This window comes from Mugil cephalus, chromosome 2, assembly GCF_022458985.1.
Source record: "Mugil cephalus isolate CIBA_MC_2020 chromosome 2, CIBA_Mcephalus_1.1, whole genome shotgun sequence".
NCBI classification, from domain to species: domain Eukaryota; kingdom Metazoa; phylum Chordata; class Actinopteri; order Mugiliformes; family Mugilidae; genus Mugil; species Mugil cephalus.
Window position 1 is genome coordinate 6,627,858 of NC_061771.1, and position 229,785 is coordinate 6,857,642.

Below are 229,785 nucleotides of genomic sequence, written 5' to 3' on the forward strand. Positions count from 1 at the left end.
GTTTTTCTTTTGTTTGTGTTTTTTGCTCCGGTGTAGGGAGTTGATCAGTTGCTGGTCATTATTGCGGGTTGGCCTGCCGTCTCACCTGCTTCCCACCATCCAATCAAGCTGAGTTCTACTTGAAGACCAGTTCTTGAGTTTACTCCCATGGTGCAGCCCACATGCCAGCCTGTTTTGCCAGCCAGCTCCTCCTGATCTTTGTGCTTGTATTTGGAACTCTGCTCAAGCTAATTTTTCATTCCTGTCCCGTCTTTGGGTGTGAACTCCTGAGCCCTGCGACTGGGTTCTTTTCTACAAGTTTTCCACACCACAACACAAAGTCCTGTAATTTCTGCCCACTGTTATTCATTTCTCCACATGGACACTCAGGCAGCTGTTACCTATGTACAGAATAATAATCAGGTTGTTTCTCTAGTACTTGAAAACAACATATTCTGCAGGACAAAAAAAAAAAATCTCCAGGAATTTGGCATGGGAAGCTCCATTATGCACCTTGTCAGGTGGTTTGTTGATATATTGTATATCTGTTTGAGCATGCTGCCTTAGTTTCTCATGGATAAAAAATATTTGTACTGACTCCAGCTCAAAGCCTGAGATGGTCGACGGTAACTGTAAGGTAAGCCTCCGGACTCAGTCTGGTTGCACTCACAGCCCTTTAAAGCCCTTTTTGAAGATGAAGCGTGAGGCTGGTGTGAGTTTAAATTTTAGGACAGCTCACTAATACTGAATCAGACTTTCCATGCAACCTTTCGAAGTGCCTTCTGGTTGATCATGGGAACAGCATACTGAGAGCATCTCGTGGTGCTGACAAGTATTTTAAAGTTCATAGTCGTTTACGTGAATACGTGCGTCAATAAAATTGAGTTTGTCATGAAACATAACTGAAAAGAAGTGAGGTGTCTGTTCTAGAAAGCATCTTTAAAGGCTTTAATTCAGTCACATTAAGGATTAGTTGCATTATATAAGATCGATGTCAGTGTATCTCTAAATGTATGTGTGACTAACAGGACATTTCTACCCGAAAGTGTTTTTTTTTTAGAGAACTACAGACGAACCAGGTACATCCCAACACTTCTGTAACATTTATTCTTGACTTCCACTGCTTCCCACATTACCTATGATTACCCTCCCTCCCTGCTGGGCACATGATTGCACTAAGTAACCAGCCTCTCTCTACGACAAGCGCAGACCAACAGTGACACACAAAGATACACACAGTCTTTGTGAGTAAAAAAGGGAGACTCTCTGTCCATCCCCATAACCATAACAATCCCCTGAAGCGAAGCAATCGCACAACCCGAGGGCTGACCTTACCAGCTTGTCAAAGTACATCATTGTCCTGTGAGTAATATATATACGTGTGAAAGAAAGGGAAGCTGCAAAACATGGCTGCAGACACGGGGGAAAAGGAGAATGCAAATATTTGTTTTAACACAGAAGTACCTGCATGGTCTCCAGCTCAAAATATAGACAAAAACCAAAAAGAGAAATATTAATTAAAACGAATACAAAGTACAAATAGAAACTATATTCAAAAGAGCAACAAAGGCAGAAGTTTGTAGTTGTTTGAGCTGAGCTGGTTGAGAGATTTATGAGTCAGTCCACTCAAGAAATACATGTATATATACACATATGTATTCTTCTGGGAGAGAAAGTGAAGCCCCCTTTTTTTCTGTTCTGCATAAACTTGTTCCAAAACTCTTGAAATTCCCATAGAAAATGAAAGAAATGTCTTGAGACAGAAAAGAGCCAAGAATATGATGCTCCATAATCCCCTATAAACCAGCTTTTTACGCCTGGATTCTTGTGTTAATTAAATAAGACTGAATGTGTTAATCAGTCACCCCAAGGTGCTGGTAGTTCTCTTTGACTGTTTTCAGCTTTCCAGTCTTAATTCAATGTTGAGATGAACTTGCTGTTAATCCTTATTATTTTGCAAATGGTTGGCTTCTAAATTCTTCAGTATGTTCACATGCTATAGCTGCTAAAATAGTGACTAACTTCCTGGACTTGACATATGTAATCATAAGTTTAGACCTACACAAGCTATATATATACGAATGTGGCAAATCAACGGCAAGAAGAGTTTTGTCTCAGGTGAAAACATATTATTTTTTGTGTCAACAAGCGAGCAGATGGTTGTTTTTCCGTTGCCATTACAGCGCCGTACCAACCCAACACATAAGGCAGTCTCACCCACCTTAAGGCCATGAGACACCAAGGGTCAGGCTGATTTGCCAGTGTGTATCACGTCGTTGTCAACAGTTGGACTTTGGCTGGTGGTCGGTCAAAGAGGTATCTCGGGATTGGCTGATCAGTTTAGCAGCCAGAGCACAAGAAGAAACACACTTATAATAATAATAATGCATTGGTTTTATACATCACCTTATCATAGACGGTCAAAGCGCTTTTCAATTGATTGGGTTATTCACTGGCTCACACAGTCACAGCCTGGTGGTGGTAAACCACCTCAGTAGTCACAGCTGCCCTGGGGCAGGCTGATGGAAACATGGTAGCCACTCCAGGCCGACGGCCTCTCAGACCACCACCAAATATTACTCATTCGCAAGCATAAACTGGAGAACAAAGTTCAAAGAAATCTCTTCTAATTTTAAAACTCATGAGATTTAATCTTGATATTCAAATACGTAAATTATTTTCACAGCAACAACATAATCATCTAGGGTGAATAAACTTAGACCCACTGATGAGAATGACTCAGGAGAGGCGGAGCTCTGTTTGATGGTTTGTAGCTCTGCTTAGCCTCCCTGCTAATAGGTGCTCCTCCAGTTTACCTGGTTTAATGATGACACCAGCGTGAAGAGATCTCACGCACAACTGTTGTGTCAGCAGGCCACTGACTGGGGTCTTTGTAGTTCGTACAAATGCAACTCCAAAACACATCTGATGCGAGTCACGGTCCGCCTGTTTTTGTTAGTCTCCCCTGTCCGTACTGTCAGAGACCTTCGAGTCCCTTTGAGGATAACTCCAAGCCCACAATGCTCACACAAGGTTAATTTGACAGATGCAACATTTATTTCATTATTCATGCACCTGGTGTCATTTCATCTGGGCTTCACTGTCTTGCCTAAGTAGAAAGAAGCATCTAGGGATTTAACCTGTAACCCTGTGATTAAAGCCCCACTTGCTCTACCAGATGATCTCCACTTAAAACCCGTCCTCTAAGCCTCTTCAGTGAACTTACCTCACTAATGAGAGCTGGAAATGATCTTTGTAGACAGGTTAAAAGATAGAGCTGGAAGGCTGGTAGTGCAGATACAGCTTGCCTGACAGAAGAAAGAAGTGTGCCCTCATTAAAGTATGCCACAGTGTGGAGAGCTGCACCCAGAGGGTCGGAGCTGTGTTTATACTTCGGTTTTAATTACTGTGGCAGCAGTGACATGGTGTCACATACCTGTTTCTCTCTCCTTAGCTTTCCCTCTTTCTCAGTAACCCAAACCTAGAAAGTAAAATAGAAATAAAATGGACTGTTGCATCCCTAATTGAAACCTGATCAGACTGGACAGATGTTACCTTGTCCATCTATACCTCTGGGTATTTTCAGTAGAGATAAAGTTCCTTGAAGAGACCAAATTGTACTTTTATATATGACATGAAAAATAATACTTGAATGGCTTGCTTCTGTTTTCAACAAGTCCAAAGTGGCCTTGTAGGCTAAAATCTAAAGTAAGACACTTAGGTCTGACACTACTGGCTGTTATTCGGCCTTGCTTCACTGAATGGATTCAAACTGCTCTCTTTTCTCTGCATTCATTAAGTGATACACAATTACAAGATTTCATTCTGAATTTAATGTTTACAGGCAACATAGACAGAATGTTAGTGCAGATAGGAGGTAAAGGCGGTTTTATTTTCAATATTCAAAGACCATTTTTCACAGAAAAGGGCTGCCTGTCGCATGGTTGAGCAACTTATTCTGACTGACAGCACAACAAAGACTTAGAGAACAAGCCTTTCACTTGACCATGTCAGTGAGAATTACCAACTACACTTTACAGCTCCTATAGTTCCTTCAACTTGTAGTCAGTGATAGTATATATAACCATATAGTAGCATATAATAGTAGTTGACACTAAGCAGAGGTTCAGGTGTGTGTGTCAAGTGTTGACCTCGTACTTTGTATAATGTGGCTGTATGAACTGTTCAAATGAACAGAAGGTGAATGATCAGCTTACCCATGTTGAGTGTCACAATGAAGGTGAATTTAAACACATTCAGACAACGTTATTAAAGATATTTTAATTATTGTAGTCGAATAAGATGACAGTTACACATGTGAAAATGTTCCCTCACATATCAGCTAATCTTTTGTGTTGTTGTTGATAATATGTTGCTTGATCTCCACTTAGTCGAAACATAAATTTCAATAATTTAGCAAAAATGCTAATAACTTGTTTTCCAGTTAAATATTTAATCCGTCCATGTTGTCCTTAGGCAAGATACTTAAATCACCGTCAGTCCCCGTTGGTGTGGGATTGAAAGCCACGTTTACGTCAGTCTGCCCCAGGGCAACAGAGGTAGTTTACCACCACCAGGCTGAGACTGTGTGAGCCAATGAATAATGTGTTCATGTGGAGCATCTAATGATGAAGTGCTATATAGGAGAGGAATAGGAGCGAACATAGATGTAAACACAGGAATCGTGTACACAGAAATAATATTGGGGGTGAATATAAAATCTTCACCACAGCAAGTAAACATGGCCAGGCTATTGATGTGAATAAGTTGGAAAACTACAGAATAATACAAACATTAGCAGCAGAAGAAAAAAAAACTTCACAGGTGCACGTAGCTCATTAAAGATGGGGAAGGAAGTTTTTTTTTTGTAAGGACATGATGGAACAACTGGAGAGAAACTGGCAGCAACATGTTAAGCCACTGGTGTGAAATCTGCTCCTGTCAAAACACTGCCAATTAAATTAATGCAAAGGAGTAGAAACATGACAGAAAAAAATGAGAAAAGAATCAGAAGAAGAATACAAATACAAGGGAATGTTGATTCCTTTCTTTATTTACAAGTTTTACATTGAGTGTATTATTAAGCATTCATCATAAATGTAAACTTAGGGCAGCCATAATCCTTGCACACACTGTGTGTAATCACTACCGGGTGGGAAAGATAACGAAAAAATCACACTTTTTTGCATCTGTGTTTGGTGTACCGTTCCATCATGATGAGCTTTTATTTTTTTTAGCAGAAATAGTGACTGTGCGAGTGAACGAATAATGCAATCAATAGTAAAGTGCTTTGAGTGTCTATGATAAGACGCTATAGAAAACCAATGCATCATTATTATTATTGACACCGTAGCCCTCTCCATAGTTTTCATTATATGCTGCCCACCCCACCCCACCCCCTCTTCACTCTCTCCTTCTGCAGTCCTCCCTATCCCCCCTCTCTTCCTGTACTCCTATAATAACACAGACAGAGGCCTCAGTAAGTGCTGTTTTCCTGGCCAGACTGGAGGACCCTCCCCAAAACCAAACAGGGGCTGAGCTCATTTTACCTTCACCCGGCCCAGACTTGACCAGTCCAGGCCACACAAACACTGCATTTCATACACTTCCACCAACTGTTTCAGCAAGTCAGCTCCACCAGCCTATGTTGTTAGCAGAGTGGTACAATATCTTCACCTATATCTACATCATGTCTATATCTATATCTATATCTATATCTATATCTATATCTATATCTATATCTATATCTATATATGTCTGGTAACAGCATAAATAACAGTGTATACAGTGTAAGTGCCTTTTTTTCTTTGTTTTTTCCATATCCATGCTTCACAGTAAGGGTTAGGGTCAGATGGTCAATTGCTTTGCTCTGCTATTGCTGCTGCTGCAAAAAAAATAATAATAATAAAGAAAAATTGTATTTTGTACAAAGACTTACATATAAATTGATTCTAGATTACTTCAGCAGTCCTTTGACTTTTCCTTCAGCCTGTGAACATGTTTCTCTGGTTTTCATCTCTTCTTCAATAGAACTGAGGAGCACAGAGATGACTGTTATTTAACTAAAAGCATCCTTGTGTCCTAACACAAATGGTAACATTTGCAGTTATGCTTATTTGATCAAAGCAACCAAGGCTGAATTGAACATAAAAAGAAGAAAAAAATCTTTCTAGGGGAGTGTGGTAGCTCAGAAATCCTTTGCACCTTAATCATTTTTGGAGCTTTTTCTCTTTGCTTTTCAGAGAGGGCAGTCCTTTCATGTCTGTGAATAATGTGTCTCTCTCAGTCTCCGACAAAAATTATGGGTCACGCAATTAAACATGACGTGAATTGTCACTACCTCTGTACCCTCCCTCCCTGTCTCTGTTCACCGTTGAACATGTAAATGTCTGAAAAGCTTACTTCATTATGCTGCTTCTTTTCAGTCAGGGTGGAGCTCAGGGAGCACATGGAGCCACGGCTCCACAAGAGACAGACTCTCTGGTGACGAAGCATCTAAAGCAGCCGTTTCAAACATCAGCCCGGCAAGGTCACACAGTCCTTCCTAAGTAATAATAACAATAATAAAATAAATAAATTCCACTCTACTGCCGACACCATTACAGACAAAACAGCTCTTTTTTTTTGTGTAATAGTATCATTACACGTCTTAAAAACTTTGAAAAGACAGTGAAAATAATAAGGTTAACTGCACTGGGTTAAATTTCGATTTGAATATCGACTCTAAACATCATGCGGAAAGAAAATATTCTCTAGTGTTCTAGTTAGATTTTGTACTTGTTCAATAACAGAATAAATTCAGTAAACCTTCATAGATAGCCATAATATATTTTCAGAAGTCTGGTAACAATAAACTACACTTGTATCTAAAATGGACTAAATAGTTTTGTGTGGTAAGCACATCCAGCACGTCTTGTATCTTGAAATTAGTGTTTGGAGGGCATAGTAAAAAAAAAAAAAAAAAAACTCTGAAAAGTCAGTGCCTGGCTTAACCGGCTTCAACATTTGGTACATCCTCTCTTAGATGTTGAGCTCTGCGGTGAGATGCTGCCACTGAGGATAAGAGAGCATGCGCGTTATTGTGGGGCTCTTCTTTTCTTTGAACAAAGCACCAGATGCCTGCGGGGAGAATGGGTGGACCCCGTCCAAATCAAATACCCAGGAAACACCCCTAACACGTGCCAGGCACAGCTTCAGGAAATACTGCACAGAAAGAAAGAAAGAAAGAAAAAAAGAAAGAAAGAAAGAAAGAAAGAAAGAAAGAGGAAAGGAAAGGACAATTCGGTACTTCATGTGGGAGAGTTACTGTCTGGGGGCCGGCTGCTAAACAGGGGCCCTGGATATCCCTGCACTTCTGATCTGTTCTAGGCAAAAATGATATCTCTTTTTTATTTATTTATTTTTTGTATTATTCATGATTTAAACGTGTGGGTATGTTGTGCACAGGTCAGCTAGGACATGAGCATGTCAGGATTTTATTAATGAATATGTTAGTTGAACCTTGATGAGGCTGAAGAGATCAATGTCCAGATTATAATAATAATAATAATAATAATCCTAAACGTATGCTCTTTCCATGTTTTTCCCCAGATCCTCCTATCAAGTTAAACTAGTAAAGCTTTATAACTTATGAATATCTTCGAAATGTGGCCAGTGGAAAGATTTTCTTACTTTACTTTCAGTTGTTTGCCTGTCTGTTGTGGAGTACATCATTGTGCTTCAAGCTGTTTTGCATTACGGCAGGAAAGATGGGAGGAAACCAAGCCGTGCGCCATGTCTCAGCGGCGGCTCAAGGAACTGCATCAAGTGGAAGGAGGAGGAGAGAGGAAGTTCTCCAAAACTTTTTTCCCCCTGAAAGAAGTCTGTGGAAACTCCGTTAGGTTTTCAGAGGAAGGGGATTCGACCAGAAGACGACAAAATAATAACGCAGGGAGGATACGGGCAGATCCTGAAGAACTGTGGAAATAATCATCCCTTCTACTGTTTTTGTCTCCTCACATGAAACAAGGAGGCGCGCGTTTGTCTTCGTTCTTTGCGTTTTGTTCCTTCCCAGACTGAGAGGACTTACACCATCAGAGGCGATGAGATGTGAGTGAGCTATGCCTTGTGGAAATGGACAGACTTTATCCAAGCGAAAACATGGCGTCTGCGCACCGCGGTTTACTTTCTTTTCCAGTCTGCTTGTGGCGCTCTGCTGCCTGGAGGCATGGGGCTCCGGGGCTCAGGGGGACGGCGGCAGGAGCTGCAGCCCGTGTCCCGTTAACTGCAGCTGTACGCTTGCGGGGCCCCAGCCGTCCTGCGTCGTCAACTGCTCCAAAATCGGGCTGGAGAGGGCCCCAGCAGCGGCAGACGTCCCGCTCTCCACCAACGTCCTGTAAGTAAAACGCCTGGATAGGGATGTGCATTGGCGAGCATGTTAAAGTTTTAATGGTTAGAGTCCACACTGAAATGATTAACCATCACCCTAGAGCATTAAAAAAACAAAAACTAAAAGGAAACGAAACAAAACAAAAAACAGAATACCTCAAGTGTCGCAGCCAGCTTGGGAGAGATTTGTGTTTTCTCTCTTGATGTATTTGAAAAAAATAAAAATAATAAAAAATATATATATATAATATATATGTTTTATCCAGTTTCATTTTATCTAGTTTCTGTTGTTGTCCAGCATGGATCTGAAACAGCCAATAAATCAATCACTCCAGATGCCCTGTCTCCAATAAGTTAGGCCTAATAATAATAATTTCACTCGCTTTTGCAAAAAATACTAAATGTTTTTTGTTTTGTCCAGATTTTAATCTGGAAGTATTTGCAGATTTGTTTATTTGTTTATTTATTTATTTTATGAACGGTAAAATTCATATTAATCATCTCAGCATTCTGCAAACTGAAGGTGACACGTTCAAATTTGAGGACTTGTTGCCTTTACAGGTTTCTGACATTAGACCTTATGATGGTTTAATTAAGTGAAAAAAGTAGTGAGCAGATTGGACATTGAATTTTTGGGCGCTCTGAAAGACCTGAAGATTTCAACATCTTACAGCAGTGTTTTTTGTTTTTTTTTTTTTTTGTGGCAAAGACTTCTGTCAAAGGCAGCTTTGCTAGTGACTGTGCTTGTGTGTTTAAGGTTGTGCATACGTGTGTCTCAGTGTTTCAGTTAAAACTACTTGGTGACCAGAAACGTGAACCTGGTGTTTGTGGTGCAGAGCAGTCTTCAGCCTCTGGTGCAGCTGCAGCGAGAACATTCTGTTCTGTGCCGATGGACGCCATATGCTATCCATTATTTATTTTCTCCGTAACTGTGCTCTTTATTTAACTAAAGCATTTACTATATATATATATATATATATATATATATATCAGGCATCATTGTGGTAAATGCTTACTCGAGTAAATTTGCTAAATAAGCTTTTAAATATTGTCTAGGTGAGGTTTTAGCTGGAAATAAACCTGCGTGTTGCATCGAGGGATATTTATTGTGTGCTGAGTTGGCTCTCATTTCAACAGGCCTCCTTATTGCCACTTAACATTTAGTGATATCATTTGCACAAGAGAAGAACAGATGTGTTTTTAATTAACTTGAACTTTAATATCTCATGTCAGACTATTGCATAAAGTGTTAATTGCATCAGTCCCGGTTCCTGGTCCTTGGTCCCAGTTTACCAGCCAAAACCATACCCAGATGTGAATGACTGTGGACATTACCGTCCTTACTAGTTTGGACTCTCGTTTCCGGCTTTTATTCAATAGGCAGGGGCACCAAAATCTGATCATTTTTTTAGTCTCTTAAATAACAATGATTTCATGGCAGGAATGTATTCAGTATTCATTTTATGTTGCTGCAGGCAGTGCTGGACCCTACTCATTATTTAAACAACAATAAAAGGTCATTTACTGGCAGGGACTGGGAGGGATAATGCCCTTCAGGCCCTCTGAGGCAGAGAGATGAAAATTCAGGGTTCAGGGGTGTAATGTTTCTTTTATTGTCATCTGTCTCATTTCTCGTACTTGTTATAGATGGGAAACAAATGGGTCCATCGCCATTATAAACAGTACATATATATAAATAGTACAATATTTCTTATATTGGTATGTATATAAACATTTGGCCCATGCCAAGACCAATTACACGGTTAAAAGAATACAGTTGCAGTTATCAAAGCCCCTATTCTTAAACCTCAGACATCCTTTTAATTTACTACGCTCTTGCGACCTTAGCAGATTTTTGTGTTCAACACTAGAAATGACAAATTTCAAAATTTGTCATCAATGAAACCCTAATATTGCAGAATAAATGATTTTATTGTGCCCTGGCTGAGAGGTTTAAAAATGGTCTTGTAATGGAAGTCAGTGGAACATTTTTGTTCGCTAAGGTTGCAAGAGGGTAGTACATTTTTATTTTACACAAAAACTAATAATCCAATCAAATCAGTACTTAAGATAATCTTGGTCATATCCAAGACTGATATGAAAAAAATGCCTCAGCCACCTCACATTAGTTTTATGGAAAATAAATGTTTTTTTGTTTTTTTTTCATAAAAACAATAGTGACTTCAAGTAATCAAACTGACATTTAAAGGGTTAAAACTTCTGGTAGTTTTGTAAAGTGCTGAAGTGGTTTAGAGATTTATACAGAAAAAATCAAAAGATATCATTCCGTTGGGCTGTTTTTTAATTGCACTATTGTGTGTGAATCTTACACCTCGGGGGAGCAAACAAACCGAGGATCTGAACTTGATTAGGTGTAGGCTAACTGCTAACAGAAAAGGAGGACAGTTCTTTAAACATCAACCATGAGAAATGCTGTAAATGATTTGCAGACAGTTACAGTTTTGTTAAGTCTTGGAGTCTTGGTATTTTGCAGCATTGACTGTTATGTTGTTACATGGTTACAGAGACTTTACAATTGCGTCATTACATCTGCTACTTGATACATTGATCTAAGGCTGTCTTATAAGAAAGTTCACCACTTCACAGTTTATTAATTATTTCTTTGTTTTTACCCCACTCTCTACTTACGATGGATTTCCACATTTCTTGTGTATGTGTTTAGACTGAAGCAGAAGAGAAGTAAGTTGTTCTATAGTGGGGATGTTATTGCTGGCAATCTATATTGTTCATGGATGTTGTCCAGGGAGGAGAGAACAACTGAGACTGCCTGCCCAAGTATTTATAGGTGGGAAGTCACAGGTGTCAGCAATGAGGGAAAAGCAGTCCCTCCCCAGATCCCAGCAGCCACCCTAAACCTAAACAGGAAGTAGGCCTTGAGGCCCAATGGGTGTCACAGTGGCCTTGAATGTAGCACAATTCATTCGTAAGTAGTTTTGGGGTTAGGGTACTGTGAAAGTTTTGCCAGCATATGACAAAGTTGTGGGATCAAGGCATCATCATCTTGAGAGGTTACTGTATTCTACAAGGACTTTATAGTAAACATATGTAGATCAAGCAAATCTGAAGGCCTAGATCATGTTTGATAACTAAAAATTTACATTTTTAATATATATATATATATATATATACATACAAATATTAGTTTTCCCATCAACTTCTTCCTCCCTAAAAGTAACAGAACTGCGTTATCTTAAAAGTAAGAACATGTCACTTAAATTTCAGTGAAACTGGTGTTACTTCTTTTATTTATTTATTTTTTATTTAGATACCAGCTACCTTCCTTGCTGTCTGTGTCCCTATCTGGCCCCAAATCTAAATGCTCTTGACACACCCTTGGTAAGAACAAAAAAAAAAAGAAAGAAAGAAAAAGAAAAAATGAAAAAAATCAAAATCTAGTGGCAGTGAAGTATTTTAACATACTGCAGAGTACAGTTGGAGAAAAGCATTCCTGCTACACACCAGTCCATCTGCTCCAACCCACACACATAAAAAAAAATCTCTTAACACTTCATACGGAGCGTTTCGCAGCTATGAACTCACTTCTGGGAAACGTTTGTGGAATAAATCCTGGGCTCTTAAACTCAGGTTTTTAATTGAACATGTTGCTTCTATGAATCAATTTATGTTACAACCTTTGATCTCATTCCCAAAGCTCTGTTGTCTTGGTCAGTAGTTTATGAAACACATTTTCTTTTTGTTGACTCAATTGAGCGTACTATATACAGTATTTACACAAAACATATTACATGGACGTATTAAGCCCGTGAAACACCAAATCAACGTTTGGCTCTTTGACAGTGTCAGGTCCTGTGGCCTTTTTCGTGGTGCGTCGCTCATGGTTGGCAGTGTATAAGTTGGTTGGCACCCCCGTTGGGGCCTTTTCACCAAATGACCATGTTGAACTGATGGAAGAGGCAGTCAGTGAGAGGGTTAGTGCTGCTTAGAGATCCATTTATTTTTCATTCAATTTTCTATGACTGTTTGTCCTCTAGAGGGTCGCAGGAGGGCTGGAGCCTCCCAGCTGTCATTAGGTGAGAGGCCGACATCTATCACATGCCTGCGCAGAAAAACAAACAACCCTTAATTTAGAATCTGCAGTTAATCTAATGTCCATGTTGACTGTTGAAAGTCAAGAGACATGGAGAAAACGCGTGCAGGAGAACATGAAACAAATCTACACTGGGTTCGAGTGACATCTGACATGCTATAGTCGTCTTTCACTTGCTGCGTTTCCATTCCCCCTAGAAATGCGCAAAACCTAAATGTCACAATAAAAACTGGTAATGGAAACAGCCACGTCTCGAATAACCTCGCAACTATCGCAATGTCAGACGTGGTGATATAACAGTGCATCGCAGAAGCGCAATGGAAAGTTTTTGTAATTTCCCGTCAACGGAGATGACGCAGGGGGTCATGTGGCCAGTTCATCTGAAGTCCATCCTCCTCAAAGTGAGGTCTCATGTGACGAGACTTTGAGAGAATTGTGGGATATCATGAGACGAGACTTTATGGGAGTTACGGCTCATTCGCAAAACACTTTGACAAAGCGCAGTTGTACTTTATCAAAATTTTAGAAATGTTGCTTTTATATTGGAAACCGTTTTTAGGGCTTTAGGTTGGTTTGTTTTATTCTTGGTTCAGCCGGCAAAGAACCAAAAAGATGACGTCAGAGATGAAGGAACTTACACTTGTGAAACACTATTTCGGTATTTTTTTTTTTGGACTAGTGGACAAGTCATTGGGTGATACTGAACAGGCTGGTATCAAAGTTGCACAACTGTGGGAGGTGACTCATGATTAAGTATTAGTGAAAATCATAAAATTCTCGATTTAAGACAAGCGGTGCACTGTGAGCTTACTGCGTAAGGGAGTTATATAGCATAGTGCTATCAGTAAATTTTGCGGTGTTGCCATGGCAACAAGATACACATGTGTACACACACACACACACACACACACACACACAGACCGGCAGGCGTGGCGATTGTCTTTTCCTTCATTCCCTGTCCTGCCCTCTCCGCCTCCTTCAGAGGTGGTTATCAGTCCACACATCTCCAACACACACTCATTGACTTTAATGAAGTGGGAAGGGAAGATGGAACATATCAAACATGTGCAAGGGAGAAGTTGTTGTGTTACCATGGAGAAAGTAACTAATGACGTAACCTACAGAAGCAGAGACATTCCTGGAGATCATAAATAAGAGAATGAGGCAAGAAACAGGGAGAGGGGATTTAGGACAGCTCCCACCGTCTTGATAAAATAAATGCCTCAGTTCATTATTAACTCTGTGTAGTAGTGCTGGTGGTTCTGTGGCAGGCTGGAAAAGAAACTCCTTTCTGCAGAAAAAAAAGGGGTGGTGTGTGAGTTGTCTGTGAGTGGAGATGACGCAGAGCCCACTGGTCTAATGCTATCCTTTGTGTTTCCAAAACCTTCAAAGGCAGAGCTTCTGGGTTTGTCGCACTCTCAACTCTTTTCTCACAACTTTCCCCCGGAATACACTCCTCTGTGACACTCAGCGCTGTACTTATGCTCATGTGGGCATCGTTCACATAACCAGCTGCATTTCTTCCTGCAAAATTTCAGCCAGATGTGTTCACACGAAAAGGAAACACATACAGTATGCAGACTGGGAACTTATAGGGTGGCAAAAAGGTACAGGTTTTCATTTCGTCGGGTTTGAACACAGCTGGAGACATGACGGTTTGTTTCTATACCTACGGATGCATTTAATTGTGAAGTCCTTCCACGTCACTACACAACGTAGACGTAACTCTGGGATATCGAGTTTATAGTTTAGACTGTTTTCACAACAGTCCTCTACCCACTGCTCGCTAGCAGTTTATTTTAAGCCTAGGTTTTAATCTCCACTAAATAATTACAGTGTGTGAGATGTACAGTCACGTCACTCACGTTGTTCCTGTGCTGAAATATGCACAGAACATTTGATAGAGTAGACAACTGAGCTTAAAAAGAAACTGGACATGGATGTTCTACAACACGATCTGAATTTACATGACAACACTTAACATGTGGATTACATAACAAAAAATAAAGATATGCAATACAATCGCTAGATAGACAGATGCCTTGATACTCAGGAGCGACTTGTCAAGAGGTTATATTTGAATTTTCTTTTGCCATCATAGAGCTGTTGTTGTTTGTAGTTTCAGCCAAGTCTTCTTTTCATCGGTTTTTCTTTCTCTGTGGCATCATCTGTGTGCTCTGGAGGATTTAGCTTAATACTCAATCTTTAATTTTCACCTCGACAAATATTCTTTCAACAAGCGGCTGGTGTGTTTTGGATCATTGTCCTACTGAAAGGTTTACTGCCCCTTCAATATTCCTTTTCGCCTGATTTCTTTTTGCATCGACCACTGATCTCCTTGTTGACTCAGCCTTAATGCAATCTGGATTTCTACACACAAACTTTTCCACCATCTCATTCTTGTCGTTGAACTCATCAGAAAACAAATACACATCTCTGCTGTCTTTTTGTGCACGTTCTTTTGAAAGTTTAATGGTAGCTGTCCTATTCTTTCAACTTAGGAATGGTTTCGTCTGCGCGGCCCTCCTTCTGAATTCATACTTGATAATTATATTGCCTTGAAGTCATGTCACGTGACTCTTTGTTTATCTCTGCAGGGATCCTTTGTGTGTTTTTCTCACCTGTTTTTCTTGATTTAACTTGACAAATACTGAGTATAAATCTGACCCAGAGTTAAGTTTACAAGGTCACCTTAGATATTGTCTAAAATTATTTGTATTGTAAAATTTCAAATGGCGTGTGCTGTATGGCCATAATGAATGCAGAACTTTTTCTTGGCTCAAGGGCTTTATGGCATAGATCTTCAACTGTGTGTATATATATACATAAATATATATTTATGTATATGTGCGTGTGTGTGTACACACACACACACACACACACACACACACACACACACACACACATATACATATATTTTACATTTCCCCCACAAATTTAAAATTTTTAAAATCTTTAAATACACACAGCGATACAAGAGCTGTATCATCAGCATATTGTTTCACACAGCCCTACACTAGACCTGTCAATCTAAGCCTCCTGTGCACAGTAGAACCCACTCTGCTGAGCCAATCACGAGGCCGCATATTACACACTGACTCTGTCAGGTTCTGTGAGTCCATTCAGTACCCAGGTAAAATCCCAGAGGCATGCTGCAGTAGAAGCAGCAGTGCAGCTAGCTCCCATCAGAAAACTACCGAGGTCAAAATGGATCACTTTGTCATTTGAACAAAAAAATAAATAGAAAAGAAATTAATATTTAAACCAGCGTGTTGATGAATGGCTTAATATTGAATGCAGAATGATAATAATAATGTGTATTTGTAATTTGCATCAGACTCAGTTTCATATAGAACACATATAGTAGGTAGGGAGTCCCTACTTTATCTCTCCTTCAGTTTCAGAGTCTTTGCCCTGAAAATCGTTGACCCCTGCTTTATAGAAATGAAATCATTCAAAGTCTTCTGCTTAGCCTTAAACTTCTATGTGAAGCCTTTCCATTGCAGTTTAATGCAAAAAAAAAAAAAGAAAGAAGAAAAATTCACATTTACGCAAGAGAAGACGTACGAGAGTGGAGCCACGTTATCGATTCCCGGCCACACTTCCTCCCGCTCCCCCACGTTTGTGTTAAATTAATACTTGGCTCTCTGCTCTGCCTCCACCTGTTGGGAAAGAAATGGTTGGATTATATACTGTACTTATTTATATTTTTTCTACTCTACTCTCGCGTCCTACAGGACCACTTCAGGGAGCGGTTGGCATGGCAGCTTGTAGTCATCATGATGTCACACGCTGTTTCTATAGTGTCTAATAACTAACCAAAACTAAACTTTCCAGAAGAATGGACACTTGAGTATGAGTCAGTAAAATGACTGAAATTATCCTTGAAAAAGGATATTTGACTTTAGTGTTTTAGTTTGGCCCAAGCTCCACCCACTAACAAGGAGGCTTATGACCCTTACTGCATCCGGCCACTACTTACTTTGGCTTCATTTTGGTAGAGCTGCTCCATCATCTGTCTTTATACAGGCAGTAAATGTCACCAGCAGCTCTTAGTGTGGTAGTGATTATTTTTTTCTCAGTCGTCTTTGTTTTTTTTGTTTTGTTTTTGTATTTTTGTAGTGCTGTTATTTAGTTTTTTATCTGTACTTTTTGTGTTGGTGTATTCAAGAGAGCAACTGCTAGCACTGTCAGTGCCCCAGTGCCGTCCCGAGAGAAGCCTGAGTTTCTCGTTGAACTTCAGAGGAAGCGCTGGGGATGGGCTGGGGCTAAAGTGAAAGAGCGGAGAAGGGGGTTCAGGCCTGCGGTGCCGTCTGTGCTCATGGGGAGAAGTCTTCACGAGAAGCCTTTGGCTGGCAAGATGGACGAACTGTGTGTGCTCGCTGAGACCCGAGGGAGTGTGCAGTGAGCAGTGTTTGGGTTTTGCAGAGACCTGGCTGCGTGTGGATTTTCAAGAGCACAGTGCGTCTGTGCTCGGCTGTAAGTCTTTACAGGTGGATTGAGACATGCTCCTAGTGTTAGAGTTTAGATCCCTCCCTCAGTGGACGAGGAAACAAATGAGACACACACACACAACACACACAACAGTCCAAACAACCAGATCACCTTGAACACTGCTCTGCCAACTATTTTTGTAAAATGTTCATAATGATAATTCTGTACACTATTTTCTATTTTATTTGACTAGATAATACTTATATTTTTATATTTAATCTTATTGTATCTTTCTTTTTACTTGTGGCTTTTAAGAGTGTTTTTTGTGTACAACTAAGCTACTGTGACCAAGTAATTTCCCTTGTGGATCATTAAAGTCTGTCTAAGTCTAAGATATAAACAGCCAACATGACTGTTTATGTGTTTATAGTGTGGTCATGCTGCGTGAGTTGACGTTGCCTTGCGTGTGTGTGTGTGTGTCTTTGTGTGGAATTGGATAAACACACTCAGTCTGTGTAGTCTGTTCACATTAGGTGAGGAAGGTCTTAAAGAATAACGGTCCATAGTGCATGGACTAAATGTTAATAAGGTCTTTGAGGCTGAAGATTGAAAAATGGATTGTTAGTCTCTGAGCTGAGAATGGCAGCCGTGCCAAAATTTGAATGAAATGCAAATCAGCAGTGTTTGATTTCCATTCGACATCGTGACATGTTTCAAATTCAAAGTGACGAGTCCCCCTTTCAGGTGAGGAAATGTTTATTGTTTGCCAGTACTAGACCCCAAAATAACCATGCAGGGGATTTCTCATTCAACCATGTCACAATTTATTGGAAATGAAACCACAGTCGTGCAAATGCAATCTCCCATTTGACAGTTGATCTATTGATCTGTGTCAACAGGGGCGGCTTATTCCAAATTGGCTACCCTCAAACTTATTCAGAAAGCTGAGTCTATGCTGAACAGAGACAATATATCGATGAAGAAATTAGGAGGTGGACCTCATTGCTGTGCTGATGATGTGGATGAGTGAGCCCCGGTGGTTATTCACCTCAGACTGTGTTGGCAGCCAATGTCTGCTGTCAGGGCCGTGACGGCGTTCAAGGCTTATGTAGCTGCTGGGTGACAGACTTTGTGATTGTGCTCCCTGTTGTTTCTGTTGTTTCTGATTCACACAGTTTATGTGGAGCTCACAGTTTCCGAAAATGTGACAGAAATTAGATTTACAGTGCTGCCTTCTACAACTTCCTGCAGTTTGATTGCCTGGGGCCAAATGCAGAAGAACTCAGTGCATTTCAGACGCTAGAAATATTCAAATACGCTCTTAGTGCCAGTTTTGCACAGACTGATTAAAATATCTCACACCAAGTGAGAACAAAATGCCGACCAAGCGCAGAAAAACAGAGCGGTGCTGCTGCAAGATACACCGGGAGAAAGCTGAGCGCTGTCTTCAGGTCGCTTCCACTCACCATAGCCTGACAGTAGCTCACCAGTATGATGAAGCTCTAGTTGAAAATTTGCTCGCAGGCCTGCAAACAAAGTTTTTCAACTTTAAACTTTTCATTCAGACATTCTCTCATAACTACATGTCTTAGCATTCTCTCATTCTCATCATCTGTAGCTGCTTGTCCTCTAGAGGGTCGGGGGGGGGGGGGCTTCAGCCTGTCCCAGCTGGTGGATCGGGCGAGAGGCGAGAGGCGGGAACATACAACATATAAGTCTAGAACATACAAACTCCACACAGAAAAATATATAAGGCACTGTTTTAAACTTGTATAATGATGCTATTCACCACTAACAGTAACATTTATGTAGAGTAGACCTAATTAGAGAAGACGTTGATGTTGTACAGTATTTGACCATTAATTAATGTAGATAGGGCTGAGTATGATTTAACTTCAGTGGCTAGTAAGGCAAGGTTTAAAAAGTTGATTTTCCAATTTATAAAATCTTCTGATGTTTTAAAATCACAGCATAGCCTGCGTCCTCTCTTTAGAAGTTTCAGTGCGGTCCCGCAACGATGGTTTTGCTTGACAAATGTTGCAAGATTGGTCCACGTGTAAGCGAGACAGAAGCAGCAGCCCTGAGAGGGCCGTTGTCAGGACTGAAGAGGAAGAAAACAGAGGAGCTGCTCAAAAGCAAAACCATATGCAAGGTGTAACTCTAGTGGCAAACTATTACCACTTATCTGTGGAACCAATGACAGCATTAGTTTTAGTTTTAAGTAAAATTATTTCAAAATTGAAATACCTCCAAAAAAAAGTTGATGTTTAGTGGGAATCGAAATTGATTCAGGAAATCAGTAGCAATACCCAGCTGTGATGTGTAGTGAATATTGTAATTTATCTGCTAAAGGTTTCCTAATGGAAAGTTACAGCGTTTTATTTTTAGTTTAGTTTTAGTTTTATTAGTCTGTTTATGCACAAAAACAAACTGCTTGCAACTTGTAAACGCACTGGAAAATGATGATGAGGTCCTAACCATTTGGGATCGTCTATTGCAGGGTCTTCATTGAGTTCTTGCTCGGAGCACTACAAAAAAAAAAAACACACACAATGACAAGGCACTAAAGACCAACCAGCAATCAGCTGCAAACATCCAAATATTTACTCTTCTGCTGCGTCGTTCTGAGGTCTGAGAATGTTTTGTCTCGACATGTTCATGTGTAGTGGTTATGATGCTGTGGTTGGCCATTTCATTTTTACGAAAGGTTTACCATTTAAAAAAAAAAATCCAAGACTGCGGCCGCTCTGGTTTTGCCTTTTTTAGATCAAGTCTAATTTCTGCCGTGGCCGGCAGGTAGAGATGATGTAAGTGGGGATGAACTTTGTGACACATTAACATATTCCATGCAAATCAGCGCAACTACTTCATAGCATATTGTGAAAGCCCTTGGTGCGTATGGGGACACCACTCGTTATAGCCGTCAATGCTGAGGCGCCGACTCGATTACAGCTTCCATCCTCTGCTGCATGTCCTTCTTACTATCAACTATCCGATAAAGAAACAAAAATCCCAACGAATATCACATTGATTCTCTGCACCACTAAGTGTGTTTGTACAAGTGCGTTAAAATAAGGGAAATGTATGAATCAGAAAACTTGTTCCCCATTTTTGAAGGTATTACCATAAATTTTAGTTGCTGGAAATGCTGGAAAGCCTTGACTCACATCATAATTCGCAACAGATAAGAACAAATTGTAAATAAAGCAGTGAACTCTACCTCTCTGCTGCAGAGATTGACATTAATTGTTCAGACACAGTCCTGCCCTGACAAAGTCCAAATGTAAATTGCAGCCTTTATTCACGTTTTCATCATTAGATTTCAGAAGAACTGCGGGTAGATGTATGGACGGTACAAGCACATGAAAACATTCAAATGTGGATGGGGATGAGTGAAGAAACACGCTTTTTTTGTTGGACTGGAGATCGCAGGCAGAACCTCCTTATGCTTTTATGTTGTTAACCAATTTATTCTCTTATGTATTTTTATCCAGCTTTTGATGTTGAATCATGCTGCATTTTGCTGCCCAGGTTCTCTTCATTGCACCCCTCACTGTGGCTGTTGCAGCACAGTGTATACGTTTGGCAGAAGTTTTCACTTTGATCTGACTTAACTGTGTATTTTTAGCATTCGGGTGATTTATGTTAGAAACGTGGTGAGGTAAGCAGAAGATGTTTGGAGTCACGTTACATGTTTTTGCCGTTCCATGTCGGTGAGGTGCATTTTTAATGATTCCTCAATGAATTCAATTGTTTTCCTTCTCATTGTCGCACCCAAGAAGTGGCTTTTTTACAAGCCCACAGTTGATGGCTTCAGGCGTGTGGACCTGACATAATTTCATTTACCAGAAAAAGAGTGAGCAATGTGTTTTGTTGTTCCTACATGCATTGACAGCATTTCAAACTGTGTGTCTTTGAGTTTGTAAAACTGCCGCATACAGCTGCCCGACACTTGCCAGCTGGACACCAGACAACACAGGCAGCAGCAGCAGCTGGAAAAACGGACAGAATGTTCTGAGGAGTAGAGGAGAAGAGAGCCAGACGCTGAAGCAAAATGTTTGACTTTTCAGACCAGACCTCTTCATTCGACACCCGCTTCTCCACGGCTTCTCGGCCCCATTCCCCTAATTTCATGCCACTTCTCGTCTTGCAGTGGGGAAAGTACCAGACTCTTCCCCCAATTCACCCCTGGCTCGCAGCTCTCAAACTAATCCGCATCGGTGGGGAGTACCCACGGCACCCATGGGGCAGTGTGGTGGATTGTTTTTGAACACACTCAGTCGCTCACTTCTGGTGCACCCAATTTCTCTTCTGCTTCCTCTTCACACCTGCCTTCTCCTAACTCCATCATCCTTCACTTTCGTCTAAGTCCCCTTTCCATCAGACTCGCGTAGGTCTGCACAGCCTTCAAATATAAACAAAGCAGCAGAGCCAGAGAAGGGAAAAGGAGGAGGAAAAGTAGGAATAGTGGGGGAGGGATGGAGCACCAGAGGAATCGGGAAGAGAGCGCTGAGGGGAGATGAATGTGACCACAGAGGAGTCTGTGTTTAGTGGGTTAGTGGAGCGTCAGCCGCCACTCACGGGGACTCGCCACCACGGTGCAGCGGCAGTGTCCTTCTCCTGTCAGGTCCACGTCACAGTTTTCATCACCGGTATCGGGACCTTTTATGCTCTCGAAGAGCTTGAAGATGGAATCAGATATCCGTCGTCTTTGTCTTTTCATTTCCTCCGTTTCTCTTTAGATTTATTCTTTCCTGTATTGGAAATATCTCCAGATGCCATGCCCGCGCCTGCTGTGTCATTTCCCCTGCCTGAGCCCAGTGTAGTCAATGAGGACTGTGTTTGTGTGTGTGTGTTCTCGTACTCCAGCCCAGAATAAGTGGCACCAGACAGGCCTTATAAGGAGTTGTTAGATCATTGGCCACACCGTACGTAAAACAGAACCATATGTGTGCTGTGTGTGTGCGCAGGCCTATACCTCAAGTGTGTCTAAGTGAAACCATGTGTGTCCGGAGGTAGCTGCGAGAACGGGAGTCTGTTGCTAATAGACATTGTGAAGGTCACATTATATGGTCATGTTAAACACACACACACTCACTCTAATCTTCTGTTGTCTATGCAGTGTTTCCTCTCAGGCCACTTTTCATGTGTAGCGCACACACACACACCTGGCTGGCATTGGTGTTATACAGGTGAGGTGTCAGTCTAATGAGTCAGAGATCAGTGTTTTTTTTTTTTTGTTTTTTTTTTTGGGGTGGAGCCTGTCCTGTTTCATCCTCTGATGGGTTTAGCAGAGGAAAACACTCTCCCTCTCTGTCTCCATCTTTCTTACACAGCTTGTCTGGAATGTACAGATGTTTCCTTTTGGGAACGGGCGTCCTGGTCTGTTCACACACACAAAAAGAAAAAGAGTGTGAGAGAGGAGAAGAGGGGAGTAGAGTTACTCTAATTTCCCCCGCTGCAGCTAGTCTTGTTTTTAGTTTTTTGTTTTGAAATGAGTGTTTCCTGCAACATACATCAGCTGAGGATAGAAATATAGATCAGGACTTGCATGCTGATGCGCTTCTTTATGTAGTTTAAATTGATTGCTTTTCTGCAGAGCAGCAGTACCCTGACTTCTTGTCTCCTTATTTTAGTTTTTTTTCTTTCTCTTTTTCTCATTGTTTTCAATTGTATCCAAGGCAGGCAGAGGAGACTGAACCCACTTATTAGGCGCAAAATAATCCAATTTTCTCACTCCCTTACAGTGGCGGTCATGCCAAATGTCTAAGTTGACCCAACCAATGGGTAAATTAACAGCGACCAAACTAGACATTGTCAAATTAAACAACTGCATTAATGAAAAATAAAGAGGCCATCACCTTTGTCAAAGATGGCGAACAGGCAAAGACATCTGCAAAAACATCTGCAGGCATCCTGGCTTTCGCAAAGGACTGGCAACGGAAGTTTCCCAAGCACATTGCGACCACCATCCTAAGACCGGGTTTGTTCTCCTGTCCGGGCAAGTGGTTACATCGGAGCTAATCATTCTTTGGGAAGACCACTTGAAAGAATGGGGGACTGATTGGCTGTCGGCAACCCAGATGGAAAGCTATGAGTCTTTCAATAGAGGTCAGATTCAAGGGTTTTGCAGCCTGATCCCTTCAACAGCCTTTAGAGCCTTGGGTATTGAGCAGCAGAGAGAGTCTAAGACTAGTAGCTACGTAACCATCTGGTCACAAGTTGGGACCTAATCACTCGAGGCTAGGTCACCTGGAGGAGAGCGTATGATGCTGAAAGGCCAGGAATGCTCGATGAATCCAGCAACTTAACTGAAGTTGTGACCAGTAGCTTCAGCCGATGTATGCGCTCAGCTATCAGGTACCCACTCTGTGAAATCGTGAATTGTCCTGACTATATCCTCTTCAGTGGAAAACAGAGATTTGCTGCAGTTCTTTTGTTTCCTGTACCGGCCTCCTCCTCTGTCTGCATTTGGGTCCTACCTGCCTGCTATGCTTGTGATATGGACAGTCTACTACAGTGATGCTCATTGACAGAAACCCAAACACCATGGTAGAATGTGATAGAAAAAATGTCTGAAAAAAAAGTTTGTCCTCTCTTTGGTCGGCCATTACTCAGTTGCCTGAATGTAAACTCTCACTGCTTCTAGTAATTTGTCTCCTGGTGTCCTGCTGATTCCAACTCCTGTTTACAGATGATGAAGTACACGTGTCTCGTTACTGTGTACACATCATTAATAATGGTCACTAGTTCAAATCCACTCTCTATCCATGGCTGAAGTGCCCTAGAGCAAAGTAAGCAAGGACTTGGCCAATAGAACTGGAACAATAAATCGTATATGGTCTTTAAGTCATACTGAGCTTCAGTATATGTCAAGTTAACTTATTGACCATATCACCATTTAGCTTGATTAGTTAGTTAGTCACATGGGCAACTCATATTTGCTGGTTACATTTATTTGGCTGATCCCAATCATTTAGCTCTACTGTGAATTTGTATTATTTTTAAATGAGTGACCAATGGTGTTTACACAACATGTTAGATTTGGGAGTAACATGAAATTGTTATAATAATATAATAACTTTAAAATAATTGTTCCTCATTTGTGTCATCCTTTGGTGTCAAGTGAACAATATTGAACAGTTTCATCTTTGTGTCACTGTTGGAACGATGTGTGAAAATGAAAAGGTTGCGATGACTTTGTTTGAGAGCATAATTAAAGGCTTGGACAAAACTAGTGGTCCTCTTTGCACACGCAGCGTAATACATGAATATTTGAATGAGAGCAGGTATAAGATGAGCTGCTCCCAACATCACAGAGTGTCTGATTTGACATCGTTTAATTTAAAGATGAATCTCAGTAATTCAAGCTTCAAAATGAAGCGTCCTATTTCATTAGCAGGCACAGCACATGTCCTCCTTCTCCCTGAGGAGTTAAAAGCTGACTGGCATTTCTGGTTTCATTAAGCAAACCTCTCTCAATTCAAGACTGACTCAAGTGTCATTTCCATATTTTATGCAGTACCTTGAAGGGACACTCCACGTATTTCATATATTTTAGTCATTTTACTCACGGCAGGATATTGTACTGAAGGCCAAGAAAGCAACTGATAGACTGGAGTGATTGCAGTAGTTCGGGCAAACATGGGGTTTGAAAGATAACTATATTTACAAAGCAACAAGGGTGATTTTGTGTTTTTTGACAAAACCTGCACCTCTGCATTTTCAATTTCAATTTACATCATTTTTTTCCTCTTATATACCAATCACTGTTATACAGTGCAGGATGCAGAATCACTGCATTGCACCTTTAATTTATCTGATTTGCAGTTTTAAATCTGCACATTACAGGGCCTTAATCTAAAAATAAATAAATAAACAGTAATAGTTCCAGATTGTGATGCTATATTTATCCCCAGACCAGAACTGCCTTTTTGACATTCACCGAAAAAGTATTTTTATAAATAACAGCCTTAAAACTGTGAAAAGACACAGATGCTATTGAACCTGTTCTGTTACACACAATAGTATGAATGTGCTGCAACCTTCAAAAAATGAGGGGGGTTCTTTTTTTATTATTATATATAAATAATATATAAAATAATATATAAATTTAAAGGTAAAAGAATAAGGAATCAGGATACTTAATGAGTTTGGAGAAAGGAAAAAGCTCACTGACTGCTAGTCTGAATAAGGTCACGAGCTTTAAACAGAGCTATAGTCATAGCTCCTACACTGTGATCTATGACATCTTGGATAGTCTAAATATTTCACTTTCTCTCTCCTTTGCTATTACATTTCATTTTCCAGCCCTAGAGCGATGTGTCAGTGTGTGTTTGTGTGTATGTGTGTGTGTGTGTGTGTGTGTGTGTGTGTGTGTGTTTGTGTGTATGCATGCTGTCATTTTAAATGTGGGTATGTTGGTTTGTTCCCGCAGAGATCTGTCCAAGAACCACATCTCCTCACTTGATACCAGCCTGCTAGATCGTCTCACTGGCCTAAAAGAGCTGTAAGTAAAAACGGCATCATGTGACTATGTGAGCATGACATTACGTGCACATCCATCACCATCTTATCTGCATCTCCTGTCAATCAGTGTGGCCATTTATCTAAGACAGTACATGTCTATTATTCAGGTATCTTCAAGGGAACAGGATCAATGTTCTCCCCAGAGGAGTTTTCTGCTGTGGGCCTCTCTCAGTCCTGTGAGTACAAAGCCTTGGGAGATGAGGACCTGGGAAATCCAAGGTGGAGAGGAGAATAGAGAGGGGAAGATGAAAAGGGCAGAAGAGAGGACTTGGTTTTGGTTTAGTCTGCACTGAAGTAGGCAGAAATCCCAGGAGCAAGCTAGCTAGACCAAAGACTATAAAAATACTGCACACATGTTCACACAGACACACACACACACAGACACACACAGACACACACACACATACACACGGACTAATCACAGCATGATTAAGTTCAATTACAGATTACAGCTCCAGGCTCCCACTACCTCCCTCTCCAGCTGTTGATTTCTCCCTTCCTCCATCCATTACCTTACTTCTTCCACCCCACTGAATGGGTGTTTAAGCCCATGTTTGTGTGCATGTGTGTGTGATGAGAGAGGACTCTGATGGTTTCCATCGGTTCCTTCCAAAACCACCACACAACGGGCCCATTATGTAGCCTTATGCACGGAGGAGGGAGGGGGGGAGAGAAGGAGAACAGTGAGAAGAGGAGGAACGCAGGAAGAAAGCGAGAAGTTTGGAAACGGTGCAGAAGGATGGACACGGGGAGAGGTTTTTATTTTCAGTAATTAGCAGCGGATGCTATGCTCTTATTTAATCCTTCCTTTTTGTGTAAATAGTCTGAGCCATATGAGTTGTTTTGTAGAGTTTGTCTGTAACGAGGACACAAGAATGCCCCTTTCTTTGTTAAACGCAAATCTAAAAGTCATTTGCATCAATGCAGAATGGGATAATAATGTAAGAGAAAAGGTTTCAGATAGTCATTCATCAAATGACTCAATATTTGGCTCAAGAGTTTTTTAGTCATTGACAAACCAACACATCTCGCCACGATGACGCCATAACAGTAATGGTCAAGTGAAAGACAACATGTTAACAGTGATTTGTCTCCCTGTTTTGTTTTCCATCAGTGATTTGAGCAACAACCAAATCACCAAAATAGAAGAAAGGATATGCGACAACCTGTGCAATTTAACTCAAATGTAAGTACTTGTATAGTTGAATGTATAGCTATCCCCTGTGCTTCTTTGAATCTTCTTTCCTGATTAAATATAAAGATATGATAGGATGGAACTTAGTTTAATCCTTTTCATACACACTTGCCGGTACAGAAATATCTTCACAAAGACACACATATGATCACATGTGCTTAAGTAATCAGAACAATTCCCGTTGTCCCGCCTACTCAGAAGATGAATAAACCTGGCGTGGGAGGCACATCTTTCATTCTTTCCTGCTTTCATTTGTTGCTTCATCTATTCACCCTCTATCTCCCATTATATCTCCTATATTTTTTGTCCAACTGCCAGTCTCGCCATTGTTGCTTCTTCATTCAATGTAATATCCCTTTCTCTATTTTTCTTCACCTTTTCACCTTTCCTTTGCCCTTTGTACCAGCTGCATATATTCAAGGAACACACCTTTCCTTTAGCAGCCATTATTCATATGTAATAGATGAAAGTACAGATCTGATGATCTCCATGAGTTGTGCCTGTTTCAGCAGTACCAGTTCTGGTAGTGCACCATCAATGCTGCTTTAACAGTTCCTTAGATTTCATTTGTAACTTTTGTCTGTTTTGGAAGTACACAACCTGCTCAAAACTTTTAAGTTTAATCAGGTTTAATTGACGCACTCTATTTTTCCTCCGTTAGCATTTGTAAACAGTGTCCTTTTTAAGACATACTGTAATGTAATTCTACACAGAAATATAAATTTCTTTACACAAACTATAATTCTACCTTGGTGAAAGCTAATTGAATTACTAAACAAAATGTAGCTGTGATTATACAGTATAAAAACATGTTTTCATAAGAGAAATCTGTTCTAGACAAAAGCTGCGCAGCAATAAACACTAAATGCCAGTTTAATTCCATTGCGTAATATTCTAATTAGATGTTTTAACGAAGCTAAATTGGAGAACTTGAAGTAAATTGGTTTAATTAGGAGCTGGCAGCTGCACACAGATGCCTCCATCACAAGTCTGTTAATGACAGGATTTTTAATGCTTTTCAAACTCGAATGACAGTACGGTCATGGTGGCACCAACATTAGTTACTTGGCAAAGTGACTGAAATGACGTAAACATAAATGGTTAATGCATAAGCTGCAAAGCGTGCATTATTTTTGACTTTGGCGAGGTGTTGAGTTTAGTTTAGTTTCATGCAGTTTTATTTTATAGGATGGTGTTTTGTTCAACTTTTGCCATGAGCTACCTGCTATGCTAACTGTTAGCTAACTGTACCTCTTCTAATTCATTTAGTCAGTTAACAACCCAAACAAAAACAAAAACAAAAACACTATTATTTTATGCAAAAACTAAAATGCTAAAGTTATTCTTTTCATTTGTTCTGTTTTTTTTTTTAATATATATTTAGAGCAATAAAAACTTTTTGTTGAGGAGATATTCCTTTAGCATGTCAGTCGTGCCAGAACTTAATGGTGGATCAATGTGTCATCTGTATTTACTGTGCAGTTTCGGCCACATCATCTGTGCAGCTCAATCTCGTGACTGTTGTGATGTTTTATTATTACTGGTATTGTCTCTGTCCTCCTTCCTACCAGTGATCTGAGCAGTAACCCATTTGTGTGTGACTGTAAGCTGTTCCGGTTGGTCAGCTGGCTCCAGGAAAAAGGCGTACGGGTTCGACGCCCACATGCCATGCTCTGCAACTACCCTTCTGATCCCCGCCAACACCCCCTTAATGACACATGTGGTATGAAAGAAAATTTACTCAAAAAAACGTCATTCTGCCTTTTTGACCACATGTGCACACCACAAGACGTTTTAGGGACTTTGCAAGGCTTAGTTAAAAATTAAAAGTGTATAGCAAAGGTGGAGCGATCTGGGTTCTTCTTGGGTTTAAAAGTAAGATCAAAGGACAGAAATAATGGCATTGTGTAGTCGTTATGATAGCAAGACCAGGCATTTAAGAAGTAAAGCATTCATCGACAAACCTCTTCTTTTGGTTTGCACCAACATCATGTGGCCTCCTCCGTTTCAGGTCTGAACTATGCGGCTTGTCTCGAGGACAGCAGCAGTGGAAATGGGGGCCGGAGCGAGCTAGTTATCTTCTCCTCTTCTACACCTGGAAACTTCACACGTGAACAGTGTAACAGCATGTGCTTTGGTGCGTCACACCGCTATGGAGGGTTGGGGGCAAGACACGAGTGTCTTTGCAGCACAAACTCTGAGCCCAACTTCATCAGCGAATCTCAGTGTTCAGCTGCCTGTACGAACCATCAAGTTATGAAGGTAAGCCTCACCCCAAAGTGTTCAAATATAATCATTTATGGCTAGTAACATCTACAGAAGCAAACGCTTTTCATGTGCTTTATTTTTTTTTGTTATCACCGTGAGAAAGTCTTATCTGGAAGTTTGACTTCAACAGGAAAGCTTTGTCGTAGCTTCCTTCCTTCTCTCCCTCTCCCTCTCTCTCTCTCTCTCTCTCTCTCTCTCTCTCTCCCCTTGATCTCACAACACTCAGGATTTCCTCCAAACCTTCCTATTACCCACCAACGACTTCCTTCACTGACTTGAATAACTTCCCCATATCCTCAGATAGAGAGCTGCATAAAGGACGTTGAGCGAAATTTCTCCAAACAAAATTTTAAGAAGTGTTTAATCTAAGCTCGAAACTAACATATGTTTCATTGAGTTTGTATTGAAAAGTTAAATATTGAAATATATGAAACCACAAATTAACAGGGAAAAATGTTTTTTTGTTTTACTTTTAAATACTTATGCATTGACACCAAAACCTCGTCTTCCTCACATGGTTTCCTTCAATTCACAGAATTGTGGGTGGACTCTGGCTCATGATGTGTTTGCGGTGGAGTTCTCTGTCTCACTTAAACTTCTCCCGCTGCAAAGTGTTCACGACTACGTCACTTTCTCCGCCGTCTCTTCTGTTTCGCCTGTGATGCTATCGTGGGACTTTGGTGACCTTTCACCTCGGGTCAATGGTACAGGAAGAGGGATCACTACATCAGCTCACAAATATGGACTTCCAGGACGCTACGCACTTAGTTTGATGGCCTGGGCTGGACACAAGGAGGTGAGAGACTCAAACCTCAAAAGAACAGGAAATAAGTTTTCATCTATTAGCTTTACATCCTTATCCTTAAGAGGTAAGAATATACATTGAAAAAACATTGTGTGCGTGGTTTTAATAGTTTGCGTCTTATTTGCTTGTGTTAAGGCCCCTGCACGTGGGGAGGTAACTGTGACACTTCCTCCCAAACTGGAGCTGCATTGTCCACCTCTGTCTGTGGCCAATAGGAGTCTTGACATCACACTTGTCAGCTGGGGCGCCTCAGCCCTGGATGTTGACTGGAGGATTGAAAAGGATGGTGTGCAGGTTGCCAAAGGTAAAACGCGCAACACACAAGGTCTGAACAGCATTGTGGGTCAATGCTCGTTTAGTACAGATGTGCTGTTTGCCTCTGAGCTCTTCTTGTTAATCAACATCCAGTTCGTTTGTGCTCCCCTGCCCATTTTAATTCTTGGCGTAGAAACTGAAAGAATAAATATTGCTAAATGCTTGCAAACCACAAATACTATTGAGGGTAAAGTGTGAGGTGTTTTCTCTGTTGATTCTAATGAGCAATTATGTAAGTTGTCATAAATAATCAACATTTATCAATTTTTTGTCCCCTTGGGGGCAGCAGAAACAAGTACAACACTGACACTGTGTCAGTATTTCTGTCAATAAAGACCCCTATACTATACACACCTTTAGTGTGTATGAATTGCTGGTTTTTGTAGCCATAGAGTGAAACCTTTACATTTACATAAAGTCAGTCTTTTTTCATTTTGTGGCATCATGTTTCTACAGTAGCCAAGTACGAACAAACCAAACAAGTGCGCTAGCATTTAAATTTTGTGTTTTTAGCAGCCACTATAGGTTGTACAAGCTTAGATGACAAGTGTTGAGGACAGGGGTGTTCAGTTGGCTTCAGTCCTTTAGCTTATCCCTAGATGTCACTATATGCCGCACACTAGACCTTTAAGTTTATATGGCCTTTCTTGTGTCCAATACTTATCCCCCTTTTACACCAACTTATCCTCACCAACACCAACCATGGTAATGGTAAATGGTCCACCTGATCCACAAGCTAGTTGCTGACTTTGTTTTCCTTTTAGTGTTCACTAGGTTGTGTACTTTTGGTTTTAAGAGTTCATAATAGCTTTTGGGTTAGCGAACCAAGACACTGAAGGCATACTGTGGGCTGGTTGACCTGAATGAACCTGAAACAGGATAAAATACTACATAGAGCTAAGGGGAAGGCCAGCGCAAGGTAATAAATCTCTATGGGTCCATCACTGTCATAAGTAGTCATGTGATGAGCTGTTAATGTAAAAATATTTGTTGCAGCTGCTTTAAATTACAGCTGCCTCTCTGCTCGCAACATTGTGAGCTTCCCGAAGCTTTGAAAGTCAAGTAATCCTGTCGAGTTAATTGTGTCTCGACTGCCTTCGTACACGCAATCTCTCATGTATTCTGTATCCAGACCACTCCATCTATCACGATTCTTCGACACATACATCCGTTAGACCCCAGCTCATCTGCTTTGACACTGCCTTATGATTTAATCTCTTACTTGATTGGTGCACCAGTTTCTATGAAATAGTGAAAGACTAGTAGCTTTAAAAGAAGGAGTGACAGTCAAGTGGGCTTTTCTGATTGACTGGAGGATAAAGTGAGAAAATGAAAGGCAATAAATGTCTTTGTGACTTTTACTCTTATCTAGCTTTACTTTGTCTTACAAGGTCACCATATTTAATCGTTTTTTTTTTTAGGTCATCTTTTACACTGTATTGTAACATATTTTGTGACTGTACTGTATTATCTGTTTGACCTCAATTTAAGGTTTTATTTGGGAAAAAAAATGTATTGGATGTTGTCCTACCCATGTTGAAGGTCTATGTATGTATCAGGATTTACTCTCAATATAATGCAAGTTCTACCATAAATATTCAGTCGGTTGTCAATGCTGTCGTGGTCTGTGTGAAATATCTGAATGATTCTGTACTATAAGAGTTTTTCAGTGGAACCATTTTTAAGGTCATCCACTTAGCTGTAAAAGTAGTGTTTGCAGGCGTGACTTAAAATGTTTCATCAAATTCACGTGGATGTTTCTTTGCTCTGACAGCCTCCCCTCACTGTCCGAGAGATGGGGTGTACCACAATGAGTCCTCAAGCTGTTTCCAGATTTTTCCAGCAGAGCTGAACTGGACCGAGGCTCGGCACAAGTGTGTGGAACACGGCGGGGATCTGGCAATAGTCAGGAGTGACGCTCTGCGTAACCTGCTGGCACAAGAAGTCAAACAGTGAGTGTTTTCTGTCAGTGTGGGGCCTCGGTTCTTCTGCAGTAATACTCAGTAATATGTGCTGCACGATCACAGGTTTTGTAAACCTGTCAATTTTTGTCAAACTGATACAGGGACATCATTTCAATACATTTACATTGCAACATGTTCTTTCACATTCAAAAAGAGTGTGAAATATGGAAATATGAGAGAACCTCCTAGTTTGCATACCAATACATATGTATGCATAGATATACTGTGTACAAATGAACTCACATATATAAATAGATATCTATGTTCATACCATACCAGCAGTATATGACCTGGCCCTGCCGAATGCTGTCAAGTACCGAATAGCACCTGCCAGCCCGGCAACACAATTCGTCTTCACTGTTTGCATGACAAACAGCAACAAACCATGTTGCAGTCTGTTTGCAACAGTGACAGCCAAGAAACATTGAAACTGTCAACAGATACTCAAAACAGATGTTGAACTCTCCATCATTGACAATCACCGAAGAACTTGGCAAGTGGTGTGAGCAGAGTGTGTTTTTCTTCCACATCCCCTCCCTGTCTGTGTGAACTATGTGACTTGTCGTGACTTAATGTGTGCGCACATGTTGTTAGAGTGTGAGGCTGTTTTCATGGACACCTTTCTGTTATGTGTTGAATTCTTGCCCTTGTGTAATTTTTAATATTTGTTGTTTTTCAGTTATTCTCTGGCTGTGTAAAACTCTTAATTGGCTGTCTCGCAAAATTTCTTATACCATGCATTAGACACAAAACAGTTGTGACTCATCAGAGAGTGGACATGGGTCTTCGGATGGTGTCCTGTTGTGTCTGGAAACAGAATGTTGTTAGTGTGGGCCTGTGAGCTGAGGGGAGATACTTGATCAGTTTGGGATCTAGTGAATTTTGAGGTCAGGTCAACACCTTGTGCTGTTCCTCCTTTTTGTGTGTCTATGTCAGGCTGCATCCTGCTGGGGTTTTTTGCTGCCATCAAGGAGTGTCATTGCTATGGGGTGGGGGTGTCTGTTCTGGTCTAGGAGGATGCTACATGTCTAAGTAACATCCACATGAATACCAGGTCCAAAAGTTTCCCTGCAGAACATTGAATTGTCTCAAAATGGTTAATGTTATTTACTTCTCCTGTTTCAATGTTGTGACTTCTTTGTATGCTTCAGTCCCTGCTCCTTGCCCAAAAGAGCCTTTTGTCTTGTTCCCTCTCTGCTTGTGTGTTTTAACCCCTGGCCATTCTTTCTGATGTAGTTGATGTGTGTTGTCAGCCAGTGTTCAAAAGATAAGGAGGAAAAAAACACTTTCTCCAAAATGTTTGATTCTTGCTTCCATTTTCTCCCCTGAGTCTTTAGATCTTGATGAGGAAAGGAAAGAAAATAGAAGAGGGCAATTTGTGTGGTCTCTTAGTGGACTCATAGAATGAAAATCAATCTTATCTGACATAATCACAGGGATGTACTAAATATCTGACATCGATTGCCTCAGTGCCATCCCACTGGGATTGCACTCAGTACAATCCCTTTCATGCCTTGCAATCACTGATTGCCGAAAGCATCATTCAGAGCCACCCATTATAGCCGGATTTCCATACACGGCCTACCTCTACACCACTCCACACTTTACCACCCTATTTTAACTAACCCCCCCTCCAAGAATGTTGTGTGTTGTATTGTTCTTTGTTTGGACAGCATGATCACGTACATGGGTACATATGAAAAATGTATGTTTTTGATCATTTCATATGCAATTTTACCACTGTCAATGATGTTCATGTGTGTTTTCCTGCATAGACAGCTAAGTGTCATATAGGTGGTGTTGGTGTTAAATGTTAATCTTTGCACCAGGGAGCGAGGCGTGTGGCTGGGCTTGAGTAACGTCAACTCCACGGGCAAATTGCGCTGGGTGAATGGGTCAGAGGCACAGGATGGAGAGGAGGGCCTGCCACCTCGCCCAGGGAGCCCTCGGGGGAATGTATGCGTATCCCTCGATCAGCATGGCCAGACCAGTTCACACCTATGCAGCGCCAAGAGGGCTTATGTCTGCCAGTACACCTCCCAAGGTAGGCGCACGGTCCCACTCACACACATACATATGCACAGAAAATGATGAAGCAGCTTGAAAACAAATAGGAAGAAAATATGAAGTGACATCTATTTAAATGCAGTTTCCCAAGAGCACAGAATTTCAGCTTTCCACACTATCAATTTTTTCTAAATTTATGTGTAGCACATTGTCATAAAATAATCACATGTGTGCGACTTTCTCCCTCAAGCACTAGACATAATTGGGGCAGACTTTGCACATATACAAATTACTGTTCTTATAAGGTGCCCCTCGCCATTTTCCATATTTACTTATTTATATATTTCTTCTGTACGGCAATTTTGTTTTTTAAAGTACTATATAAATGACATTGGAATGGATTTTCAAACGTCATTGTTATATTATTATGTTAAAGCATCTCCATATTTTAATATGGATTACTCATGGGGAAAAGGGTCATGTTTTCAGACTAGGAGGAGATATAATAATGGAAACAACTGGTCTCACTATATGCAACAGATTTGCTGCCCAAAGGTCTCATACATATCTGCATACATTATGTACATACGTTTCTTTCTCTGTATACCAGGTTGACCAAGGAATAAAACTGACTTAAAATTTAATAAAGTTTATTCCAAAGCAAAGGGTAATAAGTACATCTCAAGCTACCAAATCAAGGACAAAACACATGTGGAATCCAATTGATTTTAGTTTTAGCACTCCAAACGATTTTTATTGATTTTTTCTGGTGGTCTTTTATAGTACTTGTACAGTAGTTATTGTTTGACGTGGTTATTCATTCACTACAGTGCATACAATACATTCAGTTATAAGTCAATACAGTCCTTTCAATATGGTGCATTTGGGGGACATTAAGACGAAAAAGTGTTTGTAGAAGTCTTCAGTTTGATAAAAGTGAGTGAAAACCGCTTTCAGAACTCTGTCAACTTGGCCCCATTGCCATGTTAAACGGTGAAGCTTGGAGCAGTATTTTCTTCAAGGACCTCTTTCTGTTTGTTCGGGCCACTCTCCCTATACCTTTTGCTCACGTCTGAAGCATAATTAAAACACACAGTGTTATCACAAGATGGAGTGCCGCAGCAAGTGACCCCAGTACCTCTGTAGGAGAAGCACTTCAAAATGATGTTTTGACTCTGTCATCATGATTATTGTGAGCAGATGAATCTAAAACAATGTCAATTCAGTCCATTCAAAATTAAATCTACATCACACTGTGCTGTGTAAAACTTAACTTTAATTTAACTGCAGTATTGCTGCCATTTAAATGTTACAACATGACGTTAGTCAGTCCGTGTAAAAGATAACACAGCAATGAGAAAAACATTTACTTATAATGTGCACTTGCACATGCAAGACGGATTTAAATTACACCCGTTGTGGAGTCAGTGGTTAAGAAAATATTTAGTGTAGTTATTATGATGTTCCCTCTTCAGGCAGCAAATGTGAGTCTTAGAAAGTAATACAAAATATGTTACCTCACAGAGTTGGCTGAAGAGAAGTTATACGGGATAGACCTTGTCAGCGTGCTCTACAGGAAGGGCCTTAATGAGAGAATACAGGGAGACCAACACAGTGTGTGTGTGTGTGTGTGTGTGTGTGTGTGTGTGTGTGTGTGTGTGTGTGTGTGTGTGTGTGTGTGTGTGTGTGTGTGTGTCTGGTGTAATGGTGTTTCTTTGGTCTAGTCCGGCTTTGATTCCTGCTTCGTAATTGTTGTCTGCAGCAGACAGATGCATTGTGTACTGAGGAGTTTTTTTCTTTTGAGAGAGAGTTTTGGTTTCTCTTTAAGATCCTTCCCTCTCCTTTCTTCACTAACAGCTTGTTACTCTCTCAACTGAATGATTTTTGGATAGGCTGCCTCTTCTCCTACATCCCTTAATCCTCCCCAATCTTTTGTCACCTTGTCTCTTGTCTTTTTCTAGTGCATGTTCCAGATACGGGGATCTACGTTGTGGGAATGGCTGTCTTTCCTTTGCATAATCCTTTGCTCCGTGCTACAACCAGTACACTCTCCGCTCCACATCCTCCCAGCAGAGGAATAGAGGTAAGGAGGAATCTCAGCTTGTTTATTTACTTATCATATTGTCCTCTTTAAAATCTCTCACATTATTTTTCCTCTTTTGTTCTCTAAGATGCTGCTGTTCCCTGCACTCAGCTTCGTTCAGGCAGGCCGTCTGTCCTCCTTAGAGTTTGCCTCTCAAGAACTCATCTCACAAATCCACGTCCGATTCCAGACCTACAGACCTTACTGTCATTATCCCAGCCTGCACCTGCTGCTACCCAGTGAGTCACGGCATACACTTGGCATACAAAAATGTGCACACATTCTGAGTATTGATAGGTGCAAAAAAAAAAAAAAACCTATTAGCCACCTGAGCCAACACCTCCAGTTGTGCAAAAACACCCACGGAAATACACACACGCACTGAGCGAACCTGTCTAAAGCTGTAAGGTGGATGAACCTGAGAGAAAAGTTTGAATGGAGACAGAAAGAGGGGTAAAGCAAAAGAGAAAGGAATCCATAGAAACAAGTTCACCTCAATTCTCAGCACTTCTTTCCTCGTCCGAGACGTCCAAGGCAGCAAGGATGTACAGTAGAAAGAGCAGCAGTGAGCCGACGCGCTTAGTAGATCAGTATCATAAATGCTTGATTAATCCCTGGGGGAAATTGTGCTCTCTGTTGTTGCTTGCTTTGGAGAGATTTACTTGTTTGATTTCATCCCTTTGATCCAGTTAGTTTTGGCTTTTATCTGCATTTTGCAGTTCATCATAATTGTTAGATGTAATGTAGCGGACGTATCCGTTTCTCCATGTTTTCCCCTTTCATTTTCAGGTGTGATTTTTTTGTTACATTTATTTCTAATCCTTAAACATCTTTTGCCTTGAAGAAAAAAGAACCCATAGCGTCATATTGAATTCTCAGTTACATGAAATAAGGAATGAAGATATTTTGTAACATGTTCAATCATTCATTTCTCAAAGAGAAACTAATACACTTCATTTCCCAGGTTGTGAAGGTCCAACATGTGCTACGGTAGCTGTTTGTGTCCCCAATGACACCAAGAGCAGTGATCCGCAATCTTGCCCCCGACTAGAGCAGTGGTGTCCCTTCCAAGGCAAGTGCCTGCCCCTCTCTAGTCCTTGCCAACCCTCCTCTTGCCCTAACTGCACCCGTGCTCTTCCCCTGCCACCTGGAGCCTTCAGGCCTCGATACACTCTACAGAACGAGGTGGTCTTCACTCTGCCTGCAGGACCAGCTGCACACGTACTGGTGAGAGGATTTACTTGTGCCTTCATTTGAGGTTCATAAATAAATCAAGAGACGGCAGCTATTGGCCGTGTTACTATAAAGTAGAGCTAGATTAATGTTTGAGTCAAGCATGAAGACACTTATTTACAGAAAAAAAAGCTGGTATCGATCCAATTTTTGGCTATGAATTAAACTGCTCTGGTCCTTATTCCTCTCAGATACAAGACCAACTGGAGGACATCCTGGTTTCACGTGGGGATGTAATCGCCTTGCAGCATGATGCTGGCCCATCCTCCCTTCTTCGCTGCCAGTCCTCTCCACACTCACTGTGGCGACAACCTGTTTTGGCCCTTAACCAGTCAGAGTGGTTCTGGATCAACAGCACTAGACAGTCAACAGACGCTTCAACCAACCACAGCGTGGACCATCTGCCTGACCCGGAGCTCGACATGAAGGCGCTGGTGGAGGATGGCGAGGGACGCTGGCTGGAGGACGTAGCTTGCCCCATCAGAGTGCTTTATGTGGGACACAGTAAAATCCAGCTGCAGGGAGCACAGCTGTCTTCTGGTCTGTCACAGCCTGGACTGTACACCATGCTGGTAAGTCTTGTTAGCTGAATGTCATGTCCCAGCATGCATCTGACAGAGTTCAACAGGAGGAGGCCGTTTAGGAATGCAGACCCGTTTAGTGTAGTTTTTGTGGAAGAATTCAATTTTTGTGTATTTAAGCACTGTTACAAAAGATTAGTTGACTCAGCTTAACTGAATCTAGTCATCTTGTTGCTTTGACTGAGTTAAGTTCAGTCATCTCATCGTGTAAACTTTACTACACTTCAAAACACGAGCTGCTGCATCACGTAGTCAGTTGACTCAACTTTCTCTATCAATTAAGTTGGACTAAAAATACTATTTGAGATCATTTTAAGACATGTTGGTTGAATGTATTTTTTCAAGTTCCTACAAATGTGAATCAAGTTGGGTCAACATGAAATGATACAACACGCGGTTCAATAAGGAACTTTATTAATACCCCTACAACAAACTCAAACTGAAATTACACTGTCCCTCGAATAAATAACAGTAACATACATAAAATGAAGAGCACTCTTCCTTTGAGGAAGAAAAAAAACTCTACAACATAAAATACAAATTAAAGCTGCAGGCAGAGTTCCCAGAGGGACCTTCTGTCTCCTCCTCCTCCTCCTTCAAACAAAGAAAACTGTTGTGACCCAGGGCATTACATTCATTTTCCCCTTAGTACATAGTCCAATGGCAAAAAAAATCACAATACTTAGGGCCCAAATGCAGAAACATCCTAACTGAGCCATACCTCTAACTGAACAGTTTATTCTTGAGAGAATGGACCCTGGGAGTGCACATCTCAGACCTGATTCCCATACTAAAGGAGCACACAGTCTGCATAGACACAGAGGATAGTTAGTTGCATGATTAGAGTGCTTCAGTTTATAGTGGACATTTAGTGTGTTTGTTTGGCGAAGACAAATTGCAACACTTGCAGGACCACGTCATTGAAGGGCAGTTGCCCTACGCAGCACGGCCAACACTGAAGTGAAAAAAGAAAGGAAAAATCATACTATGCATCACTTCAAGTCTCACACATTTCACAATTCTCAACATGAAACAAACGTAAATTTAACATGCACTCCAGCGATTGGGGAGGGGGCGTTGCAAATCGGTCGGCGGGGGAGGGGAGGACGTCATAGTTAAAAGTAGTTTTGAAATTCCGCACAGACACATTTTCAGATCTCAAAAAAAGACAAGATGTCGAGGGAAAATTGATCACCTTACTTAAATACTTGCTTTCACTCCGCCAGCCCTAGCTAGCTGGCGCTAATGTATTTCCAACAACGAAATAAACATGAAATATTCATCCCAGGTTGTGTTGGCGGACTATCTGAGACGGAGAGCCATTAGATGAATCATACACACTGCCTACAAATAAACTGACTTTGGTAAAATCATATTAAATGTACTTACTTGGATGACTTCGCGCTGAGGAAACACCTGCGGTGAGATCGGATTTTGAGATTTTTGAGAGTTAATGAGTTTCTGCGCTTTTTTCAAGTTGAAGTTGTTGTAACTCTTGTTACTTTGTTGCAATGGGCAATAAGTTGTCTCAAGTCAACAACAGTAGTTCTTCTGACTAAAAGGCTAATTACCTTTTAACAGTGAGTGACCAGTGATTTTTTAGTTTTCCAGCTTCTGCTAATATAACTTAAATTATTTTGTGTCCTTTATGCCTTATAATTGTGTTTCTATTGCATTACTATTATAATTACAAAGAAGTGTATCCACTTCCAGGTGTCTTCTGCTGAGCCATCATACCCAACCTCAGCATCATGCCTGTTGCGAGTGGTGCCACCTCTAGGCCTGACGATCCTGCACCCACTTCCCCGTAATGGTACCATATACCTGCAGCCCAACGACACCCGGCTTCTGCTGCGCGTGCAGTCTCGCTACATAACAATGGCATCTCAGCGTGGCAGCAATCACAGTGTGACTTTCCAGCGTGAATGTCCCCCGGAGTTTTTGACCAGTCCGGCACTCTATCAGCCAGGTCTGAGCTCAGGGCCCGGTCTCGAGGTTGCAGAGCTTAGCCTGTATGCGCTGCTGGATCTGAGCCTGGATTCGGAGGAACGGAAAGGTCCAGTGCAGGTGGAGCTGGAAGCCCACAATAATGTCACGGAGGCCAGCCTGATGGCCATCGTTCACATAGAAGAGCCGCTCAGAGGACTGAAGGTGCAACCGCATCCTGCACACAGGGTATTGATGGAGTCGGTTGTGGTGAGTGTGCATTTCTACCGTTGTTTCTATTTTACTGATAGCTATGCTGAATTTACACTGATATTATATGTGCTCCATTGTGCTCTCCGTGTCTTTTAGAGTTACACAGCATCAGTGCTTGAAGGCTCCAGTCCCACATTTAAATGGACAGTTGATGACAAGCCTTACTTCACCTATTACAACACTGTTCTCAATGTCATCTACCAGCACGCCGCTATCTACAAGCTCACAGTGAGTTTCAGTCCCATGTTCAAATTCATCATGAGTCAAATTGTTGCCAAACTGTTATCACACCTGCTCAAATAACTGTTTTTTTTTTGTTTAGGTATATTTTTTGGCTTTTTTTGCCTTTAATGAACGTGATAGAAAGGTAGAAAGACAGGAAATAATAATTGTTTAATAATTGTGTAATAATTATACATGGTTTGGTTTTCAGCTAGACATTGACACACAAATGAAACCAATTATATGCAAATTAAACCGCATTTCATCGTTTCACTACAATGTTTTCTATCAGTTATTAGGCAAGCTGAGTCTGAGTCCATAGTGAACTAAGAAGACCATGACTGCAGTTATGGCTTAAGAGCTGAGTGAATGGATTATCAATGTAGTGCCAATTTTATCCACAGTTGATATATATATATATATATATATATATATATAGACACACACACACACACACACATCCATAATGATTGTATATGCTTCATACTGTATGTTGCTGTTACGGCCACCTTGGACACGATTTTGTTAAGTACAACCATGTGACGTCTCACGTAGGTGACAGCCATGAACCATGTCAGCACACTTACCGAGCATTTCAACGTAACCGTGGACCGGCTGCAGCCCATGGCCAACCTCACAGTCAAAGGTGTGCCAGATGTTGTCCCTCAGGGCTCCACTCAGACTCTCACCACCTCTGTGCTCGTGGACATGTCTGTGGCGGCCACCTTTCGGTAAGAGGGGTGGGGATGACAGCATAATGGGTAGATAAATGTACATCTTGATAGTATAGTACACATATAAGTACATTTATTTCTATTTCTGTGTGCCCTGTTCTCTTTTTTCCTCGTTTCTTCTCCTCTGTCTCTCTATGCCTTTATGTTTGTGTCTTCCTGTGTGCCATAATAGCACTGCAGTCAAGTCAGAGCTGAGCCTTGGATTTATAACTGTGTGGTTAGAGAAGATTGCTGACAAGAATTTTCCCCTCTGCGCGGCTGTTTCCCTTGTACTTTTTTCCTTTTTCTTCCACTGTTTCTATTACTCTTTTACATCCCTCCCTTTTTCCCTCATTCTCACTGTTCCTGCTCTGGAGCAGTTTTTCACTTAGTTTCCCTCCACTCTCAACATTCGTCGTCCAGAGAGGCTTCCTGAGTTTTAAGTTTCCACTCGCACAAACCTCCTACTGGTTGTCAGAAAAGATTCCTGCTTTCCAGCTTTCCACTGACTTGCTGCGTGCATGCGTGTTTGTTTCGTGAGTTTGTGTGTACTGGTATTTCTCATGTTGTGGGGACGTAAAGCTGTTTACACGATCAAATTGTGCGCATTTGCTTCATATTCCACTGAATGTTTTTACATTTCTATCCTGCTGCAGATGGTCTTTTGGTGATGGTGGATATAAGGAATTTGAATACAAGCCTCCTTACCCTCCCTCCCTTCTCTGCCCAGACTCCTCTAATCAAATTCTTCTAAGCAACAACATCACCTATGTGTACTCTCAGCCAGGTAACACTGCACCCTTGTCTCGATCTACTAGCATACAGTGATGACTAAGACAGCTTAGTTTATGCTTAAGTACAATGTTTAATAGATGCATGTAGATAATAGAATGTAGCTCACTTTCTTTTAACTCCCTTTTCTGACCTCTTTCTGAACAGGAATATACACAGCGCTGGTGTCAGTGTCCAATCGTTACGAGAATGTCAGTCAGAGCATCAACATGAGCGTCTACAGCATCCTCACTCAAGTTGTCATACAAACAGAGCCGCGGCTTCTGCTCGCTGGCAAATCAGCTGACTTTGAGGCTCACCCACTGCCATCACCATATGGCATTCACTATGACTGGCACTTTGGAGATGGTTCTCCCCCACTACAAGGTCGACGTGTGGCGCATACCTTTGCGCAGAGTGGCAACTTCAGTGTCTGTGTATCAGTGAACAACACCATCAGTTCGAGAAATGCTTGTGCTGACATGTTTGTATATGAGGAGATTGAAGATCTAACAGCAGAAAGTTCTTCTCCCACAGAGCTTCACAGTCCTACAACGGTGTGGGCACGTCTTGCTTCTGGTAATAACATCACATGGACATTCTCGATGGGTGACAACACCGTCTATACCACGTCTGAACCTTTCAAGTCACACAGCTACATCAAAGACGGCAACTACACAGTAAACGTGACTGCCATGAATGCGGTGAGCTCTGGCTGGACAATCATTCCAGTTCAAGTGTTTGTCTTCCAAGTTATAAGGATGGAGCCATCTGGTTGTGTTCAAGAACGGACTACTGTGAACTTTCAAGCCTGGGTGTCTGGTAATGCATCAGTTCATCATTATAAATGGAGCTTTGGGGACGGAAGCCCCAATGAGACACAAGTTGGCAACCCTAGTGTCTCGCACACGTACTTGACAAGTGGTAACTACCGCCTCTCCCTGCTCCTTTCCAGTGGGGTCAACAAGGCCACCAAAGCCAATTTCTTCAACTGGGTGTGCGTGCAGCCGGTTTTGACCAAAATTAACCTTACCATTGAGAAATACCATTATGCTGTTGGAGAAAAAATACATTTTCAAGTAAGGGCGGAGCCAGAATTCAACTACAGCTATCAGTGGGACTTTGGTAAAGAAGAAGACCCTGTAGTAATCCATGGTTCTGGGAATGCCCTGACAACCTATAAAACCCCGGGTCATTATATAGTGACAGTAAATGTTTTTAATAACATCTCTACCAGTAACACTAGTGCCCTGATTGAGGTTCTGATGCCCATTGGACCAGTTGTTATCCAACATAATGGCACAAAATCCAATAACCTCACACGTGGAGCTACATACATGTTCACGACTTCTTCCTTGGCCTCCAGTGTCACATACATTTGGGATTTTGGAGATGGAAATGTGTTTAATGGACAGAATCCCGTCCATAGGTACAGCATCTCTGGTAACTACAATATCACACTGAAAGCAAACAACATGGTTAGCCAGAATGACACAGTTTTGCCTGTTACTGTGCTTGCACCAATCCGTGGGCTGACGGTGAACGCCAGCTTGGTAAATGTTCCTCTCAATGCCTCAGTCCACTTTGAGGCCCAAATGGAGGAGGGAGATGGTGTCCGGTTCTCCTGGATACTGTGTGATCGCTGCACTGCAATCCCAGAGACGAACACTACATTCTACACCTTCCGCTCTGTTGGAACGTTTAACATCATTGTGATTGCTGAGAATGACGTAGGAACGGCACAAGCGAGTATCTTCCTGTTTGTCCAACGTGAGTTGGAGGGGCTGCAAATTCTCGCAGATGAAATCGCTGAAGGTGGAGGCACAGGATTGGAAGGTTGTTGCTTTTCTACAAACCGTGTTCTGCACCTTCATGCAGGATTAAAGGAAGGTACCAACATGACCTTCTCTTGGAGCATCATCAGAGAGCTAGACCCCGAAAGCTCATTTAACATAAGTGGGAAGACTGTAGAGCTGAATTTCTCCAAGCCAGGACCATGTGACATCATTCTCCGTGCAGCCAACCTTCTGGGCCAGCTGTCTGTCAACAGAACCATCTATTTCCTCGAGCCAGCAGGAGGTGTGCACCTGCAGGTCAGCAACAACCCAGTTGCAGTCAATGCTTCAACAAACCTAACAGTAGTGACTACTGAGGGTTCAGACTTGCAGTACCGCTGGTCGATTGATGGGGACAGTCTGCTGCAGAACAAGCCCTGGTTGACCCACGTCTTCAACAGTCATGGACAAAAACAAGTGACCGTGGAGGTTTTCAATGAAGTGAGCTCAGAGGTTGCATCACAGATGATCAATGTCCAGGAAGTCATTTCTGGTCTGTGGTTTTCAGTTACAAATGTGACTAATCAGAGTTACGTGGGAACAGGCGTAAATGTCTCACTTCGGGGAGAGGCACTGACAGGAACTGATGTGACGTGGACATGGCTGCTGGATGGAAGAATAGAAACTGGGAGGCAAACATCTCTGATTTTCCAACAGCCAAAGACAGCAATTATTACTCTGAATGCCACCAATGATGTCAGTGGGCAAGTGGCTTCCAGGGAGTTCTTTGTTCAGGACAGGATACAAGGGTTGGAGCTGAAGGCAAGCAAGAAATTTGTAGCAGTTTATGAAAGGGTGGACTTCACCATTTCCATGGTAGCAGGGACAGACGTCAGTTTGATCCTCACCATCAGCGGTGATGTCACTATCTTCCCTCAGCCAAACCAAACCTACAGCCACTTGTTCACCAGGGTGGACAAGTACATGGTGAATCTCACCGCTTACAACCAGGTAACTTAAAAACACTGTCGACTACATCTACAATGTACTCTGCACCACCACAGAGGCATTTTACAGCTGGAATAATTAAAATAGAATGACTAATATCAATATCTTGAGTATGTGTTCAACTTTTGTGATATTGTCTTTAATAAAGAAGTAAATCACAGTTGTTTTCTGTTTCAATTTAACAATCCAGGTGGGTTTCAAGAAGCACAATGTCCAGATCGACGTGATTGAACCTGTGCGCGGCCTTACCATCCAGGGATGCTGTTCAGCTATCCCAGTTGGTGAAAAGAAGTTGTTTGTGGCCAACATCGTGACGGGCAAACCCGTCAGTTTCCTATGGACTTTTGATCTGCACCACAAGAAGTTACCATGTGTCGGCAAAGAGGTTTGGTCAATTACTTATTAAAGCTTTTGCAATCATGATATATCCATCACAATATATCACAAAAACGCTTGACATGTGACCGCAATATCGCAATGACTCACACACTGCAGGTGAACTACACGCCAGAGGAACCAGGTATATTGACCATCTACCTGAAGGCCATTAACAACCTGCAACACCAGGAAATCACCAAGCACATACTGGTGCAGAACCTGCTGAGGAGTGCAGTCCTGCATGCATTACCATGGGACACTTTCATCAATAAGACGGTGACCCTGAGAGTCACTGTCACACCAAGATCCCCTGTGGAGTGCTCGTGGGACTTTGGGGATGGTTCTATGCCAGTTCACACCAACACCACAAATGTGGATTATGCGTACAGCCATCCGGGGCACTACTTGGTCCAAGTATGTTTTTTTTCATTTAGTCATTATTCCATGTAGATACAGTATATACAATATTTCTTTATTGGTCCTTGAAATATGAGTTACAGATATTCTACAGATACTTTATGTGAAAGGTATGTAATTACATCAACATACCGCCTCCCCTACCAACAGGTAAACTGCAGTAACCTGGTGAGCTGGGTGCCGGCCCAGGTGGAGGTAAACATCCGTGTACTAGAGTGCGAGGAGCCAGAAGTGCATGTGGTTCAGTCCCCTCGTCTGTCTATCTGGCGCTCCCAGTCTGCTTTGTTGGAGGCCAGTGTGGACTTGAAAGGCTGCGTACGCTATGGAGCTCAGTACCTCTGGGAGATTCTCTCAGCATCCTCCTGTGATAATAACATGGTGAAAGGCCAAGTGATTCGTCTGCCGATGGAAGTGGATTTGAGGCGGCTGCAGCTGTCTTTGCCTAAGATGGCTTTGGCAGCAGGGAACTACTCCTTGGTGTTCACTCTGTCCTACAAAGGTGTGCCGCTAAGGAAAGCCGCCTCTCTGCAACTCAACGTCATGGCTGCCAGGTAAGAAGCTAGATATTAGCATACGCCTAAGTTTAAGTGTAGAGCTTTTATTTTAGGATGTTTGGATCGGCCTATCGGTGAAAGCACCCTTAGTTTCCATACAGTAATTTGTTGTTTTCTAGACAAGTTTCAACACTTATTTCATAAATAAAATGTGGTGCAAAGTTTGATATGAAAGGTCCCAAAATATTTATCAGACTTGTTGCTTGTGGTCTTATTGGATTCATCTAAAATCCACTGGGTCCACTTCTGATGTTGAAGCTTATTTTCAATACGCTCCATTCAGAATGTGACATGTTAAATGTGAGTCAGTCTTTGAGTCTTTTTGACACCTCTCAAGCTCAAACTGGTGAAACATGCGTCTACTGAGAAACAGTGTCACCTTAATTAAAATCTGTTTTAGAAAACAGAAGAAATCAGGATCAGTTTCACCCTGTGGCCTAAACAAACCATGTATGTGTCTTTCAGCAGAGTACTCTGGCATGTGTGCTAAAGCAGTAGAAAGGGGGGAAAAAATAAGTCGAGAAAACTTAATTGACTTGACCCTGAAGTCCTCACAGCACATTGTTGAAATTTGGGAAGTGTACTCACACCATTCTCTGCATAGGTTCACCGATAATTTAACACGTGCCTCAGTATATTTTCCAACTTAATTCTGTTGATCTGTAGAGCAATGAGATCATAATCATGCGTTCGTTTTAACATGTTGTCCTCTCAGGCTCGTGCCCATTATTGAAGGTGGCACGTACCGGGTGTGGTCGAGGACACAGGACCTGCTGCTCAGTGCAGAAAAGTCGTACGACCCCAACATGGATCCAGACAGTCAGTCACGGCTCGTCTACCGCTGGGAGTGTGAAAGCAGTTATACAGTACGGGCGGACATGAAGCAGGAGGTACATTGACATGTCATAAAACCCTTGTTCCATCAAAATACGATAAAGAGGTGTAGCGCAGCACTGCCCTCCCTGCCACACAAGGTCATTCTACTCAATAAAGATCAACAAGGTAGTTCCCAGGGAGGGCCGGTGATGGTCACACGCACTGAAGTAATAAAATATTCAGCTGCAAGAATATAACTGCATCGAAAAAAATTGTTTTTTACTGTGAATTCAAAGGAGAGTTGATGTGTAAAGAAGGCTCAGAAAAAGTTACCTAATGATCATCTGTTCCTGAGGACTGCAATTATCTTTAAAGAGGCTTAGTAGCCTTGATGGTGAAGAGGAGAGCTTGGTTTAGGACAATTACTTTTTGTTTAGTGTTGAGTGTGGGCTGTGTGTGTTCATTAAGTGTTTTGCACTCTCACTGCTTCTTTGGTTGGGCGGGAGCGCTTTCTGCCAGAGCAGCAGAAGACCGCAATATAAGGCCCAATGGGATGGGTGTGTCGAACAGGGCAGAGTGTGTGTGTGTGTGTGTGTGTGTGTGTGTTATGTCCGTTATTGTGAGGACCAGATTATGTTAAGTGAGTCTATCATTGAAGGTGATAATTTGCGCCATTCTAATTTTGAGGCTGACCTTCCAAGGGCTGTTTGAGGCTTAAAACTTGGTTTCATGGATAAGGGAAAAGTTGTGTTTGAAAGTGTAACATCTAAAATGCATTGCATCAGTGAATGCTCTCACAAAGGCACAAGTTCAAATGTGCGTGCACGGTACATTTAAGCGGGCGGGCAGGCATATAAAGGGTTATGTAACTGTTTAGAGATAACCTCTGCATTCCACAGCTGGTGCTGTGCTCCCCACCCTAACAATTATACATACCATACACTGAACAACATCACACACACACACACACACAGCTGTGCAGCACCGCTGACAAAGATAATGAAGGATGCTCAGTTTGACCGCACGAAATTGTTTTGCAGAGAAACTCATAACTGAAAAATGAGTCAACACAACACAAGTTCATCAAATGCCCTATGCTGTCCTCACATTGGATACAGATACTATTGTAAGAAATGGTAATATTGGTGAGGGGAAAAGGTGGTGCAGCTGTATTTCTGCCATCAACAGAACTTTAAAGTACAATGTTGCTTTCTTTTTTCTTTTTCTTTTTACATTACATATATTTGTTATGCATATAGGGATGAGAATTACACATTATACTCTTGGACAGACTTATCCAGTATTGGTAAGACTAAAAGAGGTCTGATTGATTCCTTTGCATTGTGCTGGAGGAACTTGTAACATATACCTATACGTCTCCAATTAGTGGTGCTGTACCACGACCAACCACACAGTCAACCAATTAGGTGAAATGAACCTGTGTGAAAGTGGTGTTACAAAGGCCGTACTCTCACGGTTTTAACTGTATTTATAAGGCTGTTTTTCTTTGAAACACAAAACTGAAGTCGGGGTGTCTGGATGTCCCAGCTTACATGAAATATCCATCAAAGTTTTAAGAATACAGCTCCAAAAATGTGATGGCTTCTACACGTGAGACAGCCAAGGTGATACCGTAGACTCATATCAGCATTAGGATGCGTCCTGTTTAATGTTGGGGGGAAAAAACACACCTCACCAGGAACTTATCTTGTGAAGATATTAACAGAGGGAATATAAAATGAAAAGCCAGGTGCATGAAAATGCTAAATGAGGTGAGGCTTTATAAAGAAGAGGGCATGAAAAATGGTTCTAAAATATGCAGGAAAGCAGCATATCCTACTGAGAGAGGAAGAAATGTTCCGACTTCGTATGTCTCAGGTACGATCCTGGCTCCACGGCCCTGCCCACCCACCCTGCAACCTGCGTGTGATACCTCATCATGCCAGCCTAGTCACGTGTAATATAACAAGTACTGGCATATTTATATGTTCCTGTGCTCTTGTTTGTTCTCTAACAATAGCTCCAAGAGCACACTGTATACCCACTAAGGTTGTCTACTTTGGAATGCAGGCTATATCGATTGTTTTTTATCTATTATCAGTCCCCCATGCACACCTTTCAGTGTGTGCAGTGAATTACTAGAGTCTTTCTACCAGTCTGTTGTAGTGAGTGCCCTGTTCTTTGCTGTGGTTTGTTGGGGAAGTAATACCAGCAAAAAAAGACATCAGTAGGATCAACAAATTGATCCTGAAAGGCTGGACAAGGGATTGGTAGGGAGTTGGAGTCATTTGTCTCAGTGAGGGACAGGATGACACTGGATAAACTGCTCTCCATTATGGACAGTCCATCCCATCCACTACAGCAAACATTTGAGGGTCACAGGAGCTCATTCTCCAGCAGAATGATTCAGCTCCGCTGAGACAGTGAATGATACAGAACTAATTTTATTCCATATAACATTCCTGTATAACAGCTCATCGTTTTGTGGCAATTAAGCTACTATGATCAATTAATTTCCCTTGTGGATCATTAAAGTCTGTCTAAGTCTACTGTTTGTATCATGTAGATATGCTGCATGTATGCTTTGATTAAATGTATGAATGGATCTGCTTGCTCTCTCTGGCAGATGGCTCCTGTATAAGCTGATTTCTGCTCAAGGTTCCTTCCTGTTAAAAGAAACAGACAAAACAGCTTGTTTAAAAAGCATGTATCTGCCTTTGTGGCATCAGTGACAAGTGGTCTGACTTTCGTATTGAAAAGAGATATATCTTTGTTCAAATGACATGTTTAACTCAATGATTGCTCCACTTGAACATCTTAATGTTGTTTTTTTTTTTACACTCTTACACCTTCTGTTCGCAGAGTCCAGAGCACTGCTCTAGTCTGAACTTCAGCCTGGGCTCCAATGTTCCTGTGCTGGGAATCTCAGGCTCTGACCTCACGGTAGACGTCGAGTACGTTTTCAAACTGACCATCAGCAAATCTTGCATGGCACCAGAGTTCACCAAACAGACTGTAAGTGAACGTGATCTCATGTGCATCATCATACTAATCAATCAAATCACTCTGTGGACAGACAGTAATCAATCACTTATTAAATTGTTAACTGCTAATATGAATACTCATGTCTATATCTCTGGTTAAATGGATAACAATGGTGTGGGAGCTGCCTGTAAGACAGTCAGACAGATTCAACGAAATGGCAAAAAGTCAGATGGGACCAAAATCAGAGGAATGTGGATCACCGGGGGGGAAGTATGGAGTGGAACTAAGTAAAAGAATATGACAAACCACAGCCTCAGAGTTTTACTTTCACTTGGATCCCTCTTAGTTGGTTTTAGTTTTTAGCTTAGTTGCTCTAACACAACATGTAGTGGCTCATACTTTATGGGGCATACACAAAAAAGACTGAAAGACTGAATCAGACAAAGGTCTCTGGTTTGTTTGGGTAGGGGTTGACAGCATCACACTAACATTTGTTGCCTGTGTTGTGTGTGTGTGTGTTTGACAGGTGTACATCCAGAGTGGCCACATTCCCACGGTGTTCCTGGAGTGTGTGTCCTGTAAGGCGCAGTCCATTTACGAGGTCAGCCTGAACTCATATGTCTATCTCAGGGGGACCTGCACCAACTGCGAGGGCTTTCACCGCGGGGTAAGCACACACTTACACAGAGGCACATGCGCACAATCTGACTAAATGTGATTCTGTGTGTCTCAGCAAAATGAGGTCAGTGCTCCTTGACAGTGAAGTCGCCATTTCCAGGCCTTTTTTCTTACTTTTTTTCTTTCTCATCCTGTTGCTCCACCTCTTCTCTCCTCTCTGCTCTATTCAGACTTTCCCTGGGATTTGTGAAACAGGCAGTAGTGTGTGGGTGTGAGAATGAGGTCATTGTTCAAGTGGAGCCAGAGCGAATAAGTTGTGTCCCAGCTAGCACAAGGAAACAATTTAAAAGATAAAAACACCAGCTCAGCGTGCTCAGCTGCAATATAACCTCAGTCACTTACACTTTATGAGTGCGCTTTGGCTACACACATTCTGTGCGGGGGTAAATTTCAACGTGGTATCAAGTAGCTTTCGAGAGATACAGAGCACTTCTTAATAACAGCATTTAGCACCGATTAGTAGAGACAGAAATAACATAAACAAACTATTTCCACGTGGCCAGTATTACCTGTAGACCTTCAGTGATTTGTAGTAGTTGTCGAGTTTGTCTGTGATCTCTTAATCACCATATTTTCCAAGCACAGAGGTAATGATGCTGTTTAATAGCTCTGGAATTTGGTCTCGTTTCCTCCACTTTTTTATTCCATCTCTTTCTCATTGGAGACAATGGCAATACACAGCATGACAAGAAACGACAGAAAAGGCTAACTCTAACATGCACAGCAGCGCATTTTCATGTACTGAAGCATTAACATGTTTATCACAGCAGTAAAGGAGCTCATTTACACAATGCCAGGTAGCTACTGAATATTCTCCTGAGATTAATACAGTCTTAAGACATCATATGTTATTATTAGTCAGAATCTTCAAAGTAATCTAAGCTTTTAAAATGAGATGATTATTTGAATTCAAACTAAATCCTCCAGTAGATGGTAGCGTAGCCGGTTAGCGGACTGAAGAAATTCTAATTTCTCAGTTCCCACATGGACACAAGAATACAAAAATATGTGGCAGGGAATTCATTGTCTAGAGTCTGGTCACAACTACAACTTTGTGTTCGACATAAAACTCACAGCCGATAACAGTAACCATAAAAGTAACAGTCAGTGCAAAATGCAGACCCTCGTGGATTTGTCACACTGTAGATTCATTTCCAAATTGAGTTTCTGAGAAAATAAATATTCTTTTTCTCCAGTAACTCTTAAGGAGTGTGTGCAAATAAAAAGAAAAGTAAAATAGAAGTGACGCACATACATGGATTACATTTTCATCATTATTACGAAAATATAGAATATGTGTTTACCTTAGAAATATTCCTGAAAATAAAAAGTTAGAATTAACAGAAAAATACTAATTGGAGTCAAATGTGACCTAAATTCTTAGTGTATAGCTTAAAAGTATAAATTAGATCTTCCTGCGTCTATAAGGAATAATAATACTAAGCTCTTATCCTCAAAAAATAAAGAAAGATTTAGATCAGAATGCCTCGTTCATGTCTGTATTTTGAATATCAGACGTCAGTCAGTTTTGCTAATTGCCTCAAGGCTGGAAACAGTAGAAGTCTTTATCAAGATGTAACAAGATCCTTGTAACAGAGCATCTTACGAGCGCACCAAGCCCCTCCTCTCCTCACCAGCCTCTGATCAGCTTAGAGAATCACTACATGAAGAGAAATGAAAGTCGCAAATGTAAGGAAAGAGTACACGTATGGCTGTTTCACATCTTGATCTAATCTGAACGTTTAAGTACATTCTTTACCATGACATGATCATCTAGAATAAATAAACTTCAGACCAACTGCTAAGCATGATTCAGGAGAGGACAGCTCTGTACGACGGTCTGTAGCTCCTAGCCTCCCGGCTGATAAAAGCTCTTCCAACTCCCAAGACTTATTTCCTTTTACCCAGGCACAGAATGTATCTGTCACCTCGCTGTTGGCTGTAGTATTTGCAGTGTGTTCAAGTATAACGTTTTGGTCCAGACAAAGGTATTTTCCTTCGTTTCTGATCATTTTTAAGTCAGTCTGGGCTGTCTGTGCATTTAAATTTCACTAATTAACATTTTAATCCTGTTTGTTTAATCTGATCAAATGCCACAGTCTCAACAATATCCACATTTTCGAGCACTGTCTGTTATGCTCCATTACTACTGCTACTGCCAAACCCCTTTTTCATAACTTACATAAGAATGCCAACATTTAATGCTAGACATTTCCACCGTAGCTTTTCAGCTTCCTGAATAATCAATTTTCTAATAGGGAGAGCCCATCACTGCTGGCACCAGTTTGCTCTGAATTAAACCAACCAGTGTCAGGCAGCCATCAAACGTGTCTGAGAAAGAAACATGTTTACCCTACCTTTAATGGAAGCTTTTAGGCTGGCTAATTGCTCCTCATTCAATTTCTAAATGGCTCATACTTTCAAGTGATTTATCAAACGCAGCTTACCATCACCAACTGTCTCCCTCTTCCTTCGTCTTAGCGCTGGAGTGCCAAGACACTGCAGAATGAGACTCTGGTCCTGGACTCCACATCCACCACCACAGGAAGTGACGGCATGAATTTGGTGCTGCGGCAGGGCGTCCTGCGGCATGAAGATTCCTACACCTTCACCCTGCATGTGACCGACAGCACTCTGGACGGCGAGGGCGTCGCCTCTATCACACTGTCCCATAATATGCCCCCAGCAGGTGGAGAGTGCCACCTGAGTGTGGGAGGGGAAGGCAGAGTTGAGTATGAAGTTGGGGACGGTGAAGGGTGGAGGATACGCACGCTGCTGGACCGAGTTCACTTCAACTGCTCAGGTAGGAGGAACAGAGCTTTGGCCGCGCCTTCGCAAACCTGCTTTCTTCTTCTTTCACATGTCCTCTAAGTCTTTCCCATTGTCTTCAATCGGCAGGTTACAGTGATCTGGGGGACTCAGAAACCCCTTTGCTGTACAGTCTGCTGGTGATGCGCTGCAAAGGAGACTACTGTGAGGACTTCTGCGTGTACAAAGGCAGCAGCCCGGACCACACTGCCTTCCTGCCTCCAGGCTTCAGCACGGCCCAACACCGTGTGAACGTGTCCATCACAGTGGAAGACCACCAAGGAGCTGCCATCATGGCACTAAACAAGTAACCACATTTTGCTCCGTGTTTTTGTTCATATGAGCAGCAGTGATGGGAGTTAGATGCTGTCTTACCCCAAGCCTCTATGTTACTGAAGTGCCTCATTTTCTGGTGTGTTTTTCTGCAGATCCATTGAGGTTGTAATCCCTGATCCACCCCCTGAGTACAACAGTCTTCCCCACTGGCTGTTCGAGCTGACCGACACCAAACTCAAAACACTGCTGGAGCAGGGAGACTCCCAGAGGGTCAGAGAGTTATCACTGGCTCTTATTACAGTCCTAAATGAGGTAAGAGAAGATCAGCCACTCCAGACTGGTTGAAGGATGCACGCATTATATATGAAGCCTCTGTCTGTATTTCTGTTTGTTTTCAGTATGAGCAGACCAGGGAGTCAACACGGGTGTCAAAAGATGAGCGCAGTTACAGAGCGAGAGTCCGCAGCAACATCACCAGAGCTCTGACAGCTCTAGACCTGACTACTGTCAACGACATCCAGCAGACATCAGCTGCTCTGGCACAGTGCACGGTGAGCAGGATGAGAGTTAAGGGGAGGTGGTGGGAGAGGAAAAACAAAAAAAAAATGAGAAAAACAGGAAATCTGAAAGTACCTGCAGTTAAAGAAAGAAGAGAACTATCTAGAATGCAAACAAATGATCATATGTGTTTCCCAGGCGGTGAGTCGAGAGTTCATCTGTGAGGAGTGTCAGAACAGCACTCTAAACAAGCTGGAGTCCATGCTGGAGATTCTGCAGACAGACACCAAACAGGGCACTGTCACCCCCACTGAGATAGCTGACAACATCCTGAACATCATGGGTAAGAAAGACAGATTCCTGCGTCTCTGTAAGTGTTTCTGTCTTTCAGACAGAAACTCATCAGTCTGAGTGTTGCGGCACAATCCAACAAGGACCTATTGTAACAGCAAATCATGTTTCAACAATGCCTTTTCAAAGCTGTTGCTTAAAACAAGCTCCTTTGCACCCGGGGGAAGATTTAAGTGGTTAGGGTGGTCCTTCTCACAGATTTAAGTCTGTCACTCAGTCCACGGTGGCCCGCAGGACCAACTAACCATTCCTCTTAATATATGTGTGATGGAAACACGTGTCTGTGGAAATTTCTACTTCTCATGTACTTATCTCCCCTTCTTTAGCTAGTAACCTTATCTCCTATCTTCACCCTCCCTCTGTCCAGGTGGTCTGATCCACCAGGTCAGCCAGACAGCCTCCCACTCCTACCTGCAGCCCACCTACCTGGATTCCCCCTCAGCCCCCTCCACCTCGTCCTCTGGTGAGGCGCATGGGAACACCCTTTTGGAGGCCTCGCCCTCCTCGCTGGAGCCACACCCTCTGCGCGTGGCAGCCAAGGCTTACAGCCTGTCCTCGGTCCTCATGCTGATCCTCATGCACGCCCGCGTGCTCAACGAGGAGCCGCTCATACTGAGGGGACCTGAGATCGCTGCCACAGGAAAACTAGCAGATCCCCAGAGTCTGCTCTGCTACCAAGGCAACAACAGTCCAGGTTCGCGATTGTGCTCAGTGTCATGCGATAATAAACGGTTCTTCAACTATCACAATGTAATGTGATACGTGTGTCAACCAGAACTCATACATTACGATGGTGTACATTAAAAACGGGACTGTTAACAATCACAGGGATCGCGACAGTTCATGTTAGCAGGTAATGTTCTCCTCTTTGTTTTTGTAGAGTGCCAGCGCTTCTCCATCCCCAGAGCTTTCAACAAAAGTCTTGGAAGAGCTGCTGCAGGAAACAGCATCATGCAGCTGCTTTTTCAGGTAAGAAAACATCTGAAATGATCGGAAGTACAGAGTTGAGAGCAAAATATTCCTCTTGAACTTTCCCTGTCTCTTTATCACTGTCAAAGAACTTAGCAGAGTGAAAGCTGCCGGTGCCAAAGTCTTTCATCGCCGCACACTTACTGAAATAGCTTGTCAAGAGTGGTCCTTTTCTTTTTTTTAGTTGATGTCTTCCTATTTGGAGGTAAAATTTCCTCCACTCTTCACATCCTCTTATGTTTTTCTCTCCCTCCTTCTTGGTCTCCCCAGGTGGAGTCTAACCCTTTCCCGTTCAACTATGTGGAAAACTACAACATCTCAACGGAGGTGGCATCCATGGAGTTTCGCACTGAAAACGGCACCCAGATCCCAATCTCTGGACTTGACGATAGTCTAGCCATCACTGTTGCTGTTAAGAATGGCAGCAGTGGCGAAGTGGGTGCTGAGGGCTCTGGCTCTGGTCGAGTCCCTCCCGCTGGAGCTGTTAACATCAGCCACTGTGACTCTGTTATCGTCCGGGTCAGCACAGGAAACAACAACAGGCAGGCAGGGCTGTTTGTGCAGCTGAACTTCACCTCTTTAGATGGTGAGCGCTCTCATTTCACTGCATAAATTGAGGGTGGGCACGTGGATAGGAAGAGTTGAGCAATATTATGCGTCCAGTACAAATAACCATGCTCATATTTACTAGTACTTACTTGTACTTTACGAGTACTATTCGGTGAATGTAGCAGCTGCGTCCTTTTTACTAAAAGGAATTAGTTGTAGTTTTGCCTTATGTGCAAGCGGCTGTGTATAACTATAATCAAGTGCTTTACTATCTCCCAGTACATGTATGAATACAGACTGACATGAGAGGTTAAATATAAATGTTGTTTAAAATTTTACACTTGTCTCTGTTTTATTCCTTTTTTCTCTGCTCTCATTATTTTCTCTTCTCAGATTCAAGAGAGAAGGATGAAAGGGAGAAGGACGAGGAGGAGCCGTACATCACCGCCTACCTGCACTCCCACGAGCAGCCGAACGAATTCAACTGCACGTACAAAAAGCGCATCAAACTCAGTATGACCAGGGGACAAGATCTTGACCACAGGAAATACACCTTCTTCCTGTCACCAGAGTAAGAGCCCTGCTCATTCTGCTCCGTTGCATTGCACCGTGTACTGGTCGGAGTTTTGCAATGGCTGGCATCAAAGCTTTTTTTAGAAAAGTCCGTATTTAAAAATTTATCTTGGACATCATCACCGTGTCACCTTTCTTTCAGGTCCTACGACACAACCCTGGACTATTTCATCAACGTGAGCACATCCTGCAGCCAGTATTCTCAGCCTGTTGGCGTTCATCTGGAGGTCGGCGTTTTTGCGTCTCTGTGTCAGTACTTCAGTGAGAGTGAGAAGCAGTGGAGGACAGATGGCATGGTGCCCCTGGCAGAGACCACCTCCAGCAAAGCAGTTTGCCGCACCAGACACCTCACTGTATTCGCCGCTGGGCTGTTTGTACCACCCAACGCCATCAGCTTCAAAGCACCAGTCGGTATCACCCAAACAAACATTCGCTCTTTGTGTAGATGCAGTGAATGAAAACCGTTGCTTTCCTTCCTCAGGAGCGTTCAGGCGCACCCAGTCTGGTGGTGCTGCTGGTGTGTGTACTGGGCTTGCTAAGCTACGTGGTAGCGGCGGCCATCCTGCACAAGCTGGACCAGCTGGATCTTCGCCGGGCTGGTGTGGTTCCACTCTGTGGCCAAGATGGACTATTTAAGTACGAGGTCCAGGTGAAGACTGGGTACAGCAGAGGGGCAGGTGAGGGGCATGCTTCACTTTTAATGGTCTTGAACTGATGCCTTGATTTCCTGCCTGTGAATTACAGGAAAGAATCGCGTGTCCCCGGTTCACAAGTGCTGTAATTATGTTATCATCAAACTCTAATTTAATACGAATGAGTCTCTGTCCTTCCAGGCACCACGGCTCATGTGGGAATCAATTTATATGGACGGGAGAGCCACAGTGGACACCGTCATCTGGACAGCAGAGAAGCTTTCACTCGCAATGCTCTCGACATCTTTCATATTGCCACAGACACCAGCCTGGGTAGTGTCTGGAAAATCCGGATTTGCCACGACAATAAGGGTAAAGCTGTACAACAGAGAGCTGTAATCGCAAAGACCTGACTATATTTAAGCGTGTCTGTTGTAACTGTCACTGGCTACCCTTCCCCTCAGGTTTGTCTCCTGCGTGGATGCTACAGTATGTCTTGGTAAAAGACCTGCAGACGGGAAGCAGCTACTACTTCCTAGTTGAGGAGTGGCTCTCCGTTGACAATGAGAGAACTGGTGGACAGGTGGAAATTGAGGTGGAGGCCTCTGGTAAGGAGCTCCTTTCAAATCAGTAAATGACAGCAGCTGGTTCACTCCATCTTATTTCTGGCCACTCGTTTTTTTTTTTTTTTCTTCTTGGCAGAGGAGGCTGTACTTCGTCAACTGCCTCGTCTCCTGAGGTGTGAGCTGCAGAGGGCGCTCTGCGAGAGTCACCTGTGGCTGTCACTGTGGGACAGGCCTCCCCGGAGTCCCTTCACCCGCCTGCAGAGGGCCACATGCTGTGCTGTGTTACTGCAGCTCTTCATATTGGCCAACACTCTGTGGTACAGCATTGTAGTGGACAAAAGATACAGGTATAACATTGTGCTTCTTTTTCTTTTTCTTTTTTTTACCAGTCTTAATGAATTCCCACCTTGCACATTGTGGTTTCCACATTTGAATATTATACTGTCCTGCAGCCCGAGGGCCGTGGCTCGGTTATCTTCATTAAACGGAGAGACAGTGGCGGCCGGCGTGGTGACCTGTCTGATCGTCTACCCTCTCTACTTGCTCGTCTTCACTCTCTTCAGAATGAGCCGCAGCAAGGTAACATAAGGCCGCCCAAAACTGGAGCACGGAAAGTTCCTCTCCCTTAAGTCAAACGTGAAGCTCAACGTTTTCTCTGTGTGGACGTGTGTCTGTGTGTTTATTAGTGTGTGACTGTCGAGCAGTTACCACCACAAGTGGACCAGGAGTCCGTGGAGATCGATGACTTCCTGGACAACTCCATGGCAGGAAGCTCCTTTCTCTTTTTTAACGGCGAGGTAGGGTCTCTCAAGAAGCCACTGAGATTTAAAAGTCTGGCTAAAAAAAATGTTTTACTCTTCCCTTGTGAAGTCATTAGTCTGTCTATGCATTTATCAATCCATCCTTCTGTCTTGTTTTCGCAGACCAACTCAGAGGAAACCAATGTGGATCTGCCCACTCCATCAACCAAAAGGTACACTTCCCTGCAGTTTTATATAAAACATGATTTGCTGGAAAACAAATACCAAATGTAACTGCCAACTGTCAGACAATGTCAAGATGAAAGAAAAAAGAAAAGAATAGAAAAGTGAAAATAGTTTGTAATTTAGTGTTTAGAGTTGTACTGAAAAAGAGGCTTTCACAATCAAAACTGATTTCATTCAGAGCGACCTCTCTTGAATGTGAAATGAACAAAATGTTTTCTCCCTTGTCACCGTTTTTTTTTTTTTTAATCTGAATGAACAAACCGACTTTCAGAGAGACTGAATAATTTGCTGTAGTCGCTTGACAGAGCCATGTCACGGTGCATTTCAGTGAGGAGAGCTGGGACATGGAGGAGGAGACAGAGGACAGGGATTGGCCGGAGCCACTGAGTGACGTGTCTGTGGTTGGAGGGGCGGGGCACGGAGCAGGGCTGCCCAGGCTAAAGAGGGGTCAGGGTAGCAGGCACCTGGGCGTCGACATGAACTTTAACCCTGATGATGACGAGGACACCGAACAACCTGGCAAATATTTCACCTCTTCTGGTAACCAAGCCTGTTTACACACTGAAAATCTGCACGTCTTAATAAACTTTATTCATTTGGCATCATTAAAGAGATCTGTGCCCAATAACTGCAGATGTTTTATGTAAACGTTTCCTAAACTAGAAGTGAATTGTTAGAACTTTTGCTAAGGCCATGGCTCCATAAAGCATAGGTCTTCCACAGGGAGTTCGCAGCCCCTAGGGGCTTGGTGGAGGTACTGCAAAGGGGCTGCAAAATCTTTGGTTGATTAGACATTTTATATATATATATACACACACACACACACACACACACATACATTTATTTTCTTTTTTTTAAGTTCCAACCACAGTGTGATGATTGATTAGATATTGAAGCCAGCCTTAAGAGGTAATTTGAGAAACTGGTCTCGTTTTCGGCTTCATTTGCAGCTCAGTATCCTCAGACCAAGGTCTTCACAGTAGTAAATCATTGTAGACTATATTATTAACACTGGCCTTCCACCACATGCTTGTATAATTTGTCATTTGTGGCCATGAACAGAAACAAAACATTTCATGAGGGTAAGTTTTAAAAAGTTCTCAAAAACACTCTGCAGCTGTGGACAGCGAAATACATTATCACATAACATGAATACACTGCTCATACTGTATCTTCTAAAGTTTTAAATTAATGTGAACCTTTTATTCGCAGATGAGGATCTTATCAAGCACATACTGGCAGATGGACAGAACTTCTTTCCTCAGGCAGATGAAAGCGAGATGGCTGATCTGTAAGTTATATTCACAACAGGACACTGATTAATTTTCACTGTACAAAGTCAAAGAAGTCGAAGAATTCTTAAGAATCCCTTAACGCGTCAGTGTAAATTTGCTTGGGTTTCATTTTAATTCCACTGCTTGTCCCTCAGGTCGAGTCTACTGGAAGATAAGACGGAAGTGATTCTCCTTCAGAAGTCGAGTGAGCCTCTTCCTCTGGAGTCTGTCAGAAGAGACCCGCCAAAAACTGCTTTCACCTCCACTGCAGGTGTGTGTCACGTGCACACAAACACGCACATGCAGGGGTTTGCACACTGCAGAATCACACTTGCTGCACAGCGCGATCGCATGATTACATAACTAGCCAATCAGGGAACACAAGGATTGAATTGAAATCTGACATTTTTTAATCCCTTAAAATATTATCAAGCTTTGTTGTGTGTTAATCTGTAAAAAATACATGAGATTTTAATTTAAAAAAAAAAAAGTATTTTATTTGTGTGAAACCCTGAAAGTCAATTATATTCCTATTGAACACAGAGAGAGCAATGAAGAAATACCAAACAAGTAAATAGTATCGTAAATCTGTTCTTTTTTTTTAAACAGCCACAATTGAAAGAAGAACTAAAACTAATTGAAGTGGCACCAAAACGTCTGTTCCTGCTTCCATCTGCCAGAATGTTCTTGATAAATGAACAAACTAGTTCAGTGAAAACATTCAATAATGGCAGCAGCGGTTCAAGATTTAAAGAGACTGAAAACAAAATCAGTGCCAGAGTTTTCAACAAGTGTATTTTGTTTATTTCTTCAGATAATCTGTTGGTCTTTATGGCCAGTGACACTATATACATTCATTAAGCATTTAAACCAATGCTCAAGTTTGAAAATAGGGAAATACGTCAATTTTCTTTGGCTCAGGAACATTTTATCAAATGACTGCAAGGTCCAAATAAATAAATCATTGTTCTGCTAATTATACACAATCTTGAAAAGCATCACAGCAAAATACAGTAATCGTGAATGTTTTCCAGAATTAAAACGCAACCAAAAACCCGTCTCGTTGATCACTTACTTTAAAACGTGTGCTTTGCTCTCCGGCCTGACACAGGACACATAAATCACCACCCCCAGTATTTTAAGACAAAACATGTAACTCTCGTTAGGTAAAAGCAAAGTTTTATGGCAGCAGCTAAAAAGAAAAAAGAGGACGATTGTGTTGTCTTTTGTTAACGGGCTTTTCACTCTCATGTTGGCTGTGTGACGAGGCCATTATTGTTGTGCTTTGGTGTGAAACCCGAGTATATTATCATTGTTTCATTTCGCTGCCTGAATGTTTAATAAGCAACGCCAGTCCTTTGTTGTCAGAGAAAAAATAATTGAACAGACGCAGTTGTGCCAGGTCCAAACTTCTCACCACATCATTTATTCTTCTTTGAGAAACTTGATTTATGTATTGGTAACTTTATTAATTGAAAAGCCTTTGGAGCCCTTGTGGATCCAGACTTGAACTCTTCAAGAAGTTATTTCTTTTTGTGAAGTGCGAAATGACTTTAGACTGAGTACGCATCTGAAAGGATAATTGAAATAGAAAATTCTTGCTGTTAAATAGTTAATACTTAAATAAAAAATGGATGTACCCTCCAGATTCTCCTTATTTAGCCCGTACTTATTAGTGCCTGATGATTCTTTGTCTAATCTCTCCCCAGTCGTGACGGACGTGTGTCGTCCCAGGCGGTTCCCTCCCTGGTGTGGACGTGCCGCCCTTTGGGGCAGCTGGGCAGTGATCACGCTGGCCAGCAGTGTTTCAATTTGGGCGGGCCATGGGTTCAGTCAAAATGTGGCCATGATGTGGTTAATCTCCTGTTTTGCCAGTTTGCTGTGCTCTTGCTTGCTGTTGGAGCCAATTAAGGTAAATGCATAAACCATTAATTCTCTGAAATGCACATGCCATGTATCTTCTACATTCACATCAGGTTGGAGTGTGAGTACTCAACAGTTTCTGCAGGTCCCCACAGCTCTACAGAGCATTAACATTTTAGCATCTTTTAGCTCACTGTTGCCGTTTTTCCCCCTGCAACTTAAATGGTTGGTTTTACTCTGATCAGCCCCATCTTCAAACACAAAGCAGAGCCAGGAAAGTTTGCAGCTACCTGATGAAAGTGTCACAGCGTTTAGCAGCCGACGACCCAGATGTGTCCAAAGCGGAGATAATAGTAGAGTTGATGTTAAACGAAACCACACTTTGATGCAGTGTCACAAAGTGTAATTGATGCCATTCAAGAGATTATGTAATCGTACCATTTTTGTCTCCTTGAAACACATAAGATGCATTTAAATTGAACTGATTGTTCCTGGAAGGATTTTTGTGAAATATCCAACATTTAGTTTTTACGGAGAAGAACACGGTAACACGTCTTAACTCTCTGAAGTGTTCCTGAAGGTTGCAACAACAAGCGCTGAAAGAGTTTTTCCTACCAGATGACATTGCTCCCCTGCCTTCTGTCCCACAGGTGGTGTGTGAGGCACTTTACTACGCAGTGAGGGTGCGTCGTTTGCGTCCAGAGGACCAAGACGTGCTGGTGGAGTTCCCCCGCGTGGAGCGAGTGGTCCAGCGGGTCTCCAGGGTGAGACCACCACACGGCTTTGGTCTGTCTAAGGCCCGACATCAGGCCCGCAAGGTCCACATGCTGCACACCATGCTGAAGGTCAGTCAGGAATGAGAGTCAGGAGAGAAAATGCTGGAGAAGGTCTTCATATCTTTTTTCCTCCAATGTTTCTTGATTTTGCTTGGTAACAGAATATGTGGCTGACATTTTTCAGAATTTCCTGGTTTACACGTTTTTCCTGCTGGTCGTTTTACTTCTCAACTATTCTGACTCGGCCAAAGACACTCACAGTCTGAGACTGCGCACACAGCTGCAACGAGCCCTGCATACGCCCGAGTACCACAACATCAGCAGGTACGCTCGCACACCAACACAGTTTATGGTATATACTGGGAAATGTTAACTTCCAACTGTTTTCTAGGCTGACCTGTTTGTCTGCTTATAAGACTTTATGAAACTTTCTGGCTAAAGCAGAGTCAGAAAAGAAGTCTTACCTTGTTTTTTTTCGTTGATAGATTGATTGACAGTTTCTCTCTTGTGATTTCGCCTGCACAAGAACTCCTGTTAATTTAAAATAAAGCAGCTTAGTTCACCCTACGGCCCCTACAGACAACCTGTGTAAAGTCTGACTGCAATGTGTGTTAAAAAAAAAAAAAAATGCACTTCTTTGACTTTCAGCCGAGGTGATGTTCTTGCGTGGCTGAATGAGTCCCTGTTGCCACGGCTACTGGATGAGTCTGCCCTCTTGAAACACACAGGCAGCGTGTTACTTGGCACGCTGAGGCTCCGGCAAATACGTGAGGCACAGGGTGAGGCTGGTTTTTCTTTACCTTTTCTTGTGAACTTGATTGGAACTTTTATTGTTTTCTTTGTTTCTGTCTTTCATTCAGTAATGTTGGGTCTTCTGCACAATATTTATGATGTTATAATACACTGTAATCTAGTTTATGCTTGCCTTCCTTTCTCGATTTGATGTATGAAGTTTAATCTCATTATAACTGGTGCTTTCTCCCAATTGCAGGTGGTTTCAGGGCAGGACTTCGGTCGTCTGTTTGGGGAAAGGGCTTGGTGACAGTTCCACCAAATGGCACGGAGAATGTCAACGATTTTGGTGCTATTTATGCAGATCGGTAAGGAGAGGATTGAAAATCTGGCTGTGTAATGGCAGACTTTAAGTTAGCTTCAAGTTGACATCTGTTTTTTTTGTGTGTGTTCTTTCTTTCCTTCTCTGTGTATCCTCCCACTCATTTTCCAAGGGTGGGGCGTTTGGGTCAGATGGGAGCATATAACAGCAGAGATGTGGTTCACCAGCTGAACAGAAGCCTGGAGGAGGCCTCTTCTTCATTACAGCAGCTGCAGCAGCTGCACTGGCTCGACCACAGGTAGTCAACACATATCAGTGGAGGACAGTAGGAAAAAAAGCCCCCTACAGAATAATAAAGAACGGATATTAACCACGGTTAATGCAATGATGTAAAAAAAAGGTTTCATGTAAGTTTAGTTTTTATGCTTAAAAAGAGGACTTTGCTGATTCAGGGGTCAGACGTAAGAGAGGAATAGACTGCGCTCGATGTCCTTGTGCGCACAGTTTCACAATGATCTGAATAAAACAGCAACATGCATACTTAGGACTTCACAAATCTGGTGCCACCGGGAGGCAATTTGCCCTGCAGTCTGCACACATTAAGAAACTGAACATAAAATGTTGTTAGACATCAAAATGAATCATAGAAAACAATGGAGCCCAGAGTATGTTAAGAATGTGGGCTCACTTTCAACATGTTTGACATGCGTGACAATAACAACACTTTTATCCTCTGAGTACCACATTTGGTTTTAGGTTGCAGATATTCACGGGGAAGAAACTGAAAGTTTTTTTTTTTTCTTCTTCACAAAACTGGGTTTTTGCTCGACATGAAGTTCCCTGCAGTAGAAACACCAGCTCAGCCGAATTAAATATTTAAGTTTTGTGCGAAATATCTTGATTCCTGATCTTACAAATAGTCCTATGTGTGTTTGTTTGTGTGTGTGTGTTTGCAGGACTCGGGCTGTGTCCGTGGAGTTCTCTCTCTACAACATCAACACAAACCTCCTGGCTGTCTTTTCCTTCTTGTTTGAGTTCCCAGTTTCAGAGCGTGCCGAGTCGAGCTTTGACCTACTTGTCATCACTTTGTGGCCAATCACAGGCCTGGACCTGCAGCTTCTTCTCATGGTAACCCCTGACAACCAATCTGACACGGTTGATTAAAACATCCTCTGAGCTGCAACTCAATGCTTTTCCCTATCCTAGGATTTGATATTTCCATGACTTTGATGAAACTTTGTGCTCTCCTGGTTTCCAGATCATCCTCATCGCTCTGGTGTTGTATTTCCTAATGCGGGGGATCTTGGGATTCCTCAGAGAAGGTTACAGGTACCTGCTCTCGGCCTGGAGACTCCTGGGTATTTGTAAATTGTCTCTGGCTGCGTCCGTGTGTGGGCTACATCTGCGCCGCTGCGTCATGGCCAAGCAGCAGTGGGCGTTGTACCTGAAGCACCCACTGGACGCCTTCACGGACTTCTACCCTCTGGCCAGGCAGAGTCAAATGTACACAGTCATGTCTGCCATGCTGCTGTTCATACTGGTGCTCAAGGTTAGTGACAAATACAGAGGGCAAGTAATGGTAATTATAAGTAATTCACTAAACTGACCTTGCTTAAATTACATTAGTTAATCACTGTAGGGATTCATATTTCTGTTGCCAACGAATCCACTGAAAAGACCAAGCCCAGCAATGAAATGAATGTAATAAAAAGTATTGTCTGTGTTTTGAGTTAGAGCTGATTGATGTCCCTGAAATGATTAGAAACACATCAGTGAGTCATGTACTTGCTCTGGCTGACGTCTTCTTGCCATGGTGTATGAGAAGCCACACATAAACCATGCAGCTGCCTTGAATGACCAATACAGCACAAAATATGCATTAATCCTCAACTGAAAAATAGTCCCCGACAAACTTTATTTACTCCTCTTTAAGTAATGATTCTTGTTCAAGAAAATAATGACCTTTTTTTTCTAAATGAAACCATGTCATTTCAGTTGGTCAGACTGTTGTGGCGGGAGGCGTCATTGTTTTTCATGGATTTGTTGACATTGAGAAAATTATAGAGTAAGGTCTTTTATTGGCTGACTCTTTATTTTTATACGTTTTGTGTGATTGATTTTAGCAAACTTTGCTGGCTGTTTTGTTATTGTCCGGTTGGTGATGGCATCAGCCTCCCCAAATTGCTCTGTGTGTGTAGGTTTGAAAAACATACACAGCGGCGTGACAAAGTGTTGGTCTCCTTCATGATTTCTTATTTTTTTGCACGTTTGTCACGCACACTTAAATGTGACTCTCCTGAGTCTTCATTCAGTTTTTCTTCACTCATTCAGAGGTGAATTTGCTGGTGTGTGTTGGATCATTGTCGTGCTGTAGGAGCCAAGTTCTCTTCAGCTTGAGGTCATGAACAGATGGCTGGAAGTTCTCCTTCAAGATTTTTTTTGTAGACAGTACAATTCATGGTTGTATTTATCTCAGCAAGTCTTCCAGGTCCTGAAGCAGCAAAACAGCCCCAGACCATCACACTACCACCTCCAGAATTTAGTGTTGGTATAATGTTCTTTTTCTGAAATGGTGTGTTATTTTTTACTCCAGATGTGATGGGACACACACCTTCCAAAAAGTTCAACTTCTGTCTCTTCAGTCCACAGAGTATTTTTCCAAAAGTCTTGGGGGTCATCAAGATGTTTTATGGCCAAACTGAGATGAGTCTTTCTGTTCTTTTTTCTCATCAGTGGTTTTGGTCTTGAACTCTGCCATGAGGCCATTTTAGCCCAGTTTCTTTCTGATGGTGGAGTTATGAACACTGACCTTAACTGAGAAAAGTGAGGCCTGCAGGTCTTTGGATGTTGTTGTGGGGTCTTTTGTGTCCTCTTGGACGAGTTGTTGCTGTTCTGTTGGGGTAATTTTGGTCGGCCGGCCACTCCTGGGAAGGTTCACTACTGTTCCAGGTTTTCACTATTTGTGAATAATGGTTCTCACTGTAGTTCACTGGATTTTTTAGAAACTTTTAGTTTTAGAAACGGCTTTAGAACCTTTTCCAGACTGATAGACCTCGATGATTGTCTTTCTCATTTGTATCTTCTCAGCATGATGTCTAGTTTTTGAGGATCTTTTAGCTCTACTTCACTTTGTCAACCACGTCCTAAGTGACTTCTTCATTGAGAACAGGTGTGTCAGTAATCAGTCTGGGTGTGGCTAGAGACATCGAACTCAGATGTGATAAACCACAGTTAAGTTATGTTTTAAAAGAAGGGGGGAAAAACTTTTTCACACAGGGCCACAGAGGTTTGGTTTTTTCCCCTTAATAATAACAAAAACCTTCATTTAAAAACTGCATTTTGTGTGTAACTTGTGTTATCTTTGTCTTTGATTAAAATTCCTTTGATGATCTGAAACATTTAGGTTGACAAACATGAAAAAAAGGGGGCCAACACCTTTTCACTCCTATCTTAGATGAAAGCATGTGCTCACTACAAATAGTGCAATGTTAAATCTCAATGGTGAGGTTCAGCACAATGAAAGCAATGCCCAAATTGTAAAACACTGGCACTTTAAATTTAATTCCAAGGTAAAAGCTTATTTTGATCTAATTTTCTAAAGCCATTTTTTGGGGTTTGTTCCTTTGTCCCTTTTCCTCTCCCCGGCTGTACAGGCTTCCCACCAGTTGCGGTTTCTCAGAGAGTGGGCCGTGTTTGGCAGAGCTCTGCGACGCTCGGTCTGGGAGCTGCTGGGAGTCTCCGTGGCATTACTGCTGTTGATGATGGCTTACTCGCACACAGGACACCTGGTCAGACTTTTCACTCATCTATTCCATCTGCTTTCCTCTCACTATGCCTCTCTCTGTCACACACACACCCACACATACACAGCAAATATTATATAAACTTCTACACAAAGAACATAACCTTGCAAAGTGTATTCAGGTTCATGCATTGTTGTCTATAGTCTGCTCTATAGTCTGTTCAGTGTCAATGACTTTCTTTAGAGAGTTTTAAATAAAACTCTCTCTTTAGCACAGATTGCGTAATCCAGCTTCATTGTTAGAACAACTGTAACAGCAGCCTTGCTGTCCTGAGTGTGTTGCCTAACAGCGGATGAGACAACAAGATCAGTTCAATTCAAGATCAAAGTCAGTTTTTCTCCAGATCAAACATAATATAGGGAGTATGCTAAGATGTGTAAGTGGCACACACCTTCTCTACAGGTTTATGCAATAAACCGTAGTGATACTTTGAATTCTATCTCAAAGTGAAAATGTGTTATATGACATTACTCTCGTCTTAGTTTTAACAGTAAGATTGGGAGATGGACTTTAAATGTAATAACAGATAAGAATTTGTAAAAGAGAAACAAAAGACCTTTTTTTTAAAGTTTAAATGACAGTTCACATTGTCAAAGTTTGCTATCTTTAGTTTTCCAGAGGAATTCAATAGTCTCTGATTAGCTGATCATAAAACATGACTGACTCTAAAATACCAAAAATCTAAGCTTCTGTTATTTTTCAGAAACATAAATAAAGCACCAGACTTGGTTATAGACCTGTTCTGGCCCATGTGTCTATGGATCCACTACACGGCTGTCTCTCATCACATCGATCTACCTACCACACAGATCAAATGACCACGGATATCTGTAGTAGAGATTGTGAGATGTATAAATGTCAGATCCGTGGACCAGTAGCGCTTGATCCTTCAGATCACTGCACATGCTGAGTTCAACCTTTTTTTCTGCTTTTTCAACTAGACATGAGAAAATATAGCTCTAGCTACCCCGTACACACAGAGGCACGTTTGATTAGTTTCATTTCTTTTCTCAGCATTTTAAGATGTGGTTGACTTTTTCTACATTGTCTTTGAGCTGATGCGGGGAACTTTTTCTTCCACTTCTTCTTCCTCCACTCCAGCTCTTCCACTCTGTGTTGGACGGCTACGGCAGTGTGACCTCCACCTGTCTGTCTCTGTTGGGGGCCGGTGGCCGAGGCCTGTTGTCGTGGCGTCCCACCATCACCGGCCCCTCCAGTACTTTCTCCTCACTGGTGTTCCACTTGAGCTTCACCGTATTTCAGCTGGTGCTGCTCTGGCTGGTCATCTCTGTGTTGTTGAGGAACTACCGGCGTGCACGAGCGGAGCTGTACCGCCCAGCTGTGGATCTTCAGGACTATGAGATGGTGGAACTCTTCCTAAGACGACTCAAAATGTGGATGGGACTCAGTAGGGCCAAGGAGGTGAATTCACTCTTCATACTATAATGGTTGTGGCTAATTCCAAATTTATTTTATTGATTAGGTTTATTTTTAATGTTAAGATTTTATAGTGGAGAAAGACATACATAAATATGCATTTTTCCCAGAATAAATCATTGATTTTTGTCATCCTTCCCTTAGTTTCGTCACAAAGTGCGTTTCGAAGGCATGGAGCTACCACCGTCCCGTTCATCCTCCACCAGCGACTGCAAGTCTCTGTGCTTGCCCCCGCTGGACAGACCAGACTCTCCAGCAACACCCGACAGCGTTGATGCTGGTTCTGAGGCCTCGTGGCGCCCAGCCTCCTCCAGCCCCTGCAGCCTAACAGAAGCCCCTGGGATCAGCCTGGGGCTGGGCCTGGGGCATGGGCCGGGAATGGTTGTGGTGGGAGGACTCGGCTGGAGGGAGAGAGGAGAGACTGAACTCTCTCTGCAGAGGCTCCTGCCCACCCTGGACAGCCTGCTGCAAAAGCTGGACCGCGTCACAGTGGCTACAGAGGATCTGTACTACATGGAGTGTAGACTGGAGCAAGCCCACAGGATAAAGAGGTGTAAAGCGAAGGAAAGAGGAGACGATGATCAAGGAGGTAGGAGCGAGGCAAGACAGAGAGGGAAGGTGGAGGATAAAGACTGGAGAGAACAGAAGAGTGCCAAAGAAATGCGCAAAGGGAAAAGGAAGGGGGAAAAGTCAGATAAACGTGACCCTCCAAAAGAGTGTGGGAGCACTGCAAATGCCAGAAAGACTCCTGTAGCCACACTTGCTCCCTTTCTGAAGGCCAGACCCGCCCCCACCTCTCAGTCAGCAGTCAAACCCTCAGTCAGTGCTGCTCCACCCACACCGGTCTCGGATAAATCTGATCCCTCCTCTCTGCCCGTGATGTCGGCAAACGCTCCCTCTTCCCTTGCCACGTCGCCCAGAGCGCCTCCCAGCACCCGCGCACCCACTCCTTCCCTGACATCTACTCCTGGCCCCACAGCCGTCACCCGGGACTGGGACCCTCCCGCTGAGAGAGAGACACTTCCCTCCTCAAGCCTGTTCAACCACCCAGCCCACACCACCACCATCCCTACGCGCAAGAGGAAACGCAAACCCCCTCCCCTCAAAAACAAGGTGCATCCGACTTAAACAGACTCTGCTCCTGGAAAGAAGGACTGCAGAAGTGAAAGGTAGAGCAAGAAGAACGCGGGAGCAAAAGGCTGGGTTAAGGACGACAGGGGGACTGGGACAGCCGGTTTTGTTCCCAGATGCCCCTCTCTAAACCCAGGGAAAGGGGAAAAAAAAAAATAATGGACGGGGAAAGTAAAAGGACAAATTATAGGAAAGGAACAAGAGGTTCAGGGTAGTGAAAGATGAACAGAGGGCGATAAAGTCTGTCCAAACCCCAAGTCTCATAAAAACAGGGTGCAGGTCACCAGATGCTAACTGAGCAGGTTAGGGGAAGAAAACTCGAGAATGAAAGAAAATCCCCCGGACCAAATACTGGCCGTGCGTTGCCCTGGAGGCCGTGCACGGTCAATGACAAGAGCACAGAAAGGTGCTCACCAGAGGACTCGATGAACTGAAAGCAAACTATGCAAAGAGACTTTTTGTGTATCTAACAAGAAAACGTTTTGGTTTCTCAGTTATGTTGTTTGTCTACGTAATTTTTTTTTTTTTTTGTCTCGTACGTTGGTCACCATGGGTGCTCGTGGCCTGGCCTAGTCATGTCTCATGAACCCAAACTTGCTTGCAGTCACACACAGATATACGCACATGCAGGTATACACAGAGACGACACTGTAGACACGTATCCGCAAATGGCAGCGCGTCGTACACTTCAGCCCACTGAGAGAAAACACACACACACACACACATGCACACAGTGCTGTTGGGATCCCAGCAGCCAGTTCTTCAGGGTGCAGTTGAGGCCGTCCTCTTGAGAGACACGTGGAGGAGGAAGTTGGCAGAAGCGAAGGACTAGGCAGAGTGGTGACAAGGTTGTAGCGCAAAGTTGTAGGAGGGTAAAGAAAATGATGACGGATGAAAGATAAGAAAACAGAGTTAGTCTTCACCAACACAGTACTGAATATTTACACAAGTTCTCCCATTATAAAGCTACATTGATCGGTGTGATTATTTTCCTAAATGTTTTTATTATTTTTGTGCGTGTGTGTGTGTATGTTCATTATGGAGGAGATTTAAAAGCACTTTTATTCTGATGTAGATTGTGTGTTTTTTTGTTTGTTTTTTAATGAGGTGTGGCGTAAAGTAATAAGCTTGGTATCAAAAACCAATAGAGAAAGCTTCACTCATACTGTATTTTAACTATAAGCCAAAGCTTTTGCATCATTTATGCATCCTGAGTTTTTGTACCAAGTAATTCATTCATGCATTCATTCATTTTGTACTTGCACTTTATTCTCTAATGGAGCTGATATCCAACACCGTATTTAACTCATGTGTCAAGTCGTATCCTTACAGCTACTTTATAGAAACATCTTCGTAAGTATTATCAAGGTATTGAAGCGATAGCTAGTGGTTGTTTGTCCATTTGTTTGCTCTTTGCTGTTTTTGTCTTTGTTTTGATCAACATGCGCACTTCCTGTGTCCAGTGGGCAGATCTCAGGGAACCCACCTTTTCCTTAAAACCTGGAAAGCGATCCAGGTTTTAACCAAAACTGGTGCAAAATAAGTGTTTATAGTTGGTGATATATTTGGGACTTAAAATATGCCACTTTGATCACCTCCTGGCTTCTTCTTTCCCCTCAGCTAGGCTCAAGAATGTGTACTGCATTGTCTTTGGCATCCTATTTAATGATATGTAAGAAAAGGTACTTATGGGCCCCTTTTAACCCCTTTTCCCAGCAAACACCACTGTTGCAGATCACAAAGTAAACCGTTAACACCTTAATGGGTTTATTTTGACAGCTTTTTCCAATCCATTTTCCCCATGGCGCTCTTAAAATGAAAAACACCTTCTCTTCTGTGTGTGTACATTTGTGTATATATCGGGGCTTTATGATGTATATAATGTATTTTTGCTTTTCGTGATCAGTATTGTTGCAGCGACATGCGCGTAGGTCAAGCACTGTTGAGGCAAACTCCAAAGTGTTACATTTCTCTGGTCTAACTGAAGCACTACAACCAAAGCTATTAATATATTTCATCATTAGCATTTACAAGATGCCAAGTAGAAACCACCGGAAGCTCAGCAGTGGCAGATAGTTAGCGCCTCCTTTAAACCCTCCTGCTGTGTGTTTAGCAGCTTAGTGGCAAAGCCGGCCCATGAGTCTTCCAGCTGTCTACTGTTGTATGCTGCGTTTTGTTCTAAAACAGTGTTGCAGGTTTGTGTTCAAAGGTATTTGTCAGCGCTTGTTTTGTATCTCATATCTGTACTTTGCAGTTGTAGCACTTCCCATGCTTTTGCACTTGACAAAGTCAAATAAAGAGTTTGACAGCTGGACTCGGAATAATGAAGAAATTCGAGCATCTCTTAAATACATGCGTGCTCTCCTGACCTTTGCTGGCAGGTTATGGTTGTGCAGATATTGTTGTCAACATGTTATCTATTCCATGTGTAAGTTTACACGGTGAGTTTTTCTTGTCCAGGTAAAGAGCACCACGTTTTAGCTGGATTCATGTTTCCTGCCTCCTTTTTCAAGCAATATTCACACACTACCAGCTCTATTTGTGGTGAGGAAAATATCTAGAAATAAAAAAGTTGCTCTGTCTCACCATGATGCAGAGGGAAGTTGAATTTTCTGATCATAACTGACTGATTCGTTTATAAAAGATAAAATAAATAAAAAAAGCAGTCAAGGTTCTTTACTCAGACATAAACAAGCATAAGATGTGTTTTGGAGGACACAGAGGTGTAGTCATTACTGCCGACTCCTCACAGTAAGAACGTTCTGGGTTTGAATTCACTGGCCGGTGCACCCAGAACCTTCCTACACCAGCTTCCCCCCACCCTCCAAAGACATACTCCATAGGTTAATTGGTGATTCTATATTGGTCGTATGTGTGCATGTGAGCGTAAATGGATGTCTGTCTGTCTCTGTGCCAGCCCTGAGATAGACTGACCACCTGTGTCTCTCGTGTAGGCTCCAGTCCCCTAGCGACCCTCTAGAGGAGAGACGGTGATGGAAAATGAATGAATGAAGACGTGTGTTTGGGGTTTAACTCTAGTTGGGGAAGAAGCACAGCCCAACAGTTCAAACCTTTTTCATGGTCACTTTTTATTCCATACACAAATTTACACACAAACACACGCTGCTTGCCGTTGTGCATGTGAGTATCTGCCAGGACAAAAGATGTAATCAAACAAAATCCGTGAAGTCATCCACTGTTGATACAAGTCTTTTCCTCTGCCCGGAGGCTTCGGGGTTCGGTGCTGGAGTGCTCTGCTGAAAAGACTTGCTCTGCTGAGTGTGTCCTTGGGTCAGCGAGATGCCGGGAGTCGAGCGGGACTGAATGTCTTCTTGAGCCTGGAGCACAGCAGAGGCAGAGTTAAATGGATTCAGTTCAAGGGAAATAATCAGTAAGTCAAAGCAGCAAGTGTTGACAATCCATTTATTCCGTTCTTACTCTGGTCCTGATCCTCTTAATGTGTCGCAACCTTGCTAGCCATTTAGAGGCGTACGCATCTGAGGGGTTTGCTCGGTACTGATGCACCAAAGAGGCCATCTGGGGAGTAACAAATAAGAGTCCAGGCTGAGTAAGGGTGTCCACGCATGTCTGACAAGATGTGAGAGGTAGAGATAAGAGGAAGACTTACATTTGCATGCAGAGCCATCTGTCTGACTAAGAGAGGAAGGTTGCGGTCTGAAACTATTTTCGCCACCGTTGTGTCTACTAACCCTTCAAGGTCTGAAAGGCAGAAAGAAGGAATAAAAACAACAGACTCACAGCAACCAGGAAGAACACCAGAAAAAACAGAGCACTTAGCTCACCTTTGCGGCACTGGAGAGTGACAAGGTTACATTCATAATCCAGTGGTTTTATAATGACTTCCACAAAGTTAAATTGACCCTAAAGGACAAAAAAAAAAGAGCATTTAAGGAAAAAATGTAGATTATACTGTCCACACACTTCCGAAAGTGTGCGTCTACCTTGATTGTGCCCAGTTTGTACTCCTCTCCAGAGTCGTTGTACACCACCATGACAAAATCGTTGCCAATATGTCGTTTTTTGTTGCAGCAGCCCTTGTCGCTCTCTCTGTTGGGCATCAGCGTGGCAATGTGAAAGATAGCTGCAGAGACACAATTTCATTTATAACACGCAGAGCAGACTGGCTGAGAAAAACAAATTATCATAAATCTGACTTTATTTATCCTGTCACAAGCACTGACCCTGCATGATGTCGTCGTGCCAGCAGTAAGTGAACTCGCCGTCATCTCCGTACTGGTCAAGCCCTCCCAGGAAGATCTGGTCGGGGTCGCAGTCTTTCAGGTGGATCAACTTCCCAAGGCCTGTGAGGAAGGCAGCGTACCTGTTCGAACCATACTCATTCGACAGGATGGCAACCTCATTGTTAACCTGGAGACGATGAAGACGTGTGTCAGAGCATTTACAAATGATAGGACAATAAGTTGAGACTAGAAGCAGTGCGTCCTCACCTGACCGGCTCCAACAAACACCACTCCGATCTTATGGGTGTCATAAGGAGGCATCTGGTCCAGAACCTTCACAGCACGATCTATCACCTACCATAAGAAAGCACACCACACTGTAAACTTTGTCTACGTGACACAACAGCAAATTTCGGTCCAACCCGAGAGACAGCTCACCTGGGTTTTGGGCAGCAGCAGCGGCTTGTTGGCTTCATTCCCAAAGAAAGGAGAGTGGTACAGCTGAAGGAAGACAAAGCTTGAGGAGACGAAAAGAAGAGACACGTGCAAATTAAAAAATGTGATTACACCCGGCAGTTCCAGATTTCTTCTCATCTCAAACAATCTTTCGAAGATTATTAAAATTTTCTCCACTGGCAGACTGCCACTTTGGATCTTGTAATTGGAGCCAAGATGTGTTTAGTGACTTCCCTTGATTCATTGTATCAATAAATTTGGCAAGACTGAGGCACTGCACTAGTTACTAGTGTAAAAGTGCAGAGTACCTGGGACTGAGTCCAGAGATTTTCTCTGTGTTGCTGGGTCCAGGTCGACTGTGGTAGGAGTCCCTCTCTGTCCTCCTCTCCCTCCTGGAGGAGGGCGCTGACACGGAAATGGTGTGTCCCCGTGGCCGGTGGCCTCCGCTGGGGGAGATGGGTCCAGGTTGCGCTGGAGCTGCTGGAAAAGCCAGCCTCAACACTGCTCCTCCGCTCTGAGACGGCGCTACACCCAGGCCTTCAGCTCCTAGACTTTGACTGCCCTGTCCATTAATGTCCCCTCCCGTGCCTCCTTCCACTTTGTCTTTTTCAAAATGAGGCTGCTGGGGTTGAGGTTTACCATCCGAGGGAGCTCTGGGTCGAGGTGTGTCTTCCAAATCGTTCTCTGACTCCATGGCAGCTTTGGTGAAGGCTTCAGGTAATGTTTGGAGCTCCGGAGATGAGCTGGACTTGTTAAGCCCGTGGCTCTGGGACTGAGTGTGGCTCTGGAAGAGAAGGTCGGGACCCTGGCTGCCGGGGGTGGACGGACCCAGCGTGGGCTGATCAATGGGAATCGCTCCCTCGCTCACTTCTTCCAGAGTCGACTTTTCATCATCTTGACTGGAGGTGGAGGATGACTGAAAGTTAAACAGAAGAGCACTGTCATGACAGTGCGTCTGGTCTTGGTGGGTGCTACATGTCTAAGTAACATCCACATGAATGAACACCAGGTCCGACAGTTTTCCGGCAGAACATTGAATTGTCACAAGATGGTCAATGTTATTTACTTATTCTGACAGTGGTTTTAAAGTTGTGGCTGACTAGTGTAGGTTTGTGTTGGACCACAATGACTTAAATGTAAATGGTGTGTTGTTCAGTCGCTGCTCCAGCTGTTGGTCAGGATGTGTGTGCATGTGTGTTTTTGTTAACAGGGACCAGCACCAGATCCGTACCCTGCTGAGTGTCCCCGGCGGCGGGGTCTTTGTGAACTTGTCAGCAGACATGAAGATGGGATCAGAGGGCATTGGCTCAAACTCTTCACTCTCCAGCCAGTCAGGAGGGGTGTGTGCAGCGGTGACCCCCGACCCCTCCTCCAGCACCACCACAGAGTCTACAGCAGGACACAGCGACAACCATGGGGCTTAAAGTTGGTCACACACACAGAGAAGCGAAGCATAGACACACAAACATTGTAGTGTTGTCCGCTGTTAGTTACATAATCAGAAACCAAAATATTTATTCAGGTGTAAGATTCTGACAAACATTCATTTTGACTTCAACACCTCACGCACATTCTAGTCACATTAAACATTACCAACAAACACATACGATCATTCCCGCTCATACTAATCAACGCACTGAGAGCTAATCAGCCAAACAGCCATGTGCACAATCGTGACCTTACAGTGAATCCCACCTACAAACACTGAGCCAGACAGCCCAGACAGACAGATCAGTGCGGCAGGCGGCATCTATCCGGCACTGGTTCATCTACTCAATTTCCATCCAGACGCATGCATCAGTTTGGTTTGTTGGTTATCTCAGCCAAAACAAATTGAAGCTACTGCAACAGCAGCCCAGACCAGGCTCCCCAGCCCCATATCTCTCAAACAACCCTCTCTCCTTCTCTCTCGCTCTCTCCTTTCAAATGGGAAGAAGAGAAACGCAATAATAATCGCACACGCCCTCAAAACTGCAGCTCAGAGAACGTCTTCATCGCCCTACTGGTCAACCCAGTAAAGCCAGGAAGTGCATGTTACTCAGATGAGGTCTGGGCTTTCCTGTTGACAACATCAGACGATCAGTGGTTAAAGGTCAACCTGGGAGTATATTTCAGAAACACAAGAGTTAGAGAAGATGATTATGACAAGAAAACTGATGAAAGGAGGCAGAAATGAAATCATGATTGATCCTGAGGTGTCATTGGCCTGACTGATTGGAGTGCAGGCACGTTGTCATCATCACTCATAGAAGACCCCCCCCCGTGTTAATAGAAGACCGATGAGTAAAGCAGAAATGCTGAATTTCTTAACTTGTACAATATTCAGGCATAAAACAGCAAGTCTTTTGCACAGATGGATAAGTGACGTTTTGTGAACTGTGAGTCCTTGCGGCGTTGCCTAACGCTTGATGAGACGACTGAAACGAGACAGGTTCTCTTCTGGTTGTCGCTACACTTCAAACACTTCAAAAAGTCACTGATCCAGTTGATAAAAATGAATCTGCAACCATGAGATGGTTAACTTTAGCAGCAGCTATTTCGAAAAGATTCCTCATGTGTTTTCATGGTCAACAGACAGATATGACTAATGTATGATGGTTTTGATATTCTATTCTACAAGATTCAAGATAATTTATTGGCATTTGTCACTGATCTGTCAAACGAAGAACGAAATTTCTCATCAGTGGTATTTAACTGTGTGTGTGGGGGGTGATTATCTCTAAGAGAAAGGGATAACGTGCGGCAGGGTGTAATGTAAACACTTGTAGTTGGTGCTTGTAGACTGCTGTATTGTACAAGTGAGAAGAAATATACTACACCAGGAGTTTTCTAGAGAGGGGAGGTGTGGGGTCACACATGTGGTGGACGGTACCTGCCCAGGAAATGCTCCTGTGCAACCTGCCAGGGGCCGGGGGGCCTGGGGGGGCAGTGCCCAGACCCAGAGACCAGAGAGAGTCACCCACTGCAGGCGGGATGCCAGCAGACGGGCCGGTGGCACATGAAGCCACATTACAAACCAGCATGGTGGTGAGGTTGAAGAAACATGAAAAGAAACCAGTCAGAACAAGGAGGAAAAAAAAACTCAAAGGCAATGAGGAAATAAATGATGAAAGAAAGAGAAGGAAAAAAGCTGAAAAATAAAGACAAAATGTGAGGGTGAATAACTGGAGGGAATGGAGCCCCAGAGCAAGAGAAAAAATGAGACATCTGGCAGCACTGAAAGTGAGGCTTCTGAAAAAAAGAAAGGAGGAAAACATGACTTATAAACAAGAGGTTGTCACAGCAGTGATATCAGACAATCACTGACCTGACGGAATCCAAGTTGGCTATTCATCGCATGCAGGTTCTTATCAAGTAGTCATGGACCATTAGGCTTTTGGCTCAGTCCATTTAAGGAAGATGCCTTCATGCATAACATTTCATGTATTAGTCAGCTTAGATTTTCCATCCTGTAGCTCACTATTCTGGATGTCTGTTGTATTCTGTTGTGTTGACTGTTGTGTTGTGTGTTTCAAATCACAATGATCTCAGATTTGTTGGACAAATAAGTCACCAGCACATAATCAAACATAATCTTTCTGATATTTCTCGCTTCCTCAGTCCAGAGGTTTCAGACTGTTGCTCACCAGTATTGGAGCGTTGGATCAGGTTTGCCTTTCCCCCCACATTGCTATGTGTTTGGGGTAGGGGCTCGGGGACAGGCGGGGGTGCAGCTGTGCTGGCGGGAGCGCTGGCCGTCTGACTAGGAGGCTCTTTCAATCCTTCCATTGCCATTAAGACACTAGAGAGCTCCTGAAGCGGCATGTTACCAAGCTCAGAGGAGAAGGGGCTGGGCGGATTCTCCAAACACATCAACCAGCTCGTGTTGCCTGTAATGACAGAGAGAAGGACCAATACAAAGAGGAAGACAGGGCGAAAAACTGAAAACTAAACCATACTGGTATCACCCAATAAACGTGTTTCATCTGTGTCAAGCCTCTGTTAAAAGCTTTTCATATTTTACCACTTAGGACAAAATTCAGCTAAAAGCGAGACCTGCTTTAAAAAACTTGAGCTAATATGCACTTATGGCAAAAGCTAAGAATGTTAAAAATACAAAACAACAGACAGTCACTGAGCCATAGAGACTGAAAGAGTTTGTTGACTGGTGACGTACCTGATGGCCTCCGTATGAAGATCTCTGCCCACCCCTGTGTGAGCATGGGGACAAACTCAGCCAGGCTGGGGTTGTCTTTGAGAGGCGGAGGAGCAGATGCAGTGGCAGAGTTGGAGGAGGGAGGGCCCAAACTATCCAGGGCAGGACCAGAGGAGGGAGACAACGGAGCAGCTAACTCGCCCTCCGAAGGGGACACCAGAGGACTTAGACTCTGAGCAGGACCAGCACGGAGAGCGTGGCCACCTGGTATAGTGAGAGCGGCAATAACAGGAATGTAAGCATTATGTTTCTAAATCTTCTCTTGCACAGGGCCAGCTTAAAACAGCATCATTTGTTTGTGCTTTAATGACACTAAATATACTAAAACACATAATAAAAACATGTTATTCACTGTGCAGGAAAAAATACACATCTGCCAAAAACATAGAAGGCAAGGTATTGTAGCAAACACAAATACTGACAAACATATGCAGAGTACTGATGAATAATGCAGCAAATACTTCTCACATGCCTTAAGCAAGGAGACCCATTATTTCCCATTTAAGTGTTAAGTGTTACTTGCCAAGCGGGAAATGTATTACCTGACATGGAGCGGACTCGTATACGTGTGGCCCTGCTGTGCTGCTGACTTGACTGTGACTCCAGTTTGGCTGGAGCCTCTTTGGTCATTCTGGTGTGCAGTGACGGATCCGACCTGCAGGCTCAGGAGAGCAAAATGATTACAAAACAACTATCAAGACAACACTAGCAGTTCTGTCGTGTATTATTAACGGGCTTCTAGTGAGTGCCACTAGGTTTGCAGGTGTTTTTTTTAGAAACCAGAGTAAAGGAAATCAATATGAAAAATGTCAAGGTATCAAAACATTTTACACAGAAACACAAACAGGAAAAAACTCATAGTGGTTCTAGAGGACCAATCATGTGGTTGGTGGACCAGCTGACAGCTTACAATCGAGTGAAGTAGAGTCTGATTTTGTTTTCCGCATATCACAGACTCGCCTCAAGCTGTTCGCGTGAACAGAAAACAACATCCTCTCTCTTTAGAGCTTTGATTTGTGACAGAAGTCTTTTACAGGAAAAACAAATACGGAGGATGATCACATCTTTCACCTCAGGCAGAAATGCAATAGATATGAGTCAAGTAAATAGAAGAAGAAATATTGTGACAGTGTGCACCACCTGGTCATTTCCCCGCCTCCTCCCAGACGCTCAGACATATCCAGGCCCAGTAGTGCTTGTGTTCGGACTCCTCCGCTCGTAGTTATGGTCACCAGCTTGTTGCCCACCAGCCACGTCAAACTGCGACCGCCTGCCAACAGGAACTCGGCGATGGGGGACCTAAGGTGACAGTCAGAGGCCAAAATCAATGCTGGACCCTAACCCTTGCCGCAAAGAGTTAACTGATTTAAAAAGATTAATAAATAAAATAAAGTTTGCACCAACCTCTTTGGCAGCGCAGAGAAGTTAGAAAAGACATATCGTGCCATCATGTCCAGGCATGTCTCCGTGAGCTCCAGGTGGACAGTCTTCAGCCCCTCGTCTGCCTGAGTTACTGCATTTTCATCTGCAGAGCCCAGACTGCAGGTGGTGGTTGAGGTCTGCATCCTAAAGGAGGGAACAGAGAGATGACTTAACAACAGCAGGAGGTGGAGAGGAGTGAGAGGAGGGCACACCGAGACATGCAAATTCTGATATACAGGTACGGTAAGAAATGAGAGGAAACCACCACAGAAAAAAACACAAACCAAGCTCATGTTTCTGCTTATATCGCATGCAAAACAAACATTCATACGGATACATGCTGGGATAAGTGGCCGCCTAGGCAGTGAAACCCCACTGGTTATCTGCCTATATGTAAATAAGCTCCGTGTAGGAGGCTAAAGGGATCTGATTTGTAACATATTTTGGTTTTTGAAAAACCAGCAGGTAGCAGCTACGTGTGAGTCAGGGTGTTTAACGAAGCGCTAATGTCTCAGCTGAAGCCAAAAGTCCTCATTAGTGTTTGATGTAGAGTGCGCAGGACCTATTTGTATCCATAAGAATCATTACGTGTGCTTTACTTGACAAATGAGGTTAAAAGCAAATTCATGATGTTAACATCCATCTCAGTCAGCTCTAGAGAGACACTAAATGTGTATTGAAAGACTGCTGTAAGCTGCTCAGAAGTAAACACTCTCAAAACAAATAACAATCCAAGCCAAATGAGATGCCTGTGTTCATCATAATGACAGGCAGATAACCAGATCAGGATGAAATAAAGAAGTGAATATTCAACAAACTGGGCAGAAAGCAGAATTACAGAACTGATGTAGCTATACATGTCCAATTTACATGATTTAAGGGCTGCATTGACAGGAATATATCTCAAATAAAGGTCAATATTCTCAAGGCTGCCATGCATTGTACAAAATCCAATTCAAGTGTGTGTCTAATCCTGAACATACAGTATATGCACCAAGACAGACACCTAGTACTGTCGTGCAGATGTACTATTTGTTTTAGATGGAGTCAGAATAAGTCCTTCTCTCTCAGGCCGAGTCCCAGAATGTGAATTAACAACCATTCCACACAAGTTATACTCACCATTCTTCAATTTTGTTTTTTTTTTATTATTATTATTATTATTATTATTATTGTTGTTATTATTTCAAAATCTAGTGGGCACGCACACAAGAAAACATGACCATGAAATGCTCGCAACTGAAATAATACCTGCTTTACAAGCCCTGTACCAGCTTCATTTTATTCAATTTTCACAAACCAACTAGAAAAAGTTAAACTTTAATGATTTGATTCTTTAGTGCAGCATGAATGAGCAGCACAACAAAAGCTCTAGAGACCAAATAAAACCGTGTTTTAGCCTTCATTTTTTTCCCACTTAGGTTTTTGTCTGTAACTATTGCACATTAAAGTCTCAAACTTTGAAACATGGTCATGTGGCCTTGAGATGGAATAAGTGTCCACCAGGAGTCACAGTTTAAAACACATAAGCAGCACTGAGGAACAATGCAGATTTGCAGCCACTTGAAGCTGAAGCAGGTTAAACAGATCTACACTGCAGTTGTTTAGACCCATGAAGTTATGTGATTTACATTAAACAACGATTTCACACATACTGTGCTTCTGCTGCCATCTGCTGGGAAATATGACATATTCAATGTATTGGCACTGAAGCCACATGGTACAACTGCAGTGTTGGATCATATGTCAGAGACTTGAGCAGGTCAGCCAAGCAAACAACAAGTGTAGAGAAAAGTGGGGCGCAATGTGTTTGCGTACGGTAGATACGTGTATGGTGAACGAATGATTTGAGTCTGTTGGTCAAGATGAGTCCACCTTAGCCCAGATAGCCCTAAAATCTCACACTAGGAGATTGCCATGGTCATAGCAGCACAGTGGTTGTGTGAATGGAGTGAAATAAAAACCCAAACTACGTCAAGCAAGCAGACAAAGCTGTTGTGTTGCTGTGTTGCCCCATCACTGGCCCAGGAAGCAGAAGTGCTCTCCCACAAACAGGAGGGAGTCAAAGTTGTAGGTTGCAAGGTGTCAGTGAAAAATACGAAATCCCTTCATTTTGAATACACATGCTTTGCTCCGGGCACTCCTGCCATTCATGTGTTGTTAGGTTAATCAAAACCAGTCAGCAATACACCCAGCAAAACAAAAATCAAACCAGAGCAAAGGTAAATTAAATACAGACTAAAACAAAAGCATAATTTGTGTTAGAGCAAAATCAAACAGGAGAACATCATCGTGGATTAAGACGTGTCTACAAACACTGCATGCAAAAGCAAATCATGAGAGACTTAAATGTCGAAAACGTCACGAGTATGACCACAGCCAAACCAAAAATGTTGCCACACAAACCTTCCTCCAGCATGCACCACCCGCTCCAGGTGTCCCTGGCAACAAACCACCCCAAAACCCACCCCAACGGACCTGCATGACAATGACCCTACACCCCGTCAACCATCCCATGGAGGAAGCAACAAGTGTAGGAAGCAAGTGTTTGGGTTGTTGTTGATTTTTGTTTGTTTTGTTACCCAGAAGGCTCTTCTCTAACCTGCGGACCGCATGTTCGGAGACACTGATGCTGCGGGAGCGGAAAGCGTCCATAGCTGATAGGTCCCTCAGCTCTTTAACTGGAGAGCTGCTGCTATTGGCTACCGCTGCTGCTGCCTTTGCCACTTTTGCCGCCCGCAGACTGGGGCGGTGAAGAGTGTCCACGGAAAAGGGCGAGGGGAACGGGCCAGGGATGGCGTTACGGTGGCAGTGAGGGTCATCGTGAAGGTGGCAGTGGTTTGGGAGTGTGGGGGGAAAAGTGTGGTTTGAATGTGTACCAGGAAACAGCAGGAGGCATCACCCGCGCATCAGAGCGACGCGAGCAGGCGATGTGGAGCCATATACCACGCACAGGGGAGGGAGGGGAGGGGGTACAGAGGACACGGCCACAAACGTCAAAGGGCAGGCGTCACACGAGGAGGAGGGAGGGGGATCAGGAGCAATGTGGGAAGGATCCAGGATGACACAACCACCCCCCAAAACCACAACCACAACGCAGCACCCAATGGCAGGAGGCAGCGGAGGGAGGGGGGTCAAATGAAGAAAAAACAAAACAAGGTGAAAATTAACAGCAGTGAACATCATGAATCAGATCACAGGAGAGCGGAGAAAGAAAAGGAGGATCACAAAAGAATATACATCAACTGAATGGAAACCAGACAAGCTAAGGCAAAGGGTAAAAACAGCTTCTGCTATTAAGAAAGAAAAACACACACACAGAAAAGTATTCAGGAGAGCAACAAAATAAACATTATATCACACAGCAGGTTTAAAGTGAACACTAGTAGTATAATAGTAGGGATAGACTCAGCACAGGGCTTATGTAATAGAAGTTAAAACAACGAGAAGAAAAGAAATGCTGGATTAAACCTGAGGGTTGGAGTACAATAAATCTTGACTAAATACTAAAAGTGAGATCAGAATATCATAGTCCATTGTATTCAAGGACACTTTGATCTGTCTGAATTTAATGTTTACCTCATCAATAGTAGTGTCAGAGAAAAGGTTTAGATACTCTGGGAATGTGACGTGCAGTACTCCAACCCCACAGCGAGCAATGAGCAGCACAAACACAATGATACCACAGCATGAAATAAACTGAGGGCGGTGAATGTAGAGGATGAGTAGAGACTGAAGTTAGCAGAGAAGCTATTTTTACTGTGGGAAGCTGCAATGTGGAGTGATCCTTGCTACTAGAGCAGCAAGGGTCTAATGAGCGTTATTTTTTAATTAACGAGCAAATGCGGGGGCACAAATACTGTTGAGGACTATATGTTTCATTTGGCTACAATGAAACTCTGGACCCGATGACACATGGGGAGACAGTGTCATATTCTTTTGGTAAAGCCACGAGGGTCTCTGAGAGAAGCACCGTAGGCACCGGTTGATAAACCACGTCGTCCAGTTTTTAGAACTTGTGTGAAAACACCCACAATTGTCCTTTCAGGTCACTTTTGTTACGATGCCTGTCCACACAACCCAGCAGAGTAGGACACTACCCAGGTCTCTGGAACAACATCACTTCAGTCCCCTCCTGTCTTGATCACTTATGCTTTGTTTTAGTGGGCGGTACCTTTGAATGTGTGATTTACTGTACAATGTTCAGCCAAAGTGAAAGAAGTTTCACGTGTAAAATCTGACGTCATAAACTGCAGTGAGATGGTGAGTTGTGACTGAGGAAAAAGGAAATAGTCCTCTCCACGTAGCATTGCTGTGTATGTACTGTACTGTAGACACAGGTGACAGACACAGAAACATCTGCACAATTCAATGAAAGAATGAATCTAAAATAACGTGACATTACACAGGGTTCATGTTATTTTGTCCACCCCTGTACGTCATTAAGATGAGGGGGAGTGACAAAAAAAACTAATTGTGGCAGAGGAAGAACACAATTAAAAACATAAAAAAAAACACACACAATGAACTAATGATCACCATGGCAACCTGAGAAGAGTCATCGCAACATTTGCGCCACAGTGCTAGTCATGCTGAGTCCCCTGTTACCTTGGCAACCCCCGAACCACGAACACAGAAATGGCCGCATGGGCAGCGTGAGGTGTTCGCTGTTTTGTACCACAGCACTTTCGGTGTGAATAAATGCTTTACCTCTTGGGCCTTTCGTTGAGGCTGGTGCTTCGGGCGCGAAACGGGCTTTGCTCGTGGCTGTCATCGAACGGAAGCAGGGCGTTGGAACGCAAACCCTGAAAAAAGAGACATAAGGACATGTATGGTCACAGAGACAAGGAAAAAAATTATTAAGTGAGTCCAGGAGACTATAGCGTGGCTTAGCATAAAGGACAAGGAAACAGGAGTAAAGCAGGAACCAAAGTGTACTTTTACAGGGGGGTGTGTATGGGGCTATTTCTTGGATATGCATGATGTTCTGCTTGTTGTTATTTCTATTTTATTTTGTGGTTGAAACAGGAATGTTCCTACTGCCTGTAGCTTCACATGAACAAACTGGAAGGAGAGTGCTGAACTTATTTTCTACAAGAAAGCACTGAGGCAAATTTCCCAATATGCCTAATTCCTGCTACGAGGAATCATCACTTGACAATGACAGGAAAACATCAGAACCTCATTCTTTACAACACTGTGAAACTGACAACACAGCGAGATTTAGAAAAGTTGTTTCAGTAAGAACTAAACTATGTATAAGTGCGCTGTAGTTTCTTTCATGAATGCGCTAGCACAAGAATGAGATGAAAGCACGCTGATGACATTGATTCACACGTAGGCGGATTGCCTTTGTGTTGCATCATTTCACTTTGTATTATTAGTTTGAAATGGAGTTGTACCTTTGTGATATACTGGACAAAGTCCTTGCGGAATGGGAGTCTGCAGCGTATGAACCACATAGCTATGACATGGTGGGCCAGGGACACGATGTACTGATTGAACCTGAGGGGAGTGAGAAGAAAGTATACAAGTCAAAGAGTGTCTGCGCATCTGAAAATACAAAAGATTACGTGTGTGAGAACTTACTTAGAGGGATTAGTGTAGGGTAGCGAGATGGCAAACACGCTCACATACTGCTCAGCTACAAAGTTGGCATAAAGATGGGGGAGGCGCACCAGAGCTGTGAAGAAACGCATCAGTCAATCACTGTCACCAGGTGCTCCCTTTGCCACAGAAAATGTTGGCCGGCTATCCAAAAAAACACTAAAGAAAAGCAGCCAGACTCGTAGAGTTTGGCCCAAGTAGCATCTTCACTTCAGAACTCAGGTCCAGTTGCCTTTGTTTAGCATTTTTGGATATACCATGACCAAGAGACTATGAACCTTCACAGACGCGACGATAACAAAAAGCTCTTAGTACTTACTGGAGAGAAACTCAAGCATAGGTGATGCCATGGCAACTGTAGCAGAGATGTGGGTGAGCTTGACGATGAGAGCGGGGAGCAGCTTGATCATGATATCAGGCATCTCCACCGTGCACATGGTGAGTGCCACCACACACTGCTTGGCACAGCGGTAAATGAGACCCGTCTCGAGGCACTGAACCAGCTCTCTCTGTAAAGGGGGGAAGGAAATGAACTAATGTCATTCCAGCTACATAGGTTGTTTCTGTGTATGTCTGTAAAAGGCCTGAAAACCACCAATGTTGGCATAATGTGGATCTTCTGGCTCCAAACATCTGCCTAGAGCGGCAGTTTTACAGCATCCTACAAACCTGTAGGTGATGCCACAGAAGGCTCTCAGCTCCTACATATTCATATTCGTACCTGTCTCGACTGCTCCAGGTAATTATGGTAGGAGGTAATCGCCTTAAGGACGGGGACCACTGCCAGCTGAACGTCCGTGCGGGAGAACCCTTCTGGTGTTTTCTTCAAACGCTCCGAGATAAGACGATCCGTGACCTACACAGGAACAGAAGAGATTAACGGAGAATGCATTCACTTCATGTACAGTGTGTAGGTTAGCTTGTAAATGTAGAACCAGGCACTACCATGCAGCAGAGTGTAGAGCACAGTTGGTCTAAGCTGCACTGTGACGTGAGCAGCAAGACTTTGTATTGTAGTGTCCACGGCAGCTTGTCAAGGACAAGCTTCAGAACCTTCCAATCTGTCTCCTGAAATGAAAAAATAAGCCATGTTTATTTCTGTGAATATTTTCCATCATCTGTCATGTTATATTCAAGGGAAAAAATAAGAATACATAAACAAAGGCAGCTGGATTTGTTTGGTTTTCTTGAATTTCTAAGGTTAGTTAGCAACAGTGAGGACAACAACATCCTTGAGCCTGGGAGAGTATCTTGTCATATAAAGAATCACTCATCTGGAAAAAACAGCAACCAAGCTTAGTATAAATAAATTCTGTGTGCACCACCCACAGATGTTCCTAATGGAAACTTAAACTCCTTACCAGTCATTTAACAGACATCTGGGTGCATGGGGAACATCTTCAAGTAAACAAGTCCAGCAGTCTTTGTGTTTCACTCAATGTTCATGTTCAAAATCTTTAAATGTAGCTGGGAGATCCTGCTGTAAGTCTTGTTGTCATTCAAACAGCCTCGCAGTTCAACAGTATCTGCAACATCCCTGATGTGATTCCCCCCATAGATATGTGTTGTTTTTATAACCACTTTTCTTTTTGCTATGTATAACCCTATGCTCCCAAATAATGAAGATTATTATATAGTGACTCTAGGCTCCCAAATAATCACGATTAAGTGCATTTGCGTGACATTTTGTGTATACCATCTTGAGGCACTGCAGAAGGACACTGAAGGCAGGTGCGTAGGGAAGGTAGGCCGAGCGTATCGAGGCTGCTGATGCGGGAGGAGCTGCAGGGGGGACAGGACTGCCAGCAGGAGGAGACGTCGAGCCTGTTGGTTTCTTTTCAGTGACACGCTTCTCTGGTTCGCTGAAACGACAAATCACATTGAGTTATAGTTTTGTTATTTTTGACTTTGATTATTAAAATAAGACAAAGGTGTAAAAGTGAAAGGCTAAAGTGTGCGGGTGTTTCGTCACCCTGTGTCACAGTAGCAGTAAGGGCTGAATCTCATGGCGCCATCTTTGTTAGGAACCCCAAGACGGTGAAGAGAATCTGCGCGCATCATTAGGAAGAAGTCAAACACCTGAAAGAGAAAGATGAAATAAATTAGCCCGCGGGCATGCACAGGAAATAAGAGATGAAAAATGTATCACCCATACCTGTAGTCTAATACTGGAAGCGATGGCTGAACAGTACTTGTTCTTGTAGTGAAGCTGCAGGTGGCTGATAAGCAACTCGTAAACACGACTGGCGTGGCTAGCTGGTTGGCTGTACAATTTGCTCTGCCAGAGGAGAAAATTATGAAGGTTTATCGCCAGATTCCACATTTAACAGATTCCCACTTTGCTCTCGGTTTCAAGGTTCATGTTTTTAGTTCCATCATCTAAGAGTAAGCTGAGGGAAAGGGGTTTCAATTTGTTAGGCTGGGTGCAAAACGATGGCACAGATGGAAATATTCTTTTTGTAACTTGATTATTTTGCCTTCTCAGCCCTCAATCAAAATTTTTAACAGTTTGATATTAATACCAAGCTTGGTTTGTTAAAGAATATCAACTGCAGTAATTAAAAGTCCACAGCCAAAAGAATCTTTCATTTTTAATCTAAAATTTAGTAATGCTACTCAAAAAAAGTTTTCTGTCACGAAGCTGCCGACTAATTTAATTAGATGGAATAACAAACCAAGTGAACAAAATGTCAGTCGATATGATTACTACATGTAGTTACAGCTATTTCTTGATATGGCATTTTGGCGTTAGATTAAACTACACGCAGATACTGCTCTTTGAATTGATTTGCAGATAATATAAGTTAAAAAAGCTGATTTATTTGAAATTCCTATTGGACATTATTTAATATTAAAAAACATAACAAATGAAACTGATGTGAGACACATCAAGCCAGGCCAAGTCACTTCGGTTCATATACGAAGTTAATGCATTTTCATGCATTTTTGATATATGTTTGAAAAGACACGATTCCTGGTGAACATTTTGTTGATGTAGGTTTAGATCATGAGATGACCATTTGGGTTTTTCAAATGTTTTCAAAAAAAAAAAAAAAAAGGCTGAAAATAAGTTCTTGGGTCTTAATGGAGATGAGCTAAGTAATGTTCTGTAAATTTGGAAACTGTTTTCTTTAAGTCAGTTGGATGAATTAAATGAACTTCTACATGCGTGTACCTGCAGGATTTCCAGCAGGCCCAGTATGGCGGTCCTGACATCCTCCATAGGAGACTCTGCCATGGGGTCTCTCTCAGAAACTTCCAGGGGCCCCGAACACACCAGAGAGCGGCTGGCCACCTAAAAAGAAATCAAACGCGTAAATGATCCCAGCTCAGCAGAAATTAAGAAAATGAAATGACTTTGTGAAGGCTATTGTGAGACTGTGTGTGCTTTCTTGTTTGTGTACACGTTCTATGATGTCCAGCAGGCTGGTGAAGTGGTGTGTGTTGCAGCCCTCAGCGAGGTCCACCAGCAGCTGGGTGGCCTGTTTCCTGACAGCCAGATCCCGGTCTTCAGCTATCCCACCGAGCTGAGGGATCACCACCGTTTCAATTAACTCATCCTGGAGGGAGGGGGGAGGGGATCAATAAACAACAGTTTACCAACCATAAGACACAATAAACAAACATCAGTTTTTACAACATCAACAGCAGCACACAGGAGTCCAATATCTAACTGTTCTTCACCAGTAAAACTTGGAGCTGTGGTATAAGATGCAATAGACATTGTCAGTAGCCTATATCTGTCAAGTGGACGGACGTGCTGATGTTCACAGACCTCATAGAGCTGTCGGTTGGTGCTGAGGACAAAGGAGAGGATATGAAGAACTTTGATCCTAATCACACTGCGATTCTCATTCCTTTCAGAAAAACAGAGTAGGGGAGAAAAGTATTAGACAGAGCAGCTATGGAATATAGGATTGAGGATAACAAGGAAATTACCGTAACCTGCATCCTACCTGAAGAATTTCTCCATAAGACGGTAGAGACTCTGGATCCAGCCGTCCTTAGCGGGCTGGATAGACTGGGCCCTGTACGAGATGAGGGTCAGCACTGACGCATCCTGTCACACATGAGATTAAGATTATTAAAGAAGCAGCACTGTGTGTGTGTGTCAGAGAGAACCAAACAACAACACAGGGTGACAGAGAGTGTGGACACTCAAAAGCTCTTACAGGTCTCTTATCAGCACATTTCTCGACTAGACTGAAGAACTTCTCTGTGGAGCCGTGGTAACCGTTCTGCTCATAAAGCTCTTCCACTGTGGTCAGCAGCTCGTACACGATGGCCTTCAACTCCGCACTGCCTATCGTCTATGGGGACAAGTCGAACTAAGTAAAGCAAGAGCTGCCATTTTACTTTGTGTCTGCATGTGAAATATACATTATGTACGTGTACCTGGATCTGCTGCAGCAGTCGCTCTATGATGCCCAGCAGGATGTCCCAAGTGACCACCTGCAGCTCTTTGCCGTACTTCTTGATCAGTCTTGTGATGGAGAGGACGATTTCATAGGAGACCACTTCATTGGCACTTGACATGGCCTGAATGCAACAATCACTTTAGTTCACTCATACTGTCCAGGTTTCACTGCATCCTGTTTGACGCAAGACTTTTTTGGTACGACTATGAACACAAACTTTCACAAAGCCTATGTCACACAATACTATACAAGACACTGGAGAATTCTTCTGAACACAAGTGCATCACAACACTAAAGGACACAATCATGTTTGGACAACAACAGAAACACATGTTAGTTTTTTTAATGGCATGAGACTGCATTTATGTGAATTAGTGTTACCTTGTAAAAAGATGGCAGAACAAGTGTTGGTGTGTTTTTGAGCGCGGGGAGTCTGTGCGCACCCCAAAGTGCCATTCCTACAAAGAATACTGCTCCTCTTAACAATGGTGCGTCCTCCATGTACATCCTAGTGTAGATGGCAGAGAAACATGGACAGGAGAATCAAGCTCTCTACAACAGTATTCATATGTTCATGAACACACACTCTATATGTAATAAAGCAACAATACCTCTCCTCCATGATGCGGCACATGGTGTAAATAGCACTGTGGCCGAGGTGAGTCCCCAACACCTTCCTCATCAGCTGAGGACGCAAAGAGCAGCACAGCATGAGAAAAGAACAAACAACACACAAGAAAAGACCAGGGGAGGCACTTGTCAATAATCAGGGCCTTCAAACAAAAGGCCTGTGTGTGTGCGCACGTGTTCTCTCACCTTCCAGCAGGATTCACAAAACTCCTTGACGTTGACGGTCCGACAGAGTGTGATGATGAAGACGGTGAGAGACTCTGAGGGCAGGCAGTTATAGCACACTACCGCATCCAGCACTTGTAGAGCCACCTGATCACAACAAACACAGACAATCACATATAACGACAGTACAGATGGCTGTAGTTCAACTTGTGCCGAGGATGGTGAATACAAACTAACCCTTTCCAAATAACTTTTATTTATACATGTTACTTTGACTAAACAACGGCAAGATACTTCACTTCAGCCTTAATATAACTAGGACTTTACAGTCTCTCGTCACTGATCATGATATCTGCAGGGAAACTCTTCTCCAGTCAATGATAACCTGAAGAAATCAGTATTGATGCAGGCACACAAACCAGAACTCTATTAACGTTTCATAATCAGCAAAATCTTGCCGAAATATGATTTCCTCCATCTGTATGGAGGTTTTTTAATGGACAATTTGCTATAGTGACATGGTGATAATTGTGTCCCTCTGCATCCACACAATTCAGCTTTCAGGGTTTAAAACAACATAGGTTGTGCATGGATTACTATTACAACACCATATATCCACACAACTGCAGGCCCTTCCCGTTGTGTGAGTCTATTGCCAGTAAACAAAAGCAGCTCCAATGACTTTTGGAAAAAAAACAAATACCAACCTCAATGTCTGTTGAGGAAGTTGTTCTGTTACACAACAGACAGATATTCCTGCACAGAGTACAACAGAACATGTTAATAACATTTCCTGACTATGGGGAAAAAACACCCTGTGTGTTTTTCTGCGTCTGTGTGAGAGAGAGAGGAGCTTTTACTCACTGGACCATGAGGGAGACGTTCTGGTCCAGGTAGCAGCTGTTGAACTTCACTAAATTTACCAAAACGTGGAGAAAATCTGAGGTAAGGCCTATGTCCATCCACAGGAGGACAAATCGTGCTGAGAGAAGAGAACAGAAGCAGACCAGGTTTAATAGGATATTCTAATAGAACAGTTTGCACAAAATCTTAGCTTGGCAAAGGCTATGCTATTCAGCGTTAGCTTAAAATATCTGAGGGAGCTGTTGATTCAACTGTGTTTTCATTTTGGAGGCTGTAGTTTGTAGTGTTATTGAATTGTAATGTGTTGTGTTGTATTGACATGTGTTTTTATTATTTTGATACCTTCCAGTTGATTTACCACCTTTCTGATGCTGTTTCACCATAAACTGAACAACAGCCCAGCCACGAAGTTAACATTTAGCGAAGGAATGTATTTGTTTTCACTAGTGCACGAAAGGAACAGCCAAGGAAGTGTGTAGACGCTATTCAAGTTACAAAATCACACAACCACCAGTGCAGCTCAAATATCATTTAATATAAAATGCCAGGTTTCAAACCAACAGAGGTCTGACTAACATGGACGAGGCACATTTTCAAATCAACATGTGCAAACCATTAGCGCTCCAAATACAATTTGCTGTGGCCAAAATGTGATGATAAGAAACAAGCTGCAGAATTGCGTAATGTCAACACAAAGTTCACCTAGAAAAAGGCAGCACTGATCACAAGCTGGAACTGATCAGCGGGACGTGACAGAGCTACAGTCGTATCCGTGTTTAATAGTGGTTACTTCAATGGTGAAGGCCTGTTTGATATCAGTGGAATCTACATTTTCAATTCTGAGAACCAAAACAAAAGATTGCAGTTCATATATAAAGGTGTGCAGGCGAATGTTTTACCTATATCCTCCTCCAGGTATGTGATGTCCTTCCCGTTTTCTGTCAAGGCCTTAAACACTTCTAGTCTGTCTGAGAGGTCTTCGTTGGACGGTTGGTAGTCCCTGACCACCTTGAAAAAGTAGGCTCTCAGAGGACCGAGCCGCTCTCCCTTAATATAAACGTTACAACTTTATGAAACAAGATAAACGTTTTTAAAATGATCTTGTGTGTGTGTGTGTGTGTGTGTGTGTGTGTTCATACCTGTCCCTGTATGATGGCTCGAAGTAGCTGTAGGACAGCATGTCTGGACTCTGGTGGCTGCTCTGGAGCCAGCATGTCCTCCACAGCTTTCCACACAGCCTCCACAGCATTCTGAATGACACGTGCACAGCTTTTAATAAATACACGCAATGCACATGTTTCTTTCGTTAAGCGTATCAGAGAAAGAAAACTCACGTCCTCAAATTTTTTACTCTTGGCCAGATCGCAGATGTGGTTCATCATGCGAATGCGGTTGCTCAGGCCACAGTCTGGCTGCAGCTCCTGAAACACGTCGGGGGAATGAGGAAGGCCGTGAGACAATGCAAAACACAGTGGGGCTAAAAATAAAAAGCTGATGACGTGTTCAGTCTCTTCTACACACCTTGATAATGTCAGCTGTGATGATGAACTCTGAGGGTTTGGTGTCGGTCTGTTTATTTGGCGGCCTCGCTGTTCCCAGCCCAAAGATCCCCTTCACCTTGTCCCTAAGACTCTCCTTGCTCGGCTGTTTATTCATGGCCTAGCGTGGAGAGGTGACACACTACACTGGCTGCCTGCAACAGAAACACACCAACATTGTTTCCAGACACTATAATCCATTCTCCCAAGGCTCAAGTTGTCATGTAGTAATAGTTTTAACCATAAATATAAATACTGCAGGAAAGTCCTTGTTTTCTTTTTTGACCACATCATTCATGAGAAGGTTGCAGGTTGCATGACTTCTATGTCCATGAGTTTACATCTCTTATAAGAAGTACATCTCCCGGGCCATTCAACATGGAAACCTAATAACTCTGATTATCTTGTTACTATAGTATATGTCAGGAGGTGGGAATTACAAAGGCAACAAGTGAACATTTTCAGCCTCAAAGCTGCTGCTGGGAACCCGGGAAAAACAGGCAATAAGAAGAATTTAAGAGACTTCGACAAGAGTTGCACACTATCTCCAAAACTGCAGCTCTTGTGGGGTGTTCCTGGTCTGCAGTGGTCAGCACTTATCAAAAGCGGCCTAAGGAAGGACGGCGCGTGTGCTTGATCTGCAACAACGGTCAGGTGATGATAATATCCACATAAATACCAGGATCCAGGTTTCCCAACACAGCATCACCTTATGATGAGACCATCAATGTTATTCACTTCACAAGTTGCAGGTTTTAATGCTGGGGCTGATTAGTGTATTATGGCGTTGAAACTGTCCTTGTGTTGGTTATATTTCAGCCTCTGTCACTAGATCAGACCGGGTTAATAAAGTTATCGGTCGCAGTACAGCACCAAGCATAACCTACTGAACAAATAAAGTTCGTTGGACTATTCATATGGAAAATGGATATGATTTTGGTCGTTTGGGTGAGAGCACCATTTATGTTTCAGGAGTGAAGTTCGGAGTCGCAGCCTGTAAATGTGTAAACCCAGGGGGCAGGTTTAAAGAATTTGCTGTCATGTGGACTTGACAGAGAGACAGAGGGGAGGGGAGAGGAGCTGAGCAGACAGACAACGACTGTTCTGTTTCAGTCCAACAACAACAACAACCACTTCGGTGCAAGGTATCCTCCGACCAGAGCCACTTATACCCGAGAACACCACACAACATAAACAATCCATTATTATGAGAAATGCACAATGGCGCTGCTGAACCTTTAGCTCTGCGTTGCTTGTCACAAGCTAGCGTTTCTCTGTGGCACTGAAGGTCTGCTAGCTCAAAGTGCGCCTCCCCTCCTCCTCCTCCTCGCCCGTCTCCCCCTCTCCTCTCACCTTATTTAAGTCGCTTTCGGTTTCATTCGGTCGCAGTTTCGTCCGTATGCAGCCTACACTGTGGGTGCACTGATATAACTCTGTCTGCTGCCGAAAGCTTGCTCTCAGTCCTCCACTCCTCAACCGGATGACACACTAATGCTCTGACAGCGGCACTTCCTACAAAAACACGTTTGACGCACTCGCTCATGGGAAACGTAGTTCTGGGGGCGCTAAATCCTCCGGCTAGTTTGTTAGCAGTTTCCTAGTTTTCCATATCATGGAAAATGAAGAGCAAAGCGCCAACAGAACCGTAACCTAGCAGTGTTCTGCTGTAAAACGGACCCGTAAAGCGGTTTAATTATCTGATATTTGTGATATAAAAGACTAACAATGATGCATTTCTAGCAGTTAGACTAGCAGCTAGCTAACGGCGCTGACGGTAGTGGAGTTGGCTTCATTATAGGGGCAGAAGCTGCACCGTGGCCAGGCCGCCTGTAAGTGGCGCTTTCAGATAAATATAACATTGTGTAATTGTATGGTTGTGAAGAAATAACACATTTGCCAGTGTTAACCCAAACAGTATGCACTGAAGCAATCAATGAAACATGTACTGCTAACGTTATATCTGTTGTGAATTATGAAACATTAATTATTCAACAAAAAACAGCTTTGTTTAGTAAATTCTTACGGTTAAAATCATATAATTGCAGACGTACTCTTCGTGAATACTTGTTGTAGTTTATAACATTTCCCGTCATTTCTGCGTTATTTTCACTTCTTATCTGATATTTGATAAATAGACTTTATAGCTTATAACATAAATTTTTTTTTTTATTTACTGAAATCGTATTTGGATTATATAATATTAATTATATATTGAATTATGCAATGTTAATGTTGTTTTTTCCTGTGTTTATTTATATAGATTAATCTGCTCTTCATGCCCTCGTGACGAGGAATCACGAACGCGAAACCAACTTCCGCTCCAGACCTGAGCTTCCCGTTCGCCGCTGCAAGAGGGTCAGTGATGTAGTCCAGTGTTTTACAATGACTTCCCCGTACTTCATGCAGACCAGATCTGTTATCACCCGCAGTGGAGCTACCGGTTGCACACCTGCAACTTCTCTCCGGTCCAAACTTTCCAGCAGACGGAGGGACGAGGACCCGGTTTCCTCTGTGGCGGTGAAGGTGGAGGTGGAGGAGTCGAGAGTATCTGAGCAAAGACCCTCCTCGGCCTCCTCTTTAACCGGTAAAGTAATGTTTTACCTCTCGCTGAGCGCTGTGTTAAACCTGCACAAATGAATTGTGATGTAACGTCTTAAAAACTACTGCGCATGCTCAAATGTTGAGTAAGATACTGTTAAGACTTGTTTGCAGACCTTCACGTCAAGTGATTGGCATCACATCCACTGACACATGAGTGGATCTGAGTCAAGCTGCCTCCAGTACAGCTGCACGTTAGGTTAACAGCATCATCACCTCTCAGAGGACAGTCAGGCTCAGTGTGTCCAGATGCAGATACTACTTTGTTAGGGAAGTGATTCCTGACTCAGGCTTTTTGGTGTCCTAAGTCAGCTCTAGGGGGCCACGAAATGAGTGATAAGAAACTGACAGAAAGTGAATTTAGTGTCTCAGTTGTTAGGAAACATGTCTCTACATTTTATAAAAAAAGTCACTTGGCGCCATATTGTGCTAAATATACACAGATCAGCCACAACATTAAGGATCAATTGTGTTACTAGCTGCAAGACAAAAAGATACGGTTAAGTAAGAATAGCATCTCTCCAGAGATTTTGTACAGTAGTAGCTACATTTTTAATAACCAAATTCTGCATTATTTTATGTGTCTTTCAGCTACGTATTGGATTTTTTATTTGGATTGTGAATTTAGTGCATTTCCTCTTCTCATTCAGGTAGTCATGAACTCCTCCACCAGACCACTTTGCAGCCCAAAGCAGAAACAGAAGCGTTACCGGTGAATCCACACAGCCGCAGGAGAAGACAGCTAAAGGTGGAATATGAGGAGGATGACGGTCTTCCGCAGATAAAGACGGAGCGCTGGGAACCCACGGACTGGAGGAAACAGCTGGGATTCATTCTTGAGATGAGGAGCGGCCGAGACGCACCCGTAGATAACATGGGAGCAGAGAAATGTTATGACACGCAGGCTCCTGCACATGTAGGCATTGGACAGATTTGTATCGTTGAAGTCTGCATAATTCAGCACACTGAATTGATCTCTCTGTTGTCCTCACAGGTGAGACGCTTCCAGGTGCTGGTGTCACTCATGCTGTCCAGTCAGACTAAGGACCAGGTGACAGCAGCAGCTATGCAGAAGCTCAGAGCACATGGCTGCACCGTGGAAAATGTACTCGCCACTGATGATGAGACACTGGGAAAACTCATCTATCCTGTTGGTTTCTGGAGGGTAATAAAAGAAACCTCCCTGACATCGCTGGAGTTAGTACTCAAAGCTTTAACGGACCTGAAAACTGCCTCTGTTCATTCCTTCATCTGCTGGGCTTCTCTCATCTGTGTTCCTCTAGACTAAGGTGAAGTACCTGAAACTGACATCGGCCATGTTGCAGAAGGAGTTCGGAGGGGACATCCCAAACAGCGTGGAGGGTTTGGTCCGCCTGCCGGGAGTTGGACCCAAAATGGCTCACCTGGCTATGGACATCGCCTGGGACCAGGTGTCCGGCATTGGTGCGGGCTTTTGACTCAGACATGCGCAGATACTTCAAAATGAATCCATTAATTATGTCTAGCGGGGCAGCGTGAACTGGTTTTCCTGTTTTATTGGATTATTGAGAGTCTTTACAGGAAAATGCTATGAACGACCAAGTTATATTTTTTCCAGCTTTTCTAGGTTTGTATTCAGAAATTTAAAAGTAATCATTAGCTTATTTATGGTATTTTGCTGCACTACCTGCATTGGGTTTGCATCAAAGGCTACACCTGCAATAGTTTGGTCGAAAAAAGCGTCCCACAGTAAGATCAGTTATCCAGAAATCAAGAATGTACAGTCGCATATAAAAATGCAGAGCACAGATTCTCACGAGAAACAAAGCTGGAGTCAGGGGAGGTTACCCTAGCCATGTGACTAGCAGCTGGTCAACACCCACCGATGTTCCTGATAAACATAATAAACAACCTCAAGGTTAAATCGATATCTTTAAAACAAAAGGCGACAGTTATTACCTTCATGAACGTACTTCAGTTCTGTTGTGTTAAAAAGAATTGATTTTAGCCACGTGTACTCAATACTTTATAAATTCATATTAATGATGTGCTTGGTCTAATTTGTGTTTTTTTTGTTCGTTTTTTTCGGTCTAGGCGTGGACACTCATGTGCATCGTATCTCTAACAGGCTGGGCTGGCTCAGGAAACAAACCAAGACCCCGGAGGAGACACGCAGGGCCCTGGAGGAGTGGTTACCCAGGTAACAGCATGTTCTCTTCACTACTGTCCCGCACAACCTGATTAAATATGACTTAATCACATGTTTTAACACATCAGTCAACTCTTAACAATGCTTCATACAATACATGGCTCTGGGGATCAGTGCTGACACATGTATTGGTAGTGGACTGCAATTACTTGCAATTAAATTGTGAGTGTAGATGAATCCACTCAAGACTGCAAGACATATTTTGAGGATGCAAATGTCAGTCTGAGCAGTTACCAGGAATTTTATTAACAAGTCGTAACATGTAACTTGAGAAGGGCTCGCACCTAAGGACACTGCAGTTCCCTGGAGCATTTCATTACCTTTAAGCTTACTGTTGTGGTTTTGCAGCCCACATATGTGCCGTTTTGCTCCGTCACCACCCAGCTCTGAACAAAACTCAGTGTACCCTACCTGCTCAAAAAGAGACAACTAGTGAAAATAAGGAGCCAGATGTATTTCTCAGCGACTGTGAGACATTCACCAAGTGGCCAGAAGCATGAAAGCTTGTTCACCTTAAGTTTGTTGCACTGCTTACAAGTGGCCGATATGCCTGTTCTCATGTTGCAGGGACCTGTGGAGTGAGATCAACTGGCTGCTTGTGGGTTTTGGACAGCAGGTTTGTCTGCCTGTCAACCCCCTCTGCTCTGTGTGTTTGAACCAGCACAGCTGTCCGTCTGCGCACAAGAGCTCTCCTGCAAAGCGGCCTAAAGCTGGATCACCGCGCTCCCCCAGTCCATCCACCTCCCTTAAAATAAAAGCTGAACGTGGACTGGAAGCTGCTGTCAAAGACGAGGTGAAAAAGACCAAGTCCCTGGCTGCACATGTCTCCCCCACCACACAGAGACGCAGGATAAAAACCAAGGTTACCTCTTGATTTTTGTCATCTCAGGCTTTTGTCTGAGCAACTAGCGGACATCTAACACGGAGACATACAACATGCTTTTATACACACTAAAAACATATGTTGTATTAGATAAATTCAGAATGTTTGTAGTTACTTTGATTTGTGGTCTTTATTTGACACTACAGTGGCATGATTTACATTTTATATGAGATTCAATATTTTTATAATGCTTTTGGGTTTTTTTTACCAAATAAAAAATGCTACTGATGATACTGTACTGAAACTATGTTTTTCTGTTCAATCCATCCATTAAACTTATCCTGAAGGGATCAGATCTGAAGAGCTGTTTCAGGAGACGCAATTTAAGATTAGATGTTAATCCAAGGTCTGAGCGGGGCCGAGGGTTACAGGTGCCGGTCGTCAGGAGCGAAAGGTGAGATACAGCCTGGACAGGTCAGCCGTCCATCAAAGGGCTAACACAGAGAGCGAACAACCATTTTTCTGCAGATGGGCTGTAACATGCAGCACAGCAGCAGACTGTTGTTTTATGACACCTTTGATTTTCTTGTACACTGGGCACAATATTTTTTTGCTTTTCAGCTTTTTTGAACAATTACAATACAGAGCTAGATCTTGTTACTCTGAATAGTTGTCCAAAAGAGTATTAGGTGTGTTATAACAGGAACAGGCCATAAAACAGGACACTGAAATAGAACAGTCTTTTTTATGTTAGTTAGATCCATTTTTAAACTACTTCAAGATTTCTTCCAAAGTCTTCCACACTGTGCACACTGGAATACGTGCACATGCTCACTGCAGCGTGTGCTACTGTAGTGTTCAGTGACTGAGCAGCTTACTCTGCACTGTGTGTCTGAGAGCCACTTGATATTACAGACACAGGTGGAGGTATTTAAACACGAATCCGCTCTGAAAGAAAAGTGTTGCGGCTGCTTCACTTCAATTTCTGTTCTTGCAGAGCAATTTACCTTCAGGCGCTTGGATTCCCTTGATTTCTTCTGCTGGAGCAAATGTTGAGCAAATTCTGAACAGTGACGAAAACCTTCCAAACCTGGTCAAACAGAAGACACACACATGCTGTGACGCAGAAAAATGCAAATACAGTAAATGTGACAAAATATATCCCAGTGTGAATAAGCTGGTTGGTTTTAAATAACAACAGACTTGTTTGGTTAAAAGGAGTCATATTTTCACAATATAAAAAAACGAGGAGATATCGCTAAGAAAAAAAAACGCATGACTCCAATTATTATTACACTATTTTTAGTATAGTCTTTAAATGTACACTACAGGCCAAAGGTTTGGAAGCAACTTCAAGTTTCAGTTCACAGTGCCTTTCTCAAAAACAGGCATGAGTTCTATGTATTTACTGCACGATCAGACTTTTATTGATAAGCATCAAATCCTCAATTTACCTTTAGGTGTACATGAATGTTACCAGACCACTGCTGAATAAATGTCAGCAAAAGAAAAGAAGGGCTTAGTTTTAGGGTCGACAAGATCTGAAAGAGTCACAACTAAAGTGCAAAAGTGGAAAAAAAATCAATAAATCACAATTTGGATTAATCACTTTAACTCTTTTGAGTGTGCATAAAAATATCCCTGGTATATGTCATGCTGTTGTTAAAGCCAGAGGAAGTTACTTTGAAGAAAGCAAAGTCTAAGCAAGAAAAAGTCCCATACCTGATAATTATAGAATTCTAAAAGTGTCTTGTGAATAACCATAGTTTCATTGGTTACACTCTGCAACAAAATAAATGTTGCAAAGTACACCAGTGCAACTATGGTAGTTTATGTACAAATTTGATCTTGCTTCCAAACTGTGTATATTATTCGTTTTTTAATGTGTTGAATTGCTTAAATGTACTGTAGTACCTGTAGTTTTGTGGATTTTTCTCAGGTAAATTTCAGCGCAAAGATTCATGGAGGACAGCCAAACCAACATTTCCGCAAATATTTGTCTCCCAACGAAAGCTTGCATTTCGTGACACATTGAATCCCCTTTGACGCAACCGTCCTATTATCATGAAGATAGGGCCACATGACGGATGAGGAAGATTTCCTTTCTCAGGTCACAGTCAGTCTGGTTTCAACTCCGCTGCCTGTGGTGAGTTTCTGCCTCTCTGGGGGACTGTAAAATGAGCCAGTATCTCGACATTTGAAAATTTGTTTCACTTCTGTGGACCGATTTTATTAATGAAACGTGCTGATATCTCAGTAACTTCTAACAGCCATGTGATCTGCTGCAAAGCGTAGCTGCGCTCCGTCAGGTGTGCGCTGAGGGGGACAGTGGCATCTGTTGCTGACGCCTCTTCACTTTCACCGGGTCGGACAGGAGGACACACACGGAGCCGACGAGGAGAATTAAGTGTTACGTGCGAGCAAAAGCCTTCTAATCTCTGATCTATCGGATTATTGGACGGGATTTAGCCTTTCTGACCACTGTTTTACGCAAATTGCGCACCGACATTTACGCATTCATATTCGCGCCCGCGGAGCTCACACGATGGATTAATTCCTCATTAGTTTTAGCTAATAAGTTTTTGATGTGTGCTCTCAGAAAACTGTGCATTATAAGAGATTCCCATGATGCTAAATCATGATGATCTTTTGGTCACTGAAGCGCGCAGCCGTACGTTGGATTAAGAGCCAGCTACTTTCCACAGCTCTTGGACCAAGCACCTGCTTATTCTCCTGAGACACTTTGACCCGTTTCTCCCTGTTTGAATCGCTGGGATGGAATTCGAGTTGAGACCTAGGCTGTGTTTCCTGACCAAAGGAGAGAACGGTTATGGGTTTCACCTGCACGGTGAGCGGAATAAAGGCGGACAGTTTATCCGCAAAGTGGAGTTCGGCTCCTCCGCTGACCTGGCCGGGCTGCGACCCGGAGACCGACTGGTGGAGGTGAATGGGGAGAATGTGGAGAAAGAAACTCATCATCAGGTGAGTGATGGCTTGATAAATAACATTTTAGAAACAACTGGAAATTACTGAGACGAGCAAAGACAGTCAAACAAAGTCTCAGAGGTACAAACAATGAGTTGTATACCTGTTAGACCACTTTTTCCCTTGCCTGAAGAGAAGGAAGAGAAGGAGGGGCTGAAATGGGTCAGTGTGAGTCCTGTGTAATGGGAATCACTGGGTGTCTTTGTCATTGCATAAAAAATGTGTTGTACAGGCCATTTCAGAGTAAACAAAACACTGAGTCCAGTTTCTCACAGCCACTCTTCTCTCCTCTGTGCAGGTGGTAAACCGGATTCGTGAGGTGCCCCACCGCACCAGACTGTTGGTGGTGGACAGAGAGACAGATGAGTTCCTCCACAGCCAGGGCCTGGCCTGCACAGAGGAGCTGGCCATTGAGATGGGGACCTTCTCCCCTCGCCCTTCTCCAGCACCCACGCCAGCCGCTTCCCCCCTGCCTAGAGAGAATTCCTCCCTGTCGCCCAAACCCAATCACACATACATATTTAATTATACTCCTGCAGCGTCCCCCACATGCATGATCACGCAAGACAAGGTCAAGAGGTCCTCGGTGACATCAAGCACAGCAACCGACACAGAGGTAAGGGCAGACGTCAAGTGGATCTTATTTGTGGCGTCATGCACAGTAGAGGAACGCTGTAAGGAACACTGTCTCTGCGTTACTAGAACAGAGAGAAACATTCTGAAGGTGGAACAGTTGGTTTGGTCACTCTGCATGGCTGCAGTTAACTAGTGGGTTACTGTGTGAAGAGTGAGAGACACCTGATGTCTGTAGAGCACTAATCTGGAATTGGCCGGCCTGCTGTCTGGATTCAGTCCAGCAGAAGTTGCACTGGAACGAGTCTGGTGACTTCTCTAAACAGGAGGGAAAATCCCAGTGACTTTAACAGACGTTTCTATTGCCGTGAGAAGGAGAGACAAATATCAATATATATCAAATATCAAAAAATGAAGGCAGAAAAGAAATGATTTAGAACAACGGATTAGGTATTCATTCGATATCTGTCTCAGTCCACTGATTTGAGTGCTGACACCTGCACAGGTGCACAAACAGCACACTTTTTACTTGCCATTTCCAGTCAAAACGAAGTTGTAAAGTCCTCCATAGTGCAGGATAGTCTGCAGGAAATGCAAATTAAATTGTGAATAAAAGAGTGACTGCAGCATTTAATTATGATTTGTCAGATCCTCAACCTCACAATGCATCCACAGGTTTACAGTAATTGTCCTTTCATTTCCTGTCAGTCACAAATCTATTCAGATAGAATGACAACCCACTGTTACATCCGTTTACAAGCGACTGTTGTCTCTGAAAGGTGTGAACCCTTAAAATACACATTGTATTAAAAGACTGCTGTCACTAGGTTCGTACTGAGAGTCGACATTCAAAAGTTGGGTTGTTCCCACGGAACAAAGCTCAGCTAAAGCCACTGTGTTTCCACAAACAACAAACAGTACTGTGGGTATTGTTTTGTTAGTGTGAATGATCATATTGGCAAGATGGAGTGATAGTGTGAGCACCAGGTGGAGGTGTAAACCCTGCACTTCACTGAGAGATTTCCTATAGACTAGGTTATTCAGTTTTAATGATCAAGTACAGCAGGGTTGATATGAAAAGTCACATGAAGAGTTAAAGGGTAATAAAACATTTTTAGTCTGATCCCTCTTTATCCGCAAAGTTATATATTTTTTCTCTTTTGAGCCTCTTTTTAATGGATTGTCAATCAGCCTTTGAGTGTCTCGCTCAGATAAATTTACAAAGCAGACAGGGGAGGGATCAGATTTTAACACCAAACTGTGAACTCAACAGCTCAACGTCTTATTATTCTGCTGTGGAACCCTCAACACCTCAGACATCAGATAGGACATAAGGATTACATATAACCAAGAAACGCTTTTTTTCAGAGCGTGTATTGTGGGAAAAAATACACCTTCACAGGTGCCCACCAAACATCACTGTGACATCTTAATGCCAGTCCGGTTCCAGAAACAATCGAGGAACAGGATCTCAGAGATCGGCTCCATTGTTTGGGTTTCAAACAAAGCTCCTCGGGACCAGCGGCTCACGTCAAACTGCCGTCTGTTTAGCTGAAGGCAGAGTAAATACAGGCGGCCCCTTACTCGCCATCATGCCTGTGTTTCTCAGTTAAAGGGTCACATAAAACACCGTTAAGCACAATAAGATCAGCGCCTGTGCAACATAGTTACGTAAGGAACAAGGGCTCAGACCGCAGCTTCAATGGATGACATATAGTGAAACCGTGTCCAACGTAGCACCCTTAAATATCCCGTCAGAGGAGGTATTTGTTTAGAATCTGCTTCATGAAGTCTCCCCGGAGGCCACAAAATTAACACAATTAATGCTCTCTAGTTGCACTATACACTTGCACTTGAAGTAATTTGGTCTCTGCCTATTCAGTAGACATTTATTTCTGACTGAGTAAATCACTTAGTAAAATTGACCAAAGTGCTTTTGTACGTGAGGGATTATTTAGGGCCAGTAATTCAGGAGCTCTGATTAGAGAACCATTATGGCAAATTAATCCCAGGCGAAGGCCTTTGCATGAGGAAGCACGAACAAGACACACACGTAATCACAGTCGACCTCTCCTACCTCTGTGCCATTCGTCTTGTGATTGACATTCTCCACACCGTACATGTAAATACAGACGCAATTTCATTGTTGCATGATGTTATTATGGCAGCAAATGCCCTCACGCAGCAGACTTATGCAATCGTGTTGCGTGATATCACAGTCGAGCAGTGGTCTTGCTTAATCACACACATGCACGCGGGTGCACATGCACACATACTCACACTTCACTCGTCTTTGTTAAATAAAACTATGTTTTTTTCAAGCTTATGAGAACAATATACTATTTGGTTTTCCTTTATATTAGTGGTGTTTCACTGAATTGTCTGCAAAATGGTTTCAAAATCTTGAATAGTATTTTCAAGAGACAATGAAGATGGTAGAAAATAAAGTGAAGAGTGCCGTCATCTCCAGCCATATGAGTGATATAGTCTACATCAGAGATACTATGATATTTAATCGCAGTTATTGAGTGACGTCCATGGCTGATTAGCGCTCAGATTTACGCATTTGATTGTTTAATGTATCAAATGCCAGAAAACTGAGAGATAATTCCTGGAAATCATCTTCAGATCGTGTGTTTTGTCAATACACAACAGAACAAAGATACTTGTTTCACAGTCAAACAAAAGAAAATTTTAAATTCTGGATCTGTTTGGACATTCTAGCTTGAAAATGACTCACAAAACTAACTGGTTATTGAAATTTCAGACAATACGGTGTCCGTCAACAAACTGCTTTAATCCACTCCTTGTTTCAGGAGTAAGTGACTTTTTTTTTTTTTTTGATTTTGATCACGACATGGAAATATTTTATAGAAGGGACACTTGAGGTCTTTAAGCAGATCAGCTTAGATATTTCCAGGTCAGCCTGTGGGTGTCCATTAATTTGGGCCAGCATGACAAATATAGCAAACAGGCCACATAAACAGGGATTTCGATGTCACCATGGCGATCAGTCACCAAGGGGCTCTGCTCCATGAATGCAGCTAGCACTATGTCCTAAAAGGTTCTCTGCTACACTTATGTTATTATTCATACACATGATGTGGTCACTCTCTCCGTGTGTGTGTGTGTGTGTGTGTGTGTTACATTCAGTCTGTTGTTGATGGAGCAGAAAGGACAGAGAGGTCTGTGTGGAAGCCCTCAGGTCAGCTTACCCATGAAGGTGCTGTCACAGCTGTGTGTTCAGACAGTCTGTATTCAGGGTTATCCTCAGGACAGGAACTAATGCAAGAAAACACACACAGCCAGCACGCAACTAGTAATACAAGGCATAGTCTGGGCAGGTAGCCTAGCCATGTAATGTGTCAGGTCCTGTCTTCGGACATTAGGGTCAGGATTTGTCTTAATGTCACTCGGGTAGATCCACTTAGCCTACCCTGCTCAGCCGTGAGACCACCGGCTCATCATAGCAGCCACTTTCTCCGGATGACCTCTTAGCGCAGCCACACCACCGAGCTGAATGCAACACAAAAACTTAGTTAAATGAATGGAACATTTGCAAACAGAATGATCTAGATTCACATCTCACATGTGCATGCACCAAATTTTAATAATTCGTCATGTTAATTTTTTACAAGAAAACACTGATTAGAACAGCAGAATTTAGTCCAGAAGATAACATGATATGTTCATATTGTCAAGAAACAATTGTGCTGGAAACTGATATGCCATGCTGAGTTATTGCCCAGCCCTAACCTACGCAGTCTAACGCAATCCAATACAACAGGTTTGTAACAAATCCCAGCGTTGTTGAGGACATCTTGTTAGGTTTTTGTTTGTGTCCTTGTTCAGACGCCGTTTTCATGGCCAGGATTAGGAGCTGATTGCACGATGCTGAGACAACATTGTTGTTTAATCTATAAAAACATCACAAACTCAGACAATAGTATTTTAGTTTAAAGGGACTTTATAGTCTTTGTACATTTGTATGTAGACATGCTCAATTCTATACACTTTCTATACACTTTTTTTTTTTTAATGGTCTCTATAAGAGGCTTATAAGAGCCTTCTTCTTGTTAATCTATGTATATACAGTATGTGGGGTTGGATTTCACATGGAAACAGATGGAAAGACACCTTGAAAAGAAAATCCGCACTGATTATGAGGCCAACAAAGAGTCCTCGTACTGAAACTGGTAACCCTCAGATTATTTGTTCCAGCTCTACAGACAGACTTTCCTCTGCAACGTTTCTCAGCTTTATTGTTGTCTCGTCCCCATTTACAGCTGCAGGCCCAGCCTTCACCGGAGCCAACGGCCGAGCTCCTTCCCCGCCTATGTCACCTGGTGAAGGGAGAGAGCGGCTATGGCTTCAACCTGCACAGCGATAAGGCAAAGGGTGGACAGTTCGTACGTGCCGTGGACTCCGACTCACCTGCTGAGAGTGCAGGCATCAGGTCTGGAGACAGACTAGTGGAGGTACGGCTAAAACACATCAAAATAAACTGCGAATATGGGATATCATCAGGTAAACTATGTTTTAGATTGGACAAGAAAGAATGGTGTTGTTTAAACGAGGGAAGGAAGAAAAGACATGGATACTGGATAGTACTGAATAAAGGTTTAGTGGAGGGGTTGAGTTTTTTTATCATGCTGACACGTATCTGTGTCTCTGTTTGTCAGATTTGCGGATATGCGCTTCTCGCAGAGAGTGAGACTTTGTTTCCATTGCTCTGTCTGAGGTTAATATCGAGTGGGGGCGGGAAAGGACATCATGCAAATCAGTTCCCTCTCAAATCCCAGATTCTATCTCTTCTGATCTTTTTGACTACTCATACTGTACCTCCTGTTGTGTTTTGTCTACTCTCTGAACTGTGCCTCGACCCTGACTCATTACATCTGTCGACTCTTTTCCGCTCTTCATCTTTCTTCCATAATTCCTATTCCATCTGATGTTTCCCCTTTTCTCTGTCTCAGGTGAATGGAGTGACCGTAGAGGGCCTGAGGCACTCGGAGGTGGTGGGACTCATCAGAGCAGGAGGGAGGGAAGTACGCCTCCTAGTGGTAGACCAGGAGACGGATGAGCTTTTCCATAGGTTGGGAATCACACCGACTGTCAGCCACATTAAAGGTATGCTCTCACACACACACACACACACACAGCTGTTGCCATTATTCCAGAGTGATTGCTTATTGCTGTGTACTGTCTCACAGAGGTGTATGTGGATGACACAGCCACAGAAAGCATCCCACCCACCATTGAACTACCTGCCACAGATCCACCGATCATAAACGTCTCTCCGACAAACTCGTCTCCGACAAACTCGTCTCCGATCACAAACTCGTCCCCCATCCCAAACTCGTCTCCGATCACAAACTCATCCCCCATCACAAACCCGTCTCCGAAATCGTGGACCAACGGGAGCTCAGCGTCCCAGTCGTCCAGAAGTTCCACCACCCAGTCAGAGATCAGCAGCTCAGACATGAGCTTCCAGGTGAGAGAGAGGCAGTGAACTGTGACGGGAACTCTGAGGGAAAATGAGAGCATTAAGTGCATCTGTTTGTGTGTGCTCTAGGTCCCCGATGAGGATGACAGGCATATTCCAGACCCTTTTATGGACAGTGGCCTGCGTCTGAGCCCCACAGCTGCTGAGGCAAAACAAAAGGTCCTCGCCAACCGCAACAAGAAGAGAGCGCCCCATATGGACTGGAGCAAGAAACAAGAGCTCTTCAGCAACTTCTGACCAAAAAAAAGATGAAAAAGGCACAAAGAACTGAAGAGTAATATCGTAATTCAAATCATAAACACCATCTTGTAGAAGCATGGAGGAGGATGCTTTAGTCATTCTGAAATTTATTTCTGTGTCTAAATATATTGTACGATATCAAATAGTATTTTCTAGGTGTCTGCATTTACAGTATCTGTAAGGACAAAGACATGCTCAAGTTTCTCTTTTTTAAATTATTTCAGAGCCCCAACTATGAGTCTGTGACAGCTTCTATGCTTCTGTGATATCAGTAGCTTTCGTCAGATTTGGGATGAACTTCCTACAGATAATCAAAATAATGTCATTTTATTCATTTCAAATAACAGTTTCATGTTTTATAGATTTGCAATAAGGTAATAGTCCTGGAATAGTCACTGATGTATTTACTTGTTGATTTTCTTTTTCTCGTATTAGGTCATATGCAATTAGGTCATATTTCACTGGAGCTCATGGCTGAGGCTAAGTTATAAAATAAATTATGTTGGATCACCTCGGTGCTTCTCTGAAATGTCCCAGAGTCATTTCTGGAAAGAAAAATGTTTCAAAGACAAGTAGTTGACTAGAACTTAACACCGTCTGGATATTTGTTGTATTGTAATTTTCTCCACAATGTAAAATAAACTTTCAGAATATCAGTAAAATGCAATAGTAGTGTGAGTTATCAATACATGGTGAAATGTGGCAGCAGTGGGGTGAGTATTTCTGTGGTATTCATGTTAAATGATTTAACTGAGCAGCCGGTGACAGTGGGCTGACTCCTGGGCCTTTAAACCTTACCTGCACCCGCACATTCAAACAGCCTTTAAACTCAGCTGACACTTAAATTTACATTGTTACTATGACATATTTTCTTCTGAATGTCACAACCTGCTCAGGTGTTCAGCCACAATCTCTGTATATTAAGGGGTCCTAACAAAAGCCCCAAATTGGCAGCGTCTTTAGTATCAGCAGCAGAGTCCACACCTGAAATACTGACTGTCTTGTGTTGAACCATGCATTTGGGAAGTGGTTGTCTCGTTTCCTAATGTACAAGTACATTGTACCCTGCCCTGAACGTTACAAACTACACTGTCTTTGGGGTGAACAAGTCTGTTTCAGTGTCTTGCTGGGCTTTTAAGAGCACAGGGGTTTATTGTGTTTATTCAAAGTTCTCCTTAATAAACACACTCCTCAGTGTGGTTGTCAACAGCTAGCTATACGAGTTTTAGGTGGGCACAACCTAAACTCCTCACCAGTCATTCAGAACTGAACAATCTACCTGAATGAGAGGTGAAACCGTCTTCAAGACTCCAGTTGCTATTAATGATATAAACAATCAGTTTTACGGTCAAACCATATCTAGACATTAAGTGGCCTACGTGTTTTACCTCTCAAAATAACACCGGCAGTGTTACATTTTCGGTTTCAGATGCAGATTTTGAAGTGTCCTGTTAGTATTTGCTGTTGTATATGATACATCAGGTGATCTCAAGTGAAGGATTATCCTGAACTTTCTCCTGTCACAGCACCATCCCAAGCTCCAGGGTAAGTGGGTAATTCCAAGGCGGGGACTGAATGATGCTCTGCAGCGTAACAGTAGCCTGTAATTATGCCGTTTGCTGGAGGATGGATCCGATTTGTGGCTTGTGGGAGATTTCTGTCTCTTATTTGTGTGGCCTCAGACTGGCTTTGAAGAGTTGACTCAGGGAGATGTTTCCTATGGAGAAGATCAAACCATATGAGAGTTTGATCCTCTGACTGGAAATGAATCCCTTCCAGGGGAAAAGTGGCCTGTCAAAAGCCGAGTGTGTGAGTCTTCCACATTATTTCGGATGCTTTTCAGAAAGGGCACAGGCAGTCCAAACATTGTGTGAGGTGAAAAATCACTAATGACATAACCTTACTTAGCCATAACATTATGACCACTTTTTCCATAAAAATAGACCCACCCCGTCGAGGCATGGACTCCACTAGACATGTGAAGGTACGCCGTGGTTTCTGGCTCCTAGATGTTAGCCGCAGCAGATCCCTTAAGTCTTGAATGTTGTGAAGTCCCACAGATGTTGGATTGGGTTGAGATCTTGGAAATTTGGATGCCAGGTCAACACCTTGAACTCATTTCTGCTTCCATGAAAGAGTGTATATGGGCTGCAGCGATTCTTAAGTTGTTGGTAATATCCACAAGAACGGCAGGACCCAAGGTCTTCTTGGAAAACATTGACAAAAGTATTATACTGCCTCCGGGATTCCATGCGACTTCCCATCGTGCATCCTGGTACCATGTGCTCCCCAGGTAAACGGTGAACACAAATGTAACCATATAAGATACAAGAGAAAATGTGCATAATTAGGCCAGAACATCTTCTTCTGTTGCTATATTGATCCAGTTCTGATGTTCTCATGTCCATTGTAGGCAGTTTAGACAGTGGGCAGGGGTCAGCATGGGACATCCTTGATGTGTCTGCAGCTACACAGCCCTGTACAGAACGTACTGTGATGCACTGTGTGTTGTGACACATTTCTAGAACCAGCATCATCTTTAATTAATGCTACGGTAACTCATCTTTTGGATTGTCTCCCCCTGTGGTGCATCAATGCACCATGGTCATCCGTGACTCTGCTGCCGGTTCACCGCCTTTCCTTCCTTGGACCATTTTTGACAGGTACCACTGAAGACCAGGAACACCCCACAAGAGCTGCAGCTTTGGAGATGCTGTGACCCAGTTGTCCAGCCACCAAAATCTGGCCCTGATCAGAGTATGTCTTAGTGATTTGGGTATTTACTTTAGAGGCATCCTAGCCCTTCATCTCTTGACAAAAGACAGCGGACGGGCAACTACAACAACCATCCTTCAGCATGCATGACGTGATTTATTTCGAGAATCCACAATCCAGCTGAGTTTTTAAGAGACTCTAACACACAATCTGTAAATCATGGAGTAGACTCAAAAGCACTTTATTTCCATTCCCGCCTTCAAAATAATAGGGAACACGACTGGCGAAAGCAATCCACAGAAAAACAAAAAGTTCCAAAGTCTTTCTGCCGCATCGCAACAATATCATGCTTTTCATTATATAAACACTTTAGAAAAAGACACTCCTTCTATTCAAGACGCCCGTTCTCCCTTCCTTCCCTTAAAACTCAGCGTGTTCCATCACTGAAAGCAGACGACTGTATCATCCTAAGAAAATGTACACTGATCTTCCAATTACAAAAAAAAATAAAAATAATAATAAACACCAAAATTAGCTTTCTCTTGTGCAAGCTTTGAACCATGGAAATAGAATTAGACTGGGTTTTCAGATTGTCTTGTATTTTAAGCGACTAATGAGATTAGGTCACAGTCCGGGTCTAATCAAGTGCCAACGACTGTTTCCAAATGTCCACACGCTGCAAAACACTGGCAGATTATCGACATAAAAATATAGATCCCTGTAATCAATTATTAACTATGATTAACCATAAAAAGCCCTGCTGTCTCTGTACTTCTACATCAGCACGGTACTTACGGAGCGGCCTGGCTTACCGTCTGCGTCATAAATTTCAGTGGCTATTGCTCTTTGGCAGTGTCCTAGCTCTTATTTTTTGTTAAGCGTACCGTGCTATCTTTCTGGTTGCGAATTCGAGGTGGTGTGTTGGCGTGTAAAGGGCAATCACTCCAAAATATGCTCTGAAATATACACTACAGCACACACACACGCAAACACACACACATTCACACAGTGGGAAACACAGACATAGAGCATGCACACAAGGTAGGCCAGGGCAGGCTACGGACACCTTTAAAAAAAAAATAAAATGAACTTGCACTCCTACTGTGCACACATTATATGAACGGAGCTAACTTTCTAAAACATGCTCATAGGTAAAAAAAAAAAAGGTACTCATGCGCGCATACTCATGCAAGGATCTCTCTCACACACGCACACACCTCAGCAATATGGCAAGGTTAGTCATTGTAAAAGTGCGGATTAGTCGCAGTTTCACAAAGTTGTTTTTATTTGCCATTTAGTATTGGGATATTTTTGCCAGTCATAGACACTTAATTTCACAGTGCAACACAGTATGACAAACACTGACATTAGGGTCAAGACATATCATATGGGTGAGGTTAAAAAATAAATCCTTACAAAAAAAAAATAAATGAAAACGGTAAAATAAAATAAAAAGTGCAAAAAAACAACTTAACAGTCACTGAAAATAGCATTAATTCAATTTTTTGTGTTAAGTGTGCGAATTTAAGTCCAATATAGAAACAAAATTCATCAGTAGCAGCAAAACAAAATAAACAAAAAAATAAACAATAAAATAAAAAAAATTATAATAATATGGACCAGTTTTAAAACATTATAAAGATCACAATGACACTGCCAATCACTGTTTTACTTAAGATATCGATATGGCATCAAATGGATATCAGTACGAATGTAGACAAACACATACACGCTTCACTCACACACACACACACTTGGTCACAGTTAACAGGTGCCAAGGACATTGCGGTGGGAGTCAAGTTTTAGCTCGGTACCATATCAAAAACAATACATGTTTCACGCACTGTTAACACAGAATGCCGAAGTAAGGGTTTTACAAACTGCACATGCACACGCGCACGCACACTCACACATACGCACACAAAACCGCAAAGAGACAACTAAGGATGTGATTTTCTTTGTATGATTTCCTCCCCCTCTGGTGAGAAAACAAATGTGTTAGCCCTAATCCTCCCTTCCTAGAGGAATGGTTTCTGTGAAGCTACAAGGAAAGACGCTTGCTCTTTTCTCTTTTTCTCTCTTCTCGCTCTCTCGATTGATCAGGTAGAACATGTGACAGGAATATGTCCGATAGATGGATAGCTCTGTGAAGCAGCACTCTGGTCAGAATGAAGGTAGGAAACATAGATGAGGATAGCGAGATTATCTTACAGTTAAGTAGAGTTCAGTGACTACGGATGAAGTAATTTAAATTGAATCCTATTCCCCGGGAAAAGAAAGATACCACCCAGAAAATGAACAGAGTTAGACACCTGTCTGTCCCTAACTACATGTAGCAGGTCTCAAAAAGTCAAAATAATAGTGCCACCCACAGTCTGTTCCATGTACTGCATGTACAGCATGTGCAAGTTTATGTGTGAGTCTGTGTACGTTGGTCTGTCTGTCAGTCAAGCTATCGGTTACACTTAAGAATCCCATTAAAATCTCAACTGTCCCTGTCCTCCCAGCCAAGTAACAGACCTTTCTGTGGCTCCTTTTCCCTGCCTCGTTATTAATTTCCCCCTCCCTCGCTTTCCCTGAACTTTCTCTGTGCTGGTCTATTTCCCTGCCTCCCTCCTTCCCAACATCTCTACCCCCTTCGTCTCCTCCTCCGAGTCCTTCTCTCTGTCTCTCTCTTCTATCTGTCCCTACCAGTTAGTTTTTCTGTGTCGGGTCCCTGCCAAGTTAATCTAGAGGTGTCCCCCTGTCCCTCCCTCCCACCCGCCCACCCTCCCTCTATGGACAAACACATAGGGCGTGGGGGCCGTCCATCAGGGGGAGCGGCCAATAGCGTCCCTCTCCCTCCCCCCAGATCAGGGCAGTGCAATACACAGATGGATGAGTTTCCCATTCACCCTCCTCCAGCCGGCTCACCTGGGAGGACAGAGACGGACAGAAAGTTAGCCACAGTTTGCGCTTTTGGCTTTGAGGAACGCGGTCTGGGGCGGGCGTGGGGGCGGGTATTACCTCTTGGGTGTGTCTTGAGAGTGTCTAAACGCCGTAGCAGGCTGCCAGTCTTTCCTTCAGCAGTGGGGGGAACTGCTCTGAAAACTGCTGCCAATTCTCCTCCCCGACTTGCTCCTTGAAACCGTGCAGGATCTTTGGAAATGGGGCAGAAAACGGCACATTTTTAGTGCATTTCAAAAAAAAAAAAACACTACAACGCTGAGAAGGCAGAATGAACTAATGAATCTACTCTAAAAGAAAGAGGGGGCGTTGAAGGACGAACACTTCGTACACTCCGAGCTGTAAACATTTACACTTGCGTGCTGGTGTGTCAGCGCTGTTCTGTAATTATGCTACTTAAACGCTAGTCGGCCGCGTTCAGTTTCTCTGTGTGCTTCAAACAATGGCGAGCTTCATCTTACTTCTGCTGAAACGCCTGCAGCACCGTACTCTAAGCAGAACGTGTGTAGGGTTAAAATGGAGAGAGGGGTCTGAGCCGCACAGACGCGCACGAGGAAATGGATTTCTGGACCAATCACAGCCGCTGTGGTCTGCGTCACTGAAACGTCATATCTGGGCATCAGGCATCGACGCCAGTTATTTATTTATCCGACCAGACGTCAGTGAGTTTAGAGATCTGGAAAAAGATTTTAGCCCCAAACTCCGGAAATATCAGAATCTGATTTAGGAGTAAATAGAAAAAGACCAGCCTTGCTCCTTTCATCATTCTGTGGCGTCCGTATAATTTACCTTCAATCTTGGCTTCCGTGCACGTGTCACTTTTTCCGATTTTCTAATTTATACAAAAAAATCATGTGCACGTGGAACTGCTGTCTTACTTTAGTTCGGTATTCCTGACAAAGCTAATTAAACACAAGAAGCTACTGGGCCAGAACAAACTCCTAAAAGGTCCCAGTGATCTGATCTCAAATTTCTGCCTCAAAGCATCTTGGGTGTGTTCAAAAAATGGATCTGGAGTTGGTCAGTTGTTAATACTAGGTTTGAGGTTTGGGGCCGTAGACTGAGTCACATGTAAGTAACACAACAAGTGCCACAATGTGCTGCATGATGTTTGCACATATTTCTCTGCTGGACAAATTCAGTGTTGATGTAAATATACATATTCTTAAAGCTTCAGTTAAGTATAATATATTTCAGGAGCGTATAATGAAAGTGATTGTTTTCTGTGTTTATGAGCTGATCTTGATATTTGTCTCTAATGAAGAAAAAAAAAAAGAAATGGACAATATTAACAGGTTTAGTACTGTTTACATTTAGACTGTGTGCACACACACAGTGTGGCAGCACCAGACCTCGCTCTGCAACATGACCTGGACCCTCACCTTGTAGAACATGTCTCTCAGGTCGTCTTTAGGATTCACCCAGGAGGCCACCGCATCGCAGAAGAAGATGAAATCCTGAACAACGCACACAGGAAGGAGACGTGAAAACCAAAATAATCTGTGCGCTTAGAGAAGGCAGTGACTCGGTGCCTGAAGGGCGCAACGCCTCACCTGCACCACACCTCCAGGGTTCACGCCAATCATCATGCAAATCCCACGGAAGGCCGAGTCTTTCTCCTCGTTGTCCCGGATGTTCCTCAGAGACGTGCACCTGCAGAGTGAAATCCCCCAGTTAAAATTTCATCCGTCGCATCGCCGGGTGCGGGACGGCTTTTACTCGTTACTTTAAAAGATCTCACACTTTGTTTCATTCGCACAACTGATTCCAGTCATTTTAGGAAATGACTGCGAACACCGCACTAACGCCGTGTTCTGTGTGATGACAAAAAAAGCTTCAGACACAAATGCGTCTTTGCAAGCATCCGAAACCGCATTAACCACAGTTGAGAAAAGAAAGAACAAGCAGAGCTTATGTGTCAACTGTGAGAAATATGGCGGATGCCGACTCTATATGCGCTGCAAATTAAATTCCAACCCCAACATGGTTTGTCATAGAAAAAAAGAGAGGAAAAAATGGACTAAAATTGTCTCTCACCATGGTCGGATAAACTGTGGCAGCATGGGAGCAACCTCCTGAGGACACACATAGCCCAGTCGGCCGATGGTGATTGCTGGAAGAGGACGCAGATAAGAAAGTTTGAATCTACACTCACTTGCCAAGGTGTAGGTATGCTAGGAAAAACAAATGCATGCTGGTGTTACGGTGTAAACGTATGCGTTTTCATTTACCAGTGTTCTCCAACAGAGTCTTGGGAGTGTTGGGCCGATTGATAATCTCAACCAGCTGGTTCAGAACCATTGCAATGTATGGCTGCATCTCCACTCCTGACAGAGCAGAAAAAAGCAAGAGTGAGACACACAGGATCTCACACTCTCCTCACAGCACCGCACCATAAAGACTGAGCTGGGGCTCACTCACCCATCTGCATGCAGATCTCTCCTATGGCCCAGGTGGCGTTGTTGCAGACAGAGATGAACTCTGGGTTCAGGTTTGTTCCGAGGATCGGCATGAATTCAGCTGAGGGACAAAAACAGCGTTAGGCTGAGAAAAGGGGCGACGATTGGACATTTTTTTGCCGAATAGCGATTGATACAATGAGACGGTTACCAATGCACGGTTTGACATGGGGGAAGCAGGCCTTGGTCAAGTCGCCCAGCAGAGCAAACGAACTCTGCCTCACCTCGGGCATCGTATCCTGGGACAAAAGAGGCAGAGAGACGAAGAGAGATGTGAACACACACCTTCGTCAGACCTAAAGGACATGTTATCAGCTCCTCTTACAGCTCAAGGTTCTCCTCGTTTCACTGCGTTCAGGAATAAACTTAAAACACAACGAGGAGCTGACTACAAGCACAAAAAAAAAAAAACTGTCATTCTGCAGGCGCACCGTTAGCGCTCAAATGACGGGAAGCCCTGTGACAAATATAGAGCATTTCCTGTGGCTAATTCAGAATCAAAACATCTGTGTGGTTCCACAGTTGAACCCTTGTGAAACATATCTGATTCCACCAACGACAAGTGAAAACTTCTAAAGAGGGATGTAAATAAATGAACATAGAGACACTGGACTGGAGCTTTAAGATCCGCTTAGACACACGCAGGCTCTCCTCACCTGCATGCACTGGAAGAGCAGGGTCATGATATTACTGCGGGCCACCAGGGTGTCCACATGGCCCCCGAGTCCCTCAGCTAAGCCACTTAAAAGGTCCAGGGCCACGATCATGAAGTCCTTGTCAGGCGCTTCATACTGGTCCGGCTGCTGACTGTACATCTGAGACGCACACAGAGGAGAAGGGAGAGACAATGAAGAGTGGGATCAAGCTCCATTTATGTAAAGCAGAGGGAAAAAAATTAAAAATAATAAAAAAAAAAATAAAAATAAAAATGTGCCTGAGCAAAGTCCATGTGAGTAAAGCTTGGTATACAGCCCTGCAGGGGATCTACAATGAGCCAGCGCTGTGGTGAGCATTTATACTTGGGGGATGGTTCACTGTGTTCTGTTAGTCAGCGCGCTACAATATTTTTATGGGAGAAATTTGGTCTGGAATCTCTGGCAAAGATTTACTGGACCAATCAAATCATTTGGGCAGACTTTATGTGGTGCAGGACAGAGGAGATGCAGTCACACACGTTGTCTGAGTGCCATTAAGGAGAATTTATTAACCCTGAATTGGCTGCCATTGGTTGTAGGACTATAGTTTTAGGACTATAGACTGTAGTTAACTGTGTGCTGGGGTAAGTTTCTCTCTGCACTGGTTAAACACGGCCTGTAATGAAATCTGCACAGCGTGTCACCAGACTCGTGTTCTGATCAGAAGTGAGTCAAGCCGTGCCAGGCTACAACTACTGTTACTTTCAATTAAATCACTACAACACACAAAATAAAGAGATCCGAGGACATGGTGTGTAGGAGGAAGAATTTTCTGTGCTTGCCACTGAGAGACATGGATGACAAATGGATTTTGGACCCATCCCAACTGTTGTAGTCTGCTTGGCTGTGACATGCAGTTACATTTCTAGGAGGGAGACGCTACTATGTAGGTTACAGCGCAGATGCGACGCAGAACCATAAACCTGGCACCAGTGCGCCGGACTCACCATGGCCTGAGCCAGAGTCTTCTGGACCAGAGTGACGCAGCGCTGGTAGACGGGCTCGCAGTAGGGGAGGAAGCCGCTCTGCAGCGCCGTGGCTACAGACGACAGACACTCGAGGAGGGGGAAGAGATCCTTGTCCTCGTCCTTCAGCTCGTTCCATTTCGCGATCAGCGGAGGCATCAGCTTCTGGATGTACTCCTGAAATCACAACAGTTTCGCCCGGGATTAATTTGCTCTTGGGCAGCAAATAAAAGCTGACACGGGGCTGTAAATGAGCGTGGACGTGCGACTCTCGGGCTCACCGGCTGGTTGAGGTGGTGTCCCACGGAGTCTGCCAGGGTTCCTATGGCGTCGTACAGGATGAGCAGGTTCTTGTGCTGGTACTTCCCAAAAGCAAAAACCAACGTGTCCAGGATGAAGCTCAGGTAAGGCACCAGCTCCGTGCAGGCCTCCTCCTCCAGGGTGGCGAAGGCGCTGCAGCGAAAGAGATCGTTCGTAAAGAGACCGCGTGCGCGGGAAGTGAGCAGTTAATGGAGAGCTGCATGCATTAGCAGTAAGGGCCGTACCTGCATGCCGCCTCTTGCACTCTTTTGTTGCCGTCCAGGATGCGTTTGAGCAGTTCGGTCATGAGAGGCTTGAGGTGAGCGTCAGGGGGCTGGCTGACAACCCAGTGGGCGTATCGGCTGAGGGTCCAGCAGGCGATGGAGCGCACCAAGGCCTTCTTGTCGCATAAACACTGGATGAGGTGGGGGATGAGCTCTGGCAAGTAAGGTACCATGCCCTGCATGCAGCCTGGAAGGAGAAAACATTTCCACATTTAAATTTTCATTTTAATATAATAGGAAATAGGAAGAAAAAAGCAACTAGTGTATTTTAACAGCAGTTTTGTGCCATGTCTCACCTTCAGCTATTGCCCCCAGCACTAAGATGCCAGACTCCTTGATGACCCAGTCGGGGTGGAAAAGCAGGCCTTTGAGCAGGGGCAGGAGGTGAGGCAGCAGCTCCTCACGAAACACGTTGGCAAGAACGTCCAGAGCTGCAGCCGAACACTTCCCTGAAAGGAGGAAGCCCCCGTCAGAGTTAAAGACTTTGTCACTGCAATAACTGCTGCAATGCAGCACAGAGGGACACAACTACAGAAAAGAACGCTCGTTATCATCATGCCGCTTCAGATAGTTACAATGTCACAAGGTTAGAATAATGTCGAAATCTGCTTTTTATCTAAGGCTCAAGTTTACAGTACTAATAATATTAATCAGAACACAATTTACAGACATTGAACTGGAAAGAAAGCAGTAGCCAAAAGGCAAGAAAAGAAATAATATTCCTTACAACTTAATGACTTTACCACTATACGCTTTGTTTTATTTCTTTTTCCTTTGTAAAGCTCTCTGTAACTGCATGTGAACAACTTACGTAGGTTCCAGTCAGACAGCGTGTCATCGTCGTCGTCCTCATCTTCGTCGATGTCCTCCCCCTCCTCGTCCTCCCCTCCTTCGTGCTGCAGGGTGACAGTGCGGGACTTGTGGAAGCGAGGCTTGATGTCTTGCTCGCTGTCTGGAATCGTCTCGTCCTCTTCAACGTCACCCTAGAGGACAACGGAGGTAAAGGTCAAAGTGGGACAGGGACAGCCAAACGGAAAAACACGAGAAGAGACAGGGCAGAGGGTTTGCGGGGTGGGACTTGACCGGAGGTGGCTAACCTTTAGAAGAATGATGTCTATCTCAGAGTATTTCATCCCATTCACCAAAATTGGGATCAGTCTGGAATAAAAGAGACGGACGAGCAGATTAATACGTGGCTGTAATCATCTCGTCATCAGTTAACTCCATTGCTCTGTTGACACGCGAGCACTTACTGGACCAAGTGACCAGACAGGGCCTCCTTACAGATGGGCTGCTCAGCCAGAGTCAGCCAGAACTCACAGGCCTCCAGAGCCACGTTCTCATCTGGGTCCTGTGTCCGCTGCAGCATATACTGGAGACAAACAACAACGGATGACTGTGAGGAGGACAGCAAAGGAAAAGCCAGACAGAGTCTGTTAACTGGGGTGACATCTCACCTGGATGATGCTGTGCATGTGTGGGATGAGGCGGTCAATGCGGACTTCCAGCAGCATCACAAGGGCCCTGCACACGTTCTTCCGCACTTCGCTGTCCTCGTCACCAGCCAGAGCAAACAGGCTCTGGAGAGGGAAAAGATGAAATGAGGACGGAGGAAGAAGTGATTTTTTTCTTTTCCTGCTCTGGCAATTTCTCCACTTTGATGCAGCTATATAGACTAGGAGACATGCCTGGTGATGGAGATTGTTTGAAGCAACGTAACTGTCTCAAAAGAGAGACCAAGACCTCACCTCGATAAAAGTGTCAATGTTATCCATCAGAGCCTGAGCTCGGCCAATGATAAACTGGTTCACACATGCTATAGCGTGAGACCTGAGGAAGAAGGCAAGCACGTTTTAACGGGGAGAGTCTAAGACTGATGGATGCAGAGATGAGTTCACACAACAGCGAGTATTTCACCGACCTGATCTTGGGGCTGCAGTGTTTGAAAAACTGGAGGAATTTGGGGATCATGATGTTGAGAGGTCTGTTCAGAGCATCACTGTCCAACAGCTCGGATGAGTCCTCGCAGATCTTCTGCAGTGCTCCAAAAGAACCCTGAGTGGGAGGGAGAGAGACAAAAGATAAAGTGTTGGAAGTAAAATATGATGTTATCACTTTAACATATCAACAGATGTGTGTGTGCAGGTGTGTGAGCCTGACCTCGCAGGTGTTATAGTCCTCTGAGTTGAGCAGGTTACAGAGCTGAGGAAGCAGCTCAGGCCAAGTCTGCAGCTCTCCTTTAGAGGCTATGGTCGTGATCAGAATGCCTTAACAATGAAGACGGACACCAATTAAAACTCAGGGGTAACTGATAACTCGTCATTTAAAACACTTTGAAAGTGCAACTCTTGCTTCCACATAGCCGCATTACCTCGTAAACTCAACCTCCTACATACTAGTCTGACTCACACTAGCTAGAAAATACAGCTGATGCTAGGCTTTCCTTTCTCAAGCTTTCCTTTCTCATTCAGACACCCACCGATCGTGGCTCTGATAAGCGGTGAAGGGTCTCCGATGTTGTTGAGGCATTCTCGTTTGATGAAGTCCGCCACGTTGGGAGGGAAGTTCTGGTAATGAGCCTTTACATTGTTCTTCAGTATGAGACCGCTCAGAGAGCGAGTGGGCTCGTCTTGAGGGGGAATGCAAATTAAAAGACATTTTAAAATGCAGGAAGGAAGAACTTGGATGTAAAAATATTTGCAGGACACAAGACAAAGTTTAAAAGTACTCTCAATAAATAACGAAACAGTTCTGTTGTCTGCAAAATGCAAAAACTCACCTTCAGACTTGAGGCTCGTCAGGACAAAAATTAGATAGTTGTTGAAATCTGGAAACTGGTTAAGCTGCTCCAGTTTCTGCAGTATCTGTTAAGGACTTCAACCATCCACACCCACGTAGCAACAAAATAAGAACCACACAACCTCATATACCTTGTGTTCCTGATTACCATTTGAAATGCGGAGTTAATCACTGAGGCTCATTCGATGAAAGGCGCTCATGACAGCGCACGCAGTCAGTTTTCATTCCCATCTACTTTAACACACAAGCTGTCATGGGGGAGGCAATATCTCACACCTTTTCCTCTCGCCCTCACTGTCAAGCTCAAGCTCGCAGCCAGATGTAAGGATACTTCCTGCACAGCTCTCTGTGTGGCCGTGTCTGGAGACTGGGAGTCCTTGAGTAGCTGGAGCACTTGCTGCAGACCCTGTTCATCTGGCTGCCATTCCATCCTGTAAGAGAACACATTACCAGTTTAACAACCATGTGCTGGAAACATAACCTCAGCACTAAGTTACGTTACAGCTCGAAACGCGCAAAAGTAAACCACAAAATACCCACTACATTAAGTTGTCTTAATGAAAACAACTCGTCAAATGCTTGTGTACAATCAACTCGTCCTTTTTGAATCTTATTTTTAGACTAAATAATGCATTCGTCGTAAATATTTGGACACAATAGAGTTAACCAGTGCCGTTGAAGCACGGGTGTTTCTAACCATTTTCTGTTTCTAACCATTAATCGCATAAGTGTGGCCAATTGTGGTCAGCGGCATTAATAAGTAGCCACACCAGCTACGAGCCGAAGAGCCATTTCTGCATGAGGCCCAGACGGCACAGGCGCAAATGTCTGGCACACAGAGCTAGCAAGCTAGCTTAGCATCGCTGTGATGTTAGACGCGTAACCGAGTCACAGATTGCAAAACTCTATCTAACATCGACTACATCCGGACGCCATGCCGCGTTGCAAAAGTAAGTTGTGTTAGTAATCGGAGCAACAAAGACAACGCCACTGGATTAACTTGATATGAACAACAGGACAGCCGCACATCAAGCCCCGGCAGCTACCAGTAGCATGGCTAGCTAGCACCATCTTGAAAGTGCCGCGAAAGGTTTTACCTGGTCACTCCGATGTGGTAGATCTATATTTCTATAGACAACAGTGCAGCTATGCCTTAACAACTATCATTAAATAAAATATGACTGCGATCCGTGTCTCTACGAGCAAACTTCTGGTCTCGGTAGATGTGTGTGGTTGCTATGCTAGCTGGTATGGGACAGAGATTGCATGCCTCCTTGCGATCAAGCCGGGTGATCCGTCTGATCACGTTCGGCTTCCGTACTGGGAAGGCAGTGGAGAAAGAGAACGCGTAGACAACTAAACAACTTGACGTACCGCATAATTGTTACTGTACTATACTGCCGCCGTACAAACCACATGCATTAATATAAAGTTTCTCTCAAAATTGACCTAAATAGTAAGAGGACACTGATAATTTGTAATTATGAAAAAAAAAACAATAAATGGGCATTTATTTTCTTATCGCGTTTCGCTTCTGACCACCAGATGGCGCCATTTTCAATATCTGTAGCGTCTAACTGCTGTGATTGGTGTGCATGAAATGCCTCAGTGGGGTGTGGATTATGATGTCGATGGAATATCATAAAAATCAGGGAAAACTAATATCACATCAGTTATAGTATTACTCAGTGTTGACAATGTGTCTGTTCGCCTCTCTGGGAAGAACAATGCTATGTTTACCTTGAAACGAACAACCGAACTCCAGTAATAAAAGCCTCACAAGTAGTATGGCACAGAGTTAATGGCCTGAATAGCACTGCATTGTAAATCTGTCATATTGTATCCTCTTGTAAAACCACAAAGTCTCTGGCCCCCTTGTTTACTTACTGTTACCACCATTTCCTTAATTGCGAAATCCTTGACATATCTTATGAAACAGTTTTAGAAAAGTGGAAGTGTTGCGAACGGCATTGAAGATCATTTCAGTATGTCTTTTTTGAAATGAGAGAGTTTGATACCAACAACACAGCTTTATTAAAGAAATATATCAATCTGTGATGATCACAGCAAACAGGTTTTGAGTACACATTCACATTCATGCACTGTATTATTCCACATGTAGGAAATGAGTTAGATGAAAGTGGCATGGTAAGAAGAAGAAACTGAGGAATCATGTAAAATCTCCAATAAAGACAAGACAAGATGCGTAACCACTATAATCTAACTCTGAACAAGGTTCAGCACAGAGAACTGATTTCGCTCTTGCTGCAGCCCCACTTGCAGCAAGCATTGGACAGTCCGACCACTACATCACGTCCTTTTCTATCTGCACTCCGTAGAGCCTCCAGGACCTCCTCCAAGACTGGCGAGCGAGCTGAGCGACTGAATCCAGCTGCCACAGATGCAGCGTCCAACGTTTGATCTTTCCATGCCTGGGGACCTGCAGAATCTTGTTCACTGGTAAACTGAGGGACAGGATTTGTCTTCCAGGGATCAAAGGGCTCTTCTCCAATAACATCTAGTCAAAAGAAAGAGCAAATCTCTGAGTATCACAGTTTGACTCTGGGAAAACACTGCACATCATAGAAAATCAAATTACAAACACAGTCTTACCCATGTCTCCTACACTTCTCCTCCAGCGAGAACCACCACAGGTAAAGATGACGGCTCGTATGAATTCTCTCCCACACAGTTTCACCCCGTAGAAAGACGGATGACCATCATTAGACCTGACCCTGTCTACCAGTGCCACCAACAAGCCCAGGGTCAAGAGTGCTGCCTTCCACATGATGACAGTGAAAAAATGCTGAAAGAATATCAAAGGCAGAAAATCTCCTGAAGTCTCTCCGTGGTTTGTGTTTCTTTGGGTACTGCGCCCCACCTTATATAGGTTTTAGCATCTCATAGTGTGACCTTAGCTCACCTCCACTTTTTCATCGTGGCCAGAGATAAGACTAGAGACCTTTAGGGACAACAATGCACATAGAGAAGAAGAAAAGTTGTGATTAAGTAGTGAATGATGCTAGAGGTGATGTCAACAAAGCTCTTGGCAATGCAATCACCTGTGACCTTTTATTGGCCTTTCTGTCCCTTACATCCATTGAATTGTGTCACGGACACAATCTCAGTCTTGCTATCCGCTCTGCAGAGCATTGGATGGAGATTTCTATCTATTCAACCCAAGGACACGCACACAAACACACACACAACAGGGGGATTTCAATGGATCCTGCAATGACAAATCAGTTGTGAACTTCAGCACAATATGAATTATTTATATGAGGCGTGGAAGGAAAAGAGATAATGTGAAAATAATGAAGTCGCATTCTTTTATTTCCTATCTATCTGCTTGACATTCTGTGCTATCAAAGAAGTAACATTGCAAGTGGTCGTTAGACGTTCGTCTCTGGCGAAAGTGACAGACAGGGACTGATAACCAATCAGCGATCGATTATTTCTCTGACGCCACAACCACCTCCCAAATCAACCAATAGGCATTTAGCTGAGGGCGGGACATTGTGTAGAGGGTAGCAACAGTTGCCCCGGTGAAGGCTAGGCGCCATAGTCACGGTAGTCCTGGCGACAAGAACCAAGCAACGGGAGTCAACAACAACAACCAAAATCTAAAGGGGAAAAAAACTTTAACGACCAAAAAGGACAATACTGGGATAAAACAGGTGAAAAAGTAAAATATTTGAGCCGTCTGATGTATTATTCTGTAAATTATATACGTATGCCTGCCCGTGCAATCGTAAGCGTTAATGTGGAACTGGTCGAGCGTATCGGTGATGGAAGTGGTTGCTAGCTCCTTTCCAAACGCAGACCGTTGTTATGGCGATGTCAGATCTGTGATAAGAGCTCAAGATGGCGGGTGTGTTCTAATGCCAGTCGTACTTTTTTCGCTTATTTGGCAGAATGTTCGCGTTGTTTTATACAGTTTTGATAACTGGGACTACGCCGAGGCGTCTTTGGCAACGGGCTCATAGATTTAATGTCTCTTCACTATGAGGAGCTAGCAGCTGGCTAGCTGGCTTTAACGTCACAACTCGACGTGAGCTGCTAGCAGGGGGAAGCTATCACTTTCTCAACTCACTTTTCAAGCGGCCTGTCCAAAAACATTTGAGATTCAGAAACGCACATAAAACTAATCACGCGACCAAAAACGTGTTGGAGTTTGATTTAAATGCTGAGATATGTGGCCAGTGTGTGTAATGGTCTTTTTGTGACTTTGAAAAAGTTTGTAATCTGACATTGGATCCGATAAGTCACTCCCGTGTGCACGGTGTGCCGGATGATCGTCAGTTCCTTGTGCGCCGTGTTGGTTTACACGGGAGTGGCTTATCGTTCAGTAGGATGGTCTCTACTCTTGACAGACAGCTGCTTTACTTTGTGCGATCGTCTATATTCTCTGTTTCAGTTAGTGACCTTGCTTTATTTCACAGTGCTATTAAAAATCAACAAGCGTTGTTAACGCTATTAACAAATTGCTTTTTATATTATGCGATCCTATTGTGTTTCATAGTGGACCAAACAGGAACGACTTTAGACTGCTGCTTAGTCTCTGACAAAAGCCTTACTTCCTCCTCTGATTTATGCCATTCTCTGTCTCACTCACTCACTCACTCACTCACTCACTCACTCACTCACTCACTCACACACACACACACACACACACACACACACACACACACACGTGTTCACACACTAGTGTATGTGGCAAAAACATAGACAGACAAGAAATAGCTTCAACGTGTGTTTCTGTGTATACTCTGGCACTCTCATTAATCAGTGCCATCTCTTTCTATCTGAAGAACTACTGCCTCAAAGCCTTGGTTGCCATGGCAACTTCTGGATACTCAGAGGACCTTCAGCCTCAGCAGGCCAACTCGGTAACCATAGCAACACCTGCTGCCACCACGCCCTCATCCGCAAAGACTGCACACTTCCTGTCCGAGATGCCCCCAACCTCTGGAACCATTTCAGCCGCTAACCAATCAGCCACCGCCTCTAAATCAGGACAGGATGCACTTTGTTCTCAAGCACCTCCCACCCAGGCCCAGAGCCACAAGGCAGTGGTTCTGACTACTCCCACGCAGCACTACGTAACCTCTGATATCCAGCAGTCTGTAGTCCAGAAGAGCAATGGTCAAAGCAACTCGCCCCAGTACATCATAGTAACCGTTACAGGTGAGAGACGGAGAAACGGCCGACACATACTTGCAGAAAATATGCTGTGCACACACACGCGTATCACACAGTTTCTAGTTCACATGGGCAACAGGAAGACACGGCATGTACTGACATGCAGTCTGAGCATTCTTCAGTTTGCCTCATAAGTCTGTACCTTGTGAAAGACAGTTTTTCCGATACATAGTGATTTGCTCTAGTTATTCAGGAGTGCAGAGGAGAGTTGTGTATTTGTCTTTAAATGTTCTATAACAGATCTATTATGTGATTTTTTTTAATGTCAGTCTTGAAACATTGCTGATAGTGTATTTTCAAATATAAGTGTTAATGGCCATCACTTTTTCTGCTTTATCTGACGGTCGCTTTCATTTATGTTCACACAAAAATTCTGTTTGTTGGCCAATGTGCTTTCTCCCATTCAGTGACTTTGCTCATGGCCTTTGATCTGCAATTACTGTGTGGCTATAGAAAGTTATATAACCCGATGTCGTGATAGCTAAAATAATGTGTCTTGACATTAATATCAAATTGATTGCCTTTTCAAAACACATATTGAATTTAAAAACAATGCTGAATCCTAAATGTAAAAGTAGCTCTTTCATATTTTAAATTGTAGTGTTAACAAAAGGAAATGAGTGAGAACTGAACACTGGTGTATAACAGTATGTATATATTAGGGCCATCTATTCGTAGACTTTTTCCTTGCTGGCGTCAAGTAACACTTTGCACTCTCACCCAGAGAAACCCAGCCCAGGGTTTGTCCTCTCCTTATGGTGTAATTAAAAAATTATCCTACTTAAAGTAGTTATGCATTTAAATTAGTAATCCTGCTTCATAAAATAGGATTCACTTCACTTTGTTGTCATGTATTTCTGAAAGCATGCTAGAAAGATGGACATTAAGAATTCAAATTAATTTGTATGGAAGGTTGAACTGTAGTTGAAGTTCAAAGTTTCTTAACAAGAATCTAGACTACACCAGATAAACAATTTAGCTGTAAAATGATGACATAACAATAATAATAATAATATTTGATACTTTTATGTGTTATGCCCACATTATTTCTAATTGACACTACTTCACAAAACTGATTTGTCCCACTCAGTATTTTGTTTTTCACCTGCACTGGATTATTTATTCACACCAAGCACACTTGCACCTAGTTTGCGTTCATTTCTACCTCCACCGTAAACACTGTGGGTGTGATACCATACTCATTCATTGGCCTAAGTGTTAGATGCATATTTCCCTCTTTTGATATTTTAATGCAACAAAGCAGAACTGCAGAGCACTTAAACCCCCCTTAATATGTGTTCAGCAGACGCCACAAACCAACTGGTGTCAAAATATAACTATTAATCTGAATCAGGCACAACGGAAACTTGTTACATTAATGTTTAAATCTTCTAATTACATTTGTGCTGCATATCTGCCCCTTTAAATGGACATGTAGGAATTTTACTCTTCTAATTCCCTTTAGCACTATAGCTAGATGATTTTAATGTTTATTTATCCAGCTGAGGAACAGTTTCAGCGACAGATCAGTTGGATGTCTTTGACAGCTGTCAGCTTGTAGGAAACCTCATTATTGGTCCATATTAGTCTTATGGAAGGAGCAGGTGGAAGAGATCTTGCACAAAATGATCTAGGCCAAACTTCTTCAAATCTGAGGAGAGACGGCTCAGTTATCATAATGCAAATTTAAAGTGAGTGGTTGGGTCAAGTAGCCACGTGTTCATGAAGCAGCTTAGCAGAGAGCAGGGCAATTGATAAAAATAAAATGTTTTCTCACTTGTAGAGTTAAAAAAAAGTCATTATTTCCCTCTTCTGCACCCTCCCTCCATCTTCAATTTTCTCTCTCTATTCATCAGCCCACATGTATCTCTCATTTCCCTCTCTCATCTGATCTGCATGTTTACAAGATGGAGGGATTTCTCCCTCCATCTGGGGAGATTAGCTGTCCAAGGCTGGCCTTCTGCATGCAAGATATAAGCATGAAAGGAGAGGTGGACAGACACACTCTTCCTTCTCCTCACCGTCCCCAGTAGGGAAATCACACACTTAGCAGCAGTATGTTCTGCGGTGGCTTTTATTACGATTTGGAAGGAGTATGTCGTGAGTACTGAAGCTGTGATGGCGGTGGCGTGACTTTTCACTTGAGATTTGTTTGATCGTTGATGAAAAACCTCTCTCACCTTTCCTGTGTCATCCATAGAGGGCTCTGTTCACTCCAATGACAGCCTGTCAGATTCCAGCCCGCCTGCCCCCGGTGTTCCCACTCAGGTGGTCCAACCAGTGCAGACCACCTCACAGGTAAGATGCATACACATACACAACCCCCATCAATTTGTCACGTATCTGTTTAGGAGCAGGTCATACCCTAGGGTTGAGGACTAGTGAGCTTATATCTGACTCTGTGGCTTTATTCACCAGCAGAGGTCAGTGTTGCAAGCAGTAACGCAGGCTGCCAAGAGGATTCAGACAGGCCACATCAACAGCCTTCAGTCTGTGCACGTTAACCCGGAGGTAAACAGGCATACAGTGCATTTCTTCTCATCACATTAGAACACGGACAACAGCGTAGCGTTAGTCGCACTGCAGCAATCATCATCAACAGTCTACAAAAAAGTCAGTTAACGACTAAGCTTTTGTTTATCTGTAACAATAATTATGAAGAGCTGTCAAACCAGTTTCAGAATTTTTTCTTGCCTGGGCGCCTCCCTGAACAAGCTAAGGGGCAGAGCACATGTTCTTTTCAGCAGCGTGCCTGCAGTGTATTACTCCATGTGTGATGACAAGTCAGCTTAAAACTGGTCTACTCCATGATTTTAAATTGACAATGACAATTAACAAACTTATGTAACTTAAAATGTGGCGATTAGCACACTCTGCTGCAGCCCTGCACACGGCCCTTTACCTCAATGTTTTGTTTTTTTCACCGTTGTAATCCACATTTCCAGCTGCTTGCAGTTGTTTTGAGCACATAAGCTCAATAAACCCACCATATGCTATCTCAAGGACAAAGTAGCAACTAGCTTGTGAACTTGAGTGAGTGGATCAGTACAGGGAAGCTAATAAGTCAGACAAGAAATCTTTACTCTGCGCTGGATGGATGTGTGATAACTTCAACTACTTGACCAAGTGATAATATTTCAGTATTTAGTTTATATTTCCCTACCCACACGTGGCATAAAATTCTGTGTATGCCGATATAAGCTACTTGTTTATTGTCCAGGTGGAGCATGTGTACTCTGGACAGGTGCAGTATGTGGACGGGGCAGGAGACACAACTTTTACCACGTCCACCATGTAAGTAGCGAAGAACCTACTCTGTCTGGCACGTTTGACATTGTGTGTGCGGTTTACGTATATGTTCCCGTGTACCTTTCTTTTCTTGCCCAGTCGATCGAGCAGCTACCCTTTCTCCGACTCACCCCTCTACTCGCAGACCCCTCCCCCGTCCTCCTCCACCTTCTACGAGGCCACGACCAGCTCTGAGTCAGACATCTCTGCATCCGTGACCTCACAGCCGGTTTCTGTGGCAACAGCGGGAGCGAATAGTGGGGCAACTGCTGCGGGTGGAGGAGGCTACATCATCCAAGGAGGTTATGTGTTAGGAGGAGGAGGAGGGGGAGGCGCAGCAGCGGGTGGAGGAGGACAGAGTTACTCCAGCCCTAACTCTCGTGCCCCTCCTGCGACTGTGAGTGCACAGTTTCAAAGTGAAACATACTGTAGGCTGGACTCAATAACATGAAAGTTCAAAAATCCAAATCTGTGATTTCTATCCGCTGTAGGTGCAGTGGCTGTGCGATAACTATGAGGGGGCGGAGGGGGTGAGTTTACCTCGCTGCACCCTCTACTACCACTACCTGCTGCACTGCCAGGAGCAGAAACTAGAACCTGTTAATGCTGCGTCCTTCGGCAAGCTCATCAGGTCTGTGTTCATGGGGCTACGCACACGGAGACTTGGAACCAGGTACACACACACGCACATAAACAACTATCAGTTGCGTAAAACAAGCATCTCGGGCCATTTTAATAAGTTACCACTGTGTGTTTCAGAGGGAACTCCAAGTACCACTACTATGGCCTGAGAATCAAGTCCGGTTCCCCTCTGCTCAGACTGATGGATGAACAGCAGCACATGGCGATGAGGCAGCAGCCCTTCTCACAGAAAAACAGGTATCCACACAGAGACTGTTAGGATGTTTGTAATGTTTGGGTTAAGGTTTGAAATCTTCTAAATGTTCACTCACTTCTACACTAGTTAAATCAGTACATTTTAATATAACAGTCTTACACTAAATCCCTCTTCATGTCTGCTCTAAAGGTTTGTTTATGTTGAAAGGTGGTGATTGAACTCTACAAGTATGAATCAACAGCGCTCTCTGTTATTTTTAACTAATGCTGAATACCTTCCTGAAGTTACAGTTTAGTGCAGGACTGTTACATTTGAATACATTTACTATTACTAGTGTACCTAATGAACAGGCAAGTGTAGAATGAATTGCAGGTTTGCAGTGTCAGTTGCTCTGATTGCGGCTGTTTTCCCCGTGACTCCTGCTCAGTGTGTCCCTTATTGACTTCTGTCTCTATACTCTGTCCAAAAGGATAAAGCCACTTCAGAAGACACAGGGAATCACCAATGGGACGTCAGGTGGGGGAGGTCAACAGCAGGGAGGAGCACTTTGTGATATTTCTGCACAGGTGCAACAGTACCAGCAGTTCCTAGGTGAGAAACGTCCAGACTCCAAATAATAATTTAGTTATAATAGTACATTTTATATAACCACGCTTCCTAGTCGTTTCCTAATTGACTGTTGTTTTTTCCAGATTCTGTGGTAAGTGGTGGTGACATTGTAATAATTAGTAAGATGAATTCATGAACCAGTTACCAGCCTGATAACTACCTGATGGTGCTGTTTTTGGTCATTTAGCTCTGAGCTCCGGGAGCCACCACTGTACATGGTATAATTCTGTCTCGGCATTTATTGAGACTGATTCTCCATCTTTGCTCTGGGTCTGTTTTGCTTTCTCTCATGTAGAAGCATCCAGGCCACTGCCAGACTTCGTGGACATGGATCTGCAAGATCAAACCCTGCCTGATGGGATACAATTAGAACACCTCAAGGCCTTTCAGTCTCTGTACAGAGAACACTGTGAGGTAGACGCATCATATTGACATCATCTGTTTTATTCCCTTGACATGGATAATTGGTGTAAATCCATAAAGCCCCCTGTATAATATCTAGAGTGGAATGAAACATTTATTCCAGGGAACATGTCCAGGAACCACGTTAACACATGGTCGTGGTATTTTGTGTGATCTTCGCAGGCTGTTCTCGATGTGATGGTCAACCTTCAGTTCACTCTTGTGGAGACATTGTGGAAATCCTTCTGGAGGTTCAGTCAGACCAATGATACAGAATCACTCAACCTGTAAGTAGAGCGCAAACACACTCAACCACTCAGAAGGAAGAAACGTGATATATCATGTGACAGTGTTTTCCCTGTCTCCTTTGTCACACCAGCAACAATGAGTCTGAGAAACGCTTGCCCAAATCCTGCCTGGTGGTGCTGTGTAAGTTTGAGCCGGTGCTACAGTGGACAAAAGAGTGCGACAACCTGCTCTACCAGACTCTGGTGGAGATCCTCATCCCTGATGTGCTCAGACCGATCCCAAGTAAGTTAGTAAGACCGGTCGGGGATGTGTTTACATTTTCAAAGGGAGTTTCTCCTCAGTTGTTTTCATGCCCTTTATTGTAGATTGTAAGTAAGACATGTGCACTGACATTTAAGTTATGAAAGTGTGATATGTTAGAACTTGTAAGCACTGGTTGGCACTCAAATAAAGGAGGTAAATTAATAAACAATAAAAGAGTTATACACAGTTGATTACACAAGACATTCCTTCCTGTTTGGAAGTCAAATGTTAAGTCAAATGTGACCTAAATTAGTCTGGAAAAGATTAAATAAGAACTGCAAAGCAAATAGACATTTTAAAGATTTGTATGAAAAATTTGTAATATTTTATTTCTATAATCTTACATAATTTGAAATAAATCTGCAGCATTAAGTTTGACAAGTTCAATGGTTTCTTTTCATATTAAATGATTGTTTGTGGGAATGTACACAATCCCAAATATTACCTGTCTCGTCTGTGATTAGGTGCCCTGACTCAGGCCATCCGTAACTTTGCCAAGAGCCTGGAGAACTGGTTGACAGGCGCCATGATGAACATCCCAGAGGAGATGGTTCGCATAAAGGTATCTGTATTTTTATAGACTGATTACTCATCGCACGCAGAGCTCTGAATTCATTCCCGTAGATCTTCCCGTTTCATATCTGTATGTGAGCAGCTGCGTCCCTCTGACATGTAGCAACTACTAAGGCTCCTTGTGTTCTCCGTCCTTTCCTTTCAGGTAGTGTGCATATGCTCCTTCTCCCAGACGCTGCGCCGCTACACCAGCCTGAACCACCTGGCCCAGGCTGCCCGTGCCGTCCTCCAGAACTCGGCTCAGATCAACCAAATGCTCTCCGACCTCAATCGGGTGGATTTCACTAACGTGCAGGTCTGCCAGCTCTACCGGTCTCATCTGTCTCTGCTCCTGTACATTTATATGAAGCAAAACAAAAACCTGTTGTCCTGTTGTGTCCCTGTCAGGAGCAAGCATCCTGGGTTTGTCAGTGTGAAGACCGTGTGGTCCAGAGACTGGAGCAGGACTTTAAAGCCACCCTGCAGCAGCAAAACTCCCTGGAGCAGTGGGCTACCTGGCTGGATGGCGTTGTAAGCCAGGTCCTGAAGCCCTACGAGCAGAATCCTGCCGCCCTGCCCAAGGCCGCCAAGGTCTTCCTGCTCAACTGGTCCTTCTATAGGTGAGGGGAAAAAGGAAGACGCAGCACAAAAGATGTTTGTGGTAACATCAAACATTTTCGAGATAGGCATTTTCTGAATCCTCTTTGCTTTCTCTGCAGTTCTATGGTAATCCGGGATCTGACTCTGCGCAGCGCTGCAAGTTTTGGCTCCTTTCACCTGATCCGCCTGCTGTATGACGAGTATATGTACTACCTGATAGAGCACAGGGTGGCCCAGGCCAAAGGGGAGACACCCATAGCAGTCATGGGAGAGGTATGCTCACAGCGGCTCTTGTTGTACAATTCATATTTGATGGATTCTAAATGTGTGCTTTTTTGCTTTGTGTCGCAGTTTGCCAGCACCATCAAGAGCCGAATCTCTCCAGACATGGAGAAAGGTACATTCAGCATGACTCTCCTTCACAAACCTGTTTAGACTCAGCCTCTGCCATCAGATGATTACTGTCATGACACTGCCTTTTTTTTTTTTTCAGAAGAGGAGGAGGACGACGAGGAGGAGGAGAGCGAGGAGGAGAGCGGAGACATCGTGCTGCAGTCCAGCTCTCTGAGCACGGTGGACGAGGAGAAGGAGGTGATGGAGCCGCCCACCAAGCAGCCCAGGACAAACTTAAACCTGCACAGTCTGACTGAGACCCACAGCACAGCACCTTAGCCAGTCACCTCTGTGAATAGCTCAACACCCGACACACACACACACACACCTTCGCTTTACATTTAACATCATGTCATCTGCTGTCACCCTGCGTTCGCATCGTGTGTGGTCGTTTGGTGTGTTTGCAACATGTTTGAAAGTGGGAGAGCCCTTTGCCAATTTTATATTTTGTGTTTTTGTGATGCCATTGTTTCTCTCTTTGCCTTCGCCGAATCATCGAAAGACCTCCCCTTGTTCCCTGTGCCTTTCCCAGTCTGTTCACTCCTGTCCAGCCTAAACTATATATACAGTGTATTGTTGATTCCTTCGTGGCCTTAACCGGCCTTAACCACTGACCTGATTGCTGTGGAGACGTGACTCAAATACATCACTTACATTGCCTTTAATGCAATGACTATGCAGGAGTGCTGGACTTTAATTAATGGCCCTGTCTGAAATATACGTATTTTTAAATCTAAGAGTAGCATCTGGGATGATACTGGGCTGTGATCTGATGGCACACGGATGTTGGTTGACAGCTGTTTGTGCACGCCATATTTGACTTTCCTGATAATCTGGCCAACTGATACTCTGTGCCTTTAAGAGATTTCGAGCCTGGAAAAAAAAAAAAAAGCTTGTGTTCTATATATTCTGTATTGGTGGATTAATAAATGAAGGTCCTGTGAAGTTTCGGTGTTGTCATGAAGTTTTACTAGCTGTTAAAAAAAAAAATGTTATAGTGAGAGTCCAGCCTTGTTGTGACTGATCCTGCCCAGTTTGTTGTTGTTCATCCATTCATCATCCATCCATTTTTTTTTTTCATGCTTCAAAGACAAACTGCACCACACACATTTTTGTAGATGCTGTGCAAGCGCAAGTGGGCCACAGCTCAAGGCCAAAGCTTATCCCACCTAATCGGCGGCGTTTACTTTGCTGTAACCATGGCAACCTTTGTACCAGCTAGATGTACCAGCTACAGTTATCTCAGAGTTTTTGTAGTGTAAAAGTAGATGTTTATTTTCTCAGTATCTCTGCTGAACATAACTGTAGATAATCTTTATTGCGTACCTTCTTGTCAACGTGGTGGTATAGCCTGAATCTTTATATGTCGTTTGACCATTATTGCCTTAAGAAATGTTTCACGGTATGTCCGCCATCCAGAGTATTGAGCTATATTTTTTACTGTGACAACGATGGGCCGAGCATGTGATTTAGATGGTCCCCTTCCAAAGAGCACACGCTCCAGCAGCAGCTTCTCACGTGGCACGAGCCGCGTTGATCTCGTGAAAAGCGGCGGAAGCTGGCACGCGATGGAAACAACAGAAAATATTCTAGTCGTAATGGGATGTCCCCTCAGGACCATCTGACGTCACCAAAGAGAACCACACAGAAAACCAACGGTATGTTAACCCATGCGTGAGAGCAGACCGCAAAATCAACTGCTAACTGCCATGCCCTGGAAATTGTGACTTGGATTTTGTCCCTAGCTTGTGCTGCAACCTTTTCTAAATTAGGTCCTCTTGATGTTTCTACCTTTGTACCTAAACCTGTGATCAACGTTTGTAGCTTTATTCTCACTGTTAACTAAAGAGATTGCTCTCAAACCCACTGCCAGGATGTCTTACTTATGGGATTGCCACAAACACAAACCACAACACATGACGGGTCTACACACAACACCAGTCGACGAGTCCTCAACATGAAATAATGTCTATATATTAGGGAGCTGGTTTTAATGAAATACCTTTTAGAATTAAGCAAAATGTAGCCGAATGAGTGTTAAAAAACTTTGTTACAAATTCTCTGATCAGGGGTTGTGTAGCTACAGACTAGTCAGGGTGATCATGACCCTTGTCCACTCATGAAATCATGTACAATGGACACGTGAGCATCAGACCTGGACCACAGAGCAATGGACGCCTGGTCGGCTAGATAATACACCATGAAGCAAAGATGATACGAGAACGCTCTGAGTTCAAGGTCTTGACTTTGTCTCCAGGTCTGAACCCAACCCAGCATCTGTGGGATGCGCTGGATAAACAAGTCAGATCTATAGAGACCTCACATCACTACTTGCAGGACTTAAAATGATCATATCAAATACCAGAGGACACCTTCAGAGGTCTGGTGGAGTCCACGTCTCAGCGGGTCAGGGTTGTACTGGTCTTAAAAATGTCACAGACACGATACTAGACAGGTGCTTATAATTGTGCTGTGGCTTGTGGGAGCTGCAGCTGTAGAGTAGCTGGTTGGAATATTAAATATAAAAAATATCTGCATAGGACATTAGTTCTTTATATGCCTGAATCTCCAAACCTTTGAAGGAAAAATAAAAAATGTCAGTAAAACAGACGCACTTTGAGTGGCTGAACCTGTGGGGCACTTTTTAAGAGCTCTGGTGACAACTTGTGGACTTTTTTTAGATTCTACTTCCAAACAGTTCTAAATACAACAGACTCAACATGCTTTTGAACGTTTTATTTTAACAAAATATCCCAGTAGAATGTTCTTATTTCCAGAACAGGTTCAAAACAAAGGACAGAGAAGTGTAGAAGTACTGAGCTGTGTCATTTTAAATACTGCAGCCCTATAAAACCTCACAGCCAGACTGAACTGGTCCAGACTGAAACAGAAACTTGTTCAGAAACATTTCACCACCGGTACACTTCCATACACACACCTATTCACTGGGTCACCATGTCAATATCACACAGGTAAAGATATTGCATACATTTAGTTAACAACAGCTGCAACACTACATAAACAAATAAGTATAAAAACAAAAAGTAAGAACTAAATCGTTGTTCAGTCCAGGTCTTGGTTTTGGTGGCTGACATTAATACAGTACACAGTTGCAAAAACCAACTCCTTCTTTATAGTAAAGTACTTCTTCTTTATAGTATTTCGTCTGGAGCATCGTTCTTAGTTCTGGATTAAATTGACACACGTTTCAACTCCATGACACCTCTGAACGTGTGCAGCTTTGCTCTTATTAAAGATGAGCTCCAGACTCATGTTAACATGTACGTGTGCTCTTATTTCTGTTCCTCATTCTTCATAACACGATCCAGGTACATCGGTCACTATCTGCCAACACTTGAAGAGACGAACCTGCAGGTGAGAAGAAGACGTTAGAGTTTGTACTTGTCAACACAATCACAAAACAAAAGTATTTCCAGTAATGTGTGCGCTCAGACAATAACATGGAGAAGGTCTGGTCACACATGATTTAGTGTGGCCAGTCCACAGCCAGTGGTGTCAGATATATGTTAGCAGTTAGATGTGTGCAGTAAATATGAAGCTGAAGCCTGCAACTAGTTAGCTTAGCTCTGAAGAAACCGAGGCAACATCTAGACTGAACCTGTCCTGAGGTAAAAATAAAATAAAAAACCTTCTTTACCAGCACATTTAAATCCAACTTAATTAACAAATGACATGTTGTTCTATCAGAACAGAAATGAACTCACCTTTGTGCAGAGCTTCGTTGGTCATGCGATTGATGTAGCGAGAGCTGCTCTCGGGTACCAGCCACTTCATCACCGTGTTGACACAGGACTTCCTGTAAGAACTCCACACACTCCCACTGACAGAGACACAGACACTTTAACACAACACCACCAAACTCAGGAACAGGAAGACAGATGGGACTGGGTTTGTGTGTGTTTGTGTGTATGTATGTGAGAGAGAGGGGGTTCAGCAGTTGCTCACCTGGTCTGACCCTTGACCTCGGTTAGATCACCAACACCCACAGTGCAGCACACACCTGTGTTTAGGTCCCAGCTAACCTGCAGGTTGGAATGGTATGTGTTCGGCCTGAAAACACACACAAATTAATGTGGACAAAAGAAAAAAATACAGGTAGTCAATCAAAAACAAGTGGGAGATGGAGGGAGGGAGGGAGGGGAAGTACCTGCAGTGCTCCTCATCAGAACTGGAGAACGCTAGCAGCAGCAGACCAATGTTGATCATCACAGTGTTTGTTTCAGGACACACCTGAAACAAGACCAACAACTTCCATGTTAGTTTGTTTACTGGTTTTTATGTGGTATCAAACACATGATGTTAAAGAGCGGTGCCTTAAATCAACAACAGTAGATTAGGGTTCATTGCTCTCATTATGTGGCTCATGTCTTCTCAAGAGTCTTTTACTGACTACTACAACTTGTTCATGATATACTGGACAAAAAAAACAAACAAAAAAATTAGATTAAACCCAAATCCAAGAATTACAGCCTTGTGGTTTTAGTCTATATCCTCCAACATAGTCCAAGAATACGGAAGTGATTTTGCAGGACATCAATGTGAAGTCAATCATTTACATACAAGTTGTGTTTTGTGTTGTAATCAGAAATGATTTGGATAAAACATAATGCCCCAGCTATAGACACTACAGCTACAGCTCAGACGCAACTGCCCTAGCACATCAAATGTCCTTCACTGTAAAACACTAGCTGGACACCCTGGACATTTCACTGGTATGAAGAAGCCACATAAGATGCAGTAAACAAGTGTCAGCTGTAATGAAGAATATATTAAAAGTCAATAACACATATTTTGAGTGTATAATAATGTGTGTGTGTGTGTGTGTACTGACCTCTAGTATAACCACATCATAGTCGCTAAAGGAGCAGAACTGTGGGGCCCAGGCTGCATCGCTCCTGATCACCTCATTGATAAGATACTCAAAATCCAGAGTCAACTGCTCCACACACACACTCTGCAAGAACGAGAAACGACAAACAAACATAAACTTTATTTAAGCAGGGTTGGGTAGAACGGTGTGCATCCTGTTTTACAGTTACACTAACATGTAACAAGGACATGACCAAGCATCCAGAACTGGACATTGCCAAAGTAAAAGCAATTTTTTTAAAGAGATATTCACTGAGCCTGATGCCACAATATTCTCAGATATTCTTTTTGCCAATCAAAGAGCTTCGTGAATGTCTAAACACACCATTTCTAAATCAGTAATTAGACCAGATCAACAGATCTGCGTTTTGCAGATTGATGCTTATTGATTATCAGTGGCTATGCCGTCGTCGGTATGTTTCTCTAATACGCTGACAGCCAGTTAAAACTCTTCCTTAACATTAACACTCTGAGGACAGTTACCGTAACAAGTCTGAGGCAACACAGGCAACACAGGCAATCAAGAATCAAATATTTCCAGGATGACTTGAAATTAACTTTGGCATCTCCACAGTTCAATTTTTCTGAATTTTCACCTGCAGATACAAACACACACCTGTCCATTGTACGGCCCCGTAACCAGCTGCAGGTTTCGCCCTTTCAGATCAGTGACTGTGAAAGGCAGCTGGACTTTATCATCTTCATAACCTGGGGAGAGAAACGACAGGGAAATGCTGGTCAACACCTTCTTAGAGGACTTGATTCAAGCTTTTACTTCTGCGTCTTCCCTCTCATGAGCTCTAACCTCCTGTACTCTGCTCCGCTGCCCCGGGCTGTGGTAGGCGATAGTGCAAGCGCGAGTAGTTGACATATCCAGGCTCGTTGGGGTTGACTTCCTGGCATGTGGACTGGGTTGGAGTGGATGGTGGTGAAGAGGAAGAAGAGGCAGGAGACATCACTAGTTCAGAGGCCTGTGGGAGGCCCGGGCTCCCACCTGAGGTTGATGCGAACAGTAAACTAGTCCGTTGCTCCTCCACTCTCCACTCTTTACAATCATCATCCTCTTTGGGAGTCTCTGCATTAATCCCTTTGTCTCCTGTCACTGCCTCTTTTTCACCGCCATCAGCTGTTCTCCTGCTTCCTTGGACTTCGCTTTCTTTCACTCCTCCTCCCTGGGCTCGCCTGAAGAGGTCAGCAGCAAACTCCCTGGCTCGCATGGCTGCTTGTGAATGGCTAGGAGATGAGGGGATGGGAGTAGGCCTGCTAGGCGGCAGCTGATTTTCGGGAGATCCCTGAGGTAGAGAGGAAGAAGAGGCCAAGGAGGTGGAGGAAAAAGACGAAGAGGCTGGACTCGATGGAGCTGCTCTCTTGGTGTAAAGGATCTGCGACGACTGGCCTTGCTCACCTGCAAGAGAGAGAAAAAAAAACACATAATGTGAATACTTAAACATAATTTAGGAATTAGATAAATAACTTGTATGTATGATACTGTACAGTCACTATCTTGAACACATAACAGTATGTTCATGCTTTGTACACCCTCCTCCAAACTGTGAACGTCCTACTATACACACACTGCAAAAAGACGTATTCACTTTGATTCACCTTGAGTGTGTGTGTGTGTGTGTTTTACCTGGACAGAGGGAGATGCCACAGGCCACCAGAGAATAGCTAGTGTTTAACAAGATGACCTGGTCCTTCTTCAGCTGGAAAGCTGGCTGAAACGTGGGGAACGGATACACCACCTGGTACCTGCTATTAAGCACATATCCATGTTCTAGACATTCACCACTTCCTGTAGAGAGAAAAGAATGAAGCTGGATGAGCGAGAGAGGAAAGCAAAGGCAGTGAGAGCAATGAAATAGTAGATGTGTGTGTTCACCAGTGCGTATGGTGGAGACTGAGGGAACTGGACAGCAGTAAGAGCAGGGTTTAGGAGGAGGCATGGAGGCTATGGTGATGTAGATGTCTCTGTTGTTCTCATCACTCATCATTAAGTTCATCAGTACAGAGCTTGAACTACGTGTGCTGGACAGAAACGCACAAACAAGATTACCTATTAAACGCTGCAATAACATTATCCTGGTTAAAACTGGAACAAATTTATAAGGCTGTTGACTGATGTGTTTACAGTTCCTTACTTAAAACCAAAGATGACAATTTTGGAGTGGTCATTTGGCCACTCACAAACAGTGAGGTACAGGTCACTGTAGATTTCTTCTCCCGCAAACAGTCGCACATGATGGACCTAAAGAAACCGAGATAACATGAGAACCTCCTTGCAACAACATTTTGTTTGGCGTTAAAGTTAAGGTCCGGACAAATGTCCACCCGTTCACCTGTTTGAGTCTGCTGTGTAGATTGAATTCCCACCAATAGAGATGGTAGGTGTAGAAGGAGAAATCATCATCTTCTCCACAGTCGCTGGTGTAGGATAGGACATAGCGGCCACATTTGGTAAAGCCAAGAAAAATATGTCTGAAACAGAAAATGGTAAAAACAGGTTGAGTAATACTGGATCAGTATTGACACCGATACTATATTATATAAAAATGTGAATAGAGCATGAGGTGACTTAATTTCCTCATAACACTGATTGTGTTCTCACATTCATCATATCCTGTTAAAAGCTCTATCAGCACAGCGTTAGTATTGCCTGGGGAAGTTTTGAAGTACTTTACAAATTATGGACATAATGGATTCTCCCAGGATTAAGATCTCAGATGACCTCTTAGTTCTCGAGGTCAGTAGTTAATACTAGTCACATGCAAATAGGGATAAAGTGGGTAGTATTTAACCCCGAAGTACAACTGGCTAAAAGTACAGGTAGAGTGTTGGCGGACACCAGGAGGTGATGAATCAAGCATCAACAGTCCTGTATTCAGTGTGCCAGCGTGTATTGCAGTGCAGTACATTGTAGGAGGCAAGGTCCATAACAACAAATCCATCTGATAAACACAAACCCTGCTCTCAGGAACTCCTCGCTGACAATGTTCTTTAAAGGGACACACACTCGCGGTGGGAGCTTCCTGAACATGCGCTGTGAAAACTGTCCCGACAGCTGCAGAGGAGACAAGAGAAAAACATGGTGACACATGAAGCACGGAAATGAGTTAATGAGTCTTAATAAAGTGACTCGTTTCATTCAAGGTGTAACACAACAATAAAGCGGGGTATCGAATGGCTTTGAACCAGTCCTACGTCAGCTGTTTGTCATGTAGACACGCTGATATTAGGAGTACGGACCTTCATCAATCAGCTGTGAGGTGCTGTTAGTTTCAGCACTAACCTTTTGGCATTGTGACGTTAAAGCTCAGCAATGTAACAGGTATTTATCAAAACCTTTAGTAAGCTAGCACGTAACCAGCGTTCAGTTACATGAAGAAATCTGAGAGTTCATTAGCAAACCAAACAAATGCCGAGAAAGGTCGACAAAATGCAGCGAAGAGTCACTGTTGTCACACTTTGCAGCATTAACAAATGAGCCTCCTCACAGCCGGTAGCAATTAATTAATTAGCCGTTGAGCTAGTTAGCAGCTAGCTGCTATCTAGCCTCAGCTGAGAAGGTCCTGGAGACAGGGAGGCCTTTACTTAGCGCCCCTCCGTCACTTCGGAGCCTCTCTTTTATGCCACACATTTTGTGGATTCATATCTACCTTCCCACGCATGAGAAGCTTCACGACATGGTCTTTGTGTTTTCTCTGGGTTTTCTGTTTGCTATCGCCCTTTTCAGGTTTCGAGCTGGGCGCCATGTCCCTCTGAGCTGTTGTCCCGTGTCTGTCTGTAGTCAGGACCGTCCCGATTGGCTCACAGGCTGCACCACGAGGCCCTCTGCGGGTGCGCTTCTTTTGCTGCAGCCGGCGAAGCGGGGGAGGACCACGTCTGTTAAACGGAGCGGAGCATCTGTCACGGCATTCAATTATCAGATAAACCTCTAACTGAAAACGTATTACACGTGTGAAAACTATGTATTAGTCGCGCATGCAGTGCAAACTTTTATATCTGTTTGCGATTTTATAGACCAGCCCCGCCAACTCGGGCCCCCGCAGGTGTGCGCCAGTGTGGTAATGGTGCGGACCCTCTCGCCTATGAATACATCCATCAAAACCAAAACAAAGGTAGGACAAATGTGACACTACCAAAAGAAAGATTAATTATCGTAATTTTCAGCAACAGAAATATAGCGTAGAATCAACAAATATGTTTAGTTTATATTACTTTGGTCATAGCTTTAAATTGGTAAAATGCTAATCTGATAAACTCAATACTGCCAATGATCACAAATAATACTGGTAATTTGAATGTTTTTATTTAAGTATTTAAAAACAAGCTGTAAAAAAATAACATAAAAAGAAAAAAAAAAATCAGCAAACATTAACATAATCCAACCGGAACAAAAAAAAAAAAAAAGTATCTTTCAACAGTCAAGATGTAGACGTGAAATAAGAGGGCAATCAAGCACACGAACACACATACAGACACACATACCTACATACTGTAGGACGCTGGTGCTATTGCAACCAACTAAAGCATACACTGTACACATACACACACACAGGACCCCCTTAAGGAAAATAATTACAAAAGGATAAAACTGAAAACAATTTATGACACAGCAGGGAGAAATACACCTCCAACTTAACCATTGGGAATGCTTTTTTTGTTTTTTAAAAATGAAGTTTAAAAAATTACCAGGAACAAAGAAAAAAAAAAAAGACCAAAATGTTCCAATTTTCTTTCATACAAACATACGTTTTGAATATATTCAAAATACTGCTAGACAGTTTTTACCCTCAGGAAACTGAAGGGAAAACCACTTAAATATGAATCAGTGTTGAGATGCTGTTGTGCTAGCTTGCAAGCAAATATGCCAATTATTTCACATTTTTTAAAAATCAAAAATCAAAAAGATGGATCATGAAGTGTGGGTGAGTTGAATGTGACAAACTGAATATTAACCAGGGTAATTATTTAGTGCTTTGTTCAACGCTTGGGCAAAATGTGTTCTCTTCTGTATTCAGTTTTGACTTTGAAACACAAACCTGAAGGTGAGAATGCAAAAGGCTTTGTGGACGTGTAACCATTGCCTTGGCTTATTAATGAGACAGTCTGTTTCTGTGAAGCAGGGTTGTGTGAGGGACTTATCCACAGTGCTTTACTTACAGGTGTGCTGGCACAAAGACAAACTGCGCTGGACGGGTCAGGAACAAAACATAAAAACACCAGTTTCAGGAATCGGGATGTTATCACAGCTTAACCTTTGGGGAACTGAAGCCTTTCTATCGATCGCTTTAAAACCATCACACCACAGACAACTATTTTATCTCACAGACATGGGAATGCTGGTCTTCCCTCTGCTTTGTTATTGTGGTGTTTTCACATGTTAATTGAAATGCAAACGGAAGCGTCAACACACTGGTCATACAATAAACAAATTAACCAGATGAGGCAGTGACAGACCAGCACCTCCTCTGCTCTGCGATGAAAAGAGAACAGATCAACAGAACAGCTTCAGTTCCCCGGTGCTAATATTCTAAATGCAGAATATACTTTAAACTGTCTTTGATTCTTTTTTTTTTAAGTTTGTCATTCATGCTAGTACTCCTCTTGGCTTCTCCAAACTGTGGGCCGTGCTGACCAGCATCTACAGTAGGTAATGTATCATCTATGGAAAGTAACTCATACTGCTTCTTTCCGAGAAACTGAGCTATCCCTTTAAAGTCACAGAGAAAACGTACAAACAAAAGAAACAGGTTGAGCGATCCATCACATCCGTTCAGTCGAACAAGCCACTCATTTACTGCGCCTGAAAAAGAAATCACAGACATAATGTGAAGGCATCGGTGTTTGTTTTACAAAGAAATATTAAAATGCAGTCACCTCTGTCTAAAGTTTGTATATGCTTCTTTTTAGGCAGGATGAAAAATGTACACCTGCCAGATAATGCACCATTATATATGGTATGTAGACGCCATCACTATATAAATACCTGTTGTCCCTGCTGTGGAGCAGCTGCCTGTCCAGGAGCCTGTCCTGCCTGTCCATAGTAGGCAGCCTGCTGTCTGTAGTACTCTGCCCAGGCTGCGCTGTAATCCTGCTGGCCGCCAGCTGCAGCTGCTGCTGCTGTGGTGGCTGCTGCTGCTGCTGTTCCTGGAGCAGCTGCTGCTCCTCCAGCTTGTTGGGCTGGAGAAAACACAAGTTGGAAAGTCAAAATATTGGCAGACAAAATCTCCAGTGTAAAAGATTTGGCGTTTTGTGTCTTCAGGTCCAACTCACTCATGCCCATCTTTTTGTAATACTCCTCCCAAGCCTTCGTGTAGTCTGGCTGGCCCCCTGAAGTCTGTGCTGCTTGGTTCTGGTCTCCTGGTGGTGCTGCTGCAGCAGCTCCTGGAGTCTGGGCTGCCATGGCACCACCTGGCTGCTGACCATAGTACTGTGCATAGTAGGCTGCCCATGCTGCATTCGGGTCTGCTGCTGCCTTATCTAATGAAAAGAAGGAAAATTTTGAGAAATGAAAAAGCAATTACCCCCTGTGCTACTCAAATTAGTTTCAGTGAGTGCACAAAATAAAGTACTCACTTGGGTCATGTGGACTTGGAGCTTGCCACTGCTGATAGGTATTTCCCCATCCCTGAGGACAGTACTGAGGACCACCAGGTGCAGCTCCACTGCAGACAGGGACAGGGCAGTTTAAGTGTGTGCAACCTCAATTAAAATTTAGCATTAGTGCAAGTATTTGTGGGTTATACTTACTGGGGAGCTCCACCAGGAGGCCCTGCACTGTAAGGGTTGGGATTATAAGGACCCATCGGTCCCCCTGGGCCTCCTGGACCAGGGCCACCACCCACTGGACACAAAGGAGCCTGAGAGGAAAACATAGTGAATCACTTAACACGTGTGTTGACACCAACTTGAAGTGTGTATTGCTTCCTGAGTCACTTGACATACCTCAATCTTCTCTTCTATAAGCTGCTTTGCGTGGTCAATCTGTTGCGGGGACCCTCGGATGGTGAACAGTTTAAAGTTTGGGTCACCGTTTGGAGGTGGCTGACGAGATATCTCCACAAACGCACCAGTTTGTTGGTTGATGGACTTGACGTTCTCTCCTCCTCTGCCAATGACAAGCCCACATTTGTGAGCAGGAATAGAGAAGGTCATCTCTCCTCCAGGAGGACCCCAGTTCCCCTGCCCTCTACCTCGCCCTCGCCCACCAGGCGGCAGCCCTGCCCCTGGACCTGGAGGGCCCTATGGATAAACACAGCACATGCCAGGTGTTTAGACAATGTCTCCTTCATCTACATAAAAATCACCTTCCAGCCTCTGAGACTCTACTCACCCCCTGACCACCCTCTTCTCGGGCACGGATGCTCTGTAGCAGGTCAGTGATAATTGAGGCAGCGTGCTGACACTGGTCTGGTGGACCCATTATATGGGCAATCTTATCAGGACCTGTCCCATCATCTGTAAGGCATGACAAAAGGACAGTTCAGTTAATTGATGAGGGATAAAATAGGGACATGGAAACTTCTTTATCACATTCGTGAACTCTAAGAAAGATTCAGTTTAGTATTTCAAAAATCTCTGGAGTGTCACCTGGTTTAAACTGTATCTTCACTCCAGCATCACTCTGAATCTTCTTGATCATCTCCCCATTACGACCAATCACAACTCCCACAGACTGCCGGGGCACTGCTATCTGTAGCATAAAAAAAAATAAATACATGTAACAACTACTAAATTCTGTCTCAACTAAGCAGTTGACATTTAAAAGACACACATTACTTACATCAATGCCACCTCCTCCCATCCTAGATCCATATTCAGTCCTGTCTCCGAATCCAGCATTATCCCTGTCTCGTAGAATCTCATTAACCATGTCCTTTGCTTGCTAAGAAAGCACAAAGAAAGATGCAAATGAGTTGATCTAATGGGGACACAACAGATTTCCCACTTAATAGCAATCATCTCTGCTGCCCCCAAGAGTACCTGCACTTTGTAGGGGTCTCCAATGATGCGTAGGGGTTTATCTATGTTGGGTGGCTGAGATCCATCTTGAATAAGAATCATTTTAACTCCAGCTCGCTCCTAGAAGTATGCAGGGGAGATATACAGCATGTATTACAAACTCATGGTAGATTAACTTTACTTCACACATATGTATGGACGCACCAAAGCGTAAACAAAGAACTACCAGCAGTTAAGGCCGACTGTGATGTTGTCCAGAACACCACAGAGACAACAATCAATGGTCAGCTACAGCCACATAAAAGGATACAACTTTGGGAAACCAAAGCTATCATTAACTGGGAGGCTAGGAAGCTTTACAACTCAACCATCATATAGACCTCTAATAATAGTAACAATAATCTATCTAAAGGATTTACTCACTCCAAATAATTATTCCATTGTGAAAAATATTTGTATATGTTCGATAGAAGAAAGATGTTTATGTAAAACAAGATGAGCTTTCTCTGTGTGATTCGTTTTATATTCTTTGGTCACTTGTTTTTTTTCTTGAATACTTGTTTTACCACCAGTTCAAAAAACTTAATTGTCTGAAAACACAGACAGGATTCAGAACAGAACCAAAGTGTGGGATAAACTGGACAACTAGGGCCATGACACTCATGGAAAAACATGCGACCTAACGCTTGGTGTGTGTCAACATTGTTGACCATTAACCATGACACACATCATTAAATGCACACAGTGAGTCGCACCTGGAGCTGTTTGATCGTCTCTCCTCCTTTGCCAATAATCAGACCAGCTTTGCCTGCAGGGATGATCATCTCTTGCATGGAACCAGACTGACCGTTGGTTGACTCATGACCCCTGGATACGATGTCGTCTATAAGTGCCTTGGCTCTCCTATAAGCAAAGTGAAACGATGAAAGGATGATGACATGATGAAAGAAAACACACACAGTGTCACATGCATTGCAGTTTAAATGGAGTTTCAAATCATCCTGAACGGTCACAGGCTATAGGAACAACTTTAACTGTGCCTACACTACGCCACCCTCTCAGAAAAATGCAGATTAGAAATGGGCAAAACAGAAACCAGAAGAGACTTTCAATACCTTGAACTGTGATAATCAATTTCTGGCAAACACGCAACGTCGTAATTTCACTTCGATCGAACATTATGGGCATCACAACATGAACACTCTTTAGTCATTAGCAACACTGACAGCTAAGGACCCCAAACGTTGCCTAAGGCAGTTTTATTTGTTTATTTTTTTGACAGTAAACTAGTTTGCAAAATAAGAAAACAAGGGAATCCAGGGATGGTTCAGTTTAACACTTTTGCAAATTGCCCACAGTCAAATTCATCAATACCTTTCATTGATGGCTTTCATTCATGGCTGTCTAGGAGATCAAGAAGTATCTCCTTTCAAAAGCAGAGAAATACACCTTGGTTTAAGGTGACTATACTCATGAATAAAGATCTAACCACTTTAGTAACCATTCTTACAACTTATACATTCTTAACATTTCATTCCTGTTGTCTGACTGTGCAGGTCTAAGGTGAGACACTTTTAACCTTTAAATCAGTTAACCTCCCTACTGTCTCTCCCAGATTACCTTGTCTTTAATGATGTACAAAAAAAACAATATTAGAGTAGAAACCAATCGCAACAAAGGATGATTTGCACACTGAGAGCAAGTGAAACTCATCAAAAGGGCACAAACCACTGGAAGTGCACAAAAAAAGCCCCAAAATAAACTGTATTAATACACGATGAGTAGTTTGAATAGCCCTGCCCTCAATTTCCTTCGCTTTTTCCATCTGACAGATGTCCAGAAACCACATCTTGTCAATGCATAACTGTAATGGTGTATAGAACGACAAACTTACTGTATAGCATCTGGAGAACCCGTCAAGGAAACACTTCTGTCAGGAAGACCGGCACTATCTGTGAATTAATGACACAATATTTATCAATCCAAAAGGAGCTAAAAGATCCAATACACTCTGTTCATTTAACAAATCTGAGTTTAAAACACAGCTCACCGTGTGCAATTTGGACCTTGCAGCCAGAATCCTGCTGAATTTTATTAATCTGTTCACCTCCTCTGCCAATGACTTTGGGAAGAACAGGAAAGACATTTTGAATTGACACACATGTAAGTCGACGTCACAGGGATCATTTGTGTGATTTAGGAAGTGTATCTGCAGGTACTCACTGAGGCCGACCATGCCATCAGGCACCCTGTACTCTTCTGTCATTGTAGAGGGCCTGACACTGCAGACACATGATATGATACATCAAACAGTGATACACAAAATGACCTCTTTCACAACCAGAAGCACCAGAAGTGTTTGTGTGAAAGAATAACCCCATACCTTTGTTGGGACAGGGCAGCTAGTTGAGCTCCAATGGCTGTAAGAGAACAACAACTAGTGAGCGGTTAGAAACCAAGGAGAGCGAGCGTCTGGATCAATGTGTATTAAACTTACACATTGCAGAATCTCTTTCACTCTGTGATGCTACCTTCTTGGCATCAGGCTCATCTGCAAACAAAAGAAAAAGTGAGTCTCACGTTGAGGACAATCCGATGCAGACAAAATTGCCTGTTTGCTCTGATTCTCCACCTGCTTCTTCCAGGGAGCGTTTCTGTGCTGGGAATGGATAACTCTCAGATCCTCCGTTGTTTGTCACTGGTGGCACGACGTCTCCACCGATTTTAGCTGCAATCTGGAAACAAGCGAATACCGTATTAAACACGACATGACTGGAGAGATGTTAGAGCATTCACTTGAGCAGCAATTGACATCTCAACCATGTATAGTTAAGATTTAATACAAATAGAATGATGACAAACAAATGTGGTCAATTCATTAATGGGGAGCTAAGAGAATTATTTTGCCACAGATGATCAGATATCATCTGTATTTTGATGGATACTACTACTTCTAATTGATGAATGAAAAATATATCAGGTTGTTGGAGCAGTTCCTCAAACAAATCTGTTTTTTGTTTGTTTGTTTTTTTACATTTATACACTAATAAAGGGATTAAAACGATAGTTATGTTATTGACGAGAGGACTCCTTGGCTGAAATGCGACAGAACTGAAACTCTACAAACGCTTTCTTTCAGTAAATAAAACACGGTTACTGATTTCGTCCGTCTGTTATCAAAACAATGAGACTGGTGTCTTCACTGGTAATAATGCTTTGTCGACGTTTGTTATTGAATACATGACGGATTAGACACACAATCAACCTTCAGTATCAGGTTACCGTAAACTATAGTAACTAGGTAACTTAGCTAAAGTCCGCTTAAAGGACAGATACAATCAAGTTAAACGAAAGACTGGCCTACTTTAGTGTTTCCACTCACTCGCCCCGCCAACATTTTCAATTCATCCCCCGGACCTGGGGAGCGTGTGTGGTAAATGAATGGCAGCTAACTGCTAACAGCTAGCTTGTAAACTAAAGCTAGCGTTTCGGCTAACTGAGCTAGCCACCAGCTAACCAGCGCTTCTCCTTCTCCTCCTCCGCCTGGCTACCTGTCTGGCTCGTTGCACTGCATCTGCAAACGCGTCCTTTTTCATCCCAGCACCGACTCCATTCGATGGCAAAGCGCCGTAGTCCGACATGCTGCTCTCAGGGGGGCAAATAGACACACGGGGGGGGCAGGCTGGATGGCTTTAGCCGGGTCGAGCTGCGCAGAAGCGGGAAGGTTAACAGGAGAATACGAGGAGGGAGACGCCAACGTGAGAGTGAGCTCGCCCTCCACGCCGGCAAACTTCCTTACTTAAAACAACCAATCACCGGAGCAGCTTCCTCTTCTTCTTTTGTTTTAAAGGCGCACGGCAAAAAAAGCGTAGAGGCGCATTAGCGCCACCAACCGGACTGGGCGAGCTACTGGGCTCACGTTAACGATTAACCCTTTACTCATTGAAATACTTGGAAATTCTAAATTTCAACCCTAGAAACTTATTGTAATTAATTTTAATGTATATTTCATTACGTAGTATGAGATCATTTTGATAATGATAATGAAAATATATTTCTAAATTAATCTTCTTCAATGACTGAAAAATATTTATTCTGTGAATACTGTACAGTGAAGTATTTGTGTTGAACTGTTTCTGGTTGTTTGCAGTGTAAAGTCTTTCCATTTTTTTTCTCCAGTGTTTAATCATTGAATCTTCCTACTGATTGTATATACTAATAATACTACATTATACACAGCCAAAAACAAACTGTATTTACATTTAACAGCATTTACAGTATAATGCTTTCTTACATTCAACTATTTATTACACACTATTTTTGCAAATTGAATTGTAGTTTGTCTTAAGTTTAAACCAAGTTCACACTTTTTCATTTTATTTGAATCAGTGCAATTCATTGTTAATAATAAAACATCTGATTAAGGATAATAATAAAAAAAATCTAAAAGGTAGTCGGGACAGTCTGACAATCTGACATACTTATGAATAGGCCTTTTAGCGAATCAGTATTTATCTCTTTATTTATTTATCTGCCTTAATATCCGCAATGATTCTCAGGCATCCAGGTCATTGTATAATGAGAACAACAAAACAAAGCTAAAACAAAGACAGCTGAACTGTTTTTCAGTAAACTCTAACTTTCTGTCAATTGATTTTCCATTAATTATGAAATAATATTCTCTTTCATACATTCAGTTTATTTAGTTTTTATTATCAATTGGCTCACAGTTTTCTTAGTGGTTTGCTAGACAAGAAAATTGAAAACTTTCAATTGCTTACAAAATGCATTTACAATTATATTCAAGCTTAAATATTAAATATTCAAAGCTCAAATTAAATATTTAATGATTATTGATTTATATTGTCTATGGATAAAGTTAACATGTTTGCATGTACAATTGATCTTACGTTGGTTGAAGAACAAGCTCCCCAACACTGGTTGTAAATATGCCAAATGGAAATTCTCTATTTGGCATCTGAATACTACTGAATTACATACTATGGGGTCCAAATTGAACCCCGGGGATAAATAAAGTTTTCTGAATCTGAAAATGTATTGTAGTTCTATGTAGACAATAATAGAAGACAATTTTTTTGACAGTTTACAGCACAGTACATGTATTCTTTGAGGTGTAAAATGATGACAAAATATTCAAGATTGCACCATTTCCTGGTCGGAAATCAATTGTAAGCATTTTTTCCAATTTAAGTTTCCATTCTAAATATTAAGTTAATATTAGTATTAGTAACATAAAAAATGTTCACTAGGGGCTTTCAACATGTGCCTCACTGCGGTTATTTCCTCGGTTCTGAGAGGACTTAAATTAACTTAAAAGGAAATGAATAACACTTCTTCTGCTTGGGAAACTGAACGAGTTCTTCCCTTTGTAATTCATTAGTGTTACTCTGAAACCAAAGACCACAGGGCTGAGGTGCATTCACAGACTTCTTCTCTAAATCTGAGACATTCAGTACAAAGTTCAACTGAAGGTATTTAAGAAAAACAGCAACATGCAAGGATATATTTGCACATATACTGTATGTCCACATCAAAAATGGCATTAAATATCTATTCATTTCTTTTTTTTTTTTTCATAATACAGAAGAAGTCAGCAGTAATGTTTATGAAAATACTGTGCGGCACTGGACCATGTAGAGTTTTAAGTAACAGACAAACACTTCTCTGGCAAAGAGGTCATAGTGCGTGTTTCTTGACACACAATGGCTTTGGCAGTTTCTCTCCTGTGGAACATAAAGTCGTTTGGTGTGCTGTACTGAAGAATACTGCTTCCAGGAGAGAGGCGACTTAGCGTGTCACCTCCTGTTTTCACCATCCTCACATTCAGTCGACCTTCTGCTGTTGTTGGAGAATGCATCGTTATCATCTTTTGTCATTTGTTTAAGACATGTCAATGGAAGGCTCTTCTCACTTACAAACCAGGACAGTGGCTCAGCCCTGCATCCTCCTTACAAACCACCTGGGAGAAAAAACAGTGCTGAGGAATGTAACAGTTGGTTCCAGGATTGGTTAAACCTCTTCAGTGTAATCAGACAAGTTCATGCAAATCTTTATGCGTCCAAGTCACTGCAGCAGCAATATATTATCTGGTTAGCTTTCAACTGCTGCCATGCATTGCATTCAAGTATGTCACACTTTCCAGAAAAGTCACAGAAAGTCTTTCCAGTAGTTGTCAGTCCAGGTGGAAGCAGATTATGCTGTATTATATTATAGCAAATGTTTTTTTGTTTTTGTTTTACTTGCAGTTTCAGGACAATCCAAGGCTCATTTCCTCATGCGTTGTCAACAGATCTGTACGTGCTTGCAGATGGTTGCCACTCCAACCCGTCTCTTCTTTTGCTACTCCTTTCCTTTCCCTCCCCTCCTACCCTCGATGTCCACTCCCAGCATGATCCTCGTGTATTCGTAGACGACGTAGGACACGCTCACAGCGGGGATGACTTTCAGCAGGTTGGGGGAAATTCCTCGGTACAGTCCGGCGACACCCTCATGGGTCACAATGTTACGAATCAAGGACAGCATGGAGAGTTTGGGGGCTCCCTTCACTGAAGCTGGTGGGACAGAGCAGGGATGGGATTTTTTGAAGGACTAAACTTTGCTGATGTTTTCCAGGGCTTTCAACTGAATCTCAAAAGTCTTCCCGATCAGCTGGACTATTACGGTCATGTGACAACTGAGGTAAAAAAAAAAAATCTTTAAATGAGGAAAAAGCTACTATGTAAAACCTGAGTCAGTTGTTCTTGTCAAACTGCTGTTCACTTTAAAGTCCAGCCGTGTTTGAGATATAATAACATCAGTAGATTAAACTGCCTTTCAAGTAGATAGATTAATAAGTAAACAGAATTTCCTGCTGCACTGAAAATACTGTAAATGGCTCCAGTTAGAAATCAGACTAGCAGCTTATGATAAGCCTTACGAGCCCTCGACAAACATGTTTACTTAATCTTGTTGGGTAAATTTTATTCCTAGTTTTACAGTGACAGACTCAAGGAAAATGTGAATAACATCATGAAGACAATCAAAACCAAATCCAACCTAACAAAAATCCAACAACAGGGTGTAGAATTTTTCCAAAATTATAATCACACGATCAAATGAGGTAATATCTTTCCAATGAATGGTGTTCAGGTAAGTTTATCCCTTTAGGTTCGCAAAACTCTCTAAACTCCACTAAGAAACTTCATGTTGTACTGAATTTGTCATAACGTACTTACCTTGTGCCTGCATTCGGGTGCGGATCAGCGCCAGTGGGTAACTTGCCAGCTGCCCACAGGTACTGGAGACGGCGCCACATCCAACCAGCACCATGACCCCCGGATCTGCTAAACCCCTGTTCCTGTTCAGCCAAGAGAACTTCAGAGTCTGTGGAACAAAAGAGGCCAGGTCAACACTGAGGGGACATCCACCATGAGAGTCGTGTGTTTTCATGTATCTCTGACCTCGTAGACAGCCAGGTCGATGCCAGCGTAAGGGACAATACTCAGCAGGTTGGGTACATAACCCTTGTAGAAGGCGGTGACACCTTCCTTCTGTAGGATCTGTTTGGCGCAGTCTACCATTCCCGAGTATTGGCCTGTTTTTCTTAGCGTGAGACGAGTCTTTAGAACCTGAGGAGGAGGACACGTGAAAATGAGTCCCTTTCATACAAGTCATTAATTGCGTTATATTGATGCTACACAAGTATTCTTCTGTGTGTATTACCCCGATATTACCTCCATTGGGTAGATGGCCGTCTGAGCTGTAGCTCCAGCCAATGAGCCAGCAACAAACCTCTCGTGAGGCATCAGAGTTCTTCTTTCATTACGGCCACGCATCACACTCTTGATCTACGTCAAGTAAAAAGCAAATATAAAAATGAAATATATAATTATTTGAAAATAGATGGTGTGTTGCTTTACTGTACTGTATATGGTTTTATATTGTGGGAAATGTTTTCTTTCTAAGAGTTGCTAGCTGTCATAACAAACAGCTAGCCTGGCCAAGTAGCAGAGACTGAAGCTAAGAAATAGTCCAGCAGCTGTTTTCTCCTGCTTCGTGTCTTTGTGTTAAGTTAACGTGAACAGCCACTGGTAAAGTTAGAATTGACCTTCATTTCAGAATACTGGTCCACTGCTCTACACATTTGGCTGGACGAATGACCTGCTTTAAGGGAAGAGAAAAATATTTCATGGGAAGATGAATGTGTAAAATGGATATGAATGTTTAGGAAGTCTTGTCCACCTGTTCGTAAGCTGTGAACTTGATGGCAGTCTCCGGGGCAATTTTTAGAACGTTGATTCCATTGCCCCTCCACATGGACCATGGTCCTCCCTCTTTCACCATGTACTGGAAACTGCTCAACACATTGCCTTTAAAATCAGTGGAGCCATGTACCTGGCAGAACAGAGCGCCACTGTTAGAACAGCCACAAATCCATGAACAAGAGGAACGTATCACGCAGTAGCACATGAACCATCATTTTGTTCAGACTGACAGGGTGAATTAGACTGACCGACTTAGATTTCTGACTGACCTGTCGGAAGACTTTGAGACGGTCTAAAGGGGCAGTTCCAGTCCGGGATACAGATCCAGCTATGGCTCCAGCCATTAGCTGTCGCCATACATACCCCGACTTCTTCTCCTCTTCTGAAAACTCATCTGGCACTGTCAGTTGCTCACCTATGTCCAGCATCTACTGAAGCCAGAAAGTTTGAAGTGTGAAAAATAAGGACTGAAGAGGAAGAAATAAAAGTTTAGAACCGGAATTAAAAAATACTTAAATTCTTCCGTCACAGTTGGGAAGTATGTCTCAATAATGTTAACAAGGCCTCCACAAAACCGTGCTGTCACATAGCGGTAACTCAGCGGTGTTCTTGTTCAGTGTGTGTGATCTTACCATTGAACGCTTCCAGTAGCGCGCCACGTCCTCCATGTTAGTCAGTGGGTTAAACAGGAAGTGGTCTCGCCACTCATTCCAGTTAATGGTCATGGTACCGTCCTTGTCCATACTGGGGGGGAAACACAAATTCATAGAAAGCGAGCTCTTCGCAGGGTCCATGTAGTGTATGGAGGCCAAACAAACAACCTTTAGCTCAGTGGTGAGTTGTGGATTCCGTTAATAGTTAATAAATTTCTGCAGAGAGAGTTAATGTGATGTGCCCTATTTTTGACAGACCTTAGCAAAATCCTGGTGGCATTCTCCAGGCTAATGTTCACACCGATGCTGCGCAAAGAGTCCCGAATCTCTGCTGCATCTATCTGACCTGCACACACAGTGAAGGAGAGAGAATGTGAGGGAAATGTGATGATAATAACAGCGACATTATCAGTCTGTCTAAACAGGGTCCATCCTGCTACAGACCGTCATTGTTCTTGTCCAGTCTACGAAACATGAGTTTGAGCTGTTTTTCATGGGTACGGAGATACTGAGTGAACTCTTCCAAGTCCAGCACTCCATCCTGGTTAGTGTCCCCGGCCTCCACGATCTGAAGGCACAGACAGGAGAGGAGATGAAAAATGGTCGCTAGGTCATCAGCTGACATTTGGTCAGGGACCAAAAACATTCAGTCAGTTGAGTGTTAAGTTACAAACAAGTGGAACACGTCATAAATTATCAGTCAGGGCCTTTTATTCCAACTGTGTTATGTCCCTCTACAGAGGGCTGATGTATGTGAAGAAGACATGGATGAAGAAGAGTGAGGAGACACTGCTCTTCGGCTGCAGGATCGCACAGTTTTTCATCCATTGCCCATTTGCTTTTGTTAACTTTTGTTTTGTGACTTAACAGGTATTGAAATAAACAACAAAAAACACAAACACCCACACCAAGAACATTATAGGTCTTATCATGCGCTGGATTACCCTAGAGGCAGTCTATGACCAGTCCTGTGTGTGATTTTGATTCTGTTTATCTACACAAATAAAGCAGAGGTGACTACAGTGGACTTTGAGGTTTGTCGCTTTTCCATAAACCTCAGTCTTGCCACCTGTTGGACAAACGTTGCCATAGCACCTTTTATAGTTGACGAATAACCAACACTGTTAAACACTGTTAAACACTACATGTTTTCCAGTATTTGTCTATAAGTTTTTTTCAAATGTTGTATTAATTAAATACAGTGTAAACACCATCACATTGAAGATATACTGGACAACTTGGACCACAATCACAGTTTATCTGAAAAGATTTAAAAAGCGAAGTTTTCCTTTTGCACACATGAGCTGCTCCAACTAAACACAACTAATAAGAGATGTTGCAGAAGAGAAACACTTAGGGCAATTGTCTGTATGCCAAAAGAATTTGTGTGTATGACAGATAGAAAGGTTACCATTCTCAGCTTACAAAGTCCTATTCCTTCGACCAAAATAGTCACAGAGCTGCCCTTCACATGAACACGCACACAAACACACAAACCAACGCTTGCTCTAACATACACTTTAAAGTCTTAAAAAGTGATGATGTATACTATGCTGTGGGGAGTTAAATTTCATGCTTACACTGGCTCCAGTAAGCAGATTCACAGAAACATAGACAAGAGGCGACCCAGACAGTCTGTGTGTTGTGTGTATTCACAATACTAAGTTGCGCTGTTGATGTTCTTTGCTGCTGCTGTTGTTGCGCAAACAGTGAAGCTGCAGACCGGAGGGATAAAGGAGGTTTTACATAATGAATAAGAGGGAAAGATCTCACAAAAATCTTTCCCTCTAGAGGGGAATAGTGAATGTGACGGCTGCTTTCTGCTTCCGGGTCCAGCTTTTATCCACGGCTTCTTGGGACACTTAATGGGACTGAGCCAACATTAATGCACTTGTGCTCTCCCTATTATGACAGATCAAAGCATCAAGAACTGGGAAACACTGGTCAATGGTGAAGAAAAACACACGCAAACACACTCCGCCTCTTTTATACACACTTATTTAAAAAAGTTAAAGCCATAGGACTGGATAAAATAATGTTTTAACTGAGGTATTGTTGCAAAACAAACTCTGAGAATCAACCAGTCAAAGCTCATTTTAATCACTGTTTGCTATTAACATTAATATATATATATTCATATATATATCAGTCAAAGCCTTGTCCCCCACTCAGTGATGCAATGCTTATCAGTTAAAAAAAAGACTAAACCTGGTGAGTAATCTGAAACACCTCGGCTCAGGGACAGAGAAAACTATTTGTTGTGCAACTTTTCTCTGTCCAGATGCAGTCCACTGCAGAGATGTCAGTTCTTTCATGGTATCACCTCCTTGGTTGAATGGACCACTGGGCCTATATGCATTTTGATTAATGTTATTTTTGTCGACACAAATAAGAGAGAGGGTTTACTGATCGTTGGACTGTGTCAGATGACCAACACTATCTCTACTGACCATGATAATGATAATGTGTCCTAAGAAGAACTGGGACATATTTCAGATCCCTTCATGGAAGCTGTATTCACATATTGGTGAATGATATTTGTCTGTAGTACCCACACACCTCACACATGCCGCTGCAGGGTAATACATAATAAAAGAGGTGATAAAGTGTGATACAGATGTCCTGCCATCTTACCCTTTCCAGGGAGCCTTTGGAAAGGCCTCGGCCTGCAAGCCCTGTCCGCAGTTCAGACATGTCAATGCGTCCATCTTTGTTGAGGTCCAGCTGGTCAAACAGCTCAGCCCAGCGCCTCTCCCTCTCCTGGTCTTCACTGTTCTGGCAGTGCACCCAAGGGATCCATGTCCGCTGGGGGCCCATAACCGGTCTCCAGTCAGAGTCAGCTGATGGGATACAGAAGCATTGGTTCAATCTTTCCAGCCAGAACAATCTTTACACATGTCAATGCCTCAATCAGTCTGCTGTACATTCAGCTGAAGGCATTTGTGTTACACTTTCACTCAGAACATTGTCTTCCAGCCTGTGGATGGAGGCCCCACGTGGAGCTGTAAGACTGCCCAGAAAGAATTTTGGCCTACTCACAGACACCAGATGTAAGAAACAATCAAAAATTGGTGACTATGATACCCATGATGCAATTCAAATTGAGCCTTTTGGAGGAGATAAGGAGCAGGTTTGACATGTAAAATCACTTTTTATCTCTATACTTGCAGATTAATTCGTCCATATTTGTTCAAGACTGACACATTATTTGCGGACATTTATTAGGTCAAACACATGTTTGCTTAAGAAGTATTTCTAGTTCCTCACATCAGTGAAAGAATTGTGTAGTGTTAAATCAGTGGAGGAAACTTTAGAGAGCGAGACAGAGGGGGGAAAACATGTTACATATAACCTTTTAGACATTATTTCAGGTATGATTATTTCAAAAATAACAAAGCAAAACCAACTCAGTCTGCTTAAACAGAACACAACCAGTAGCCTATAGTTTGGAGTTCATAAACTAGGATCATCCATAAACCACATATTCATAACATGTGTTCCTGTAATTTTGGTTTTACTTTAGAGGACATATTGTACGTATTGTAACTATTAACTGGTAGGGCAGTGGATGCTGACTTGTATAGCAGGGTACATTCTGTTTTGGATTACAAACACTGATACTCTTAATCTAATAAGATTATATTATATATTCATGATATGCAGACATGCATTCACTGAAAGGCTCTTTAAGAATTGCAACAGAATCCTTCATGGCAGGATTTCTGTGACTGTCCAAACATCATCAGGAGTTCATTTTTTTTTTTTTTTTTTTTTTTTTGCTTTTAACCGACACACCGATAGTGAAATACTCCAGCTCGCAGAGTGCACTGACGCAGGTTATAAGAACCAGCTCTCCCCTCCACACACACCGAACTATTTAACTCGATCCTCGCACTAGTGTGAGCGCTGCTGTGGTCTAATTATAAAACATACGAGACCATTTTGAGACTCACTCACTGCGTGTTTATCTCCAAACCGACCATGGCAAGGATGCGGAGGATCAGCAGGACGCAGGAGAAGCCATTCGGTCCGGACCTCAGCAAATAATCCTGAAACCAAACGGATATGACACCGAGCAAGCGGCTCTCCCTCCCTCTCCCTCTCTGTGTGGCCTCCAGGATGTTTCCGTGATCGCCGCTATCGATCGCTCCGTCTTGCAAGTTTCTCAGCGGCTCCAGTCTCTGGTCGAGGAAGCAGGAAGCGAGAGAAACGCGCAGCCGTCGCCCCGCTGGTGGAGCCTGCTGGCGGCCAGGGTCTGCTCCGACTATGTGGACGATGTGTTCTGGCTCTGAAGACGGCATATGTCACAATAAATATGATTGACTGTCACATTACATGAACAAGAGACCCATAAATACTGAGGCGATAAATAATTTATTGAGGGATCAAGTGATGTTCGGTAGTAGGCTACCTCACTACCTTTACTACTCGTTGCAATTTATTATGTCACAGAATCCACAGAGGTGGATAAGTGTGTATTTGTGTAATAAATTGATATCGCTTCGCAAGATAGTATAGGCAGTGCATGCACGGCTTGTTCAGCGCTTTGGGCGTGTTTTTGTAGTTATGGCTGACACGTGCTTTTACTTCCACTTAATTCAAACTCTGAAGGAAGCAAGTCTGGTAACATAGTCAGTGTCAATGATTTCTGACTAAAAATATAATATTCCGCTCCCTGTGGTGATTTGTGATTTGTTTTATATTTTTAAATATATAAATCATACTAACGATTCAATAGAACAAATTTGGCCAGAACCTATTAATAACCAGAACTTGTGTGCAGATGTCATTGATTTCAAAAGACTGACGTTGGACACAAGATGTCTCTCTCTGCACGACACATTTCATCGTCTGTGTATTTGCACTACATCATGCTGTATTTCCATTGCATAGACTGTCACTGGCTCCATCAGCAGATCAAAGCAGACCTTTAATGTTTAACTCTGTAAACAGATCCCACTGCACAGCGAAGAATAATACTAAATCACTAATTCTAAATCAGCAGCTTACTTAATAAAAATATTATACATGTGTTATGTACTGTATAAAGTGGAGATTTTGTTGCCTTAGATTAAGTATGAACAGAGAGCATTTGTAAGTTTGATTTGTAGATATATTTCTGATAAAATAAAATACAAAAAAAATCTCAGAGCTCAGATCATTTGATGTTCATTAGGTACCACAAACTGCATCCTTCAAAATGACAGTTGAATTTTAGACAAATCAGAAGCCATGTGTGTAAATGTTGACCAATCAGCGTTGGTTTCACAGCATAAATAAAGTGTTTTTTTTTTAAATATATTGAAGACCCTTCCCGTGTCAGTTTGTCAACTGTTTGTTATCCAAACAGCAACATTTTTGTGATTCTCCGGTAAAATGTCTGTCCATCTGCTTCTCTGACAGATGCCTGAAACATTAAAATGAATTTCTGATGGACAGATAGGGGAAGATAGATAGAAAAAACAAAAACAAAGAAAAGCCACAACAACAATGCACACCTGACTATATAATGCAAAACATAATATTGTAATGTAACACATGATGTAACACATCAGGAAGAAACAATTTGTGAGGGTGCTGTGTTTAATGATCTTGTCAGGTGTTGCTGTTCTGCAGAGATGAGTGATGTTGCCAGTGCACCTGCTCCTCCCTCATCACTTCATTCTCTTGTGATAAAGCTCTCGAAGCCTGCATATGTTTTTTGTATACGATTATCATTGTAACCTGAACACACACACACACACACGGTACCCCGTCATTGATTTTCCCATTATAGATCCTGACTTGTTTTGTGGCTCCTGTTGACAGGCTTACATGACCCGTAGGCACGTACAACACACCTTTTTCAGCTGTTTCCATCTCTATTCAGGTCCCAACGCCACACCTGCTGCTCTGGAGGCTGCAGACTGACAGATCAGATAGCGCACAGGTCAAACATATATAAGAGCAGCATTGCCTTTTAGGAGCTTAGAAAAGACTTTGGTCTCTTTGTTTGCCTCTTTCTAACACTACAGACCTCAATGTGTAAAGGACTCTCCTACCTGCCTTCATCATGTCTGGAGAAGTAAGTATCCGTCTTTCATGTTAATGGATGATTCCTGTCTGCTGAATACTAAGTGCGATTTCCTTTTCAGGGCAAAGGGGATGCGGGTGAAGTTAAGCCACTTGGCTGAAAACCACCACAAGCTAAAGTAAGTCTCCTGAAACTTGTGATTCTGACGCATGGTTGGATGAGTGGAGTCAAAGCTGACTTTTCCTTATCCCTCTGCTCAGAGTTCAGGATGGGAAAATTCTGCAGGATCTGGAAACTCTGCTAAACCACAAAAGTAAGACGTTTCATTTCGTTTCTGAAGCACAAGACGTGCAACTGGCTTTCTGGACATCACGTCGGGAAAACAACAGTTTTCTACAACAGTCCTGTGCATGCTAGCTCACGTTCACAACATATCGGGACACTTGAATAGAACAGCATATTAATTACTAGTTTTATGATAAGTCATAACGTGTGAAAGGTCTAACCCTCAAAAAGGTGCATTGAGGTAATGCCATACCTGGATGTTACAGCGATTTCAATTTCAATAAGAACATGCTGTAAAAATATTTACTAGGAACGAAACACTAATGATCAAAATTATGGAAAAACAAATCCTTCTGACATCAGTGACATCAGTGACATCTGTCAGATAGAAAAGAGGAAGTATCACATTATTCTAGAAAAATACACATGAATGAATAATAAAATGCAATGAGTGTAATTTGTTTTTGACAGATACTGTACTATACTGATATTGTACTTACCATTAAAAATAGTTTTGTATTTACTATTATTACGAATAAATGTTGCCTTTGCACAGTTTTGAAATTTTTGTTAAAGAGTTAAATTGTCTTGCTTTGACATCAGACATATTATAAACACTTCACTCAGTGTGGACATGTATTTGTCACAGTCAGTCAGCTGAAGATATCTAATTCATCAGTTATATAAATATATATTTTTTATTTTGACAGAGCAATATAAAGGAATTTAGGGCTAAACTGACTCAATCAAGAATGAGAAGCCTTAAACTCATCTAGCGTGGCTTTTGTCTGTGTCCCTCTCAGGCGGTCTGCAGGCCTTTCGCGACTTCCTGCGCTCAGAGTTCAGCGAGGAGAACCTTGCGTTCTGGTTGGCCTGTGAGGAGTACAGGGTCTCCTCTTCCACCCTGCAGAAGACCAAGGCCGGCAGCATCTACAGCCAGTTCATCAACCCTGACGCTCCTCAGGAGGTTGGTGGAGAGCAACACAAAACACTGAAACTCGTAACAAATGAAATGTTGATGAGTTTTCCCCTTTAATGGTAATCCGCCATTTCCCCCTGTAGGTGAACCTGGATGCTGAGACCCGCGAGGCTCTGCTGAGTGTGATGGAGTCTCCATGTGCCGACACTTTCAACAAGGCCCAGCAGAGGATCTACACTCTGATGGCCAAGGACTCCTTCCCTCGCTTCCTGCGTTCCCAGCACTGCATGGAGGCCATCAAGGCTTTCTAAACACGCCGTCTATAACTACGGACCTGCTTTAGACAGAAATGCTGAAGAATCTGTTATGCTTGACACGCTGATTGTATTCGTAAGATTTATTGTATAGCTTGTTTCGTGATCATGTTAACCACTGTATCCTGCATGCCGTTGTTGTGACATGAGTTAAAGCCTCCCATTGTAAAATCATAATTATGAAGCTTAAAAGTAGAAGCTACTGCATGAGATATAACAGACGTGTACCAGCGAATTAAATGAATACCTAATAAAAGCAAAGTCATTATGTAGCAGTGAATGATTCTCAAGATCTATTTTTAGCTTTACAAACATGTTCAGGTTTACAGGCGTGTACAGTATGTTAAAGTATGTTAGTTATAGAACTATGATGAGCGTTTTTCTCTGGCAGGTGGAGTCACAGTCTGACGACAAATTCCTTGATTTATTCAAGACAAACAGCCCGGGACATATCTCAGCTAAACGGCCTCACCTTGGACTTTTAGTTTAAAATAACAGAGGCCTGTTTCAGGGTACATGTTACTATGGTAACATACAGTAGACTGTAAGGCCACGCTGTTTTTCTTTTTGGGTTCTCAGAATTCAAGCGGATAAATAAAAGGGGGACCAGACCTATTTCACACATTGAATGTTTACAGAAAAGGAGCTACCTCCTCACTGTAGTGGTGCAGGTTCAATGGCAGCCTGTACCAGTTGCTGCATGTCGTCCACTCTTTCTCAGCAATTTTCTCTCCAGTTCGCCCTAAATTAAAGGCAATTTAAATGTGATATGGCTCTGTGGTTAGGAACGATGCCTCCCAGACCCAGAGGTTTGCATGTTCTCCCTGTGTCTGTCGGTTTTCTCCAGGTACTCCGGCTTCCTCCCACCTCCAAAGACATGCTTGTTAGGTTGATTGGTGACTCTAAATTGACCCTAGGTGTGAGTGTGGATGGTTGTTTGTCTCTGTGTCAGCCCTGTGATAGACTGGAGATCTGTCCAGATAGTACCCCGCCTCACACCCAATGTAAACTGGGACAGGCTCCAGCAACCCCTGAGACCCCAGTGAAGATAGTAGGAAGCAGCAGTGGAAGATGAGATGAGATAAATGTGATATGTGAAAATTCTCACAACTACATCAGAATAAACACAGATCATCTTTTAATTGTAATACAGCACAGTGCTGCAGCTCACTTCTTCTGTACATACAGTGTGTACAATAATCTGACAGAATCATAGGAGTCTTTTAGTCAAGAGCATCCACGCTACCCTACCAAAATACAAGTCTGGCAACACCAGATTTGAATTGCCTTGCAGGGCGTTTAAACTAGTGCAGACGTGTGCGCTGTTGCTCTTCTGTCCATCACCACTAAAAACTGCACAAAAGATTTAATTGAACAGCAGATCTTTGCTGGAGCTCCCCCGTACCGCTGCAGAATTTTGTGGGGGGGGGGGGGGGGTTTCCAGGTTAGACTCCTCTTTAAAGAGGAAAGAAAAAGTGGAGTATGTCTGTATCATCAACAGTTTTCTTTACACTCGTGATGCATACCACCCAAAAGAAACGTCTTAAACAGACGTCTTTAGAAGAATGGGTTTGATTATTTAATATATGGCAGGTACAAACAACCAATCTGGTCTTAATTAAGCATGGCTCATTAATACTTAAGTCCTTTATATTATTACAACACCACGAGACTACACAGTTGTGTGACCAGTCCTATTTAGAGCTGGTTCCAGGACGGGCTGCTCCAGGGTTTCCTTTGCCCTCAGACCCTTTAATCACACTCAGAGGCTTGTGCATGGAGGAGCTGGCCTTCTGGGTCACCTCCTGCTCAATCTTGTTCCTGATGGCAACTTCTAGACCCTTCAAGGAGCAACAAATGTGTACAGTTAAAGAATTAGTCAAGCTCACTGTTGTGCTGAATGTTTGTCAGACCCAGTGTCACATTTTGGTTAACGTATCCTCACCTTCTTCAGCTTCTGCTGTTGAACAACTTGAGCCTTCTTTGGTGCAATGACCCTCCCTTATGAGAGTAAAACATGATACAGTTTCATTTCTAAATGACAAAACAAGTTGACCAATCACACACACACTATTATTAGACCTCAAGCTCTGCAAAAATACACAGAATGTTAGACTGAAGACTAAACAATAGTCATCACAAACTTCAGCATTGTAATGTTTGCTCAAATTTTTTACAGGGAGGGATGCTTGAAATTGTGTTTCCAAAAAAAAACTTTCCATCTCCATGGTGTTTTTGGTGGTAATCAAGTTAACAGCACTATATTAGGATGACACTGACTCTCATCAACATTACATTTTCACAAGAAATCACCACACTGTTTAAACATTAACTAACAAAACTATTTTTTCCTCCCATTGTTCATTATGCAGGAAATAACTTTAAAGGTGTGTTCAGTGCTTTGATGGTTGCTGTTTAGTTTGTCTTTGTTAAAATGTAAGGATAGTTTATCAGTGGGCTGTGGTTAGTGGTTCTTTTAAACTGTATTTGACGATATCAATTTACCAAAGTGCTGTACAAACAGAGTAGTCAAAGCACGTTTCAGAAAAGCGTGTTTTACTGAAAGGCTTTTGTATTAGATTGCTTTACTTTTACATGTTCCTAATAATCTGGCTTCGCTCAGTCAGGGCATGTTATCTGAGTCATTTTAAAAGACTCTGTGCAACGTACAACACATTGTGCACAAACAATCAGACTAACATCAACCCTTTTCAATAAGAATCGTCATAAAAACAAAACTAAATCAAAGGCCAGGCAAGGATCCAGGTCTTATTGGAGCAAATGCTCCATGTCTTCAGTTTGACAGTCAGTATGTTTACATAAGGTCTAGTAAGGGCTAAATGATTTCTCCTAATAAATGATGCACATTTTGAAAAATACCTAAGTTATGACTTCTCCTTATTGCACAAACCACCAAAGCAAATTCCTCGTATGTGCGGCGACACACGTCAATAAAGATGATTATGATAAGTAATCTGAAGCAACGTGTTGTGCTGTTTCCGCGCTAGTCACATGTTGATGCTGCTCCACTAAAACCAGCTCTTCTGCGCTTATTTAATGACTATTGGATCACCAGCTAGACATTAGACTCTTACCTCCTTTCTTCGGTCCCTTCTGTTTGTTTTGGTGTTGTTTCTTGGAGGCTCCTGGACGCTGAGCTTTAAACTTTTGAGACCCTTGAGCCATTTTTGCTAACGGAAGTACACAAAGCACGTCTTCTTCGTTTACAAATAAAAATGTGGTTTACAGCACTGCCGCCGCCTGCAGGTTAATTCGTGTCACTACAATAACTTCAGATACAAAATATTAAAACCAGGGGTTTCAGACTGGATACCAATGATTAAAACGAGAGGTTGGTGTCTTACTTGGCTCTGTTGTCTTTGTAATTGATGTTGACAAGACTGGCAAGGGATTTATTTATTTTTATAAATTTAGTGAAATAAAAATCATCTACCGTCCGTGCAGTCCTGGCTGATGCGTCCATAATAGCCCTGACCTACCTTGAAGTCCTAACAGTTGCGAGGTGGAGTCTCTATGGATACGACTTGTCTAGCACATCCCACATATGCAGCCTTGAACTTTGCCCCAAACATCACACTGCCTCTTCCCATAGGGCACCTTATTGACGTATGTTTCCCAGTTTAGTGGCAGACATGCCATGACCTGTAGCCACGTTACCTTTTGTTCCTTGGATCATTTTAGTCCCTGACCAGCAGATCAGGAACACCTTGTCTAGAGAGTCAACAACAAAAGCAGTTTTTGAGGAAGGGAACTTCAAATTAATTCCTAAGAATGATGGTGGATACAGTATGGTTTGGTGTGGCCTCACAGCCTCAGGGAGTGAGAAACTAGCAGTCAACGATTCAACTATAAAGTCTGCATTATATTACAGAGCTAGCTTGAAGAAAATGTGTCTGTCTAAAAGTTAAAGCTGAACTTAGTAGTAATAGTGAACCTTTACTGATCCAACACGCACCACTGATCCAAAGAATCCCACAGAGAAAAAAAAGAAAGAAATAGATAGTTATGGAAAGGACAGGCTCACAGTCTAGATTTGATTGTAATTGAATATAGTGGAGAGGTCAAACATTTCAGTTGGCTGTCAAAGACTGGCGGACTATCACAGAAAAACAAACAAAATAAGTGATTTTAACAGTCTGAAACAAGGGTGTAGTTCATTATCTTCCAGAGAGAAATTACACATTTCAAAATTTATGTTGAACAAATAATGGACGGAAGTCATTTCACTGTGGTTTTATTCTTTTTACTGTATTGATGTGAAAGAGAAATCTCTTAATTCATGACTGCACTTTACGGCATTATATTCATATACGTATATATAAAAAAAATGCAGTTTTGAACTATTTCCACATGTTACAAAATTAAAACCAGATCAAGTGATTATCAATAACAACAGTAATATACTTGCACTTAAAGAGGCCATCTGAACAACACTCCTTCCATGGTAATTGCAGGCCACACTGATCATTTTTTAATTCACAAGCACCCGCTCTGATTGATCAATTCAATGAGGAAACTATGGGGAAAGCAGCGCTGGGATTTTGGCACCCGCCCGCTTCTAAACTATCTGTTGGACTTCTCAAGGAGTCAATACCTTTTTAAACACGGTTTACACTGCGACTGTGTCAAAAGCAAGGTGTAAAAATGCAGCTTAATGCAGAAGATATTCAGCCACAACCCCAATAGTCTCAATCCAGACTGCTTTGGACGAAAAGTAAAAGCGCCCGCCACAAATTATCCGTCACTTTAGAGTCCAATGTCTAAGCATTATAGAGCCGTGAAGATTTTAAGTCCAGATTTCTGTCGTAGAGTCTGTCAATCTGCTCTGCTGCAGCCTGACACACTAAGTGCTTGTGTTCATGCATCTCAGAGATTCAGAGAGGGTCCGTGCAGGCAGACGGAGAGGTAGTGTGTATGGTTGAGGAGGCCTCCTCAGTGTGGTGTACTAATGAGCTAGTCACTAGGAATCACAATGTCATGAAATAAAAAAAAAACTAACAAAAAACAAACAAAAAAACACAGCCAAACAGTTATAACCATGATGTACAGAAAAAAAAAACAAAGCGCACTTAGAGATTTAAAAAGAAATCATATGCGGCGAGTCTAACGGCCACAGAGCTGCTACATGTGTCTGGAACAAAGACTAAAACTGCTCCACAAATCATGACGTCTTTAACTGTACAAAACAAACAAAATAATTCAAATACACAAGTGTCTTTTACGCTTGCGTGTGACCTACCAGCATCTTTGTGAGTTGAGGTTTTGATGGGTGAGAGGTGATGATGATGATGATGATGGCGACTGATGAAGGGGAGCATGAAGGAGGAGAATAAGCGAGCTTATTAAATTACAGCATTTCAGCCGTGGATAATGACGCTGCGATTATTAGCTCTTCTGAGGGCGTTTTCTCTGGACCTCACTGTGAGTAGAAAAGTGAAGTTGTGTATTTGTCAGCAGTTTAAATGAATGAACTCAGTGGGAGAAATCCACCAGGACCATGTGTGAGTGGGCGGAGGGTCGACTGACGTATTACGTGGCCAGTCCTCTTGACATCTGTCTCATCATGGGAGGACATCAAATATATATCACGGCCTTGACGCACCAAGCCGACTGTGTGCTGCTTTGTGGTGATGGGTTGTAGTTTTGATGCTGCGTGCCACATCTTGACTGGGTCTAGTCAGACCATTCAGCGGCCGATTTAATGTGTTCAATCAGCTGGGGGAGACGGATCACTCTGCTTGGCTTAGAGAACCAGCGCACAGGAAAATAACAAGCTAGCCAAACACTATGGTTGAATACGACAGATAAAAATACGTTCTTTCTTTGGCTGGGCATCAACCCATCGCTCCAATTGAATATCTACCCCTGGAACTCTGTATACATGATCATCACATCCAGGTTTTTGATTTTCTGCTTGCAGCAACACATTAGAGCGATCTACCTTTTGTGTCTGTCGATCTATTTAATGATCAGAAACTCGAATCAGGTGATTCAGGTTTTTGTGTCACCTTGGGGTTTACATTTCACCAGGATTCTGGTGAACATTCACAAAAGTGGCCAGGGGACGTCATGCAACATAGTTTCAGTTCATGGTTGTGCAGGTCTTTTATCATTGACTGTATAAACTATGAACAAACCCATAGTGAAGTCACCCATTGGATTCTGAACCTCGAAAATGAAGCCCAAAGTGGGCGGAGCCTGCAGCCGTCATGTTGGATTAGCTTTACTCCACCCAAGTCGTGTCGGATGTTGAGAAATTAAAATTTGATCCTTTTCTCATTAAAGCTTGATGTTAGTCTAGCTACATGACATAAACCAGGTTAAAGAATCTGTTCAAAAAGTGAGGGGTCCTGTGACATTCAGCGACAAGGTGTGTCGTGTTCAGATGTCTGTGATGTTTCTGAGAAGCCTCCCGTAGACTCACTGGCCCGGTGAGTTCATTCATATCACACACAGACCCTGTGACATAACACCTCAAACACATCTTATGGGTGAACGCAGGTTCACCCTCAGGTGACGAGGTTAGTGATGTAAACTAGTTTTTGATTAGTCAGTCCGTTAATTAGTTTCTCATGAAGAGGGATTAATCCAAAGAGTCAAAGCACATTCTGAACTGAACACAAAGGCAAGAAGTGACTGAGCCTCTGAAGTCGGGACCCAAACAAAAACATGAACATCAGAGTGAAATGTTACATTCTGAATTTTGGCAACATCACTAAATCAGTCCAAGAAATAGTTCACTCCTAAATTAAGACAACAGAGAGCAGCCATTGCTCCTCCGCACATCAAGTTTGGGATTTTCTCTGACGCTGGTATGGCTAAACTGGTTATCGTACACCTCAGAGGTTAACCTCAGTTAATGACAGCCTTGAGGGTCGTGTCACCTGCAAAACATTAACATATTCCATCACACCTTTCAAAGTGGCAACTTAGAGCCCGTCCTATTTGTGTTGCAGTGCAGAGTGGCACAAAACAAGGCCAGAGAAAGGCAGCTGGTAAAACCAAGATGGTATGCAACTTAATCAGTGGCTCCACACCCAGCGAATAAAAGTCATTAACGTTCCAACGAAACTGCTAGCAATGCTATATGTATGTGTTGTGTATTACGTCCTAATACATCCTTGATAAAACATCAGTCCTTTTATGCAAAAGGAGGGACATAATTTAATTTGATGGAAAATTTGTACACGAATACAGGATGAGTCATCCACGTTTTTGTTTTCCAGGAAATCACAAACTCTAAAATGCCGTAAAGACTACCTAAAACCCTCTATTTAACAAAGCACCACAGTATTTCACAAACAGAAGTTAAATCTTGGCGGATGTGCAGATAAGCACATCTTAATCATGGGGTGAACTATTTCTTCAGGTGATGGCCGTACTACAGAAATACAAACGTCTCAGCTCAAAGCAAAAGCCGTTATGGTTGAGATGACATTATTTCATCCTTACAAAGCAGGGGGATCTGTAAGGATATGTACATATGTGCATTTATCTATAAGAACATTATGAGAGTACAATTGTGTTATGATACAGTACAAAGGGGAAGCAAACAAGGAATGAGGTATAAATGCAGCCATTTATCGTCAAAGGCTTCAGCGGACAAATGAGGACTTGCTCAGATTTTTTTCTGCACAGGTTAAAATGTGAGAGATATATATTTTTCTTCCTTTTTAAATTCTATGCGCTATAAATTTGGATTAGAATTTACAAAATGCTTCTACAACGAACAAAAATTAAATGTTAATATAACATTTTTGATGGCAAATTTAATTGAAAGCAGCCACGTATTTGGTTAAAATATCAGTACCTTTTTTTTTTTTTTTTATACGAGCAGGAGTTAGTTTTCTACATAAGCTATGTACAAACTACCAATAAGGATATAGATACTTACAAGTGGATAGCAGCCTTTAAGAATCAGTCGTGCAATTTTCGACTTTTTGGAAGTGTTCTTGTTTTGTTGAGAAAGCATAACTTGTCGGCCTAATAGAAATTAAGGGTCTGAGTCCAGCTGAGCTCTATTCGTTGTTGCAGAAGTCGTTTGGAAAGAAAGAGATTCGGTTGGAAAGACTAAAAGACAGCATGGGAAGCTTGGGGAAAGGTGAAACAGAGAAACAGAGAGGAGAGGAGATATTTAAAAGAAAGGGGAAACTGCACATATGTGCCTGCTCGACTCCCTGCAGAGAATTAATGTGAATTAGTGTAAGTGTGTGTGTGTGTGTGTGAGAGACTGAAGAATTTTTTTTTCTTTTGTGTGCACCACTGACATGTAACAGTGACCGTGAAGAGAAGAAACTTAAATGAAAAAACACGACGGTGATGGTGAATGTTCTGTGACGACATGAGAGTGTCTTTTAGTGTGTGGCGTAAACGTGCAGTGGTGCACACGGACCAGCAGGGGGGGCTCTAGAGGGCAGTGAGGCGGCCGGTGAGCGCCGCCTGGAGCTCAGAGGGGAGGAAGACCCCCAGCTCTGTGATGATACCTCCCGTGATGAGCTGGTGAGGGGTCACGTCGAACGCCGGGTTCCACACCTCAATACCTGCAGACAGAAATGCAAAGGATGAGGGAGACAGTTTGTTCTTCTATGACACTGATCCCGTGGTTCCCAACATTTCTTTCCAATTCAAGCACCCCTTCATTAACAGCGTTCATTTAACATCAGTTCATATATTTACTTTTATTGATTTCACTTGCATCAAAGCTTCTCTTTAGTTTTAAACTGAATAGCAGTTGATTGCATTCTTAAATGTTTTAAGCTAACAAATTAGCTAACTTTTATTTTATCTTCTTAGGAGCCAAGTCCCTTCCTCAGGAACCAACGAGCTGGATAATCGCTCATTGATTTCCCTAACCAAAGAGTGGGTGAGGTACATAGTATTTTCAGCTGTGATTTAAAAAACCTTATGTGCGCAATCCTAAATACAGCAACAGCACATGACACTGACAAAGTATAAGTGGGTAAAGGCGCATGTCACCCGGTGCCACAGATTTACTCTCTTCTAATTCTGTTGAAAACTTTCAACATTGCATCATTTAGGCTTTATCATCTTTCAAAAACAACTCAATTTAAGATTCAGATACAAGCTGGTTGTTAATTTTGGAATTTGAATGAGATTTACTGATGAACTAGACAAAGTAAGGGAGAGGGAAATGGGAAAGTTAGAATTCAAGGGCAGAATGATGTATAAGCACATATCCTCCTCTCCAGAGGCTGCTGTGCTCATTAAATGAGCTTAATTACTGTGATGTCACAGAGCACCTCTCAGCTATGGCAACGTAATTAGAGAATAAATTACTCCGCTCTCACAAATCCACCTAAACATTTCACGAGTCCACTCTAACAGGCAAGACTGAGGGCTCCACTACTGCGATACCTGTGAAGTGCTTCAAGACCTCGTCACCCATTTCAAACCGTTGTGCACATATTTTCCGACAAATCATAGCACTCAAAGTCAGTGGAGCCTGCGTGCCTCCTAGTAGCTGACTATAAACTGCAATTGTGCAGCAGAAATAAACATGTTTACAGACTGGCACAAAATCAGTTCTGATCTTTTATATATTTTCCCCGTTTATGATAAGTGTCTGGGGTGAACTCTTACACAACTCACCGATTTAAACTATATGTAGGCTTTAAGTTATGTATAATTAAGGCAGGAGTTGCTCTGAGTGATATGTGGGCAGCTAGCTGCAGGTTGCTAAGCTGTTCCTGTTACACGCTCCACCTCTTCACACCCAGAGTTAAGTGGAGTCAAGATGGCGGCAACCTGAGCCACTACACTGAGCTTCACAAACGCTGTTCAGGAAACATTTACTTGACTTCATCCGCAGTGAATGTGTCATATTTCCTCAATAAAGACCTAAAAAGTAAAAAGCTGAATAAAAAAATAATAACTGGACTCTATCCAGTGTCAAAACCTCTTTTAGGTTTTCCCCGAACGTCCCTCATTTCTTACCCGGGGCAGCGATGGGGACTCCGTTTATGCTGGTGAGTTCCTCAGGGGGGCGCACTTCGATGATGATGTCCCTGCCGCTCTCCAGGCTCAGGTCACACGATGTGCTGGGCGCGGCCACGTAGAAAGGTATCCCATGGTGCTTTGCGGCGATGGCCAGCTGGTACGTGCCCACCTTGTTAGCCGTGTCACCGTTGGCAACCACCCTGTCTGCACCCACCACCACAGCTGAGGGAGGAGAGCGCACAAAGAGGCCGCCGTGAAAACAGTTTGAACAAAATGAAAACGAGTCGCGACACTGCAACACGGACACACACCTGTGATGGCCATTTCTCTCATGGTCAGGGCGGCCATGCTGTCTGTGATGAGCGTGGCGGGGATTCCCTCTGCAACCGCCTCATACGCCGTCAGTCTGGATCCTTGGTTGTACGGCCTCGTCTCCGTGCAGTAAACACGCTTCAGCCTGCCCAGAGCGTGGAGGCTCCTCACCACTCCTACACACAGTCATTAATACAGTTGCACAGTTACATAACTGAAGATATTTAACAATCACCTTCTTTTCTCGGTCACGCCCACAGCCCCAGCCTCACCCAGCGCGGTCCCGTATCCGGCCGTGGCCAGCGAGCCCGTGTTGCAGTGTGTGAGGATGGTGACAGAATCCCTTGGGACGCCGGACAGGATGTGCTGGGCTCCATAGTTACCGATCTTCCTGTTGTCATTGACGTCACGCTCCAGCATGTCTTCGATCCAGGCAATTACACTGTAAGAGGGGGGCCGCAAGAGGTGGGAATTGAGAAGAGGCTTTCTCTGCCACCGGGACCTAATGTGTCCATCAAGTCTGTGGCGAAAATGTTTCCGTCTGTTGTCACTTCGCCTCTTTCTCTGCGTCTCTCATCTTGTAGCATTGTATCACCAAGGTTTCCTAGTGGCCCTTAGTTTTATCCGCTTATAGTACCCATCCAGTATTATTTAACACATCTAAAAGTCTCTGCTGGTTCGTGTTATTTGCCGTATTTACATGGACACTAGTATTCAGCTAATAGAATAAAAATACCTCATGTGACTACCTCAATCAGAGCAGTCTGGCCTGACAGGAAGGAAGGGTGGGGACAAACCTTTGATCTGATTGTTTCTCTGTGTTTAAATGCTACAATGTATTGACTGACAGTTTAACTTTAACCCTATTTGCACAGGGCTGGTTTTATCTGGGGACCTCTGGTGATTTGTCATAATCACGGAGGTCATCTGTGATCTTAATCCCTTTACACCCACACCGCAGATTACCTGCCATAATTCCTGCATCACAGAGGTCCTGTAATAAAGCTAATCCAGTGCAAACATCTCTGTGATTTGAAGGCGAGTCTTTACTTTATCCATTTGCTGCTTTTTTCTGCCTCTCATCACTTAGGAAGGACGTGCTATAATTCAAAGTCTGGACAGATTTGGTAATAGTTTTTAGGAACAGTCGAAATGAACCATGAACTCTGCATCTAATCACCATCACCGTGCACCACTTCTATTTATGGGGGCAAAGGAGAGTCACCATTCTTTCAGCTACTCCAGTGATTTCTTTCAATATTGACTCTATTAAGCTTTCTGTAACTCTCATAACATGACGACCCTTTGTGCTGCTGTGTCTGATCTGATTAAAATGCGTCCTGAGTGATGGAGTCATAAGTATGCAGCTTTCAGTACTTGAAACAGTATTTGATGGATATCAGCCACTTACTATCCTTATCCTACTTAATAAAGCCATTGTTAGAGCCAAAATCAGCCTATGCAAAAGTATTGTATCTTTGTATAACCCAACATCTCTACAAGCCTTTCACAAGGGTTCTGCTACTTTCCCGTTTAAATGTAAAAACTTCATCAATCGAAGCTGCAGTTTGCTGTCAGAATAACACCACTCTCTGCATTTCTTCTTCACACTTACAGTTTATCTGCAGGTACAATATGTGGGCTTTCCAATTGTCACTTATCTCTGAACTGATAACTTTCACAAGTTTTTCCAATCAGCAGCTGGTGTTGAATCAGGAAGTGTTAAAGCTGAACCATGCAGGAGAAAAAGTTTTAATTGATGAGACACCTACAGACCAAACAATGACTGTTGGCAGATGTTGCGTTCATTTGACTTCATGTTTCTGTTAATTAAAAGAAACTGTGTGAATCCTTTAGGCTCGTGGTCCCTTAGGGTATGGGCTCTTCTAACTAATATCCAATATAAGAAATATTGGCAACAAAGGCCGACTGTGACTTGATTGTCTGTGTCTGGACCCAACAGTTGAACGTTTGAACACACCACAACCACCAGAGCCAACAGCCAGTCACACAGGTTTTGCTTCTTTGTGAGAGGAAATACACCTTCCAGAAAACTGGGAAAACCAGAACCGCAGACTCTCACCGACGGTCCAATGCCAGAAACAACCCGACCGTCGGCTTGGTGTGTGACAGTCGTTATGAAACATTTACAAAGTTGCTCTTCTTCTTCCCTGCATTTATTGGTACATTGCATTGTTTTCTAGAACATTACTAGCACCAGAACATCAGCGAACCGCTGTGAGACTACTCCCAGCGTAAATATCCCGTCACTCACACTTGAGTGAACCACAGACACATATAGAAACATGGCTCTGACACAAGTGGTCACATACCGCACTTTGTTTTTCCTCTAGTCATTTTTTGCTCCTTTATCAGACAGTGGTCAGTGGAGAAGAGAAGAGAGAAGGGTCTGCAAGGGCATCATAGACTATAGCTTCTCTAGGGACAACCCCAGAAATGTCATACATAACACATAAATACATAAATGTCAGTAATTTTGGTCAGAACTGATCAGCATGATGGAAAAACTAATTCATTTGTTGTCAGTCAAAATGATCTAAGCATAGAAAAAAAGTAAGATCGTACTGAGCCCTGTTTATGGCAATTGCGTCTGACTGAAATAACTTTGTTTAGATAGATGAGAAATAACGCGAGGTGAATAGTTGAACATAAATAAGTTGAACACGAATGTGTTAACGTGCCCCAAAACCTGTTTCTGTCCCTCCTGGAAACTCGTCAATTCACCGGATGATTGGGACAAACATGCAGAAAGAACAGATTTATTCCAACCAGAGAGAAACTATCTGATCTGATCAAGTGTTTCCTACTAAACCGATTACCAGGAGTTTACACCATCCCTCTTAAGTTGATTAAACATTCCTTCTAATCAGGTCGATTTGTTCTGACTGAGGTAGTTACTCAAGCGATTTTTATTCCCATTATTAGTACAATGCTAGTGTCTGTGCAAACGTAGCCACGACCGATAAACAATGAACTCTCGCATCCTTCTAGTGAGCCCACCTTTCTCTGAGCTGCTCCGAGTTCTTCTCCATGCTCTCGTTCTCAGCGAACTCCATGAGCTCGCGGGCGGCTCGGCCCATGTTGACGGCCGTGGGCCTGGCCGAGGTCAGGTGGCACAGAGAGTCCCTGATGAAGGTCACGGGGTCGTCACCGCCGGCGCCCGCCCGCAGCTCCACAGCCAGGCTGAGGCAGCCGACGATGGCGATGGCCGGAGCTCCACGCACCTGCAGCGAGAGGGGGACAGTCAACACATCACTTCCCCTTTCTGTTTCCACGCGAACTTCATCTCCAATTCAGCTTCCATGAAGTCTCTCCTTCCACCGCAGCGCTGTCAGATTGAGATCACTGAGAGAAAAGTTGTCACGACAGCCTTGACTGAAATGAGATCATTTCTGCGTTGGAGCCTTTTCTCTGTCATTAGACTCCATTGTCATGACATCACCCCCTCCTCTGTTTATGGCACATTCCTTCACTCCTTCACACACAAACACGATCAAACAAGTAGCCGCTGGGCGTGTGTGCAACTGGGAAGACAAAAGAGTGAACACCTGCTCCGATACACCTGAAAATGTTCCCGGCTTTTAAAGAACTTGGACACCCTGCATCCATCTGAACACTTGTGCATTTCAGGGATTCGGGGTTGGAGAGATAAGGAGCTGGAGGTGTAGCTGGAGTGCAGCACAAGACCAAAACGCGAACAAAAACCCTGGCAAAGGTCATTAATAATTCATCAATAATCTCTCCCAAAGAAAGAGGAGGGGGAATATTTCATGGGTGGGTGGCTCTGTGCAGATTCCCAGTTTATCACACATGATAACGTGAAAACTATAAATAAAGGATGTTTTTTTTAAGGGGAGGGGGGGTGATAGCCGGGAGGGTTGTGGGAAGCTGCAGGTGCATCCAAAACAAAAATACAGGCCGACAGCGGGATCAGGGAGAGCGTACGGCAACACATGCGTTCAACCGCGGAGCACAAAAGACCCGACAAAAAAAAAGAGAGAGAAGACACATGCATGACGGTAATAAATGCACATGCGGCAGGCAGGCAGGCGTGCAGGGCAGGGGGGAGGTGGGTGCAGAAAGGGAGAGGAGCCCCGTACCTTCATGGACTTGATGGCCTCGTAAGCGTCCTGCACCGATTTGATGTCATCGTACACGGTCTGGTGTGGCAGCAGCAGCTGGTTGAGGATCTGCAAAGACCCGGACCGGTAGCGGATCGCTTCCAGCGTCATGACCGAGAGATGAGGCAGGATAGTGGGAGGGGAGAGGGGGGATAACACGGATGGACCGGTTACAGGCGGGTGCGCGCGCACGCACTCACCCACTCGCACACACACTCGCTAACACACGCTCACACTTCCACACATGCACACACGCTCCCTCTGTGCGTCTCGGAGCGGAAACACGTTGAAGTGACCGCGGCCTGGCTGTCGGCGGGTCCCGGGAGCCGTCGCGGAGCAGAAGAAGAAGAAGGAACCAGGAGGAGGAGGAGGAAGAGGAGGAGCGGGTGGGACGGAGTAAAAAGAGGAGACGGTCTGCCTTTGCTCTATGGGAGGATAAAAGGGAGAGGAGTGAGAGAAGGACTGGAAACCTTCACACGCTGACAGACAAGCAGGAAGGCAGACACGGAACCACGTGTTCAGCCGAGCAGGAAGCCCTGTCATCGGTGGCCACGCCCACCAGAGTCCCGCGGGTTGTCCAATTTCATCAGGAGTCTCCCCTCCTCCGTCTGTGAGCACCATCCCCCCGCTCGTCCTTGCCCCGCTTTTGTCTGGGGAAATTTCACACTCAAACACTTTATTAGCATAACACCAAAGAACCGAGCTTCCCCCAACAACAGCGAGCACAGGCTGGAGAAAGAAGCTATTTTTGTCTTAAGACTTTATTGTGTTTTCGTGTCACTTCCACAAACGCGGCCTGTGTGTGTGCAACAACACAGGTTTAAATGAACCTCTAAGAATGCACATTAATGAAAAGTGTTACTAACAATTCACATCTTATTAGAAAACCTTTATTCGTCCCACAATGGGACAACTGCAGTACGTTTATGATGGCAGCACACAGACCACACCATCACATTAATTAAACCACATTTTACAGGAGTAACTGCAATATTTTGGTGTCAAATTCGGTATTATAATCAGTTACTATGAAATTAGAAATGTGTTTTGACTCAACCCAACATTTTTAAGTGCAATGACGACAACGATAAACTCTTTCACCATTTTATTCATGTCAATAACGGCCTCATACATAAGATAATAAAGCCTCAACAATCAGGCCCTCATACATTCCCATATCAAGCTGCACCAATCATGACGTACACTTAAAAATAGAGACGGAGCATATAATGCTGCATATTTACCGTATATAAATATTACATATGTACTGATTGCCCTTTCATGAATGAACAGATTTAAAAAAAAAAAAAACTAAACACATTGACATATTTTCACTCCCGCTGATTAGGAGAAAAGAATCGAACAGTGATAAATCATGAAAGTAGACAGATCACAGACAAAGTAGAAGGGCTGAACATTTAAAAAAAAAAAAAAAATGGAGTGTGTGTGTTGTAAATTGAGGAAAGGAGTGTGAGTCACCAGCAGGACAAACTTTAACGATATGTCCCTTTACCTCGGCCCTGACCGTCCACCTACCGCACTGAATGCTGATGAGCTTGTTGCCACAACAACGGGGCAGCCTCAGAGGCCAGGAGGTTATTTAAGGAGTGGGGTGATGTGGCTGGAGTGTATTTGGGGTGACATGGGGTTGAAGGGGTGCAGTGCGGTCACACTTTTTGTGCGCATTAAAACATGCAGCTGCTGCTACAGAGTCCCATTTACTTTCCATTACAGCTCATCTTTCTGCAAACCATGCCAGGCCAATTTATACATCTGACATGATGATTTTGGTGATTTTTCACTGTAGACATTTAAGTTTCTGTGAAATGTGGCTTCTCCAGTTTTAAATGACTAGAGGGAAGTTAAGGTTTTTATCAGGAACGTTTGTGGGTGGTGTCCACCTTAGACTCTGTGAACAATACAGCGTTCACCTGCAATTTGAGGAATTCATTTAGATCAACCTGGCGGCGTCCAGTTTTTCCGTTTGATGAGTTTTAGGCAGTGATGGCTACCGCTAATTATGGAAAAACCTCTGAGGCACCAACCTAAACCACAGATGTTTACAATAAAAAACTAATTTCCCCACTAGTCACGTAGAAGTGAAGGAGCTGCTTGGATGAAAAATCTTGAAGAAAACTCAAACAAGTGCAGCTGCTGTTGGGTTTTAGTGTTGGATTGTACTGACTTTTATCGAACATAAAACAAATGGAGTAATTCTCCATATTGAAAATAATAATTTGTTGGAGGATAATGGGCTCCACTCAGTTCTGTTTAGTGTGAAAACTATTGACAGACCCTTGAAAATTACTTAAATTGCGCAATCTACTGTCTGCACAAACAAATTTACTTATTATTTCTTAAACCTTTCTTTTCTAATATCTGTATCTATATTTAAATCTAGATTGATTAAATCTGGTCAAGTCATCAAAAATATTTTTGAGCCACACTGAAATCTGGCTGATTGGAAGAACTTTTGAAACTGTGACGCATCCAAACAAAATCTGCAAAAAACGCAAAGTGGCAGCGACTCGAAGTAGAAGAAGTTTGACTGACTCCCACGTTAGGCTTAATGTCATAATGCCTCTAAAAATATGAGGTGATCAAAAGCTCCGTAACATTTAACATTTACAAACGGTCAGGAGACGTCCTCTCTCGGTTATATAAAATCACATCAGCCAACTTTAACCGGGATTATTCACTAATGCAGAGAAGCAGTAGGAAGATTAGTGCAGACACATGATTATCATCATGATGTGTCACATGACTTAAAAACTATTAGTGGCGTTGGAAATCCTCAGCACTGAAGAGTCAAATGTAAACATGTGTTTTCTCCGTCTCATCTGAAGTAGTCTGCTCCATCCTGACTGGATGCATCAACATGGATCAACGGAACGTGTTGTCAGCGGTTTGTCAAACACTTGTGTTGTTGTGATGGCAGCAACGAGGCACATTTGTCAAGTTACGTGTTTTTGTACATTGAGCGTTGTTTCAAATTATTATTCCCAGTGTATCCGCATTTGTTACAAAGTTTTACTGGTTTTGTCGGCAGGACTGATATGGGTGCCCATGACAGGGACGTCTGCAGGGGAACAGAAATAGAAATGAGCAATTACCCGGCCACACTGACACATATTGGGTTCTCTTCCTGTGGGCAGACTTTTCAGCATCCATTGCGCTGCCAATGGAGAGCTCAGCGGGACAGAGTCTGTTTTTGTAAACTGGCTCCACCAAAATCTGATGCAGCAGCTGTTAATTATTTTCTAATCGACAGCACAATGGACTTAATATTGTGCAGGAGTGTAAAGTGGGGATCTGAATAATCTCCGAATAGATGCAGGGGAATTAGAGTGAGGAAAGTGAAGCTGAGGAAGACAACAAAGAAGTAACAGCTGACGAAGAAGAAGGAGCAGCGAACCCTTTGCAAAGCTAAGCTTCTACCACATTCATGGCGCGCTGTTAACACCTCCCTGTTCCCAGCCCCCAAAGGCGACTCCACGTCTGATCTAGTCGTCTCCTTGGTGACATAAACACTAATCCCTCATTATGGGATGTAGGCTGCGACACCCCGAAGCCCCGTTTTTTTTTTTTTTTTTTTTTATTCCCATATCACAGCACTCCAAATGGAGCAGATTACTGTAATCTGGGAACACTGGAGCAGACAGATTAGATTAAGCTCATTACACACATGTGAAAATATGGGGGAAAAGGGTTAATTTCACCTCTGTCCGGTGGTTAAACACACAAGCACGCACATGTTTTTGGTCATCTCTGGACGCCAAAGGACTGGCGTCAGCTGTAAAACATTTAGCGGTGTATCTTCGCCAACGATTCTTACAGAAAGATTCGAATTAAAAAAAAAAAAAAAAGTCTGTAAATCTGTAGAGCCGTACTTTAAAAGCGTTTCTTTTTTGTAGTGTTTGTCTTGTTTAAGTGCAAATAAATCTGCATCTCCATTAACTCCTTACACATTTTAATGCTTTCTTTAATTTCCGTGTCCCTTTCGTGGTTTAATTTTTTAACTACCGTGGCAGATGACTGACCACGTTACACAAGGAACGTTTGATAGAATTAGCAGGCGGGTTCATGCAGCTGTCTCACCCATGAGCAGTTTAGCATCATGCTAAAGGTGCTTATTGTACCCACTGTAGCGTTAGTAAATAAGAGTGTGTATGAGAGAGAGAGAGAGAGAGATAACAGTACTCCAGCCAAGCCTCCACTTCCTTATCGTCCTCTCATCCAGTTCGCTTTCTTTTCAAGGATTCCAGCTGAAGCGGAGAAAGGAGGAAACGCGTTACATTACATCCACTGAATTAGCACACGTGAAGATTTTACAACATGCTACCCGTAGCATCTCGTACCTCGCTCTCCACCATCTTCAGCCTGCCCAGTGAGTCCTTGGCCGCTTCCTGTGGGAAGAAAAGAAAAACATGTCACAGTAAGACACACAGAGAAAAGCGAGGAGCAGCTTTCTTTGTGCGGTAAGTGTCAAAACTGACCATGTACTCACCCTGTTGCCTTGGCTGGAAAATTTTTTCACAGAGTCAGAGAGGGCTTGGACAAATCGCCGCAGCACGTTCTCATACTCTGCACATGTGGTGAAGGGAAATTTTGGTTAAATGCTTTAACACATATAGTAACACACACAGGTTAGTGATGGACACACACGTACATATATTTTTGCTGGTCTCGAACGTAACTTGTAAGTAGCGACACGTGAAATTGCATACACTGATCAACCATTACATTATGACCACATGGTCATAATCACTGGTCAAGTGAATACTAGTGATTATCTTGTTATCATGACACCATCAGTAGGTGGGATATATTAGGCAACAAGTGAACATTTTGTCTTCATTGTTGATGTCAGAAGCAGGAAAAACTGACAAAGACCAAACTGTGATGCTTGGTGACTGAGTCAGAGCGTCTCCAAAACCACCGCTCCTGTGGGGCGTTCCTGGTCTGCAGTGTTCATTATCCAAAGAGGTCCAGTGAATTAAAAGCAGTGAACCAGTGACAGGGTCATATGCAGCCAAGGCTCAATGACGCATGTGGCGAGTGAAGGCTGACCCGCCATTTCAATCACACAAACAAGATAGTGTAGATCAAATTGCTGAAGAGGTTAATGTATTACAGTTTGTGAATCATGTTTTCTTTTACATCATCTGAAAATAGAGCGGCTCTGCATCGATTATCTGGGGAATATCTGGCACAATGATCTGGTCGTCTACAATGATCAGATGGTCATAAATCCACATAAATGCCAGATTTCCCAGAAGAACATTACATAATAACAAGATCATCAATGATGTACTTCACCGGTTGGTGGGTTTAATGTTGTGGCTGATCAGACTATGACTTTAAGGCTGTTTGTGTTTGTCACCTGTGAGCAAGGCCGGAGACGCTCGTTCCAGCTGCGCTTTCTGCCACTGCAGTCGATGTGTCACGTCTCTGTGCTGATGGATGAGGTCAGGTGGGGGATCCCGCCGGTTCCTTCGGTACTCTGCAATCTGAGACACGAGCATAATGAGCAATCAGACCTTCACACCTCCGAGCCTTCACGAGAATTAAACAGCAGAAACAAACGGAAATACCTTCCTCTCCAGTCGCTCCTTGTCATAGTTGAGGAGGCTGAAGCTGTGGATCTTGTACTGCGGAGGAGAGTTGTTGGGATGGCTGCTCTGGCTGCTCGCTTCATGTCTGGGTTTAGAACGAGGAGATGGGGCCTGATTCGAACAGACACACACAGCCAACATCAATCAGCAGCTCACACTTCAGAAAACATGTTTGGGCTGGATTTGTTTACTATCAAGCAAACAAGGGATCTGGCTTCTATAACATGAATGGGGAGGTAGACTTCACCAGACATTTCTCATGGAGAACACACACATGAGCAATCTATGGGAATCACAGGGACAAAAGACTTGTAGCATTCTCCAGTTACCATGATTCATTTCAGGACAAATGTGGCAGCTAATAGAACTATTTGCAGATGAATCATTAAGAAAAGAGAATTATACACTAAGTCTGAATAACAGCATCCATTAAACACAAGGAAATGACATGAGCCGCGCTGTCATTTCACTTTACAGAGGCATAAGTGAGTCTGAGTAACAAGGTTACATGTGCAAGTTAAAGATTTATGCCATAACCATGGCACCTAGGGGGGTGCACCTAAACCTGTGCGATCTGAGCTCACCATCAGTTTTCACCTGGTTTTTACCAGTATTGTGTGTGTCTCCCTACATGTCCAGTATCCAGGGATTAAAGTATTCCAGAAAAAAAATATCAGCTTTTCTTAGATACAAGTAGGGGGGCTCTAATGAAAAAAAGTTTGGGATTTTACTGTAGATTAAGTGCACATAAACAAACTCATGCCAATGGGTTTGCAAAGGAGCTGCAGGATGAATATTATACAGAGTAACTACACAAAAACAAGGCTGGTGAATTCAAACATACTAGTCTGACTTCCAAACTAAAGGGAAAAGTATTTCAAACATCTAGAAAACCAGTGAAAACTGGGCCCTAAAATGACCACAATTATGGGAATATTAAAGAGATAATTAAGGGCATAATTATTTAGTTTTTGCTATTTGTATTTAGCGAAGGGCAGAGCATGACTCCCCCACTCTCCGTCTGTCCTCAGAGGTGTTTGAGCTGTTGCATTTGTTATATTTTACACAGATCACAGCAGACAAGAAGACACGGCTCGATATGGCACTTTTTTGATGACTTTGCATGTCCTCCCCTGACTTAGAAGACAAAAGCAATCCAGACGAATACGATAACTCCACTCACTCGTTCCTTCTGCCTCTCTGGAGGGGAGAGCGGGGAGACTGGTTCAAGAACCAGCCACTTCTCCGTGACCGGCTGCAGTTCGGCTCCAGAGAGAGGCTCTCTGATCTTCACCTTCACCTCCAACTTTCCACCGGTGGGTTTACGTCCATCCATCACCTAGAAAACAAGTGCGCACACACACACTGTGTGAGGGATGTGGTTGTCTCACGCGTGCGTGAGTGCGCGGAATTAACACTCACCTCTATGATCTCTCTGATGTCACAGTGGTTTTCTAGAGGCTCTAGTTTAAGTTGAGCAGTGCCGACTATTTTGTCCGTCTTGAACAGGCCTCTAATAACACAAAGACATTAAAGAATGCAACTTACAAAAAAAATAAAGGCGAAGCAGGCATTGTTTATATATATACGGCCATGCAGGGAAGCCCCAGCTTATGTTGCAGCAAAGCAGTTGTGTTTTACCCTTTGTGGATGATTTCAAACTTGATGCCTTTGGATTGCACAACTCTCTTGAAGCCTCTGTGGCCACGGTTGATGGCGAGTTTAAACTGCTCTTTAAACTCTGGGCTACTGCTGTTCTTTACTGTGTTGGTTTTGTCCCTCTGAGGCTCCTCCTACACACACACATATTCATTAAAACACACCTAAATACACATCTGCAAGCACTGAGTGGGAAAGACTCTTACCGAACTGGGAAAAGGAAACTCAAATTTTACACTGGCATCCAGATCATTAGCAGAGACACCTGCAGGGAGAGTAGGAAGGTGTGACTGGACGCGGATTTGACAGACAACTGCACGGTCATTTCAAAGATGCAGCTAACTTCAGTACCTGACGGAGCCGGGAGGTTGATGCCTCGAATGATGTACAGCATCAGGTCATTGGGTGTCAGGTTTTGGTGGATCCTGTGGAGCAGAACAGGTAGTGATGACCACTCAGTGGCAGCGTCATGAGAGACAGGCTGCAGCCAGTCAGCCTCACTGGGAGCTAAGCAGCTCTGACTGTGGACTGAGTCACTGCTGGAGTCACTTTGCTCTTAGCTGGGGGTGATGCTGGAGCAGAGCCAGAGTGAGTCACTCTGACTCATCTGACTCTCTAGTGTGGGAAAGCAATCCTTTTATGTCTAAAGATTTGTTTTCAAAATTGAAGAAAAAAAAAATGGATGCATATGTGGGGAATTAAACAAACAAGGACAAGTGCCATGAAATCTAATAAAACACCGATATTTATATTAGACAGATTTTCTATCTTGGGCTGGTGCATAATATCAGATAACAGCTGAAAATACCCAAAGACCTAGTAACCTTTGAACAAATTAATTCTAGCATCTGGGTTATGATTAATACAGTAACATTTTCAGTTTTTAATTCTATAAAGTCTGTTTATCACTGAATTCTGAAATGTGACAAACACTGGCGACACTGCACACTATACATACACTTGCCAGTTCATTGGGTTCACTAGCCCTTCACTAATGAAGGTCATGGTACTCAGCATTTGTTTCAAATGACAAAGACAGCAGCCGATTCTACTGTGTTTATATTACCAACAAACACCACAACCTCCAAAATGATCATCCACCTTACTGACACTTGTTAAAAATGAACTTAACATTAGAACAGGCATGAAGATAAGATTTAGTGCAAGTTTTACTCAAATGCATTTGTTTTCACTAGTGTATCTAATGTTTTGGCAAGCGAGTGTATATACAGTCTATACTCAATATATATTGTAAAGAGTAAAAGTCAAGAGATCTCAGAAATCCTAAATCATGGAAATCCATGATGATCCAGAAATGTTTTCGTCTGAACCAATGTGACGGGACAACGAACAAACTCAGTGACATCACCATACGAATAATATTAGATGGAACTGTAATCTAAGAGTTTGTTGCTGACTTGACAGAGTTGAAGGTCCTCTCTTCTGTGCGGCACTTGGGGACTGGATGACCCTTGGCATGGGCGTTCTTCAGTATCTCTATGCTCTTCACACACTCCTCAACAAGCTTCTCAAACCTTGGGTGAGACAGATATGAAATCTATTAACACACAAATAAATGGTAATAAAAACTGGTACTTGAACTGCCACAACTCCATTAATCATCCATTAACCAGCTGGCACACACAGTTTAAATGTTTAAATTGATCGGGCCCTAGACCTAGGGCCCGATCAATTTAAACATCCCATTACAGCCATTAGAGAATAACTGGTATTGGTAATAATTTTTAACTAATAAAATGTAGGTTTTTCTTAGGCCCACATATATATTTGACTCTGACACAAGTTTTGTTCTATGAACTGTTCACCAAAACATGTTAAAGACACGGTTATATAATCAATATGGACTTAAAGTGCAGACTTTCAACTGTTTCCAAATTGGAGGAATGGTTTAGGAATTAAAGCTCTTCAACATGTAGTCGCCTCTTTTTTCAAGTGACCAAAAGTAATTGGACAGTTGACTCAAAAGCTATTTTAATGGGCTGCAAAGGCTTTTCCCTAGTTAATCCTTCATCGTTTAAGCAGGTGAAAGGTCTGGAGTTGATTCCAGGTGTGGCGTTTGCGTTTATAAGCTGTTGCTGTGAAAGTACAACAGACCATCGTTAGTGTGAAAAAAAGACGATATTCATCAGAGAGATGGTTGAAATGTTAGAAAGGGCCAAATCATCAGTTTGGTACATTCTGAGAAAAAAAGAGCACATTGGTGAGCTTGGGAAGTCTAAAAGTCCTGGACGTCTAGTGAAGACAACAGTAGAGGATGATCTCAGGATCCTTTCTATGTGAAGAAAAACTCCTTCACTACATCCAAACAAGTGAAGAGCACACTCCCGAGAGTAGGTCTAGGTCTTCAAGATTTCAGACAGTCACTGGCTGCAAACGATTCTCAACAATTCTTAAAAAATTAACATTTTATCCATGATAACGTTAATTTGTCCAATTACTTTTGAGCCTCTGAAATAAGGAGACTTTGTTTAAAAATGGTTGCTATTCCTTAACGTTTCATAGGATATGTTTGTTTAACCACTTCAATTAAAACTGAAAGTCTGCTCTTCTATTTCATCTCAGTCATTTCATTTCAAATCCAATGTGGTGGCATGGAGAGCCCAAATCATGAAGATTGTGTATTTCTGGGTGTGACCATTTCTGATTGAAAGGACATAACTGTTCTGGGACAGCAGAGGCAGGGAGGTAGGGAATCTGGGAAGAGCTACAAACTATCATGCAGTGCTGGCATCTCCTGAGTCATGCTGATTACTGGGCCTACAGTTTGTCATTCTAAAAATTATTTGTGTATTTGAATGTTGGGATTAGATAAGACGCAAGATGGAAAAAAGCCTTCAGTCTAACAGGAAAATCGGCCAATTGTTGGCTTGGTGCGTCACAGCAATTATGCGATGAGGGAAAAAAAGGTTTAAAGCATAATATCTGATAATTAAATGTATGTTCAAATGAGTGAAAATATTATCTTAAATAATCTGTGAAAACTATTATATCTGTGTACAAAATATGCAGCGTGACATGAAAATGACAGTGCTTACATTAAATGTGGAGGTGTTTGTTACTAAAATAATTGACAGCTTGAAAGAAGTGCTTAGCTTAATAAGCTATTAGTTAAGTAAAAAATAAATCTCTTACTTTAGAGCCTCAGCCACGCTGCCCAACTGTGTGAACTGTTGAGAAAAGCCCAGACATTTCTGTTGATTGAGACAGAGCAAAAGAAGGTACTGGTGAGAAAACACAACCAACAACTGTAGTTTGACATCACTGAAATGTAACAGCACAGCAATGAGCGACCTTCAAGGCTAAACCGCTACATTAAAATTAAAATGCGTCTGGTCACTGATAGGCGCAAGGTAGACAAGGTACAGTTCCTAATAAAAAACACTTAAAATGAATGGAAAAGTGTTTTAACCTCGTGCTGCTTTCGCAAAAGATCCATAAGGCCACGGAACTGCTCACTGGAGCGAGGGGAGGCACGGGAGCGCGAGAGGGAGTAGTCCTCCTCACTTACCGGAGGGTTTGGAATCTGTGAGGAGAATGCAGTGAGGAGGGTGTGAATAGTGGAAAATAGGAATTTTCTCTTTAATCTGAATTGAATAAAAAAACAAAACTTGACCGTTACAAGTCTTTCAAACCCGCCTGTCCACTAGACATGAAAAATGAGTGTCTATGCTTGCGTGACGTCCTGCTGACAGACAATAAGACGAACTAACAGAGGCACAAGCGTAATATTCCTGTCAGTTACACAGTGGCACTGAGGCAGAGGAAAACACGGGGTTTTAAGAAGCAATGTTAAATAAAAGTGAGGCAAAATGAATGGAAATCATATGGGAGGAGTGGCATCGATATGAAACGTGAATAGTGGAGCGATGCCAAAAATATTCGTACACACACACACACACACACACACACACACACACACACACACACACACAGGGTGAGGCCAGGTGTTTTGATTTCACCCCATGTTTCGTTCCTATCATCTTCTATTCCAGTCACAACCGTGTTATCACGCCTCACACACTCAGCTTCTGTTGTGACAAACTGTTTGATGCACAAACACATATGCATCAGCCATAACATTACGACCACCCGACTAACATTGTGCCCCGTGGTCCAGTTCTGACGTTCAAATGCACGCTTCCTTTTCTATATTTTTGAAATATATTTATTCATTTTATTTTGCCACTTTTGCTTTTCTTCCTCTAACCCTCACCTCTGTGATCTAACTTGTGTGTAATCAACTCTGCCACCTGTACTTCATGTCTCCACATGTCCTGAACGTTTACAATTTGGTGTGATGAGGGATTTTTTACCAGTCTAAATACAAATGACCCTCCATAAATAAACACTTCTGTAGCAAAAACACAAATCTATACACGGAGAAGTATGTCGATGTGAGAGAAACATTTGGATTTACTTAAATGTCAGTTTCAATAAAACTTTGCCATCCCTCTGATAGTTCTATAAGTATCATCATAATGTTATGGCTGCTTTGTGTCTTTGCATGACGATATATTTATTGACCTTGGAGATGTCAACAGGCAGACCAGACTTGGCAGCAGTGATCATGGGGTCCAGTCCCTTGGCATGTCTGAGGTGCTGCGCTGCTCCCGTCATGTCCTGTAAACAAACAGAGCAGTGACACCACATCAACAGATGTCCAAGGTTTAAATAAAGCTACAGGTAGCGACGGAAAAGACAACCGGCAATGATTTTATCTGCAGCAAAGAAAAAGGTCCAAAGCTTACTTTCATTTGTTTGGAGCGCAGTGCGGCACGCATAAAAGCCTGTCGCCTTAGCAACAGGAAATCCACTTGCTGCTGGGCTTTGAGGGTAATTAAGAGAAAAAGAAGTGAAAACTTTGTCTTGTGTAACACAGAAATGCCTCTTGTGACACATTTTATACGCGTAGGCACGCAGGTGTATACCACTCTTACACTAACACACCTTTAGGTCCCAGTTTTGGAGCCGAGGCGCCTCCAGGGGCCTGAGGAGCTGGAGACTTTGCTTTCTGGACAGGTGGACGTACTGCAGGCTGCAGATATTAGGACCATTAGACAAACGCTTTGTTTCATTTTTCAATTTTCATTTAAAAAAAAAATATTTACATGGCTTACATCATTTCTCTAAATGAACACACTAATACTCTTGATTAATAGCATGAAAAAAAAGTAGTGCTGAATGAATAACCTGCCACAGAAGCCACAGTTGCTGGAACGGAGCAAAATAAATCATTTCTTTTTTTAGTCTGGTCCAAAGGAAATCAGATTTCTTGGCAGCACAACAGTAATTTGACCATTTGGCAGTAGCCTCATTTATTTATTTATTTTTACCTTGGCAGCCTCTCTTTGTTCATCCTCTTCATCATCATCTTCTGCATCTGCATCCTGATTGGCTATTTTCATAGCCGTTTCCAGGACTCCCATGAAGTTCTGCTGAGCCCCCTCCGAGCCCTGAAGCGGCGGACAGCCTATAGGAGCAACGTTCAAATGAATGAACTGCATGCACTGTCCGAGAAATGAAATCCTGAATTCAAAAAGTTACCTGGTGGTACCGGTAGATCAGACAAGCTGACGGGTCGGCCAGCTTTGTGAGCTCTGATGGCATCCTGGTATTGCTGTTAAAAAAAGGAGAGCATTCTTTTTACAGGAAAATGAACCCCTCTCCCATATACACACTCATCTGTAATATTTTAATTTCTGACAGTCACTGTGTTCATTAATTGCAACCAGTGTAATAATACATCAAAAACAAAATGATTCAGTCGTCCCGTCCCTGGGAGGAAAATCTCTATTTGGGAATTTATAAACTGTAAAACATTTCACTGTTTCCCTACAGCACACGTGGGAAAAACCAAACGCCCCCTAAAACTACAAATATCAGAGCACAAAAATGCAGCCCCTACAGGTACCATGGACTGTGTGCAGTGACAAAGCACTATGCTGAAGCGTGCCACAGTGCATGTCATCACTCTGGTTCCAATTGCCTCACAGCAATTTTTTTCCCGTAGTCATTTGTCCGTTTCATCTTTTCATCCTGACTCAACAAAATCAGCTTCACCTTTACAGGTTTCTAAAAAAAATATCACAATGACTTTCGACAACACTGAAGGAAAAACACGCACCTGAATGCAGGTTTGGTAAGTCAAAGGGGGCAATAGTAGCAGTTACAATGCAGGACAAAAGAGAGTATTTATAGTCTAAAATAAAATGAGTCACACGTTTGTACCACAAGCAACACAAAGCCAGGAATATTTTTAGGCCATGACATGTACCTTAACAATGCGCTGGTGCATGCGAGCCTTCCGATCGTCTCCTTTGCTTTTGGCTCCCTCTGCTGCTGATTTGTATATGTCCATCCTCTGCTGCAGGGCTTCTGCCAAACTCCTGGGAGCAGGCAAGTCTTTGCGAAGCACAAACAAAAACACGTGCTTCATCTTTAAACTGATACTCTTTTTTTGTCATTATTCAAATTAGTTAAGGAGTCAAGTCTCCTGCAGTCTTACCAGCAGTGGCCACTTGAGCAGGTGCAGATGCAGGTGCAGCAGGTGCAGGTGCAGGTGCAGCAGGTGCAGCAGGTTGGGGGGCAGACCGAGGAGGAGGAGGCGCACGGTGCTCTGCTACTGTGTCACCTACAGATGATCAGACAGAAATGCATGGGTCGACTGACTATTATAACAATTACATACATAATTATACACATAGATAGTTCATCTAACAAGGGGAGGCTTCACAAATGTCTGCAATTCATTTCATTCTCAAGGAGTTCCCTCATAGAGAACGTTTTAAAAATGTGGTAAGCGTAATGTTGTTGTTCGTGAGCACAGCCTAGTTTTTCATATACAACACAGAGAACAGTGAAATATTTAAATATTAACAGTATCTCTGATAAGAACAAAAAAAGCTCTTTGGTAATCAGATCACAGCACGTGAAGCAGCGATAGAGGATTCCTCCTTAGTCACACACAGATTTCAATTCCACAGTGTTTTTCCCCCACTGCTACTAGTACTACTACTACTACATGCAGTAAATACCAATGTTGACAGCACAGCGGGATCAGAACAAGATGTCAAAGAGTCAAATCCTCACAACCAAGACGGTGTAATTTGTTCTGTGCAAGTAGGCAGTAATTAACAGCATCCAAAGCTTTTGAAATATCAACAAGCGACTCTGGAGTGTTTCTCGTCAAAGGATGGGACAACAATAATCAGCAATGAAAGGTGGTATAGAAAAGGAGCTAAAAAGTATAAGAGAGGATACTCAGCCTGGAACAATTTGAAAATGTTTACCTTATATTCTTAATTTGTGTTGCTCATCCATAAGTTTATTTCAAGAAAACGAGCGTCCGTCCATCGATATTTTTTGTTTCTCAATCTCTAAATAAATGATTAGTTGCCCTGAGAAAGAATAAGGCTAGCCAGAGAACGGGAATCAGCTGAGCAGCATCCCAGTCTATTGAGCAATTCAGGATGATACTAGACAAATCTGGAGCCTGATAAACCTAAAAGAGTTATTTAAATCAATATGAATATCAATATCAATACCAATATATGAAAATGACTTTAAAATGAATTCTTATATATATGTATGGGCTTTTTGCCTTTAATTGATAGGACAGTGGAGACAGACAGGAAACAGGGAGGCAGAGAGAGGGAGAATGACATGCAGCAAAGGTCACTCGGTAGTGAGGACTGTAGCCTCAAAACATGGAGGGGTGCTCTACCCACTAAGCTAATCACCACCCTTTTAAAATGAATTCTTAATCACCTTTAAGGAAACTGGCACTAGGTACTACACGAAATGGATACTACTCATCTACCACTACAGACTACGTCTCTTTAACTGCGTTATACTGACCAGGAGGAGGAGGCAGTGAGGTCAGCTGTACTGGTTCGCCTCGGTCCAGCGCCTCCAGCAGAACATCGAGCTTCTACATAAATCAAGTCAACATTATAACACATCACTTTCTTCAGGCAGAGTTACAGAGACAGATTTGCTCAAAGTGACTGGACGTCGGCTGTGTTACCTTGGCAGTGAGGTAGTGCTGTTTGGCCAGGTCAATGTTGCCGTTCTGTTTAGCTTCTATGGCAGACATCTTATATTCTCTCTGTCTGTTCAGCACTGCCTGTTTCAGCTCTGGATGGAGTGAAGAAGGACACACATGTGTTTGTGTCAAAATGAGAGAAAACAAATAAAATGAAACCAGGTGATTCTAATGTGACAGTCCATTTAAGCAATTACCAATAAGGATTTCTTGAGTATACAGTATAGTATAAAACACACTATATTATTATGGAGTTAAAATAAGAAATGTATTAAACTTATCATCTAGGTGGTAATTATAAAAACTAAAATGCATTCCTTTGGATAAATTAATAGAAAATAAAAGGAAGCTTCAAATGGTAAGAATCTTGAGGAAGACCAAAAATAAATATATCATCTAATCCACTTTGTTGAGTGATTCTGTCAAACTGAACCAATAACATGGCCAATAAACATTAAATCCCACATGAGTGTTAATTTCAAGACAGGTAAATTTATGATGTTCCTCAGCGTAGATCTCTGTCACCAAACTTTCACTTATATGCGTCCACTACTGTTTCGTCGTGTTCCCGTTTACCTGAGTGTTGACCGTCAGGCTGGCTGGGGGTGAGAGGAGAAATAGCCGGTGTTTCTGGAGTGATGGCAGCAGTGGGCTTTTGGGGAGGAATCAAGTGCACTGGCTTATTACTCGGAGGTGCTGGTGCAGCCTCCCTTAGCGGTTTCTGATTGATGGCAGGGGAGGGCATCAGCGCAGGTTCAGGCTGTCGTTCCTTCACTGGTTCAGACTCTGCTGCAACATTCGACTTCCCTCCGAGAGCTACAGGAGGAGGCATCTCCTCTTCATTGATTGGTTTTCCTTTCTTGACAGATGTTAACATGGATTGTAATGTCTAGGGGTGAAGATGAGCAAAAAAAAATATATAAAAAACAAGCTTGTGAAAAGTCTATAAAAACAATGTTTAAAACATTAAAAAGGTGAATTCTTCTTCATTTTACCTTTAACCCACGGTCATATCTTCGGACTTTGCTTGTCTCGCCTGCAGCCTTGGCATTGGATACGGCTGTCTTATACATTTCAATGCGCTCCTGCAGGCGGGACTCTAACCCACTTCCACCACTGGGTGCAGCAGCAGGAGAGGAGTGGGATGTGGCGTTCACTTTAGGAGCGGTTGGTGTGACAGCAGGAGGAGTTGGGGCAGGAGCTTGGTCCACATCATCCTCCAAAACATCATTCAATTCTGCCTATGTATAGAGACAGCAATGTACACCGTTCAGAAGAAAATGCAGACATTTAAGAGAACTGCTTAAGAACCATTATATTGGGTGGAATATATTTCACCTCAAGAGGAATAAAAGACAATATTTTTATCATGGATATCGTTCTGTTCTTTTCCATTTATTATTAGTTAGTGAAATTTTCAAATCTGTCCAAACTTCGATTTACAGTGTATGTATGTGTATACGTCGTTCATAATTGGCAACATGACAAAAGGCAGAAAAAAGTCAAGAATCAATCAAAAGTCCCCCCAAATCACAGAGATGTGTGTGTTTTACCAGCAGATCTTCATCATCCTCCAAGTCATCATCGCCCATCTCTTCATCATCCAGGTCTTTCATACAAAGAGCTGCCATACGCTCAATTTCAGCCATGGCAACAGGAGCTGAACATAAATAAATATACACAAGCACAATAAATCATAAACAGCACATTTAGAGAAGGAAAATACTGTGGTTTAGTGTGAGAAAATGCCTTCCTCATTTCTCCTTTCACCTTTCTTCCCCTGTGACCTTCCTCCTGCTCCGCCCCCTCCCACCAGGTTGAGCAGCTCTGCTTCCAGCTCTTCATCATTTCCTTCATCATCCATCCCTCCATCTGGGGACAGGTCAAGGAGCAGCCCCATCTAATACAGAGAGAGAGAGATACAGGTAAAGAAAGAGCTGCTGCATCACAATTGTCACTGATACACTCAATTGACACATAATTAGGAACACTGGTAAAGTCTAATACATCAGTCCTACATTAAATCTCAGCTAAATCTCATTTTCATAAACATTATTTTATTCAACATGTGTTTAAATTGACTGAAAGAGACACTGATTCCACAATGTTTTCATATTAAAGGTTATGGTTTGTTGCACTATTGAATTGTATTGTGTTGTACCAACACAAGTTTTTGTTATTTTTAGGAACCCCATTTAGACGGTGTTAGACTTAGACAGACTTTAATGATCTACAAGGGAAATTGCTTGGTGACAGTAGCTTAGTTGCACATAAAGAAACGCAAGTAAAATGACAGATAAAATAAAATAAGATTAAAAAAATGAAAATATATGTTTTATCCAGTATAATAAAATATATGGCATAAGCAAAATATGTATAGAATAATCATTATGAACAGATGTACATATAGTGGGCAAAACAGTGTCCAAGGTAATCCAGCTGTTTGGACTGTTGCATGGCGTGGATCTTGTCCTACCTTGTTTAACGTTAATTTAGTAAAGTTCAACAGCACCACATCCTCCAAAACCATCACACAGATTCAAATACCACCTTTCTGACACTGTTCTAACAAACACTGAACATGATAGAGGATTTCGTCTTGGACTGACACATTGCAATGCATTCGTTTTCACTGTGTGCCTACTGTTTTGTCCGGTGAGTGTATATTTACGGTAGATATCTTTCATAGAGCACATGATCAAACTTGATGTGTGTTACCTGTTTGGCTCGAGCTGCCCCTTGACCCCGAGGAGGGGGGTTCCGACTGCGACTCATGGACTGTTAATACCTGTCAAATTCAAGGAGCAGAGTAAAACATGGAGTAAGGAAAGGAGGTTAGTTAAACAGTGACATTATCCTTGAGTGGAGCAGTTGAGGACAGCCTTTATTATCAGCCACTGTTTGTAGATTGAGCAAATAAATCTAACTATTCCAACGTCTCTAACGTGTTGTGTGTTCACGTTAGCTAACAGCTAGTACAAATAACCATAGACGCTTAACGTCCACACAAGCTATTTACCACGCCGGTTTCACGTACCGTAATGTTAGCAGCTTTACAGCTGATCGGCTATTCAGGTCGATTGCTGCTGAGAAACAACAGCGTTTCAACAGACCAGATTTTTGGACAGAATCAAGTGTATTTTCAAGTCTAGCTCGAGTTATCAAAACAAGAAGAACGACAGGCTGTGGAATTTACTTCCTACATTGCGTCTCCCCTGGCAACGCTCACCGTGCTTTACGGCTGGACGAAACACGCCCATTAGTGACGTAAAACCTAACGTTCCATCTCTAAGGTACAGGTTGGGTGTGTTTTTTAGTTAGTTTTTTTTCGTATGAAAAATGTAACCACATTTTTTTTTATTGTCTACGGGTTAATAGGGTTAATTTAATCAGTAAAATGGAATTATTTAAGACGTAACAGGCAGTTTCACTTAGTAAACCCTTCTATAAACCACCGTGTTTCTATAAATAAGCTAAATATGTTTGCTAGCTAATAAATACCTTGACAAAAACGATTAGTTGACTTAATGTGGAAGCTTTATGTCACGTTGCTATGCCTTTCTTTAACTTATTATTATTTTTCTTATTTTTAGTAAGAGAAGATGACCAAAGGGAAAGCAAAGATCAGCAGTAATGGTAAAAATAGATGATAAAGTGATAATATGTGGTGACTTAGCTGTTGAACTGCACTCATATGCCAAAACATTATGTACACTAGTAAAAACTAAAATTAGTTTAATATACTATTCCTACACTAAATACCTTCTTAATATATAATCTAAAAATGAATATTAGAATGATGTGTCAATACAACACAAAACAATTAAATAGTGCCATTGTGTGAGAATGTATTTATTTTCACTAGCGTACCCAATGAACCGGCAAATGAGTGTAAGTATGCAAATATTTTTTTTTTAACTCATGAGATGACAAATTTGGTTAGATTTCAGTGCATTGCTTCACTTTAACACTGGCATAAATTTAAGTGCTTATCAGTCATAGTGATTCCCACTCAACAAGTCTTAATAAATCCATGTTTTTAAGAGGACTCGGCTCTACCCAGGACTCGCTCCCTCAGGTCAAGGAAGAGGGAATGTCCAAGTGAGGAAATTTCCCCAATATATGATGCTCAGAATATTCTCCATCCACTGGTAATTGAAGTGATTAATCAGCACCCACATTTATATCATTATCAAGCCAAACTGTTTCACTGACTTTGAGTTGTTTTTTTTTTTCTAATTTCAGGACACTGAAGCACATAATACAGGTGTTGCCACACTTCTGCAGTGTCCCCAGTCCCCACTGCAGGAATGTGCTCTCAGTTTAAATCAACAGGATGAAATAGCTGAACAGCCCTGTCTTGCAAATTCTGATGGATGCGCAAAAGACACACAAACAGAAGCAACTAATGTGGCAGTAACACAGCCAGAAGAGACAGCGGTAACCAATCCCAACTATGATTCTCAGCTGCAGAGCTCTCAGGTAGATACAGATAATGATACCAACAAGAGCGTGAAGGACAAGGAGAAGACGGAGGTCCTCTTACCAGTTTCTGAAGAGGGTAACAGACCTTGTGCAACTCCCTCAGAGAACTCTAGTTTAAAGGAAAGTCAAGAAACCAGCCAAGCACAGCCCAGCAACATGTGCATCGTTGAAGTCAAGGAAATCGCAAAGGAGTCGGCAGTGGGATTACCGGCCAAAAAGAAGCGAAGGATGGGCGTGTGTGGTCGGTCAGAGAAGGAGAGGAGTCAGTTTTTACTCACACAGAAACTTGAAAACGGAACAAAGAGAACTGACAAACAGATTTGTGATAACACAGCTGACGCTCTGGCTCCAGGAGAGAATATATCTTCACATTTACCACCCTCACCTCTTGTCAGCCTAGCGGACGGCATCACAGAGCAGACAGGAGTAGAGCTACAGCTTCTGCCCAGTCAGAGTGGAAGGGATGCCAGGTCAGCGTCATGTTAAATGTCTTACACCTTCGTTATCATGACAGCAAGCAGTGGTAGTTATACAAAATTAAGCATGATGTTTTAAACGGCAAGATCAATATCTAAATAAATATAAGTTAATGTGTGTTCTTTCAGTGAGTCAGAGAGACCTGACAGATTTGGGTTAAAGAGAAATTACCTAAAACAACACTGTACGTGCAAAATACAGAGTAGACATATAACCGTAACGGGAGAACATGTAATGTGTTGCCTCCTATTTTCTGTTTTCACACAGAACGGAAACTGAACGCTGTGATCGTGCCACCGCTTCAGATGGGACAGATGCTGTGTGTGATCCAGGCTTCTCCGAGGGAAAACACTGTGAACTTGAAGGTGTTGTAGTGTCTGGTCGAGAACAAATGGGTGACTCAGAATCAAACCATGATCCAGAGGAAGAAGAGAGGGAGCATTTGTGCGATACTGAACTACAACAACTCAGAGCAACTCCAGGTGAAATTATGGCTGAAATCCCTGAGCAAGAAATGAAAGAAGTGGAAGATGAGTCAACACAAGTCAACTGTGGTGCAGACAGTCAAAATGAAAAGAGTGATAACCAGGATGCAATTGGAGCTGCCCTTCTAGTGGAGAATAGAGATGAGAAGAGGGAAGAGAGTACTGGTGACGTGGTGTGTGGTCATGCAGCTGAAGAATGCGCTTCCTGCTTTGATACCCAGCCTGAAGCGATAAACTGTGGCTCTGTGGAGCTCGATGAGGCTGCAGTGACACCCAGCATCTCAGAGAAGAAAGACAGTGTGAGTGATGGCACTAGACTGAAATAATAATACAGATTCATAGAGGAGAAGACTGACTGATGAAGGCCTTGTGAAACTCATTATTCTTTTGTTGAAACTGTTCAATATTCAGTAGTAAGGGTTGTTTTTCTATGCCATTTTGACTTTGTAATATTTTTCCAGTAGCCTCTCTACGTGATCACTCTTTTTGGAGATCCATAGAAATCTCTATGCGATGCTGCCCTGCACATGATTTTTGTTCGGTGTAAATGTAAACGTGTAAATTAAACTGAGCGCCCCCTCACACCTGAATGTTATACACCTGATTGAAGACTTTAATTTCACTTTAACATTTACATTCTTAGTGATGGAGCATTATACATTTGTCTCATTTGTTTAATTAAATTCTCTTTATCTGTCTGTGATACAAAAACTATAGCCTAGTTTACCTTAGTTTACAAATTTTGAAGCTTGTAGTTGTTTTACTGTGTGCCTTTTAAATTTCCAAAAATTTGAATTCCTCTTTGTTGCACACAGTCTGATCCTGAGGACAAACCTGCTGCTGGTCCTTCAACTGGGAACGGTGAAGACACTCAGACCAAGGACACAGTCGACCCGTTTGGACCTGGGTGTTTAGACTACGTGTCGGACTCGCAGCTGAACACCATTGTTCTGATGTAAGAGAGAAAATGAAGGGGGTTGAATACTAGAATATCTCTGACAGCAGGTTGGTTAAGGACGTGTCTGAAAGAATAGACAGGTTCAGATAAACAAGCTGTTTGGTTCCTTTTGTTAGGTGAGCACTGGTTTGGAATAATAACAAGTGAAATAGTGCATCTTTTGACATGACATATTTTAAACAGGAAAGAAAGTGTATCACAATAAAAATAAAATGAATGGATGAATTAAGATATTAGCTGATCAGCCACAACATTAACACCACGCACTAGTGAAGTGAGTAACGTTTATACATTCATATAACATTATTCTCATTGTTCTGGGAAACCTGGGTCCTGGTATTTATGTGGGTGCTACTTGGACACATACCACCACCTCAGCTCTGACGCTCTCGTGCCCATCGTAAGTAGCTCCAGTCGGGGTCAGAGCTCAGAATAGACACCTTGTTTAGTCCGTGTCCTTGCAGCCATACACAAAACAAACTGATGCACCATGAATTCTGACACCTTTCTATCAGAACCAGCACTAACGCTCAGCAATTTAAGCTACAGTTGCTTGTCTGCTGGATCAGACCACACAGGACAGCCTTTGCACTTATGTGCATTAGTGAGCCTTGGCAGCCCTGTCACCAAATCACTGAGTACTGCAGACCCTTAAACACTCCACAAGAACTGCAGTTTTTTTTTTTTGTTTTTTTTTTAGATGTTTTGACACCATCATCTAGCCGTCACAATCAGCTCTAGTTACAACTTGCTGCTTAATGAGTGTTATTCACTTGAATGGTGATTATAACCAGTCGGTCATAATGTTATGGCTGGTCAATGTACGTTTTTCACTTTATTTATTTGCTTTTTTTTGTTTTGTTTTTCATCTGTCCAACTTTTCTCTCCATCTAGTGAGGAAGAGGTGATGACGAAAGGGAAAGAAAATTACATCCCAGACTGTCACGAAGATGCCTCAGACCTAATCTGTGGTCTCATTGGAGAACTCTCCTCCCTAAAGTCAGCAGAAGTCATTATGCTTTTCTATATTTATTAATTTTATTTTGTCACCTGTTTTTCTTCCTCTAACCCTCCTTCCATTCTTCTGTCACACTTATCTCTGTGCTCTAATTGGCTTGAGACGAGAGACGAGTTATTTACTTGATTGCTCCAAAAGTGAAGAAATCATCATTTACCCTCTTTCTTTTTTGTAGTCGAAAGGTCATGGCCACTCATCGAGAGCTGGAGAGCCTGCGGCGTAGCAGCAAAAGTTCAAGGAACCCCAGACGTTGAGGATTTGTTTCAAGTACTGTCCGATTTTCCCCCAAACCGTTCATGGGTAAAGAGTTCACTTATAAGAACGTTTCAATATTTCACTCCAGTGTTCATTTTGATTACTTGTTTTCCTTGTTCACGACAAATAAATGTGGCTGTGGTTTGACTCAGTGATCTGAATGGTATCGGTCATCTGAGACAGCTGCCAAATAATTTATAAAAGATGACAAAGAATGCACATGTCAATGTCATGACACTTGCCAAAAGATGGCATCTAAGTCAACTCCGTGGCGTACTGTCTCCATAGCTGTCCAGACTCATTAAATTTGAAGTGAAGACTTTGTATTCAGTATTTTTTTCGCTCAAGTCACAGAAAAGTTGACATTTTATGAGTGAAATTTTCTTAATTTGCAGCAAAAAAAGAAATAAAATTGTCAAAATCAGTTCTTGAATCGAGAAAAAAATAAGTCAAAGTGGTCCTGAGAAATAGAAAATTGGAGGAAAGCAAAAACATGTCACAGGTGCAGTCATTATCCAATAATAAGACGACTGCATGCCACAGAAACAGGTATTTATTTGCACACCTCTGAACAAGAAGTCACTCTTATTTAAAAATTTAAAATGCTGACATGGACACATGATGTTTACATGCTGTAGTTCTTTTTTTTGTTTTGTTTTTCAACTGATGACTGTATGTCACAAAGTGTTTGATGTGCTATAGTCCTTCAGTGCATGGACAGGAAAATATGAAAGTGGACATCACTCTGCCGTGTATTAAAAGCATAACAAACCTACATTTCTCTTTTCAAACTTTTTTCTCCTCCCAAACAGTATCTGGTAGTCGTTCTTGAAGTACTGTACAAAAGTCAGTCGCCAAAATGGCGCTGTTAAAGTAGGTTACGCTGAAAAGAAGGCCAGCTTTGGAAACGTTACAATCTGCTTTAAATAAAATCTTTATATAAAACATGCAAAAACATGCAAACTAAAAGCAAACCAAACACACGCAGTCAAAAACACACTAAACAAAACCACACGAAATAAAAGAGTGCGATGTATTTTGGCTGCTTGCCACCCGGCTCAGCGTCTGGACTGGGAATACACGGAGCTGTACGCCCAGTCCACCTTAGGGCAGAAGCGCTTGGTGTGAGCATTGGCCCCTGTGGCCCCGCACAGAGGACACACATACCGCCGCAGATAGGGACACATAACATCTCCTGCCTGGTTCTTCAGCCAGTGGGATTCATACACCAGCGTAGACTCCCCGTTGTGCTTGCAGAAACTGCAGAACATGTGCTTTGGAAGAGGAGGAGGAGGAGGACACGTAGCCGGCTCGGCTGTTTTGAAACGATTCTTCTTCTTGCGCTCTTTTGGCCCCAAGGAGGCTTTCGGGTTTGGCGCAGGCATTAAACTCATTGCGTTTGGTTTACCAGCACCAAATGGACCTGGTGCGCATCGCATCTCGTCACCTGGGCGCAGTTGAGCCAATGAACATGGCTGCGCGCGCACACTGGGGAGATCTGGCGCACCGCCTGTCCCCGGCTCACTTTGGCTAACTGCGTTAATGCGCATAGACGCCAAAAGCTGTCTCAGGTCACCAGACTCAGATTGATGGGCTTTGGACGCTTGGAGAGGAGACTCACCGGCGGCGTTCGGGCCCAGGATCTCTCGCATTGTATCAGACAGGCCCATGTAGTCCCTCCAGGGCTGAAAACTTTTGCTGTTGGGCTCCATGACGCACGGCAGGTGACGAATGAGCCTCCAAAGTGTGCAGTCCATTCTAGCTCCTTCTCGCCGGTGTTTTCGTGTCTGGTCTGGCTGGCTGCGACGATCAAAGATGTTGTCTTTGAAAGATATGCTTAAAAGTCCACTGCGACTCCGTAGAAGGGCCACACGACAAAAAAAAACTGTGATTGGTAATTAAGAACAAGTGGTGATTAAAGACACACCCACGGAGCCAACAGACAGATCACGTGAGCTCATGCGAGACTCGTGCAGCCGAGTTAAATTCTCAGTTTCCACCAATCAAAAGAAGGCACTTTTTGTTTTATGGACACAATGATACAATGTTATATAAATTGCACATTCTCTCGCCAAAACATTAGGTAATGAAGAAGAATCAATTAAAACTTAAAGTTCTGCAGTAGACCCTCCTCCGTGACTGCTCTTATGTGCTGGGCGACCATTTAGGAGGGTGAAGATTGTGATGTCAGGAAACTGGATCGACTTAAACACTAACCACAGCCTCCAAAATGAAAACACATTTGAATCAACAGCTCTTCATCTTAAACTATTGCTTAAATTCATAATACTCATGAACGTTTAGTTCATAACTGTTATAATGTATTTCGCTAATGTATGTTAATGTATGTTATATATTAAAAAATGTAATAAATTTGTAAGTTTATTAGAAAAAAAAAAGCTGATACATTGTGACCGACTTCCCAAAAGAGATTTCATCATATTTATATTTTCATAAATGCGACGCATAGGTATGTGAAAGAAGCCACTAACTGAATTTATTATGATTCTTCTCACTCCCATCTCCTAAATGCCCAAAAGTACTCTCCTGTTTTCAGCAGCAATAAGTATGTGGACAATTAGTCAAGGCAGCAAAGAGCACTGTGTACACGTGGGGGGAAAAACAAGGCAGGTGTAGGGTTAAAGTAGTTTTTATTGATTATTTTAAAAACTGAACATAAGGTAGTTTACACTGAACTTTACCAGGCACTGTTCACTCTTAGCGTTGTATTAAAATGACCAGTCTAAATGTGAGGCCTGTGGTGTGAGCACCATCCTGTCCGATTCACCATCCCATGTGTCTGACTGGTGATCGAGTCCTCTGGGTCTAAGGGAAAACAGGATATGGCAAAGTGATAACACCAAGTGACCGTTCTGACAAACAAAGAAACTGGGGAGTCATCGCTTATCACGAGAGTCCTTAATTAGCTTATTGGGATATGATCTATTTACAATATTTAGAAAAGGTTAGGTGGTGCATATTTCAAAGCTTCAGAAATACTGTGACTCCTCAAAATTTGTCCCGACTATGAGCGGCCACGGGCTCCTCTAGTCAGCTGCCTGGTACTGAAAGTTAAAATACTGGATGCCAAGAAAGCAGGAAAAACACTATTGAGAGTATAGCAAATAGTTTTCCAGTAGCGGTTTTCTGATGTGATCGAGAAGTGACAGTTTACTGTGAAGGTGTCGTCAAGTTGAAATTTTGCGTAAAGGTTTAGAAATGAGGTCGTCTTTTACACATGTGTTTTGCAAAACGAGTTCTGAAAACGAAAACTGAGATTTGATAGAAAATGAAGTACTCCGCGGGCCCTGAATGTACAAACTGCTGTGAGTCTTGACTAACCTGCAGTTGTAGGACAGACTGAGGGCAGAGTAGAGCTCAGGAGTGCTGGGGGTTTGAACTCTTCTTTGATGTGGCCCGTTGACAGCAGCGGTACCCGATTCAGCGGACGATGGAGTAATGGGAAGACAGCCAGATATGCTGGTAGGGTCCAAACCTGAATAATCTACAGTCAAATACAAGGAGAGTGTTTAGTTTAGGACATTGAGTAAAATGTGTCCACCCCATTAAAACCTCCAGCTCACTCACTGGGACTGGTGCTCTCCGTAATGATGACGCTTGGAGCCCCTTTGCCCAACAGAGGGGAGTCACGCAGGTACTGCTGCTTCATAAGAGAGGCCTTCTGCTGTTCAAAATCACAGCGCTGTACACACAAGACAACAAGACTGTATGCTGAATGCTTCTCAGTAACAATTGAGCAGAGGATACCTAGAATAGAGTTGCTACATCCTTGTTTATAACTTGACAGGGACAAACAGCACGCGACAGAATGGGTCATTTGTCACACAATCCTTCGAAACCAGCCCTTTGTTTTGCTCACATCACGACTTAGCCGGATGGCGGCGTCAGTGAATGACTGCCGCTCCCTTGCAAAAGTTCTCCTCTGCTGATCGAGCTCCGCCCAGTGCACCTGAAGACGTTCCCACTCCTCCAAAAAGTAGGAATCGGCGAGTTCAGAGGGGACTGGGGAAGCAAGGCCATCCTACAGGATCACACCACAGAGAGGATTTAGTGTCGGACACAAATGTTCACACGAGGACGTGCGTGGCCTGTATGATGGAGCTTTACCTGCAGCAGTTGCTGTTGTAACCTGACGAGCTTCTGACTCTCTGTCAGTTCAGTTTCTAGTTGGGTCAGGAGCTTGTCTTGGTCGGTACCGGCAGCAGATTTGCCTGCGTTAAAGAAAGACCACGCGTGTATCCCTTTAGAGTCTGTTGGGTCATTGGTTTGGCAGAATAAATATATTATATATATATTTTTCTTAAGTGATTGTTCAACTCCATTCACCTTCAGACAGCATGTCGCGAAGCCTCCTCTGCACCCGTCTCCAACTCTGGATGACTCCTCCTGTCACATGTTCACCCAGTGCTGCCTCACTTTGATCCAACCTTTTGTCTACATCTTGGGCCTCACCTACGGAGTCTGACAGAGTCTTAAACACAAGTTTGGACATTTTTGTTACACAGAAAGAAGGACTCTCAGTATTCAAGGCTCAGTTCTGATATTCAGACTCAAATCAGTCTTAGCACAAACTTCATTTAGCGACTTTTGACTGATTCACGCATTCTTCCTTTATCATTAAATTTTAGATGTTCAGCTGTAGAACTTCCTGTTAGTGTTTGAATGAACATCATCTTGGCTGATCATCTTTGTCTGATTTTGCTGTTTCAAAGGTCAAGAACAAACGTCCAGTGTTTAAACCATGAATGAAAACTGTGGCTCCACTTCCATATAATCCAAAGCTCTACGACTCTTACTGTGTTGTATAATTTTAAAGCCTGTGATGCACTAAGAAAAAATAAGGGCGTAAAATGGGCAAGAGTGACCTCCCATGAAACTGGGAACTTAGGGGAATTCTGAAGCTACCTTGAAAAAATAAAAAGTAGTCGATAACGGCGCAATTGTAAAAAGATGATGGGCACCCTGCGCCATGTGCTGGCACACGATGCAGAACACCTGGCACCCAAGGTCATGAAAACCCCAGCAACAGTGACAAAGACGATTTCTAACGGTGTAGTTGGTTAAAACGAAGGGGTGGTATAAGGATGTGCCCCAAATGTAGGGGATGGTCAGAAGGTGTGACCAGTGGGGTCCCAAAAGAATAAAAAATGAGAGCAAAGGCATTTACACTTTAGAGTAGGATTGTGCTGAACTTTTTGTGCACTATAAGACTGCTCTCCTTTGTTGCTGGCAATGAAGATCACTCTGATGCTCTGAATGTGGACTCCTGACGATTTCCTCAAGACTCCAAAGAGAAGACTCCCCCAGGCTGAATTGAACAACTGCCAGGGGCTTTCTTTGACAAAGGTCTCCTATTTGACACAACAACTGCTCCTAACTAATACTGGAGTGGTATTCTTGGCTCAAAATAGCCGATTCATTGATCATTTCTCAGGAGTTTAAATGGCTCCTTATTCTTTCCTGACCTGCTCCATGTCCACTCTGAGCGCATGAAGTAAAGTGGTGAGGCTGTGACGCAGCTTCATCGCCTCCCTGAGCTCCGCTTCTCTGCGCTCCAGCATCAGACGCAGCGTAGCCTCTTCCCGTCTGCGAGGTGGAGGTGAACAAGAGAATATTAAAAAGAGAACAAAAGGGCAAAGCTCAGAAATTGCATGGAAATGACATACTTTGCAGTAGACTTGAAGGGTTTGAATGCTTGTTCTCTTTTGCCTTTGCTTCCAGGTGGAAAGTTGAGCACCTCTATGGCTGGGTAGGTAAATGGAAGAAGAGATTTTTTTTGAGGATGTGAGCAAACAGGCTTTGAGGGATTACTCTGTGGGGTTGCGTCTCACAGGGTCCCTTCTCCCTGTGTCTGTCGGTCAGCTGTGAGAGGCGCTCCTTCAGCCTGTTGCTGTGCAGCTCTCGACGCTTCAAATCTGCCTCCTGCTGGTTACAGTGCAGCTGCAGACGCTGGCTCTGGTGAGAGGACATGTTCAGAAGAAGGACGGGAAATACACCAACTTCCCAAAAGGTTAGGTACACAAGTGGAAAGGAAGCCATCCTAATATAACAGCCCTGCACCAAATCATCCTTTATCACTGTTATATATATTTTTTTCATTTCAAAGATTAATTTATTTATCACTCTTTTCTTTTTTTGCCGTTCATAATTTTTATTTTCCACAAAGAACAAAAACAAAAATATGTACAATGCCAACAGAAAAAACACATAACTACAATATTTTTTCTTAAACAGTCACCGTCATAATATTCAGTTTATGTTGAAACTGCATCAGAAAGGTGGACATTTGACTAAATGAAAAGTGTTCCTGTTATTAAACCTGACCAACTGACTTAAAAGCGGTGGTCAAAATAATAGAAACCACAGTGAAAACACAGTTGAATTGACAACTCTCTCTGTTATTTATTTTAACGCTGAACACCTTCAGCAAGCATGAAGCTTCATGAAGAGTTAGTGCAGGACCGTTATATCAGAATGCATTCATTTTAACCAGAGTACTTAATGAGGCATGCGTCTTACTTTGACGCGTTCGGATCTCAGCATGTCCTGAAGCCTGGCTACATGCTCATCCATCTCTTTTAGCTGCTCCTACAAAATAAAGGTTTTGCTCATTTGTTTTGGGATCCGTTTCGCTCGTTCAATTTTTACCCACCCTGAGTGAGTCCCCTTGGTCCCCGTGCTCCTCCCTGTCGAGCCACAGAGAGGCGCTTTGAAGGAGCTCATTCAAAGGGTCATGGCTGGGATTCCGAAGCAGATCTGTTGTGTGGCATACCAGTGGTAAATGAGGGGGAAACGGAGGATATGATCTGACTGATTTCCCGGCATCCATGCTCTGGACGCTTTCCGTCACGTGTACCTGCATTTCGGTTTCAAGGTGAAGTTAATTACCTGGGTACTCCTGCTGTCTTCCGACTCTCCTCTGGCCAAACCTGGACGCCATCTGGGTGCCATATACACATGTTTGCAACAAGTGGAAACATTGCACACAGATCTAACTGCGCTCAACAAACTCTCATCAATTAACATACATCCAAACCTGAGCAGGAAAACGTCTTCACTGAGATGCAGCCTCTTCTGTGCCCAGGTGATGACAGTTATGCTAATTATCACTGACAAACTGCTCCCAGAGAAACCCATGTTTAGGCTCGATTTTCTTTACTACTTCTCATATAAGATGCTTTCTGGATGGAATTAAAAGATGGATCCATGACAGGAGGAGTCACTCTGTTGATCCCTGAGACTCACTCAGCTGATTACAGTTACATTATTTATTTATTTTCAAAAGTCTCCTGCAACGCGTCCGAAGTCCTAAGTGTGTGGTGTCATCTATCAAGTGTCTCTGGATTTGTTATTTGTTCATAAGCGTGAACCGAGCAAACATAGTACATATTAACATTTTTACCCTTACAAATACACTCACTTGCCAGCATCAGCACTAAATCCTCCATCACTGTTGTAATGACCAGTTTTTATTTAAAAACAGAAATCAGAAAGGTGGTCATTCAACTCTTTTATCTTTTTGGAGGATGTAGTTTGTGGTGCTCTCAAACTAGTCGAGTTAAACACTAAAGTGGTTTTGCTATTTAGCCTTTTCCGCTGACCAAGGGTGGTCAAAATAATAGAAACATGTTGGTTCAGCACCATCCAATTCATCAACACTACAAAATGAGTTTGTGTTTTAAACGGTTGCTGAATCACAAAACCCTACTGTACCTACTGAACTGGTAAGTGAGTTTGTTGCACCTATCAAGACACACATCGTGATTCTGGTGATGTCAGGAAACACGTTACAGTACATCCAGCAGTTCACTGGCACCATTAACAGCCAGTTAATGAATGTCAGTACTTGTGGTTCAGATGATGACACAACAGATGATTATCTTCTTCCACTTTTGTGCTTTTTACCTTCAGTTCTGAAACACTTGACTTGGACAATATGTCCTTTGACTTACTGTCGTGTTTTGGAAGGAAATTAATTGTGGAGAGAGGATGACGCTGGCCAAACATCCTGAACAACTGCTCTCACGCACTGTGAGAGACTGTTGGGACCTCAGGTAGTTCCTTCAGCCGGAGACTGCTGCATCCACGGTGGAAGACTACAGGAGGTCCCCTGTCCCAACAGCACTCAGACTCTTTTAACTTCAGATCAGATCTTAGCACTGCTGCTGAGCTTCCCTTACATCAAGGATTAATGCACAAAAATCACATACAGCATTTCACTGGTGTCTAAAAATGTAATTTATTTTCTGAAAGATCACCCACAGTAGCAAAGTCTATAAAGATACAGGCTAACAGTAGTAAAGGTTTTGGTTCATTGGAACATGATTCCCAGGTGAAAAACAATTAAAGTCATTGCAGCGTGAGTAGTTTAAAACAAACAATAGTGAAAATCTGGACATTTGTATACTTAACATAATAAAAATTGAAGTTGCTACCACTATTTAAATAGTGTAAGGCCTTGATGTGTTTTGTTAAATGACCATGTGTAAGTTAATAAAACCAAACATATCGGTCTGTTAAATATATACAGAAAAAAAAGATGATAGGTTATTCAACAACCACAAGCCCTGAAGTGACAGGATAAAGTACCGTTGATTTGACAGTAACACATTTAAGTTTGATTCAAATACATGAGTATGAGTATAAGACACTAATCCATGGTGGCCAAAGTCCCAAGTCTGTAGTGTTTTATCGAGACACATAATATGAAACATAACGTATATATTATATCAACAAGATAACATATTCCTATTCTTCAACAGCACCTGGTTTAAATTAATGATTTACTGTTCTTCCACTTGGCACCCAAAACACAAGAGGAAGTTACACTTGCAATACAACATTGGGCTGAATTTCACTGTTGACTCATTAAATGGAGACTAAACATCATGTTAAGTAGTTTAGAACATCTTCTGGTTGTTGTTGTTTTTTTGTTTTTTTGTAACATGTAGCATTTGGCCCTGGTTTAATGTAACAGAAGTTATGATACCATTAGTTTTGGCAAACGAGTAGAACAATTACCCCCTCCCCGAACCCACCAGCCCCCGTGTCCTTCATCCCAAGAGGAACTGCTGGTAGACAGCGACATCAATTAGAAGTGAAGAAAGCTTCAACAGATTCTGAAATCCTCCAGGTTTCCTCCTGTTGTAGACACAAAAGTTTAAAAAGGTTAAAAGTCTTTTAAAAGGACAGCATTTACATGGACACCGTCACGTCACAAATAATCAGAATATTAGCCGACAGAAAATCAATACTGCCAATATGGACAAAGTGGTTCTGCCCACTGTGTAGTACTGAATCTGCTCGAATAAAAACAGAGGGAGGGCTTCATCAACCAACACTGAATTAATTCAATTGAGTAAGATAAAAACATTTTGTCAATTGTGTTACCAACATTTATTCTGAGTTCATTCATCTTTTTAAACACTTGTTTGTACATGCCTGCTACATCAGCGTTTCTGTCCCTCGTGTAAACTATTCCACCCAGAGAGAAATGATCACCGCAGGGATGATTATTAGGCATTAATATTTTCCTACCGAGCCAGTTACAACTCACCCCTAACGAAAATGTCCACTGCTGGGACCAGTCTGTTCTAACTGAGGTGGTTAGATGAGCCACCTTTGTTTTGGTCGGGGTATTGTTCCGACTATTTGTAGTATAGTAGTGTCCGTGTACACACAGCCATCATCAGTGTTATCAGTGTTGTCTCATGGGCGGAAAAGGATGAAATTGCTGCTTAAGTTCAGTGGGTCACGGTTTCTCCAATATGCATGTGAGCATAAGAAGTGGATCACGGTGCAAATGGAAGAAGGTGGCCTGGTCTTTTGAACCATGACTGCTAGGAACACCCCCTTCCATTGCCATGTGGGTGTGCTCGCTCTGCAACAATGTTCAGGTGCTGGTACGGCTCAAAGCAACATCCACATAAATGGCAGGAACCAGGCTTCCCAGAAAAACATCATAACAAAATGATTCATGTCACTCGCCTCACAAGCTGGTGGTTTTAATGTTGCAGCTGATCTGTGCAAGTATGTGATGCAAAAAAATGACGTCTGGCTACCTTTCATCATATCCTGTAAAGCTTTACAACCGATGCACTTCCATGTTCAGTGGTTAACACACTGAAAAATGTTTTTAAAAAATAGTTACAGAAAAAAAATCCCTGTTCTACTAAACCAACAAATGACATAATGGGATCCTTCATTCTGAGTTTATTAATTAAAGTAGTAGAGGTACCTGACAAAACCACTGAAAGCTACTAGAGATAAGATGTAATGAGGCTATGTTCATACAAGGAAAGGAAATATTTTTGCCTTTATCAGAAATAAACACCATGTCCCTGTGCACTTCAAACCCGGCCACACGGTGACTCAGAAACCACCACTTCACAAACACATGGGCCGACACAGCAGAGGCAGCCCTTCAGTTCAGGACAGCAGTCCATCTACACCTGAAGGACACAGAGGACTGCGTGGAGGGTAACAATGTCCAAATTTTAGCAATAGAAGACAGTCTAAAGAGGATGAAAACAATTGGCCACTGATCGCTTATCAGCCATCTACAATACAAAGTTAAAGTTAGTTTCACCTTCACCTGTAGTTCCTGGCCATTAAAACCAAATTCATCATTTCAGATGAGTATCCGGTCGTTAACGGACCACAGTCGTGTGAATTTGAGGTATGCACCACCCACAGATGTTCCTAATGACGACCTAACCTCCCCATAGCTTAATCTGAACAAATTCCATCAAGTGCAGATGATTATTTGGTTGATGACGCAAACTGGTCATGTGAGTTTAAATAAAACCCAACGCTCCCATTGGTCATTTGGAAATGAGTAAGAGATTTAGATGAGATGAGTGTTGAAATGTCTTCACGAAAACTCGAGAAAGTCCAGTCATCTATGTTTAAGCTTTGTCCACGGATCGACTGAGGCACCATTTATCAGCCACTTACAACAGAGTCCTAACATCTGTCCTCAAAAAGTCTCACCACCATTTACACCTTGACTCCGTTGTTTCTGGCTATTGATGACTCCCTACCAGCCATTTACAACCTTAGATGAACCACAGCCTGGATGATAGAGAACCTCTACAGGCGGCGGCAACCAACATTTATTTCCCTTGCTATTTCAAATACTTCCTTGAATGACTGATGCATTTTCTGACCTATAAAATGTCAGGCAACATTAAGCCACTCTCATTACACGTGATCTGAGCTCAAACAGTGTTGTGTCAAGCAAAGAAGGTGGCATTAATTTCCTCTCTGGTGTAATTAACTGTACTTAACTAGAGTCCCGACTGGAGTGAATCATAAAGCCGACCCACCTCAGAACAGGGAGCAGGACTTAGGGGGCCTGAAGGGATTATCACTGGAGGGGACTCCCATCAGAAGAGGATCCCTGGTGGCATTTTGTAAACAGAAGTTTTTCAGCTCAGTAGCAGCCTGGGACACCTGCAGAGACAGACATATGGTGTAAACATCGCATCACACTGTACGTGGAGTGGAGTATCTATAAATGCACAGCGTCCCACTGTGTCATTAACGTACTCTACCCACTGGTTTCTTTTCTTTCTTTCTTTCTTACTTTTTTTTTTTTTTTTTTTGCATAACATTTGCAAGCGACGGTGAAATACACGGATGGGTGTGCCTATTGTGCAACTTGTTGAAACACGTATAATACTGTTTCCTTTAGACAACAAACACAATCAGGCCCAACTTTTGAAACCAACACGACTCGTCAGTCAGTTCACTGTCGATGTGAAAACTTAGTAAAACTGACAACTGTTAAAATAAAGAGGAACCTCACCGACTTGCAGCTGCGGTTTAGCCAACGACAAAAACAGTTTCTATGTGTTTTAAAAAACATTTCTTTTTTTAAAAAAATCCCTGGAGTACTCTGTCCAGTCTATGACGGACAGAGTGAGGCTGGGTGTCATTTCTAGTTAGTCTCCGCCATTCAGCAGCAGGTTAGCCCAGTCTTCCGTGTTTGTGTGTCAGTGTTGCGCTGTTCGTACCTTCATCCTGCGAACACTGGCTTCAAACCGGAGTTGCTTCACGGTCCTTTGAGCGAGAATTAAGTGGTTGTTGGCATTGTTGTTGGACATGACGACGGCTGTCGATAGAGAGTGAGTCGGGGCTTGTTTAACGTACACGGACAAGACCGAGCGGAAATTAACCCCAACTGCTCGAAACCGGAGTGGGAAACATCGCGGACCTGTCGGCCCGACCCCTCTGTGCTACCACGTAACTCTACTGGGCGGTCAATACGTCAATCAAACAGTAAAGTAGAGGCCACGCCCCCTCAGCACGCTAGTCTTCATTGTCACTTTCCTAGAGAGCTGGAGTTTACTGGAGTTTGTTTTTTTCCTCTACTTTATGTAGCTCCTGGTTTGATGTTGCTTTCAATAAAATGTGAGAGTAAATGTGCTTAACACTAATGCAATTATCATTATTATAATTATTTCAGAGATACATACATCAGGTCAAGATGTGATACCAAATTGGTCCTTAATAGGTTATTAAAGTACCACTCACAGAAGGAAAAGCTGGGTCAAAACTAATTCCTTCACCAACAGTTGGGTATCTGCTCATTAACAGACCCTAGTCATCTCATCTGAGCATTACCTACAAATGGCCCTAATAAATCCTAAACACCTCACCCATCATTAAGTCACCACTGCAGACCCCTCCTTTTGCTTTGTAGCCAAGTGACGGTATGTCTAAAACAAGTTCAAAACAAAAGCAACTGAAATTGCTTGAGTTTTCTGAAGTTGCTTTACCATCATTTTTGTTTTGCATATGTAACTTCTCAGATGTAACTTTTCAGACATTGTCCCCAACATGGTCGGAAATTTGACTGTTCTACTCATTGCGTGGAAAAACTGAACATCACATGTGAACAAATTCCTCTACTTCCAGGTGAATATTTTTAGTGTAGTTTAAGAGTAGTTTAGTTGTGTGTGAAGGCTGGGAACTCGCATACAGTATATATATTGTATATAATACAATCGAAGAATATAAATCCATCAGCCATAACATAAAAACCACTGACAGGAGAAGTGTGTAACATTGTTGGGGAACATATTTTAACACATTTATATGCAATGAGGCTGTCTATCTATTTCCACCATTCAAGGTATAAAAACACAATTGTGTTGAATGGAGCATTATTATATAACATATAACATTATTATATACAGTACAACAGATTTACTGAAAATAAACACGAAGAAGAAGAAAAGTGTTGGTACCTTAATTTTTATTATTATATTATTATTTTCTGCATTGTTGTTTGATAACAAGGGTAGTAGAACAGAGTAGATAACACAAACCTGTGATACAACAGTTAATCGCTGTTAACAGTTCATCCTTTTATGTTATTTTGCTGTCAATATGTTTTACAACAAATGTGATAGTGAAATCTCAACATCACTCCTCTGACAGCATTTTATTGGTATAACTATGTTGCTGGTACTCTTCTGTCCATCACCACATAAATCCAGTGCAAACATCGTCTTTGACGGGCAGACATTTACCAGGCATAGTGAATAAAGAAGAACTGTCCATCATATTACATTATTAGATTACTGAAACTCTTCATAACAGCCCAGTTGTTCTACCCATTACAACATGTAAGAAATAAACAAACAGAGACTTTTTTTTTTTTTTTTAATGACTGCAGATGATGAAGTGATGTTAAATCTACATTCAATTAAAGCCTACTCACGATAGCTCTGGTCTGATAGCCACGTTCAGGCTGGTGTCTGTGTCCAGGGAATAAGCACAGGAGAAGGGAAGACTCACAGGAACAGCAAAGGATGTATTAGTTGTTGGATATATAAATAAACTGTTGGAGTAGATGGCATGTGTGCGGTTGGTCTGAAAGACAAATAATAATAAGTTCAATGATTAGAGAGAGTGCTATGAGCATTAAGTGGTTAAAGATAATGAATAGTTAGTATGTGTATGGGAGGTCAACAGATTAGAAGCAGACTGGAGGATCTGTAACAAAAAATAAAAATAAAAACAATAGCCAAATACTTACGCTCACGATGTTTCCACAGGCACCGGCCTTAGCCTCCACTTCATACCAAACAATATCATCGCGTATTGTGGCCCAGGAGCAATTGTGAGAAGCCAAGTTTCCAGAGAATGGATCCAAACCAGCAGAAACCAGGCTACTCAAAAGGAGTCCTACCTGGAGTTTGTCACGGCCACAGATAAGTTGGGTGGGCTGAAGTGAAGGTTGCTGAACTAAAGACAGAGATATACAAATAATACATACAAATGAGACCAATAACCTCCAGTAAACTGTCCTCTCAGTATGGAATTTAACTATTGATAAACTTACCTTCGCATACAGCACTTGCATCTTCATTATGACCACAGTTGTGGATTCCAAACCCCAGATGTCTACAGTCTGTTATTGATGATTCATTTCCAGAACATCTGACATCATCCAGCCAGATGGGTCCAGTTCCTTGTCCAAATGCTGCACTTTGGAGCGCAGAACGAGCCCTTCCACAGCCCAGCTGTCTGCACACCACATTAGCATCATTCAGGTCCCAGGAATCATCACACACTGTGCCCCACTGTCCACTGTGGAAGATCTCCACTCTCCCAGAGCAAGAGCTGTTTCCTCCATTGGCCAGACGGACCTGACCCTCAACTCCTGTGCTGTTGTCTGTTGGTGTTGTGGCAGCAATAGAGATATTTTCCAGTTAAACATGACCAATAAAATCTTAAGTTCACTTAAACTATTTACAAATCTTTACCTTCACAGATGACACCAGCGTCTTCCACATGACCACAGATTAGAATCCCATCCATTAGATACAGGCAGTCTCCTATTGACGACTCATTTCCATGACAACCGATGAAGCTGAACCAGATGGGTCCACTGCCCTGTCCAAAAGCTGCACGGTGTAGCACTGAACGAGCCTTTCCACAGCCCAGCTGTTTGCACACCACCTGAGCTTTATTCAAATTCCACAAATCATCACACATTGTCCCCCACTGTCCACTGTGGAAGATCTCCACTCTGCCAAAACAGGAGCTGTTTCCTCCATTAGCCAGACGGACCTGACCCTCAACTCCTGTGCTGTTGTCTGCTGGTGTTGTTGTGGTTGTCATGGACGATGTGTGAGCTAAAATATGGAATACAAACACTGATTTGCTCCAGGAAATAGGCAATACCAGTATAGTGTGGTGCTCTTGTCAGTCCAGATGACTCATAGTTTTAAAGGTATGATTTACTCTACAGGTAACATGTTGTGCTAAAAATAAATCAACAGTAAATATTAAATCCTGACAATATCAGTATCAAATGTTATTACGTTAGCAACAACAAATTCAGTGTGTTGAAATGCATTCAAATATTTACCTTCACAGACGATGCTGGCGTCTTCACTATGATCACAGTTTTGAACCCTTAATCGCCGATGTCTACAGTCTGTAATCGATGATTCATTTCCAAAACATCTGACATCATCCAGCCAGATGGGTCCACTGCCCTGTCCAAATGCTGCATTTTGGAGCGCAGAACGAGCCCTTCCACAGCCCAGCTGTCTGCACACAACGTTAGCATCGTTCAGGTCCCAGGAATCATCACACACTGTGCCCCACTGTCCACTGTGGAAGACCTCCACTCTGCCAGAGCAGCGGTTGTCAGAGTTGACAAGCCTAACTGGTGAATCAGCTGAATGAAAAACAAGGAACAAAATACAGTTGTTGTGAGACACTGATGAAATGTGGACTTGATAGCCACAAATCAATAAAACATTTCAAAAATAAAGTCATCCGTGTTTAATGAACAAAGAAAATGGATATGTGATAGAGTTAGAATTTTGTGTTGCTGCTTAAATTTGTATTTACCTTCACAGACGACACCAGCATCCTCGCTGTGACTACAGTCATGATATCCAAAACCTATATGGCGACATTCAGAGAGCTCTGATTCGCTGCCTGTGCACGAGACGTCATCCAACCAGATGGGTCCAGTTCCTTGTCCAAATTGTGCATTTGATGGTGCAGATAGGACCCTACCACAGCCCAGCTGTCTGCACACCACCTGAGCATCATTCAGGTCCCAGGAATCATCACACACTGTGCCCCACTGTCCACTGTGGAAGATCTCCACTCTCCCAGAGCAAGAGCTGTTTCCTCCATTGGCCAGACGGACCTGAACCTCAACTCCTATGTCCCGATTGACATCCAACTCTGAAGTAACAAAACAGTTTCCTCAGATTAATGGATTAGATAGGAAAATATCATAATTATATACAGTAATTTGTTCTTACAATATTTGAAATGCTACATTACCTGCGCAGTATGCAAGGCTGCATGTGGATGGCTTCACAAGTTTGTAGACATAGAAGTCATGACAGTTTTTGACATGAATGGTATTTGAGCTGAAATAGCAACTCCCTCCCCAGGAACTACAAACCGTGCGATTTACAATCCCATCTGACTTTGTTGGATGAGGTTCTGTTATCCACATAGGAGCATGAGTTCCACACCTGTGTGTTTCTACACACCTCTCTGGAATACGAGCACTGGTCTTGTTCAGAAACAGGCGATACCAGCCCTGCCAGTTAATATCGTAATCACAGTGTCGGACCTGATTATCAGTGTTATTTGTTGAACGCCAGTCATCATTCAGTACAGTGTAGAAGCCACATGGGTCATAACAGCCGATCGTCACATCTAGTCGGATGCAGTCCCAGCCTAAAGGACAAACTTTATGTTCACAGCTGAACCGGGCGAAGTGCGGGGGGATTATTATGTCACTGGAGGAAGGCGCCAGACATTGAAATGATCCTCGTGTGTTGTAGCAAATCTCAGGTGGCGTGCAGGGTGGGTTAGAGAGGGAGCACTCGTCAATGTCCACACATCCACTGTCTGGTGACCAGTGGAAACCTTGACTACAGCACGACGAGTCATTGCAGAGTTTTATATCGTAGCAGCTTAATCCATCACCTACGAAACCGTCTTTACAGACACAAGAGAGAACCGGGCTGGAGAAAGAGTCGCCTGTTTCTTGTGACTCCAAGCAGGTGGATTCCAGATGACATGAATCACAGCTGGAAACAAGAGCCCCTGCAAAAAGCACATAATTATGAAGGCTCCCTTCATTGCTCTCCTTATTTAGTATATCACATCTAATTTATGGCCATGCTAAGACTGACAATGAAGTATTTAAATATTTTTAAGTGCGCCACTTCTAATAACCTTTAGATAGATTCATAGCTAAGAGTTTCCTCTGTAGAATCTGATTTAAATTTAAATGAGTTAAATTTCCAGGACAAACCAAATGTTATATTGAGGGGGAAGCATGCATTCAGACCAGAAACAATATCACTGAACATGATATATATATGTATGTTATTAATTTATGTGTTGATATATGTCATTTTCTGTGAATGAGCCTTTCTGCTGCATAGTACAGCTTGATGGTTAACTGACCCTTTGTTGGCCCACTACTGACCCACCAACCAGAGAGCTCCTACCCTGGTTGCTGGTACTTTCAGTTGGACAAACAAAGTCCAACGGTAGTGGAATTGCACTCAGAACACAATGTGTTTTTTATTCTCTTCCTCAAAAGTAAATATTGAGAAAGGTCTCTAGCATAGTTGGTGAAGATAAATACAAACGAGTCCATATGTTTAAAGGTAAGAGAAATTGTATTAAATGTATTGACCATATTGTAAATGTTGCAATAATGTTCACTACTTAATCTATACTGAATCTAAATGAAAGCATGCTGATTGTGTTAGCCTTCCAGACTACCTAGAAGTCATTCACACACACTTGCTTCTTCTTTTACAATAATTGAACAATATCGTAATCCTTTGGATGGTCAACAACAAGACATGATATTTGCTAACATCAAATGAGGCTTAGTATAGATTTAGCATTTATAGATACAGCTGTGAATAGTCCCTGTTGGCGACAATTAGAGGAGATTTGAAAACCCTGGCTTGTTTCTAGTAAGCGTAGATAGCAAGTTCACATCGTATCATGTCTCTCTCACGTTTTCAGGAAACACCACATTCCAGCCTTTATCAAATCCAGTAATACACTTGTATTATTTATTATTATTGTATAATGTAGTGTATGATCAGTGCAGCGAGGAACGTACAGACTTCTAGCAGTCCACCTACACCTGAAGGACACTCCTTTGAAAGAGGAGTAAAGGAAGCCATCAATGTCAAATTGGAAATACCTTCTCTGAACAGAGGAGGAGGACTGAGATATAATCAATGCACAAATCAATTTACAATACAGTCTGAACATCTGTCATCAAGACGCTTCAACCAAATTCACACCCTGAGACTGGAGCCTCTTTGTTAGAGCATCATCCAGCTGTTAATGGCAATTAGTGGCACCAGCTTCTGGTTCTTACAGAAAACATCCAAGCAAGTCTTGGATGAGCGGCAAAACATCCTCTCTAAAAAAAAGTCCAATTGCCTTTTTTAAACACCTGTTGGATTACCATGACCTGGATGACTGAGAGGTGATTAGCAGGAAGAGTCCATCTACAGTACAGGGGACAACATCGTACAAAACAGTGGAAATGTTCATCAGACCAACAATAAAATAAATATTAACATAAATACATACACCCATCAATATAGCAGTATGAACACTCAAGTCAAATGCATAATCAACGCTGCTTTATTGCCCCCTTCTTGTGACAATGTTTTAACTCATGAGTTTGAAAGCGGAAGAACCCAAAGAAAAATAGATTTAAGGTTTATTTCGCACACAAGCAGGATGACCTGTCCTTCTCTGTTTACTCAGTCACCTTTGTACTTTAACTGAAACAAAATACTATAAAACTGAAAATGTGTATTTAACTCATTTAAATGAAAATGTAAATTATTGATTTCCATAACCATACTGTGTCAAGCTTGTACTTGGAATCTCTGGTCTCCATTACAGGGAGAGACGGGACTATACAGTAGGTGGGATAATGAGGCACGGTTGAAAACGATGGGGACAAACCAAACACTCACAAGGGCAGAAAAGGGAAGCTAACAGAAAACAGAAAATATTAGAATTTTCCCTGGCATGTCAAAAGAAGGAACAATTTAAGGGAATTGATATGATATTTTGAAGCACACACTTTACTGTATTTGTTGGGATTTAATCTGTGTATCTATCCAGATCGCAGATTTATTAAGTGAAAAGAGATTAAATATTTATTTCTTTAAATAGTAAGATGTTTTACCAAATAATCACAAGTTAATTTCCACTTTCTTCATTTACTGTACGGTGGAACTGTAAGTAAACTGTTCATTAATGTTCCCAATTAAATCCCAAAGAAAAAGCATGATATCTCACATCCTAATAACTCTGCAGATTTGTTGTCTCCATTACAGCCCTTTTTAGGACCTCAAAAATGAAATTGCAGTGTAATTACACAGTGAATATGTTTCTAGTCAACAATAATATAATACAAGATGGTTTACCTGAAGTGTTGCCTCTAGAAATATGTAAAAGTATAATTAAAAACAACATCCAAAGTACTCCCATTCTGGGCAAAATCCTGAACATAAACCTGTGAAAAGAGAACATGTTTTAAAACAGTATTTTAAAAATTATTATCTTCTAAAATTAACTGCTTTTCCAATCTCTGTACTTACACTCAAGAGACTGTGTCAGAATCCAGGAGCAAGTGAGGAAGGTGAACAGCTAAAAGCTCCCTGTGAGTGACGGTTTGGGAAATTGAGGGAGATTAAAGGACAATTTATACTGAAACTGGTGAAAAACATAACAGGGTCACTCACAGCAGTGATTCTCATGACCTAGAAAGAGTTATTTATTAATCTGACTCCGACCTAAGGATCAAATCCAAACAAAAAAAGGGCACAAACCAAATCTTGAGTAAATATAGTCGCTCTTACAGTACAATCAATATGTCTGTGACATATTGTGTAACATAACAAAGATTCATGGCGTTCACAAGGTTATGTGTACCAAAAACAATTTAACGTATCTAATGCGTGGCTCGCTAATAACGTAACCACTTAAAATGACATACGGTAAGTAGTGTTTTTGAATGAGCAAGTTTCCTGACAACTTGAAAACGACATTTTATGAAATAATCACAAGGTAAAAGATCCACTTACCTATCCACAAATTTGTTAATTTGCTGTAGTAGAGGTCCAAAGCAGAAGAAGTATACACTACTTCACGTGTTTAATGATGAGTTACATTGTGTTATTCCTCTTCTAATGTTGAAAAATTGTTTGAAATTGGAATAATTACTTTCACCTTTTGTTTCGATGGCTGTTTCAGTGAACTAAGTGAGGCACAGTGAGTGACAGTGGATTTTTGAACAGTGAGTTTCAACCAGTGTTTCTGCCTTCAAACACACATTGCAAATTTAATTTAAATAACATTAATTGTTTTCCTTCTTAAATGGCTGATATTTTAGTTTTGCCATAAATGTTCAGGCTTTAATTTGTTCTCTGGGAAAGGTTCATTTTAAAAGTTTTTATTTTGTTAGTAAACAGACACATGGTAAATTTGTATGGAGGGCTGAAAGTGAAAAATGGAATAAATAAAGACACCATTAATTAATTAATTAAATATATCATTAAGTAAATGTGTCATTTATTAATTAACTGATTAATTACATGTGTCATTATTTTATTGAAATAGGAAATATGATACATGAATCCATTAAACATCCATTATGCCACTCAATTAAACAGAAAATGGACTTAAAGGAAGTTCTGTTAAGCACATTCCACCTCGCTAGGTGGCAGTGTTTGTGCTTCCACTTGTTTGGGGATGAAGTATAAAGAAGAGTTATAACGTTAAGAATTATTATAAAAATGCACACATCCATGTAGTGACATTTTTTTTTCCCTCTTCGGTAGCTCAGTCTTCATTCCTAAACTCACGATGCACTCGTATGTATGGTCCCTGCACAGCAGAAATGCATTCTGAACCCCAGGTTATTCAATTCTTTCAAGTTATTTTGGCTTAAAATTTAACTTGTAATTTTTGAGCAATTTTAATGTATGGAGTAGCTTATTTTTACTTTGGCCAAGTAATCTCCATATGTTTCACTAGAACATTATTAAATTTTTCTTTGAAACAACAAAATTTCGTTGAAATGTGTTCATTTAGATGGCCCTAGACAAAACCACATGGCCTGTTGAAGGTCGCGATGAAGATGAAGACTTTAATACTGAGTCCATGAGTTGCGTCACTGTTTTTAAAGACGTTTATTGAAACAGGTACACACACTTATTCAGCTCATCTATTGTCTTGTTTACTAGTGCCTGCTTATCCCATGAATAGATGTGAGCAATTTTAAAATGTATTAAACTTAAAAAACAAATAAATTACTATAGCTTCATCTGGTAACCTGGCGAGCTCTATGAGCTCATGGGCCATCTGAAGCACAGGTACTGCTACAGTGTCTCCATGATGAGTTTTAGGCCCAATCCAGTCAATCCCACTGTGTTCATGAACCTGTAGAGAGGATGAGGCTGATTAGTAATGTACTGGCACCGTGTGTGAATTTGTGTGTTATGTGAGGGAATGATGTGTTTGGTAGATGTGTTTAAGACTGTAAAAGCACTTTGAGGAACCAATAGCTAGAAAAGCTATATTAAAGCAGTACCATTTAGCAGTGAGATTTCCACGTTGCAGCCAGTGTTTGGATGCTTCTGTGGATTTCATGTACAATACGGTCCAGCTCCTGAGGAGCTGAGGAGCATCTATAGCTGACGAGGAGCTGCTCCTCATCAGCTATGAATCAAAGTCCATCTGTCTGCATGACAAACACCATCGAGTGTGATTTTTAGACTGGACAAGACAGTAATAGTCGTAATAAAGTGGGGGGATAGAAATCACAAATTCAGCATTAGATACCTTATGTTGCTTTGTTCCATGCGTTTCCTTGATGGTCCTCACAGACGCTTTGAACCACTGTGATTTCACTGGCTGGTAATCCACAGTCAATAAGTGCCCTAAAACACTATCTGGTATTTCAAAAGCCAGGCGTCCTAGTCCATGTGTTTCCCTCTGGGATGAATGTCTCAACCAGACAGAACTCGTATACTCCTCTGCTTTATATGTTACATCAGGCATCATCACGGTCTGAGCACGGACCCAGTGACGGTTCCTTCCCAGACCCGTTAAAATTCTAATATTAATAAAAAGATAAATCATTCGTGCATACCCCACTAATCTTGTTAATACATCAGGAGTGTCATCAGAGGCAGTCAACTCGATTATTTACCTTTCAGCATCATATCTATATCTACAAAAGTAGATAGTGACAACCGAACATTTGAAGATGAATAGACGGACCAATACATGTTTGTTCTGCCTGCACCAAGTTTTAAACCTTTGTGTCTCATGTGCTGTGAAACTGTTGAGTTAATAAAAAGTGCCAACGTTAAGCGTCACTATGAGACCAAACACGGATCGTCTGAGGAAACATACCCGCAGAAGTCCGCAATGAGGGCAAGTAAAACTATCGAACTCAAAGCACAGTATGACAGGTCTACCCATCTCCTCAGCATGCATTTACAGTCCAGCAACGTGCAAATGAGTGTTCACTAAAGATTGCGTGGATTTTGGCACAATACAAGAAAGCATTCAGCAATGCTTGTGGAGGAGTGTTAAAATGCGTTTGCAGAGACTTAACTTGACAGTAAAGAAAAAGACGACGTGTGAAAAAGTCAAGCAAATCCCAATGTCAGCTTCAACAACAACCAGAAAATCAGAACGGTTAGCAAAGGATGCATATCCTCGCAGTATGCATATCCTTAGCCATTGACGAGTCCACAGATGTAACGGATAATGCCCAACTTTTGGTGTATGTGAGATTTCTTCACAAAGATAAGAATGAGATGTGTGAGGACCTGTTGGTTTTAACACCACTTGAGACACACAAGAGACGAAGATACACAAGGGGATAACTAGATGCTCACTAAAAGAAAGATTAATCTGAAGCAAGTAGTCTCAGTCACCACAGATGGTGCACCAGCCATGGTTGGGAGAGAGTGGGGGGCTGTGGCACGGATGAAACAAGACAAGCCTGATCTCATAACCTACCACTGTATCATCCATCAGACTGTCCGCTGTGCCATTCTGTCTGAAGGGTTTGCTGAAGTAATGAATACCATGATGAAACTCACCAACTTCCTCAAGGCATCCTCATCCCATCAGCATCGACTGCTGAGAGAATTTCTGAAAGAAATGGAGGCAGATGTAAATGACTTACTACTCCACAATAATGTGAGATGGCTGAGCAAAGGGAAGGCCCTGGGACACTTCTGGTCCATCTGAAAGGAAATAGCTGCTTTCTTACAGCAGCTCAAGAGTCAAAAAGGAACACAGTTTGCAAACATTTTGCAAGATAAGCACAAGATGGATGTGGTGGCTTTCTTGGTGGACATCACAGCACACCTTGACCAGCTAAATTTGAAGCTGCAGGGTCAGAAAAATTCAGTCTGAGATTTGATGAAAACTTTCACTTACAATTGGTGATTCTGCAGCTATTTGCATATGCTTGTGAGCATTATTTACATGCTGTTATGTGAGTTATATTTATGTGTGTGTGTAGAGTGATGACATGCAGCAGCAATGTAACAATTCATTCACAATGTTTATTTGAACATATATTTTTTTCTGTGTTGTTTATACAGTTTAAAAAAAAAGAAAATGAAAGAAAGAAAGAAAGAAAGAAAGAAAGAAAGAAAGAAAGAAAGAAAGAAAGAAAGAAAGAAAGAAAGGTAAATGGATTGAATGAACATATCTAGAGTTCTGAGAGAAAACTCCTGGATTCTGTGGTTATTGGAATTCACATGTTGTGTTAGCTATCTGTCAGCTAGTCTACATCACAGAGACAGAATACATGTTAATGGGAATCATTTCGGGAGAGAGAGAGCTCAGCTATCCACAGGACATTAACACACTGACCTACCATAGCCTAAGTTGCTCTGTCGGCTGGGATCGGGCTGTTTATAAATGCTTATAACAGAAGACATCGAGGTTCGATATTCAAATTAAAAGGGGCTTGTGCCCCTGTAAATCTGCAGGCCTAGCAACACCCCTGTCTTGGTCACTGGCAACTCGAGGTGTTGCATACATTCTAAGGCGCGTCTGCAAGAACAAGTCAAACAATCTCACTTCTGTGATGCAGAACAACGCATAATCAAAGACCTGCAAAAGGATGTGAATCGAGAAGAGTTGAAGCTGTTAAGCAAAGGGATTCCCCTACCCTCTCACAATCCACTATACTCCCTTGATGCATTCCTGCACAAAGATGGTGTCCTCAGAGTGGGATTGTCAGTGTTGATATGTAATGCAATACCCAATGTGACCAGCAGAGGGAACCATTGGGTTTCATGGGAATGATCGACTGTTGGAAAATTCATACCCAAAATATCGTTGAAAACGTCAGCACTGAGAGACATGTCCATGACTCTAATGAGTTCAAGTGGACATCGAGAAATGAGCAAAAATGGAATGCTCTAAAGGCCACACTGACAAATACACCTGTGCTTGCCTATTATGATGCCAGCAAGAGACTGAAGATTTCAAATGATGCCTCGAAGGACGGACTGGGAGCTGTCTTGTTACAGGCAGAAGGAGATAGCTGGAAGCCAGCTGCTTAAGCTTATAGATCCATGACTAAGACTGAACAAAGATATGCTTAAATACAGAAGGAATGTCTTGGATTAGCCTATGGACTGAACATCTTTCATTGTTTTGTCTATAGGCTTCCTACATTCACAGTTGAGACAGATCATTGTCTTCTTGTGTCAGTCATCAAGAAAAGTCTCAATGAGATGTCGCCGAGGATTCAACGGCTCATCATGAAACTGCAGAGGTATGATTTTGAGCTGATATACACACTGGGCAACCACTTAGTGTTGGTGGATGCGCTATCACCAGCACCAAAGATGAGTACTGTCCACTGAAAAAGAGATTGAAAATCATGTCAACATGATAGTTGAGTCTTTACCTCTGTCTGACTGTTAATCAAAAGAAATTAGTGAAGAATCAGTCAAAGATAAGGAGTTACAAACAGTGATGGAAAACATTCACAGTGGCTGGCCCAAGGGGTCCTGTCCGAAATACTATTACATCAGATCAGAGCTAAGTGTGGCAAACGGACTGATATTGAGAGACTGTAGAATTGTCATTCAACACAGCCTGAGGCCTGAGATACCTCATAGGCTACACGAGGGACACCTTGGCATTGAGAAATGTAAAAGGAGATCCAGGAACGCTGTGTATTGGCCTGGAATCAACGAGGATATTGAAAACCTGATAGGAAAATGTGAAACATGTAACAAGTACCAGAGCAAACAGGCATGGAGCCTATGATGGCCCAAGATCTCCCCACTGCACCTTGGGAGAAAGTTTGAACCGATCTGTTTCACTGTAATGGCAAAGACTATCTGTTAGTGATAGACTACTATTCAAACCATCCTGAAATTCTTGTGCTTACAAGTACAACTTCTAACAGTGTCATCACTCATGTCAAGTCCATCTTTGTCGGACCGAGATCATATGAAGCATTGCTACTTACAAAAAGACAAGATGTGAATTTTGGTGTTCACGATGTGTATCATTTATGTATGTTAGTACATGTTTTGTTTACAGCTGGGATGTGTTGATATGTGATGCAATACCCAATGTGACCAGCAGAGGGAACTATCAGATTTCATATGAATCGAGAAGGTTGGGAGTGAGGAGATGAACAAGAAAGAGTTGCGCTGCATGAGATGTATGACCTCTCGTGGTCATTTGTGATATGATACAGTGAATTGTCCTCTTATATTTTGCTTAAAAAAGGAGAACATATGCTATAAATGGCGTTTGTACTGTCAACCCATCCTTATACTTATAACTCAAAAATTATGGGGTTTAGGTTTAAACAATATTATTGTGACCAATTTTAGTTTTTCTTGTTCAGTTCAACATTGCATAGCCAAATAGTGACAGTTAATAGCTTTTGTGTCTTCATAAAAATCTTTTTCTTTTAAAATATTTGTGTTTTACCACCTTTTCTTTGTGTGCTTTTCCAGGCGTGATAGTTTTGCTTTCCCTGGCGTTCCTCATGCCGGCCTTCTACTACATCCCCAAAGCTTCTCTAGCTGCTGTTATCATCTGTGCAGTAGCTCCCATGGTGGATTACAGTGTTGTTGCAAAGATGTGGAGGATACGTAGTAAGTGTTTGCTTGGTATTTATTAACTGTATTGGACACAAAATTGTTTGTTTACTTGAAGTCTGATATTGACGTGTCTTCCACAGAGCTCGACCTGCTTCCCTTTGCTGTGACGTTCCTGATGAGTTTCTGGCAGGTGCAGTACGGCATCATAGGGGGTGTAGCAGTGTCTGGAGCCCTGCTGCTCTACAGCATGGCCAGACCCCAGATAAAGGTATTGTCTAGTCTTTACAGAAATCTGTGCAAACAAGTAGTATGAGTGTGAAACAGTTGAAGCAGCTCGTTGTTTTCTGTAAAGGCAAAGGTATTGTAATAGGAGCATTTACACTGTGTAGACATCTGAGTCACTAAATTAAGCACTGAGCTTTATTCATTATGTTGCCACTCTCTGAACCACTCATCACATGTGATGAGTGGTTCAGCTTCCAGAAGATGGACCTTGTAGACTGTAGACAGGCTTGATTATAGCTTTTTGCTCCACTGATTGGTCTCCTGACCACCAACCAGAGGGCTCCTACCATTTGTCATGTTCAAACTTCTTATGTTACTATAGCTACGTTAGCTATGTGAAAACTTGAAACTGAAAACTTGCAATAATAGTTATATAATGATAGGTAGGTAATGTAAATGTGTTATTCTGAAAGTCTATTTATGTTGTGCAGTTTTCCTATTTTTGCGTACAGTTTTTATTTTTTTATGCTTATTTATGTGTTGTTTTTTATTTTTTCTTGTACCATTGAGCAAAGGTCAGTGGTTCTGGACTGCCGTCATGTCAGCATCATAGATTACACAGTAATCATTGAGCTGAGGGACCTACTGAAGCAGTTCAAACTACGAGACGTACAGCTCGTCTTTTCTGGACTGCAGGTACGCCTTTCGGATATGACAGGTTTCTACTGCATATTGTATATACTGTAGTGATTATGTCTTGTTTGTCTGTGGCTTATTTCTCCTCCAGCCCTCTGTTCTGAAGGTTCTCCTTGTAGGTGATCTGCAGGGCATCAGGTTTGCAGACAGTGTGGAGGCGGCGCTGCAGATTGGGTCAAAGGACCCCATGATGACTAACACCTAACACAGCGTTTCTCAATTCCGGTCCTCGGGACCTACTGCCCTGCATTTTTTCAATGTTTCCCTCCTCAGCCACACCTGATTCAAATGATCAGCTCGTCATCAAGCCTGATAAGTAGCCATTAATTTGAATCAGGGGTGGTGGAGGTCAGCTACACTGACCTAACGTAACTAATCTCAGTGTGGAGAGGAGACGATTGACTGGAAAATACCATGTTTCAACAGCTCTTATCATGGACACCTCTTAGGCAGGATGATTAATCCAATCGCCTTAAAATGTTGTCTACTAATTTACTGAACACTAGTGGACGAGTAATTACAGTTTCCTTCGGCATTGTATCCACTAAACCTGACTTTGGAAATCATTGTAGAACAACATGGGACATTTTACATTTTATCTTCATGAGTTGAGATATAGAAAGACATAAAAATAACAACTACTCCAGATTCTTGCTTTGTTTTAGTGATTTACAATCCTCGTACTTCTTCCTCCTGTGTCTTCTTGTCCTCCTTGTTTTTCTCTTCCTTCTTCTTCTCTTCCTTGTTCTTCCCTTCCTTGTTCTTCTCTTCCTTGTTCTTCTCTTCCTCCTGCACCTCCTCTTCCTCCTACTCCTCCACTCCACTATTTTTCCTCGTGATCATGAAATGATATGACAATGTAATATTGTATCTAGCGCTAGCTACCATCACCTGTAATGTCAGTTGAATGCTGTTTACACCACACTAAAGTGTATGATTATGTGCGATGGAATAGTAAAGCAAAATGTTGACTACACCCTGAACCACCACACATTAAATTGTGAAATTCAAAGAACTATTATAGTTGGCTAAAAAAATTAATTTAGTGAGAAAAACAGTTGCTTACTTAGCTTTGTTAATAAATGTCAAAGAATAACAAAAAAATTGCACCCACTTATGAACCATGATTGTGAATTATATTAAATTGGAGACTACTGTAATTTTCAATTTAACACCATAGAAAAATCTTGTTTCTGTGGTGCTTTTCTCTCTCCTTCTGTGCAGTCACTTGATCCAGACAAAACCGGATTTCAAAAATAAATAAGCGGGAAACTGAACCAGGTTGTCAGCTATAAATGAACCCCTTTCAACCCCAATGACTCAAGATAACAACCCAGTCATGTGTTTATAGTACCTCAAATGACCTAGAAATATGACCCAGCATGAACAACCCAGAAATGTGTTCACAAAAACAACCCAGCAATTTTAAGAGTTTTTACTTCCCTGTAAAATCATTTTTACCATAGCCTTCTGGTCAAAACACTGAGTCAATCATTTATCTTGGAACAATAAAACAAAAATGGGGCAATGATTCCGGGATCAGCAAAATGGGGTCATGAGAAAGGAGTTTAAAGAAACTGTTTTGACTTGTGAAAACAGTCTTTTTTTGAGTCAGCGATACCTTTACATGCATATGATTTTAAGTGACATCCCATTCTTAATCTATAGAGTTTAATCAGAAATCAGCTGCATCTTTGCAACTATAACAACTTCAACACTTCTGGGAAGGCTTTCTACAAGGTTTGAGAGTGTTTTATGGGACTTTTTGAACATTCTTCCAGAAGCGTATTTGTGAGATCAGACACCAATTTTGGATAAGAAGGCCTGGCTCGCAGTCTTCATCTAATTCATCTCAGGTGTTCTATCAGGTTGAAGTCAGGACTGTGTGCAGGCCAGTCAAGTTCTTCCACACCCAATTAATTCATCCATGTCTTTATGGACCTTGCTTTGTCCACTGGTGAGCAGTCATGCTGGAGCTATCCACAAACTGTTCCAACCAAGTTGGGATAATGGACTTGTCTAAACTCTCTTGGTA

General features: G+C 42.5%; 19 protein-coding genes and 1 long non-coding RNA gene across 33 annotated transcripts; 8 read left to right on the forward strand and 12 right to left on the reverse strand.

The window, feature by feature from the left end:
• Window positions 1-7,786: 7,786 nt before the first annotated feature.
• On the forward strand, window positions 7,787-72,212 carry pkd1a (polycystic kidney disease 1a). Its single transcript, XM_047578707.1, has 56 exons — window positions 7,787-8,353; window positions 25,287-25,358; window positions 25,486-25,554; window positions 26,493-26,564; window positions 28,145-28,296; window positions 28,585-28,835; window positions 29,377-29,637; window positions 29,782-29,950; window positions 31,736-31,913; window positions 33,755-33,969; window positions 35,894-36,015; window positions 36,104-36,254; window positions 36,980-37,242; window positions 37,440-37,820; window positions 39,543-40,025; window positions 40,125-40,256; window positions 40,806-40,981; window positions 41,620-41,750; window positions 41,903-44,520; window positions 44,708-44,902; window positions 45,013-45,309; window positions 45,463-45,863; window positions 46,582-46,756; window positions 49,545-49,697; window positions 50,194-50,334; window positions 52,827-53,148; window positions 53,244-53,460; window positions 53,582-53,741; window positions 53,828-53,980; window positions 54,126-54,270; window positions 54,646-54,972; window positions 55,159-55,247; window positions 55,518-55,833; window positions 56,190-56,367; window positions 56,512-56,776; window positions 56,851-57,046; window positions 57,203-57,373; window positions 57,466-57,609; window positions 57,704-57,914; window positions 58,020-58,146; window positions 58,254-58,364; window positions 58,491-58,540; window positions 58,882-59,093; window positions 59,766-59,844; window positions 59,983-60,098; window positions 61,537-61,739; window positions 62,341-62,535; window positions 62,651-62,790; window positions 63,115-63,245; window positions 63,458-63,566; window positions 63,693-63,818; window positions 64,477-64,648; window positions 64,779-65,069; window positions 67,174-67,308; window positions 68,425-68,745; window positions 68,905-72,212. The coding sequence occupies exons 1-56, from the start codon at window positions 8,079-8,081 to the stop codon at window positions 69,886-69,888; spliced, it is 13,929 nt and encodes a 4,642-aa protein (XP_047434663.1). The 5' UTR covers window positions 7,787-8,078; the 3' UTR covers window positions 69,889-72,212.
• A 747-nt stretch (window positions 72,213-72,959) lies between these two features.
• tsc2 (TSC complex subunit 2) lies at window positions 72,960-95,850 on the reverse strand. 4 transcript variants are annotated; one of them, XM_047578709.1, is made up of 42 exons: window positions 95,715-95,850; window positions 93,372-93,543; window positions 93,185-93,271; window positions 92,990-93,100; window positions 92,750-92,897; window positions 91,851-91,968; window positions 91,694-91,742; window positions 91,008-91,133; window positions 90,803-90,876; window positions 90,573-90,699; window positions 90,169-90,312; window positions 89,946-90,083; window positions 89,730-89,833; window positions 89,549-89,630; window positions 89,178-89,333; window positions 88,949-89,068; window positions 87,929-88,051; window positions 87,746-87,852; window positions 87,470-87,635; window positions 86,719-86,841; window positions 86,495-86,629; window positions 86,093-86,282; window positions 85,756-85,849; window positions 85,569-85,671; window positions 84,877-84,971; window positions 82,769-82,909; window positions 80,149-80,310; window positions 79,885-80,043; window positions 79,287-79,399; window positions 78,706-78,948; window positions 78,176-78,418; window positions 77,422-77,511; window positions 75,781-75,938; window positions 74,858-75,465; window positions 74,532-74,610; window positions 74,361-74,447; window positions 74,094-74,280; window positions 73,854-73,993; window positions 73,695-73,773; window positions 73,520-73,611; window positions 73,330-73,428; window positions 72,960-73,229 (listed from the first exon to the last, which is right to left on the reverse strand). In XM_047578709.1, exons 2-42 carry the CDS (start codon window positions 93,504-93,506, stop codon window positions 73,062-73,064), a joined length of 5,703 nt encoding a protein of 1,900 aa, XP_047434665.1. In that variant the 5' UTR covers window positions 93,507-93,543; window positions 95,715-95,850; the 3' UTR covers window positions 72,960-73,061. The 4 variants fall into 4 exon arrangements, with proteins under 4 accessions (XP_047434665.1, XP_047434664.1, XP_047434668.1 ...); XM_047578708.1 differs by lacking the exon at window positions 95,715-95,850 and adding an exon at window positions 94,742-95,126; XM_047578712.1 differs by lacking the exons at window positions 82,769-82,909; window positions 95,715-95,850 and adding an exon at window positions 94,742-95,125.
• nthl1 (nth-like DNA glycosylase 1) lies at window positions 95,771-99,295 on the forward strand. The gene is made up of 6 exons (XM_047578713.1): window positions 95,771-95,972; window positions 96,637-96,902; window positions 96,981-97,151; window positions 97,270-97,429; window positions 98,060-98,165; window positions 98,742-99,295. The coding sequence occupies exons 1-6, from the start codon at window positions 95,771-95,773 to the stop codon at window positions 99,046-99,048; spliced, it is 1,212 nt and encodes a 403-aa protein (XP_047434669.1). The 3' UTR covers window positions 99,049-99,295.
• A 1,782-nt stretch (window positions 99,296-101,077) lies between these two features.
• LOC125004785 (Na(+)/H(+) exchange regulatory cofactor NHE-RF2-like) lies at window positions 101,078-112,471 on the forward strand. Its single transcript, XM_047579686.1, has 6 exons — window positions 101,078-101,979; window positions 102,281-102,598; window positions 106,842-107,033; window positions 107,532-107,685; window positions 107,769-108,049; window positions 108,131-112,471. Exons 1-6 carry the CDS (start codon window positions 101,773-101,775, stop codon window positions 108,296-108,298), a joined length of 1,320 nt encoding a protein of 439 aa, XP_047435642.1. The 5' UTR covers window positions 101,078-101,772; the 3' UTR covers window positions 108,299-112,471.
• Window positions 111,242-122,777, reverse strand: LOC125004783 (transportin-2). Of its 2 annotated transcripts, none has more exons than XM_047579681.1 (24): window positions 122,562-122,777; window positions 121,796-121,895; window positions 121,445-121,520; window positions 121,145-121,294; window positions 120,826-120,932; window positions 120,587-120,720; window positions 120,414-120,495; window positions 120,123-120,245; window positions 119,919-120,037; window positions 119,763-119,823; window positions 119,477-119,648; window positions 118,962-119,114; window positions 118,627-118,852; window positions 118,363-118,534; window positions 118,064-118,258; window positions 117,078-117,236; window positions 116,573-116,660; window positions 116,384-116,482; window positions 116,194-116,289; window positions 116,000-116,075; window positions 115,516-115,615; window positions 115,345-115,419; window positions 114,023-114,154; window positions 111,242-113,929 (listed from the first exon to the last, which is right to left on the reverse strand). In XM_047579681.1, exons 2-23 carry the CDS (start codon window positions 121,892-121,894, stop codon window positions 114,047-114,049), a joined length of 2,670 nt encoding a protein of 889 aa, XP_047435637.1. In that variant the 5' UTR covers window position 121,895; window positions 122,562-122,777; the 3' UTR covers window positions 111,242-113,929; window positions 114,023-114,046. The 2 variants fall into 2 exon arrangements, with proteins under 2 accessions (XP_047435637.1, XP_047435636.1); XM_047579680.1 differs by having other exon boundaries at window positions 112,278-113,929; window positions 116,573-116,666.
• On the forward strand, window positions 121,952-124,250 carry LOC125004787. The gene is made up of 3 exons (XR_007112381.1): window positions 121,952-122,414; window positions 123,804-123,924; window positions 124,157-124,250. It is a non-coding gene; the product is annotated as an uncharacterized LOC125004787 (long non-coding RNA).
• On the reverse strand, window positions 123,480-124,333 carry rln3b (relaxin 3b). The gene is made up of 2 exons (XM_047579687.1): window positions 124,078-124,333; window positions 123,480-123,982 (listed from the first exon to the last, which is right to left on the reverse strand). The coding sequence occupies exons 1-2, from the start codon at window positions 124,250-124,252 to the stop codon at window positions 123,702-123,704; spliced, it is 456 nt and encodes a 151-aa protein (XP_047435643.1). The 5' UTR covers window positions 124,253-124,333; the 3' UTR covers window positions 123,480-123,701.
• Window positions 124,334-124,979: 646 nt separating this feature from the next.
• Window positions 124,980-135,762, forward strand: rfx1b (regulatory factor X, 1b (influences HLA class II expression)). Of its 3 annotated transcripts, none has more exons than XM_047579682.1 (18): window positions 124,980-125,141; window positions 126,276-126,651; window positions 128,867-128,964; window positions 129,085-129,177; window positions 129,887-129,960; window positions 130,054-130,351; window positions 130,446-130,627; window positions 130,714-130,833; window positions 131,262-131,383; window positions 131,697-131,815; window positions 131,987-132,090; window positions 132,183-132,334; window positions 132,820-132,917; window positions 133,074-133,223; window positions 133,316-133,527; window positions 133,627-133,780; window positions 133,859-133,904; window positions 134,001-135,762. In XM_047579682.1, exons 2-18 carry the CDS (start codon window positions 126,303-126,305, stop codon window positions 134,177-134,179), a joined length of 2,550 nt encoding a protein of 849 aa, XP_047435638.1. In that variant the 5' UTR covers window positions 124,980-125,141; window positions 126,276-126,302; the 3' UTR covers window positions 134,180-135,762. The 3 variants fall into 3 exon arrangements, with proteins under 3 accessions (XP_047435638.1, XP_047435639.1, XP_047435640.1); XM_047579683.1 differs by having other exon boundaries at window positions 129,088-129,177; XM_047579684.1 differs by lacking the exon at window positions 129,085-129,177.
• An 859-nt stretch (window positions 135,763-136,621) lies between these two features.
• dcaf15 (DDB1 and CUL4 associated factor 15) lies at window positions 136,622-142,658 on the reverse strand. The gene is made up of 13 exons (XM_047578233.1): window positions 142,447-142,658; window positions 141,754-141,851; window positions 141,130-141,268; window positions 140,932-141,038; window positions 140,673-140,818; window positions 140,424-140,585; window positions 139,596-140,195; window positions 139,407-139,498; window positions 138,753-138,875; window positions 138,069-138,151; window positions 137,867-137,971; window positions 137,626-137,741; window positions 136,622-137,269 (listed from the first exon to the last, which is right to left on the reverse strand). Exons 1-13 carry the CDS (start codon window positions 142,540-142,542, stop codon window positions 137,214-137,216), a joined length of 1,923 nt encoding a protein of 640 aa, XP_047434189.1. The 5' UTR covers window positions 142,543-142,658; the 3' UTR covers window positions 136,622-137,213.
• Window positions 142,659-143,379: 721 nt separating this feature from the next.
• LOC125003957 (KH-type splicing regulatory protein) lies at window positions 143,380-150,523 on the reverse strand. Its single transcript, XM_047578232.1, has 18 exons — window positions 150,307-150,523; window positions 149,388-149,490; window positions 149,253-149,306; window positions 149,139-149,175; window positions 148,979-149,037; window positions 148,806-148,877; window positions 148,650-148,707; window positions 147,511-147,658; window positions 146,777-146,875; window positions 146,577-146,678; window positions 146,384-146,486; window positions 146,127-146,251; window positions 145,739-146,035; window positions 145,544-145,653; window positions 145,370-145,458; window positions 145,067-145,273; window positions 144,780-144,973; window positions 143,380-144,596 (listed from the first exon to the last, which is right to left on the reverse strand). Exons 1-18 carry the CDS (start codon window positions 150,394-150,396, stop codon window positions 144,588-144,590), a joined length of 1,956 nt encoding a protein of 651 aa, XP_047434188.1. The 5' UTR covers window positions 150,397-150,523; the 3' UTR covers window positions 143,380-144,587.
• A 731-nt stretch (window positions 150,524-151,254) lies between these two features.
• Window positions 151,255-161,596, reverse strand: slc25a23a (solute carrier family 25 member 23a). Of its 6 annotated transcripts, XM_047578589.1 has the most exons (13): window positions 159,630-160,944; window positions 158,307-158,512; window positions 156,117-156,240; window positions 155,931-156,018; window positions 155,652-155,763; window positions 155,289-155,447; window positions 154,997-155,149; window positions 154,489-154,602; window positions 154,216-154,383; window positions 153,991-154,138; window positions 153,145-153,327; window positions 152,692-152,735; window positions 151,255-152,614 (listed from the first exon to the last, which is right to left on the reverse strand). In XM_047578589.1, exons 2-12 carry the CDS (start codon window positions 158,487-158,489, stop codon window positions 152,725-152,727), a joined length of 1,443 nt encoding a protein of 480 aa, XP_047434545.1. In that variant the 5' UTR covers window positions 158,490-158,512; window positions 159,630-160,944; the 3' UTR covers window positions 151,255-152,614; window positions 152,692-152,724. The 6 variants fall into 6 exon arrangements, 5 of the variants coding, with proteins under 5 accessions (XP_047434545.1, XP_047434542.1, XP_047434543.1 ...); XR_007112315.1 differs by having other exon boundaries at window positions 152,692-153,327; window positions 159,630-160,943; XM_047578586.1 differs by adding an exon at window positions 161,513-161,596 and having other exon boundaries at window positions 151,255-153,327; window positions 159,630-159,960.
• On the forward strand, window positions 161,577-163,483 carry si:ch211-196h16.12 (regulator of G-protein signaling 5). The gene is made up of 5 exons (XM_047578591.1): window positions 161,577-161,736; window positions 161,807-161,863; window positions 161,946-161,998; window positions 162,774-162,937; window positions 163,033-163,483. The coding sequence occupies exons 1-5, from the start codon at window positions 161,693-161,695 to the stop codon at window positions 163,198-163,200; spliced, it is 486 nt and encodes a 161-aa protein (XP_047434547.1). The 5' UTR covers window positions 161,577-161,692; the 3' UTR covers window positions 163,201-163,483.
• Window positions 163,484-164,318: 835 nt separating this feature from the next.
• Window positions 164,319-166,439, reverse strand: c2h19orf53 (chromosome 2 C19orf53 homolog). The gene is made up of 3 exons (XM_047578592.1): window positions 166,299-166,439; window positions 165,149-165,204; window positions 164,319-165,044 (listed from the first exon to the last, which is right to left on the reverse strand). Exons 1-3 carry the CDS (start codon window positions 166,387-166,389, stop codon window positions 164,898-164,900), a joined length of 294 nt encoding a protein of 97 aa, XP_047434548.1. The 5' UTR covers window positions 166,390-166,439; the 3' UTR covers window positions 164,319-164,897.
• Window positions 166,440-167,442: 1,003 nt separating this feature from the next.
• mri1 (methylthioribose-1-phosphate isomerase 1) lies at window positions 167,443-178,155 on the reverse strand. Its single transcript, XM_047578590.1, has 6 exons — window positions 177,615-178,155; window positions 176,515-176,738; window positions 173,766-173,935; window positions 173,493-173,669; window positions 173,179-173,403; window positions 167,443-171,764 (listed from the first exon to the last, which is right to left on the reverse strand). Exons 1-6 carry the CDS (start codon window positions 177,744-177,746, stop codon window positions 171,631-171,633), a joined length of 1,062 nt encoding a protein of 353 aa, XP_047434546.1. The 5' UTR covers window positions 177,747-178,155; the 3' UTR covers window positions 167,443-171,630.
• Window positions 178,156-178,725: 570 nt separating this feature from the next.
• On the reverse strand, window positions 178,726-196,184 carry cc2d1a (coiled-coil and C2 domain containing 1A). The gene is made up of 28 exons (XM_047578583.1): window positions 196,012-196,184; window positions 195,693-195,762; window positions 194,745-194,874; window positions 194,528-194,634; window positions 193,970-194,215; window positions 193,551-193,863; window positions 192,957-193,066; window positions 192,788-192,860; window positions 191,436-191,561; window positions 191,205-191,332; window positions 190,475-190,547; window positions 190,264-190,400; window positions 189,878-189,965; window positions 189,679-189,755; window positions 189,455-189,550; window positions 188,340-188,453; window positions 188,063-188,121; window positions 186,328-186,444; window positions 185,261-185,334; window positions 185,116-185,174; window positions 184,892-185,043; window positions 184,673-184,763; window positions 184,434-184,589; window positions 183,230-183,361; window positions 183,019-183,145; window positions 182,143-182,219; window positions 181,994-182,041; window positions 178,726-181,900 (listed from the first exon to the last, which is right to left on the reverse strand). Exons 2-28 carry the CDS (start codon window positions 195,747-195,749, stop codon window positions 181,868-181,870), a joined length of 3,000 nt encoding a protein of 999 aa, XP_047434539.1. The 5' UTR covers window positions 195,750-195,762; window positions 196,012-196,184; the 3' UTR covers window positions 178,726-181,867.
• Window positions 196,185-196,570: 386 nt separating this feature from the next.
• On the forward strand, window positions 196,571-201,045 carry LOC125004250. Its single transcript, XM_047578732.1, has 7 exons — window positions 196,571-196,610; window positions 197,019-197,125; window positions 197,220-197,929; window positions 198,204-198,720; window positions 199,237-199,376; window positions 200,274-200,378; window positions 200,573-201,045. Exons 1-7 carry the CDS (start codon window positions 196,577-196,579, stop codon window positions 200,649-200,651), a joined length of 1,692 nt encoding a protein of 563 aa, XP_047434688.1. The 5' UTR covers window positions 196,571-196,576; the 3' UTR covers window positions 200,652-201,045.
• Window positions 201,046-201,187: 142 nt separating this feature from the next.
• On the reverse strand, window positions 201,188-202,598 carry nanos3 (nanos homolog 3). Its single transcript, XM_047578733.1, has one exon. It carries the CDS (start codon window positions 202,407-202,409, stop codon window positions 201,711-201,713), a length of 699 nt encoding a protein of 232 aa, XP_047434689.1. The 5' UTR covers window positions 202,410-202,598; the 3' UTR covers window positions 201,188-201,710.
• Window positions 202,599-203,286: 688 nt separating this feature from the next.
• si:ch211-286b5.4 (afadin- and alpha-actinin-binding protein) lies at window positions 203,287-207,794 on the reverse strand. 3 transcript variants are annotated; one of them, XM_047579044.1, is made up of 13 exons: window positions 207,710-207,794; window positions 207,562-207,613; window positions 207,326-207,429; window positions 207,193-207,261; window positions 206,505-206,628; window positions 206,340-206,418; window positions 206,139-206,259; window positions 205,000-205,144; window positions 204,781-204,884; window positions 204,533-204,694; window positions 204,241-204,355; window positions 203,995-204,157; window positions 203,287-203,478 (listed from the first exon to the last, which is right to left on the reverse strand). In XM_047579044.1, the coding sequence occupies exons 2-13, from the start codon at window positions 207,611-207,613 to the stop codon at window positions 203,382-203,384; spliced, it is 1,335 nt and encodes a 444-aa protein (XP_047435000.1). In that variant the 5' UTR covers window positions 207,710-207,794; the 3' UTR covers window positions 203,287-203,381. The 3 variants fall into 3 exon arrangements, with proteins under 3 accessions (XP_047435000.1, XP_047434998.1, XP_047435001.1); XM_047579042.1 differs by having other exon boundaries at window positions 207,697-207,787; XM_047579045.1 differs by having other exon boundaries at window positions 207,702-207,742.
• Window positions 207,795-213,917: 6,123 nt separating this feature from the next.
• Window positions 213,918-220,465, reverse strand: LOC125003642 (deleted in malignant brain tumors 1 protein-like). Its single transcript, XM_047577651.1, has 9 exons — window positions 220,323-220,465; window positions 220,149-220,237; window positions 216,997-217,773; window positions 216,550-216,894; window positions 216,059-216,373; window positions 215,451-215,822; window positions 215,027-215,359; window positions 214,721-214,929; window positions 213,918-214,554 (listed from the first exon to the last, which is right to left on the reverse strand). Exons 2-9 carry the CDS (start codon window positions 220,231-220,233, stop codon window positions 214,399-214,401), a joined length of 2,592 nt encoding a protein of 863 aa, XP_047433607.1. The 5' UTR covers window positions 220,234-220,237; window positions 220,323-220,465; the 3' UTR covers window positions 213,918-214,398.
• A 6,283-nt stretch (window positions 220,466-226,748) lies between these two features.
• LOC125003646 (sodium-independent sulfate anion transporter-like) lies at window positions 226,749-227,191 on the forward strand. Its single transcript, XM_047577659.1, has 2 exons — window positions 226,749-226,883; window positions 226,970-227,191. The coding sequence occupies exons 1-2, from the start codon at window positions 226,775-226,777 to the stop codon at window positions 227,140-227,142; spliced, it is 282 nt and encodes a 93-aa protein (XP_047433615.1). The 5' UTR covers window positions 226,749-226,774; the 3' UTR covers window positions 227,143-227,191.
• Window positions 227,192-229,785: the final 2,594 nt, after the last annotated feature.

Coding starts and splice junctions, on each gene's coding strand:
- LOC125004785 (XM_047579686.1), top strand. CDS start 101,773: ATGGAATTCGAGTTGAGACCTAGGCTGTGTTTCCTGACCAAAGGAGAG. Junction 101,980..102,280: donor AGAAAGAAACTCATCATCAG/GTGAGTGATGGC, acceptor TCCTCTGTGCAG/GTGGTAAACCGGATTCGTGA. Junction 108,050..108,130: donor GCTCAGACATGAGCTTCCAG/GTGAGAGAGAGG, acceptor TGTGTGCTCTAG/GTCCCCGATGAGGATGACAG.
- rln3b (XM_047579687.1), bottom strand. CDS start 124,252: ATGTGGAAGGCAGCACTCTTGACCCTGGGCTTGTTGGTGGCACTGGTA. Junction 123,983..124,077: donor GAGAAGTGTAGGAGACATGG/GTAAGACTGTGT, acceptor TCTTTTGACTAG/ATGTTATTGGAGAAGAGCCC.
- si:ch211-286b5.4 (XM_047579042.1), bottom strand. Junction 206,260..206,339: donor CCCTTCAAGTCTACTGCAAA/GTATGTCATTTC, acceptor TCCACCTCGCAG/ACGGGAAGAGGCTACGCTGC. Junction 204,158..204,240: donor TACGGAGAGCACCAGTCCCA/GTGAGTGAGCTG, acceptor ATTTGACTGTAG/ATTATTCAGGTTTGGACCCT.
- cc2d1a (XM_047578583.1), bottom strand. CDS start 195,749: ATGAGTCGCAGTCGGAACCCCCCTCCTCGGGGTCAAGGGGCAGCTCGA. Junction 189,966..190,263: donor AACAAAGAGAGGCTGCCAAG/GTAAAAATAAAT, acceptor TAATATCTGCAG/CCTGCAGTACGTCCACCTGT. Junction 184,764..184,891: donor TTTGAAATCATCCACAAAGG/GTAAAACACAAC, acceptor TTGTGTTATTAG/AGGCCTGTTCAAGACGGACA.
- mri1 (XM_047578590.1), bottom strand. CDS start 177,746: ATGACGCTGGAAGCGATCCGCTACCGGTCCGGGTCTTTGCAGATCCTC. Junction 176,739..177,614: donor AGGCCATCAAGTCCATGAAG/GTACGGGGCTCC, acceptor CTCTCGCTGCAG/GTGCGTGGAGCTCCGGCCAT. Junction 173,936..176,514: donor TCGGAGCAGCTCAGAGAAAG/GTGGGCTCACTA, acceptor CCCCTCTTACAG/TGTAATTGCCTGGATCGAAG.
- LOC125004783 (XM_047579680.1), bottom strand. CDS start 121,894: ATGGAATGGCAGCCAGATGAACAGGGTCTGCAGCAAGTGCTCCAGCTA. Junction 118,535..118,626: donor GTGCAAGAGGCGGCATGCAG/GTACGGCCCTTA, acceptor CTTTCGCTGCAG/CGCCTTCGCCACCCTGGAGG. Junction 116,483..116,572: donor CCATGTCAAACCGTGCATTG/GTAACCGTCTCA, acceptor TTTGTCCCTCAG/CTGAATTCATGCCGATCCTC.
- pkd1a (XM_047578707.1), top strand. CDS start 8,079: ATGCCTTGTGGAAATGGACAGACTTTATCCAAGCGAAAACATGGCGTC. Junction 46,757..49,544: donor GGGCGGACATGAAGCAGGAG/GTACATTGACAT, acceptor TTCTGTTCGCAG/AGTCCAGAGCACTGCTCTAG. Junction 59,094..59,765: donor CAAATATTTCACCTCTTCTG/GTAACCAAGCCT, acceptor TTTTATTCGCAG/ATGAGGATCTTATCAAGCAC.
- rfx1b (XM_047579682.1), top strand. CDS start 126,303: ATGGCAACTTCTGGATACTCAGAGGACCTTCAGCCTCAGCAGGCCAAC. Junction 131,816..131,986: donor TGTACAGAGAACACTGTGAG/GTAGACGCATCA, acceptor TGATCTTCGCAG/GCTGTTCTCGATGTGATGGT. Junction 133,224..133,315: donor TGGATTTCACTAACGTGCAG/GTCTGCCAGCTC, acceptor TGTCCCTGTCAG/GAGCAAGCATCCTGGGTTTG.
- tsc2 (XM_047578709.1), bottom strand. CDS start 93,506: ATGAATAAACAGCCGAGCAAGGAGAGTCTTAGGGACAAGGTGAAGGGG. Junction 78,949..79,286: donor ACGAGTCCGCTCCATGTCAG/GTAATACATTTC, acceptor TCACTATACCAG/GTGGCCACGCTCTCCGTGCT. Junction 73,612..73,694: donor CACTCTCCAGTGCCGCAAAG/GTGAGCTAAGTG, acceptor TCTGCCTTTCAG/ACCTTGAAGGGTTAGTAGAC.
- LOC125004250 (XM_047578732.1), top strand. CDS start 196,577: ATGACCAAAGGGAAAGCAAAGATCAGCAGTAATG. Junction 197,930..198,203: donor CAGAGTGGAAGGGATGCCAG/GTCAGCGTCATG, acceptor GTTTTCACACAG/AACGGAAACTGAACGCTGTG. Junction 198,721..199,236: donor TCTCAGAGAAGAAAGACAGT/GTGAGTGATGGC, acceptor TGTTGCACACAG/TCTGATCCTGAGGACAAACC.
- LOC125003642 (XM_047577651.1), bottom strand. CDS start 220,233: ATGTTCAGGATTTTGCCCAGAATGGGAGTACTTTGGATGTTGTTTTTA. Junction 215,823..216,058: donor CGCCAGCATCGTCTGTGAAG/GTAAATATTTGA, acceptor TCCATATTTTAG/CTCACACATCGTCCATGACA. Junction 214,930..215,026: donor TGCAAGTGCTGTATGCGAAG/GTAAGTTTATCA, acceptor CTCTGTCTTTAG/TTCAGCAACCTTCACTTCAG.
- nanos3 (XM_047578733.1), bottom strand. CDS start 202,409: ATGGACTGCACACTTTGGAGGCTCATTCGTCACCTGCCGTGCGTCATG.
- nthl1 (XM_047578713.1), top strand. CDS start 95,771: ATGACTTCCCCGTACTTCATGCAGACCAGATCTGTTATCACCCGCAGT. Junction 96,903..96,980: donor ACACGCAGGCTCCTGCACAT/GTAGGCATTGGA, acceptor TTGTCCTCACAG/GTGAGACGCTTCCAGGTGCT. Junction 97,430..98,059: donor GGACCAGGTGTCCGGCATTG/GTGCGGGCTTTT, acceptor TTTTCGGTCTAG/GCGTGGACACTCATGTGCAT.
- dcaf15 (XM_047578233.1), bottom strand. CDS start 142,542: ATGGCGCCCAGCTCGAAACCTGAAAAGGGCGATAGCAAACAGAAAACC. Junction 141,039..141,129: donor TACACAGCAGACTCAAACAG/GTGAACGGGTGG, acceptor CGGTTTCTTTAG/GTCCATCATGTGCGACTGTT. Junction 140,196..140,423: donor TGGCATCTCCCTCTGTCCAG/GTAAAACACACA, acceptor TCTCTCTTGCAG/GTGAGCAAGGCCAGTCGTCG.
- slc25a23a (XM_047578586.1), bottom strand. CDS start 158,489: ATGGGCCCCCAGCGGACATGGATCCCTTGGGTGCACTGCCAGAACAGT. Junction 156,019..156,116: donor ACTGGACAAGAACAATGACG/GTCTGTAGCAGG, acceptor CTGTGTGTGCAG/GTCAGATAGATGCAGCAGAG. Junction 154,603..154,996: donor AGTTCACAGCTTACGAACAG/GTGGACAAGACT, acceptor TACTTGACGTAG/ATCAAGAGTGTGATGCGTGG.
- LOC125003957 (XM_047578232.1), bottom strand. CDS start 150,396: ATGTCGGACTACGGCGCTTTGCCATCGAATGGAGTCGGTGCTGGGATG. Junction 149,307..149,387: donor ACGCTCCCTGGAAGAAGCAG/GTGGAGAATCAG, acceptor TTTTGTTTGCAG/ATGAGCCTGATGCCAAGAAG. Junction 146,876..147,510: donor AGACGATCAAACAGCTCCAG/GTGCGACTCACT, acceptor GCATACTTCTAG/GAGCGAGCTGGAGTTAAAAT.
- c2h19orf53 (XM_047578592.1), bottom strand. CDS start 166,389: ATGGCTCAAGGGTCTCAAAAGTTTAAAGCTCAGCGTCCAGGAGCCTCC. Junction 165,205..166,298: donor GAAGGGACCGAAGAAAGGAG/GTAAGAGTCTAA, acceptor TACTCTCATAAG/GGAGGGTCATTGCACCAAAG. Junction 165,045..165,148: donor AACAGCAGAAGCTGAAGAAG/GTGAGGATACGT, acceptor TGCTCCTTGAAG/GGTCTAGAAGTTGCCATCAG.
- si:ch211-196h16.12 (XM_047578591.1), top strand. CDS start 161,693: ATGTGTAAAGGACTCTCCTACCTGCCTTCATCATGTCTGGAGAA. Junction 161,737..161,806: donor CCTTCATCATGTCTGGAGAA/GTAAGTATCCGT, acceptor TTTCCTTTTCAG/GGCAAAGGGGATGCGGGTGA. Junction 161,864..161,945: donor GAAAACCACCACAAGCTAAA/GTAAGTCTCCTG, acceptor CCCTCTGCTCAG/AGTTCAGGATGGGAAAATTC.
- LOC125003646 (XM_047577659.1), top strand. CDS start 226,775: ATGCCGGCCTTCTACTACATCCCCAAAGCTTCTCTAGCTGCTGTTATC. Junction 226,884..226,969: donor AAAGATGTGGAGGATACGTA/GTAAGTGTTTGC, acceptor TGTCTTCCACAG/AGCTCGACCTGCTTCCCTTT.